Source organism: Canis lupus, chromosome 7, assembly GCF_048164855.1.
Source record: "Canis lupus baileyi chromosome 7, mCanLup2.hap1, whole genome shotgun sequence".
Taxonomy (NCBI): Eukaryota; Metazoa; Chordata; class Mammalia; order Carnivora; family Canidae; genus Canis; species Canis lupus.
In genome coordinates this window covers 75,924,675-76,213,032 of record NC_132844.1, presented here as the reverse complement: position 1 = coordinate 76,213,032, position 288,358 = coordinate 75,924,675, and positions in this window count along the sequence as shown.

Genomic DNA, 288,358 nt, shown 5'->3' with positions numbered 1-288,358 from the left:
GACTGTAGGAGTAGCTGCTAACATCCTAATGTTAGTGGCTGGGAGAGGTTGCGGGAAAAGCATGTGTGAGCACTGGGCCTGAACTCCCGTGTATCTGAGTTGAATACAGCGATTTCCAATGGCCTTCTTCAATCACAGTGTAGCTAGGTTCCAACTCCCATGTCCGAGTGGGTAGCAGACATCTGCCTCCCATGCATACACACTTCTGAGAGTTGAGCTTATGGCCTGTACCTCCACAGCCAGCCTGCTGGTACCCTTGGCTTCTAAAAGGCCTAGGCTCGCTGTTTGACGGAAGTGCTGGGAGAGGTAATTGGAATCACCCGGCACACAAGACTAGTGCCTCCAAGCTCAGTTCAGCGATTTCCTAGTAATTCCTGTGGTAGACTGGTGCTACATACTAAGTTCCATACGTGAGACGGTAGCTGAACGCCTTGTCCAAAACCATCTTACTTCTGAGAGTTGAGCTCAGCCTCAGTCCCTCACAGTTCCACACTGCCTGCAGAGTGAGTTTCGCAGGTCTTCAGCAGAGACGTTTGCCAGAGGCTTCTGAGACGCAGGGTAACAATGCAGACCTGGAGGGTATCCCCAGGTGCAGTCGACTGGTAATCTTGGAACCTCCTGACTCAGAATACTGCTACCTTCTCACTGCCATAGGAATGCAGCTAGTTGACAGCTGGCTTCAAGACATGCTTCCCTGTGAGAGCTGAGGACAGGGCAGAACCCTCCCGCATGCTGCCTGACTGTAGGAGTAGCTGCTAACATCCTTATGTTAGTGGCTGGGAGAGGTTGCGGGAAAAGCATGTGTGAGCACTGGGCCTGAACTCCCGTGTATCTGAGTTGAATACAGCGATTTCCAACGGCTTTCCTCAACCAGAGTGTAGCTAGGTTCCAAATCCCATGTACGAGCGGGTAGCAGACATCTGCCTCCCATGCATACACACTTCTGAGAGTTGAGCTTATGGCCTGTACCTGCACAGCCAGCCTGCTGGTACCCTTGGCTTCTAAAAGGCCTAGGCTCGCTCTTTGACGGATGTGCTGGGAGAGGTAATTGGAATCTCCCGGCACACAAGACGAGTGCCTCCAAGCTCAATTCACGATTTCCCAGTAATTCTTGTGGTAGACAGGTGCTACATACTAAGTTCCATATGTGAGAAGGTAGCTGAACGCCTTGTCCAAAAGCATCTTACTTCTGAGAGTTGAGCACACCCTCAGTCCCTCACACTTCCACACGGCCTGCAGAGTGAGTTTCACACGTCTTCACCGGAGACGATTGCCAGAGGCTTCTGAGTACAAGTTAACAATGCAGACTTGGAGGTATCTCCAGGTGCAGTAGAGTGGTAATCTTGGAACCTCCTGACTCAGAGTACTGCTACCTTCTCACTGCCATAGGAATGCAGCTAGTTGACAGCTGGCTTCAAGACATGCTTCCCTGTGAGAGCTGAGGACAGGGCAGAACCCTCCCGCATCCTGCCTGACTGTAGGAGTAGCTGCTAACATCCTAATGTTAGTGGCTGGGAGAGGTTGCGGGAAAAGCATGTGTGAGCACTGGGCCTGAACTCCCGTGTATCTGAGTTGAATACAGCGATTTCCAATGGCCTTCTTCAATCACAGTGTAGCTAGGTTCCAACTCCCATGTCCGAGTGGGTAGCAGACATCTGCCTCCCATGCATACACACTTCTGAGAGTTGAGCTTATGGCCTGTACCTCCACATCCAGCCAGCTGGTAGCCTTGGCTTCTAAAAGGCCTAGGCTCGCTGTTTGACGGAAGTACTGGGAGAGGTAATTGGAATCACCCGGCACACAAGACTAGTGCCTCCAAGCTCAGTTCAGCGATTTCCTAGTAATTCCTGTGGTAGACTGGTGCTACATACTAAGTTCCATACGTGAGAGGGTAGCTGAACGCCTTGTCCAAAACCATCTTACTTCTGAGAGTTGAGCTCAGCCTCAGTCCCTCACAGTTCCACACGGCCTGCAGAGTGAGTTTCGCAGGTCTTCAGCATAGACGTTTGCCAGAGGCTTCTGAGACGCAGGGTAACAATGCAGACCTGGAGGGTATCCCCAGGTGCAGTCGACTGGTAATCTTGGAACCTCCTGACTCAGAATACTGCTACCTTCTCACTGCCATAGGAATGCAGCTAGTTGACAGCTGGCTTCAAGACATGCTTCCCTGTGAGAGCTGAGGACAGGGCAGAACCCTCCCGCATGCTGCCTGACTGTAGGAGTAGCTGCTAACATCCTTATGTTAGTGGCTAGGAGAGGTTGCGGGAAAAGCATGTGTGAGCACTGGGCCTGAACTCCCGTGTATCTGTGTTGAATACAGCGATTTCCAACGGCTTTCCTCAACCAGAGTGTAGCTAGGTTCCAAATCCCATGTACGAGCGGGTAGCAGACATCTGCCTCCCATGCATACACACTTCTGAGAGTTGAGCTTATGGCCTGTACCTCCACAGCCAGCCTGCTGGTACCCTTGGCTTCTAAAAGGCCTAGGCTCGCTGTTTGACGGAAGTGCTGGGAGAGGTAATTGGAATCACCCGGCACACAAGACGAGTGCCTCCAAGCTCAATTCACGATTTCCCAGTAATTCTTGTGGTAGACAGGTGCTACATACTAAGTTCCATATGTGAGAAGGTAGCTGAACGCCTTGTCCAAAAGCATCTTACTTCTGAGAGTTGAGCACACCCTCAGTCCCTCACACTTCCACACTGCCTGCAGAGTGAGTTTCACACGTCTTCACCAGAGACGATTGCCAGAGGCTTCTGAGTACAAGTTAACAATGCAGACCTGGAGGGTATCTCCAGGGGCAGTAGAGTGGTAATCTTGGAACCTCCTGACTCAGAGTACTGCTACCTTCTCACTGCCATAGGAATGCAGCTAGTTGACAGCTGGCTTCAAGACATGCTTCCCTGTGAGACCTGAGGACACGGCAGAACCCTCCCGCATCCTGCCTGACTGTAGGAGTAGCTGCTAACATCCTTATGTTAGTGGCTGGGAGAGGTTGCAGGAAAAGCATGTGTGAGCACTGGGCCTGAACTCCCGTGTATCTGAGTTGAATACAGCGATTTCCAATGGCCTTCTTCAATCACAGTGTAGCTAGGTTCCAACTCCCATATCCGAGTGGGTAGCTGACATCTGCCTCCCATGCATATACTCTTCTGAGAGTTGAGCTTATGGCCTGTACCTCCACAGCCAGCCTGCTGGTACCCTTGGCTTCTAAAAGGCCTAGGCTCGCTGTTTGACGGAAGTGCTGGGAGAGGTAATTGGAATCACCCGGCACACAAGACTAGTGCCTCCAAGCTCAGTTCAGCGATTTCCTAGTAATTCCTGTGGTAGACTAGTGCTACATACTAAGTTCCATACGTGAGAGGGTAGCTGAACGCCTTGTCCAAAAACATCTTACTTCTGAGAGTTGAGCTCAGCCTCAGTCCCTCACAGTTCCACACTGCCTGCAGAGTGAGTTCGCAGGTCTTCAGCAGAGACGTTTGCCAGAGGCTTCTGAGACGCAGGGTAACAATGCAGACCTGGAGGGTATCCCCAGGTGAAGTCGACTGGTAATCTTGGAACCTCCTGACTCAGAATACTGCTACCTTCTCACTGCCATAGGAATGCAGCTAGTTGACAGCTGGCATCAAGACATGCTTCCCTGTGAGAGCTGAGGACAGGGCAGAACCCTCCCGCATCCTGCCTGACTGTAGGAGTAGCTGCTAACATCCTTATGTTAGTGGCTGGGAGAGGTTGCCGGAAAAGCATGTGTGAGCACTGGGCCTGAACTCCCTTGTATCTGAGTTGAATACAGCGATTTCCAACGGCTTTCCTCAACCAGAGTGTAGCTAGGTTCCAAATCCCATGTCCGAGTGGGTAGCAGACATCTGCCTCCCATGCATACACACTTCTGAGAGTTGAGCTTAAGGCCTGTACCTCCACATCCAGCCTGCTGGTACCCTTGGCTTCTAAAAGGCCTAGGCTCGCTGTTTGACGGAAGTGCTGGGAGAGGTAATTGGAATCTCCCGGCACACAAGACGAGTGCCTCCAAGCTCAATTCACGATTTCCCAGTAATTCTTGTGGTAGACAGGTGCTACATACTAAGTTCCATATGTGAGAAGGTAGCTGAACGCCTTGTCCAAAAGCATCTTACTTCTGAGAGTTGAGCCCACCCTCAGTCCCTCACAGTTCCACACTGCCTGCAGAGTGAGTTTCACACGTCTTCACCAGAGACGATTGCCAGAGGCTTCTGAGTACAAGTTAACAATGCAGACCTGGAGGGTATCTCCAGGGGCAGTAGAGTGGTAATCTTGGAACCTCCTGACTCAGAGTACTGCTACCTTCTCACTGCCATAGGAATGCAGCTAGTTGACAGCTGGCTTCAAGACATGCTTCCCTGTGAGAGCTGAGGACACGGCAGAACCCTCCCGCATCCTGCCTGACTGTAGGAGTAGCTGCTAACATCCTAATGTTAGTGGCTGGGAGAGTTTGCGGGAAAAGCATGTGTGAGCACTGGGCCTGAACTCCCGTGTATCTGAGTTGAATACAGCGATTTCCAATGGCCTTCTTCCATCACAGTGTAGCTAGGTTCCAACTCCCATGTCCGAGTGGGTAGCAGACATCTGCCTCCCATGCATACACACTTCGGAGAGTTGAGCTTATGGCCTGTACCTCCACATCCAGCCTGCTGGTACCCTTGGGTTCTAAAAGGCCTAGGCTCGCTCTTTGACGGAAGTGCTGGGAGAGGTAATTGGAATCACCCGGCACGCAAGACTAGTGCCTCCAAGCTCAGTTCAGCGATTTCCTAGTAATTCCTGTGGTAGAGTGGTGCTACATACTAAGTTCCATACTTGAGAGGGTAGCTGAACGCCTTGTCCAAAACCATCTTACTTCTGAGAGTTGAGCTCACCCTCAGTCCCTCACAGTTCCACACTGCCTGCAGCGTGAGTTTCGCAGGTCTTCAGCAGAGACGTTTTCCAGAGGCTTCTGAGACGCAGGGTAACAATGCAGACGTGAGGGTATCCCCAGGTGCAGTCGACTGGTAATCGTGGAACCTCCTGACTCAGAATACTGCTACCTTCTCACTGCCATAGGAATGCAGCTAGTTGACAGCTGGCTTCAAGACATGCTTCCCTGTGAGAGCTGAGGACAGGGCAGAACCTTCCCCCATGCTGCCTGACTGTAGGAGTAGCTTTTAACATCCTTATGTTGGTGGCTGGGAGAGGTTGCGGGAAAAGCATGTGTGAGCACTGGGCCTGAACTCCCGTGTATCTGAGTTGAATACAGCGATTTCCAACGGCTTTCCTCAACCAGAGTGTAGCTAGGTTCCAAATGCCATGTACGAGCGGGTAGCAGACATCTGCCTCCCATGCATACACACTTCTGAGAGTTGAGCTTATGGCCTGTACCTCCACAGCCAGCCTGCTGGTACCCTTGGCTTCTAAAAGGCCTAGGCTCGCTGTTTGACGGAAGTGCTGGGAGAGGTAATTGGAATCACCCGGCACACAAGACTAGTGCCTCCAAGCTCAGTTCAGCGATTTCCTAGTAATTCCTGTGGTAGACTGATGCTACATACTATGTTCCATACGTGAGAGGGTAGCTGAACGCCTTGTCCAAAACCATCTTACTTCTGAGAGTTGAGCTCAGCCTCAGTCCCTCACAGTTCCACACTGCCTGCAGAGTGAGTTTCGCAGGTCTTCAGCAGAGACGTTTGCCAGAGGCTTCTGAGACGCAGGGTAACAATGCAGACCTGGAGGGTATCCCCAGGTGCAGTCGACTGGTAATCTTGGAACCTCCTGACTCAGAATACTGCTACCTTCTCACTGCCATAGGAATGCAGCTAGTTGACAGCTGGCTTCAAGACATGCTTCCCTGTGAGAGCTGAGGACAGGGCAGAACCCTCCCGCATGCTGCCTGACTTTAGGAGTAGCTGCTAACATCCTTATGTTAGTGGCTGGGAGAGGTTGCGGGAAAAGCATGTGTGAGCACTGGGCCTGAACTTCCGTGTACCTGAGTTGAATACAGCGATTTCCAACGGCTTTCCTCAACCAGAGTGTAGCTAGGTTCCAAATCCCATGTACGAGCGGGTAGCAGACATCTGCCTCCCATGCATACACACTTCTGAGAGTTGAGCTTATGGCCTGTACCTCCACAGCCAGCCTGCTGGGACCCTTGGCTTCTAAAAGGCCGAGGCTCGCTGTTTGACGGAAGTGCTGGGAGAGGTAATTGGAATCTCCCGGCACACAAGACCAGTGCCTCCAAGCTCAATTCACGATTTCCCAGTAATTCTTGTGGTAGACAGGTGCTACATACTAAGTTCCATATGTGAGAAGGTAGCTGAACGCCTTGTCCAAAAGCATCTTACTTCTGAGAGTTGAGCACACCCTCAGTCCCTCACACTTCCACACTGCCTGCAGAGTGAGTTTCACACGTCTTCACCAGAGACGATTGCCAGAGGCTTCAGAGTACAAGTTAACAATGCAGACATGGAGGGTATCTCCAGGTGCAGTAGAGTGGTAATCTTGGAACCTCCTGACTCAGAGTACTGCTACCTTCTCACTGCCATAGGAATGCAGCTAGTTGACAGCTGGCTTCAAGACATGCTTCCCTGTGAGAGCTGAGGACAGGGCAGAACCCTCCCGCATCCTGCCTGACTGTAGGAGTAGCTGCTAACATCCTTATGTTAGTGGCTGGGAGAGGTTGCGGGAAAAGCATGTTTGAGCACTGGGCCTGAACTCCCGTGTATCTGAGTTGAATACAGCGATTTCCAATGGCCTTCTTCAATCACAGTGTAGCTAGGTTCCAACTCCCATGTCCGAGTGGGTAGCAGACATCTGCCTCCCATGCATACACACTTCTGAGAGTTGAGCTTATGGCCTGTACCTCCACATCCAGCCTGCTGGTACCCTTGGCTTCTAAAAGGCCTAGGCTCGCTGTTTGACGGAAGTGCTGGGAGAGGTAATTGGAATCACCCGGCACACAAGACTAGTGCCTCCAAGCTCAGTTCAGCGATTTCCTAGTAATTCCTGTGGTAGACTGGTGCTACATACTAAGTTCCATACGTGAGAGGGTAGCTGAACGCCTTGTCCAAAACCATCTTACTTCTGAGAGTTGAGCTCAGCCTCAGTCCCTCACAGTTCCACACTGCCTGCAGAGTGAGTTTCGCAGGTCTTCAGCAGAGACGTTTGCCAGAGGTTTCTGAGACGCAGGGTAACAATGCAGACCTGGAGGGTATCCCCAGGTGCAGTCAACTGGTAATCTTGGAACCTCCTGACTCAGAATACTGCTACCTTCTCACTGCCATAGGAATGCAGCTAGTTGACAGCTGGCTTCAAGACATGCTTCCCTGTGAGAGCTGAGGACAGGGCAGAACCCTCCCGCATGCTGCCTGACTGTAGGAGTAGCTGCTAACATCCTTATGTTAGTGGCTGGGAGAGGTTGCGGGAAAAGCATGTGTGAGCACTGGGCCTGAACTCCCGTGTATCTGAGTTGAATACAGCGATTTCCAACGGCTTTCCTCAACCAGAGTGTAGCTAGGTTCCAAATCCCATGTACGAGGGGGTAGCAGACATCTGCCTCCCATGCATACACACTTCTGAGAGTTGAGCTTATGGCCTGTACCTCCACAGCCAGCCTGCTGGTACCCTTGGCTTCTAAAAGGCCTAGGCTCAGAAGATATTTGCAAATGACATATCAGATAAAGGGCTAGTTTCCAAGATCTATAAAGAACTTATTAAACTCAACACCAAAGAAACAAACAATCCAATCATGAAATGGGCAAAAGACATGAACAGAAATCTCACAGAGGAAGACATAGACATGGCCAACATGCATGTGAGAAAATGCTCTGCATCACATGCCATCAGGGAAATACAAATCAAAACTACAATGAGATACCACCTCACCCCAGTGAGAATGGGGAAAATTAACAAGGCAGGAAACAACAAATGTTGGAGAGGATGCGGAGAAAAGGGAACCCTCTTACACTGTTGGTGGGAATGTGAACTGGTGCAGCCACTCTGGAAAACTGTGTGGAGGTTCCTCAAAGAGTTAAAAATAGACCTGCCCTACGACCCAGCAATTGCACTGTTGGGGATTTACCCCAAAGATACAAATGCAATGAAACGCCGGGACACCTGCACCCCGATGTTTCTAGCAGCAATGGCCACGATAGCCAAACTGTGGAAGGAGCCTCGGTGTCCAACGAAAGATGAATGGATAAAGAAGATGTGGTTTATGTATACAATGGAATATTACTCAGCTATTAGAAATGACAAATACCCACCATTTGCTTCAACGTGGATGGAACTGGAGGGTATTATGCTGAGTGAAGTAAGTCAGTCGGAGAAGGACAAACATTATATGTTCTCATTCATTTGGGGAATATAAATAATAGTGAAAGGGAAAATAAGGGAAGGGAGAAGAAATGTGTGGGAAATATCAGAAAGGGAGACAGAACGTTAAGACTGCTAACTCTGGGAAACGAACTAGGGGTGGTAGAAGGGGAGGAGGGCGGGGGGTGGGAGTGAATGGGTGACGGGCACTGGGTGTTATTCTGTATGTTAGTAAATTGAACACCAATAAAAAAAATAAATAAATAAAAAATAATAATAAAAAATAAAAGGCCTAGGCTCGCTGTTTGACGGAAGTGCTGGGAGAGGTAATTGGAATCTCCCGGCACACAAGACGAGTGCCTCCAAGCTCAATTCACGATTTCCCAGTAATTCTTGTGGTAGACAGGTGCTACATACTAAGTTCCATATGTGAGAAGGTAGCTGAACGCCTTGTCCAAAAGCATCTTACTTCTGAGAGTTGAGCACACCCTCAGTCCCTCACACTTCCACACTGCCTGCAGAGTGAGTTTCACACGTCTTCACCAGAGACGATTGCCAGAGTCTTCTGAGTACAAGTTAACAAAGCAGACCTGGAGGGTGTCTCCAGGTGCAGTAGAGTGGTAATCTTGGAACCTCCTGACTCAGAGTACTGCTACCTTCTCACTGCCTTAGGAATGCAGCTAGTTGACAGCTGGCTTCAAGACATGCTTCCCTGTGAGAGCTGAGGACAGGGCAGAACCCTCCCGCATCCTGCCTGACTGTAGGAGTAGCTGCTAACATCCTAATGTTAGTGGCTGGGAGAGGTTGCGGGAAAAGCATGTGTGAGCACTGGGCCTGAACTCCCGTGTATCTGAGTTGAATACAGCGATTTCCAATGGCCTTCTTCAATCACAGTGTAGCTAGGTTCCAACTCCCATGTCCGAGTGGGTAGCAGACATCTGCCTCCCATGCATACACACTTCTGAGAGTTGAGCTTATGGCCTGTACCTCCACAGCCAGCCTGCTGGTACCCTTGGCTTCTAAAAGGCCTAGGCTCGCTGTTTGACGGAAGTGCTGGGAGAGGTAATTGGAATCACCCGGCACACAAGACTAGTGCCTCCAAGCTCAGTTCAGCGATTTCCTAGTAATTCCTGTGGTAGACTGGTGCTACATACTAAGTTCCATACGTGAGAGGGTAGCTGAACGCCTTGTCCAAAACCATCTTACTTCTGAGAGTTGAGCTCAGCCTCAGTCCCTCACAGTTCCACACTGCCTGCAGAGTGAGTTTCGCAGGTCTTCAGCAGAGACGTTTGCCAGAGGCTTCTGAGACGCAGGGTAACAATGCAGACCTGGAGGGTATCCCCAGGTGCAGTCGACTGGTAATCTTGGAACCTCCTGACTCAGAATACTGCTACCTTCTCACTGCCATAGGAATGCAGCTAGTTGACAGCTGGCTTCAAGACATGCTTCCCTGTGAGAGCTGAGGACAGGGCAGAACCCTCCCGCATGCTGCCTGACTGTAGGAGTAGGTGCTAACATCCTTATGTTAGTGGCTGGGAGAGGTTGCGGGAAAAGCATGTGTGAGCACTGGGCCTGAACTCCCGTGTATCTGAGTTGAATACAGCGATTTCCAACGGCTTTCCTCAACCAGAGTGTAGCTAGGTTCCAAATCCCATGTACGAGCGGGTAGCAGACATCTGCCTCCCATGCATACACACTTCTGAGAGTTGAGCTTATGGCCTGTACCTCCACAGCCAGCCTGCTGGTACCCTTGGCTTCTAAAAGGCCTAGGCTCGCTCTTTGACGGATGTGCTGGGAGAGGTAATTGGAATCTCCCGGCACACAAGACGAGTGCCTCCAAGCTCAATTCACGATTTCCCAGTAATTCTTGTGGTAGACAGGTGCTACATACTAAGTTCCATATGTGAGAAGGTAGCTGAACGCCTTGTCCAAAAGCATCTTACTTCTGAGAGTTGAGCACACCCTCAGTCCCTCACACTTCCACACGGCCTGCAGAGTGAGTTTCACACGTCTTCACCAGAGACGATTGCCAGAGGCTTCTGAGTACAAGTTAACAATGCAGACTTGGAGGGTATCTCCAGGTGCAGTAGAGTGGTAATCTTGGAACCTCCTGACTCAGAGTACTGCTACCTTCTCACTGCCATAGGAATGCAGCTAGTTGACAGCTGGCTTCAAGACATGCTTCCCTGTGAGAGCTGAGGACAGGGCAGAACCCTCCCGCATCCTGCCTGACTGTAGGAGTAGCTGCTAACATCCTAATGTTAGTGGCTGGGAGAGGTTGCGGGAAAAGCATGTGTGAGCACTGGGCCTGAACTCCCGTGTATCTGAGTTGAATACAGCGATTTCCAATGGCCTTCTTCAATCACAGTGTAGCTAGGTTCCAACTCCCATGTCCGAGTGGGTAGCAGACATCTGCCTCCCATGCATACACACTTCTGAGAGTTGAGCTTATGGCCTGTACCTCCACAGCCAGCCTGCTGGTACCCTTGGCTTCTAAAAGGCCTAGGCTCGCTGTTTGACGGAAGTGCTGGGAGAGGTAATTGGAATCACCCGGGACACAAGACTAGTGCCTCCAAGCTCAGTTCAGCGATTTCCTAGTAATTCCTGTGGTAGACTGGTGCTACATAATAAGTCCCATACGTGAGAGGGTAGCTGAACGCCATGTCCAAAACCATCTTACTTCTGAGAGTTGAGCTCAGCCTCAGTCCCTCACAGTTCCACACTGCTCTAGAGTGAGTTTCGCAGGTCTTCAGCAGAGACGTTTGCCAGAGGCTTCTGAGACGCAGGGTAACAATGCAGACCTGGAAGGTATCCCCAGGTGCAGTTGACTGGTAATCTTGGAACCTCCTGACTCAGAATACAGCTACCTTCTCACTGCCATAGGAATGCAGCTAATTGACAGCTGGCTTCAAGACATGCTTCCCTTTGAGAGCTGAGGACAGGGCAGACCCCTCCCGCATGCTGCCTGAGTGTAGAAGTAGCTGCTAACATCCTAATGTTAGTGGCTGGGAGCGGTTGCGGGAAAAGCATGTGTGAGCACTGGGCCTGAACTCCCGTGTATCTGAGTAGAATACAGCGATTTCCAAAGGCTTTCCTCAACCAGAGTGTAGCTAGGTTCCAAATCCCATGTACGAGCGGGTAGCAGACATCTGCCTCCCATGCATACACACTTCTGAGAGTTGAGCTTATGGCCTGTACCTCCACAGCCAGCCTGCTGGTACCAGTGGCTTCTAAAAGGCCTAGTCTCGCTGTTTGACGGAAGTGCTGGGAGAGGTAATTGGAATCTGCCGGCACAAAAGACGAGTGCCTCCAAGCTCAATTCACGATTTCCCAGTAATTCTTGTGGTAGACAGGTGCTACATACTAAGTTCCATATGTGAGAAGGTAGATGAACGCCTTGTCCAAAAGCATCTTACTTCTGAGAGTTGAGCACACCCTCAGTGCCTCACACTTCCACACTGCCTGCAGAGTGAGTTTCACACGTCTTCACCAGAGACGATTGCCAGAGGCTTCTGAGTACAAGTTAACAATGCAGACCTGGAGGGTATCTCCAGGGGCAGTAGAGTGGTAATCTTGGAACCTCCTGACCTAGAGTACTGCTACCTTCTCACTGCCATAGGAATGCAGCTAGTTGACAGCTGGCTTCAAGACATGCTTCCCTGTGAGAGCTGAGGACAGGGCAGAACCCTCCCGCATCCTGCCTGACTGTAGGAGTAGCTGCTAACATCCTAATGTTAGTGGCTGGGAGAGGTTGCGGGAAAAGCATGTGTGAGCACTGGGCCTGAACTCCCGTGTATCTGAGTTGAATACAGCGATTTCCAATGGCCTTCTTCAATCACAGTGTAGCTAGGTTCCAACTCCCATGTCCGAGTGGGTAGCAGACATCTGCCTCCCATGCATACACACTTCTGAGAGTTGAGCTTATGGCCTGTACCTCCACAGCCAGCCTGCTCGTACCCTTGGCTTCTAAAAGGCCTAGGCTCGCTGTTTGACGGAAGTGCTGGGAGAGGTAATTGGAATCACCCGGCACACAAGACTAGTGCCTCCAAGCTCAGTTCAGCGATTTCCTAGTAATTCCTGTGGTAGACTGGTGCTACATAATAAGTCCCATACGTGAGAGTGTAGCTGAACGCCATGTCCAAAACCATCTTACTTCTGAGAGTTGAGCTCAGCCTCAGTCCCTCACAGTTCCACACTGCCTGCAGAGTGAGTTTCGCAGGTCTTCAGCAGAGACGTTTTCCAGAGGCTTCTGAGACGCAGGGTAACAATGCAGACCTGGAAGGTATCCCCAGGTGCAGTCGACTGGTAATCTTGGAACCTCCTGACTCAGAATACTGCTACCTTCTCACTGCCATAGGAATGCAGCGAATTGACAGCTGGCTTCAAGACATGCTTCCCTGTGAGAGCTGAGGACAGGGCAGACCCCTCCCGCATGCTGCCTGACTGTAGAAGTAGCTGCTAACATCCTAATGTTAGTGGCTGGGAGCGGTTGCGGGAAAAGCATGTGTGAGCACTGGGCCTGAACTCCCGTGTATCTGAGTAGAATACAGCGATTTCCATAGGCTTTCCTCAACCAGAGTGTAGCTAGGTTCCAAATCCCATGTACGAGCGGGTAGCAGACATCTGCCTCCCATGCATACACACTTCTGAGAGTTGAGCTTATGGCCTGTACCTCCACATCCAGCCAGCTGGTAGCCTTGGCTTCTAAAAGGCCTAGGCTCGCTGTTTGACGGAAGTGCTGGGAGAGGTAATTGGAATCACCCGGCACACAAGACTAGTGCCTCCAAGCTCAGTTCAGCGATTTCCTAGTAATTCCTGTGGTAGACTGGTGCTACATACTAAGTTCCATACGTGAGAGGGTAGCTGAACGCCTTGTCCAAAACCATCTTACTTCTGAGAGTTGAGCTCACCCTCAGTCCCTCACAGTTCCACACTGCCTGCAGAGTGAGTTTCGCAGGTCTTCAGCATAGACGTTTGCCAGAGGCTTCTGAGACGCAGGGTAACAATGCAGACCTGGAGGGTATCCCCAGGTGCAGTCGACTGGTAATCTTGGAACCTCCTGACTCAGAATACTGCTACCTTCTCACTGCCATAGGAATGCAGCTAGTTGACAGCTGGCTTCAAGACATGCTTCCCTGTGAGAGCTGAGGACAGGGCAGGACCCTCCCGCATGCTGCCTGACTGTAGGAGTAGCTGCTAACATCCTTATGTTAGTGGCTAGGTGAGGTTGCGGGAAAAGCATGTGTGAGCACTGGGCCTGAACTCCCGTGTATCTGTGTTGAATACAGCGATTTCCAACGGCTTTCCTCAACCAGAGTGTAGCTAGGTTCCAAATCCCATGTACGAGCGGGTAGCAGACATCTGCCTCCCATGCATACACACTTCTGAGAGTTGAGCTTATGGCCTGTACCTCCACAGCCAGCCTGCTGGTACCCTTGGCTTCTAAAAGGCCTAGGCTCGCTGTTTGACGGAAGTGCTGGGAGAGGTAATTGGAATCACCCGGCACACAAGACGAGTGCCTCCAAGCTCAATTCACGATTTCCCAGTAATTCTTGTGGTAGACAGGTGCTACATACTAAGTTCCATATGTGAGAAGGTAGCTGAACGCCTTGTCCAAAAGCATCTTACTTCTGAGAGTTGAGCACACCCTCAGTCCCTCACACTTCCACACTGCCTGCAGAGTGAGTTTCACACGTCTTCACCAGAGACGATTGCCAGAGGCTTCTGAGTACAAGTTAACAATGCAGACCTGGAGGGTATCTCCAGGGGCAGTAGAGTGGTAATCTTGGAACCTCCTGACTCAGAGTACTGCTACCTTCTCACTGCCATAGGAATGCAGCTAGTTGACAGCTGGCTTCAAGACATGCTTCCCTGGGAGAGCTGAGGACACGGCAGAACCCTCCCGCATCCTGCCTGACTGTAGGAGTAGCTGCTGACATCCTTATGTTAGTGGCTGGGAGAGGTTGCGGGAAAAGCATGTGTGAGCACTGGGCCTGAACTCCCGTGTATCTGAGTTGAATACAGCGATTTCCAATGGCCTTCTTCAATCACAGTGTAGCTAGGTTCCAACTCCCATATCCGAGTGGGTAGCAGACATCTGCCTCCCATGCATATACTCTTCTGAGAGTTGAGCTTATGGCCTGTACCTCCACAGCCAGCCTGCTGGTACCCTTGGCTTCTAAAAGGCCTAGGCTCGCTGTTTGACAGAAGTGCTGGGAGAGGTAATTGGAATCACCCGGCACACAAGACTAGTGCCTCCAAGCTCAGTTCAGCGATTTCCTAGTAATTCCTGTGGTAGACTAGTGCTACATACTAAGTTCCATACGTGAGAGGGTAGCTGAACGCCTTGTCCAAAAACATCTTACTTCTGAGAGTTGAGCTCAGCCTCAGTCCCTCACAGTTCCACACTGCCTGCAGAGTGAGTTTCGCAGGTCTTCAGCAGAGACGTTTGCCAGAGGCTTCTGAGACGCAGGGTAACAATGCAGACCTGGAGGGTATCCCCAGGTGAAGTCGACTGGTAATCTTGGAACCTCCTGACTCAGAATACTGCTACCTTCTCACTGCCATAGGAATGCAGCTAGTTGACAGCTGGCATCAAGACATGCTTCCCTGTGAGAGCTGAGGACAGGGCAGAACCCTCCCGCATCCTGCCTGACTGTAGGAGTAGCTGCTAACATCCTTATGTTAGTGGCTGGGAGAGGTTGCCTGAAAAGCATGTGTGAGCACTGGGCCTGAACTCCCTTGTATCTGAGTTGAATACAGCGATTTCCAACGGCTTTCCTCAACCAGAGTGTAGCTAGGTTCCAAATCCCATGTCCGAGTGGGTAGCAGACATCTGCCTCCCATGCATACACACTTCTGAGAGTTGAGCTTAAGGCCTGTACCTCCACATCCAGCCTGCTGGTACCCTTGGCTTCTAAAAGGCCTAGGCTCGCTGTTTGACGGAAGTGCTGGGAGAGGTAATTGGAATCTCCCGGCACACAAGACGAGTGCCTCCAAGCTCAATTAACGATTTCCCAGTAATTCTTGTGGTAGACAGGTGCTACATACTAAGTTCCATATGTGAGAAGGTAGCTGAACGCCTTGTCCAAAAGCATCTTACTTCTGAGACTTGAGCCCACCCTCAGTCCCTCACAGTTCCACACTGCCTGCAGAGTGAGTTTCACACGTCTTCACCAGAGACGATTGCCAGAGGCTTCTGAGTACAAGTTAACAATGCAGACCTGGAGGGTATCTCCAGGGGCAGTAGAGTGGTAATCTTGGAACCTCCTGACTCAGAGTACTGCTACCTTCTCACTGCCATAGGAATGCAGCTAGTTGACAGCTGGCTTCAAGACATGCTTCCCTGTGAGAGCTGAGGACACGGCAGAACCCTCGCGCATCCTGCCTGACTGTAGGAGTAGCTGCTAACATCCTAATGTTAGTGGCTGGGAGAGTTTGCGGGAAAAGCATGTGTGAGCACTGGGCCTGAACTCCCGTGTATCTGAGTTGAATACAGCGATTTCCAATGGCCTTCTTCCATCACAGTGTAGCTAGGTTCCAACTCCCATGTCCGAGTGGGTAGCAGACATCTGCCTCCCATGCATACACACTTCTGAGAGTTGAGCTTATGGCCTGTACCTCCACATCCAGCCTGCTGGTACCCTTGGGTTCTAAAAGGCCTAGGCTCGCTCTTTGACGGAAGTGCTGGGAGAGGTAATTCGAATCACCCGGCACACAAGACTAGTGCCTCCAAGCTCAGTTCAGCGATTTCCTATTAATTCCTGTGGTAGAGTGGTGCTACATACTAAGTTCCATACATGAGAGGGTAGCTGAACGCCTTGTCCAAAACCATCTTACTTCTGAGAGTTGAGCTCACCCTCAGTCCCTCACAGTTCCAAACTGCCTGCAGAGTGAGTTTCGCAGGTCTTCAGCAGAGACGTTTTCCAGAGGCTTCTGAGACGCAGGGTAACAATGCAGTCCTGAGGGTATCCCCAGGTGCAGTCGACTGGTAATCGTGGAACCTCCTGACTCAGAATACTGCTACCTTCTCACTGCCATAGGAATGCAGCTAGTTGACAGCTGGCTTCAAGACATGCTTCCCTGTGAGAGCTGAGGACAGGGCAGAACCTTCCCCCATGCTGCCTGACTGTAGGAGTAGCTTCTAACATCCTTATGTTAGTGGCTGGGAGAGGTTGCGGGAAAAGCATGTGTGAGCACTGGGCCTGAACCCCCGTGTATCTGAGTTGAATACAGCGATTTCCAACGGCTTTCCTCAACCAGAGTGTAGCTAGGTTCCAAATGCCATGTACGAGCGGGTAGCAGACATCTGCCTCCCATGCATACACACTTCTGAGAGTTGAGCTTATGGCCTGTACCTCCACAGCCAGCCTGCTGGTACCCTTGGCTTCTAAAAGGCCTAGGCTCGCTGTTTGACGGAAGTGCTGGGAGAGATAATTGGAATCACCCGGCACACAAGACTAGTGCCTCCAAGCTCAGTTCAGCGATTTCCTAGTAATTCCTGTGGTAGACTGGTGCTACATACTAAGTTCCATACGTGAGAGGGTAGCTGAACGCCTTGTCCAAAAGCATCTTACTTCTGAGAGTTGAGCTCAGCCTCATTCCCTCACAGTTCGACACTGCCTGCAGATTGAGTTTCGCAGGTCTTCAGCAGAGACGTTTGCCAGAGGCTTCTGCGACGCAGGGTACCAATGCTGACCTGGAGGGTATCCCCAGGTGCAGTCGACTGGTAATCTTGGAACCTCCTGACTCAGAATACTGCTACCTTCTCCCTGCCATAGGAATGCAGCTAGTTGACAGCTGGCTTCAAGACATGCTTCCCTGTGAGAGCTGAGGACAGGGCAGAACCCTCCCGCATGCTGCCTGACTGTAGGAGTAGCTGCTCACATCCTAATGTTAGTGGCTGAGAGAGGTTGCGGGAAAAGCATGTGTGAGCACTGGGCCTGAACTCCCGTGTATCTGAGTTGAATACAGCGATTTCCAACGGCTTTCCTCAACCAGAGTGTAGCTAGGTTCCAAATCCCATGTACGAGCGGGTAGCAGACATCTGCCTCCCATGCATACACACTTCTGAGAGTTGAGCTTATGGCCTGTACCTCCACAGCCAGCCTGCTGGTACCCTTGGCTTCTAAAAGGCCTAGGCTCGCTGTTTGACGGAAGTGCTGGGAGAGGTAATTGGAATCTCCCGGCACACAAGACGAGTGCCTCTAAGCTCAATTCACGATTTCCCAGTAATTCTTGTGGTTGACAGGTGCTACATACTAAGTTCCATATGTGAGATGGTAGCTGAACGCCTTGTCCAAAAGCATCTTACTTCTGAGAGTTGAGCCCACCCTCAGTCCCTCACAGTTCCACACTGCCTGCAGAGTGAGTTTCACACGTCTTCACCAGAGACGATTGCCAGAGGCTTCTGAGTACAAGTTAACAATGCAGACCTGGAGGGTATCTCCAGGTGCAGTAGAGTGGTAATATTGGAACCTCCTGACTAAGAGTACTGCTACCTTCTCACTGCCATAGGAATGCAGCTAGTTGACAGCTGGCTTCAAGACATGCTTCCCTGTGAGAGCTGAGGACAGGGCAGAACCCTCCCGTATCCTGCCTGACTGTAGGAGTAGCTGCTACCATCCTTATGTTAGTGGCTGGGAGAGGTTGCGGGAAAAGCATGTGTGAGACTGGGCCTGAACTCCCGTGTATCTGAGTTGAATACAGCGATTTCCAATGGCCTTCTTCAATCACAGTGTAGCTAGGTTCCAACTCCCATGTCCGAGTGGGTAGCAGACATCTGCCTCCCATGCATACACACTTCTGAGAGTTGAGCTTATGGCCTGTACTTCCACAGCCAGCCTGCTGGTACCCTTGGCTTCTAAAAGGCCTAGGCTCGCTGTTTGACGGAAGTGCTGGGAGAGGTAATTGGAATCACCCGGCACACAAGACTAGTGCCTCCAAGCTCAGTTCAGCGATTTCCTAGTAATTCCTGTGGTAGACTGGTGTTACATACTAAGTTCCATACGTGAGAGGGTAGCTGAACGCCTTGTCCAAAACCATCTTACTTCTGAGAGTTGAGCTCAGCCTCAGTCCCTCACAGTTCCACACTGCCTGCAGAGTGAGTTTCGCAGGTCTTCAGCAGAGACGTTTTCCAGAGGCTTCTGAGACGCAGGGTAACAATGCAGACCTGGAAGGTATCCCCTGGTGCAGTCGACTGGTAATCTTGGAACCTCCTGACTCAGAATACTGCTACCTTCTCACTGCCATAGGAATGCAGCTAGTTGACAGCTGGCTTCAAGACATGCTTCCCTGTGAGAGCTCAGGACAGGGCAGAACACTCCCGCATGCTGCCTGACTGTAGGAGTAGCTGCTAACATCCTTATGTTAGTGGCTGGGAGTGGTTGCGGGAAAACATGTGTGAGCACTGGGCCTGAACTCCCGTGTATCTGAGTTGAATACAGCGATTTCCAACGGCTTTCCTCAACCAGAGTGTAGCTAGGTTCGAAATCCCATGTACGAGCGGGTAGCAGACATCTGCCTCCCATGCATACACACTTCTGAGAGTTTTGCTTATGGCCTGTACCTCCACATCCAGCCTGCTGGTACCCTTGGCTTCTAAAAGGCCTAGGCTCCCTGTTTGACGGAAGTGCTGGGAGAGGTAATTGGAATCTCCCGGCACACAAGACGAGTGCCTCCAAGCTCAATTCACGATTTCCCAGTAATTCTTGTGGTAGACAGGTGCCACATACTAAGTTCCATATGTGAAAAGGTAGCTGAACGCCTTGTCCAAAAGCATCTTACTTCTGAGAGTTGAGCCCACCCTCAGTCCCTACACTTCCAATCTGCCTGCAGAGTGAGTTTCACACGTCTTCATCAGAGACGATTTCCAGAGGCTTCTGAGTACAAGTTAACAATGCAGACCTGGAGGGTATCTCCAGGTGCAGTAGAGTGGTAATCTTGGAACCTCCTGACTCAGAGTACTGCTACCTTCTCACTGCCATAGGAATGCAGCTGGTTGACAGCTGGCTTCAAGACATGCTTCCCTGTGAGAGCTGAGGACAGGGCAGAACCCTCCCGCATCCTGCCTGACTGTAGGAGTAGCTGCTAACATCCGAATGTTAGTGGCTGGGAGAGGTTGCGGGAAAAGCATGTGTGAGCACTGGGCCTGAACTCCCGTGTATCTGAGTTGAATACAGCGATTTCCAATGGCCATCTTCAATCACAGTGTAGCTAGGTTCCAACTCCCATGTCCGAGTGGGTAGCAGACATCTGCCTCCCATGCATACACACTTCTGAGAGTTGAGCTTATGGCCTGTACCTCCACATCCAGCCTGCTGGTACCCTTGTCTTCTAAAAGGCCAAGGCTCGCTGTTTGACGGAAGTGCTGTGAGAGGTAATTGGAATCACCCGGCGCACAAGACTAGTGCCTCCAAGCTCAGTTCAGCGATTTCCTAGTAATTCCTGTGGTAGACTGAGGCTACATACTAAGTTCCATACGTGAGAGGGAAGCTGAACGCCTTGTCCAAAACCATCTTACTTCTGAGAGTTGAGCTCAGCCTCAGTCCCGCACAGTTCCACACTGCCTGCAGAGTGAGTTTCGCAGGTCTTCAGCAGAGACGTTTGCCAGAGGCTTCTGAGACGCAGGGTAACAATGCAGACCTGGAGGGTATCCCCAGGTGCAGTCGACTGGTAATCTTGGAACCTCCTGACTCAGAATACTGCTACCTTCTCACTGCCACAGGAATGCAGCTAGTTGACAGCTAGCTGGCTTCAAGACATGCTTCCCTGAGAGAGCTGAGGACAGGGCAGAACCCTCCCGCATTCTGCCGGACTGTAGGAATAGCTGCTAACATCCTAATGTTAGTGGCTGGGAGAGGTTGCGGGAAAAGCATGTGTGAGCACTGGGCCTGAACTCCCGTGTATCTGAGTTGAATACAGCGATTTCCAACGGCTTTCCTCAACCAGAGTGTAGCTAGGTTCCAAATCCCATGTACGAGCGGGTAGCAGACATCTGCCTCCCATGCATACACACTTCTGAGAGTTGAGCTTATGGCCTGTACCTCCACATCCAGCCTGCTGGTACCCTTGGCTTCTAAAAGGCCTAGGCTCGCTGTTTGACGGAAGTGCTGGGAGAGGAAATTGGAATCTGCCGGCACACAAGACGAGTGCCTCCAAGCTCAATCCACGATTTCCCAGTAATTCTTGTGGTAGACAGGTGCTACATACTAAGTTCCATATGTGAGAAGGTAGCTGAACGCCTTGTCCAAAAGCATCTTACTTCTGAGAGTTGAGCCCACCCTCAGTCCCTCACAGTTCCACACTGCCTGCAGAGTGAGTTTCACACGTCTTCACCAGAGACGATTGCCAGAGGCTTCTGAGTACAAGTTAACAATGCAGACCTGGAGGGTATCTCCAGGTGCAGTAGAGTGGTAATCTTGGAACCTCCTGACTCAGAGTACTGCTACCTTCTCACTGCCATAGGAATGCAGCTAGTTGACAGCTGGCTTCAAGACATGCTTCCCTGTGAGAGCTGAGGACAGGGCAGAACCCTCCCGCATCCTGCCTGACTGTAGGAGTAGCTGCTAACATCCTTATGTTAGTGGCTGGGAGAGGTTGCGGGAAAAGCATGTGTGAGCACTGGGCCTGAACTCCCGTGTATCTGAGTTGAATACAGCGATTTCCAATGGCCTTCTTCAATCACAGTGTAGCTAGGTTCCAACTCCCATGTCCGAGTGGGTAGCAGACATCTGCCTCCCATGCATACACACTTCTGAGAGTTGAGCTTATGGCCTGTACCTCCACATCCAGCCTGCTGGTACCCTTGGCTTCTAAAAGGCCTAGGCTCGCTGTTTGACGGAAATGCTGGGAGAGGTAATTGGAATCACCGGGCACACAAGACTAGTGCCTCCAAGCTCAGTTCAGCGATTTCCTAGTAATTCCTGTGGTAGACTGGTGCTACATACTAAGTTCCATACGTGAGAGGGTAGCTGAACGCCTTGTCCAAAACCATCTTACTTCAGAGAGTTGAGCTCAGCCTCAGTCCCTCACAGTTCCACACTGCCTGCAGAGTGAGTTTCGCAGGTCTTCAGCAGAGACGTTTGCCAGAGGCTTCTGAGACGCAGGGTAACAATGCAGACCTGGAGGGTATCCCCAGGTGCAGTAGACTGGTAATCTTGGAACATCCTGATTCAGAATACTGCTACCTTCTCACTGCCATAGGAATGCAGCTAGTTGACAGCTGGCTTCAAGACATGCTTCCCTGTGAGAGCTGAGGACAGGGCAGAACACTCCCGCATGCTGCCTGACTGTAGGAGTAGCTGCTAACATCCTTATGTTAGTGGCTGGGAGAGGTTGCGGGAAAAGCATGTGTGAGCACTGGGCCTGAACTCCCGTGTATCTGAGTTGAATACAGCGATTTCCAACGGCTTTCCTCAACCAGAGTGTAGCTAGGTTCCAAATCCCATGTACGAGCGGGTAGCAGACATCTGCCTCCCATGCATACACACTTCTGAGTGTTGAGCTTATGGCCTGTACCTCCACAGCCAGCCTGCTGGTACCCTTGGCTTCTAAAAGGCCTAGGCTCTCTGTTTGACGGAAGTGCTGGGAGAGGTAATTGGAATCACCCGGCACACAAGACTAGTGCCTCCAAGCTCAGTTCAATGATTTCCTAGTAATTCCTGTGGTAGACTGGTGCTACATACTAAGTTCCATACGTGAGAGGGTAGCTGAACGCCTTGTCCAAAACCATCTTACTTCTGAGAGTTGAGCTCAGCCTCAGACCCTCACAGTTCCACACTGCCTGCAGAGTGAGTTTCGCAGGTCTTCAGCAGAGACGTTTTCCAGAGGCTTCTGAGACGCAGGGTAACAATGCAGACCTGGAAGGTATCCCCTGGTGCAGTCGACTGGTAATCTTGGAACCTCCTGACTCAGAATACTGCTACCTTCTCACTGCCATAGGAATGCAGCTAGTTGACAGCTGGCTTCAAGACATGCTTCCCTGTGAGAGCTGAGGACAGGGCAGAACCCTCCCGCATGCTGCCTGACTGTAGGAGTAGCTGCTAACATCCTTATGTAAGTGGCTGGGAGAGGTTGCGGGAAAAGCATGTTTGAGCACTGGGCCTGAACTCCCGTGTATCTGAGTTGAATACAGCGATTTCCAACGGCTTTCCTCAACCAGAGTGTAGCTAGGTTCCAACTCCCATGTCCGAGTGGGTAGCAGACATCTGCCTCCCATGCATACACACTTCTGAGAGTTGAGCTTATGGCCTGTACCTCCACATCCAGCCTGCTGGTACCCTTGGCTTCTAAAAGGCCTAGGCTCGCTGTTTGACGGAAGTGCTGGGAGAGGTAATTGGAATCACCCGGCACACAAGACTAGTGCCTCCAAGCTCAGTTCAGGGATTTCCTAGTAATTCCTGTGGTAGAGTGGTGCTACATACTAAGTTCCATACGTGAGAGGGTAGCTGAACGCCTTGTCCAAAACCATCTTACTTCTGAGAGTTGAGCTCAGCCTCAGTCCCTCACAGTTCCACACTGCCTGCAGAGTGAGTTTCGCAGGTCTTCAGCAGAGACGTTTGCCAGAGGCTTCTGAGACGCAGGGTAACAATGCAGACCTGGAGGGTATCCCCAGGTGCAGTCGACTGATAATCTTGGAACCTCCTGACTCAGAATACTGCTACCTTCTCACTGCCATAGGAATGCAGCTAGTTGACAGCTGGCTTCAAGACATGATTCCCTGTGAGAGCTGAGGACAGGGCAGAACCCTCCCGCATGCTGCCTGACTGTAGGAGTAGCTGCTAACATCCTTATGTTAGTGGCTGGGAGAGGTTGCGGGAAAAGCATGTGTGAGCACTGGGCCTGAACTCCCGTGTATTTGAGTTGAATACAGCGATTTCCAACGGCTTTCCTCAACCAGAGTGTAGCTAGGTTCCAAATCCCATGTACGAGCGGGTAGCAGACATCTGCCTCCCATGCATACACACTTCTGAGAGTTGAGCTTATGGCCTGTACCTCCACATCCAGCCTGCTGGTACCCTTGGCTTCTAAAAGGCCTAGGCTCGCTGTTTGACGGAAGTGCTGGGAGAGGTAATTGGAATCTCCCGGCACACAAGACGAGTGCCTCCAAGCTCAATTCACGATTTCCCAGTAATTCTTGTGGTAGACAGGTGCTACATACTAAGTTCATTATGTGAGAAGGTAGCTGAACGCCTTGTCCAAAAGCATCTTACTTCTGAGATTTGAGCACACCCTCAGTCCCTCACACTTCCACACTGCCTGCAGAGTGAGTTTCACACGTCTTCACCAGAGACGATTGCCAGAGGCTTCTGAGTACAAGTTAACAATGCAGACCTGGAGGGTATCTCCAGGTGCAGTAGAGTGGTAATCTTGGAACCTCCTGACTCAGAGTACTGCTACATTCTCACTGCCATAGGAATGCAGCTAGTTGACAGCTGGCTTCAAGACATGCTTCCCTGTGAGAGCTGAGGACAGGGCAGAACCCTCCCGCATCCTGCCTGACTGTAGGAGTAGCTGCTAACATCCTTATGTTAGTGGCTGGGAGAGGTTGCGGGAAAAGCATGTGTGAGCACTGGGCCTGAACTCCCGTGTATCTGAGTTGAATACAGCGATTTCCAATGGCCTTCTTCAATCACAGTGTAGCTAGGTTCCAACTCCCATGTCCGAGTGGGTAGCAGACATCTGCCTCCCATGCATACACACTTCTGAGAGTTGAGCTTATGGCCTGTACCTCCACATCCAGCCTGCTCGTACCCTTGGCTTCTAAAAGGCCTAGGCTCGCTGTTTGACGGAAGTGCTGGGAGAGGTAATTGGAATCACCCGTCACACAAGACTAGTGCCTCCAAGCTCAGTTCAGCGATTTCCTAGTAATTCCTGTGGTAGACTGGTGCTACATACTAAGTTCCATACGTGAGAGGGTAGCTGAACGCCTTGTCCAAAACCATCTTACTTCTGAGAGTTGAGCTCAGCCTCAGTCCCTCACAGTTCCACACTGCCTGCAGAGTGAGTTTCGCAGGTCTTCAGCAGAGACGTTTTCCAGAGTCTTCTGAGACGAAGGGTAACAATGCAGACCTGGAGGGTATCGACAGGTGCAGTCGACTGGTAATCTTGGAACCTCCTGACTCAGAATACTGCTACCTTCTCACTGCCATAGGAATGCAGCTAGTTGACAGCTGGCTTCAAGACATGCTTCCCTGTGAGAGCTTAGGACAGGGCAGAACCCTCCCGCATGCTGCCTGACTGTAGGCTAGATGCTAACATCCTAATGTTAGTGGCTGGGAGAGGCTGCGGGAAAAGCATGTGTGAGCACTGGGCCTGAACTCCCGTGTATCTGAGTTGAATACAGCGATTTCCAACGGCTTTCCTCAACCAGAGTGTAGCTAGGTTCCAAATCCCATGTACGAGCGGATAGCAAACATCTGCCTCCCATGCATACACACTTCTGAGAGTTGAGCTTATGGCCTGTACCTCCTCAGCCAGCCTGCTGGTACCCTTGGCTTCTAAAAGGCCTAGGCTCGCTGTTTGACGGAAGTGCTGGGAGAGGTAATTGGAATCACCCGGCACACAAGACTAGTGCCTCCAAGCTCAGTTCAGGGATTTCCTAGTAATTCCTGTGGTAGAGTGGTGCTACATACTAAGTTCCATACGTGAGAGGGTAGCTGAACGCCTTGTCCAAAACCATCTTACTTCTGAGAGTTGAGCTCAGCCTCAGTCCCTCACAGTTCCACACTGCCTGCAGAGTGAGTTTCGCAGGTCTTCAGCAGAGACGTTTGCCAGAGGCTTCTGAGACGCAGGGTAACAATGCAGACCTGGAGGGTATCCCCAGGTGCAGTCGACTGGTAATCTTGGAACCTCCTGACTCAGAATACTGCTACCTTCTCACTGCCATAGGAATGCAGCTAGTTGACAGCTGGCTTCAAGACATGCTTCCCTGTGAGAGCTGAGGACAGGGCAGAACCCTCCCGCATGCTGCCTGACTGTAGGAGTAGCTGCTAACATCCTTATGTTAGTGGCTGGGAGAGGTTGCGGGAAAAGCATGTGTGAGCACTGGGCCTGAACTCCCGTGTATCTGAGTTGAATACAGCGATTTCCAACGGCTTTCCTCAACCAGAGTGTAGCTAGTTTCCAAATCCCATGTACGAGCGGGTAGCAGACATCTGCCTCCCATGCATACACACTTCTGAGAGTTGAGCTTATGGCCTGTACCTCCACAGCCAGCCTGCTGGTACCCTTGGCTTCTAAAAGGCCTAGGCTCGCTGTTTGACGGAAGTGCTGGGAGAGGTAATTGGAATCACCCGGCACACAAGACTAGTGCCTCCAAGCTCAGTTCAGGGATTTCCTAGTAATTCCTGTGGTAGAGTGGTGCTACATACTAAGTTCCATACGTGAGAGGGTAGCTGAACGCCTTGTCCAAAACCATCTTACTTCTGAGAGTTGAGCTCAGCCTCAGTCCCTCACAGTTCCACACTGCCTGCAGAGTGAGTTTCGCAGGTCTTCAGCAGAGACGTTTGCCAGAGGCTTCTGAGACGCAGGGTAACAATGCAGACCTGGAGGGTATCCCCAGGTGCAGTCGACTGGTAATCTTGGAACCTCCTGACTCAGAATACTGCTACCTTCTCACTGCCATAGGAATGCAGCTAGTTGACAGCTGGCTTCAAGACATGCTTCCCTGTGAGAGCTGAGGACAGGGCAGAACCCTCCCGCATGCTGCCTGACTGTAGGAGTAGCTGCTAACATCCTTATGTTAGTGGCTGGGAGAGGTTGCGGGAAAAGCATGTGTGAGCACTGGGCCTGAACTCCCGTGTATCAGAGTTGAATACAGCGATTTCCAACGGCTTTCCTCAACCAGAGTGTAGCTAGGTTCTAAATCCCATGTACGAGCGGGTAGCAGACATCTGCCTCCCATGCATACACACTTCTGAGAGTTGAGCTTATGGCCTGTACCTCCACATCCAGCCTGCTGGTACCCTTGGCTTCTAAAAGGCCTAGGCTCGCTGTTTGACGGAAGTGCTGGGAGAGGTAATTGGAATCTCCCGGCACACAAGACGAGTGCCTCCAAGCTAAATTCACGATTTCCCAGTAAGTCTTGTGGTAGACAGGTGCTGCATACTAAGTTCCATATGTGAGAAGGTAGCTGAACGCCCTGTCCAAAAGAATCTTACTTCTGAGATTTGAGCACACCCTCAGTCCCTCACACTTCCACACTGCCTGCAGAGTGAGTTTCACACGTCTTCACCAGAGACGATTGCCAGAGGCTTCTGAGTACAAGTTAACAATGCAGACCTGGAGGGTATCTCCAGGTGCAGTAGAGTGGTAATCTTGGAACCTCCTGACTCAGAGTACTGCTACCTTCTCACTGCCATAGGAATGCAGCTAGTTGACAGCTGGCTTCAAGACATGCTTCCCTGTGAGAGCTGAGGACAGGGCAGAACCCTCCCTCATGCTGCCTGACTGTAGGAGTAGCTGCTAACATCCTTATGTTAGTGGCTGGGAGAGGTTGCGGGAAAAGCATGTGTGAGCACTGGGCCTCAACTCCCGTGTATCTGAGTTGAATACAGCGATTTCCAATGGCCTTCTTCAATCACAGTGTAGCTAGGTTCCAACTCCCATGTCCGAGTGGGTAGCAGACATCTGCCTCCCATGCATACACACTTCTGAGAGTTGAGCTTATGGCCTGTACCTCCACATCCAGCCTGCTCGTACCCTTGGCTTCTAAAAGGCCTAGGCTCGCTGTTTGACGGAAGTGCTGGGAGAGGTAATTGGAATCACCCGTCACACAAGACTAGTGCCTCCAAGCTCAGTTCAGCGATTTCCTAGTAATTCCTGTGGTAGACTGGTGCTACATACTAAGTTCCATACGTGAGAGGGTAGCTGAACGCCTTGTCCAAAACCATCTTACTTCTGAGAGTTGAGCTCAGCCTCAGTCCCTCACAGTTCCACACTGCCTGCAGAGTGAGTTTCGCAGGTCTTCAGCAGAGACGTTTGCCAGAGGCTTCTGAGACGCAGGGTAACAATGCAGACCTGGAGGGTATCCCCAGGTGCAGTCGACTGATAATGTTGGAACCTCCTGACTCAGAATACTGCTACCTTCTCACTGCCATAGGAATGCAGCTAGTTGACAGCTGGCTTCAAGACATGATTCCCTGTGAGAGCTGAGGACAGGGCAGAACCCTCCCGCATGCTGCCTGACTGTAGGAGTAGCTGTTAACATCCTTATGTTAGTGGCTGGGAGAGGTTGCGGGAAAAGCATGTGTGAGCACTGGGCCTGAACTCCCGTGTATCTGAGTTGAATACAGCGATTTCCAACGGCTTTCCTCAACCAGAGTGTAGCTAGGTTCCAAATCCCATGTACGAGCGGGTAGCAGACATCTGCCTCCCATGCATACACACTTCTGAGAGTTGAGCTTATGGCCTGTACCTCCACATCCAGCCTGCTGGTACCCTTGGCTTCTAAAAGGCCTAGGCTCGCTGTTTGACGGAAGTGCTGGGAGAGGTAATTGGAATCTCCCGGCACACAAGACGAGTGCCTCCAAGCTCAATTCACGATTTCCCAGTAATTCTTGTGGTAGACAGGTGCTACATACTAAGTTCCATATGTGAGAAGGTAGCTGAACGCCTTGTCCAAAAGCATCTTACTTCTGAGATTTGAGCACACCCTCAGTCCCTCACACTTCCACACTGCCTGCAGAGTGAGTTTCACACGTCTTCACCAGAGACGATTGCCAGAGGCTTCTGAGTACAAGTTAACAATGCAGACCTGGAGGGTATCTCCAGGTGCAGTAGAGTGGTAATCTTGGAACCTCCTGACTGAGAGTACTGCTACATTCTCACTGCCATAGGAATGCAGCTAGTTGACAGCTGGCTTCAAGACATGCTTCCCTGTGAGAGCTGAGGACAGGGCAGAACCCTCCCGCATCCTGCCTGACTGTAGGAGTAGCTGCTAACATCCTTATGTTAGTGGCTGGGAGAGGTTGCGGGAAAAGCATGTGTGAGCACTGGGCCTCAACTCCCGTGTATCTGAGTTGAATACAGCGATTTCCAATGGCCTTCTTCAATCACAGTGTAGCTAGGTTCCAACTCCCATGTCCGAGTGGGTAGCAGACATCTGCCTCCCATGCATACACACTTCTGAGAGTTGAGCTTATGGACTGTACCTCCAGATCCAGCCTGCTCGTACCCTTGGCTTCTAAAAGGCCTAGGCTCGCTGTTTGACGGAAGTGCTGGGAGAGGTAATTGGAATCACCGGGCACACAAGACTAGTGCCTCCAAGCTCAGTTCAGCGATTTCCTAGTAATTCCTGTGGTAGACTGGTGCTACATACTAAGTTCCATACGTGAGAGGGTAGCTGAACGCCTTGTCCAAAACCATCTTACTTCTGAGAGTTGAGCTCAGCCTCAGTCCCTCACAGTTCCACACTGCCTGCAGAGTGAGTTTCGCAGGTCTTCAGCAGAGACGTTTGCCAGAGGCTTCTGAGACGCAGGGTAACAATGCAGACCTGGAGGGTATCCCCAGGTGCAGTCGACTGGTAATCTTGGAACGTCCTGACTCAGAATACTGCTACCTTCTCACTGCCATAGGAATGCAGCTAGTTGACAGCTGGCTTCAAGACATGCTTCCCTGTGAGAGCTGAGGACAGGGCAGAACCCTCCCGCATGCTGCCTGACTGTAGGAGTAGCTGCTAACATCCTTATGTTAGTGGCTGGGAGAGGTTGCGGGAAAAGCATGTGTGAGCACTGGGCCTGAACTCCCGTGTATCTGAGTTGAATACAGCGATTTCCAACGGCTTTCCTCAACCAGAGTGTAGCTAGGTTCTAAATCCCATGTACGAGCGGGTAGCAGACATCTGCCTCCCATGCATACACACTTCTGAGAGTTGAGCTTATGGCCTGTACCTCCACATCCAGCCTGCTGGTACCCTTGGCTTCTAAAAGGCCTAGGCTCGCTGTTTGACGGAAGTGCTGGGAGAGGTAATTGGAATCTCCCGGCACACAAGACGAGTGCCTCCAAGCTCAATTCACGATTTCCCAGTAATTCTTGTGGTAGACAGGTGCTACATACAAAGTTCCATATGTGAGAAGGTAGCTGAACGCCCTGTCCAAAAGCATCTTACTTCTGAGATTTGAGCACACCCTCAGTCCCTCACACTTCCACACTGCCTGCAGAGTGAGTTTCACACGTCTTCACCAGAGACGATTGCCAGAGGCTTCTGAGTACAAGTTAACAATGCAGACCTGGAGGGTATCTCCAGGTGCAGTAGAGTGGTAATCTTGGAACCTCCTGACTCAGAGTACTGCTACCTTCTCACTGCCATAGGAATGCAGCTAGTTGACAGCTGGCTTCAAGACATGATTCCCTGTGAGAGCTGAGGACAGGGCAGAACCCTCCCGCATCCTGCCTGACTGTAGGAGTAGCTGCTAACATCCTTATGTTAGTGGCTGGGAGAGGTTGCGGGAAAAGCATGTGTGAGCACTGGGCCTGAACTACCGTGTATCTGAGTTGAATACAGCGATTTCCAATGGCCTTCTTCAATCACAGTGTAGCTAGGTTCCAACTCCCATATCCGGGTGGGTAGCAGACATCTGCCTCCCATGCATACACACTTCTGAGAGTTGAGCTTATGGCCTGTACCTCCACATCCAGCCTGCTCGTACCCTTGGCTTCTAAAAGGCCTAGGCTCGCTGTTTGACGGAAGTGCTGGGAGAGGTAATTGGAATCACCCGTCACACAAGACTAGTGCCTCCAAGCTCAGTTCAGCGATTTCCTAGTAATTCCTGTGGTAGACTGGTGCTACATACTAACTTCCATACGTGAGAGGGTAGCTGAACGCCTTGTCCAAAACCATCTTACTTCTGAGAGTTGAGCTCAGCCTCAGTCCCTCACAGTTCCACACTGCCTGCAGAGTGAGTTTCGCAGGTCTTCAGCAGAGACGTTTGCCAGAGTCTTCTGAGACGAAGGGTAACAATGCAGACCTGGAGGGTATCCCCAGGTGCAGTCGACTGGTAATCTTGGAACCTCCTGACTCAGAATACTGCTACCTTCTCACTGCCATAGGAATGCAGTTAGTTGACAGCTGGCTTCAAGACATGCTTCCCTGTGAGAGCTTAGGACAGGGCAGAACCCTCCCGCATGCTGCCTGACTGTAGGAGTAGCTGCTAACATCCTAATGTTAGTGGCTGGGAGAGGCTGCGGGAAAAGCATGTGTGAGCACTGGGCCTGAACTCCCGTGTATCTGAGTTGAATACAGCGATTTCCAACGGCTTTCCTCAACCAGAGTGTAGCTAGGTTCCAAATCCCATGTACGAGCGGATAGCAAACATCTGCCTCCCATGCATACACACTTCTGAGAGTTGAGCTTATGGCCTGTACCTCCTCAGCCAGCCTGCTGGTACCCTTGGCTTCTAAAAGGCCTAGGCTCGCTGTTTGACGGAAGTGCTGGGAGAGGTAATTGGAATCACCCGGCACACAAGACTAGTGCCTCCAAGCTCAGTTCAGGGATTTCCTAGTAATTCCTGTGGTAGAGTGGTGCTACATACTAAGTTCCATACGTGAGAGGGTAGCTGAACGCCTTGTCCAAAACCATCTTACTTCTGAGAGTTGAGCTCAGCCTCAGTCCCTCACAGTTCCACACTGCCTGCAGAGTGAGTTTCGCAGGTCTTCAGCAGAGACGTTTGCCAGAGGCTTCTGAGACGCAGGGTAACAATGCAGACCTGGAGGGTATCCCCAGGTGCAGTCGACTGATAATGTTGGAACCTCCTGACTCAGAATACTGCTACCTTCTCACTGCCATAGGAATGCAGCTAGTTGACAGCTGGCTTCAAGACATGCTTCCCTGTGAGAGCTGAGGACAGGGCAGAACCCTCCCGCATGCTGCCTGACTGTAGGAGTAGCTGCTAACATCCTTATGTTAGTGGCTGGGAGAGGTTGCGGGAAAAGCATGTGTGAGCACTGGGCCTGAACTCCCGTGTATCTGAGTTGAATACAGCGATTTCCAACGGCTTTCCTCAACCAGAGTGTAGCTAGGTTCCAAATCCCATGTACGAGCGGGTAGCAGACATCTGCCTCCCATGCATACACACTTCTGAGAGTTGAGCTTATGGCCTGTACCTCCACATCCAGCCTGCTGGTACCCTTGGCTTCTAAAAGGCCTAGGCTCGCTGTTTGACGGAAGTGCTGGGAGAGGTAATTGGAATCTCCCGGCACACAAGACGAGTGCCTCCAAGCTAAATTCACGATGTCCCAGTAATTCTTGTGGTAGACAGGTGCTACATACTAATTCCATATGTGAGAAGGTAGCTGAACGCCTTATCCAAAAGCATCTTACTTCTGAGATTTGAGCACACCCTCAGTCCCTCACACTTCCACACTGCCTGCAGAGTGAGTTTCACACGTCTTCACCAGAGACGATTGCCAGAGGCTTCTGAGTACAAGTTAACAATGCAGACCTGGAGGGTATCTCCAGGTGCAGTAGAGTGGTAATCTTGGAACCTCCTGACTCAGAGTACTGCTACCTTCTCACTGCCATAGGAATGCAGCTAGTTGACAGCTGCCTTCAAGACATGCTTCCCTGTGAGAGCTGAGGACAGGGCAGAACCCTCCCGCATCCTGCCTGACTGTAGGAGTAGCTGCTAACATCCTATTGTTAGTGGCTGGGAGAGGTTGCGGGAAAAGCATGTGTGAGCACTGGGCCTGAACTCCCGTGTATCTGAGTTGAATACAGCGATTTCCAATGGCCTTCTTCAATCACAGTGTAGCTAGGTTCCAACTCCCATGTCCGAGTGGGTAGCAGACATCTGCCTCCCATGCATACACACTTCTGAGAGTTGAGCTTATGGCCTGTACCTCCACATCCAGCCTGCTCGTACCCTTGGCTTCTAAAAGGCCTAGGCTCGCTGTTTGACGGAAGTGCTGGGAGAGGTAATTGGAATCACCCGGCACACAAGACTAGTGTCTCCAAGCTAAGTTCAGCGATTTCCTAGTAATTCCTGTGGTAGACTGGTGCTACATACTAAGTTCCATACGTGAGAGGGTAGCTGAACGCCTTGTCCAAAACCATCTTACTTCTGAGAGTTGAGCTCAGCCTCAGTCCCTCACAGTTCCACACTGCCTACAGAGTGAGTTTCGCAGGTCTTCAGCAGAGACGTTTGCCAGAGGCTTCTGAGACGCAGGGTAACAATGCAGACCTGGAGGGTATCCCCAGGTGCAGTCGACTGGTAATCTTGGAACCTCCTGACTCAGAATACTGCTACCTTCTCACTGCCATAGGAATGCAGCTAGTTGACAGCTGGCTTCAAGACATGCTTCCCTGTCAGAGCTGAGGACAGGGCAGAACCATCCCGCATGCTGCCTGACTGTAGGAGTAGCTGCTAACATCCTTATGTTAGTGGCTGGGAGAGGTTGCGGGAAAAGCATGTGTGATCACTGGGCCTGAACTCCCGTGTATCTGAGTTGAATACAGCGATTTCCAATGGCCTTCTTCAATCACAGTGTATCTAGGTTCCAACTCCCATGTCCGAGTGGGTAGCAGACATCTGCCTCCCATGCATACACACTTCTGAGAGTTGAGCTTATGGCCTGTACCTCCACATCCAGCCTGCTGGTACCCTTGGCTTCTAAAAGGCCTAGGCTCGCTGTTTGACGGAAGTGCTGGGAGAGGTAATTGGAATCACCCGGCACACAAGACTAGTGTCTCCAAGCTCAGTTCAGCGATTTCCTAGTAATTCCTGTGGTAGACTGGTGCTACATACTAAGTTCCATACGTGAGAGGGTAGCTGAACGCCTTGTCCAAAACCATCTTACTTCTGAGAGTTGAGCTCAGCCTCAGTCCCTCACAGTTCCACACTGCCTACAGAGTGAGTTTCGCAGGTCTTCAGCAGAGACGTTTGCCAGAGGCTTCTGAGACGCAGGGTAACAATGCAGACCTGGAGGGTATCCCCAGGTGCAGTCGACTGGTAATCTTGGAACCTCCTGACTCAGAATACTGCTACCTTCTCACTGCCATAGGAATGCAGCTAGTTGACAGCTGGCTTCAAGACATGCTTCCCTGTCAGAGCTGAGGACAGGGCAGAACCATCCCGCATGCTGCCTGACTGTAGGAGTAGCTGCTAACATCCTTATATTAGTGGCTGGGAGAGGTTGCGGGAAAAGCATGTGTGAGCACTGGGCCTGAACTCCCGTGTATCTGAGTTGAATACAGCGATTTCCAACGGCTTTACTCAACCAGAGTGTAGCTAGGTTCCAAATCCCATGTACGAGCGGGTAGCAGACATCTGCCTCCCATGCATACACACTTCTGAGAGTTGAGCTTATGGCCTGTACCTCCACATCCAGGCTGCTGGTACCCTTGGCTTCTAAAAGGCCTAGGCTCGCTGTTTGACGGAAGTGCTGGGAGAGGTAATTGGAATCACCCGGCACACAAGACTAGTGCCTCCAAGCTCAGTTCAGCGATTTCCTAGTAATTCCTGTGGAAGACTGGTGCCACATACTAAGTTCCATATGTGAGATGGTAGCTGAACGCCTTGTCCAAAAGCATCTTACTTCTGAGAGTTGAGCACACCCTCAGTCCCTCACACTTCCACACTGCCTGCAGAGTGAGTTTCACACGTCTTCACCAGAGACGATTGCCAGAGGCTTCTGAGTACAAGTTAACAATGCAGACCTGGAGGGTATCTCCAGGTGCAGTAGAGTGGTAATCTTGGAACCTCCTGACTCAGAGTACTGCTACCTTCTCACTGCCATAGGAATGCAGCTAGTTGACAGCTGGCTTCAAGACATGCTTCCCTGTGAGAGCTGAGGACAGGGCAGAACCCTCCCGCATCCTGCCTGACTGTAGGAGTAGCTGCTAACATCCTTATGTTAGTGGCTGGGAGAGGTTGCGGGAAAAGCATGTGTGAGCACTGGGCCTGAACGCCCGTGTATCTGAGTTGAATACAGCGATTTCCAATGGCCTTCTTCAATCACAGTGTAGCTAGGTTCCAACTCCCATGTCCGAGTGGGTAGCAGACATCTGCCTCCCATGCATACACACTTCTGAGAGTTGAGCTTATGGCCTGTACCTCCACATCCAGCCTGCTCGTACCCTTGGCTTCTAAAAGGCCTAGGCTCGCTGTTTGACGGAAGTGATGGGAGAGGTAATTGGAATCACCCGGCACACAAGACTAGTGCCTCCAAGCTCAGTTCAGCGATTTCCTAGTAATTCCTGTGGTAGACTGGTGCTACATACTAAGTTCCATACGTGAGAGGGTAGCTGAACGCCTTGTCCAAAACCATCTTACTTCTGAGAGTTGAGCTCAGCCTCAGTCCCTCACAGTTCCACACTGCCTGCAGAGTGAGTTTCGCAGGTCTTCAGCAGAGACGTTTGCCAGAGGCTTCTGAGACGCAGGGTAACAATGCAGACCTGGAGGGTATCCCCAGGTGCAGTCGACTGGTAATCTTGGAACCTCCTGACTCAGAATACTGCTACCTTCTCACTGCCATAGGAATGCAGCTAGTTGACAGCTGGCTTCAAGACATGCTTCCCTGTGAGTGCTGAGGACAGGGCAGAACCCTCCCGCATGCTGCCTGACTGTAGGAGTAGCTGCTAACATCCTTATGTTAGTGGCTGGGAGAGGTTGCGGGAAAAGCATGTGTGAGCACTGGGCCTGAACTCCCGTGTATCTGAGTTGAATACAGCGATTTCCAACGGCTTTCCTCAACCAGAGTGTAGCTAGTTTCCAAATCCCATGTACGAGCGGGTAGCAGACATCTGCCTCCCATGCATACACACTTCTGAGAGTTGAGCTTATGGCCTGTACCTCCACAGCCAGCCTGCTGGTACCCTTGGCTTCTAAAAGGCCTAGGCTCGCTGTTTGACGGAAGTGCTGGGAGAGGTAATTGGAATCACCCGGCACACAAGACTAGTGCCTCCAAGCTCAGTTCAGGGATTTCCTAGTAATTCCTGTGGTAGAGTGGTGCTACATACTAAGTTCCATACGTGAGAGGGTAGCTGAACGCCTTGTCCAAAACCATCTTACTTCTGAGAGTTGAGCTCAGCCTCAGTCCCTCACAGTTCCACACTGCCTGCAGAGTGAGTTTCGCAGGTCTTCAGCAGAGACGTTTGCCAGAGGCTTCTGAGACGCAGGGTAACAATGCAGACCTGGAGGGTATCCCCAGGTGCAGTCGACTGGTAATCTTGGAACCTCCTGACTCAGAATACTGCTACCTTCTCACTGCCATAGGAATGCAGCTAGTTGACAGCTGGCTTCAAGACATGCTTCCCTGTGAGAGCTGAGGACAGGGCAGAACCCTCCCGCATGCTGCCTGACTGTAGGAGTAGCTGCTAACATCCTTATGTTAGTGGCTGGGAGAGGTTGCGGGAAAAGCATGTGTGAGCACTGGGCCTGAACTCCCGTGTATCTGAGTTGAATACAGCGATTTCCAACGGCTTTCCTCAACCAGAGTGTAGCTAGTTTCCAAATCCCATGTACGAGCGGGTAGCAGACATCTGCCTCCCATGCATACACACTTCTGAGAGTTGAGCTTATGGCCTGTACCTCCACAGCCAGCCTGCTGGTACCCTTGGCTTCTAAAAGGCCTAGGCTCGCTGTTTGACGGAAGTGCTGGGAGAGGTAATTGGAATCACCCGGCACACAAGACTAGTGCCTCCAAGCTCAGTTCAGGGATTTCCTAGTAATTCCTGTGGTAGAGTGGTGCTACATACTAAGTTCCATACGTGAGAGGGTAGCTGAACGCCTTGTCCAAAACCATCTTACTTCGGAGAGTTGAGCTCAGCCTCAGTCCCTCACAGTTCCACACTGCCTGCAGAGTGAGTTTCGCAGGTCTTCAGCAGAGACGTTTGCCAGAGGCTTCTGAGACGCAGGGTAACAATGCAGACCTGGAGGGTATCCCCAGGTGCAGTCGACTGGTAATCTTGGAACCTCCTGACTCAGAATACTGCTACCTTCTCACTGCCATAGGAATGCAGCTAGTTGACAGCTGGCTTCAAGACATGCTTCCCTGTGAGAGCTGAGGACAGGGCAGAACCCTCCCGCATGCTGCCTGACTGTAGGAGTAGCTGCTAACATCCTTATGTTAGTGGCTGGGAGAGGTTGCGGGAAAAGCATGTGTGAGCACTGGGCCTGAACTCCCGTGTATCTGAGTTGAATACAGCGATTTCCAACGGCTTTCCTCAACCAGAGTGTAGCTAGGTTCTAAATCCCATGTACGAGCGGGTAGCAGACATCTGCCTCCCATGCATACACACTTCTGAGAGTTGAGCTTATGGCCTGTACCTCCACATCCAGCCTGCTGGTACCCTTGGCTTCTAAAAGGCCTAGGCTCGCTGTTTGACGGAAGTGCTGGGAGAGGTAATTGGAATCTCCCGGCACACAAGACGAGTGCCTCCAAGCTCAATTCACGATTTCCCAGTAATTCTTGTGGTAGACAGGTGCTACATACAAAGTTCCATATGTGAGAAGGTAGCTGAACGCCCTGTCCAAAAGCATCTTACTTCTGAGATTTGAGCACACCCTCAGTCCCTCACACTTCCACACTGCCTGCAGAGTGAGTTTCACACGTCTTCACCAGAGACGATTGCCAGAGGCTTCTGAGTACAAGTTAACAATGCAGACCTGGAGGGTATCTCCAGGTGCAGTAGAGTGGTAATCTTGGAACCTCCTGACTCAGAGTACTGCTACCTTCTCACTGCCATAGGAATGCAGCTAGTTGACAGCTGGCTTCAAGACATGATTCCCTGTGAGAGCTGAGGACAGGGCAGAACCCTCCCGCATCCTGCCTGACTGTAGGAGTAGCTGCTAACATCCTTATGTTAGTGGCTGGGAGAGGTTGCGGGAAAAGCATGTGTGAGCACTGGGCCTGAACTACCGTGTATCTGAGTTGAATACAGCGATTTCCAATGGCCTTCTTCAATCACAGTGTAGCTAGGTTCCAACTCCCATATCCGAGTGGGTAGCAGACATCTGCCTCCCATGCATACACACTTCTGAGAGTTGAGCTTATGGCCTGTACCTCCACATCCAGCCTGCTCGTACCCTTGGCTTCTAAAAGGCCTAGGCTCGCTGTTTGACGGAAGTGCTGGGAGAGGTAATTGGAATCACCCGTCACACAAGACTAGTGCCTCCAAGCTCAGTTCAGCGATTTCCTAGTAATTCCTGTGGTAGACTGGTGCTACATACTAACTTCCATACGTGAGAGGGTAGCTGAACGCCTTGTCCAAAACCATCTTACTTCTGAGAGTTGAGCTCAGCCTCAGTCCCTCACAGTTCCACACTGCCTGCAGAGTGAGTTTCGCAGGTCTTCAGCAGAGACGTTTGCCAGAGTCTTCTGAGACGAAGGGTAACAATGCAGACCTGGAGGGTATCCCCAGGTGCAGTCGACTGGTAATCTTGGAACCTCCTGACTCAGAATACTGCTACCTTCTCACTGCCATAGGAATGCAGCTAGTTGACAGCTGGCTTCAAGACATGCTTCCCTGTGAGAGCTTAGGACAGGGCAGAACCCTCCCGCATGCTGCCTGACTGTAGGAGTAGCTGCTAACATCCTAATGTTAGTGGCTGGGAGAGGCTGCGGGAAAAGCATGTGTGAGCACTGGGCCTGAACTCCCGTGTATCTGAGTTGAATACAGCGATTTCCAACGGCTTTCCTCAACCAGAGTGTAGCTAGGTTCCAAATCCCATGTACGAGCGGATAGCAAACATCTGCCTCCCATGCATACACACTTCTGAGAGTTGAGCTTATGGCCTGTACCTCCTCAGCCAGCCTGCTGGTACCCTTGGCTTCTAAAAGGCCTAGGCTCGCTGTTTGACGGAAGTGCTGGGAGAGGTAATTGGAATCACCCGGCACACAAGACTAGTGCCTCCAAGCTCAGTTCAGGGATTTCCTAGTAATTCCTGTGGTAGAGTGGTGCTACATACTAAGTTCCATACGTGAGAGGGTAGCTGAACGCCTTGTCCAAAACCATCTTACTTCTGAGAGTTGAGCTCAGCCTCAGTCCCTCACAGTTCCACACTGCCTGCAGAGTGAGTTTCGCAGGTCTTCAGCAGAGACGTTTGCCAGAGGCTTCTGAGACGCAGGGTAACAATGCAGACCTGGAGGGTATCCCCAGGTGCAGTCGACTGATAATGTTGGAACCTCCTGACTCAGAATACTGCTACCTTCTCACTGCCATAGGAATGCAGCTAGTTGACAGCTGGCTTCAAGACATGCTTCCCTGTGAGAGCTGAGGACAGGGCAGTACCCTCCCGCATGCTGCCTGACTGTAGGAGTAGCTGCTAACATCCTTATGTTAGTGGCTGGGAGAGGTTGCGGGAAAAGCATGTGTGAGCACTGGGCCTGAACTCCCGTGTATCTGAGTTGAATACAGCGATTTCCAACGGCTTTCCTCAACCAGAGTGTAGGTAGGTTCCAAATCCCATGTACGAGCGGGTAGCAGACATCTGCCTCCCATGCATACACACTTCTGAGAGTTGAGCTTATGGCCTGTACCTCCACATCCAGCCTGCTGGTACCCTTGGCTTCTAAAAGGCCTAGGCTCGCTGTTTGACGGAAGTGCTGGGAGAGGTAATTGGAATCTCCCGGCACACAAGACGAGTGCCTCCAAGCTAAATTCACGATGTCCCAGTAATTCTTGTGGTAGACAGGTGCTACATACTAAGTTCCATATGTGAGAAGGTAGCTGAACGCCTTATCCAAAAGCATCTTACTTCTGAGATTTGAGCACACCCTCAGTCCCTCACACTTCCACACTGCCTGCAGAGTGAGTTTCACACGTCTTCACCAGAGACGATTGCCAGAGGCTTCTGAGTACAAGTTAACAATGCAGACCTGGAGGGTATCTCCAGGTGCAGTAGAGTGGTAATCTTGGAACCTCCTGACTCAGAGTACTGCTACCTTCTCACTGCCATAGGAATGCAGCTAGTTGACAGCTGGCTTCAAGACATGCTTCCCTGTGAGAGCTGAGGACAGGGCAGAACCCTCCCGCATCCTGCCTGACTGTAGGAGTAGCTGCTAACATCCTAATGTTAGTGGCTGGGAGAGGTTGCGGGAAAAGCATGTGTGAGCACTGGGCCTGAACTCCCGTGTATCTGAGTTGAATACAGCGATTTCCAATGGCCTTCTTCAATCACAGTGTAGCTAGGTTCCAACTCCCATGTCCGAGTGGGTAGCAGACATCTGCCTCCCATGCATACACACTTCTGAGAGTTGAGCTTATGGCCTGTACCTCCACATCCAGCCTGCTCGTACCCTTGGCTTCTAAAAGGCCTAGGCTCGCTGTTTGACGGAAGTGCTGGGAGAGGTAATTGGAATCACCCGGCACACAAGACTAGTGTCTCCAAGCTCAGTTCAGCGATTTCCTAGTAATTCCTGTGGTAGACTGGTGCTACATACTAAGTTCCATACGTGAGAGGGTAGCTGAACGCCTTGTCCAAAACCATCTTACTTCTGAGAGTTGAGCTCAGCCTCAGTCCCTCACAGTTCCACACTGCCTACAGAGTGAGTTTCGCAGGTCTTCAGCAGAGACGTTTGCCAGAGGCTTCTGAGACGCAGGGTAACAATGCAGACCTGGAGGGTATCCCCAGGTGCAGTCGACTGGTAATCTTGGAACCTCCTGACTCAGAATACTGCTACCTTCTCACTGCCATAGGAATGCAGCTAGTTGACAGCTGGCTTCAAGACATGCTTCCCTGTCAGAGCTGAGGACAGGGCAGAACCATCCCGCATGCTGCCTGACTGTAGGAGTAGCTGCTAACATCCTTATGTTAGTGGCTGGGAGAGGTTGCGGGAAAAGCATGTGTGAGCACTGGGCCTGAACTCCCGTGTATCTGAGTTGAATACAGCGATTTCCAACGGCTTTACTCAACCAGAGTGTAGCTAGGTTCCAAATCCCATGTACGAGCGGGTAGCAGACATCTGCCTCCCATGCATACACACTTCTGAGAGTTGAGCTTATGGCCTGTACCTCCACATCCAGGCTGCTGGTACCCTTGGCTTCTAAAAGGCCTAGGCTCGCTGTTTGACGGAAGTGCTGGGAGAGGTAATTGGAATCACCCGGCACACAAGACTAGTGCCTCCAAGCTCAGTTCAGCGATTTCCTAGTAATTCCTGTGGAAGACTGGTGCCACATACTAAGTTCCATATGTGAGATGGTAGCTGAACGCCTTGTCCAAAAGCATCTTACTTCTGAGAGTTGAGCACACCCTCAGTCCCTCACACTTCCACACTGCCTGCAGAGTGAGTTTCACACGTCTTCACCAGAGACGATTGCCAGAGGCTTCTGAGTACAAGTTAACAATGCAGACCTGGAGGGTATCTCCAGGTGCAGTAGAGTGGTAATCTTGGAACCTCCTGACTCAGAGTACTGCTACCTTCTCACTGCCATAGGAATGCAGCTAGTTGACAGCTGGCTTCAAGACATGCTTCCCTGTGAGAGCTGAGGACAGGGCAGAACCCTCCCGCATCCTGCCTGACTGTAGGAGTAGCTGCTAACATCCTTATGTTAGTGGCTGGGAGAGGTTGCGGGAAAAGCATGTGTGAGCACTGGGCCTGAACGCCCGTGTATCTGAGTTGAATACAGCGATTTCCAATGGCCTTCTTCAATCACAGTGTAGCTAGGTTCCAACTCCCATGTCCGAGTGGGTAGCAGACATCTGCCTCCCATGCATACACACTTCTGAGAGTTGAGCTTATGGCCTGTACCTCCACATCCAGCCTGCTCGTACCCTTGGCTTCTAAAAGGCCTAGGCTCGCTGTTTGACGGAAGTGATGGGAGAGGTAATTGGAATCACCCGGCACACAAGACTAGTGCCTCCAAGCTCAGTTCAGCGATTTCCTAGTAATTCCTGTGGTAGACTGGTGCTACATACTAAGTTCCATACGTGAGAGGGTAGCTGAACGCCTTGTCCAAAACCATCTTACTTCTGAGAGTTGAGCTCAGCCTCAGTCCCTCACAGTTCCACACTGCCTGCAGAGTGAGTTTCGCAGGTCTTCAGCAGAGACGTTTGCCAGAGGCTTCTGAGACGCAGGGTAACAATGCAGACCTGGAGGGTATCCCCAGGTGCAGTCGACTGGTAATCTTGGAACCTCCTGACTCAGAATACTGCTACCTTCTCACTGCCATAGGAATGCAGCTAGTTGACAGCTGGCTTCAAGACATGCTTCCCTGTGAGTGCTGAGGACAGGGCAGAACCCTCCCGCATGCTGCCTGACTGTAGGAGTAGCTGCTAACATCCTTATGTTAGTGGCTGGGAGAGGTTGCGGGAAAAGCATGTGTGAGCACTGGGCCTGAACTCCCGTGTATCTGAGTTGAATACAGCGATTTCCAACGGCTTTCCTCAACCAGAGTGTAGCTAGTTTCCAAATCCCATGTACGAGCGGGTAGCAGACATCTGCCTCCCATGCATACACACTTCTGAGAGTTGAGCTTATGGCCTGTACCTCCACAGCCAGCCTGCTGGTACCCTTGGCTTCTAAAAGGCCTAGGCTCGCTGTTTGACGGAAGTGCTGGGAGAGGTAATTGGAATCACCCGGCACACAAGACTAGTGCCTCCAAGCTCAGTTCAGGGATTTCCTAGTAATTCCTGTGGTAGAGTGGTGCTACATACTAAGTTCCATACGTGAGAGGGTAGCTGAACGCCTTGTCCAAAACCATCTTACTTCTGAGAGTTGAGCTCAGCCTCAGTCCCTCACAGTTCCACACTGCCTGCAGAGTGAGTTTCGCAGGTCTTCAGCAGAGACGTTTGCCAGAGGCTTCTGAGACGCAGGGTAACAATGCAGACCTGGAGGGTATCCCCAGGTGCAGTCGACTGGTAATCTTGGAACCTCCTGACTCAGAATACTGCTACCTTCTCACTGCCATAGGAATGCAGCTAGTTGACAGCTGGCTTCAAGACATGCTTCCCTGTGAGAGCTGAGGACAGGGCAGAACCCTCCCGCATGCTGCCTGACTGTAGGAGTAGCTGCTAACATCCTTATGTTAGTGGCTGGGAGAGGTTGCGGGAAAAGCATGTGTGAGCACTGGGCCTGAACTCCCGTGTATCTGAGTTGAATACAGCGATTTCCAACGGCTTTCCTCAACCAGAGTGTAGCTAGTTTCCAAATCCCATGTACGAGCGGGTAGCAGACATCTGCCTCCCATGCATACACACTTCTGAGAGTTGAGCTTATGGCCTGTACCTCCACAGCCAGCCTGCTGGTACCCTTGGCTTCTAAAAGGCCTAGGCTCGCTGTTTGACGGAAGTGCTGGGAGAGGTAATTGGAATCACCCGGCACACAAGACTAGTGCCTCCAAGCTCAGTTCAGGGATTTCCTAGTAATTCCTGTGGTAGAGTGGTGCTACATACTAAGTTCCATACGTGAGAGGGTAGCTGAACGCCTTGTCCAAAACCATCTTACTTCGGAGAGTTGAGCTCAGCCTCAGTCCCTCACAGTTCCACACTGCCTGCAGAGTGAGTTTCGCAGGTCTTCAGCAGAGACGTTTGCCAGAGGCTTCTGAGACGCAGGGTAACAATGCAGACCTGGAGGGTATCCCCAGGTGCAGTCGACTGGTAATCTTGGAACCTCCTGACTCAGAATACTGCTACCTTCTCACTGCCATAGGAATGCAGCTAGTTGACAGCTGGCTTCAAGACATGCTTCCCTGTGAGAGCTGAGGACAGGGCAGAACCCTCCCGCATGCTGCCTGACTGTAGGAGTAGCTGCTAACATCCTTATGTTAGTGGCTGGGAGAGGTTGCGGGAAAAGCATGTGTGAGCACTGGGCCTGAACTCCCGTGTATCTGAGTTGAATACAGCGATTTCCAACGGCTTTCCTCAACCAGAGTGTAGCTAGGTTCCAAATCCCATGTACGAGCGGGTAGCAGACATCTGCCTCCCATGCATACACACTTCTGAGAGTTGAGCTTATGGCCTGTACCTCCACATCCAGCCTGCTGGTACCCTTGGCTTCTAAAAGGCCTAGGCTCGCTGTTTGACGGAAGTGCTGGGGGAGGTAATTGGAATCTCCCGGCACACAAGACGAGTGCCTCCAAGCGCAATTCACGATTTCCCAGTAATTCTTGTGGTAGACAGGTGCTACATACTAAGTTCCATATGTGAGAAGGTAGCTGAACGCCTTGTCCAAAAGCATCTTACTTCTGAGATTTGAGCACACCCTCAGTCCCTCACACTTCCACACTGCCTGCAGAGTGAGTTTCACACGTCTTCACCAGAGACGATTGCCAGAGGCTTCTGAGTACAAGTTAACAATGCAGACATGGAGGGTATCTCCAGGTGCAGTAGAGTGGTAATCTTGGAACCTCCTGACTCAGAGTACTGCTACATTCTCACTGCCATAGGAATGCAGCTAGTTGACAGCTGGCTTCAAGACATGCTTCCCTGTGAGAGCTGAGGACAGGGCAGAACCCTCCCGCATGCTGCCTGACTGTAGGAGTAGCTGCTAACATCCTAATGTTAGTGGCTGGGAGAGGCTGCGGGAAAAGCATGTGTGAGCACTGGGCCTGAACTCCCGTGTATCTGAGTTGAATACAGCGATTTCCAACGGCTTTCCTCAACCAGAGTGTAGCTAGGTTCCAAATCCCATGTCCGAGTGGGTAGCAGACATCTGCCTCCCATGCATACACACTTCTGAGAGTTGAGCTTATGGCCTGTACCTCCTCAGCCAGCCTGCTGGTACCCTTGGCTTCTAAAAGGCCTAGGCTCTCTGTTTGACGGAAGTGCTGGGAGAGGTAATTGGAATCACCCGGCACACAAGACTAGTGCCTCCAAGCTCAGTTCAGGGATTTCCTAGTAATTCCTGTGGTAGAGTGGTGCTACATACTAAGTTCCATACGTGAGAGGGTAGCTGAACGCCTTGTCCAAAACCATCTTACTTCTGAGAGTTGAGCTCAGCCTCAGTCCCTCACAGTTCCACACTGCCTGCAGAGTGAGTTTCGCAGGTCTTCAGCAGAGACGTTTGCCAGAGGCTTCTGAGACGCAGGGTAACAATGCAGACCTGGAGGGTATCCCCAGGTGCAGTCGACTGGTAATCTTGGAACCTCCTGACTCAGAATACTGCTACCTTCTCACTGCCATAGGAATGCAGCTAGTTGACAGCTGGCTTCAAGACATGCTTCCCTGTGAGAGCTGAGGACAGGGCAGAACCCTCCCGCATGCTGCCTGACTGTAGGAGTAGCTGCTAACATCCTTATGTTAGTGGCTGGGAGAGGTTGCGGGAAAAGCATGTGTGAGCACTGGGCCTGAACTCCCGTGTATCTGAGTTGAATACAGCGATTTCCAACGGCTTTCCTCAACCAGAGTGTAGCTAGGTTCCAAATCCCATGTACGAGCGGGTAGCAGACATCTGCCTCCCATGCATACACACTTCTGAGAGTTGAGCTTATGGCCTGTACCTCCACATCCAGCCTGCTGGTACCCTTGGCTTCTAAAAGGCCTAGGCTCGCTGTTTGACGGAAGTGCTGGGAGAGGTAATTGGAATCTCCCGGCACACAAGACGAGTGCCTCCAAGCTAAATTCACGATTTCCCAGTAATTCTTGTGGTAGACAGGTGCTACATACTAAGTTCCATATGTGAGAAGGTAGCTGAACGCCTTATCCAAAAGCATCTTACTTCTGAGATTTGAGCACACCCTCAGTCCCTCACACTTCCACACTGCCTGCAGAGTGAGTTTCACACGTCTTCACCAGAGACGATTGCCAGAGGCTTCTGAGTACAAGTTAACAATGCAGACCTGGAGGGTATCTCCAGGTGCAGTAGAGTGGTAATCTTGGAACCTCCTGACTCAGAATACTGCTACCTTCTCACTGCCATAGGAATGCAGCTAGTTGACAGCTGGCTTCAAGACATGCTTCCCTGTGAGAGCTGAGGACAGGGCATTACCCTCCCGCATCCTGCCTGACTGTAGGAGTAGCTGCTAACATCCTAATGTTAGTGGCTGGGAGAGGCTGCGGGAAAAGCATGTGTGAGCACTGGGCCTGAACTCCCGTGTATCTGAGTTGAATACAGCGATTTCCAACGGCTTTCCTCAACCAGAGTGTAGCTAGGTTCCAAATCCCATGTACGAGCGGGTAGCCGACATCTGCCTCCCATGCATACACACTTCTGAGAGTTGAGCTTATGGCCTGTACCTCCACAGCCAGCCTGCTGGTACCCTTGGCTTCTAAAAGGCCTAGGCTCGCTGTTTGACGGAAGTGCTGGGAGAGGTAATTGGAATCACCCGGCACACAAGACTAGTGCCTCCAAGCTCAGTTCAGGGATTTCCTAGTAATTCCTGTGGTAGAGTGGTGCTACATACTAAGTTCCATACGTGAGAGGGTAGCTGAACGCCTTGTCCAAAACCATCTTACTTCGGAGAGTTGAGCTCAGCCTCAGTCCCTCACAGTTCCACACTGCCTGCAGAGTGAGTTTCGCAGGTCTTCAGCAGAGACGTTTGCCAGAGGCTTCTGAGACGCAGGGTAACAATGCAGACCTGGAGGGTATCCCCAGGTGCAGTCGACTGGTAATCTTGGAACCTCCTGACTCAGAATACTGCTACCTTCTCACTGCCATAGGAATGCAGCTAGTTGACAGCTGGCTTCAAGACATGCTTCCCTGTGAGAGCTGAGGACAGGGCAGAACCCTCCCGCATGCTGCCTGACTGTAGGAGTAGCTGCTAACATCCTTATGTTAGTGGCTGGGAGAGGTTGCGGGAAAAGCATGTGTGAGCACTGGGCCTGAACTCCCGTGTATCTGAGTTGAATACAGCGATTTCCAACGGCTTTCCTCAACCAGAGTGTAGCTAGGTTCCAAATCCCATGTACGAGCGGGTAGCAGACATCTGCCTCCCATGCATACACACTTCTGAGAGTTGAGCTTATGGCCTGTACCTCCACATCCAGCCTGCTGGTACCCTTGGCTTCTAAAAGGCCTAGGCTCGCTGTTTGACGGAAGTGCTGGGGGAGGTAATTGGAATCTCCCGGCACACAAGACGAGTGCCTCCAAGCGCAATTCACGATTTCCCAGTAATTCTTGTGGTAGACAGGTGCTACATACTAAGTTCCATATGTGAGAAGGTAGCTGAACGCCTTGTCCAAAAGCATCTTACTTCTGAGATTTGAGCACACCCTCAGTCCCTCACACTTCCACACTGCCTGCAGAGTGAGTTTCACACGTCTTCACCAGAGACGATTGCCAGAGGCTTCTGAGTACAAGTTAACAATGCAGACATGGAGGGTATCTCCAGGTGCAGTAGAGTGGTAATCTTGGAACCTCCTGACTCAGAGTACTGCTACATTCTCACTGCCATAGGAATGCAGCTAGTTGACAGCTGGCTTCAAGACATGCTTCCCTGTGAGAGCTGAGGACAGGGCAGAACCCTCCCGCATGCTGCCTGACTGTAGGAGTAGCTGCTAACATCCTAATGTTAGTGGCTGGGAGAGGCTGCGGGAAAAGCATGTGTGAGCACTGGGCCTGAACTCCCGTGTATCTGAGTTGAATACAGCGATTTCCAACGGCTTTCCTCAACCAGAGTGTAGCTAGGTTCCAAATCCCATGTCCGAGTGGGTAGCAGACATCTGCCTCCCATGCATACACACTTCTGAGAGTTGAGCTTATGGCCTGTACCTCCTCAGCCAGCCTGCTGGTACCCTTGGCTTCTAAAAGGCCTAGGCTCTCTGTTTGACGGAAGTGCTGGGAGAGGTAATTGGAATCACCCGGCACACAAGACTAGTGCCTCCAAGCTCAGTTCAGGGATTTCCTAGTAATTCCTGTGGTAGAGTGGTGCTACATACTAAGTTCCATACGTGAGAGGGTAGCTGAACGCCTTGTCCAAAACCATCTTACTTCTGAGAGTTGAGCTCAGCCTCAGTCCCTCACAGTTCCACACTGCCTGCAGAGTGAGTTTCGCAGGTCTTCAGCAGAGACGTTTGCCAGAGGCTTCTGAGACGCAGGGTAACAATGCAGACCTGGAGGGTATCCCCAGGTGCAGTCGACTGGTAATCTTGGAACCTCCTGACTCAGAATACTGCTACCTTCTCACTGCCATAGGAATGCAGCTAGTTGACAGCTGGCTTCAAGACATGCTTCCCTGTGAGAGCTGAGGACAGGGCAGAACCCTCCCGCATGCTGCCTGACTGTAGGAGTAGCTGCTAACATCCTTATGTTAGTGGCTGGGAGAGGTTGCGGGAAAAGCATGTGTGAGCACTGGGCCTGAACTCCCGTGTATCTGAGTTGAATACAGCGATTTCCAACGGCTTTCCTCAACCAGAGTGTAGCTAGGTTCCAAATCCCATGTACGAGCGGGTAGCAGACATCTGCCTCCCATGCATACACACTTCTGAGAGTTGAGCTTATGGCCTGTACCTCCACATCCAGCCTGCTGGTACCCTTGGCTTCTAAAAGGCCTAGGCTCGCTGTTTGACGGAAGTGCTGGGAGAGGTAATTGGAATCTCCCGGCACACAAGACGAGTGCCTCCAAGCTAAATTCACGATTTCCCAGTAATTCTTGTGGTAGACAGGTGCTACATACTAAGTTCCATATGTGAGAAGGTAGCTGAACGCCTTATCCAAAAGCATCTTACTTCTGAGATTTGAGCACACCCTCAGTCCCTCACACTTCCACACTGCCTGCAGAGTGAGTTTCACACGTCTTCACCAGAGACGATTGCCAGAGGCTTCTGAGTACAAGTTAACAATGCAGACCTGGAGGGTATCTCCAGGTGCAGTAGAGTGGTAATCTTGGAACCTCCTGACTCAGAATACTGCTACCTTCTCACTGCCATAGGAATGCAGCTAGTTGACAGCTGGCTTCAAGACATGCTTCCCTGTGAGAGCTGAGGACAGGGCATTACCCTCCCGCATCCTGCCTGACTGTAGGAGTAGCTGCTAACATCCTAATGTTAGTGGCTGGGAGAGGCTGCGGGAAAAGCATGTGTGAGCACTGGGCCTGAACTCCCGTGTATCTGAGTTGAATACAGCGATTTCCAACGGCTTTCCTCAACCAGAGTGTAGCTAGGTTCCAAATCCCATGTACGAGCGGGTAGCCGACATCTGCCTCCCATGCATACACACTTCTGAGAGTTGAGCTTATGGCCTGTACCTCCACAGCCAGCCTGCTGGTACCCTTGGCTTCTAAAAGGCCTAGGCTCGCTGTTTGACGGAAGTGCTGGGAGAGGTAATTGGAATCACCCGGCACACAAGACTAGTGCCTCCAAGCTCAGTTCAGGGATTTCCTAGTAATTCCTGTGGTAGAGTGGTGCTACATACTAAGTTCCATACGTGAGAGGGTAGCTGAACGCCTTGTCCAAAACCATCTTACTTCTGAGAGTTGAGCTCAGCCTCAGTCCCTCACAGTTCCACACTGCCTGCAGAGTGAGTTTCGCAGGTCTTCAGCAGAAACGTTTGCCAGAGGCTTCTGAGACGCAGGGTAACAATGCAGACCTGGAGGGTATCCCCAGGTGCAGTCGACTGGTAATCTTGGAACCTCTTGACTCAGAATACTGCTACCTTCTCACTGCCATAGGAATGCAGCTAGTTGACAGCTGGCTTCAAGACATGCTTCCCTGTGAGAGCTGAGGACAGGGCAGAACCCTCCCGCATGCTGCCTGACTGTAGGAGTAGCTGCTAAAATCCTTATGTTAGTGGCTGGGAGAGGTTGCGGGAAAAGCATGTGTGAGCACTGGGCCTGAACTCCCGTGTATCTGAGTTGAATACAGCGATTTCCAACGGCTTTCCTCAACCAGAGTGTAGCTAGGTTCCAAATCCCATGTACGAGCGGGTAGCAGACATCTGCCTCCCATGCATACACACTTCTGAGAGTTGAGCTTATGGCCTGTACCTCCACATCCAGCCTGCTGGTACCCTTGGCTTCTAAAAGGCCTAGGCTCGCTGTTTGACGGAAGTGCTGGGAGAGGTAATTGGAATCTCCCGGCACACAAGACGAGTGCCTCCAAGCTCAATTCACGATTTCCCAGTAATTCTTGTGGTAGACAGGTGCTACATACTAAGTTCCATATGTGAGAAGGTAGCTGAACGCCTTGTCCAAAAGCATCTTACTTCTGAGAGTTGAGCTCAGCCTCAGTCCCTCACTGTTCCACACTGCCTGCAGAGTGAGTTTCGCAGGTCTTCAGCAGAGACGTTTGCCAGAGGCTTCTGAGACGCAGGGTAACAATGCAGACCTGGAGGGTATCCCCAGGTGCAGTCGACTGGTAATCTTGGAACCTCCTGACTCAGAATACTGCTACCTTCTCACTGCCATAGGAATGCAGCTAGTTGACAGCTGGCTTCAAGACATGCTTCCCTGTGAGAGCTGAGGACAGGGCAGAACCCTCCCGCATGCTGCCTGACTGTAGGAGTAGCTGCTAACATCCTTATGTTAGTGGCTGGGAGAGGTTGCGGGAGAAGCATGTGTGAGCACTGGGCCTGAACTCCCGTGTATCTGAGTTGAATACAGCGATTTCCAACGGCTTTCCTCAACCAGAGTGTAGCTAGGTTCCAAATCCCATGTACGAGCGGGTAGCAGACATCTGCCTCCCATGCATACACACTTCTGAGAGTTGAGCTTATGGCCTGTACCTCCACATCCAGCCTGCTGGTACCCTTGGCTTCTAAAAGGCCTAGGTTCGCTGTTTGACGGAAGTGCTGGGAGAGGTAATTGGAATCTCCCGGCACACAAGACGAGTCCCTCCAAGCTCAATTCACGATTTCCCAGTAATTCTTGTGGTAGACAGGTGCTACATACTAAGTTCCATATGTGAGAAGGTAGCTGAACGCCCTGTCCAAAAGCATCTTACTTCTGAGATTTGAGCACACCCTCAGTCCCTCACACTTCCACACTGCCTGCAGAGTGAGTTTCACACGTCTTCACCAGAGACGATTGCCAGAGGCTTCTGAGTACAAGTTAACAATGCAGACCTGGAGGGTATCTCCAGGTGCAGTAGAGTGGTAATCTTGGAACCTCCTGACTCAGAGTACTGCTACCTTCTCACTGCCATAGGAATGCAGCTAGTTGACAGGTGGCTTCAAGACATGCTTCCCTGTGAGAGCTGAGGACAGGGCAGAACCCTCCCGCATCCTGCCTGACTGTAGGAGTAGCTGCTAACATCCTAATGTTAGTGGCTGGGAGAGGTTGCGGGAAAAGCATGTGTGAGCACTGGGCCTGAACTCCCGTGTATCTGAGTTGAATACAGCGATTTCCAATGGCCTTCTTCAATCACAGTGTAGCTAGGTTCCAACTCCCATGTCCGAGTGGGTAGCAGACATCTGCCTCCCATGCATACACACTTCTGAGAGTTGAGCTTATGGCCTGTACCTCCACATCCAGCCTGCTCGTACCCTTGGCTTCTAAAAGGCCTAGGCTCGCTGTTTGACGGAAGTGCTGGGAGAGGTAATTGGAATCACCCGGCACACAAGTCTAGTGCCTCCAAGCTCAGTTCAGCGATTTCCTAGTAATTCCTGTGGTAGACTGGTGCTACATACTAAGTTCCATACGTGAGAGGGTAGCTGAACGCCTTGTCCAAAACCATCTTACTTCTGAGAGTTGAGCTCAGCCTCAGTCCCTCACAGTTCCACACTGCCTGCAGAGTGAGTTTCGCAGGTCTTCAGCAGAGACGTTTGCCATCGGCTTCTGAGACGCAGGGTAACAATGCAGACCTGGAGGGTATCCCCAGGTGCAGTCGACTGGTAATCTTGGAACCTCCTGACTCAGAATACTGCTACCTTCTCACTGCCATAGTAATGCAGCTAGTTGACAGCTGGCTTCAAGACATGATTCCCTGTGAGAGCTGAGGACAGGGCAGATCCCTCCCGCATGCTGCCTGAGTGTAGGAGTAACTGCTAACATCCTTATGTTAGTGGCTGGGAGAGGTTGCGTGAAAAGCATGTGTGAGCACTGGGCCTGAACTCCCGTGTATCTGAGTTGAATACAGCGATTTCCAACGGCTTTCCTCAACCAGAGTGTAGCTACGTTCCAAATCCCATGTACGAGCGGGTAGCAGACATCTGCCTCCCATGCATACACACTTCTGAGAGTTGAGCTTATGGCCTGTACCTCCACATCCAGCCTGCTGGTACCGTTGGCTTCTAAAAGGCCTAGGCTCGCTGTTTGACGGAAGTGCTGGGAGAGGTAATTGGAATCTCTCGGCACACAAGACGAGTGCCTCCAAGCTCAATTCAGGATTTCCCAGTAATTCTTGTGGTAGAGAGGTGCCACATACAAAGTTCCATATGTGAGATGGTAGCTGAACGCCTTGTCCAAAAGCATCTTACTTCTGAGAGTTGAGCCCACCCTCAGTCCCTCACAGTTCCACACTGCCTGCAGAGTGAGTTTCACACGTCTTCACCAGAGACGATTGCCAGAGGCTTCTGAGTACAAGTTAACAATGCAGACCTCGAGGGTATCTCCAGGTGCAGTAGAGTGGTAATCTTGGAACCTCCTGACTCAGAGTACTGCTACCTTCTCACTGCCATAGGAATGCAGCTAGTTGACAGCTGGCTTCAAGACATGCTTCCCTGTGAGAGCTGAGGACAGGGCAGAACCCTCCCGCATCCTGCCTGACTGTAGGAGTAGCTGCTAACATCCTATTGTTAGTGGCTGGGAGAGGTTGCGGGAAAAGCATGTGTGAGCACTGGGCCTGAACTCCCGTGTATCTGAGTTGAATACAGCGATTTCCAATGGCCTTCTTCAATCACAGTGTAGCTAGGTTCCAACTCCCATGTCCGAGTGGGTAGCAGACATCTGCCTCCCATGCATACACACTTCTGAGAGTTGAGCTTATGGCCTGTACCTCCACAGCCAGCCTGCTGGTACCCTTGGCTTCTAAAAGGCCTAGGCTCGCTGTTTGACGGAAGTGCTGGGAGAGGTAATTGGAATCACCCGGGACACAAGACTAGTGCCTCCAAGCTCAGTTCAGCGATTTCCTAGTAATTCCTGTGGTAGACTGGTGCTACATACTAAGTTCCATACGTGAGAGGGTAGCTGAACGCCTTGTCCAAAACCATCTTACTTCTGAGATTTGAGCTCAGCCTCAGTCCCTCACAGTTCCACACTGCCTGCAGAGTGAGTTTCGCAGGTCTTCAGCAGAGACGTTTGCCAGAGGCTTCTGAGACGCAGGGTAACAATGCAGACCTGGAGGGTATCCCCAGGTGCAGTCGACTGGTAATCTTGGAACCTCCTGACTCAGAATACTGCTACCTTCTCACTGCCATAGGAATGCAGCTAGTTGACAGCTGGCTTCAAGACATGCTTCCCTGTGAGAGCTGAGGACAGGGCAGAACCATTCCGCATGCTGCCTGACTGTAGGAGTAGCTGCTAACATCCTTATGTTAGTGGCTGGGAGAGGTTGCGGGAAAAGCATGTGTGAGCACTGGGCCTGAACTCCCGTGTATCTGAGTTGAATACAGCGATTTCCAACGGCTTTACTCAACCAGAGTGTAGCTAGGTTCCAAATCCCATGTACGAGCGGGTAGCAGACATCTGCCTCCCATGCATACACACTTCTGAGAGTTGAGCTTATGGCCTGTACCTCCACATCCAGCCTGCTCGTACCCTTGGCTTCTAAAAGGCCTAGGCTCGCTGTTTGACGGAAGTGCTGGGAGAGGTAATTGGAATCACCCGGCACATAAGACTAGTGCCTCCAAGCTCAGTTCAGCGATTTCCTAGTAATTCCTGTGGAAGACTGGTGCCACATACTAAGTTCCATAAGTGAGATGGTAGCTGAACGCCTTGTCCAAAAGCATCTTACTTCTGAGAGTTGAGCCCACCCTCAGTCCCTCACAGTTCCACACTGCCTGCAGAGTGAGTTTCGCAGGTCTTCAGCAGAGACGTTTGCCAGAGGCTTCTGAGACGCAGGGTAACAATGCAGACCTGGAGGGTATCCCCAGGTGCAGTCGACTGGTAATCTTGGAACCTCCTGACTCAGAATACTGCTACCTTCTCACTGCCATAGGAATGCAGCTAGTTGACAGCTGGCTTCAAGACATGCTTCCCTGTGAGAGCTGAGGACAGGGCAGAACCCTCCCGCATGCTGCCTGACTGTAGGAGTAGCTGCTAACATCCTTATGTTAGTGGCTGGGAGAGGTTGCGGGAAAAGCATGTGTGAGCACTGGGCCTGAACTCCCGTGTATCTTAGTTGAATACAGCGATTTCCAACGGCTTTCCTCAACCAGAGTGTAGCTAGGTTCCAAATCCCATGTACGAGCGGGTAGCAGACATCTGCCTCCCATGCATACACACTTCTGAGAGTTGAGCTTATGGCCTGTACCTCCACAGCCAGCCTGCTGGTACCCTTGGCTTCTAAAAGGCTTAGGCTTGCTGTTTGACGGAAGTGCTGGGAGAGGTAATTGGAATCTCCCGGCACACAAGACGAGTGCCTCCAAGCTCAATTCACGATTTCCCAGTAATTCTTGTGGTAGACAGGTGCTACATACTAAGTTCCATATGTGAGAAGGTAGCAGAACGCCTTGTCCAAAAGCATCTTACTTCTGAGAGTTGAGCACACCCTCAGTCCCTCACACTTCCACACTGCCTGCAGAGTGATTTTCACACGTCTTCACCAGAGACGATTGCCAGAGGCTTCTGAGTACAAGTTAACAATGCAGACCTGGAGGGTATCTCCAGGTGCAGTAGAGTGGTAATCTTGGAACCTCCTGACTCAGAGTACTGCTACCTTCTCACTGCCATAGGAATGCAGCTAGTTGACAGCTGGCTTCAAGACATGCTTCCCTGTGAGAGCTGAGGACAGGGCAGAACCCTCCCGCATGCTGCCTGACTGTAGGAGTAGCTGCTAAAATCCTTATGTTAGTGGCTGGGAGAGGTTGCGGGAAAAGCATGTGTGAGCACTGGGCCTGAACTCCCGTGTATCTGAGTTGAATACAGCGATTTCTATGGCCTTCTTCAATCACAGTGTAGCTAGGTTCCAACTCCCATGTCCGAGTGGGTAGCAGACATCTGCCTCCCATGCATACACACTTCTGAGAGTTGAGCTTATGGCCTGTACCTCCACATCCAGCCTGCTCGTACCCTTGGCTTCTAAAAGGCCTAGGCTCGCTGTTTGACGGAAGTGCTGGGAGAGGTAATTGGAATCACCCGGCACACAAGACTAGTGCCTCCAAGCTCAGTTCAGCGATTTCCTAGTAATTCCTGTGGTAGACTGGTGCTACATACTAAGTTCCATACGTGAGAGGGTAGCTGAACGCCTTGTCCAAAACCATCTTACTTCTGAGAGTTGAGCTCAGCCTCAGTCCCTCACAGTTCCACACTGCCTGCAGAGTGTGTTTCGCAGGTCTTCAGCAGAGACGTTTGCCAGAGGCTTCTGAGAGGCAGGGTAACAATGCAGACCTGGAGGGTATCCCCAGGTGCAGTCGACTGGTAATCTTGGAACCTCCTGACTCAGAATACTGCTACCTTCTCACTGCCATAGGAATGCAGCTAGTTGACAGCTGGCTTCAAGACATGCTTCCCTGTGAGAGCTGAGGACAGGGCAGAACCCTCCCGCATGCTGCCTGACTGTAGGAGTAGCTGCTAAAATCCTTATGTTAGTGGCTGGGAGAGGTTGCGGGAAAAGCATGTGTGAGCACTGGGCCTGAACTCCCGTGTATCTGAGTTGAATACAGCGATTTCCAACGGCTTTCCTCAACGAGAGTGTAGCTAGGTTCCAAATCCCATGTACGAGCGGGTAGCAGACATCTGCCTCCCATGCATACACACTTCTGAGATTTGAGCTTATGGCCTGTACCTGCACATCCAGCCTGCTGGTACCCCTGGCTTCTAAAAGGTCTAGGCTCGCTGTTTGACGGAAGTGCTGGGAGAGGTAATTGGAATCTCCCGGCACACAAGACGAGTGCCTCCAAGCTCAATTCACGATTTCCTTGTAATTCTTGTGGTAGACAGGTGCTACATACTAAGTTCCATATGTGAGAAGGTAGCTGAACGCCTTGTCCAAAAGCATCTTACTTCTGAGAGTTGAGCACACCCTCAGTCCCTCACACTTCCACACTGCCTGCAGAGTGAGTTTCACACGTCTTCACCAGAGACGATTGCCAGAGGCTTCTGAGTACAAGTTAACAATGCAGACCTGGAGGGTATCTCCAGGTGCAGTAGAGTGGTAATCTTGGAACCTCCTGACTCAGAGTACTGCTACCTTCTCACTGCCATAGGAATGCAGCTAGTTGACAGCTGGCTTCAAGACATGCTTCCCTGTGAGAGCTGAGGACAGGGCAGAACCCTCCCGCATCCTGCCTGACTGTAGGAGTAGCTGCTAACATCCTAATGTTAGTGGCTGGGAGAGGTTGCGGGAAAAGCATGTGTGAGCACTGGGCCTGAACTCCCGTGTATCTGAGTTGAATACAGCGATTTCCAATAGTCTTCTTCAATCACAGTGTAGCTAGGTTCCAACTCCCATGTCCGAGTGGGTAGCAGACATCTGCCTCCCATGCATACACACTTCTGAGAGTTGAGCTTATGGCCTGTACCTCCACATCCAGCCTGCTGGTACCCTTGGCTTCTAAAAGGCCTAGGCTCGCTGTTTTGACGGAAGTGCTGGGAGAGGTAATTGGAATCACCCGGCACACAAGACTAGTGCCTCCAAGCTCAGTTCAGCGATTTCCTAGTAATTCCTGTGGTAGACTGGTGCTACATACTAAGTTCCATATGTGAGAGGGTAGCTGAACGCCTTGTCCAAAACCATCTTACTTCTGAGAGTTGAGCTCAGCCTCAGTCCCTCACAGTTCCACACTGCCTGCAGAGTGAGTTTCGCAGGTCTTCAGCAGAGACGTTTGCTAGAGGGTTCTGAGACTCAGGGTAACAATGCAGACCTGGAGGGTATCCCCAGGTGCAGTCGACTGGTAATCTTGGAACCTCCTGACTCAGAATACTGCTACCTTCTCACTGCCATAGGAATGCAGCTAGTTGACAGCTAGCTGGCTTCAAGACATGCTTCCCTGAGAGAGCTGAGGACAGGGCAGAACCCTCCCGCATGCTGCCTGACTGTAGGAGTAGCTGCTAACATCCTAATGTTAGTGGCTGGGAGAGGTTGCGGGAAAAGCATGTGTGAGCACTGGGCCTGAACTCCCGTGTATCTGAGTTGAATACAGCGATTTCCAACGGCTTTCCTCAACCAGAGTGTAGCTAGGTTCCAAATCCCATGTACGAGCGGGTAGCAGACATCTGCCTCCCATGCATACACACTTCTGAGAGTTGAGCTTATGGCCTGTACCTCCACATCCAGCCTGCTGGTACCCTTGGCTTCTAAAAGGCCTAGGCTCGCTGTTTGACGGAAGTGCTGGGAGAGGTAATTGGAATCTCCCGGCACACAAGACGAGTGCCTCCAAGCTCAATTCACGATTTCCCAGTAATTCTTGTGGTAGACAGGTGCTACATACTAAGTTCCATATGTGAGAAGGTAGCTGAACGCCCTGTCCAAAAGCATCTTACTTCTGAGATTTGAGCACACCCTCAGTCCCTCACACTTCCACACTGCCTGCAGATTGAGTTTCACACGTCTTCACCAGAGACGATTGCCAGAGGCTTCTGAGTACAAGTTAACAATGCAGACCTGGAGGGTATCTCCAGGTGCAGTAGAGTGTTAATCTTAGAACCTCCTGACTCAGAGTACTGCTACCTTCTCACTGCCATAGGAATGCAGCTAGTTGACAGCTGGCTTCAAGACATGCTTCCCTGTGAGAGCTGAGGACAGGGCAGAACCCTCCCGCATCCTGCCTGACTGTAGGAGTAGCTGCTAACATCCTTATGTTAGTGGCTGGGAGAGGTTGCGGGAAAAGCATGTGTGAGCACTGGGCCTGAACTCCCGTGTATCTGAGTTGAATACAGCGATTTCCAATGGCCTTCTTCAATCACAGTGTAGCTAGGTTCCAACTCCCATGTCCGAGTGGGTAGCAGACATCTGCCTCCCATGCATACACACTTCTGAGAGTTGAGCTTATGGCCTGTACCTCCACATCCAGCCTGCTCGTACCCTTGGCTTCTAAAAGGCCTAGGCTCGCTGTTTGACGGAAGTGCTGGGAGAGGTAATTGGAATCACCCGGCACACAAGACTAGTGCCTCCAAGCTCAGTTCAGCGATTTCCTAGTAATTCCTGTGGTAGACTGGTGCTACATACTAAGTTCCATACGTGAGAGGGTAGCTGAACGCCTTGTCCAAAACCATCTTACTTCTGAGAGTTGAGCTCAGCCTCAGTCCCTCACAGTTCCACACTGCCTGCAGAGTGAGTTTCACAGGTCTTCAGCAGAGACTTTTGCCACAGGCTTCTGAGACGCAGGGTAACAATGCAGACCTGGAGGGTATCCCCAGGTGCAGTCGACTGGTAATCTTGGAACCTCCTGACTCAGAATACTGCTACCTTCTCACTGCCATAGGAATGCAGCTAGTTGACAGCTGGCTTCAAGACATGCTTCCCTGTGAGAGCTGAGGACAGGGCAGAACCCTCCCGCATGCTGCCTGACTGTAGGAGTCGCTGCTAACATCCTAATGTTAGTGGCTGGGAGAGGTTGCAGGAAAAGCATGTGTGAGCACTGGGCCTGAACTCCCGTGTATCTGAGTTGAATACAGCGATTTCCAGTGGCCTTCTTCAATCACAGTGTAGCTAGGTACCAACTCCCATGTCCGAGTGGGTAGCAGACATGTGCATCCCATGCATACACACTTCTGAGAGTTGAGCTTATGGCCTGTACCTCCACATCCAGCCTGCTGGTACCCTTGGCTTCTAAAAGGCCTAGGCTCGCTGTTTGACGGAAGTGCTGGGAGAGGTAATTGGAATCACCAGGCACACAAGACTAGTGCCTCCAAGCTCAGTTCAGCGATTTCCTAGTAATTCCTGTGGTAGACTGGTGGTACATACTAAGTTCCATACGTGAGAGGGTAGCTGAACGCCTTGTCCAAAACCATCTTACTTCTGAGAGTTGAGCTCAGCCTCAGTCCCTCACAGTTCCACACTGCCTGCAGAGTGAGTTTCGAAGGTCTTCAGCAGAGACGTTTGCCAGAGGCTTCTGAGACGCAGGGTAACAATGCAGACTTGGAGGGTATCCCCAGGTGCAGTCGACTGGTAATCTTGGAACCTCCTGACTCAGAATACTGCTACCTTCTCACTGCCATAGGAATGCAGCTAGTTGCCAGCTAGCTGGCTTCAAGACTTGCTTCCCTGAGAGAGCTGAGGACAGGGCAGAACCCTCCCGCATGCTGCCTGACTGTAGGAGTAGCTGCTAACATCCTAATGTTAGTGGCTGGGAGAGGTTGCGGGAAAAGCATGTGTGAGCACTGGGCCTGAACTCCCGTGTATCTGAGTTGAATACAGCGATTTCCAACGGCTTCCCTCAACCAGAGTGTAGCTAGGTTCCAAATCCCATGTACGAGCGGGTAGCAGACATCTGCCTCCCATGCATACACACTTCTGAGAGTTGAGCTTATGGCCTGTACCTCCACATCCAGCCTGCTGGTACCCTTGGCTTCTAAAAGGCCTAGGCTCGCTGTTTGACGGAAGTGCTGGGAGAGGTAATTGGAATCTCCCGGCACACAAGACGAGTGCCTCCAAGCTCAATTCACGATTTCCCAGTAATTCTTGTGGTAGACAGGTGCTACATACTAAGTTCCATATGTGAGATGGTAGCTGAACGCCTTGTCCAAAAGCATCTTACTTCTGAGAATTGAGCACACCCTCAGTCCCTCACACTTCCACACTGCCTGCAGAGTGAGTTTCACACGTCTTCACCAGAGACGATTGCCAGAGGCTTCTGAGTACAAGTTAACAATGCAGACCTGGAGGGTATCTCCAGGTGCAGTAGAGTGGTAATCTTGGAACCTCCTGACTCAGAGTACTGCTACCTTCTCCTGCCATAGGAATGCAGCTAGTTGACAGCTGGCTTCAAGACATGCTTCCCTGTGAGAGCTGAGGACAGGGCAGAACCCTCCCGCATCCTGCCTGACTGTAGGAGTAGCTGCTAACATCCTTATGTTAGTGGCTGGGAGAGGTTGCGGGAAAAGCATGTGTGAGCACTGGGCCTGAACTCCCGTGTATCTGAGTTGAATACAGCGATTTCCAATGGCCTTCTTCAATCACAGTGTAGCTAGGTTCCAACTCCCATGTCCGAGTGGGTAGCAGACATCTGCCTCCCATGCATACACACTTCTGAGAGTTGAGCTTATGGCCTGTACCTCCACATCCAGCCTGCTGGTACCCTTGGCTTCTAAAAGGCCTAGGCTCACTGTTTGACGGAAGTGCTGGCAGAGGTAATTGGAATCACCCCGCACACAAGACTAGTGCCTCCAAGCTCAGTTCAGCGATTTCCTAGTAATTCCTGTGGTAGACTGGTGCTACATACTAAGTTCCATACGTGAGAGGGTAGCTGAACGCCTTGTCCAAAACCATCTTACTTCGGAGAGTTGAGCTCAGCCTCAGTCCCTCACAGTTCCACCCTGCCTGCAGAGTGAGTTTCGCAGGTCTTCAGCAGAGACGTTTGCCAGATGTTTCTGAGACGCAGGGTAACAATGCAGACCTGGAGGGTATCCCCAGGTGCAGTAGACTGGTAATCTTGGAACCTCCTGACTCAGAATACTGCTACCTTCTCACTGCCATAGGAATGCAGCTAGTTGACAGCTGGCTTCAAGACATGCTTCCCTGTGAGAGCTGAGGACAGGGCAGAACCCTCCCGCATCCTGCCTGACTGTAGGAGTAGCTGCTAACATCCTTATGTTAGTGGCTGGGAGAGGTTGCGGGAAAAGCATGTGTGAGCACTGGGCCTGAACTCCCGTGTATCTGAGTTGAATACAGCGATTTCCAATGGCCTTCTTCAATCACAGTGTAGCTAGGTTCCAACTCCCATGTCCGAGTGGGTAGCAGACATCTGCCTCCCGTGCATATACACTTCTGAGAGTTGAGCTTATGGCCTGTACCTCCACAGCCAGCCTGCTGGTACCCTTGGCTTCTAAAAGGCCTAGGCTCGCTGTTTGACGGAAGTGCTGGGAGAGGTAATTGGAATCACCCGGCACACAAGACTAGTGCCTCCAAGCTCCGTTCAGCGATTTCCTAGTAATTCCTGTGGTAGACTGGTGCTACATACTAAGTTCCAAACGTGAGAGGGTAGCTGAACGCCTTGTCCAAAACCATCTTACTTCGGAGAGTTGAGCTCAGCCTCAGTCCCTCAGAGTTCCACACTGCCTGCAGAGTGAGTTTCGCAGGTCTTCAGCAGAGACGTTTGCCAGAGGCTTCTGATACGCAGGGTAACAATGCAGACCTGGAGGGTATCCCCAGGTGCAGTCGACTGGTAATCTTGGAACCTCCTGACTCAGAATACTGCTACCTTCTCACTGCCATAGGAATGCAGCTAGTTGAGAGCTGGCTTCAAGACATGCTTCCCTGTGAGAGCTGAGGACAGGGCAGATCCCTCCCGCATGCTGCCTGACTGTAGGAGTAGCTGCTAACATCCTTATGTTAGTGGCTAGGAGAGGTTGCGGGAAAAGCATGTGTGAGCACTGGGCCTGAACTCCCGTGTATCTCAGTTGAATACAGCGATTTCCAACGGCTTTCCTCAACCAGAGTGTAGCTAGGTTCCAAATCCCAAGTACGAGCGGGTAGCAGACATCTGCCTCCCATGCATACACACTTCTGAGAGTTGAGCTTATGGCCTGTACCTCCACAGCCAGCCTGCTGGTACCCTTGGCTTCTAAAAGGCCTAGGCTCGCTGTTTGACGGAAGTGCTGGGAGAGGTAATTGGAATCTCCCGGCACACAAGACGAGTGCCTCCAAGCTCAATTCACGATTTCCCAGTAATTCTTGTGGTAGACAGGTGCTACATACTAAGTTCCATATGTGAGAAGGTAGCTGAACGCCTTGTCCAAAAGCATCTTTCTTCTGAGAGTTGAGCACACCCTCAGTCCCTCACACTTCCACAGTGCCTGCAGAGTGAGTTTCACACGTCTTCACCAGAGACGATTGCCAGAGGCTTCTGAGTACAAGTTAACAATGCAGACCTGGAGGGTATATCCAGGTGCAGTAGAGTGGTAATCTTGGAACCTCCTGACTCAGAGTACTGCTACCTTCTCACTGCCATAGGAATGCAGCTAGTTGACAGCTGGCTTCAAGACATGCTTCCCTGTGAGAGCTGAGGACAGGGCAGAACCCTCCCGCATCCTGCCTGACTGTAGGAGTAGCTGCTAACATCCTAATGTTAGTGGCTGGGAGAGGTAACGGGAAAAGCATGTGTGAGCACTGGGCCTGAACTCCCGTGTATCTGAGTTGAATACAGCGATTTCCAATGCCTTCTTCAATCACAGTGTAGCTAGGTTCCAACTCCCATGTCCGAGTGGGTAGCAGACATCTGCCTCCCATGCATACACACTTCTGAGAGTTGAGCTTATGGCCTGTACCTCCACATCCAGCCTGCTGGTACCCTTGGCTTCTAAAAGGCCTAGGCTCGCTGTTTGACGGAAGTGCTGGGAGAGGTAATTGGAATCACCCGGCACACAAGACTAGTGCCTCCAAGCTCAGTTCAGCGATTTCCTAGTAATTCCTGTGGTAGACTGGTGCTACATACTAAGTTCCATACGTGAGAGGGTAGCTGAACGCCTTGTCCAAAACCATCTTACTTCTGAGAGTTGAGCTCAGACTCAGTCCCTCACAGTTCCACACTGCCTGCAGAGTGAGTTTCGCAGGTCTTCAGCAGAGACGTTTGCCAGAGGCTTCTGAGACGCAGGGTAACAATGCAGACCTGGAGGGTATCCCCAGGTGCAGTCGACTGGTAATCTTGGAACCTCCTGACTCAGAATACTGCTACCTTCTCACTGCCATAGGAAGGCAGCTAGTTGATAGCTGGCTTCAAGACATGCTTCCTTGTGAGAGCTGAGGACAGGGCGGAACCCTCCCGCATGCTGCCTGACTGTAGGAGTAGCTGCTAACATCCTTATGTTAGTGGCTGGGAGAGGTTGCGGGAAAAGCATGTGTGAGCACTGGGCCTGAACTCCCGTGTATCTGACTTGAATACAGCGATTTCCAACGGCTTTCCTCAACCAGAGTGTAGCTAGGTTCCAAATCCCATGTATGAGCGGGTAGAAGACATCTCCCTCCCATGCATACACACTTCTGAGAGTTGAGCTTATGGCCTGTACCTCCACATCCAGCCTGCTGGTACCCTTGGTTTCTAAAAGGCTTAGGCTCGCTATTTGACGGAAGTGCTGAGAGAGGTAATTGGAATCTCCCGGCACAAAAGACGAGTGCCTCCAAGCTCAATTCACGATTTCCCAGTAATTCTTGTGGTAGACAGGTGCTACATACTAAGTTCCATATGGGAGAAGGTAGATGAACGCCTTGTCCAAAAGCATCTTACTTCTGAGAGTTGAGCACACCCTCAGTCCCTCACACTTCCACACTGCCTGCAGAGTGAGTTTCACACGTCTTCACCAGAGACGATTGCCAGAGGCTTCTGAGTACAAGTTAACAATGCAGACCTGGAAGGTAACTCCAGGTGCAGTAGAGTGGTAATCTTGGAACCTCCTGACTCAGAGTACTGCTACCCTCTCACTGCCATAGGAATGCAGCTAGTTGACAGCTGGCTTCAAGACATGCTTCCCTGTGAGAGCTGAGGACAGGGCAGAACCCTCCCGCATCCTGCCTGACTGTAGGAGTAGATGCTAACATCCTTATGTTAGTGGCTTGGAAAGGTTGCGGAAAAGCATGTGTGAGCACTGGGCCTGAACTCCCGTGTATCTGAGTTGAATACAGCGATTTCCAATGGCCTTCTTCAATCACAGTGTAGCTAGGTTCCAACTCACATGTCCGAGTGGGTAGCAGACATCTGCCTCCCATGCATACACACTTCTGAGAGTTGAGCTTATGGCCTGTACCTCCACATCCAGCCTGCTGGTACCCTTGGCTTCTAAAAGGCCTAGGCTCGCTGTTTGACGGAAGTGCTGGGAGAGGTAATTGGAATCACCCGGCACACAAGACTAGTGCCTCCAAGCTCAGTTCAGCGATTTCCTAGTAATTCCTGTGGTAGACTGGTGCTACATACTAAGTTCCATACGTGAGAGGGTAGCTGAACGCCTTGTCCAAAACCATCTTACTTCTGAGAGTTGAGCTCAGCCTCAGTCCCTCACATTTCCACACTGCCTGCAGAGTGAGTTTCGCAGGTCTTCAGCAGAGACGTTTGCCAGAGGCTTCTGAGACGCAGGGTAACAATGCAGACCTGGAGGGTATCCCCAGGTGCAGTCGACTGGTAATCTTGGAACCTCCTGACTCAGAATACTGCTACCTTCTCACTGCCATAGGAATGCAGCTAGTTGACAGCTGGCTTCAAGACATGCTTCCCTGTGAGAGCTGAGGACAGGGCAGAACCCTCCCGCATGCTGCCTGACTGTAGCAGTAGCTGCTAACATCCTTATGTTAGTGGCTGGGAGAGGTTGCGGGAAAAGCATGTGTGAGCACTGGGCCTGAACTCCCGCGTATCTGAGTTGCATACAGCGATTTCCAACGGCTTTCCTCAACCAGAGTGTAGCTAGGTTCCAAATCCCATGTACGAGCGGGTAGCAGACATCTGCCTCCCATGCATACACACTTCTGAGAGTTGAGCTTATGGCCTGTACCTCCACAGCCAGCCTGCTGGTACCCTTGGCTTCTAAAAGGCCTAGGCTCGCTGTTTGACGGAAGTGCTGGGAGAGGTAATTGGAATCTCCCGGCACACAAGACGAGTGCCTCCAAGCTCAATTCACGATTTCCCAGTAATTCTTGTGGTAGACAGGTGCTACATACTAAGTTCCATATGTGAGAAGGTAGCTGAACGCCTTGTCCAAAAGCATCTTACTTCTGAGAGTTGAGCCCACCCTCAGTCCCTACACTTCCACACTGCCTGCAGAGTGAGTTTCACACGTCTTCATCAGAGACGATTTCCAGAGGCTTCTGAGTACAAGTTAACAATGCAGACCTGGAGGGTATCTCCAGGTGCAGTAGAGTGGTAATCTTGGAACCTCCTGACTCAGAGTACTGCTACCTTCTCACTGCCATAGGAATGCAGCTAGTTGACAGCTGGCTTCAAGACATGCTTCCCTGTGAGAGCTGAGGACAGGGCAGAACCCTCCCGCATCCTGCCTGACTGTAGGAGTAGCTGCTAACATCCTAATGTTAGTGGCTGGGAGAGGTTGCGGGAAAAGCATGTGTGAGCACTGGGCCTGAACTCCCGTGTATCTGAGTTGAATACAGCGATTTCCAATGGCCTTCTTCAATCACAGTGTAGCTAGGTTCCAACTCCCATGTCCGAGTGGGTAGCAGACATCTGCCTCCCATGCATACACACTTCTGAGAGTTGAGCTTATGGCCTGTACCTCCACATCCAGCCTGCTGGTACCCTTGTCTTCTAAAAGGCCAAGGCTCGCTGTTTGACGGAAGTGCTGTGAGAGGTAATTGGAATCACCCGGCACACAAGACTAGTGCCTCCAAGCTCAGTTCAGCGATTTCCTAGTAATTCCTGTGGTAGACTGGTGCTACATACTAAGTTCCATACGTGAGAGGGTAGCTGAACGCCTTGTCCAAAACCATCTTACTTCTGAGAGTTGAGCTCAGCCTCAGTCCCTCACAGTTCCACACTGCCTGCAGAGTGAGTTTCGCCGGTCTTCAGCAGAGACGTTTGCCAGAGGCTTCTGAGACGCAGGGTAACAATGCAGACCTGGAGGGTATCCCCAGGTGCAGTCGACTGGTAATCTTGGAACCTCCTGACTCAGAATACTGCTACCTTCTCACTGCCACAGGAATGCAGCTAGTTGACAGCTAGCTGGCTTCAAGACATGCTTCCCTGAGAGAGCTGAGTACAGGGCAGAACCCTCCCGCATTCTGCCGGACTGTAGGAATAGCTGCTAACATCCTAATGTTAGTGGCTGGGAGAGGTTGCGGGAAAAGCATGTGTGAGCACTGGGCCTGAACTCCCGTGTATCTGAGTTGAATACAGCGATTTCCAACGGCTTTCCTCAACCAGAGTGTAGCTAGGTTCCAAATCCCATGTACGAGCGGGTAGCAGACATCTGCCTCCCATGCATACACACTTCTGAGAGTTGAGCTTATGGCCTGTACCTCCACAGCCAGCCTGCTGGTACCCTTGGCTTCTAAAAGGCCTAGGCTCGCTGTTTGACGGAAGTGCTGGGAGAGGTAATTGGAATCTCCCGGCACACAAGACGAGTGCCTCCAAGCTCAATTCACGATTTCCCAGTAATTCTTGTGGTAGACAACTGCTACATACTAAGTTCCATATGTGAGATGGTAGCTGAACGCCTTGTCCAAAAGCATCTTACTTCTGAGAGTTGAGCCCACCCTCAGTCCCTCACAGTACCACACTTCCTGCAGAGTGAGTTTCACACGTCTTCACCAGAGACGATTGCCAGAGGCTTCTGAGTACAAGTTAACAATGCAGACCTGGAGGGTATCTCCAGGTGCAGTAGAGTGGTAATCTTGGAACCTCCTGACTCAGAGTACTGCTACCTTCTCCTGCCATAGGAATGCAGCTAGTTGACAGCTAGCTTCAAGACATGCTTCCCTGTGAGAGCTGAGGACAGGGCAGAACCCTCCCGCATCCTGCCTGACTGTAGGAGTAGCTGCTAACATCCTTATGTTAGTGGCTGGGAGAGGTTGCGGGAAAAGCATGTGTGAGCACTGGGCCTGAACTCCCGTGTATCTGAGTTGAATACAGCGATTTCCAATGGCCTTCTTCAATCACAGTGTAGCTAGGTTCCAAATCCCATGTCCGAGTGGGTAGCAGACATCTGCCTCCCATGCATACACACTTCTGAGAGTTGAGCTTATGGCCTGTACCTCCACATCCAGCCTGCTGGTACCCTTGGCTTCTAAAAGGGTAGGCTCGCTGTTTGACGGAAGTGCTGGGAGAGGTAATTGGAATCACCCGGCACACAAGACTAGTGCCTCCAAGCTCAGTTCAGCGATTTCCTAGTAATTCCTGTGGTAGACTGGTGCTACATACTAAGTTCCATACGTGAGAGGGTAGCTGAACGCCTTGTCCAAAACCATCTTACTTCTGAGAGTTGAGCTCACCCTCAGTCCCTCACATTTCCACACTGCCTGCAGAGTGAGTTTCGCAGGTCTTCAGCAGAGACGTTTGCCAGAGGCTTCTGAGACGCAGGGTAACAATGCAGACCTGCAGGGTATCCCCAGGTGCAGTCGACTGGTAATCTTGGAACCTCCTGACTCAGAATACTGCTACCTTCTCACTGCCATAGGAATGCAGCTAGTTGACAGCTAGCTGGCTTCAAGACTTGCTTCCCTGAGAGAGCTGAGGACAGGGCAGAACCCTCCCGCATGCTGTCTGACTGTAGGAGTAGCTGCTAACATCCTAATGTTAGTGGCTGGGAGATGTTGCGGGAAAAGCATGTGTGAGCACTGGGCCTGAACTCCCGTGTATCTGAGTTGAATACAGCGATTTCCAACGGCATCCCTCAACCAGAGTGTAGCTAGGTTCCAAATCCCATGTACGAGCAGGTAGCAGACATCTGCCTCCCATGCATACACACTTCTGAGAGTTGAGCTTATGGCCTGTACCTCCACAGCCAGCCTGCTGGTACCCTTGGCTTGTAAAAGGCCTAGGCTCGCTGTTTGACGGAAGTGCTGGGAGAGGTAATTGGAATCTCCCGGCACACAAGACGAGTGCCTCCAAGCTCAATTCACGATTTCCCAGTAATTCTTGTGGTAGACAGGTGCTACATACTAAGTTCCATATGTGAGATGGTAGCTGAACGCCTTGTCCAAAAGCATCTTACTTCTGAGAGTTGAGCCCACCCTCAGTCCCTCACAGTTCCACACTGCCTGCAGAGTGAGTTTCACACGTCTTCACCAGAGACGATTGCCAGAGGCTTCTGAGTACAAGTTAACAATGCAGACCTGGAGGGTATCTCCAGGTGCAGTAGAATGGTAATCTTGGAACCTCCTGACTCAGAGTACTGCTACCTTCTCCTGCCATAGGAATGCAGCTAGTTGACAGCTAGCTTCAAGACATGCTTCCCTGTGAGAGCTGAGGACAGGGCAGAACCCTCCCGCATCCTGCCTGACTGTAGGAGTAGCTGCTAACATCCTTATGTTAGTGGCTGGGAGAGGTTGCGGGAAAAGCATGTGTGAGCACTGGGCCTGAACTCCCGTGTATCTGAGTTGAATACAGCGATTTCCAATGGCCTTCTTCAATCACAGTGTAGCTAGGTTCCAACTCCCATGTCCGAGTGGGTAGCAGACATCTGCCTCCCATGCATACACACTTCTGAGAGTTGAGCTTATGGCCTGTACCTCCACATCCAGCCTGCTGGTACCCTTGGCTTCTAAAAGGCCTAGGCTCGCTGTTTGACGGAAGTGCTGCGAGAGGTAATTGGAATCACCCGGCACACAAGACTAGTGCCTCCAAGCTCAGTTCAGCGATTTCCTAGTAATTCCTGTGGTAGACTGGTGCTACATACTAAGTTCCATACGTGAGAGGGTAGCTGAACGCCTTGTCCAAAACCATCTTACTTCTGAGAGTTGAGCTCACCCTCAGTCCCTCACAGTTCCACATGCCTGCAGAGTGAGTTTCGCAGGTCTTCAGCAGAGACGTTTGCCAGAGGCTTCTGAGACGCAGGGTAACAATGCAGACCTGGAGGGTATCCCCAGGTGCAGTCGACTGGTAATCTTGGAACCTCCTGACTCAGAATACTGCTACTTTCTCACTGCCATAGGAATGCAGCTAGTTGACAGCTGGCTTCAAGACATGCTTCCCTGTGAGAGCTGAGGACAGGGCAGAACCCTCCCGCATGCTGCCTGACTGTAGGAGTAGCTGCTAACATCCTTATGTTAGTGGCTGGGAGAGGTTGCGGGAAAAGCATGTGTGAGCACTGGGCCTGAACTCCCGTGTATCTGAGTTGAATAAAGCGATTTTCAACGGCTTTCCTCAACCAGAGTGTAGCTAGGTTCCAAATCCCATGTACGAGCGGGTAACAAACATCTGCCTCCCATGCATACACACTTCTGAGAGTTGAGCTTATGGCCTGTACCTCCACAGCCAGCCTGCTGGTACCCTTGGCTTCTAAAAGGCCTAGGCTCGCTGTTTGACGGAAGTGCTGGGAGAGGTAATTGGAATCACCCGGCACACAAGACTAGTGCCTCCAAGTTCAGTTCAGCGATTTCCTAGTAATTCCTGTGGTAGACTGGTGCTACATACTAAGTTCCATACGTGAGAGGGTAGCTGAACGCCTTGTCCAAAACCATCTTACTTCTGAGAGTTGAGCTCAGCCTCAGTCCCTCACAGTTTCACACTTCCTGCAGAGTGAGTTTCGCAGGTCTTCAGCAGAGACGTTTGCCAGAGGCTTCTGAGACGCAGGGTAACAATGCAGACCTGGAGGGTATCCCCAGGTGCAGTCGACTGGTAATCTTGGAACCTCCTGACTCAGAATACTGCTACCTTCTCACTGCCATAGGAATGCAGCTAGTTGACAGCTGGCTTCAAGACATGCTTTCCTGTGAGAGCTGAGGACAGGGCAGAACCCTCCCGCATGCTGCCTGACTGTAGGAGTAGCTGCTAACATCCTTATGTTAGTGGCTGGGAGAGGTTGCGGGAAAAGCATGTGTGAGCACTGGGCCTGAACTCCCGTGTATCTGAGTTGAATGCAGCGATTTCCAACGGCTTTCCTCAATCAGAGTGTAGCTAGGTTCCAAATCCCATGTACGAGCGGGTAGCAGACATCTGCCTCCCATGCATACACACTTCTGAGAGTTTTGCTTATGGCCTGTACCTCCACATCCAGCCTGCTGGTACCCTTGGCTTCTAAAAGGCCTAGGCTCCCTGTTTGACGGAAGTGCTGGGAGAGGTAATTGGAATCTCCCGGCACACAAGACGAGTGCCTCCAAGCTCAATTCACGATTTCCCAGTAATTCTTGTGGTAGACAGGTGCTACATACTAAGTTCCATATGTGAGAAGGTAGCTGAACGCCTTGTCCAAAAGCATCTTACTTCTGAGAGTTGAGCCCACCCTCAGTCCCTCACAGTTCCACACTGCCTGCAGAGTGAGTTTCACGCGTCTTCACCAGAGACGATTGCCAGAGTCTTCTGAGTACAAGTTAACAATGCAGACCTGGAGGGTATCTCCAGGTACAGTAGAGTGGTAATCTTGGAACCTCCTTACTCAGAGTACTGCTACCTTCTCACTGCCATAGGAATGCAGCTAGTTGACAGCTGGCTTCAAGACATGCTTCCCTGTGAGAGCTGAGGACAGGGCAGAACCCTCCCGCATCCTGCCTGACTGTAGTAGTAGCTGCTAACATCCTTATGTTAGTGGCTGGGAGAAGTTGCGGGAAAAGCATGTGTGAGCACTGGGCCTGTACTCCCGTGTATCTGAGTTGAATACAGCGATTTCCAATGGTCTTCTTCAATCACAGTGTAGCTAGGTTCCATCTCCCATGTCCGAGTGGGTAGCAGACATCTGCCTCCCATGCATACACACTTCTGAGAGTTGAGCTTATGGCCTGTACCTCCACATCCAGCCTGCTGGTACCCTTGGCTTCTAAAAGGCCAAGGCTCGCTGTTTGACAGAAGTGCTGGGAGAGGTAATTGGAATCACCCGGCACACAAGACTAGTGCCTCCAAGCTCAGTTCAGCGATTTCCTAGTAATTCCTGTGGTAGACTGGTGCTACATACTAAGTTCCATACGTGAGAGGGTAGCTGAACGCCTTGTCCAAAACCATCTTACTTCTGAGAGTTGAGCTCAGCCTCAGTCCCTCACAGTTCCACACTGCCTGCAGAGTGAGTTTCGCAGGTCTTCAGCAGAGACGTTTGCCAGAGGCTTCTGAGACGCAGGGTAACAATGCAGACTTGGAGGGTATCCCCAGGTGCAGTCGACTGGTAATCTTGGAACCTCCTGACTCAGAATACTGCTACCTTCTCACTGCCATAGGAATGCAGCTAGTTGCCAGCTAGCTGGCTTCAAGACTTGCTTCCCTGAGAGAGCTGAGGACAGGGCAGAACCCTCCCGCATGCTGCCTGACTGTAGGAGTAGCTGCTAACATCCTAATGTTAGTGGCTGGGAGAGGTTGCGGGAAAAGCATGTGTGAGCACTGGGCCTGAACTCCCGTGTATCTGAGTTGAATACAGCGATTTCCAACGGCTTCCCTCAACCAGAGTGTAGCTAGGTTCCAAATCCCATGTACGAGCGGGTAGCAGACATCTGCCTCCCATGCATACACACTTCTGAGAGTTGAGCTTATGGCCTGTACCTCCACATCCAGCCTGCTGGTACCCTTGGCTTCTAAAAGGCCTAGGCTCGCTGTTTGACGGAAGTGCTGGGAGAGGTAATTGGAATCTCCCGGCACACAAGACGAGTGCCTCCAAGCTCAATTCACGATTTCCCAGTAATTCTTGTGGTAGACAGGTGCTACATACTAAGTTCCATATGTGAGATGGTAGCTGAACGCCTTGTCCAAAAGCATCTTACTTCTGAGAGTTGAGCACACCCTCAGTCCCTCACACTTCCACACTGCCTGCAGAGTGAGTTTCACACGTCTTCACCAGAGACGATTGCCAGAGGCTTCTGAGTACAAGTTAACAATGCAGACCTGGAGGGTATCTCCAGGTGCAGTAGAGTGGTAATCTTGGAACCTCCTGACTCAGAGTACTGCTACCTTCTCCTTCCATAGGAATGCAGCTAGTTGACAGCTGGCTTCAAGACATGCTTCCCTGTGAGAGCTGAGGACAGGGCAGAACCCTCCCGCATCCTGCCTGACTGTAGGAGTAGCTGCTAAAATCCTTATGTTAGTGGCTGGGAGAGGTTGCGGGAAAAGCATGTGTGAGCACTGGGCCTGAACTCCCATGTATCTGAGTTGAATACAGCGATTTCCAATGGCCTTCTTCAATCACAGTGTAGCTAGGTTCCAACTATCATGTCCGAGTGGGTAGCAGACATCTGCCTCCCATGCATACACACTTCTGAGAGTTGAGCTTATGGCCTGTACCTCCACATCCAGCCTGCTGGTACCCTTGGCTTCTAAAAGGCCTAGGCTCACTGTTTGACGGAAGTGCTGGCAGAGGTAATTGGAATCACCCCGCACATAAGACTAGTGCCTCCAAGCTCAGTTCAGCGATTTCCTAGTAATTCCTGTGGTAGACTGGTTCTACATACTAAGTTCCATACGTGAGAGGGTAGCTGAACGCCTTGTCCAAAACCATCTTACTTCGGAGAGTTGAGCTCAGCCTCAGTCCCTCACAGTTCCACACTGCCTGCAGAGTGAGTTTCGCAGGTCTTCAGCAGAGACGTTTGCCAGAGGTTTCTGAGACGCAGGGTAACAATGCAGACCTGGAGGGTATCCCCAGGTGCAGTAGACTGGTAATCTTGGAACCTCCTGACTCAGAATACTGCTACCTTCTCACTGCCATAGGAATGCAGCTAGTTGACAGCTGGCTTCAAGGCATGCTTCCCTGTGAGAGCTGAGGACAGGGCAGAACCCTCCGGCATGCTGCCTGACTGTAGGAGTAGCTGCTAACATCCTAATATTAGTGGCTGGGAGAGGTTGAGGGAAAAGCATGTGTGAGCACTGCGCCTGAACTCCCGTGTATCTGAGTTGTATACAGCGATTTCCAACGAATTTCCTCAACCAGAGTGTAGCTAGGTTCCAAATCCCATGTACGAGCGGGTAGCAGACATCTGCCTCCCATGCATACACACTTCTGAGAGTTGAGCTTATGGCCTGTACCTCCACATCCAGCCTGCTGGTACCCTTGGCTTCTATAAGGCCTAGGCTCGCTGTTTGACGGAAGTGCTGGGAGAGGTAATTGGAATCTCCCGGCACACAAGACGAGTGCCTCCAAGCTCAATTCACGATTTCCCAGTAATTCTTGTGGTAGACAGGTGCTACATACTAAGTTCCATATGTGAGAAGGTAGCTGAACGCCTTGTCCAAAAGCATCTTACTTCTGAGAGTTGAGCCCACCCTCAGTCCCTCACAGTTCCACACTGCCTGCAGAGTGAGTTTCACACGTCTTCACCAGAGACCATTGCCAGAGGCTTCTGAGTACAAGTTAACAATGCAGACCTGGAGGGTATCTCCAGGTGCAGTAGAGTGGTAATCTTGGAACCTCCTGACTCAGAGTACTGCTACCTTCTCAGTGCCATAGGAATGCAGCTAGTTGACAGCTGGCTTCAAGACATGCTTCCCTGTGAGAGCTGAGGACAGGGCAGAACCCTCCCGCATCCTGCCTGACTGTAGGAGTAGCTGCTAACATCCTTATGTTAGTGGCTGGGAGAGGTTGCGGGAAAAGCATGTGTGAGCACTGGGCCTGAACTCCCGTGTATCTGAGTTGAATACAGCGATTTCCAATGGCCTTCTTCAATCACAGTGTAGCTAGGTTCCAACTCCCATGTCCGAGTGGGTAGCAGACATCTGCCTCCCATGCATACACACTTCTGAGAGTTGAGCTTATGGCCTGTACCTCCACATCCAGCCTGCTGGTACCCTTGGCTTCTAAAAGGCCTAGGCTCGCTGTTTGACGGAAGTGCTGCGAGAGGTAATTGGAATCACCCGGCACACAAGACTAGTGCCTCCAAGCTCAGTTCAGCGATTTCCTAGTAATTCCTGTGGTAGACTGGTGCTACATACTAAGTTCCATACGTGAGAGGGTAGCTGAACGCCTTGTCCAAAACCATCTTACTTCTGAGAGTTGAGCTCACCCTCAGTCCCTCACAGTTCCACATGCCTGCAGAGTGAGTTTCGCAGGTCTTCAGCAGAGACGTTTGCCAGAGGCTTCTGAGACGCAGGGTAACAATGCAGACCTGGAGGGTATCCCCAGGTGCAGTCGACTGGTAATCTTGGAACCTCCTGACTCAGAATACTGCTACTTTCTCACTGCCATAGGAATGCAGCTAGTTGACAGCTGGCTTCAAGACATGCTTCCCTGTGAGAGCTGAGGACAGGGCAGAACCCTCCCGCATGCTGCCTGACTGTAGGAGTAGCTGCTAACATCCTTATGTTAGTGGCTGGGAGAGGTTGCGGGAAAAGCATGTGTGAGCACTGGGCCTGAACTCCCGTGTATCTGAGTTGAATAAAGCGATTTCCAACGGCTTTCCTCAACTAGAGTGTAGCTAGGTTCCAAATCCCATGTACGAGCGGGTAACAAACATCTGCCTCCCATGCATACACACTTCTGAGAGTTGAGCTTATGGCCTGTACCTCCACAGCCAGCCTGCTGGTACCCTTGGCTTCTAAAAGGCCTAGGCTCGCTGTTTGACGGAAGTGCTGGGAGAGGTAATTGGAATCACCCGGCACACAAGACTAGTGCCTCCAAGTTCAGTTCAGCGATTTCCTAGTAATTCCTGTGGTAGACTGGTGCTACATACTAAGTTCCATACGTGAGAGGGTAGCTGAACGCCTTGTCCAAAACCATCTTACTTCTGAGAGTTGAGCTCAGCCTCAGTCCCTCACAGTTTCACACTTCCTGCAGAGTGAGTTTCGCAGGTCTTCAGCAGAGACGTTTGCCAGAGGCTTCTGAGACGCAGGGTAACAATGCAGACCTGGAGGGTATCCCCAGGTGCAGTCGACTGGTAATCTTGGAACCTCCTGACTCAGAATACTGCTACCTTCTCACTGCCATAGGAATGCAGCTAGTTGACAGCTGGCTTCAAGACATGCTTTCCTGTGAGAGCTGAGGACAGGGCAGAACCCTCCCGCATGCTGCCTGACTGTAGGAGTAGCTGCTAACATCCTTATGTTAGTGGCTGGGAGAGGTTGCGGGAAAAGCATGTGTGAGCACTGGGCCTGAACTCCCGTGTATCTGAGTTGAATACAGCGATTTCCAACGGCTTTCCTCAACCAGAGTGTAGCTAGGTTCCAAATCCCATGTACGAGCGGGTAGCAGACATCTGCCTCCCATGCATACACACTTCTGAGAGTTTTGCTTATGGCCTGTACCTCCACATCCAGCCTGCTGGTACCCTTGGCTTCTAAAAGGCCTAGGCTCCCTGTTTGACGGAAGTGCTGGGAGAGGTAATTGGAATCTCCCGGCACAAAAGACGAGTGCCTCCAAGCTCAATTCACGATTTCCCAGTAATTCTTGTGGTAGACAGGTGCTACATACTAAGTTCCATATGTGAGAAGGTAGCTGAACGCCTTGTCCAAAAGCATCTTACTTCTGAGAGTTGAGCCCACCCTCAGTCCCTCACAGTTCCACACTGCCTGCAGAGTGAGTTTCACGCGTCTTCACCAGAGACGATTGCCAGAGTCTTCTGAGTACAAGTTAACAATGCAGACCTGGAGGGTATCTCCAGGTACAGTAGAGTGGTAATCTTGGAACCTCCTTACTCAGAGTACTGCTACCTTCTCACTGCCATAGGAATGCAGCTAGTTGACAGCTGGCTTCAAGACATGCTTCCCTGTGAGAGCTGAGGACAGGGCAGAACCCTCCCGCATCCTGCCTGACTGTAGTAGTAGCTGCTAACATCCTTATGTTAGTGGCTGGGAGAAGTTGCGGGAAAAGCATGTGTGAGCACTGGGCCTGTACTCCCGTGTATCTGAGTTGAATACAGCGATTTCCAATGGTCTTCTTCAATCACAGTGTAGCTAGGTTCCAACTCCCATGTCCGAGAGGGTAGCAGACATCTGCCTCCCATGCATACACACTTCTGAGAGTTGAGCTTATGGCCTGTACCTCCACATCCAGCCTGCTGGTACCCTTGGCTTCTAAAAGGCCAAGGCTCGCTGTTTGACAGAAGTGCTGGGAGAGGTAATTGGAATCACCCGGCACACAAGACTAGTGCCTCCAAGCTCAGTTCAGCGATTTCCTAGTAATTCCTGTGGTAGACTGGTGCTACATACTAAGTTCCATACGTGAGAGGGTAGCTGAACGCCTTGTCCAAAACCATCTTACTTCTGAGAGTTGAGCTCAGCCTCAGTCCCTCACAGTTCCACACTGCCTGCAGAGTGAGTTTCACAGGTCTTCAGCAGAGACGTTTGCCAGAGGCTTCTGAGACGCAGGGTAACAATGCAGACCTGGAGGGTATCCCCAGGTGCAGTCGACTGGTAATCTTGGAACCTCCTGACTCAGAATACTGCTACCTTCTCACTGCCATAGGAATGCAGCTAGTTGACAGCTGGCTTCAAGACATGCTTCCCTGTGAGAGCTGAGGACAGGGCAGAACCCTCCCGCATGCTGCCTGACTGTAGGAGTAGCTGCTAACATCCTAATGTTAGTGGCTGGGAGAGGTTGCGGGAAAAGCATGTGTGAGCACTGGGCCTGAACTCCCGTGTATCTGAGTTGAATACAGCGATTTCCAGTGGCCTTCTTCAATCACAGTGTAGCTAGGTTCCAACTCCCATGTCCGAGTGGGTAGCAGACATCTGCCTCCCATGCATACACACTTCTGAGAGTTGAGCTTATGGCCTGTACCTCCACATCCAGCCTGCTGGTACCCTTGGCTTCTAAAAGGCCTAGGCTCGCTGTTTGACGGAAGTGCTGGGAGAGGTAATTGGAATCACCCGGCACACAAGACTAGTGCCTCCAAGCTCAGTTCAGCGATTTCCTAGTAATTCCTGTGGTAGACTGGTGCTACATACTAAGTTCCATACGTGAGAGGGTAGCTGAACGCCTTGTCCAAAACCATCTTACTTCTGAGAGTTGAGCTCAGACTCAGTCCCTCACAGTTCCACACTGCCTGCAGAGTGAGTTTCGCAGGTCTTCAGCAGAGACGTTTGCCAGAGGCTTCTGAGACGCAGGGTAACAATGCAGACCTGGAGGGTATCCCCAGGTGCAGTCGACTGGTAATCTTGGAACCTCCTGACTCAGAATACTGCTACCTTCTCACTGCCATAGGAAGGCAGCTAGTTGATAGCTGGCTTCAAGACATGCTTCCTTGTGAGAGCTGAGGACAGGGCAGAACCCTCCCGCATGCTGCCTGACTGTAGGAGTAGCTGCTAACATCCTTATGTTAGTGGCTGGGAGAGGTTGCGGGAAAAGCATGTGTGAGCACTGGGCCTGAACTCCCGTGTATCTGACTTGAATACAGCGATTTCCAACGGCTTTCCTCAACCAGAGTGTAGCTAGGTTCCAAATCCCATGTATGAGCGGGTAGAAGACATCTCCCTCCCATGCATACACACTTCTGAGAGTTGAGCTTATGGCCTGTACCTCCACATCCAGCCTGCTGGTACCCTTGGTTTCTAAAAGGCTTAGGCTCGCTATTTGACGGAAGTGCTGAGAGAGGTAATTGGAATCTCCCGGCACAAAAGACGAGTGCCTCCAAGCTCAATTCACGATTTCCCAGTAATTCTTGTGGTAGACAGGTGCTACATACTAAGTTCCATATGTGAGAAGGTAGATGAACGCCTTGTCCAAAAGCATCTTACTTCTGAGAGTTGAGCACACCCTCAGTCCCTCACACTTCCACACTGCCTGCAGAGTGAGTTTCACACGTCTTCACCAGAGACGATTGCCAGAGGCTTCTGAGTACAAGTTAACAATGCAGACCTGGAAGGTAACTCCAGGTGCAGTAGAGTGGTAATCTTGGAACCTCCTGACTCAGAGTACTGCTACCCTCTCACTGCCATAGGAATGCAGCTAGTTGACAGCTGGCTTCAAGACATGCTTCCCTGTGAGAGCTGAGGACAGGGCAGAACCCTCCCGCATCCTGCCTGACTGTAGGAGTAGATGCTAACATCCTTATGTTAGTGGCTTGGAAAGGTTGCGGAAAAGCATGTGTGAGCACTGGGCCTGAACTCCCGTGTATCTGAGTTGAATACAGCGATTTCCAATGGCCTTCTTCAATCACAGTGTAGCTAGGTTCCAACTCACATGTCCGAGTGGGTAGCAGACATCTGCCTCCCATGCATACACACTTCTGAGAGTTGAGCTTATGGCCTGTACCTCCACATCCAGCCTGCTGGTACCCTTGGCTTCTAAAAGGCCTAGGCTCGCTGTTTGACGGAAGTGCTGGGAGAGGTAATTGGAATCACCCGGCACACAAGACTAGTGCCTCCAAGCTCAGTTCAGCGATTTCCTAGTAATTCCTGTGGTAGACTGGTGCTACATACTAAGTTCCATACGTGAGAGGGTAGCTGAACGCCTTGTCCAAAACCATCTTACTTCTGAGAGTTGAGCTCAGCCTCAGTCCCTCACATTTCCACACTGCCTGCAGAGTGAGTTTCGCAGGTCTTCAGCAGAGACGTTTGCCAGAGGCTTCTGAGACGCAGGGTAACAATGCAGACCTGGAGGGTATCCCCAGGTGCAGTCGACTGGTAATCTTGGAACCTCCTGACTCAGAATACTGCTACCTTCTCACTGCCATAGGAATGCAGCTAGTTGACAGCTGGCTTCAAGACATGCTTCCCTGTGAGAGCTGAGGACAGGGCAGAACCCTCCCGCATGCTGCCTGACTGTAGCAGTAGCTGCTAACATCCTTATGTTAGTGGCTGGGAGAGGTTGCGGGAAAAGCATGTGTGAGCACTGGGCCTGAACTCCCGTGTATCTGAGTTGCATACAGCGATTTCCAACGGCTTTCCTCAACCAGAGTGTAGCTAGGTTCCAAATCCCATGTACGAGCGGGTAGCAGACATCTGCCTCCCATGCATACACACTTCTGAGAGTTGAGCTTATGGCCTGTACCTCCACAGCCAGCCTGCTGGTACCCTTGGCTTCTAAAAGGCCTAGGCTCGCTGTTTGACGGAAGTGCTGGGAGAGGTAATTGGAATCTCCCGGCACACAAGACGAGTGCCTCCAAGCTCAATTCACGATTTCCCAGTAATTCTTGTGGTAGACAGGTGCTACATACTAAGTTCCATATGTGAGAAGGTAGCTGAACGCCTTGTCCAAAAGCATCTTACTTCTGAGAGTTGAGCCCACCCTCAGTCCCTACACTTCCACACTGCCTGCAGAGTGAGTTTCACACGTCTTCATCAGAGACGATTTCCAGAGGCTTCTGAGTACAAGTTAACAATGCAGACCTGGAGGGTATCTCCAGGTGCAGTAGAGTGGTAATCTTGGAACCTCCTGACTCAGAGTACTGCTACCTTCTCACTGCCATAGGAATGCAGCTAGTTGACAGCTGGCTTCAAGACATGCTTCCCTGTGAGAGCTGAGGACAAGGCAGAACCCTCCCGCATCCTGCCTGACTGTAGGAGTAGCTGCTAACATCCTAATGTTAGTGGCTGGGAGAGGTTGCGGGAAAAGCATGTGTGAGCACTGGGCCTGAACTCCCGTGTATCTGAGTTGAATACAGCGATTTCCAATGGCCTTCTTCAATCACAGTGTAGCTAGGTTCCAACTCCCATGTCCGAGTGGGTAGCAGACATCTGCCTCCCATGCATACACACTTCTGAGAGTTGAGCTTATGGCCTGTACCTCCACATCCAGCCTGCTGGTACCCTTGTCTTCTAAAAGGCCAAGGCTCGCAGTTTGACGGAAGTGCTGTGAGAGGTAATTGGAATCACCCGGCACACAAGACTAGTGCCTCCAAGCTCAGTTCAGCGATTTCCTAGTAATTCCTGTGGTAGACTGGTGCTACATACTAAGTTCCATACGTCAGAGGGTAGCTGAACGCCTTGTCCAAAACCATCTTACTTCTGAGAGTTGAGCTCAGCCTCAGTCCCTCACAGTTCCACACTGCCTGCAGAGTGAGTTTCGCCGGTCTTCAGCAGAGACGTTTGCCAGAGGCTTCTGAGACGCAGGGTAACAATGCAGACCTGGAGGGTATCCCCAGGTGCAGTCGACTGGTAATCTTGGAACCTCCTGACTCAGAATACTGCTACCTTCTCACTGCCACAGGAATGCAGCTAGTTGACAGCTAGCTGGCTTCAAGACATGCTTCCCTGAGAGAGCTGAGTACAGGGCAGAACCCTCCCGCATTCTGCCGGACTGTAGGAATAGCTGCTAACATCCTAATGTTAGTGGCTGGGAGAGGTTGCGGGAAAAGCATGTGTGAGCACTGGGCCTGAACTCCCGTGTATCTGAGTTGAATACAGCGATTTCCAACGGCTTTCCTCAACCAGAGTGTAGCTAGGTTCCAAATCCCATGTACGAGCGGGTAGCAGACATCTGCCTCCCATGCATACACACTTCTGAGAGTTTTGCTTATGGCCTGTACCTCCACATCCAGCCTGCTGGTACCCTTGGCTTCTAAAAGGCCTAGGCTCCCTGTTTGACGGAAGTGCTGGGAGAGGTAATTGGAATCTCCCGGCACACAAGACGAGTGCCTCCAAGCTCAATTCACGATTTCCCAGTAATTCTTGTGGTAGACAGGTGCTACATACTAAGTTCCATATGTGAGAAGGTAGCTGAACGCCTTGTCCAAAAACATCTTACTTCTGAGAGTTGAGCCCACCCTCAGTCCCTCACAGTTCCACACTGCCTGCAGAGTGAGTTTCACGCGTCTTCACCAGAGACGATTGCCAGAGTCTTCTGAGTACAAGTTAACAATGCAGACCTGGAGGGTATCTCCAGGTACAGTAGAGTGGTAATCTTGGAACCTCCTTACTCAGAGTACTGCTACCTTCTCACTGCCATAGGAATGCAGCTAGTTGACAGCTGGCTTCAAGACATGCTTCCCTGTGAGAGCTGAGGACAGGGCAGAACCCTCCCGCATCCTGCCTGACTGTAGTAGTAGCTGCTAACATCCTTATGTTAGTGGCTGGGAGAAGTTGCGGGAAAAGCATGTGTGAGCACTGGGCCTGTACTCCCGTGTATCTGAGTTGAATACAGCGATTTCCAATGGTCTTCTTCAATCACAGTGTAGCTAGGTTCCAACTCCCATGTCCGAGAGGGTAGCAGACATCTGCCTCCCATGCATACACACTTCTGAGAGTTGAGCTTATGGCCTGTACCTCCACATCCAGCCTGCTGGTACCCTTGGCTTCTAAAAGGCCAAGGCTCGCTGTTTGACAGAAGTGCTGGGAGAGGTAATTGGAATCACCCGGCACACAAGACTAGTGCCTCCAAGCTCAGTTCAGCGATTTCCTAGTAATTCCTGTGGTAGACTGGTGCTACATACTAAGTTCCATACGTGAGAGGGTAGCTGAACGCCTTGTCCAAAACCATCTTACTTCTGAGAATTGAGCTCAGCCTCAGTCCCTCACAGTTCCACACTGCCTGCAGAGTGAGTTTCACAGGTCTTCAGGAGAGACGTTTGCCAGAGGCTTCTGAGACGCAGGGTAACAATGCAGACCTGGAGGGTATCCCCAGGTGCAGTCGACTGGTAATCTTGGAACCTCCTGACTCAGAATACTGCTACCTTCTCACTGCCATAGGAATGCAGCTAGTTGACAGCTGGCTTCAAGACATGCTTCCCTGTGAGAGCTGAGGACAGGGCAGAACCCTCCCGCATGCTGCCTGACTGTAGGAGTAGCCGCTAACATCCTAATGTTAGTGGCTGGGAGAGGTTGCGGGAAAAGCATGTGTGAGCACTGGGCCTGAACTCCCGTGTATCTGAGTTGAATACAGCGATTTCCAGTGGCCTTCTTCAATCACAGTGTAGCTAGGTTCCAACTCCCATGTCCGAGTGGGTAGCAGACATCTGCATCCCATGCATACACACTTCTGAGAGTTGAGCTTATGGCCTGTACCTCCACATCCAGCCTGCTGGTACCCTTGGCTTCTAAAAGGCCTAGGCTCGCTGTTTGACGGAAGTGCTGGGAGAGGTAATTGGAATCACCCGGCACACAAGACTAGTGCCTCCAAGCTCAGTTCAGCGATTTCCTAGTAATTCCTGTGGTAGACTGGTGCTACATACTAAGTTCCATACGTGAGAGGGTAGCTGAACGCCTTGTCCAAAACCATCTTACTTCTGAGAGTTGAGCTCAGCCTCAGTCCCTCACAGTTCCACACTGCCTGCAGAGTGAGTTTCGCAGGTCTTCAGCAGAGACGTTTGCCAGAGGCTTCTGAGACGCAGGGTAACAATGCAGACTTGGAGGGTATCCCCAGGTGCAGTCGACTGGTAATCTTGGAACCTCCTGACTCAGAATACTGCTACCTTCTCACTGCCATAGGAATGCAGCTAGTTGCCAGCTAGCTGGCTTCAAGACTTGCTTCCCTGAGAGAGCTGAGGACAGGGCAGAACCCTCCCGCATGCTGCCTGACTGTAGGAGTAGCTGCTAAAATCCTAATGTTAGTGGCTGGGAGAGGTTGCGGGAAAAGCATGTGTGAGCACTGGGCCTGAACTCCCGTGTATCTGAGTTGAATACAGCGATTTCCAACGGCTTCCCTCAACCAGAGTGTAGCTAGGTTCCAAATCCCATGGACGAGCGGGTAGCAGACATCTGCCTCCCATGCATACACACTTCTGAGAGTTGAGATTATGGCCTGTACCTCCACATCCAGCCTGCTGGTACCCTTGGCTTCTAAAAGGCCTAGGCTCGCTGTTTGACGGAAGTGCTGGGAGAGGTAATTGGAATCTCCCGGCACACAAGACGAGTGCCTCCAAGCTCAATTCACGATTTCCCAGTAATTCTTGTGGTAGACAGGTGCTACATACTAAGTTCCATATGTGAGATGGTAGCTGAACGCCTTGTCCAAAAGCATCTTACTTCTGAGAGTTGAGCACACCCTCAGTCCCTCACACTTCCACACTGCCTCCAGAGTGAGTTTCACACGTCTTCACCAGAGACGATTGCCAGAGGCTTCTGAGTACAAGTTAACAATGCAGACCTGGAGGGTATCTCCAGGTGCAGTAGAGTGGTAATCTTGGAACCTCCTGACTCAGAGTACTGCTACCTTCTCCTGCCATAGGAATGCAGCTAGTTGACAGCTGGCTTCAAGACATGCTTCCCTGTGAGAGCTGAGGACAGGGCAGAACCCTCCCGCATCCTGCCTGACTGTAGGAGTAGCTGCTAACATCCTTATGTTAGGGGCTGGGAGAGGTTGCGGGAAAAGCATGTGTGAGCACTGGGCCTGAACTCCCGTGTATCTGAGTTGAATACAGCGATTTCCAATGGCCTTCTTCAATCACAGTGTAGCTAGGTTCCAACTCCCATGTCCGAGTGGGTAGCAGACATCTGCCTCCCATGCATACACACTTCTGAGAGTTGAGCTTATGGCCTGTACCTCCACATCCAGCCTGCTGGTACCCTTGGCTTCTAAAAGGCCTAGGCTGACTGTTTGACGGAAGTGCTGGCAGAGGTAATTGGAATCACCCCGCACACAAGACTAGTGCCTCCAAGCTCAGTTCAGCGATTTCCTAGTAATTCCTGTGGTAGACTGGTGCTACATACTAAGTTCCATACGTGAGAGGGTAGCTGAACGCCTTGTCCAAAACCATCTTACTTCGGAGAGTTGAGCTCAGCCTCAGTCCCTCACAGTTCCACACTGCCTGCAGAGTGAGTTTCGCAGGTCTTCAGCAGAGACGTTTGCCAGAGGTTTCTGAGACGCAGGGTAACAATGCAGACCTGGAGGGTATCCCCAGGTGCAGTAGACTGGTAATCTTGGAACCTCCTGACTCAGAATACTGCTACCTTCTCACTGCCATAGGAATGCAGCTAGTTGACAGCTGGCTTCAAGGCATGCTTCCCTGTGAGAGCTGAGGACAGGGCAGAACCCTCCCGCATGCTGCCTGACTGTAGGAGTAGCTGCTAACATCCTAATATTAGTGGCTTGGAGAGGTTGAGGGAAAAGCATGTGTGAGCACTGGGCCTGAACTCCCGTGTATCTGAGTTGTATACAGCGATTTCCAACGAATTTCCTCAACCAGAGTGTAGCTAGGTTCCAAATCCCATGTACGAGCGGGTAGCAGACATCTGCCTCCCATGCATACACACTTCTGAGAGTTGAGCTTATGGCCTGTACCTCCACATCCAGCCTGCTGGTACCCTTGGCTTCTAAAAGGCCTAGGCTCGCTGTTTGACGGAAGTGCTGGGAGAGGTAATTGGAATCTCCCGGCACACAAGACGAGTGCCTCCAAGCTCAATTCACGAATTCCCAGTAATTCTTGTGGTAGACAGGTGCTACATACTAAGTTCCATATGTGAGAAGGTAGCTGAACGCCTTGTCCAAAAGCATCTTACTTCTGAGAGTTGAGCCCACCCTCAGTCCCTCACAGTTCCACACTGCCTGCAGAGTGAGTTTCACACGTCTTCACCAGAGACCATTGCCAGAGGCTTCTGAGTACAAGTTAACAATGCAGACCTGGAGGGTATCTCCAGGTGCAGTAGAGTGGTAATCTTGGAACCTCCTGACTCAGAGTACTGCTACCTTCTCAGTGCCATAGGAATGCAGCTAGTTGACAGCTGGCTTCAAGACATGCTTCCCTGTGAGAGCTGAGGACAGGGCAGAACCCTCCCGCATCCTGCCTGACTGTAGGAGTAGCTGCTAACATCCTTATGTTAGTGGCTGGGAGAGGTTGCGGGAAAAGCATGTGTGAGCACTGGGCCTGAACTCCCGTGTATCTGAGTTGAATACAGCGATTGCCAATGGCCTTCTTCAATCACAGTGTAGCTAGGTTCCAACTCCCATGTCCGAGTGGGTAGCAGACATCTGCCTCCCATGCATACACACTTCTGAGAGTTGAGCTTATGGCCTGTACCTCCACATCCAGCCTGCTGGTACCCTTGGCTTCTAAAAGGCCTAGGCTCGCTGTTTGACGGAAGTGCTGGGAGAGGTAATTGGAATCACCCGGCACACAAGACTAGTGCCTCCAAGCTGAGTTTAGCGATTTCCTAGTAATTCCTGTGGTACACTGGTGCTACATACTAAGTTCCATACGTGAGAGGGTAGCTGAACGCCTTGTCCAAAACCATCTTACTTCTGAGAGTTGAGCTCAGCCTCAGTCCCTCACAGTTCCACACTGCCTGCAGAGTGAGTTTCGCAGGTCTTCAGCAGAGACGTTTGCCAGAGGCTTCTGAGAGGCAGGGTAACAATGCAGACCTGGAGGGTATCCCCAGGTGCAGTCGACTGGTAATCTTGGAACCTCCTGACTCAGAATACTGCTACCTTCTCACTGCCATAGGAATGCAGCTAGTTGACAGCTGGCTTCAAGACATGCTTCCCTGTGAGAGCTGAGGACAGGGCAGAACCCTCCCGCATGCTGCCTGACTGTAGGAGTAGCTGCTAACATCCTTATGTTAGTGGCTGGGAGAGGTTGCGGGAAAAGCATGTGTGAGCACTGGGCCTGAACTCCCGTGTATCTGAGTTGAATACAGCGATTTCCAACGGCTTTCCTCAACCAGAGTGTAGCTAGGTTCCAACTCCCATGTCCGAGTGGGTAGCAGACATCTGCCTCCCATGCATACACACTTCTGAGAGTTGACCTTATGGCCTGTACCTCCACATCCAGCCTGCTGGTACCCTTGGCTTCTAAAAGGCCTAGGCTCGCTGTTTGACGGAAGTGCTGGGAGAGGTAATTGGAATCACCCGGCACACAAGACTAGTGCCTCCAAGCTGAGTTCAGCGATTTCCTAGTAATTCCTGTGGTAGACTGGTGCTACATACTAAGATCCATACGTGAGAGGGTAGCTGAACGCCTTGTCCAAAACCATCTTACTTCTGAGAGTTGAGCTCAGCCTCAGTCCCTCACAGTTCCACACTGCCTGCAGAGTGAGTTTCGCAGGTCTTCAGCAGAGACGTTTGCCAGAGGCTTCTGAGACGCAGGGTAACAATGCAGACCTGGAGGGTATCCCCAGGTGCAGTCGACTGGTAATCTTGGAACCTCCTGACTCAGAATACTGCTACCTTCTCACTGCCATAGGAATGCAGCTAGTTGACAGCTGGCTTCAAGACATGCTTCCCTGTGAGAGCTGAGGACAGGGCAGAACCTTCCCGCATGCTGCCTGACTGTAGGAGTAGCTGCTAACATCCTTATGTTAGTGGCTGGGAGAGGTTGCGGGAAAAGCATGTGTGATCACTGGGCCTGAACTCCCGTGTATCTGAGTTGAATACAGCGATTTCCAGTGGCCTTCTTCAATCACAGTGTAGCTAGGTTCCAACTCCCATGTCCGAGTGGGTAGCAGACATCTGCATCCCATGCATACACACTTCTGAGAGTTGAGCTTATGGCCTGTACCTCCACATCCAGCCTGCTGGTACCCTTGGCTTCTAAAAGGCCTAGGCTCGCTGTTTGACGGAAGTGCTGGGAGAGGTAATTGGAATCACCCGGCACACAAGACTAGTGCCTCCAAGCTGAGTTCAGCGATTTCCTAGTAATTCCTGTGGTAGACTGGTGCTACATACTAAGTTCCATACGTGAGAGGGTAGCTGAACGCCTTGTCCAAACCATCTTACTTCTGAGAGTTGAGCTCAGCCTCAGTCCCTCACAGTTCCACACTGCCTGCAGAGTGAGTTTCGCAGGTCTTCAGCAGAGACGTTTGCCAGAGGCTTCTGAGACGCAGGGTAACAATGCAGACTTGGAGGGTATCCCCAGGTGCAGTCGACTGGTAATCTTGGAACCTCCTGACTCAGAATACTGCTACCTTCTCACTGCCATAGGAATGCAGCTAGTTGCCAGGAGCTGGCTTCAAGACTTGCTTCCCTTAGAGAGCTGAGGACAGGGCAGAACCCTCCCGCATGCTGCCTGACTGTAGGAGTAGCTGCTAACATCCTAATGTTAGTGGCTGGGAGAGGTTGCGGGAAAAGCATGTGTGAGCACTGGGCCTGAACTCCCGTGTATCTGAGTTGAATACAGCGATTTCCAACGGCTTCCCTCAACCAGAGTGTAGCTAGGTTCCAAATCCCATGTACGAGCGGGTAGCAGACATCTGCCTCCCATGCATACACACTTCTGAGAGTTGAGCTTATGGCCTGTACCTCCACATCCAGCCTGCTGGTACCCTTGGCTTCTAAAAGGCCTAGGCTCGCTGTTTGACGGAAGTGCTGGGAGAGGTAATTGGAATCTCCCGGCACACAAGACGAGTGCCTCCAAGCTCAATTCACGATTTCCCAGTAATTCTTGTGGTAGACAGGTGCTACATACTAAGTTCCATATGTGAGATGGTAGTTGAACGCCTTGTCCAAAAGCATCTTACTTCTGAGAGTTGAGCACACCCTCAGTCCCTCACACTTCCACACTGCCTGCAGAGTGAGTTTCACACGTCTTCACCAGAGAAGATTGCCAGAGGCTTCTGAGTACAAGTTAACAATGCAGACCTGGAGGGCATCTCCAGGTGCAGTAGAGTGGTAATCTTGGAACCTCCTGACTCAGAGTACTGCTACCTTCTCCTGCCATAGGAATGCAGCTAGTTGACAGCTGGCTTCAAGACATGCTTCCCTGTGAGAGCTGAGGACAGGGCAGAACCCTCCCGCATCCTGCCTGACTGTAGGAGTAGCTGCTAACATCCTTATGTTAGTGGCTGGGAGAGGTTGCGGGAAAAGCATGTGTGAGCACTGGGCCTGAACTCCCGTGTATCTGAGTTGAATACAGCGATTTCCAATGGCCTTCTTCAATCACAGTGTAGCTAGGTTCCAACTCCAATGTCCGAGTGGGTAGCAGACATCTGCCTCCCATGCATACACACTTTTGAGAGTTGAGCTTATGGCCTGTACCTCCACACCCAGGCTGCTGGTACACTTGGCTTCTAAAAGGCCTAGGCTCGCTGTTTGACGGAAGTGCTGGGAGAGGTAATTGGAATCACCCGGCACACAAGACTAGTGCCTCCAAGCTCAGTTCAGCGATTTCCTAGTAATTCCTGTGGTAGACTGGTGCTACATACTAAGTTCCATACGTGAGAGGGTAGCTGAACGCCTTGTCCAAAACCATCTTACTTCTGAGAGTTGAGCTCAGCCTCAGTCCCTCACAGTTCCACACTGCCTGCAGAGTGAGTTTCGCAGGTCTTCAGCAGAGACGTTTGCCAGAGGCTTCTGAGACGCAGGGTAACAATGCAGACCTGGAGGGTATCCCCAGGTGCGGTCGACTGGTAATCTTGGAACCTCCTGATTCAGAATACTGCTACCTTCTCACTGCCATAGGAATGCAGCTAGTTGACAGCTGGCTTCAAGACATGCTTCCCTGTGAGAGCTGAGGACAGGGCAGAACCCTCCCGCATGCTGCCTGACTGTAGGAGTAGCTGCTAAAATCCTTATGTTAGTGGCTGGTAGAGGTTGCGGGAAAAGCATGTGTGAGCACTGGGCCTGAACTCCCGTGTACCTGAGTTGAATACAGCGATTTCCAACGGCTTTCCTCAACCAGAGTGTAGCTAGGTTCCAAATCCCATGTACGAGCGGGTAGCAGACATCTGCCTCCCATGTATATACACTTCTGAGAGTTGAGCTTATGGCCTGTACCTCCACAGCCAGCCTGCTGGTACCCTTGGCTTCTAAAAGTCCTAGGCTCGCTGTTTGACGGAAGTGCTGGGAGAGGTAATTGGAATCACCCGGCACACAAGACTAGTGCCTCCAAGCTCAGTTCAGCGATTTCCTAGTAATTCCTGTGGAAGACTGGTGCTACATACTAAGTTCCATACGTGAGAGGGTAGCTGAACGCCTTGTCCAAAACCATCTTACTTCGGAGAGTTGAGGTCAGCCTCAGTCCCTCACAGTTCCACACTGCCTGCAGAGTGAGTTTCGCAGGTCTTCAGCAGAGACGTTTGCAAGAGGCTTCTGAGACGCAGGGTAACAATGCAGACCTGGAGGGTATCCCCAGGTGCAGTCGACTGGTAATCTTGGAACCTCCTGACTCAGAATACTGCTACCTTCTCACTGCCATAGGAATGCAGCTAGTTGACAGCTGGCTTCAAGACATGCTTCCCTGTGAGAGCTGAGGACAGGGCAGAACCCTCCCTCATGCTGCCTGACTGTAGGAGTAGCTGCTAACATCCTTATGTTAGTGGCTAGGAGAGGTTGCGGGAAAAGCATGTGTGAGCACTGGGCCTGAACTCCCGTGTATCTGAGTTGAATACAGCGATTTCCAACGGCTTTCCTCAACCAGAGTGTAGCTAGGTTCCAAATCCCATGTACGAGCGTGTAGCAGTCATCTGCCTCCCATGCATACACACTTCTGAGAGTTGAGCTTATGGCCTGTACCTCCACAGCCAGCCTGCTGGTACCCTTGGCTTCTAAAAGGCCTAGGCTCGCTGTTTGACGGAAGTGCTGGGAGAGGTAATTGGAATCTCCCGGCACACAATTCGAGTGCCTCCAAGCTCAATTCACGATTTCCCAGTAATTCTTGTGGTAGACAGGTGCTACATACTAAGTTCCATATGTGAGAAGGTAGCTGAACGCCTTGTCCAAAAGCATCTTTCTTCTGAGAGTTGAGCACACCCTCAGTCCCTCACAGTTCCACACTGCCTGCAGAGTGAGTTTCACACGTCTTCACCAGAGACGATTGCCAGAGGCTTCTGAGTACAAGTTAACAATGCAGACCTGGAGGGTATCTTCAGGTGCAGTAGAGTGGTAATCTTGGAACCTCCTGACTCAGAGTACTGCTACTTTCTCACTGCCATAGGAATGCAGCTAGTTGACAGCTGGCTTCAAGACATGCTTCCCTGTGAGAGCTGAGGACAGGGCAGAACCCTCCCGCATGCTGCCTGACTGTAGGAGTAGCTGCTAACATCCCTATGTTAGTGGCTGGGAGAGGTTGCGGGAAAAGCATGTGTGAGCACTGGGCCTGAACTCCCGTGTATCTGAGTTGAATACAGCGATTTCCAACGGCTTTCCTCAACCAGAGTGTAGCTAGGTTCCAAATCCCATGTACGAGCGGGTAGCAGACATCTGCCTCCCATGCATACACACTTCTGAGAGTTGAGCTTATGGCCTGTACCTCCACAGCCAGCCTGCTGGTACCCTTGGCTTCTAAAAGGCCTAGGCTCAGAAGATATTTGCAAATGACATATCAGATAAAGGGCTAGTTTCCAAGATCTATAAAGAACTTATTAAACTCAACACCAAAGAAACAAACAATCCAATCATGAAATGGGCAAAAGACATGAACAGAAATCTCACAGAGGAAGACATAGACATGGCCAACATGCATGTGAGAAAATGCTCTGCATCACTTGCCATCAGGGAAATACAAATCAAAACTACAATGAGATACCACCTCACCCCAGTGAGAATGGGGAAAATTAACAAGGCAGGAAACAACAAATGTTGGAGAGGATGCGGAGAAAAGGGAACCCTCTTACACTGTTGGTGGGAATGTGAACTGGTGCAGCCACTCTGGAAAACTGTGTGGAGGTTCCTCAAAGAGTTAAAAATAGACCTGCCCTACGACCCAGCAATTGCACTGTTGGGGATTTACCCCAAAGATACAAATGCAATGAAACGCCGGGACACCTGCACCCCGATGTTTCTAGCAGCAATGGCCACGATAGCCAAACTGTGGAAGGAGCCTCGGTGTCCAACGAAAGATGAATGGATAAAGAAGATGTGGTTTATGTATACAATGGAATATTACTCAGCTATTAGAAATGACAAATACCCACCATTTGCTTCAACGTGGATGGAACTGGAGGGTATTATGCTGAGTGAAGTAAGTCAGTCGGAGAAGGACAAACATTATATGTTCTCATTCATTTGGGGAATATAAATAATAGTGAAAGGGAAAATAAGGGAAGGGAGAAGAAATGTGTGGGAAATATCAGAAAGGGAGACAGAACGTTAAGACTGCTAACTCTGGGAAACGAACTAGGGGTGGTAGAAGGGGAGGAGGGCGGGGGGTGGGAGTGAATGGGTGACGGGCACTGGGTGTTATTCTGTATGTTAGTAAATTGAACACCAATAAAAAAAATAAATAAATAAAAAAAAATAATAAAAAATAAAAGGCCTAGGCTCGCTGTTTGACGGAAGTGCTGGGAGAGGTAATTGGAATCTCCCGGCACACAAGACGAGTGCCTCCAAGCTCAATTCACGATTTCCCAGTAATTCTTGTGGTAGACAGGTGCTACATACTAAGTTCCATATGTGAGAAGGTAGCTGAACGCCTTGTCCAAAAGCATCTTACTTCTGAGAGTTGAGCACACCCTCAGTCCCTCACACTTCCACACTGCCTGCAGAGTGAGTTTCACACGTCTTCACCAGAGACGATTGCCAGAGGCTTCTGAGTACAAGTTAACAATGCAGACCTGGAGGGTATCTCCAGGTGCAGTAGAGTGGTAATCTTGGAACCTCCTGACTCAGAGTACTGCTACCTTCTCACTGCCATAGGAATGCAGCTAGTTGACAGCTGGCTTCAAGACATGCTTCCCTGTGAGAGCTGAGGACAGGGCAGAACCCTCCCGCATCCTGCCTGACTGTAGGAGTAGCTGCTAACATCCTAATGTTAGTGGCTGGGAGAGGTTGCGGGAAAAGCATGTGTGAGCACTGGGCCTGAACTCCCGTGTATCTGAGTTGAATACAGCGATTTCCAATGGCCTTCTTCAATCACAGTGTAGCTAGGTTCCAACTCCCATGTCCGAGTGGGTAGCAGACATCTGCCTCCCATGCATACACACTTCTGAGAGTTGAGCTTATGGCCTGTACCTCCACAGCCAGCCTGCTGGTACCCTTGGCTTCTAAAAGGCCTAGGCTCGCTGTTTGACGGAAGTGCTGGGAGAGGTAATTGGAATCTCCCGGCACACAAGACGAGTGCCTCCAAGCTCAATTCACGATTTCCCAGTAATTCTTGTGGTAGACAGGTGCTACATACTAAGTTCCATATGTGAGAAGGTAGCTGAACGCCTTGTCCAAAAGCATCTTACTTCTGAGTGTTGAGCACACCCTCAGTCCCTCACACTTCCACACTGCCTGCAGAGTGAGTTTCACACGTCTTCACCAGAGACGATTGCCAGAGGCTTCTGAGTACAAGTTAACAATGCAGACCTGGAGGGTATCTCCAGGTGCAGTAGAGTGGTAATCTTGGAACCTCCTGACTCAGAGTACTGCTACCTTCTCACTGCCATAGGAATGCAGCTAGTTGACAGCTGGCTTCAAGACATGCTTCCCTGTGAGAGCTGAGGACAGGGCAGAACCCTCCCGCATCCTGCCTGACTGTAGGAGTAGCTGCTAACATCCTAATGTTAGTGGCTGGGAGAGGTTGCGGGAAAAGCATGGGTGAGCACTGGGCCTGAACTCCCGTGTATCTGAGTTGAATACAGCGATTTCCAATGGCCTTCTTCAATCACAGTGTAGCTAGGTTCCAACTCCCATGTCCGAGGGGGTAGCAGACATCTGCCTCCCATGCATACACACTTCTGAGAGTTGAGCTTATGGCCTGTACCTCCACATCCAGCCTGCTGGTACCCTTGGCTTCTAAAAGGCCTAGGCTCGCTGTTTGACGGAAGTGCTGGGAGAGGTAATTGGAATCACCCGGCACACAAGACTAGTGCCTCCAAGCTCAGTTCAGGGATTTCCTAGTAATTCCTGTGGTAGAGTGGTGCTACATACTAAGTTCAATACGTGAGAGGGTAGCTGAACACCTTGTCCAAAACCATCTTACTTCTGAGAGTTGAGCTCAGCCTCAGTCCCTCACAGTTCCACACTGCCTGCAGAGTGAGTTTCGCAGGTCTTCAGCAGAGACGTTTGCCGAAGGCTTCTGAGACGCAGGGTAACAATGCAGACCTGGAGGGTATCCCCAGGTGCAGTCGACTGGTAATCTTGGAACCTCCTGACTCAGAATACTGCTACTTTCTCACTGCCATAGGAATGCAGCTAGTTGACAGCTGGCTTCAAGACATGCTTCCCTGTGAGAGCTGAGGACAGGGCAGAACCCTCCCGCATGCTGCCTGACTGTAGGAGTAGCTGCTAACATCCTTATGTTAGTGGCTGGGAGAGGTTGCGGGAAAAGCATGTGTGAGCACTGGGCCTGAACTTCCGTGTACCTGAGTTGAATACAGCGATTTCCAACGGCTTTCCTCAACCAGAGTGTAGCTAGGTTCCAAATCCCATGTACGAGCGGGTAGCAGACATCTGCCTCCCATGCATACACACTTCTGAGAGTTGAGCTTATGGCCTGTACCTCCACAGCCAGCCTGCTGGGACCCTTGGCTTCTAAAAGGCCGAGGCTCGCTGTTTGACGGAAGTGCTGGGAGAGGTAATTGGAATCTCCCGGCACACAAGACCAGTGCCTCCAAGCTCAATTCACGATTTCCCAGTAATTCTTGTGGTAGACAGGTGCTACATACTAAGTTCCATATGTGAGAAGGTAGCTGAACGCCTTGTCCAAAAGCATCTTACTTCTGAGAGTTGAGCACACCCTCAGTCCCTCACACTTCCACACTGCCTGCAGAGTGAGTTTCACACGTCTTCACCAGAGACGATTGCCAGAGGCTTCTGAGTACAAGTTAACAATGCAGACATGGAGGGTATCTCCAGGTGCAGTAGAGTGGTAATCTTGGAACCTCCTGACTCAGAGTACTGCTACATTCTCACTGCCATAGGAATGCAGCTAGTTGACAGCTGGCTTCAAGACATGCTTCCCTGTGAGAGCTGAGGACAGGGCAGAACCCTCCCGCATCCTGCCTGACTGTAGGAGTAGCTGCTAACATCCTTATGTTAGTGGCTGGGAGAGGTTGCGGGAAAAGCATGTTTGAGCACTGGGCCTGAACTCCCGTGTATCTGAGTTGAATACAGCGATTTCCAATGGCCTTCTTCAATCACAGTGTAGCTAGGTTCCAACTCCCATGTCCGAGTGGGTAGCAGACATCTGCCTCCCATGCATACACACTTCTGAGAGTTGAGCTTATGGCCTGTACCTCCACATCCAGCCTGCTGGTACCCTTGGCTTCTAAAAGGCCTAGGCTCGCTGTTTGACGGAAGTGCTGGGAGAGGTAATTGGAATCACCCGGCACACAAGACTAGTGCCTCCAAGCTCAGTTCAGCGATTTCCTAGTAATTCCTGTGGTAGACTGGTGCTACATACTAAGTTCCATACGTGAGAGGGTAGCTGAACGCCTTGTCCAAAACCATCTTACTTCTGAGAGTTGAGCTCAGCCTCAGTCCCTCACAGTTCCACACTGCCTGCAGAGTGAGTTTCGCAGGTCTTCAGCAGAGACGTTTGCCAGAGGTTTCTGAGACGCAGGGTAACAATGCAGACCTGGAGGGTATCCCCAGGTGCAGTCAACTGGTAATCTTGGAACCTCCTGACTCAGAATACTGCTACCTTCTCACTGCCATAGGAATGCAGCTAGTTGACAGCTGGCTTCAAGACATGCTTCCCTGTGAGAGCTGAGGACAGGGCAGAACCCTCCCGCATGCTGCCTGACTGTAGGAGTAGCTGCTAACATCCTTATGTTTGTGGCTGGGAGAGGTTGCGGGAAAAGCATGTGTGAGCACTGGGCCTGAACTCCCGTGTATCTGAGTTGAATACAGCGATTTCCAACGGCTTTCCTCAACCAGAGTGTAGCTAGGTTCCAAATCCCATGTACGAGCGGGTAGCAGACATCTGCCTCCCATGCATACACACTTCTGAGAGTTGAGCTTATGGCCTGTACCTCCACAGCCAGCCTGCTGGTACCCTTGGCTTCTAAAAGGCCTAGGCTCAGAAAATATTTGCAAATGACATATCAGATAAAGGGCTAGTTTCCAAGATCTATAAAGAACTTATTAAACTCAACACCAAAGAAACAAACAATCCAATCATGAAATGGGCAAAAGACATGAACAGAAATCTCACAGAGGAAGACATAGACATGGCCAACATGCATGTGAGAAAATGCTCTGCATCACTTGCCATCAGGGAAATACAAATCAAAACTACAATGAGATACCACCTCACCCCAGTGAGAATGGGGAAAATTAACAAGGCAGGAAACAACAAATGTTGGAGAGGATGCGGAGAAAAGGGAACCCTCTTACACTGTTGGTGGGAATGTGAACTGGTGCAGCCACTCTGGAAAACTGTGTGGAGGTTCCTCAAAGAGTTAAAAATAGACCTGCCCTACGACCCAGCAATTGCACTGTTGGGGATTTACCCCAAAGATACAAATGCAATGAAACGCCGGGACACCTGCACCCCGATGTTTCTAGCAGCAATGGCCACGATAGCCAAACTGTGGAAGGAGCCTCGGTGTCCAACGAAAGATGAATGGATAAAGAAGATGTGGTTTATGTATACAATGGAATATTACTCAGCTATTAGAAATGACAAATACCCACCATTTGCTTCAACGTGGATGGAACTGGAGGGTATTATGCTGAGTGAAGTAAGTCAGTCGGAGAAGGACAAACATTATATGTTCTCATTCATTTGGGGAATATAAATAATAGTGAAAGGGAAAATAAGGGAAGGGAGAAGAAATGTGTGGGAAATATCAGAAAGGGAGACAGAACGTTAAGACTGCTAACTCTGGGAAACGAACTAGGGGTGGTAGAAGGGGAGGAGGGCGGGGGGTGGGAGTGAATGGGTGACGGGCACTGGGTGTTATTCTGTATGTTAGTAAATTGAACACCAATAAAAAAATAAATAAATAAAAAAATAATAATAAAAAATAAAAGGCCTAGGCTCGCTGTTTGACGGAAGTGCTGGGAGAGGTAATTGGAATCTCCCGGCACACAAGACGAGTGCCTCCAAGCTCAATTCACGATTTCCCAGTAATTCTTGTGGTAGACAGGTGCTACATACTAAGTTCCATATGTGAGAAGGTAGCTGAACGCCTTGTCCAAAAGCATCTTACTTCTGAGAGTTGAGCACACCCTCAGTCCCTCACACTTCCACACTGCCTGCAGAGTGAGTTTCACACGTCTTCACCAGAGACGATTGCCAGAGTCTTCTGAGTACAAGTTAACAATGCAAACCTGGAGGGTGTCTCCAGGTGCAGTAGAGTGGTAATCTTGGAACCTCCTGACTCAGAGTACTGCTACCTTCTCACTGCCTTAGGAATGCAGCTAGTTGACAGCTGGCTTCAAGACATGCTTCCCTGTGAGAGCTGAGGACAGGGCAGAACCCTCCCGCATCCTGCCTGACAGTAGGAGTAGCTGCTAACATCCTAATGTTAGTGGCTGGGAGAGGTTGCGGGAAAAGCATGTGTGAGCACTGGGCCTGAACTCCCGTGTATCTGAGTTGAATACAGCGATTTCCAATGGACTTCTTCAATCACAGTGTAGCTAGGTTCCAACTCCCATGTCCGAGTGGGTAGCAGACATCTGCCTCCCATGCATACACACTTCTGAGAGTTGAGCTTATGGCCTGTACCTCCACAGCCAGCCTGCTGGTACCCTTGGCTTCTAAAAGGCCTAGGCTCGCTGTTTGACGGAAGTGCTGGGAGAGGTAATTGGAATCACCCGGCACACAAGACTAGTGCCTCCAAGCTCAGTTCAGCGATTTCCTAGTAATTCCTGTGGTAGACTGGTGCTACATACTAAGTTCCATACGTGAGAGGGTAGCTGAACGCCTTGTCCAAAACCATCTTACTTCTGAGAGTTGAGCTCAGCCTCAGTCCCTCACAGTTCCACACTGCCTGCAGAGTGAGTTTCGCAGGTCTTCAGCAGAGACGTTTGCCAGAGGCTTCTGAGACGCAGGGTAACAATGCAGACCTGGAGGGTATCCCCAGGTGCAGTCGACTGGTAATCTTGGAACCTCCTGACTCAGAATACTGCTACCTTCTCACTGCCATAGGAATGCAGCTAGTTGACAGCTGGCTTCAAGACATGCTTCCCTGTGAGAGCTGAGGACAGGGCAGAACCCTCCCGCATGCTGCCTGACTGTAGGAGTAGGTGCTAACATCCTTATGTTAGTGGCTGGGAGAGGTTGCGGGAAAAGCATGTGTGAGCACTGGGCCTGAACTCCCGTCTATCTGAGTTGAATACAGCGATTTCCAACGGCTTTCCTCAACCAGAGTGTAGCTAGGTTCCAAATCCCATGTACGAGCGGGTAGCAGACATCTGCCTCCCATGCATACACACTTCTGAGAGTTGAGCTTATGGCCTGTACCTCCACAGCCAGCCTGCTGGTACCCTTGGCTTCTAAAAGGCCTAGGCTCGCTGTTTGACGGATGTGCTGGGAGAGGTAATTGGAATCTCCCGGCACACAAGACGAGTGCCTCCAAGCTCAATTCACGATTTCCCAGTAATTCTTGTGGTAGACAGGTGCTACATACTAAGTTCCATATGTGAGAAGGTAGCTGAACGCCTTGTCCAAAAGCATCTTACTTCTGAGAGTTGAGCACACCCTCAGTCCCTCACACTTCCACACTGCCTGCAAAGTGAGTTTCACACGTCTTCACCAGAGACGATTGCCAGAGGCTTCTGAGTACAAGTTAACAATGCAGACTTGGAGGGTATCTCCAGGTGCAGTAGAGTGGTAATCTTGGAACCTCCTGACTCAGAGTACTGCTACCTTCTCACTGCCATAGGAATGCAGCTAGTTGACAGCTGGCTTCAAGACATGCTTCCCTGTGAGAGCTGAGGACAGGGCAGAACCCTCCCGCATCCTGCCTGACTGTAGGAGTAGCTGCTAACATCCTAATGTTAGTGGCTGGGAGAGGTTGCGGGAAAAGCATGTGTGAGCACTGGGCCTGAACTCCCGTGTATCTGAGTTGAATACAGCGATTTCCAATGGCCTTCTTCAATCACAGTGTAGCTAGGTTCCAACTCCCATGTCCGAGTGGGTAGCAGACATCTGCCTCCCATGCATACACACTTCTGAGAGTTGAGCTTATGGCCTGTACCTCCACAGCCAGCCTGCTGGTACCAGTGGCTTCTAAAAGGCCTAGTCTCGCTGTTTGACGGAAGTGCTGGGAGAGGTAATTGGAATCTGCCGGCACACAAGACGAGTGCCTCCAAGCTCAATTCACGATTTCCCAGTAATTCTTGTGGTAGACAGGTGCTACATACTAAGTTCCATATGTGAGAAGGTAGATGAACGCCTTGTCCAAAAGCATCTTACTTCTGAGAGTTGAGCACACCCTCAGTCCCTCACACTTCCACACTGCCTGCAGAGTGAGTTTCACACGTCTTCACCAGAGACGATTGCCAGAGGCTTCTGAGTACTAGTTAACAATGCAGACCTGGAGGGTATCTCCAGGGGCAGTAGAGTGGTAATCTTGGAACCTCCTGACTCAGAGTACTGCTACCTTCTCACTGCCATAGGAATGCAGCTAGTTGACAGCTGGCTTCAAGACATGCTTCCCTGTGAGAGCTGAGGACAGGGCAGAACCCTCCCGCATCCTGCCTGACTGTAGGATTAGCTGCTAACATCCTAATGTTAGTGGCTGGGAGAGGTTGCGGGAAAAGCATGTGTAAGCACTGGGCCTGAACTCCCGTGTATCTGAGTTGAATACAGCGGTTTCCAATGGCCTTCTTCAATCACAGTGTAGCTAGGTTCCAACTCCCATGTCCGAGTGGGTAGCAGACATCTGCCTCCCATGCATACACACTTCTGAGAGTTGAGCTTATGGCCTGTACCTCCACATCCAGCCTGCTGGTACCCTTGGCTTCTAAAAGGCCTAGGCTCGCTGTTTGACGGAAGTGCTGGGAGAGGTAATTGGAATCACCCGGCACACAAGACGAGTGCCTCCAAGCTCAGTTCAGCGATTTCCTAATAATTCCTGTGGTAGACTGGTGCTACATACTAAGTTCCATACGTGAGAGGGTAGCTGAACGCCTTGTCCAAAACCATCTTACTTCTGAGAGTTGAGCTCAGCCTCAGTCCCTCACAGTTCCACACTGCCTGCAGAGTGAGTTTCGCAGGTCTTCAGCAGAGACGTTTGCCAGAGGCTTCTGAGACGCAGGGTAACAATGCAGACCTGGAGGGTATCCCCAGGTGCAGTCGACTGGTAATCTTGGAACATCCTGATTCAGAATACTGCTACCTTCTCACTGCCATAGGAATGCAGCTAGTTGACAGCTGGCTTCAAGACATGCTTCCCTGTGAGAGCTGAGGACAGGGCAGAACCCTCCCGCATGCTGCCTGACTGTAGGAGTAGCTGCTAACATCCTTATGTTAGTGGCTGGGAGAGGTTGCGGGAAAAGCATGTGTGAGCACTGGCCCTGAACTCCCGTGTATCTGAGTTGAATACAGCGATTTCCATGGCTTTCCTCAACCAGAGTGTAGCTAGGTTCCAAATCCCATGTACGAGCGGGTAGCAGACATCTGCCTTCCATGCATACACACTTCTGAGAGTTGAGCTTATGGCCTGTACCTCCACAGCCAGCCTGCTGGTACCCTTGGCTTCTAAAAGGCCTAGGATCTCTGTTTGACGGAAGTGCTGGGAGAGGTAATTGGAATCACCCGGCACACAAGACTAGTGCCTCCAAGCTCAGTTCAACGATTTCCTAGTAATTCCTGTGGTAGACTGGTGCTACATACTAAGTTCCATACGTGAGAGGGTAGCTGAACGCCTTGTCCAAAACCATCTTACTTCTGAGAGTTGAGCTCAGCCTCAGACCCTCACAGTTCCACACTGCCTGCAGAGTGAGTTTCGCAGGTCTTCAGCAGAGACGTTTGCCAGAGGCTTCTGAGACGCAGGGTAACAATGCAGACCTGGAGGTTATCCCCAGGTGCAGTCGACTGGTAATCTTGGAACCTCCTGACTCAGAATACTGCTACCTTCTCACTGCCATAGGAATGCAGCTAGTTGACAGCTGGCTTCAAGACATGCTTCCCTGTGAGAGCTCAGGACAGGGCAGAACCCTCCCGCATGCTGCCTGACTGTAGGAGTAGCTGCTAACATCCTTATGTAAGTGGCTGGGAGAGGTTGCGGGAAAAGCATGTTTGAGCACTGGGCCTGAACTCCCGTGTATCTGAGTTGAATACAGCGATTTCCAACGGCTTTCCTCAACCAGAGTGTAGCTAGGTTCCAACTCCCATGTCCGAGTGGGTAGCAGACATCTGCCTCCCATGCATACACACTTCTGAGAGTTGAGCGTATGGCCTGTACCTCCACATCCAGCCTGCTGGTACCCTTGGCTTCTAAAAGGCCTAGGCTCGCTGTTTGACGGAAGTGCTGGGAGAGGTAATTGGAATCACCCGGCACACAAGACTAGTGCCTCCAAGCTCAGTTCAGCGATTTCCTAGTAATTCCTGTGGTAGACTGGTGCTACATACTAAGTTCCATACGTGAGAGGGTAGCTGAACGCCTTGTCCAAAACCATCTTACTTCTGAGAGTTGAGCTCAGCCTCAGTCCCTCACAGTTCCACACTGCCTGCAGAGTGAGTTTCGCAGGTCTTCAGCAGAGACGTTTGCCAGAGGCTTCTGAGACGCAGGGTAACAATGCAGACCTGGAGGGTATCCCCAGGTGCAGTCGACTGGTAATCTTGGAACCTCCTGACTCAGAGTACTGCTACTTTCTCACTGCCATAGGAATGCAGCTAGTTGACAGCTGGCTTCAAGACATGCTTCCCTGTGAGAGCTGAGGACAGGGCAGAACCTACCCGCATGCTGCCTGACTGTAGGAGGAGCTGCTAACATCCTTATGTTAGTGGCTGGGAGAGGTTGCGGGAAAAGCATGTGTGAGCACTGGGCCTGAACTCCCGTGTATCTGAGTTGAATACAGCGATTTCCAACGGCTTTCCTCAACCAGAGTGTAGCTAGGTTCCAAATCCCATGTACGAGCGGGTAGGAGACATCTGCCTCCCATGCATACACACTTCTGAGAGTTGAGCTTATGGCCTGTACCTCCACATCCAGCCTGCTGGTACCGTTGGCTTCTAAAAGGCCTAGGCTCGCTGTTTGACGGATGTGCTGGGAGAGGTAATTGGAATCTCCCGGCACACAAGACGAGTGCCTCCAAGCTCAATTCACGATTTCCCAGTAATTCTTGTGGTAGACAGGTGCTACATACTAAGTTCCATATGTGAGAAGGTAGATGAACGCCTTGTCCAAAAGCATCTTACTTCTGAGAGTTGAGCACACCCTCAGTCCCTCACACTTCCACACTGCCTGCAGAGTGAGTTTCACACGTCTTCACCAGAGACGATTGCCAGAGGCTTCTGAGTACAAGTTAACAATGCAGACCTGGAAGGTAACTCCAGGTGCAGTAGAGTGGTAATCTTGGAACCTCCTGACTCAGAGTACTGCTACCCTCTCACTGCCATAGGAATGCAGCTAGTTGACAGCTGGCTTCAAGACATGCTTCCCTGTGAGAGCTGAGGACAGGGCAGAACCCTCCCGCATCCTGCCTGACTGTAGGAGTAGCTGCTAACATCCTTATGTTAGTGGCTGGGAGAGGTTGCGGGAAAAGCATGTGTGAGCACTGGGCCTGAACTCCCGTGTATCTGAGTTGAATACAGCGATTTCCAACGGCTTTCCTCAACCAGAGTGTAGCTAGGTTCCAACTCCCATGTCCGAGTGGGTAGCAGACATCTGCCTCCCATGCATACACACTTCTGAGAGTTGAGCTTATGGCCTGTACCTCCACATCCAGCCTGCTGGTACCCTTGGCTTCTAAAAGGCCTAGGCTCGCTGTTTGACGGAAGTGCTGGGAGAGGTAATTGGAATCACCCGGCACACAAGACTAGTGCCTCCAAGCTCAGTTCAGCGATTTCCTAGTAATTCCTGTGGTAGACTGGTGCTACATACTAAGTTCCATACGTGAGAGGGTAGGTGAACGCCTTGTCCAAAACCATCTTACTTCTGAGAGTTGAGCTCAGCCTCAGTCCTTCACAGTTCCACACTGCCTGCAGAGTGAGTTTCGCAGGTCTTCAGCAGAGACGTTTGCCAGAGGCTTCTGAGATGCAGGGTAACAATGCAGACCTGGAGGGTATCCCCAGGTGCAGTCGACTGGTAATCTTGGAACCTCCTGACTCAGAATACTGCTACCTTCTCACTGCCATAGGAATGCAGCTAGTTGACAGCTGGCTTCAAGACATGCTTCCCTGTGAGAGCTGAGGACAGGGCAGAACCTACCCGCATGCTGCCTGACTGTAGGAGTAGCTGCTAACATCCTTATGTTAGTGGCTGGGAGAGGTTGCGGGAAAAGCATGTGTGAGCACTGGGCCTGAACTCCCGTGTATCTGAGTTGAATACAGCGATTTCAAACGGCTTTCCTCAACCAGAGTGTAGCTAGGTTCCAAATCCCATGTACGAGCGGGTAGGAGACATCTGCCTCCCATGCATACACACTTCTGAGAGTTGAGCTTATGGCCTGTACCTCCACATCCAGCCTGCTGGTACCCTTGGCTTCTAAAAGGCCTAGGCTCGCTGTTTGACGGAAGTGCTGGGAGAGGTAATTGGAATCTCCCCGCACACAAGACGAGTGCCTCCAAGCTCAATTCACGATTTCCCAGTAATTCTTGTGGTAGACAGGTGCTACATACTAAGTTCCATATGTGAGAAGGTAGCTGAACGCCTTTTCCAAAAGCATCTTACTTCTGAGAGTTGAGCCCACCCTCAGTCCCTACACTTCCACACTGCCTGCAGAGTGAGTTTCACACGTCTTCATCAGAGACGATTTCCAGAGGCTTCTGAGTACAAGTTAACAATGCAGACCTGGAGGGTATCTCCAGGTGCAGTAGAGTGGTAATCTTGGAACCTCCTGACTCAGAATACTGCTACCTTCTCACTGCCATAGGAATGCAGCTGGTTGACAGCTGGCTTCAAGACATGCTTCCCTGTGAGAGCTGAGGACAGGGCAGAACCCTCCCGCATCCTGCCTGACTGTAGGAGTAGCTGCTAACATCCTAATGTTAGTGGCTGGGAGAGGTTGCGGGAAAAGCATGTGTGAGCACTGGGCCTGAACTCCCGTGTATCTGAGTTGAATACAGCGATTGCCAATGGCCTTCTTCAATCACAGTGTAGCTAGGTTCCAACTCCCATGTCCGAGTGGGTAGCAGACATCTGCCTCCCATGCATACACACTTCTGAGAGTTGAGCTTATGGCCTGTACCTCCACATCCAGCCTGCTGGTACCCTTGTCTTCTAAAAGGCCAAGGCTCGCTGTTTGACAGAAGTGCTGTGAGAGGTAATTGGAATCACCCGGCACACAAGACTAGTGCCTCCAAGCTCAGTTCAGCGATTTCCTAGTAATTCCTGTGGTAGACTGGTGCTACATACTAAGTTCCATACGTGAGAGGGTAGCTGAACGCCTTGTCCAAAACCATCTTACTTCTGAGAGTTGAGCTCAGCCTCAGTCCCGCACAGTTCCACACTGCCTGCAGAGTGAGTTTCGCAGGTCTTCAGCAGAGACGTTTGCCAGAGGCTTCTGAGACGCAGGGTAACAATGCAGACCTGGAGGGTATCCCCAGGTGCAGTCGACTGGTAATCTTGGAACCTCCTGACTCAGAATACTGCTACCTTCTCACTGCCACAGGAATGCAGCTAGTTGACAGCTAGCTGGCTTCAAGACATGCTTCCCTGAGAGAGCTGAGGACAGGGCAGAACCCTCCCGCATTCTGCCGGACTGTAGGAATAGCTGCTAACATCCTAATGTTAGTGGCTGGGAGAGGTTGCGGGAAAAGCATGTGTGAGCACTGGGCCTGAACTCCCGTGTATCTGAGTTGAATACAGCGATTTCCAACGGCTTTCCTCAACCAGAGTGTAGCTAGGTTCCAAATCCCATGTACGAGTTGGTAGCAGACATCTGCCTCCCATGCATACACACTTCTGAGAGTTGAGCTTATGGCCTGTACCTCCACATCCAGCCTGCTGGTACCCTTGGCTTCTAAAAGGCCTAGGCTCGCTGTTTGACGGAAGTGCTGGGAGTGGAAATTGGAATCTCCCGGCACACAAGACGAGTGCCTCCAAGCTCAATCCACGATTTCCCAGTAATTCTTGTGGTAGACAGGTGCTACATACTAAGTTCCATATGTGAGAAGGTAGCTGAACGCCTTGTCCAAAAGCATCTTACTTCTGAGAGTTGAGCCCACCCTCAGTCCCTCACAGTTCCACACTGCCTGCAGAGTGAGTTTCACACGTCTTCACCGGAGACGATTGCCAGAGGCTTCTGAGTACAAGTTAACAATGCAGACCTGGAGGGTATCTCCAGGTGCAGTAGAGTGGTAATCTTGGAACCTCCTGACTCAGAGAACTGCTACCTTCTCACTGCCATAGGAATGCAGCTAGTTGACAGCTGGCTTCAAGACATGCTTCCCTGTGAGAGCTGAGGACAGGGCAGAACCCTCCCGCATCGTGCCTGACTGTAGGAGTAGCTGCTAACATCCTTATGTTAGTGGCTGGGAGAGGTTGCGGGAAAAGCATGTGTGAGCACTGGGCCTGAACTCCCGAGTATCTGAGTTGAATACAGCGATTTCCAATGGCCTTCTTCAATCACAGTGTAGCTAGGTTCCAACTCCCATGTCCGAGTGGGTAGCAGACATCTGCCTCCCATGCATACACACTTCTGAGAGTTGAGCTTATGTCCTGTACCTCCACATCCAGCCTGCTGGTACCCTTGGCTTCTAAAAGGCCTAGGCTCGCTGTTTGACGGAAGTGCTGGGAGAGGTAATTGGAATCACCCGGCACACAAGACTAGTGCCTCCAAGCTCAGTTCAGCGATTTCCTAGTAATTCCTGTGGTAGACTGGTGCTACATACTAAGTTCCATACGTGAGAGGGTAGCTGAACGCCTTGTCCAAAACCATCTTACTTCTGAGAGTTGAGCTCACCCTCAGTCCCTCACATTTCCACACTGCCTGCAGAGTGAGTTTCGCAGGTCTTCAGCAGAGACGTTTGCCAGAGGCTTCTGAGACGCAGGGTAACAATGCAGACCTGGAGGGTATCCCCAGGTGCAGTCGACTGGTAATCTTGGAACCTCCTGACTCAGAATACTGCTAACTTCTCACTGCCATAGGAATGCAGCAAGTTGACAGCTAGCTGGCTTCAAGACTTGCTTCCCTGAGAGAGCTGAGGACAGGGCAGAACCCTCCCGCATGCTGCCTGACTGTAGGAGTAGCTGCTAACATCCTAATGTTAGTGGCTGGGAGAGGTTGCGGGAAAAGCATGTGTGAGCACTGGGCCTGAACTCCCGTGTATCTGAGTTGAATACAGCGATTTCCAACGGCATCCCTCAACCAGAGTGTAGCTAGGTTCCAAATCCCATGTACGAGCTGGTAGCAGACATCTGCCTCCCATGCATACACACTTCTGAGAGTTGAGCTTATGGCCTGTACCTCCACAGCCAGCCTGCTGGTACCCTTGGCTTCTAAAAGGCCTAGGCTCGCTGTTTGACGGAAGTGCTGGGAGAGGTAATTGGAATCTCCCGGCACACAAGACGAGTGCCTCCAAGCTCACTTCACGATTTCCCAGTAATTCTTGTGGTAGACAGCTGCTACATACTAAGTTCCATATGTGAGATGGTAGCTGAACGCCTTGTCCAAAAGCATCTTACTTCTGAGAGTTGAGCCCACCCTCAGTCCCTCACAGTTCCACACTGCCTGCAGAGTGAGTTTCACACGTCTTCACCAGAGACGATTGCCAGAGGCTTCTGAGTACAAGTTAACAATGCAGACCTGGAGGGTATCTCCAGGTGCAGTAGAGTGGTAATCTTGGAACCTCCTGACTCAGGGTACTGCTACCTTCTCCTGCCATAGGAATGCAGCTAGTTGACAGCTAGCTTCAAGACATGCTTCCCTGTGAGAGCTGAGGACAGGGCAGAGCCCTCCCGCATCCTGCCTGACTGTAGGAGTAGCTGCTAACATCCTTATGTTAGTGGCTGGGAGAGGTTGCGGGAAAAGCATGTGTGAGCACTGGGCCTGAACTCCCGTGTATCTGAGTTGAATACAGCGATTTCCAATGGCCTTCTTCAATCACAGTGTAGCTAGGTTCCAACTCCAATGTCCGAGTGGGTAGCAGACATCTGCCTCCCATGCATACACACTTCTGAGAGTTGAGCTTATGGCCTGTACCTCCACATCCAGCCTGCTGGTACCCTTGGCTTCTAAAAGGCCTAGGCTCGCTGTTTGACGGAAGTGCTGGGAGAGGTAATTGGAATCACCCGGCACACAAGACTAGTGCCTCCAATCTCAGTTCAGCGATTTCCTAGTAATTCCTGTGGTAGACTGGTGCTACATACTAAGTTCAATACGTGAGAGGGTAGCTGAACGCCTTGTCCAAAACCATCTTACTTCTGAGAGTTGAGCTCACCCTCAGTCCCTCACAGTTCCACATGCCTGCAGAGTGAGTTTCGCAGGTCTTCAGCAGAGACGTTTGCCAGAGGCTTCTGAGACCCAGGGTAACAATGCAGACCTGGAGGGTATCCCCAGGTGCAGTCGACTGGTAATCTTGGAACCTCCTGACTCAGAATACTGCTACTTTCTCACTGCCATAGGAATGCAGCTAGTTGACAGCTGGCTTCAAGACATGCTTCCCTGTGAGAGCTGAGGACAGGGCAGAACCCTCCCGCATGCTGCCTGACTGTAGGAGTAGCTGCTAACATCCTTATGTTAGTGGCTGGGAGAGGTTGCGGGAAAAGCATGTGTGAGCACTGGGCCTGAACTCCCGTGTATCTGAGTTGAATACAGCGATTTCCAACGGCTTTCCTCAACCAGAGTGTAGCTAGGTTCCAAATCCATGTACGAGCGGGTAACAAACATCTGCCTCCCATGCATACACACTTCTGAGAGTTGAGCTTATGGCCTGTACCTCCACAGCCAGCCTGCTGGTACCCTTGGCTTCTAAAAGGCCTAGGCTCGCTGTTTGACGGAAGTGCTGGGAGAGGTAATTGGAATCACCCGGCACACAAGACTAGTGCCTCCAAGTTCAGTTCACCGATTTCCTAGTAATTCCTGTGATAGACTGGTGCTACATACTAAGTTCCATACGTGAGAGGGTAGCTGAACGCCTTGTCCAAAACCATCTTACTTCTGAGAGTTGAGCTCAGCCTCTGTCCATCACAGTTTCACACTTCCTGCAGAGTGAGTTTCGCAGGTCTTCAGCAGAGACGTTTGCCAGAGGCTTCTGAGACGCAGGGTAACAATGCAGACCTGGAGGGTATCCCCAGGTGCAGTCGACTGGTAATCTTGGAACCTCCTGACTCAGAATACTGCTACCTTCTCACTGCCATAGGAATGCAGCTAGTTGACAGCTGGCTTCAAGACATGCTTTCCTGTGAGAGCTGAGGACAGGGCAGAACCCTCCCGCATGCTGCCTGACTGTAGGAGTAGCTGCTAACATCCTTATGTTAGTGGCTGGGAGAGGTTGCGGGAAAAGCATGTGTGAGCACTGGGCCTGAACTCCCGTGTATCTGAGTTGAATACAGCGATTTCCAACGGCTTTCCTCAACCAGAGTGTAGCTAGGTTCCAAATCCCATGTACGAGCGGGTAGCAGACATCTGCCTCCCATGCATACACACTTCTGAGAGTTTTGCTTATGGCCTGTACCTCCACATCCAGCCTGCTGGTACCCTTGGCTTCTAAAAGGCCTAGGCTCGCTGTTTGACGGAAGTGCTGGGAGAGGTAATTGGAATCTCCCGGCACACAAGACGAGTGCCTCCAAGCTCAATTCACGATTTCCCAGTAATTCTTGTGGTAGACAGGTGCTACATACTAAGTTCCATATGTGAGAAGGTAGCTGAACGCCTTGTCCAAAAGCATCTTACTTCTGAGAGTTGAGCCCACCCTCAGTCCCTCACAGTTCCACACTGCCTGCAGAGTGAGTTTCATGCGTCTTCACCAGAGACGATTGCCAGAGTCTTCTGAGTACAAGTTAACAATGCAGACCTGGAGGGTATCTCCAGGTACAGTAGAGTGGTAATCTTGCAACCTCCTGACTCAGAGTACTGCTACCTTCTCACTGCCATAGGAATGCAGCTAGTTGACAGCTGGCTTCAAGACATGCTTCCCTGTGAGAGCTGAGGACAGGGCAGAACCCTCCCGCATCCTGCCTGACTGTAGTAGTAGCTGCTAACATCCTTATGTTAGTGGCTGGGAGAGGTTGCGGGAAAAGCATGTGTGAGCACTGGGCCTGTACTCCCGTGTATCTGAGTTGAATACAGCGATTTCCAATGGCCTTCTTCAATCACAGTGTAGCTAGGTTCCAACTCCCATGTCCGAGTGGGTAGCAGACATCTGCCTCCCATGCATACACACTTCTGAGAGTTGAGCTTATGGCCTGTACCTCCACATCCAGCCTGCTGGTACCCTTGGCTTCTAAAAGGCCAAGGCTCGCTGTTTGACAGAAGTGCTGGGAGAGGTAATTGGAATCACCCGGCACACAAGACTAGTGCCTCCAAGCTCAGTTCAGCGATTTCCTAGTAATTCCTGTGGTAGACTGGTGCTACATACTAAGTTCCATACGTGAGAGGGTAGCTGAACAACTTGTCCAAAACCATCTTACTTCTGAGAGTGGAGCTCAGCCTCAGTCCCTCACAGTTCCACACTGCCTGCAGAGTGAGTTTCACAGGTCTTCAGCAGAGACGTTTGCCAGAGGCTTCTGAGACGCAGGGTAACAATGCAGACCTGGAGGGTATCCCCAGGTGCAGTCGACTGGTAATCTTGGAACCTCCTGACTCAGAATACTGCTACCTTCTCACTGCCATAGGAATGCAGCTAGTTGACAGCTGGCTTCAAGACATGCTTCCCTGTGAGAGCTGAGGACAGGGCAGAACCCTCCCGCATGCTGCCTGAGTGTAGGAGTAGCTGCTAACATCCTAATGTTAGTGGCTGGGAGAGGTTGCGGGAAAAGCATGTGTGAGCACTGGGCCTGAACTCCCGTGTATCTGAGTTGAATACAGCGATTTCCAGTGGCCTTCTTCAATCACAGTGTAGCTAGGTTCCAACTCCCATGTTTGAGTGGGTAGCAGACATCTGCCTCCCATGCATACACACTTCTGAGAGTTGAGCTTATGGCCTGTACCTCCACATCCAGCCTGCTGGTACCCTTGGCTTCTAAAAGGCCTAGGCTCGCTGTTTGACGGAAGTGCTGGGAGAGGTAATTGGAATCACCCGGCACACAAGACTAGTGCCTCCAAGCTCAGTTCAGCGATTTCCTAGTAATTCCTGTGGTAGACTGGTGCTACATACTAAGTTCCATACGTGAGAGGGTAGCTGAACGCCTTGTCCAAAACCATCTTACTTCTGAGAGTTGAGCTCAGCCTCAGTCCCTCACAGTTCCACACTGCCTGCAGAGTGAGTTTCGCAGGTCTTCAGCAGAGACGTTTGCCAGAGGCTTCTGAGACGCAGGGTAACAATGCAGACCTGGAGGGTATCCCCAGGTGCAGTCGACTGGTAATCTTGGAACCTCCTGACTCAGAATACTGCTACCTTCTCACTGCCATAGGAATGCAGCTAGTTGACAGCTAGCTGGCTTCAAGACTTGCTTCCCTGAGAGAGCTGAGGACAGGGCAGAACCCTCCCGCATGCTGCCTGACTGTAGGAGTAGCTGCTAACATCCTAATGTTAGTGGCTGGGAGAGGTTGCGGGAAAAGCATGTGTGAGCACTGGGCCTGAACTCCCGTGTATCTGAGTTGAATACAGCGATTTCCAACGGCTTCCCTCAACCAGAGTGTAGCTAGGTTCCAAATCCCATGTACGAGCGGGTAGCAGACATCTGCCTCCCATGCATACACACTTCTGAGAGTTGAGCTTATGGCCTGTACCTCCACATCCAGCCTGCTGGTACCCTTGGCTTCTAAAAGGCCTAGGCTCGCTGTTTGACGGAAGTGCTGGGAGAGGTAATTGGAATCTCCCGGCACACAAGACGAGTGCCTCCAAGCTCAATTCACGATTTCCCAGTAATTCTTGTGGTAGACAGGTGCTACATACTAAGTTCCATATGTGAGATGGTAGCTGAACTCCTTGTCCAAAAGCATCTTACTTCTGAGAGTTGAGCCCACCCTCAGTCCCTCACACTTCCACACTGCCTGCAGAGTGAGTTTCACACGTCTTCACCAGAGACGATTGCCAGAGGCTTCTGAGTACAAGTTAACAATGCAGACCTGGAGGGTATCTCCAGGTGCAGTAGAGTGGTAATCTTGGAACCTCCTGACTCAGAGTACTGCTACCTTCTCCTGCCATAGGAATGCAGCTAGTTGACAGCTGGCTTCAAGACATGCTTCCCTGTGAGAGCTGAGGACAGGGCAGAACCCTCCCGCATCCTGCCTGACTGTAGGAGTAGCTGCTAACATCCTTATGTTAGTGGCTGGGAGAGGTTGCGGGAAAAGCATGTGTGAGCACTGGGCCTGAACTCCCGTGTATCTGAGTTGAATACAGCGATTTCCAATGGCCTTCTTCAATCACAGTGTAGCTAGGTTCCAACTCCCATGTCCGAGTGGGTAGCAGACATCTGCCTCCCATGCATACACACTTCTGAGAGTTGAGCTTATGGCCTGTACCTCCACATCCAGCCTGCTGGTACCCTTGGCTTCTAAAAGGCCTAGGCTCGCTGTTTGACGGAAGTGCTGGGAGAGGTAATTGGAATCACCCCGCACGCAAGACTAGTGCCTCCAAGCTCAGTTCAGCGATTTCCTAGTAATTCCTGTGGTAGACTGGTGCTACATACTAAGTTCCATACGTGAGAGGGTAGCTGAACGCCTTGTCCAAAACCATCTTACTTCTGAGAGTTGAGCTCAGCCTCAGTCCCTCACAGTTCCACACTGCCTGCAGAGTGAGTTTCGCAGGTCTTCAGCAGAGACGTTTGCCAGAGGCTTCTGAGACGCAGGGTAACAATGCAGACCTGGAGGGTATCCCCAGGTGCAGTCCACTGGTAATCTTGGAACCTCCTGACTCAGAATACTGCTACCTTCTCACTGCCATAGGAATGCAGCTAGTTGACAGCTGGCTTCAAGACATGCTTCCCTGTGAGAGCTGAGGACAGGGCAGAACCTTCCCGCATGCTGCCTGACTGTAGGAGTAGCTGCTAACATCCTTATGTTAGTGGCTGGGAGAGGTTGCGGGAAAAGCATGTGTGAGCACTGGGCCTGAACTCCCGTGTATCTGAGTTGAATACAGCGATTTCCAACGGCTTTCCTCAACCAGAGTGTAGCTAGGTTCCAAATCCCATGTCCGAGTGGGTAGCAGACATCTGCCTCCCATTCATACACACTTCTGAGAGTTGAGCTTATGGCCTGTACCTCCACATCCAGCCTGCTGGTACCGTTGGCTTCTAAAAGGCCTAGGCTCGCAGTTTGACGGAAGTGCTGGGAGAGGTAATTGGAATCTCCCGGCACACAATACGAGTGCCTCCAAGCTCAATTCACGATTTCCCAGTAATTCTTGTGGTAGACAGGTGCCACATACTAAGTTCCATATGTGAGATTGTAGCTGAACGCCTTGTCCAAAAGCATCTTACTTCTGATAGTTGAGCCCACCCTCAGTCCCTCACAGTTCCACACTGCCTGCAGAGTGAGTTTCACACGTCTTCACCAGAGACGATTGCCAGAGGCTTCTGAGTACAAGTTAACAATGCAGACCTCGAGGGTATCTCCAGGTGCAGTAGAGTGGTAATCTTGGAACCTCCTGACTCAGAATACTGCTACCTTCTCACTGCCATAGGAATGCAGCTAGTTGACAGCTGGCTTCAAGACATGCTTCCCTGTGAGAGCTGAGGACAGGGCAGAACCCTCCAGCATCCTGCCTGACTGTAGGAGTAGCTGCTAACATCCTTATGTTAGTGGCTGGGAGAGGTTGCGGGAAAAGCATGTGTGAGCACTGGGCCTGAACTCCCGTGTATCTGAGTTGAATACAGCGATTTCCAATGGCCTTCTTCAATCACAGTGTAGCTAGGTTCCAACTCCCATGTCCGAGTGGGTAGCAGACATCTGCCTCCCATGCATACACACTTCTGAGAGTTGAGCTTATGGCCTGTACCTCCACATCCAGCCTGCTCGTACCCTTGGCTTCTAAAAGGCCTAGGCTCGCTGTTTGACGGAAGTGATGGGAGAGGTAATTGGAATCACCCGACACACAAGACTAGTGCCTCCAAGCTCAGTTCAGCGATTTCCTAGTAATTCCTGTGGTAGAGTGGTGCTACATACTAAGTTCCATACGTGAGAGGGTAGCTGAACGCCTTGTCCAAAACCATCTTACTTCTGAGAGTTGAGCTCTGCCTCAGTCCCTCACAGTTCCACACTGCCTGCAGAGTGAGTTTCGCAGGTCTTCAGCAGAGACGTTTGCCAGAGGCTTCTGAGACGCAGGGTAACAATGCAGACCTGGAGGGTATCCCCAGGTGCAGTCGACTGGTAATCTTGGAACCTCCTGACTCAGAATACTGCTACCTTCTCACTGCCATAGGAATGCAGCTAGTTGACAGCTGGCTTCAAGACATGCTTCCCTGTGAGAGCTGAGGACAGGGCAGAACCCTCCCGCATGCTGCCTGACTGTAGGAGTAGCTGCTAACATCCTTATGTTAGTGGCTGGGAGAGGTTGCGGGAAAAGCATGTGTGAGCACTGGGCCTGAACTCCCGTGTATCTGAGTTGAATACAGCGATTTCCAACGGCTTTCCTCAACCAGAGTGTAGCTAGTTTCCAAATCCCATGTACGAGCGGGTAGCAGACATCTGCCTCCCATGCATACACACTTCTGAGAGTTGAGCTTATGGCCTGTACCTCCACAGCCAGCCTGCTGGTACCCTTGGCTTCTAAAAGGCCTAGGCTCGCTGTTTGACGGAAGTGCTGGGAGAGGTAATTGGAATCACCCGACACACAAGACTAGTGCCTCCAAGCTCAGTTCAGGGATTTCCTAGTAATTCCTGTGGTAGAGTGGTGCTACATACTAAGTTCCATACGTGAGAGGGTAGCTGAACGCCTTGTCCAAAACCATCTTACTTCTGAGAGTTGAGCTCAGCCTCAGTCCCTCACAGTTCCACACTGCCTGCAGAGTGAGTTTCGCAGGTCTTCAGCAGAGACGTTTGCCAGAGGCTTCTGAGACGCAGGGTAACAATGCAGACCTGGAGGGTATCCCCAGGTGCAGTCGACTGGTAATCTTGGAACCTCCTGACTCAGAATACTGCTACCTTCTCACTGCCATAGGAATGCAGCTAGTTGACAGCTGGCTTCAAGACATGATTCCCTGTGAGAGCTGAGGACAGGGCAGAACCCTCCCGCATGCTGCCTGACTGTAGGAGTAGCTGCTAACATCCTTATGTTAGTGGCTGGGAGAGGTTGCGGGAAAAGCATGTGTGAGCACTGGGCCTGAACTCCCGTGTATCTGAGTTGAATACAGCGATTTCCAACGGCTTTCCTCAACCAGAGTGTAGCTAGGTACCAAATCCCATGTACGAGCGGGTAGCAGACATCTGCCTCCCATGCATACACACTTCTGAGAGTTGAGCTTATGGCCTGTACCTCCACATCCAGCCTGCTGGTACCCTTGGCTTCTAAAAGGCCTAGGCTCGCTGTTTGACGGAAGTGCTGGGAGAGGTAATTGGAATCTCCCGGCACACAAGACGAGTGCCTCCAAGCTCAATTCACGATTTCCCAGTAATTCTTGGGGTAGACAGGTGCTACATACTAAGTTCCATATGTGAGAAGGTAGCTGAACGCCTTGTCCAAAAGCATCTTACTTCTGAGATTTGAGCACACCCTCAGTCCCTCACACTTCCACACTGCCTGCAGAGTGAGTTTCACACGTCTTCACCAGAGACGATTGCCAGAGGCTTCTGAGTACAAGTTAACAATGCAGACCTGGAGGGTATCTCCAGGTGCAGTACAGTGGTAATCTTGGAACCTCCTGACTCAGAGTACTGCTACATTCTCACTGCCATAGGAATGCAGCTAGTTGACAGCTGGCTTCAAGACATGCTTCCCTGTGAGAGCTGAGGACAGGGCAGAACCCTCCCGCATCCTGCCTGACTGTAGGAGTAGCTGCTAACATCCTTATGTTAGTGGCTGGGAGAGGTTGCGGGAAAAGCATGTGTGAGCACTGGGCCTGAACTCCCGTGTATCTGAGTTGAATACAGCGATTTCCAATGGCCTTCTTCAATCACAGTGTAGCTAGGTTCCAACTCCCATGTCCGAGTGGGTAGCAGACATCTGCCTCCCATGCATACACACTTCTGAGAGTTGAGCTTATGGCCTGTACCTCCAGATCCAGCCTGCTGGTACCCTTGGCTTCTAAAAGGCCTAGGCTCGCTTTTTGACGGAAGTGCTGGGAGAGGTAATTGGAATCACCGGGCACACAAGACTAGTGCCTCCAAGCTCAGTTCAGCGATTTCCTAGTAATTCCTGTGGTAGACTGGTGCTACATACTAAGTTCCATACGTGAGAGGGTAGCTGAACGCCTTGTCCAAAACCATCTTACTTCTGAGAGTTGAGCTCAGCCTCAGTCCCTCACAGTTCCACACTGCCTGCAGAGTGAGTTTCGCAGGTCTTCAGCAGAGACGTTTGCCAGAGGCTTCTGAGACGCAGGGTAACAATGCAGACCTGGAGGGTATCCCCAGGTGCAGTCGACTGGTAATCTTGGAACCTCCTGACTCAGAATACTGCTACCTTCTCACTGCCATAGGAATGCAGCTAGTTGACAGCTGGCTTCAAGACATGCTTCCCTGTGAGAGCTGAGGACAGGGCAGAACCCTCCCGCATGCTGCCTGACTGTAGGAGTAGCTGCTAACATCCTTATGTTAGTGGCTGGGAGAGGTTGCGGGAAAAGCATGTGTGAGCACTGGGCCTGAACTCCCGTGTATCTGAGTTGAATACAGCGATTTCCAACGGCTTTCCTCAACCAGAGTGTAGCTAGGTTCTACATCCCATGTAAGAGCGGGTAGCAGACATCTGCCTCCCATGCATACACACTTCTGAGAGTTGAGCTTATGGCCTGTACCTCCACATCCAGCCTGCTGGTACCCTTGGCTTCTAAAAGGCCTAGGCTCGCTGTTTGACGGAAGTGCTGGGAGAGGTAATTGGAATCTCCCGGCACACAAGACGAGTGCCTCCAAGCTCAATTCACGATTTCCCAGTAATTCTTGTGGTAGACAGGTGCTACATACTAAGTTCCATATGTGAGAAGGTAGCTGAACGCCTTATCCAAAAGCATCTTACTTCTGAGATTTGAGGACACCCTCAGTCCCTCACACTTCCACACTGCCTGCAGAGTGAGTTTCACACGTCTTCACCAGAGACGATTGCCAGAGGCTTCTGAGTACAAGTTAACAATGCAGACTTGGAGGGTATCTCCAGGTGCAGTAGAGTGGTAATCTTGGAACCTCCTGACTCAGAATACTGCTACCTTCTCACTGCCATAGGAATGCAGCTAGTTGACAGCTGGCTTCAAGACATGCTTCCCTGTGAGAGCTTAGGACAGGGCAGAACCCTCCCGCATGCTGCCTGACTGTAGGAGTAGCTGCTAACATCCTAATGTTAGTGGCTGGGAGAGGCTGCGGGAAAAGCATGTGTGAGCACTGGGCCTGAACTCCCGTGTATCTGAGTTGAATACAGCGATTTTCAACGGCTTTCCTCAACCAGAGTGTAGCTAGGTTCCAAATCCCATGTACGAGCGGGTAGCAGACATCTGCCTCCCATGCATACACACTTCTGAGAGTTGAGCTTATGGCCTGTACCTCCACAGCCAGCCTGCTGGTACCCTTGGCTTCTAAAAGGCCTAGGCTCGCTGTTTGACGGAAGTGCTGGGAGAGGCAATTGGAATCACCCGGCACACAAGACTAGTGCCTCCAAGCTCAGTTCAGCGATTTCCTAGTAATTCCTGTGGTAGACTGGTGCTACATACTAAGTTCCATACGTGAGAGGGTAGCTGAACGCCTTGTCCAAAACCATCTTACTTCTGAGAGTTGAGCTCAGCCTCAGTCCCTCACAGTTCCACACTGCCTGCAGAGTGAGTTTCGCAGGTCTTCAGCAAAGACGTTTGCCAGAGGCTTCTGAGACGCAGGGTAACAATGCAGACCTGGAGGGTATCCCCAGGTGCAGTCGACTGGTAATCTTGGAACCTCCTGACTCAGAATACTGCTACCTTCTCACTGCCATAGGAATGCAGCTAGTTGACAGCTGGCTTCAAGACATGCTTCCCTGTGAGAGCTGAGGACAGGGCAGAACCCTCCCGCATGCTGCCTGACTGTAAGAGTAGCTGCTAACATCCTTATGTTAGTGGCTGGGAGAGGTTGCGGGAAAAGCATGTGTGAGCACTGGGCCTGAACTCCCGTGTATCTGAGTTGAATACAGCGATTTCCAACGGCTTTCCTCAACCAGAGTGTAGCTAGGTTCCAAATCCCATGTACGAGCGGGTAGCAGACATCTGCCTCCCATGCATACACACTTCTGAGAGTTGAGCTTATGGCCTGTACCTCCACAGCCAGCCTGCTGGTACCCTTGGCTTCTAAAAGGCCTAGGTTCGCTGTTTGACGGAAGTGCTGGGAGAGGTAATTGGAATCTCCCGGCACACAAGACGAGTGCCTCCAAGCTCAATTCACGATTTCCCAGTAATTCTTGTGGTAGACAGGTGCTACATACTAAGTTCCATATGTGAGAAGGTAGCTGAACGCCCTGTCCAAAAGCATCTTACTTCTGAGATTTGAGCACACACTCAGTCCCTCACACTTCCACACTGCCTGCAGAGTGAGTTTCACACGTCTTCACCAGAGACGATTGCCAGAGGCTTCTGAGTACAAGTTAACAATGCAGACCTGGAGGGTATCTCCAGGTGCAGTAGAGTGGTAATCTTGGAACCTCCTGACTCAGAGTACTGCTACCTTCTCACTGCCATAGGAATGCAGCTAGTTGACAGCTGGCTTCAAGACATGCTTCCCTGTGAGAGCTGAGGACAGGGCAGAACCCTCCCGCATCCTGCCTGACTGTAGGAGTAGCTGCTAACCTCCAAATGTTAGTGGCTGGGAGAGGTTGCGGGAAAAGCATGTGTGAGCACTGGGCCTGAACTCCCGTGTATCTGAGTTGAATACAGCGATTTCCAATGGCCTTCTTCAATCACAGTGTAGCTAGGTTCCAACTCCCATGTCCGAGTGGGTAGCAGACATCTGCCTCCCATGCATACACACTTCTGAGAGTTGAGCTTATGGCCTGTACCTCCACATCCAGCCTGCTCGTACCCTTGGCTTCTAAAAGGCCTAGGCTCGCTGTTTTACGGAAGTGCTGGGAGAGGTAATTGGAATCACCCGGCACACAAGACTAGTGCCTCCAAGCTCAGTTCAGCGATTTCCTAGTAATTCCTGTGGTAGACTGGTGCTACATACTAAGTTCCATACGTGAGAGGGTAGCTGAACGCCTTGTCCAAAACCATCTTACTTCTGAGAGTTGAGCTCAGCCTCAGTCCCTCACAGTTCCACACTGCCTGCAGAGTGAGTTTCGCAGGTCTTCAGCAGAGACGTTTGCCAGAGTCTTCTGAGACGAAGGGTAACAATGCAGACCTGGAGGGTATCCCCAGGTGCAGTCGACTGGTAATCTTGGAACCTCCTGACTCAGAATACTGCTACCTTCTCACTGCCATAGGAATGCAGCTAGTTGACAGCTGGCTTCAAGACATGCTTCCCTGTGAGAGCTTAGGACAGGGCAGAACCCTCCCGCATGCTGCCTGACTGTAGGAGTAGCTGCTAACATCCTAATGTTAGTGGCTGGGAGAGGCTGCGGGAAAAGCATGTGTGAGCACTGGGCCTGAACTCCCGTGTATCTGAGTTGAATACAGCGATTTCCAACGGCTTTCCTCAACCAGAGTGTAGCTAGGTTCCAAACCCCATGTACGAGCGGGTAGCAGACATCTGCCTCCCATGCATACACACTTCTGAAGTTGAGCTTATGGCCTGTACCTTCACAGCCAGCCTGCTGGTACCCTTGGCTTCTAAAAGGCCTAGGCTCGCTGTTTGACGGAAGTGCTGGGAGAGGTAATTGGAATCACCCGGCACACAAGACGAGTGCCTCCAAGCTCAGTTCAGCGATTTCCTAGTAATTCCTTTGGTAGACTGGTGCTACATACTAAGTTCCATACGTGAGAGGGTAGCTGAACGCCTTGTCCAAAACCATCTTACTTCTGAGAGTTGAGGTCAGCCTCAGTCCCTCACAGTTCCACACTGCCTGCAGAGTGAGTTTCGCAGGTCTTCAGCAGAGACGTTTGCCAGAGGCTTCTGAGACGCAGGGTAACAATGCAGACCTGGAGGGTATCCCCAGGTGCAGTCGACTGGTAATCTTGGAACCTCCTGACTCAGAATACTGCTACCTTCTCACTGCCATAGTAATGCAGCTAGTTGACAGCTGGCTTCAAGACATGATTCCCTGTGAGAGCTGAGGACAGGGCAGATCCCTCCCGCATGCTGCCTGACTGTAGGAGTAACTGCTAACATCCTTATGTTAGTGGCTGGGAGAGGTTGCGGGAAAAGCATGTGTGAGCACTGGGCCTGAACTCCCGTGTATCTGAGTTGAATACAGCGATTTCCAACGGCTTTCCTCAACCAGAGTGTAGCTACGTTCCAAATCCCATGTACGAGCGGGTAGCAGACATCTGCCTCCCATGCATACACACTTCTGAGAGTTGAGCTTATGGCCTGTACCTCCACATCCAGCCTGCTGGTACCCTTGGCTTCTAAAAGGCCTAGGCTCGCTGTTTGACGGAAGTGCTGGGAGAGGTAATTGGAATCTCTCGGCACACAAGACGAGTGCCTCCAAGCTCAATTCACGATTTCCCAGTAATTCTTGTGGTAGACAGGTGCCACATACTAAGTTCCATATGTGAGATGGTAGCTGAACGCCTTGTCCAAAAGCATCTTACTTCTGAGAGTTGAGCCCACCCTCAGTCCCTCACAGTTCCACACTGCCTGCAGAGTGAGTTTCACACGTCTTCACCAGAGACGATTGCCAGAGGCTTCTGAGTACAAGTTAACAATGCAGACCTCGAGGGTATCTCCAGGTGCAGTAGAGTGGTAATCTTGGAACCTCCTGACTCAGAGTACTGCTACCTTCTCACTGCCATAGGAATGCAGCTAGTTGACAGCTGGCTTCAAGACATGCTTCCCTGTGAGAGCTGAGGACAGGGCAGAACCCTCCCGCATCCTGCCTGACTGTAGGAGTAGCTGCTAACATCCTTATGTTAGTGGCTGGGAGAGGTTGCGGGAAAAGCATGTGTGAGCACTGGGCCTGAACTCCAGTGTATCTGAGTTGAATACAGCGATTTCCAATCGCCTTCTTCAATCACAGTGTATCTAGGTTCCAACTCCCATGTCCGAGTGGGTAGCTGACATCTGCCTCCCATGCATACACACTTCTGAGAGTTGAGCTTATGGCCTGTACCTCCACATCCTGCCTGCTGGTACCCTTGGCTTCTAAAAGGCCTAGGCTCGCTGTTTGACGGAAGTGCTGGGAGAGGTAATTGGAATCACCGGGCACACAAGACTAGTGCCTCCAAGCTCAGTTCAGCGATTTCCTAGAAATTCCTGTGGTAGACTGGTGCTACATACTAAGTTCCATACGTGAGAGGGTAGCTGAACCCCTTGTCCAAAACCATCTTACTTCTGAGAGTTGAGCTCACCCACAGTCCCTCACAGTTCCACACTGCCTGCAGAGTGAGTTTCGCAGGTCTTCAGCAGAGACGTTTGCCAGAGGCTTCTGAGACGCAGGGTAACAATGCAGACCTGGAGGGTATCCCCAGGTGCAGTCGACTGGTAATCTTGGAACCTCCTGACTCAGAATACTGCTACCTTCTCACTGCGATAGGAATGCAGCTAGTTGACAGCGGGCTTCAAGACATGCTTCCCTGTGAGAGCTGAGGACAGGGCAGAACCCTCCCGCATGCTGCCTGACTGTAGGAGTAGCTGCTAACATCCTTATGTTAGTGGCTGGGAGAGGTTGCGGGAAAAGCATGTGTGAGCACTGGGCCTGAACTCCCGTGTATCTTAGTTGAATACAGCGATTTCCAACGGCTTTCCTCAACCAGAGTGTAGCTAGGTTCCAAATCCCATGTACGAGCGGGTAGCAGACATCTGCCTCCCATGCATACACACTTCTGAGAGTTGAGCTTATGGCCTGTACCTCCACAGCCAGCCTGCTGGTACCCTTGGCTTCTAAAAGGCCTAGGCTCGCTGTTTGACGGAAGTGCTGGGAGAGGTAATTGGAATCTCCCGGCACACAAGACGAGTGCCTCCAAGCTCAATTCACGATTTCCCAGTAATTCTTGTGGTAGACAGGTGCTACATACTAAGTTCCATATGTGAGAAGGTAGCAGAACGCCTTGTCCAAAAGCATCTTACTTCTGAGAGTTGAGCACACCCTCAGTCCCTCACACTTCCACACTGCCTGCAGAGTGAGTTTCACACGTCTTCACCAGAGACGATTGCCAGAGGCTTCTGAGTACAAGTTAACAATGCAGAACTGGAGGGTATCTCCAGGTGCAGTAGAGTGGTAATCTTGGAACCTCCTGACTCAGAGTACTGCTACCTTCTCACTGCCATAGGAATGCAGCTAGTTGACAGCTGGCTTCAAGACATGCTTCCCTCTGAGAGCTGAGGACAGGGCAGAACCCTCCCGCATCCTGCCTGACTGTAGGAGTAGCTGCTAACATCCTTATGTTAGTGGCTGGGAGAGGTTGCGGGAAAAGCATGTGTGAGCACTGGGCCTGAACTCCCGTGTATCTGAGTTGAATACAGCGATTTCCAATGGCCTTCTTCAATCACAGTGTAGCTAGGTTCCAACTCCCATGTCCGAGTGGGTAGCAGACATCTGCCTCCCATGCATACACACTTCTGAGAGTTGAGCTTATGGCCTGTACCTCCACATCCAGCCTGCTCGTACCCTTGGCTTCTAAAAGGCCTAGGCTCGCTGTTTGACGGAAGTGCTGGGAGAGGTAATTGGAATCACCCGGCACACAAGACTAGTGCCTCCAAGCTCAGTTCAGGGATTTCCTAGTAATTCCTGTGGTAGAGTGGTGCTACATACTAGGTTCCATACGTGAGAGGGTAGCTGAACGCCTTGTCCAAAACCATCTTACTTCTGAGAGTTGAGCTCAGCCTCAGTCCCTCACAGTTCCACACTGCCTGCAGAGTGAGTTTCGCAGGTCTTCAGCAGAGACGTTTGCCAGAGGCTTCTGAGACGCAGGGTAACAATGCAGACCTGGAGGGTATCCCCAGGTGCAGTCGACTGGTAATCTTGGAACCTCCTGACTCAGAATACTGCTACCTTCTCACTGCCATAGGAATGCAGCTAGTTGACAGCTGGCTTCAAGACATGCTTCCCTGTGAGAGCTGAGGACAGGGCAGAACCCTCCCGCATGCTGCCTGACTGTAGGAGTAGCTGCTAACATCCTTATGTTAGTGGCTGGGAGAGGTTGCGGGAAAAGCATGTGTGAGCACTGGGCCTGAACTCCCGTGTATCTGAGTTGAATACAGCGATTTCCAACGGCTTTCCTCAACCAGAGTGTAGCTAGGTTCCAAATCCCATGTACGAGCGGGTAGCAGACATCTGCCTCCCATGCATACACACTTCTGAGAGTTGAGCTTATGGCCTGTACCTCCACATCCAGCCTGCTGGTACCCTTGGCTTCTAAAAGGCCTAGGCTCGCTGTTTGACGGAAGTGCTGGGAGAGGTAATTGGAATCTCCCGGCACACAAGACGAGTGCCTCCAAGCTCAATTCACGATTTCCCAGTAATTCTTGTGGTAGACAGGTGCTACATACTAAGTTCCATATGTGAGAAGGTAGCTGAACGCCTTGTCCAAAAGCATCTTACTTCTGAGATTTGAGCACACCCTCAGTCCCTCACACTTCCACACTGCCTGCAGAGTGAGTTTCACACGTCTTCACCAGAGACGATTGCCAGAGGCTTCTGAGTACAAGTTAACAATGCAGACCTGGAGGGTATCTCCAGGTGCAGTAGAGTGGTAATCTTGGAACCTCCTGACTCAGAGTACTGCTACATTCTCACTGCCATAGGAATGCAGCTAGTTGACAGCTGGCTTCAAGACATGCTTCCCTGTGAGAGCTGAGGACAGGGCACAACCCTCCCGCATGCTGCCTGACTGTAGGAGTAGCTGCTAACATCCTAATGTTAGTGGCTGGGAGAGGCTACGGGAAAAGCATGTGTGAGCACTGGGCCTGAACTCCCGTGTATCTGAGTTGAATACAGCGATTTCCAACGGCTTTCCTCAACCAGAGTGTAGCTAGGTTCCAAATCCCATGTCCGAGTGGGTAGCAGACATCTGCCTCCCATGCATACACACTTCTGAGAGTTGAGCTTATGGCCTGTACCTCCTCAGCCAGCCTGCTGGTACCCTTGGCTTCTAAAAGGCCTAGGCTCGCTGTTTGACGGAAGTGCTGGGAGAGGTAATTGGAATCACCCGGCACACAAGACTAGTGCCTCCAAGCTCAGTTCAGGGATTTCCTAGTAATTCCTGTGGTAGAGTGGTGCTACATACTAAGTTCCATACGTGAGAGGGTAGCTGAACGCCTTGTCCAAAACCATCTTACTTCTGAGAGTTGAGCTCAGCCTCAGTCCCTCACAGTTCCACACTGCCTGCAGAGTGAGTTTCGCAGGTCTTCAGCAGAGACGTTTGCCAGAGGCTTCTGAGACGCAGGGTAACAATGCAGACCTGGAGGGTATCCCCAGGTGCAGTCGACTGGTAATCTTGGAACCTCCTGACTCAGAATACTGCTACCTTCTCACTGCCATAGGTATGCAGCTAGTTGACAGCTGGCTTCAAGACATGCTTCCCTGTGAGAGCTGAGGACAGGGCAGAACCCTCCCGCATGCTGCCTGACTGTAGGAGTAGCTGCTAACATCCTTATGTTAGTGGCTGGGAGAGATTGCGGGAAAAGCATGTGTGAGCACTGGGCCTGAACTCCCGTGTATCTGAGTTGAATACAGCGATTTCCAACGGCTTTCCTCAACCAGAGTGTAGCTAGGTTCCAAATCCCATGTACGAGCGGGTAGCAGACATCTGCCTCCCATGCATACACACTTCTGAGAGTTGAGCTTATGGCCTGTACCTCCACATCCAGCCTGCTGGTACCCTTGGCTTCTAAAAGGCCTAGGCTCGCTGTTTGACGGAAGTGCTGGGAGAGGTAATTGGAATCTCCCGGCACACAAGACGAGTGCCTCCAAGCTCAATTCACGATTTCCCAGTAATTCTTGTGGTAGACAGGTGCTACATACTAAGTTCCATATGTGAGAAGGTAGCTGAACGCCTTGTCCAAAAGCATCTTACTTCTGAGATTTGAGCACACCCTCAGTCCCTCACACTTCCACACTGCCTGCAGAGTGAGTTTCACACGTCTTCACCAGAGACGATTGCCAGAGGCTTCTGAGTACAAGTTAACAATGCAGACCTGGAGGGTATCTCCAGGTGCAGTAGAGTGGTAATCTTGGAACCTCCTGACTCAGAGTACTGCTACATTCTCACTGCCATAGGAATGCAGCTAGTTGACAGCTGGCTTCAAGACATGCTTCCCTGTGAGAGCTGAGGACAGGGCAGAACCCTCCCGCATGCTGCCTGACTGTAGCAGTAGCTGCTAACATCCTAATGTTAGTGGCTGGGAGAGGCTGCGGGAAAAGCATGTGTGAGCACTGGGCCTGAACTCCCGTGTATCTGAGTTGAATACAGCGATTTCCAACGGCTTTCCTCAACCAGAGTGTAGCTAGGTTCCAAATCCCATGTACGAGCGGGTAGCAGACATCTGCCTCCCATGCATACACACTTCTGAAGTTGAGCTTATGGCCTGTACCTTCACAGCCAGCCTGCTGGTACCCTTGGCTTCTAAAAGGCCTAGGCTCGCTGTTTGACGGAAGTGCTGGGAGAGGTAATTGGAATCACCCGGCACACAAGACGAGTGCCCTCAAGCTCAGTTCAGCGATTTCCTAGTAATTCCTTTGGTAGACTGGTGCTACATACTAAGTTCCATACGTGAAAGGGTAGCTGAACGCCTTGTCCAAAACCATCTTACTTCTGAGAGTTGAGGTCAGCCTCAGTCCCTCACAGTTCCACACTGCCTGCAGAGTGAGTTTCGCAGGTCTTCAGCAGAGACGTTTGCCAGAGGCTTCTGAGACGCAGGGTAACAATGCAGACCTGGAGGGTATCCCCAGGTGCAGTCGACTGGTAATCTTGGAACCTCCTGACTCAGAATACTGCTACCTTCTCACTGCCATAGTAATGCAGATAGTTGACAGCTGGCTTCAAGACATGATTCCCTGTGAGAGCTGAGGACAGGGCAGATCCCTCCCGCATGCTGCCTGACTGTAGGAGTAACTGCTAACATCCTTATGTTAGTGGCTGGGAGAGGTTGCGGGAAAAGCATGTGTGAGCACTGGGCCTGAACTCCCGTGTATCTGAGTTGAATACAGCGATTTCCAACGGCTTTCCTCAACCAGAGTGTAGCTACGTTCCAAATCCCATGTACGAGCGGGTAGCAGACATCTGCCTCCCATGCATACACACTTCTGAGAGTTGAGCTTATGGCCTGTACCTCCACATCCAGCCTGCTGGTACCGTTGGCTTCTAAAAGGCCTAGGCTCGCTGTTTGACGGAAGTGCTGGGAGAGGTAATTGGAATCTCTCGGCACACAAGACGAGTGCCTCCAAGCTCAATTCACGATTTCCCAGTAATTCTTGTGGTAGACAGGTGCCACATACTAAGTTCCATATGTGAGATGGTAGCTGAACGCCTTGTCCAAAAGCATCTTACTTCTGAGAGTTGAGCCCACCCTCAGTCCCTCACAGTTCCACACTGCCTGCAGAGTGAGTTTCACACGTCTTCTCCAGAGACGATTGCCAGAGGCTTCTGAGTACAAGTTAACAATGCAGACCTCGAGGGTATCTCCAGGTGCAGTAGAGTGGTAATCTTGGAACCTCCTGACTCAGAGTACTGCTACCTTCTCACTGCCATAGGAATGCAGCTAGTTGACAGCTGGCTTCAAGACAGGCTTCCCTGTGAGAGCTGAGGACAGGGCAGAACCCTCCCGCATGCTGCCTGACTGTAGGAGTAGCTGCTAACATCCTATTGTTAGTGGCTGGGAGAGGTTGCGGGAAAAGCATGTGTGAGCACTGGGCCTGAACTCCCGTGTATCTGAGTTGAATACAGCGATTTCCAATGGCCTTCTTCAATCACAGTGTAGCTAGGTTCCAACTCCCATGTCCGAGTGGGTAGCAGACATCTGCCTCCCATGCATACACACTTCTGAGAGTTGAGCTTATGGCCTGTACCTCCACATCCAGCCTGCTGGTAACCTTGGCTTCTAAAAGGCCTAGGCTCGCTGTTTGACGGAAGTGCTGGGAGAGGTAATTGGAATCACCCGGCACACAAGACTAGTGCCTCCAAGCTCAGTTCAGCGATTTCCTAGTAATTCCTGTGGTAGACTGGTGCTACATACTAAGTTCCATACGTGAGAGGGTAGCTGAACGCCTTGTCCAAAACCATCTTACTTCTGAGAGTTGAGCTCAGCCTCAGTCCCTCACAGTTCCACACTGCCTGCAGAGTGAGTTTCGCAGGTCTTCAGCAGAGACGTTTGCCGGAGGCTTCTGCGACGCAGGGTAACAATGCAGACCTGGAGGGTATCCCCAGGTGCAGTCGACTGGTAATCTTGAAACCTCCTGACTCAGATACTGCTACCTTCTCACTGCCATAGGAATGCAGCTAGTTGACAGCTGGCTTCAAGACATGCTTCCCTGTGAGAGCTGAGGACAGGGCAGAACCTTCCCGCATGCTGCCTGACTGTAGGAGTAGCTGCTAACATCCTTATGTTAGTGGCTGGGAGAGGTTGCGGGAAAAGCATGTGTGAGCACTGGGCCTGAACTCCCGTGTATCTGAGTTTAATACAGCGATTTCCAACGGCTTTCCTCAACCAGAGTGTAGCTAGGTTCCAAATCCCATGTACGAGCGGGTAGCAAACATCTGCCTCCCATGCATACACACTTCTGAGAGTTGAGCTTATGGCCTGTACCTCCACAGCCAGCCTGCTGGTACCCTTGGCTTCTAAAAGGCCTAGGCTCGCTGTTTGACGGAAGTGCTCGGAGAGATAATTGGAATCACCTGGCACACAAGACTAGTGCCTCCAAGCTCAGTTCAGCGATTTCCTAGTAATTCCTGTGGTAGACTGGTGCTACATACTAAGTTCCATACGTGAGAGGGTAGCTGAACGCCTTGTCCAAAACCATCTTACTTCTGAGAGTTGAGCTCAGCCTCAGTCCCTCACAGTTCGACACTGCCTGCAGATTGAGTTTCGCAGGTCTTCAGCAGAGACGTTTGCCAGAGGCTTCTGCGACGCAGGGTACCAATGCAGACCTGGAGGGTATCCCCAGGTGCAGTCGACTGGTAATCTTGGAACCTCCTGACTCAGAATACTGCTACCTTCTCACTGCCATAGGAATGCAGCTAGTTGACAGCTGGCTTCAAGACATGCTTCCCTGTGAGAGCTGAGGACAGGGCAGAACCCTCCCGCATGCTGCCTGACTGTAGGAGTAGCTGCTAACATCCTTATGTTAGTGGCTGGGAGAGGTTGCGGGAAAAGCATGTGTGAGCACTGGGCCTGAACTCCCGTGTATCTGAGTTGAATACAGCGATTTCCAACGGCTTTCCTCAACCAGAGTGTAGCTAGGTTCCAAATCCCATGTACGAGCGGGTAGCAGACATCTGCCTCCCATGCATACACACTTCTGAGAGTTGAGCTTATGGCCTGTACCTCCACAGCCAGCCTGCTGGTACCCTTGGCTTCTAAAAGGCCTAGGTTCGCTGTTTGACGGAAGTGCTGGGAGAGGTAATTGGAATCTCCCGGCACACAAGACGAGTGCCCTCAAGCTCAATTCACGATTTCCCAGTAATTCTTGTGGTAGACAGGTGCTACATACTAAGTTCCATATGTGAGAAGGTAGCTGAACGCCCTGTCCAAAAGCATCTTACTTCTGAGATTTGAGCACACCCTCAGTCCCTCACAATTCCACACTGCCTGCAGAGTGAGTTTCACACGTCTTCACCAGAGACGATTGCCAGAGGCTTCTGAGTACAAGTTAACAATGCAGACCTGGAGGGTATCTCCAGGTGCAGTAGAGTGGTAATCTTGGAACCTCCTGACTCAGAGTACTGCTACCTTCTCACTGCCATAGGAATGCAGCTAGTTGACAGCTGGCTTCAAGACATGCTTCCCTGTGAGAGCTGAGGACAGGGCAGAACCCTCCCGCATCCTGCCTGACTGTAGGAGTAGCTGCTAACATCCTATTGTTAGTGGCTGGGAGAGGTTGCGGGAAAAGCATGTGTGAGCACTGGGCCTGAACTCCCGTGTATCTGAGTTGAATACAGCGATTTCCAATGGCCTTCTTCAATCACAGTGTAGCTAGGTTCCAACTCCCATGTCCGAGTGGGTAGCAGACATCTGCCTCCCATGCATACACACTTCTGAGAGTTGAGCTTATGGCCTGTACCTCCACATCCAGCCTGCTCGTACCCTTGGCTTCTAAAAGGCCTAGGCTCGCTGTTTGACGGAAGTGCTGGGAGAGGTAATTGGAATCACCCGGCACACAAGACTAGTGCCTCCAAGCTCAGTTCAGCGATTTCCTAGTAATTCCTGTGGTAGACTGGTGCTACATACTAAGTTCCATACGTGAGAGGGTAGCTGAACGCCTTGTCCAAAACCATCTTACTTCTGAGAGTTGAGCTCAGCCTCAGTCCCTCACAGTTCCACACTGCCTGCAGAGTGAGTTTCGCAGGTCTTCAGCAGAGACGTTTGCCAGAGTCTTCTGAGACGAAGGGTAACAATGCAGACCTGGAGGGTATCCCCAGGTGCAGTCGACTGGTAATCTTGGAACCTCCTGACTCAGAATACTGCTACCTTCTCACTGCCATAGGAATGCAGCTAGTTGACAGCTGGCTTCAAGACATGCTTCCCTGTGAGAGCTTGGGACAGGGCAGAACCCTCCCGCATGCTGCCTGACTGTAGGAGTAGCTGCTAACATCCTAATGTTAGTGGCTGGGAGAGGCTGCGGGAAAAGCATGTGTGAGCACTGGGCCTGAACTCCCGTGTATCTGAGTTGAATACAGCGATTTCCAACGGCTTTCCTCAACCAGAGTGTAGCTAGGTTCCAAATCCCATGTACGAGCGGGTAGCAGACATCTGCCTCCCATGCATACACACTTCTGAAGTTGAGCTTATGGCCTGTACCTTCACAGCCAGCCTGCTGGTAACCTTGGCTTCTAAAAGGCCTAGGCTCGCTGTTTGACGGAAGTGCTGGGAGAGGTAATTGGAATCACCCGGCACACAAGACGAGTGCCCTCAAGCTCAGTTCAGCGATTTCCTAGTAATTCCTTTGGTAGACTGGTGCTACATACTAAGTTCCATACGTGAAAGGGTAGCTGAACCCCTTGTCCAAAACCATCTTACTTCTGAGAGTTGAGGTCAGCCTCAGTCCCTCACAGTTCCACACTGCCTGCAGAGTGAGTTTCGCAGGTCTTCAGCAGAGACGTTTGCCAGAGGCTTCTGAGACGCAGGGTAACAATGCAGACCTGGAGGGTATCCCCAGGTGCAGTCGACTGGTAATCTTGGAACCTCCTGACTCAGAATACTGCTACCTTCTCACTGCCATAGTAATGCAGCTAGTTGACAGCTGGCTTCAAGACATGATTCCCTGTGAGAGCTGAGGACAGGGCAGATCCCTCCCGCATGCTGCCTGACTGTAGGAGTAACTGCTAACATCCTTATGTTAGTGGCTGGGAGAGGTTGCGGGAAAAGCATGTGTGAGCACTGGGCCTGAACTCCCGTGTATCTGAGTTGAATACAGCGATTTCCAACGGCTTTCCTCAACCAGAGTGTAGCTACGTTCCAAATCCCATGTACGAGCGGGTAGCAGACATCTGCCTCCCATGCATACACACTTCTGAGAGTTGAGCTTATGGCCTGTACCTCCACATCCAGCCTGCTGGTACCGTTGGCTTCTAAAAGGCCTAGGCTCGCTGTTTGACGGAAGTGCTGGGAGAGGTAATTGGAATCTCTCGGCACACAAGACGAGTGCCTCCAAGCTCAATTCACGATTTCCCAGTAATTCTTGTGGTAGACAGGTGCCACATACTAAGTTCCATATGTGAGATGGTAGCTGAACGCCTTGTCCAAAAGCATCTTACTTCTGAGAGTTGAGCCCACCCTCAGTCCCTCACAGTTCCACACTGCCTGCAGAGTGAGTTTCACACGTCTTCACCAGAGACGATTGCCAGAGGCTTCTGAGTACAAGTTAACAATGCAGACCTCGAGGGTATCTCCAGGTGCAGTAGAGTGGTAATCTTGGAACCTCCTGACTCAGAGTACTGCTACCTTCTCACTGCCATAGGAATGCAGCTAGTTGACAGCTGGCTTCAAGACAGGCTTCCCTGTGAGAGCTGAGGACAGGGCAGAACCCTCCCGCATCCTGCCTGACTGTAGGAGTAGCTGCTAACATCCTATTGTTAGTGGCTGGGAGAGGTTGCGGGAAAAGCATGTGTGAGCACTGGGCCTGAACTCCCGTGTATCTGAGTTGAATACAGCGATTTCCAATGGCCTTCTTCAATCACAGTGTAGCTAGGTTCCAACTCCCATGTCCGAGTGGGTAGCAGACATCTGCCTCCCATGCATACACACTTCTGAGAGTTGAGCTTATGGCCTGTACCTCCACATCCAGCCTGCTGGTAACCTTGGCTTCTAAAAGGCCTAGGCTCGCTGTTTGACGGAAGTGCTGGGAGAGGTAATTGGAATCACCCGGCACACAAGACTAGTGCCTCCAAGCTCAGTTCAGCGATTTCCTAGTAATTCCTGTGGTAGACTGGTGCTACATACTAAGTTCCATACGTGAGAGGGTAGCTGAACGCCTTGTCCAAAACCATCTTACTTCTGAGAGTTGAGCTCAGCCTCAGTCCCTCACAGTTCCACACTGCCTGCAGAGTGAGTTTCGCAGGTCTTCAGCAGAGACGTTTGCCAGAGGCTTCTGAGACGCAGGGTAACAATGCAGACCTGGAGGGTATCCCCAGGTGCAGTCGACTGGTAATCTTGGAACCTCCTGACTCAGAATACTGCTACCTTCTCACTGCCATAGGAATGCAGCTAGTTGACAGCTGGCTTCAAGACATGCTTCCCTGTGAGAGCTGAGGACAGGGCAGAACCATCCCGCATGCTGCCTGACTGTAGGAGTAGCTGCTAACATCCTTATGTTAGTGGCTGGGAGAGGTTGCGGGAAAAGCATGTGTGAGCACTGGGCCTGAACTCCCGTGTATCTGAGTTGAATACAGCGATTTCCAACGGCTTTCCTCAACCAGAGTGTAGCTAGGTTCCAAATCCCATGTACGAGCGGGTAGCAGACATCTGCCTCCCATGCATACACACTTCTGAGAGTTGAGCTTATGGCCTGTACCTCCACATCCAGCCTGCTCATACCCTTGGCTTCTAAAAGGCCTAGGCTCGCTGTTTGACGGAAGTGCTGGGAGAGGTAATTGGAATCACCCGGCACACAAGACTAGTGCCTCCAAGCTCAGTTCAGCGATTTCCTAGTAATTCCTGTGGAAGACTGGTGCCACATACTAAGTTCCATATGTGAGATGGTAGCTGAACGCCTTGTCCAAAAGCATCTTACTTCTGAGAGTTGAGCCCACCCTCAGTCCCTCACAGTTCCACACTGCCTGCAGAGTGAGTTTCACACGTCTTCACCAGAGACGATTGCCAGAGGCTTCTGAGTACAAGTTAAAAATGCAGACCTGGAGGGTATCTCCAGGTGCAGTAGAGTGGTAATCTTGGAACCTCCTGACTCAGAGTACTGCTACCTTCTCACTGCCATAGGAATGCAGCTAGTTGACAGCTGGCTTCAAGACATGCTTCCCTGTGAGAGCTGAGGACAGGGCAGAACCCTCCCGCATCCTGCCTGACTGTAGGAGTAGCTGCTAACATCCTTATGTTAGTGGCTGGGAGAGGTTGCGGGAAAAGCATGTGTGAGCACTGGGCCTGAACTCCCGTGTATCTGAGTTGAATACAGCGATTTCCAATGGCCTTCTTCAATCACAGTGTAGCTAGGTTCCAACTCCCATGTCCGAGTGGGTAGCTGACATCTGCCTCCCATGCATACACACTTCTGAGAGTTGAGCTTATGGCCTGTACCTCCACATCCTGCCTGCTGGTACCCTTGGCTTCTAAAAGGCCTAGGCTCGCTGTTTGACGGAAGTGCTGGGAGAGGTAATTGGAATCACCGGGCACACAAGACTATTGCCTCCAAGCTCAGTTCAGCGATTTCCTAGAAATTCCTGTGGTAGACTGGTGCTACATACTAAGTTCCATACGTGAGAGGGTAGCTGAACCCCTTGTCCAAAACCATCTTACTTCTGAGAGTTGAGCTCACCCACAGTCCCTCACAGTTCCACACTGCCTGCAGAGTGAGTTTCGCAGGTCTTCAGCAGAGACGTTTGCCAGAGGCTTCTGAGACGCAGGGTAACAATGCAGACCTGGAGGGTATCCCCAGGTGCAGTCGACTGGTAATCTTGGAACCTCCTGACTCAGAATACTGCTACCTTCTCACTGCCATAGGAATGCAGCTAGTTGACAGCTGGCTTCAAGACATGCTTCCCTGTGAGAGCTGAGGACAGGGCAGAACCCTCCCGCATGCTGCCTGACTGTAGGAGTAGCTGCTAACATCCTTATGTTAGTGGCTGGGAGAGGTTGCGGGAAAAGCATGTGTGAGCACTGGGCCTGAACTCCCGTGTATCTTAGTTGAATACAGCGATTTCCAACGGCTTTCCTCAACCAGAGTGTAGCTAGGTTCCAAATCCCATGTACGAGCGGGTAGCAGACATCTGCCTCCCATGCATACACACTTCTGAGAGTTGAGCTTATGGCCTGTACCTCCACAGCCAGCCTGCTGGTACCCTTGGCTTCTAAAAGGCTTAGGCTCGCTGTTTGACGGAAGTGCTGGGAGAGGTAATTGGAATCTCCCGGCACACAAGACGAGTGCCTCCAAGCTCAATTCACGATTTCCCAGTAATTCTTGTGGTAGACAGGTGCTACATACTAAGTTCCATATGTGAGAAGGTAGCAGAACGCCTTGTCCAAAAGCATCTTACTTCTGAGAGTTGAGCACACCCTCAGTCCCTCACACTTCCACACTGCCTGCAGAGTGATTTTCACACGTCTTCACCAGAGACGATTGCCAGAGGCTTCTGAGTACAAGTTAACAATGCAGAACTGGAGGGTATCTCCAGGTGCAGTAGAGTGGTAATCTTGGAACCTCCTGACTCAGAGTACTGCTACCTTCTCACTGCCATAGGAATGCAGCTAGTTGACAGCTGGCTTCAAGACATGCTTCCCTGTGAGAGCTGAGGACAGGGCAGAACCCTCCCGCATCCTGCCTGACTGTAGGAGTAGCTGCTAACATCCTTATGTTAGTGGCTGGGAGAGGTTGCGGGAAAAGCATGTGTGAGCACTGGGCCTGAACTCCCGTGTATCTGAGTTGAATACAGCGATTTCCAATGGCCTTCTTCAATCACAGTGTAGCTAGGTTCCAACTCCCATGTCCGAGTGGGTAGCAGACATCTGCCTCCCATGCATACACACTTCTGAGAGTTGAGCTTATGGCCTGTACCTCCACAGCCAGACTGCTGGTACCCTTGGCTTCTAAAAGGCCTAGGCTCGCTGTTTGACGGAAGTGATGGGAGAGGTAATTGGAATCACCCGGCACACAAGACTAGTGCCTCCAAGCTCAGTTCAGCGATTTCCTAGTAATTCCTGTGGTAGACTGGTGCTACATACTAAGTTCCATACGTGAGAGGGTAGCTGAACGCCTTGTCCAAAACCATCTTACTTCTGAGAGTTGAGCTCAGCCTCAGTCCCTCACAGTTCCACACTGCCTGCAGAGTGAGTTTCGCAGGTCTTCAGCAGAGACGTTTGCCAGAGGCTTCTGAGACGCAGGGTAACAATGCAGACCTGGAGGGTATCCCCAGGTGCAGTCGACTGGTAATCTTGGAACCTCCTGACTCAGAATACTGCTACCTTCTCACTTCCATAGGAATGCAGCTAGTTGACAGCTGGCTTCAAGACATGCTTCCCTGTGAGAGCTTAGGACAGGCCGGACCCTCCCGCATGCTGCCTGACTGTAGGAGTAGCTGCTAACATCCTAATGTTAGTTGCTGGGAGAGGCTGCGGGAAAAGCATGTGTGAGCACTGGGCCTGAACTCCCGTGTATCTGAGTTGAATACAGCGATTTCCAACGACTTTCCTCAACCCGAGTTTAGCTAGGTTCCAAATCCCATGTACGAGCAGGTAGCAGACATCTGCCTCCCATGCATACACACTTCTGAGAGTTGAGCTTATGGCCTGTACCTCCACATCCAGCCTGCTGGTACCCTTGGCTTCTAAAAGGCCTAGGCTCGCTGTTTGACGGAAGTGCTGGGAGAGGTAATTGGAATCACCCGGCACACAAGACTAGTGCCTCCAAGCTCAGTTCAGCGATTTCCTAGTAATTCCTGTGGTAGACTGGTGCTACATACTAAGTTCCATACGTGAGAGGGTAGCTGAACGCCTTGTCCAAAACCATCTTACTTCTGAGAGTTGAGCTCAGCCTCAGTCCCTCACAGTTCCACACTGCCTGCAGAGTGAGTTTCGCAGGTCTTCAGCAGAGACGTTTGCCAGAGGCTTCTGAGACGCAGGGTAACAATGCAGACCTGGAGGGTATCCCCAGGTGCAGTCGACTGGTAATCTTGGAACCTCCTGACTCAGAATACTGCTACCTTCTCACTGCCATAGGAATGCAGCTAGTTGACAGCTGGCTTCAAGACATGCTTCCCTGTGAGAGCTGAGGACAGGGCAGAACCCTCCCGCATGCTGCCTGACTGTAGGAGTAGCTGCTAAAATCCTTATGTTAGTGGCTGGGAGAGGTTGCGGGAAAAGCATGTGTAAGCATTGGGCCTGAACTCCCGTGTATCTGAGTTGAATACAGCGATTTCCAACGGCTTTCCTCAACCAGAGTGTAGCTAGGTTCCAAATCCCATGTACGAGCGGGTAGCAGACATCTGCCTCCCATGCATACACACTTCTGAGAGTTGAGCTTATGGCCTGTACCTCCACATCCAGCCTGCTGTTACCCTTGGCTTCTAAAAGGCCTAGGCTCGCTGTTTGACGGAAGTGCTGGGAGAGGTAATTGGAATCTCCCGGCACACAAGACGAGTGCCTCCAAGCTCAATTCACGATTTCCCAGTAATTCTTGTGGTAGACAGGTGCTACATACTAAGTTCCATATGTGAGAAGGTAGCTGAACGCCTTGTCCAAAAGCATCTTACTTCTGAGAGTTGAGCACACCCTCAGTCCCTCACACTTCCACACTGCCTGCAGAGTGAGTTTCACACGTCTTCACCAGAGACGATTGCCAGAGGCTTCTGAGTACAAGTTAACAATGCAGACCTCGAGGGTATCTCCAGGTGCAGTAGAGTGGTAATCTTGGAACCTCCTGACTCAGAGTACTGCTACCTTCTCACTGCCATAGGAATGCAGCTAGTTGACAGCTGGCTTCAAGACAGGCTTCCCTGTGAGAGCTGAGGACAGGGCAGAACCCTCCCGCATCCTGCCTGACTGTAGGAGTAGCTGCTAACATCCTATTGTTAGTGGCTGGGAGAGGTTGCGGGAAAAGCATGTGTGAGCACTGGGCCTGAACTCCCGTGTATCTGAGTTGAATACAGCGATTTCCAATGGCCTTCTTCAATCACAGTGTAGCTAGGTTCCAACTCCCATGTCCGAGTGGGTAGCAGACATCTGCCTCCCATGCATACACACTTCTGAGAGTTGAGCTTATGGCCTGTACCTCCACATCCAGCCTGCTGGTAACCTTGGCTTCTAAAAGGCCTAGGCTCGCTGTTTGACGGAAGTGCTGGGAGAGGTAATTGGAATCACCCGGCACACAAGACTAGTGCCTCCAAGCTCAGTTCAGCGATTTCCTAGTAATTCCTGTGGTAGACTGGTGCTACATACTAAGTTCCATACGTGAGAGGGTAGCTGAACGCCTTGTCCAAAACCATCTTACTTCTGAGAGTTGAGCTCAGCCTCAGTCCCTCACAGTTCCACACTGCCTGCAGAGTGAGTTTCGCAGGTCTTCAGCAGAGACGTTTGCCGGAGGCTTCTGAGACGCAGGGTAACAATGCAGACCTGGAGGGTATCCCCAGGTGCAGTCGACTGGTAATCTTGAAACCTCCTGACTCAGATACTGCTACCTTCTCACTGCCATAGGAATGCAGCTAGTTGACAGCTGGCTTCAAGACATGCTTCCCTGTGAGAGCTGAGGACAGGGCAGAACCTTCCCGCACGCTGCCTGACTGTAGGAGTAGCTGCTAACATCCTTATGTTAGTGGCTGGGAGAGGTTGCGGGAAAAGCATGTGTGAGCACTGGGCCTGAACTCCCGTGTATCTGAGTTTAATACAGCGATTTCCAACGGCTTTCCTCAACCAGAGTGTAGCTAGGTTCCAAATCCCATGTACGAGCGGGTAGCAGACATCTGCCTCCCATGCATACACACTTCTGAGAGTTGAGCTTATGGCCTGTACCTCCACAGCCAGCCTGCTGGTACCCTTGGCTTCTAAAAGGCCTAGGCTCGCTGTTTGACGGAAGTGCTCGGAGAGATAATTGGAATCACCTGGCACACAAGACTAGTGCCTCCAAGCTCAGTTCAGCGATTTCCTAGTAATTCCTGTGGTAGACTGGTGCTACATACTAAGTTCCATACGTGAGAGGGTAGCTGAACGCCTTGTCCAAAACCATCTTACTTCTGAGAGTTGAGCTCAGCCTCAGTCCCTCACAGTTCGACACTGCCTGCAGATTGAGTTTCGCAGGTCTTCAGCAGAGACGTTTGCCAGAGGCTTCTGCGACGCAGGGTACCAATGCAGACCTGGAGGGTATCCCCAGGTGCAGTCGACTGGTAATCTTGGAACCTCCTGACTCAGAATACTGCTACCTTCTCACTGCCATAGGAATGCAGCTAGTTGACAGCTGGCTTCAAGACATGCTTCCCTGTGAGAGCTGAGGACAGGGCAGAACCCTCCCGCATGCTGCCTGACTGTAGGAGTAGCTGCTAACATCCTTATGTTAGTGGCTGGGAGAGGTTGCGGGAAAAGCATGTGTGAGCACTGGGCCTGAACTCCCGTGTATCTGAGTTGAATACAGCGATTTCCAACGGCTTTCCTCAACCAGAGTGTAGCTAGGTTCCAAATCCCATGTACGAGCGGGTAGCAGACATCTGCCTCCCATGCATACACACTTCTGAGAGTTGAGCTTATGGCCTGTACCTCCACAGCCAGCCTGCTGGTACCCTTGGCTTCTAAAAGGCCTAGGTTCGCTGTTTGACGGAAGTGCTGGGAGAGGTAATTGGAATCTCCCGGCACACAAGACGAGTGCCCTCAAGCTCAATTCACGATTTCCCAGTAATTCTTGTGGTAGACAGGTGCTACATACTAAGTTCCATATGTGAGAAGGTAGCTGAACGCCTTGTCCAAAAGCATCTTACTTCTGAGATTTGAGCACACCCTCAGTCCCTCACACTTCCACACTGCCTGCAGAGTGAGTTTCACACGTCTTCACCAGAGACGATTGCCAGAGGCTTCTGAGTACAAGTTAACAATGCAGACCTGGAGGGTATCTCCAGGTGCAGTAGAGTGGTAATCTTGGAACCTCCTGACTCAGAGTACTGCTACCTTCTCACTGCCATAGGAATGCAGCTAGTTGACAGCTGGCTTCAAGACATGCTTCCCTGTGAGAGCTGAGGACAGGGCAGAACCCTCCCGCATCCTGCCTGACTGTAGGAGTAGCTGCTAACATCCTATTGTTAGTGGCTGGGAGAGGTTGCGGGAAAAGCATGTGTGAGCACTGGGCCTGAACTCCCGTGTATCTGAGTTGAATACAGCGATTTCCAATGGCCTTCTTCAATCACAGTGTAGCTAGGTTCCAACTCCCATGTCCGAGTGGGTAGCAGACATCTGCCTCCCATGCATACACACTTCTGAGAGTTGAGCTTATGGCCTGTACCTCCACATCCAGCCTGCTCGTACCCTTGGCTTCTAAAAGGCCTAGGCTCGCTCTTTGACGGAAGTGCTGGGAGAGGTAATTGGAATCACCCGGCACACAAGACTAGTGCCTCCAAGCTCAGTTCAGCGATTTCCTAGTAATTCCTGTGGTAGACTGGTGCTACATACTAAGTTCCATACGTGAGAGGGTAGCTGAACGCCTTGTCCAAAACCATCTTACTTCTGAGAGTTGAGCTCAGCCTCAGTCCCTCACAGTTCCACACTGCCTGCAGAGTGAGTTTCGCAGGTCTTCAGCAGAGACGTTTGCCAGAGTCTTCTGAGACGAAGGGTAACAATGCAGACCTGGAGGGTATCCCCAGGTGCAGTCGACTGGTAATCTTGGAACCTCCTGACTCAGAATACTGCTACCTTCTCACTGCCATAGGAATGCAGCTAGTTGACAGCTGGCTTCAAGACATGCTTCCCTGTGAGAGCTTGGGACAGGGCAGAACCCTCCCGCATGCTGCCTGACTGTAGGAGTAGCTGCTAACATCCTAATGTTAGTGGCTGGGAGAGGCTGCGGGAAAAGCATGTGTGAGCACTGGGCCTGAACTCCCGTGTATCTGAGTTGAATACAGCGATTTCCAACGGCTTTCCTCAACCAGAGTGTAGCTAGGTTCCAAATCCCATGTACGAGCGGGTAGCAGACATCTGCCTCCCATGCATACACACTTCTGAAGTTGAGCTTATGGCCTCTACCTTCACAGCCAGCCTGCTGGTAACCTTGGCTTCTAAAAGGCCTAGGCTCGCTGTTTGACGGAAGTGCTGGGAGAGGTAATTGGAATCACCCGGCACACAAGACGAGTGCCCTCAAGCTCAGTTCAGCGATTTCCTAGTAATTCCTTTGGTAGACTGGTGCTACATACTAAGTTCCATACGTGAAAGGGTAGCTGAACGCCTTGTCCAAAACCATCTTACTTCTGAGAGTTGAGGTCAGCCTCAGTCCCTCACAGTTCCACACTGCCTGCAGAGTGAGTTTCGCAGGTCTTCAGCAGAGACGTTTGCCAGAGGCTTCTGAGACGCAGGGTAACAATGCAGACCTGGAGGGTATCCCCAGGTGCAGTCGACTGGTAATCTTGGAACCTCCTGACTCAGAATACTGCTACCTTCTCACTGCCATAGTAATGCAGCTAGTTGACAGCTGGCTTCAAGACATGATTCCCTGTGAGAGCTGAGGACAGGGCAGATCCCTCCCGCATGCTGCCTGACTGTAGGAGTAACTGCTAACATCCTTATGTTAGTGGCTGGGAGAGGTTGCGGGAAAAGCATGTGTGAGCACTGGGCCTGAACTCCCGTGTATCTGAGTTGAATACAGCGATTTCCAACGGCTTTCCTCAACCAGAGTGTAGCTACGTTCCAAATCCCATGTACGAGCGGGTAGCAGACATCTGCCTCCCATGCATACACACTTCTGAGAGTTGAGCTTATGGCCTGTACCTCCACATCCAGCCTGCTGGTACCGTTGGCTTCTAAAAGGCCTAGGCTCGCTGTTTGACGGAAGTGCTGGGAGAGGTAATTGGAATCTCTCGGCACACAAGACGAGTGCCTCCAAGCTCAATTCACGATTTCCCATTAATTCTTGTGGTAGACAGGTGCCACATACTAAGTTCCATATGTGAGATGGTAGCTGAACGCCTTGTCCAAAAGCATCTTACTTCTGAGAGTTGAGCCCACCCTCAGTCCCTCACAGTTCCACACTGCCTGCAGAGTGAGTTTCACACGTCTTCACCAGAGACGATTGCCAGAGGCTTCTGAGTACAAGTTAACAATGCAGACCTCGAGGGTATCTCCAGGTGCAGTAGAGTGGTAATCTTGGAACCTCCTGACTCAGAGTACTGCTACCTTCTCACTGCCATAGGAATGCAGCTAGTTGACAGCTGGCTTCAAGACAGGCTTCCCTGTGAGAGCTGAGGACAGGGCAGAACCCTGCCGCATCCTGCCTGACTGTAGGAGTAGCTGCTAACATCCTATTGTTAGTGGCTGGGAGAGGTTGCGGGAAAAGCATGTGTGAGCACTGGGCCTGAACTCCCGTGTATCTGAGTTGAATACAGCGATTTCCAATGGCCTTCTTCAATCACAGTGTAGCTAGGTTCCAACTCCCATGTCCGAGTGGGTAGCAGACATCTGCCTCCCATGCATACACACTTCTGAGAGTTGAGCTTATGGCCTGTACCTCCACATCCAGCCTGCTGGTAACCTTGGCTTCTAAAAGGCCTAGGCTCGCTGTTTGACGGAAGTGCTGGGAGAGGTAATTGGAATCACCCGGCACACAAGACTAGTGCCTCCAAGCTCAGTTCAGCGATTTCCTAGTAATTCCTGTGGTAGACTGGTGCTACATACTAAGTTCCATACGTGAGAGGGTAGCTGAACGCCTTGTCCAAAACCATCTTACTTCTGAGAGTTGAGCTCAGCCTCAGTCCCTCACAGTTCCACACTGCCTGCAGAGTGAGTTTCGCAGGTCTTCAGCAGAGACGTTTGCCAGAGGCTTCTGAGACGCAGGGTAACAATGCAGACCTGGAGGGTATCCCCAGGTGCAGTCGACTGGTAATCTTGGAACCTCCTGACTCAGAATACTGCTACCTTCTCACTGCCATAGGAATGCAGCTAGTTGACAGCTGGCTTCAAGACATGCTTCCCTGTGAGAGCTGAGGACAGGGCAGAACCATCCCGCATGCTGCCTGACTGTAGGAGTAGCTGCTAACATCCTTATGTTAGTGGCTGGGAGAGGTTGCGGGAAAAGCATGTGTGAGCACTGGGCCTGAACTCCCGTGTATCTGAGTTGAATACAGCGATTTCCAACGGCTTTCCTCAACCAGAGTGTAGCTAGGTTCCAAATCCCATGTACGAGCGGGTAGCAGACATCTGCCTCCCATGCATACACACTTCTGAGAGTTGAGCTTATGGCCTGTACCTCCACATCCAGCCTGCTCGTACCCTTGGCTTCTAAAAGGCCTAGGCTCGCTGTTTGACGGAAGTGCTGGGAGAGGTAATTGGAATCACCCGGCACACAAGACTAGTGCCTCCAAGCTCAGTTCAGCGATTTCCTAGTAATTCCTGTGGAAGACTGGTGCCACATACTAAGTTCCATATGTGAGATGGTAGCTGAACGCCTTGTCCAAAAGCATCTTACTTCTGAGAGTTGAGCCCACCCTCAGTCCCTCACAGTTCCACACTGCCTGCAGAGTGAGTTTCACACGTCTTCACCAGAGACGATTGCCAGAGGCTTCTGAGTACAAGTTAAAAATGCAGACCTGGAGGGTATCTCCAGGTGCAGTAGAGTGGTAATCTTGGAACCTCCTGACTCAGAGTACTGCTACCTTCTCACTGCCATAGGAATGCAGCTAGTTGACAGCTGGCTTCAAGACATGCTTCCCTGTGAGAGCTGAGGACAGGGCAGAACCCTCCCGCATCCTGCCTGACTGTAGGAGTAGCTGCTAACATCCTTATGTTAGTGGCTGGGAGAGGTTGCGGGAAAAGCATGTGTGAGCACTGGGCCTGAACTCCCGTGTATCTGAGTTGAATACAGCGATTTCCAATGGCCTTCTTCAATCACAGTGTAGCTAGGTTCCAACTCCCATGTCCGAGTGGGTAGCTGACATCTGCCTCCCATGCATACACACTTCTGAGAGTTGAGCTTATGGCCTGTACCTCCACATCCTGCCTGCTGGTACCCTTGGCTTCTAAAAGGCCTAGGCTCGCTGTTTGACGGAAGTGCTGGGAGAGGTAATTGGAATCACCGGGCACACAAGACTAGTGCCTCCAAGCTCAGTTCAGCGATTTCCTAGAAATTCCTGTGGTAGACTGGTGCTACATACTAAGTTCCATACGTGAGAGGGTAGCTGAACCCCTTGTCCAAAACCATCTTACTTCTGAGAGTTGAGCTCACCCACAGTCCCTCACAGTTCCACACTGCCTGCAGAGTGAGTTTCGCAGGTCTTCAGCAGAGACGTTTGCCAGAGGCTTCTGAGACGCAGGGTAACAATGCAGACCTGGAGGGTATCCCCAGGTGCAGTCGACTGGTAATCTTGGAACCTCCTGACTCAGAATACTGCTACCTTCTCACTGCCATAGGAATGCAGCTAGTTGACAGCTGGCTTCAAGACATGCTTCCCTGTGAGAGCTGAGGACAGGGCAGAACCCTCCCGCATGCTGCCTGACTGTAGGAGTAGCTGCTAACATCCTTATGTTAGTGGCTGGGAGAGGTTGCGGGAAAAGCATGTGTGAGCACTGGGCCTGAACTCCCGTGTATCTGAGTTGAATACAGCGATTTCCAACGGCTTTCCTCAACCAGAGTGTAGCTAGGTTCCAAATCCCATGTACGAGCGGGTAGCAGACATCTGCCTCCCATGCATACACACTTCTGAGAGTTGAGCTTATGGCCTGTACCTCCACAGCCAGCCTGCTGGTACCCTTGGCTTCTAAAAGGCTTAGGCTCGCTGTTTGACGGAAGTGCTGGGAGAGGTAATTGGAATCTCCCGGCACACAAGACGAGTGCCTCCAAGCTCAATTCACGATTTCCCAGTAATTCTTGTGGTAGACAGGTGCTACATACTAAGTTCCATATGTGAGAAGGTAGCAGAACGCCTTGTCCAAAAGCATCTTACTTCTGAGAGTTGAGCACACCCTCAGTCCCTCACACTTCCACACTGCCTGCAGAGTGATTTTCACACGTCTTCACCAGAGACGATTGCCAGAGGCTTCTGAGTACAAGTTAACAATGCAGAACTGGAGGGTATCTCCAGGTGCAGTAGAGTGGTAATCTTGGAACCTCCTGACTCAGAGTACTGCTACCTTCTCACTGCCATAGGAATGCAGCTAGTTGACAGCTGGCTTCAAGACATGCTTCCCTCTGAGAGCTGAGGACAGGGCAGAACCCTCCCGCATCCTGCCTGACTGTAGGAGTAGCTGCTAACATCCTTATGTTAGTGGCTGGGAGAGGTTGCGGGAAAAGCATGTGTGAGCACTGGGCCTGAACTCCCGTGTATCTGAGTTGAATACAGCGATTTCCAATGGCCTTCTTCAATCACAGTGTAGCTAGGTTCCAACTCCCATGTCCGAGTGGGTAGCAGACATCTGCCTCCCATGCATACACACTTCTGAGAGTTGAGCTTATGGCCTGTACCTCCACAGCCAGCCTGCTGGTACCCTTGGCTTCTAAAAGGCCTAGGCTCGCTGTTTGACGGAAGTGATGGGAGAGGTAATTGGAATCACCCGGCACACAAGACTAGTGCCTCCAAGCTCAGTTCAGCGATTTCCTAGTAATTCCTGTGGTAGACTGGTGCTACATACTAAGTTCCATACGTGAGAGGGTAGCTGAACGCCTTGTCCAAAACCATCTTACTTCTGAGAGTTGAGCTCAGCCTCAGTCCCTCACAGTTCCACACTGCCTGCAGAGTGAGTTTCGCAGGTCTTCAGCAGAGACGTTTGCCAGAGGCTTCTGAGACGCAGGGTAACAATGCAGATCTGGAGGGTATCCCCAGGTGCAGTCGACTGGTAATCTTGGAACCTCCTGACTCAGAATACTGCTACCTTCTCACTTCCATAGGAATGCAGCTAGTTGACAGCTGGCTTCAAGACATGCTTCCCTGTGAGAGCTTAGGACAGGGCAGAACCCTCCCGCATGCTGCCTGACTGTAGGAGTAGCTGCTAACATCCTAATGTTAGTTGCTGGGAGAGGCTGCGGGAAAAGCATGTGTGAGCACTGGGCCTGAACTCCCGTGTATCTGAGTTGAATACAGCGATTTCCAACGACTTTCCTCAACCCGAGTTTAGCTAGGTTCCAAATCCCATGTACGAGCGGGTAGCAGACATCTGCCTCCCATGCATACACACTTCTGAGAGTTGAGCTTATGGCCTGTACCTCCACATCCAGCCTGCTGGTACCCTTGGCTTCTAAAAGGCCTAGGATCGCTGTTTGACGGAAGTGCTGGGAGAGGTAATTGGAATCACCCGGCACACAAGACTAGTGCCTCCAAGCTCAGTTCAGCGATTTCCTAGTAATTCCTGTGGTAGACTGGTGCTACATACTAAGTTCCATACGTGAGAGGGTAGCTGAACGCCTTGTCCAAAACCATCTTACTTCTGAGAGTTGAGCTCAGCCTCAGTCCCTCACAGTTCCACACTGCCTGCAGAGTGAGTTTCGCAGGTCTTCAGCAGAGACGTTTGCCAGAGGCTTCTGAGACGCAGGGTAACAATGCAGACCTGGAGGGTATCCCCAGGTGCAGTCGACTGGTAATCTTGGAACGTCCTGACTCAGAATACTGCTACCTTCTCACTGCCATAGGAATGCAGCTAGTTGACAGCTGGCTTCAAGACATGCTTCCCTGTGAGAGCTGAGGACAGGGCAGAACCCTCCCGCATGCTGCCTGACTGTAGGAGTAGCTGCTAAAATCCTTATGTTAGTGGCTGGGAGAGGTTGCGGGAAAAGCATGTGTAAGCATTGGTCCTGAACTCCCGTGTATCTGAGTTGAATACAGCGATTTCCAACGGCTTTCCTCAACCAGAGTGTAGCTAGGTTCCAAATCCCATGTACGAGCGGGTAGCAGACATCTGCCTCCCATGCATACACACTTCTGAGAGTTGAGCTTATGGCCTGTACCTCCATATCCAGCCTGCTGTTACCCTTGGTTCTAAAAGGCCTAGGCTCGCTGTTTGACGGAAGTGCTGGGAGAGGTAATTGGAATCTCCCGGCACACAAGACGAGTGCCTCCAAGCTCAATTCACGATTTCCCAGTAATTCTTGTGGTAGACAGGTGCTACATACTAAGTTCCATATGTGAGAAGGTAGCTGAACGCCTTGTCCAAAAGCATCTTACTTCTGAGAGTTGAGCACACCCTCAGTCCCTCACACTTCCACACTGCCTGCAGAGTGAGTTTCACACGTCTTCACCAGAGACGATTGCCAGAGGCTTCTGAGTACAAGTTAACAATGCAGACCTGGAGGGTATCTCCAGGTGCAGTAGAGTGGTAATATTGGAACCTCCTGACTCAGAGTACTGCTACCTTCTCACTGCCATAGGAATGCAGCTAGTTCACAGCTGGCTTCAAGACATGCTTCCCTGTGAGAGCTGAGGACAGGGCAGAACCCTCCCGCATCCTGCCTGACTGTAGGAGTAGCTGCTAACATCCTAATGTTAGTGGCTGGGAGAGGTTGCGGGAAAAGCATGTGTGAGCACTGGGCCTGAACTCCCGTGTATCTGAGTTGAATACAGCGATTTCCAATGGTCTTCTTCAATCACAGTGTAGCTAGGTTCCAACTCCCATGTCCGAGTGGGTAGCAGACATCTGCCTCCCATGCATACACACTTCTGAGAGTTGAGCTTATGGCCTGTACCTCCACAGCCAGCCTGCTGGTACCCTTGGCTTCTAAAAGGCCTAGGCTCGCTGTTTTGACGGAAGTGCTGGGAGAGGTAATTGGAATCACCCGGCACACAAGACTAGTGCCTCCAAGCTCAGTTCAGCGATTTCCTAGTAATTCCTGTGGTAGACTGGTGCTACATACTAAGTTCCATACGTGAGAGGGTAGCTGAACGCCTTGTCCAAAACCATCTTACTTCTGAGAGTTGAGCTCAGCCTCAGTCCCTCACAGTTCCACACTGCCTGCAGAGTGAGTTTCGCAGGTCTTCAGCAGAGACGTTTGCCAGAGGTTTCTGAGACGCAGGGTAACAATGCAGACCTGGAGGGTATCCCCAGGTGCAGTCGACTGGTAATCTTGGAACCTCCTGACTCAGAATACTGCTACCTTCTCACTGCCATAGGAATGCAGCTAGTTGACAGCTGGCTTCAAGACATGCTTCCCTGTGAGAGCTGAGGACAGGGCAGAACCCTCCCGCATGCTGCCTGACTGTAGGAGTAGCTGCTAACATCCTAAATATAGTGGCTGGGAGAGGTTGCGGGAAAAGCATGTGTGAGCACTGGGCCTGAACTCCCGTGTATCTGAGTTGAATACAGCGATTTCCAACGGCTTTCCTCAACCAGAGTGTAGCTAGGTTCCAAATCCCATGTACGAGCGGGTAGCAGACATCTGCCTCCCATTCATACACACTTCTGAGAGTTGAGCTTATGGCCTGTACCTCCACATCCAGCCTGCTGGTACCCTTGGCTTCTAAAAGGCCTAGGCTCGCTGTTTGACGGAAGTGCTGGGAGAGGTAATTGGAATCTGCCGGCACACAAGACGAGTGCCTCCAAGCTCAATTCACGATTTCCCAGTAATTCTTGTGGTAGACAGGTGCTACATACTAAGTTGCATATGTGAGAAGGTAGCTGAACGCCTTGTCCAAAAGCATCTTACTTCTGAGAGTTGAGCACACCCTCAGTCCCTCACACTTCCACACTGCCTGCAGAGTGATTTTCACACGTCTTCACCAGAGACGATTGCCAGAGGCTTCTGAGTACAAGTTAACAATGCAGAACTGGAGGGTATCTCCAGGTGCAGTAGAGTGGTAATCTTGGAACCTCCTGACTCAGAGTACTGCTACCTTCTCACTGCCATAGGAATGCAGCTAGTTGACAGCTGGCTTCAAGACATGCTTCCCTGTGAGAGCTGAGGACAGGGCAGAACCCTCCCGCATCCTGCCTGACTGTAGGAGTAGCTGCTAACATCCTTATGTTAGTGGCTGGGAGAGGTTGCGGGAAAAGCATGTGTGAGCACTGGGCCTGAACTCCCGTGTATCTGAGTTGAATACAGCGATTTCCAATGGCCTTCTTCAATCACAGTGTAGCTAGGTTCCAACTCCCATGTCCGAGTGGGTAGCAGACATCTGCCTCCCATGCATACACACTTCTGAGAGTTGAGCTTATGGCCTGTACTTCCACAGCCAGCCTGCTGGTACCCTTGGCTTCTAAAAGGCCTAGGCTCGCTGTTTGACGGAAGTGAAGGGAGAGGTAATTGGAATCACCCGGCACACAAGACTAGTGCCTCCAAGCTCAGTTCAGCGATTTCCTAGTAATTCCTGTGGTAGACTGGTGCTACATACTAAGTTCCATACGTGAGAGGGTAGCTGAACGCCTTGTCCAAAACCATCTTACTTCTGAGAGTTGAGCTCAGCCTCAGTCCCTCACAGTTCCACACTGCCTGCAGAGTGAGTTTCGCAGGTCTTCAGCAGAGACGTTTGCCAGAGGCTTCTGAGACGCAGGGTAACAATGCAGACCTGGAGGGTATCCCCAGGTGCAGTCGACTGGTAATCTTGGAACCTCCTGACTCAGAATACTGCTACCTTCTCACTGCCATAGGAATGCAGCTAGTTGACAGCTGGCTTCAAGACATGCTTCCCTGTGAGAGCTTAGGACAGGGCAGAACCCTCCCGCATGCTGCCTGACTGTAGGAGTAGCTGCTAACATCCTAATGTTAGTTGCTGGGAGAGGCTGCGGGAAAAGCATGTGTGAGCACTGGGCCTGAACTCCCGTGTATCTGAGTTGAATACAGCGATTTCCAACGGCTTTCCTCAACCCGAGTTTAGCTAGGTTCCAAATCCCATGTACGAGCGGGTAGCAGACATCTGCCTCCCATGCATACACACTTCTGAGAGTTGAGCTTATGGCCTGTACCTCCACATCCAGCCTGCTGGTACCCTTGTCTTCTAAAAGGCCTAGGCTCGCTGTTTGACGGAAGTGCTGGGAGAGGTAATTGGAATCACCCGGCACACAAGACTAGTGCCTCCAAGCTCAGTTCAGCGATTTCCTAGTAATTCCTGTGGTAGACTGGTGCTACATACTAAGTTCCATACGTGAGAGGGTAGCTGAACGCCTTGTCCAAAACCATCTTACTTCTGAGAGTTGAGCTCAGCCTCAGTCCCTCACAGTTCCACACTGCCTGCAGAGTGAGTTTCGCAGGTCTTCAGCAGAGACGTTTGCCAGAGGCTTCTGAGAGGCAGGGTAACAATGCAGACCTGGAGGGTATCCCCAGGTGCAGTCGACTGGTAATCTTGGAACGTCCTGACTCAGAATACTGCTACCTTCTCACTGCCATAGGAATGCAGCTAGTTGACAGCTGGCTTCAAGACATGCTTCCCTGTGAGAGCTGAGGACAGGGCAGAACCCTCCCGCATGCTGCCTGACTGTAGGAGTAGCTGCTAAAATCCTTATGTTAGTGGCTGGGAGAGGTTGCGGGAAAAGCATGTGTAAGCATTGGGCCTGAACTCCCGTGTATCTGAGTTGAATACAGCGATTTCCAACGGCTTTCCTCAACCAGAGTGTAGCTAGGTTCCAAATCCCATGTACGAGCGGGTAGCAGACATCTGCCTCCCATGCATACACACTTCTGAGAGTTGAGCTTATGGCCTGTACCTCCATATCCAGCCTGCTGGTACCCTTGGCTTCTAAAAGGCCTAGGCTCGCTGTTTGACGGAAGTGCTGGGAGAGGTAATTGGAATCTCCCGGCACACAAGACGAGTGCCTCCAAGCTCAATTCACGATTTCCCAGTAATTCTTGTGGTAGACAGGTGCTACATACTAAGTTCCATATGTGAGAAGGTAGCTGAACGCCTTGTCCAAAAGCATCTTACTTCTGAGAGTTGAGCACACCCTCAGTCCCTCACACTTCCACACTGCCTGCAGAGTGAGTTTCACACGTCTTCACCAGAGACGATTGCCAGAGGCTTCTGAGTACAAGTTAACAATGCAGACCTGGAGGGTATCTCCAGGTGCAGTAGAGTGGTAATATTGGAACCTCCTGACTCAGAGTACTGCTACCTTCTCACTGCCATAGGAATGCAGCTAGTTGACAGCTGGCTTCAAGACATGCTTCCCTGTGAGAGCTGAGGACAGGGCAGAACCCTCCCGCATCCTGCCTGACTGTAGGAGTAGCTGCAAACATCCTAATGTTAGTGGCTGGGAGAGGTTGCGGGAAAAGTATGTGTGAACACTGGGCCTGAACTCCCGTGTATCTGAGTTGAATACAGCGATTTCCAATGGTCTTCTTCAATCACAGTGTAGCTAGGTTCCAACTCCCATGTCCGAGTGGGTAGCAGACATCTGCCTCCCATGCATACACACTTCTGAGAGTTGAGCTTATGGCCTGTACCTCCACAGCCAGCCTGCTGGTACCCTTGGCTTCTAAAAGGCCTAGGCTCGCTGTTTTGACGGAAGTGCTGGGAGAGGTAATTGGAATCACCCAGCACACAAGACTAGTGCCTCCAAGCTCAGTTCAGCGATTTCCTAGTAATTCCTGTGGTAGACTGGTGCTACATACTAAGTTCCATACGTGAGAGGGTAGCTGAACGCCTTGTCCAAAACCATCTTACTTCTGAGAGTTGAGCTCGGCCTCAGTCCCTCACAGTTCCACACTGCCTGCAGAGTGAGTTTCGCAGGTCTTCAGCAGAGACGTTTGCCAGAGGTTTCTGAGACGCAGGGTAACAATGCAGACCTGGAGGGTATCCCCAGGTGCAGTCGACTGGTAATCTTGGAACCTCCTGACTCAGAATACTGCTACCTTCTCACTGCCATAGGAATGCAGCTAGTTGACAGCTGGCTTCAAGACATGCTTCCCTGTGAGAGCTGAGGACAGGGCAGAACCCTCCCGCATGCTGCCTGACTGTAGGAGTAGCTGCTAACATCCTTATGTTAGTGGCTGGGAGAGGTTGCGGGAAAAGCATGTGTGAGCACTGGGCCTGAACTCCCGTGTATCTGAGTTGAATACAGCGATTTCCAACGGCTTTCCTCAACCAGAGTGTAGCTAGGTTCCAAATCCCATGTACGAGCGGGTAGCAGACATCTGCCTCCCATTCATACACACTTCTGAGAGTTGAGCTTATGGCCTGTACCTCCACATCCAGCCTGCTGGTACCCTTGGCTTCTAAAAGGCCTAGGCTCGCTGTTTGACGGAAGTGCTGGGAGAGGTAATTGGAATCTGCCGGCACACAAGACGAGTGCCTCCAAGCTCAATTCACGATTTCCCAGTAATTCTTGTGGTAGACAGGTGCTACATACTAAGTTCCATATGTGAGAAGGTAGCTGAACGCCTTGTCCAACAGCATCTTACTTCTGAGAGTTGAGCACACCCTCAGTCCCTCACACTTCCACACTGCCTGCAGAGTGATTTTCACACGTCTTCACCAGAGACGATTGCCAGAGGCTTCTGAGTACAAGTTAACAATGCAGAACTGGAGGGTATCTCCAGGTGCAGTAGAGTGGTAATCTTGGAACCTCCTGACTCAGAGTACTGCTACCTTCTCACTGCCATAGGAATGCAGCTAGTTGACAGCTGGCTTCAAGACATGCTTCCCTGTGAGAGCTGAGGACAGGGCAGAACCCTCCCGCATCCTGCCTGAGTGTAGGAGTAGCTGCTAACATCCTAATGTTAGTGGCTGGGAGAGGTTGCGGGAAAAGCATGTGTGAGCACTGGGCCTGAACTCCCGTGTATCTGAGTTGAATACAGCGATTTCCAATGGTCTTCTTCAATCACAGTGTAGCTAGGTTCCAACTCCCATGTCCGAGTGGGTAGCAGACATCTGCCTCCCATGCATACACACTTCTGAGAGTTGAGCTTATGGCCTGTACCTCCACATCCAGCCTGCTCGTACCCTTGGCTTCTAAAAGGCCTAGGCTCGCTGTTTTGACGGAAGTGCTGGGAGAGGTAATTGGAATCACCCGGCACACAAGACTAGTGCCTCCAAGCTCAGTTCAGCGATTTCCTAGTAATTCCTGTGGTAGACTGGTGCTACATACTAAGTTCCATACGTGAGAGGGTAGCTGAACGCCTTGTCCAAAACCATCTTACTTCTGAGAGTTGAGCTCACCCTCAGTCCCTCACAGTTCGACACTGCCTGCAGAGTGAGTTTCGCAGGTCTTCAGCAGAGACGTTTGCCAGAGGCTTCTGCGACGCAGGGTACCAATGCAGACCTGGAGGGTATCCCCAGGTGCAGTAGAGTGGTAATATTGGAACCTCCTGACTCAGAGTACTGCTACCTTCTCACTGCCATAGGAATGCAGCTAGTTGACAGCTGGCTTCAAGACATGCTTCCCTGTGAGAGCTGAGGACAGGGCAGAACCCTCCCGCATCCTGCCTGACTGTAGGAGTAGCTGCTAACATCCTTATGTTAGTGGCTGGGAGAGGTTGCCGGAAAAGCATGTGTGAGCACTGGGCCTGAACTCCCTTGTATCTGAGTTGAATACAGCGATTTCCAACGGCTTTCCTCAACCAGAGTGTAGCTAGGTTCCAAATCCCATGTCCGAGTAGGTAGCAGACATCTGCCTCCCATGCATACACACTTCTGAGAGTTGAGCTTAAGGCCTGTACCTCCACATCCAGCCTACTGGTACCCTTGGCTTCTAAAAGGCCTAGGCTCGCTGTTTGACGGAAGTGCTGGGAGAGGTAATTGGAATCTCCCGGCACACAAGACGAGTGCCTCCAAGCTCAATTCACGATTTCCCAGTAATTCTTGTGGTAGACAGGTGCTACATACTAAGTTCCATATGTGAGAAGGTAGCTGAACGCCTTGTCCAAAAGCATCTTACTTCTGAGAGTTGAGTCCACCCTCAGTCCCTCACACTTCCACACTGCCTGCAGAGTGAGTTTCACACGTCTTCACCAGAGACGATTGCCAGAGGCTTCTGAGTACAAGTTAACAATGCAGACCTGGAGGGTATCTCCAGGTGCAGTAGAGTGGTAATCTTGGAACTTCCTGACTCAGAGTGCTGCTACCTTCTCACTGCCATAGGAATCCAGCTAGTTGACAGCTGGCTTCAAGACATGCTTCCCTGTGAGAGCTGATGACAGGGCAGAACCCTCCCGCATCCTGCCTGACTGTAGGAGTAGCTGCTAACATCCTAATGTTAGTGGCTGGGAGAGGTTGCGGGAAAAGCATGTGTGAGCACTGGGCCTGAACTCCCGTGTATCTGAGTTGAATACAGCGATTTCCAACGGCTTTCCTCAACCAGAGTGTAGCTAGGTTCCAAATCCCATGTACGAGCGGGTAGCAGACATCTGCCTCCCATGCATACACACTTCTGAGAGTTGAGCTTATGGCCTGTACCTCCACAGCCAGCCTGCTGGTACCCTTGGCTTCTAAAAGGCCTAGGCTCGCTGTTTGACGGAAGTGCTGGGAGAGGTAATTGGAATCTCCCGGCACACAAGACGAGTGCCTCTAAGCTCAATTCACGATTTCCCAGTAATTCTTGTGGTTGACAGGTGCTACATACTAAGTTCCATATGTGAGATGGTAGCTGAACGCCTTGTCCAAAAGCATCTTCCTACTGAGAGTTGAGCCCACCCTCAGTCCCTCACAGTTCCACACTGCCTGCAGAGTGAGTTTCACACGTCTTCACCAGAGACGATTGCCAGAGGCTTCTGAGTACAAGTTAACAATGCAGACCTGGAGGGTATCTCCAGGTGCAGTAGAGTGTTAATCTTGGAACTTCCTGACTCAGAGTGCTGCTACCTTCTCACTGCCATAGGAATGCAGCTAGTTGACAGCTGGCTTCAAGACATGCTTCCCTGTGAGAGCTGAGGACAGGGCAGAACCCTCCCGCATCCTGCCTGACTGTAGGAGTAGCTGCTAACATCCTAATGTTAGTGGCTGGTAGAGGTTGCCGGAAAAGCATGTGTGAGCACTGGGCCTGAACTCCCGTGTATCTGAGTTGAATACAGCGATTTCCAATGGCCTTCTTCAATCACAGTGTAGCTAGGTTCCAACTCCCATGTCCGAGTGGGTAGCAGACATCTGCCTCCCATGCATACACACTTCTGAGAGTTGAGCTTATGGCCTGTACCTCCACATCCAGCCTGCTGGTACCCTTGGGTTCTAAAAGGCCTAGGCTCGCTGTTTGACGGAAGTGCTGGGAGAGGTAATTGGAATCACCCGGCCCACAAGACTAGTGCCCCAAGCTCAGTTCAGCGATTTCCTAGTAATTCCTGTGGTAGAGTGGTGCTACATACTAAGTTCCATACTTGAGACGGTAGCTGAACGCCTTTTCCAAAACCATCTTACTTCTGAGAGTTGAGCTCACCCTCAGTCCCTCACAGTTCCACACTGCCTGCAGAGTGAGTTTCGCAGGTCTTCAGCAGAGACGTTTGCCAGAGGCTTCTGAGACGCAGGGTAACAATGCAGACCTGGAGGGTATCCCCAGGTGCAGTCGACTGGTAAATTGGAACCTCCTGACTCAGAATACTGCTACCTTCTCACTGCCATAGGAATGCAGCTAGTTGACAGCTGGCTTCAAGACATGCTTCCCTGTGAGAGCTGAGGACAGGGCAGAACCTTCCCGCATGCTGCCTGACTGTAGGACTAGCTTCTAACATCCTTATGTTAGTGGCTGGGAGAGGTTGCGGGAAAAGCATGTGTGAGCACTGGGCCTGAACTCCCGTGTATCTGAGTTGAATACAGCGATTTCCAACGGCTTTCCTCAACCAGAGTGTAGCTAGGTTCCAAATCCCATGTACGAGCGGGTAGCAGACATCTGCCTCCCATGCATACACACTTCTGAGAGTTGAGCTTATGGCCTGTACCTCCACAGCCAGCCTGCTGGTACCCTTGGCTTCTAAAAGGCCTAGGCTCGCTGTTTGACGGAAGTGCTGGGAGAGATAATTGGAATCACCCGGCACACAAGACTAGTGCCTCCAAGCTCAGTTCAGCGATTTCCTAGTAATTCCTGTGGTAGACTGGTGCTACATACTAAGTTCCATACGTGAGAGGGTAGCTGAACGCCTTGTCCAAAACCATCTTACTTCTGAGAGTTGAGCTCAGCCTCAGTCCCTCACAGTTCGACACTGCCTGCAGATTGAGTTTCGCAGGTCTTCAGCAGAGACGTTTGCCAGAGGCTTCTGCGACGCAGGGTACCAATGCAGACCTGGAGGGTATCCCCAGGTGCAGTCGACTGGTAATCTTGGAACCTCCTGACTCAGAATACTGCTACCTTCTCACTGCCATAGGAATGCAGCTAGTTGACAGCTGGCTTCAAGACATGCTTCCCTGTGAGAGCTGAGGACAGGGCAGAACCCACCCGCATGCTGCCTGACTGTAGGAGTAGCTGCTAACATCCTTATGTTAGTGGCTGGGAGAGGTTGCGGGAAAAGCATGTGTGAGCACTGGGCCTGAACTCCCGTGTATCTGAGTTGAATACAGCGATTTCCAACGGCTTTCCTCAACCAGAGTGTAGCTAGGTTCCAAATCCCATGTACGAGCGGGTAGCAGACATCTGCCTCCCATGCATACACACTTCTGAGAGTTGAGCTTATGGCCTGTACCTCCACACCCAGCCTGCTGGTACCCTTGGCTTCTAAAAGACCTAGGCTCGCTGTTTGACGGAAGTGCTGGGAGTGGTAATTGGAATCTCCCGGCACACAAGACGAGTGCCTCTAAGCTCAATTCACGATTTCCCAGTAATTCTTGTGGTTGACAGGTGCTACATACTAAGTTCCATATGTGAGATGGTAGCTGAACGCCTTGTCCAAAAGCACCTTACTTCTGAGAGTTGAGCACACCCTCAGTCCCTCACACTTCCACACTGCCTGCAGAGGGAGTTTCACACGTCTTCACCAGAGACGATTGCCAGAGGCTTCTGAGTACAAGTTAACAATGCAGACCTGGAGGGTATCTCCAGGGGCAGTAGAGTGGTAATCTTGGAACCTCCTGACTCAGAGTACTGCTACCTTCTCACTGCCATAGGAATGCAGCTAGTTGACAGCTGGCTTCAAGACATGCTTCCCTGTGAGAGCTGATGACAGGGCAGAACCCTCCCGTATCCTGCCTGACTGTAGGAGTAGCTGCTACCATCCTTATGTTAGTGGCTGGGAGAGGTTGGGGGAAAAGCATGTGTGAGCACTGGGCCTGAACTCCCGTGTATCTGAGTTGAATACAGCGATTTCCAACGGCTTTCCTCAACCAGAGTGTAGCTAGGTTCCAAATCCCATGTACGAGCGGGTAGCAGACATCTGCCTCCCATGCATACACACTTCTGAGAGTTGAGCTTATGGCCTGTACCTCCACAGCCAGCCTGCTGGTACCCTTGGCTTCTAAAAGGCCTAGGCTCGCTGTTTGACGGAAGTGCTGGGAGAGATAATTGGAATCACCCGGCACACAAGACTAGTGCCACCAAGCTCAGTTCAGCGATTTCCTAATAATTCCTGTGGTAGACTGGTGCTACAGACTAAGTTCCATACGTGAGAGGGTAGCTGAACGCCTTGTCCAAAACCATCTTACTTCTGAGAGTTGAGCTCACCCTCAGTCCCTCACAGTTCGACACTGCCTTCAGAGTGAGTTTCGCAGGTCTTCAGCAGAGACGTTTGCCAGAGGCTTCTGAGACGCAGGGTAACAATGCAGACCTGGAGGGTATCCCCAGGTGCAGTCGACTGGTAATCTTGGACCCTCTTGACTCAGAATACTGCTACCTTCTCACTGCCATAGGAATGCAGCTAGTTGACAGCTGGCTTCAAGACATGCTTCCCTGTGAGAGCTGAGGACAGGGCAGAACCCTCCCGCATGCTGCCTGACTGTAGGAGTAGCTGCTAACATCCTAATGTTAGTGGCTGGGAGAGGTTGCGGGAAAAGCATGTGTGAGCACTGGGCCTGAACTCCCGTGTATCTGAGTTGAATACAGCGATTTCCAACGGCTTTCCTCAACCAGAGTGTAGCTAGGTTCCAAATCCCATGTACGAGCGGGTAGCAGACATCTGCCTCCCATGCATACACACTTCTGAGAGTTGAGCTTATGGCCTGTACCTCCACAGCCAGCCTGCTGGTACCCTTGGCTTCTAAAAGGCCTAGGCTCGCTGTTTGACGGAAGTGCTGGGAGTGGTAATTGGAATCTCCTGGCACACAAGACGAGTGCCTCTAAGCTCAATTCACGATTTCCCAGTAATTCTTGTGGTTGACAGGTGCTACATACTAAGTTCCATATGTGAGATGGTAGCTGAACGCCTTGTCCAAAAGCACCTTACTTCTGAGAGTTGAGCCCACCCTCAGTCCCTCACAGTTCCACACTGCCTGCAGAGTGAGTTTCACACGTCTTCACCAGAGACGATTGCCAGAGGCTTCTGAGTACAACTTAACAATGCAGACCTGGAGGGTATCTCCAGGTGCAGTAGAGTGGTAATATTGGAACCTCCTGACTCAGAGTACTGCTACCTTCTCACTGCCATAGGAATGCAGCTAGTTGACAGCTGGCTTCAAGACATGCTTCCCTGTGAGAGCTGATGACAGGGCAGAACCCTCCCGTATCCTGCCTGACTGTAGGAGTAGCTACTACCATCCTTATGTTAGTGGCTGGGAGAGGTTGGGGGAAAAGCATGTGTGAGCACTGGGCCTGAACTCCCGTGTATCTGAGTTGAATACAGCGATTTCCAATGGGCTTCTTCAATCACAGTGTAGCTAGGTTCCAACTCCCATGTCCGAGTGGGTAGCAGACATCTGCCTCCCATGCATACACACTTCTGAGAGTTGAGCTTATGGCCTGTACCTCCACAGCCAGCCTGCTGGTACCCTTGGCTTCTAAAAGGCCTAGGCTCGCTGTTTGACGGAAGTGCTGGGAGTGGTAATTGGAATCACCCGGCACACAAGACTAGTGCTTCCAAGCTCAGTTCAGCGATTTCCTAGTAATTCCTGTGGTAGACTGGTGTTACATACTAAGTTCCATACGTGAGAGGGTAGCTGAACGCCTTGTCCAAAACCATCTTACTTCTGAGAGTTGAGCTCAGCCTCAGTCCCTCACATTTCCACACTGCCTGCAGAGTGAGTTTCGCAGGTCTTCAGCAGAGACGTTTGCCAGAGGCTTCTGAGACGCAGGGTAACAATGCAGACCTGGAGGGTATCCCCAGGTGCAGTCGACTGGTAATCTTGGACCCTCCTGACTCAGAATACTGCTACCTTCTCACTGCCATAGGAATGCAGCTAGTTGAGAGCTGGCTTCAAGACATGCTTCCCTGTGAGAGCTGAGGACAGGGCAGAACCCTCCCGCATGCTGCCTGACTGTAGGAGTCGCTGCTAACATCCTTATGTTGTGGCTGGGAGAGGTTGCGGGAAAAGCATGTGTGAGCACTGGGCCTGAACTCCCGTGTATCTGAGTTGAATACAGCGATTTCCAACGGCTTTCCTCAACCAGAGTGTAGCTAGGTTCCAAATCCCATGTACGAGCGGGTAGCAGACATCTGCCTCCCATGCATACACACTTCTGAGAGTTGAGCTTATGGCCTGTACCTCCACAGCCAGCCTGCTGGTACCCTTGGCTTCTAAAAGGCCTAGGCTCGCTGTTTGACGGAAGTGCTGGGAGAGGTAATTGGAATCTCCCGGCACACAAGACGAGTGCCTCTAAGCTCAATTCACGATTTCCCAGTAATTCTTGTGGTTGACAGGTGCTACATACTAAGTTCCATATGTGAGATGGTAGCTGAACGCCTTGTCCAAAAGCATCTTACTTCTGAGAGTTGAGCCCACCCTCAGTCCCTCACAGTTCCACACTGCCTGCAGAGTGAGTTTCACACGTCTTCACCAGAGACGATTGCCAGAGGCTTCTGAGTACAAGTTAACAATGCAGACCTGGAGGGTATCTCCAGGTGCAGTAGAGTGGTAATTTTGGAACCTCCTGACTCAGAGTACTGCTACCTTCTCACTGCCATAGGAATGCAGCTAGTTGACAGCTGGCTTCAAGACATGCTTCCCTGTGAGAGCGGAGGACAGGGCAGAACCCTCCCGTATCCTGCCTGACTGTAGGAGTAGCTGCTAACATCCTTATGTTAGTGGCTGGGAGAGGTTGCGGGAAAAGCATGTGTGAGCACTGGGCCTGAACTCCCGTGTATCTGAGTTGAATACAGCGATTTCCAATGGCCTTCTTCAATCACAGTGTAGCTAGGTTCCAACTCCCATGTCCGAGTGGGTAGCAGACATCTGCCTCCCATGCATACACACTTCTGAGAGTTGAGCTTATGGCCTGTACCTCCACATCCAGCCTGCTGGTACCCTTGGCTTCTAAAAGGCCTAGGCTCGCTGTTTGACGGAAGTGCTGGGAGAGGTAATTGGAATCACCCGGCACACAAGACTAGTGCCTCCAAGCTCAGTTCAGCGATTTCCTAGTAATTCCTGTGGTAGAGTGGTGCTACATACTAAGTTCCATACTTGAGAGGGTAGCTGAACGCCTTGTCCAAAACCATCTTACTTCTGAGAGTTGAGCTCACCCTCAGTCCCTCACAGTTCCACACTGCCTGCAGAGTGAGTTTCGCAGGTCTTCAGCAGAGACGTTTGCCAGAGGCTTCTGAGACGCAGGGTAACAATGCAGACCTGGAGGGTATCCCCAGGTGCAGTCGACTGGTAATCGTGGAACCTCCTGACTCAGAATACTGCTACATTCTCACTGCCATAGGAATGCAGCTAGTTGACAGCTGGCTTCAAGACATGCTTCCCTGTGAGAGCTGAGGACAGGGCAGAACCTTCCCGCATGCTGCCTGACTGTAGGAGTAGCTTCTAACATCCTTATATTAGTGGCTGGGAGAGGTTGCGGGAAAAGCATGTGTGAGCACTGGGCCTGAACTCCCGTGTATCTGAGTTGAATACAGCGATTTCCAACGGCTTTCCTCAACCAGAGTGTACCTAGGTTCCAAATCCCATGTACGAGCGGGTAGCAGACATCTGCCTCCCATGCATACACACTTCTGAGAGTTGAGCTTATGGCCTGTACCTCCACAACCAGCCTGCTGGTACCCTTGGCTTCTAAAAGGCCTAGGCTCGCTGTTTGACGGAAGTGCTCGGAGAGATAATTGGAATCACCCGGCACACAAGACTAGTGCCTCCAAGCTCAGTTCAGCATTTTCCTAGTAATTCCTGTGGTAGACTGGTGCTACATACTAAGTTCCATACGTGAGAGGGTAGCTGAACGCCTTGTCCAAATCCATCTTACTTCTGAGAGTTGAGCTCAGCCTCAGTCCCTCACAGTTCGACACTGCCTGCAGATTGAGTTTCGCAGGTATTCAGCAGAGACGTTTGCCAGAGGCTTCTGCGACGCAGGGTACCAATGCAGACCTGGAGGGTATCCCCAGGAGCAGTCGACTGGTAATCTTGGAACCTCCTGACTCAGAATACTGCTACCTTCTCACTGCCATAGGAATGCAGCTAGTTGACAGCTGGCTTCAAGACATGCTTCCCTGCGAGAGCTGAGGACAGGGCATAACCCTCCCGCATGCTGCCTGACTGTAGGAGTAGCTGCTACCATCCTTATGTTAGTGGCTGGGAGAGGTTGCGGGAAAAGCATGTGTGAGCACTGGGCCTGAACTCCCGTGTATCTGAGTTGAATACAGCGATTTCCAACGGCTTTCCTCAACCAGAGTGTAGCTAGGTTCCAAATCCCATGTACGAGCGGGTAGCAGACATCTGCCTCCCATGCATACACACTTCTGAGAGTTGAGCTTATGGCCTGTACCTCCACAGCCAGCCTGCTGGTACCCTTGGCTTCTAAAAGGCCTAGGCTCGCTGTTTGACGGAAGTGCTGGGAGAGGTAATTGGAATCTCCCGGCACACAAGACGAGTGCCTCTAAGCTCAATTCACGATTTCCAAGTAATTCTTGTGGTTGACAGGTGCTACATACTAAGTTCCATATGTGAGATGGTAGCTGAACGCCTTGTCCAAAAGCATCTTACTTCTGAGAGTTGAGCCCACCCTCAGTCCCTCACAGTTCCACACTGCCTGCAGAGTGAGTTTCACACGTGTTCCCCAGAGACGATTGCCAGAGGCTGCTGAGTACAAGTTAACAATGCAGACCTGGAGGGTATCTCCAGGTGCAGTAGAGTGGTAATCTTGGAACCTCCTGACTGAGAGTACTGCTACCTTCTCACTGCCATAGGAATGCAGCTAGTTGACTGCTGGCTACAAGACATGCTTCCCTGTGAGAGCTGATGACAGGGCAGAACCCTCCCGTATCCTGCCTGACTGTAGGAGTAGCTGCTACCATCCTTATGTTAGTGGCTGGGAGAGGTTGGGGGAAAAGCATGTGTGAGCACTGGGCCTGAACTCCCGTGTATCTGAGTTGAATACAGCGATTTCCAACGGCTTTCCTCAACCAGAGTGTAGCTAGGTTCCAAATCCCATGTATGAGGGGGTAGAAGACATCTCCCTCCCATGCATACACACTTCTGAGAGTTGAGCTTATGGCCTGTACTTCCACATCCAGCCTGCTGGTACCCTTGGTTTCTAAAAGGCCTAGGCTCGCTGTTTGACGGAAGTGCTGGGAGAGGTAATTGGAATCTCCCGGCACACAAGACGAGTGCCTCCAAGCTCAATTCACGATTTCCCAGTAATTCTTGTGGTAGACAGGTGCTACATACTAAGTTCCATATGTGAGAAGGTAGATGAACGCCTTGTCCAAAAGCATCTTACTTCTGAGAGTTGAGAACACCCTCAGTCCCTCACACTTCCACACTGCCTGCAGAGTGAGTTTCACACGTCTTCACCAGAGACGATTGCCAGAGGCTTCTGAGTACAAGTTAACAATGCAGACCTGGAAGGTAACTCCAGGTGCAGTAGAGTGGTAATCTTGGAACCTCCTGACTCAGAGTACTGCTACCCTCTCACTGCCATAGGAATGCAGCTAGTTGACAGCTGGCTTCAAGACATGCTTCCCTGTGAGAGCTGAGGACAGGGCAGAACCCTCCCGCATCCTGCCTGACTGTAGGAGTAGCTGCTAACATCCTTATGTTAGTGGCTGGGAAAGGTTGCGGGAAAAGCATGTGTGAGCACTGGGCCTGAACTCCCGTGTATCTGAGTTGAATACAGCGATTTCCAATGGCCTTCTTCAATCACAGTGTAGCTAGGTTCCAACTCCCATGTCCGAGTGGGTAGCAGATATCTGCCTCCCATGCATACACACTTCTGAGAGTTGAGCTTATGGCCTGTACCTCCACATCCAGCCTGCTGGTACCCTTGGCTTCTAAAAGGCCTAGGCTCGCTGTTTGACGGAAGTGCTGGGAGAGGTAATTGGAATCACCCGGCACACAAGACTAGTGCCTCCAAGCTCAGTTCAGCGATTTCCTAATAATTCCTGTGGTACACTGGTGCTACATACTAAGTTCCATACGTGAGAGGGTAGCTGAACGCCTTGTCCAAAACCATCTTACTTCTGAGAGTTGAGATCAGCCTCAGTCCCTCACAGTTCCACATTGCCTGCAGAGTGAGTTTCGCAGGTCTTCAGCAGAGACGTTTGCCAGAGGCTTCTGAGACGCAGGGTAACAATGCAGACCTGGAGGGTATCCCCAGGTGCAGTCGACTGGTAATCTTGGAACCTCCTGACTCAGAATACTGCTACCTTCTCACTGCCATAGGAATGCAGCTAGTTGACAGCTGGCTTCAAGACATGCTTCCCTGTGAGAGCTGAGGACAGGGCAGAACCCTCCCGCATGCTGCCTGACTGTAGGAGTAGCTGCTAACATCCTTATGTTAGTGGCTGGGAGAGGTTGCGGGAAAAGCATGTGTGAGCACTGGGCCTGAACTCCCGTGTATCTGAGTTGCATACAGCGATTTCCAACGGCTTTCCTCAACCAGAGTGTAGCTAGGTTCCAAATCCCATGTACGAGCGGGTAGCAGACATCTGCCTCCCATGCATACACACTTCTGAGAGTTGAGCTTATGGCCTGTACCTCCACAGCCAGCCTGCTGGTACCCTTGGCTTCTAAAAGGCCTAGGCTCGCTGTTTGACGGAAGTGCTGGGAGAGGTAATTGGAATCACCCGGCAAAGAAGACTAGTGCCTCCAAGTTCAGTTCAGCGATTTCCTAGTAATTCCTGTGGTAGACTGGTGCTACATACTAAGTTCCATACGTGAGAGGGTAGCTGAACGCCTTGTCCAAAACCATCTTACTTCTGAGAGTTGAGCTCAGCCTCAGTCCCTCACAGTTTCACACTTCCTGCAGAGTGAGTTTCGCAGGTCTTCAGCAGAGACGTTTGCCAGAGGCTTCTGAGACGCAGGGTAACAATGCAGACCTGGAGGGTATCCCCAGGTGCAGTCGACTGGTAATCTTGGAACCTCCTGACTCAGAATACTGCTACCTTCTCACTGCCATAGGAATGCAGCTAGTTGACAGCTGGCTTCAAGACATGCTTTCCTGTGAGAGCTGAGGACAGGGCAGAACCCTCCCGCATGCTGCCTGACTGTAGGAGTAGCTGCTAACATCCTTATGTTAGTGGCTGGGAGAGGTAGCGGGAAAAGCATGTGTGAGCACTGGGCCTGAACTCCCGTGTATCTGAGTTGAATACAGCGATTTCCAACGGCTTTCCTCAACCAGAGTGTAGCTAGGTTCCAAATCCCATGTACGAGCGGGTAGCAGACATCTGCCTCCCATGCATACACACTTCTGAGAGTTCAGCTTATGGCCTGTACCTCCACATCCAGCCTGCTGGTACACTTGGCTTCTAAAAGGCCTAGGCTCGCTGTTTGACGGAAGTGCTGGGAGAGGTAATTGGAATCTCCCGGCACACAAGACGAGTGCCTCCAAGCTCAATTCACGATTTCCCAGTAATTCTTGTGGTAGATAGGTGCTACATACTAAGTTCCATATGTGAGAAGGTAGCTGAACGCCTTGTCCAAAAGCATCTTACTTCTGAGAGTTGAGCCCACCCTCAGTCCCTCACAGTTCCACACTGCCTGCAGAGTGAGTTTCACGCGTCTTCACCAGAGACGATTGCCAGAGTCTTCTGAGTACAAGTTAACAATGCAGACCTGGAGGGTATCTCCAGGTACAGTAGAGTGGTAATCTTGGAACCTCCTTACTCAGAGTACTGCTACCTTCTCACTGCCATAGGAATGCAGCTAGTTGACAGCTGGCTTCAAGACATGCTTCCCTGTGAGAGCTGAGGACAGGGCAGAACCCTCCCGCATCCTGCCTGACTGTAGTAGTAGCTGCTAACATCCTTATGTTAGTGGCTGGGAGAGGTTGCGGGAAAAGCATGTGTGAGCACTGGGCCTGTACTCCCGTGTATCTGAGTTGAATACAGCGATTTCCAATGGCCTTCTTCAATCACAGTGTAGCTAGGTTCCAACTCCCATGTCCGAGTGGGTAGCAGACATCTGCCTCCCATGCATACACACTTCTGAGAGTTGAGCTTATGGCCTGTACCTCCACATCCAGCCTGCTGGTACCCTTGGCTTCTAAAAGGCCAAGGCTCGCTGTTTGACAGAAGTGCTGGGAAAGGTAATTGGAATCACCCGGCACACAAGACTAGTGCCTCCAAGATCAGTTCAGCGATTTCCTAGTAATTCCTGTGGTAGACTGGTGCTACATACTAAGTTCCATACGTGAGAGGGTAGCTGAACGCCTTGTCCAAAACCATCTTACTTCGGAGAGTTGAGCTCAGCCTCAGTCCCTCACAGTTCCACACTGCCTGCAGAGTGAGTTTCGCAGGTCTTCAGCAGAGACGTTTGCCAGAGGTTTCTGAGACGCAGGGTAACAATGCAGACCTGGAGGGTATCCCCAGGTGCAGTAGACTGGTAATCTTGGAACCTCCTGACTCAGAATACTGCTACCTTCTCACTGCCATAGGAATGCAGCTAGTTGACAGCTGGCTTCAAGACATGCTTCCCTGTGAGAGCTGAGGACAGGGCAGAACCCTCGCGCATGCTGCCTGACTGTAGGAGTAGCTGCTAACATCCTAATGTTAGTGGCTGGGAGAGGTTGCGGGAAAAGCATGGGTGAGCACTGGGCATGAACTCCCGTGTATCTGAGTTGAATACAGCGATTTCCAATGGCCTTCTTCAATCACAGTGTAGCTAGGTTCCAACTCCCATGTCCGAGTGGGTAGCAGACATCTGCCTCCCATGCATACACACTTCTGAGAGTTGAGCTTATGGCCTGTACCTCCACATCCAGCCTGCTGGTACCCTTGGCTTCTAAAAGGCCTAGGCTCGCTGTTTGACGGAAGTGCTGGGAGAGGTAATTAGAATCACCCGGCACACAAGACTAGTGCCTCCAAGCTCAGTTCAGCGATTTCCTAGTAATTCCTGTGGTAGACTGGTGCTACATACTAAGTTCCATACGTGAGAGGGTAGCTGAACGCCTTGTCCAAAATCATCTTACTTCTGAGAGTTGAGCTCAGCCTCAGTCCCTCACAGTTCCACACTGCCTACAGAGTGAGTTTCGCAGGTCTTCAGCAGAGACGTTTGCCAGAGGCTTCTGAGACGCAGGGTAACAATGCAGACCTGGAGGGTATCCCCAGGTGCAGTCGACTGGTAATCTTGGAACCTCCTGACTCAGAATACTGCTACCTTCTCACTGCCATAGGAATGCAGCTAGTTGACAGCTGGCTTCAAGACATGCTTCCCTGTGAGAGCTGAGGACAGGGCAGAACCCTCCCGCATGCTGCCTGACTGTAGGAGTAGCTGCTAACATCCTTATGTTAGTGGCTGGGAGAGGTTGCGGGAAAAGCATGTGTGAGCACTGGGCCTGAACTCCCGTGTACCTGAGTTGAATACAGCGATTTCCAACGGCTTTCCTCAACCAGAGTGTAGCTAGGTTCCAAATCCCATGTACGAGCGGGTAGCAGACATCTGCCTCCCATGCATACACACTTCTGAGAGTTGAGCTTATGGCCTGTACCTCCACATCCAGCCTGCTGGTACCCTTGGCTTCTAAAAGGCCTAGGCTCGCTGTTTGACGGAAGTGCTGGGAGAGGTAATTGGAATCACCCGGCACACAAGACTAGTGCCTCCAAGCTCAGTTCAGCGATTTCCTAGTAATTCCTGTGGTAGACTGGTGCTACATACTAAGTTCCATACGTGAGAGGGTAGCTGAACGCCTTGTGCAAAACCATCTTACTTCTGAGAGTTGAGCTCAGCCTCAGTCCCTCACAGTTCCACACTGCCTGCAGAGTGAGTTTCGCAGGTCTTCAGCAGAGACGTTTGCCAGAGGCTTCTGAGACGCAGGGTAACAATGCAGACCTGGAAGGTATCCCCAGGTGCAGTCGACTGGTAATCTTGGAACCTCCTGACTCAGAATACTGCTACCTTCTCACTGCCATAGGAATGCAGCTAGTCGACAGCTAGCTGGCTTCAAGACTTGCTTCCCTGAGAGAGCTGAGGACAGGGCGGAACCCTCCCGCATGCTGCCTGACTGTAGGAGTAGCTGCTAACATCCTAGTGTTAGTGGCTGGGAGAGGTTGCGGGAAAAGCATGTGTGAGCACTGGGCCTGAACTCCCGTGTATCTGAGTTGAATACAGCGATTTCCAACGGCTTCCCTCAACCAGAGTGTAGCTAGGTTCCAAATCCCATGTACGAGCGGGTAGCAGACATCTGCCTCCCATGCATACACACTTCTGAGAGTTGAGCTTATGGCCTGTACCTCCACATCCAGCCTGCTGGTACCCTTGGCTTCTAAAAGGCCTAGGCTCGCTGTTTGACGGAAGTGCTGGGATAGGTAATTGGAATCTCCCGGCACACAAGACGAGTGCCTCCAAGCTCAATTCACGATTTCCCAGTAATTCTTGTGGTAGACAGGTGCTACATACTAAGTTCCATATGTGAGAAGGTAGCTGAACGCCTTGTCCAAAAGCATCTTACTTCTGAGAGTTGAGCTCACCCTCAGTCCCTCACAGTTCCACACTGCCTGCAGAGTGAGTTTCACACGTCTTCACCAGAGACCATTGCCAGAGGCTTCTGAGTACAAGTTAACAATGCAGACCTGGAGGGTATCTCCAGGTGCAGTAGAGTGGTAATCTTGGAACCTCCTGACTCAGAGTACTGCTACCTTCTCAGTGCCATAGGAATGCAGCTAGTTGACAGCTGGCTTCAAGACATGCCTCCCTGTGAGAGCTGAGGACAGGGCATAACCCTCCCGCATCCTGCCTGACTGTAGGAGTAGCTGCTAACATCCTTATGTTAGTGGCTGGGAGAGGTTGCGGGAAAAGCATGTGTGAGCACTGGGCCTGAACTCCCGTGTATCTGAGTTGAATACAGCGATTTCCAGTGGCCTTCTTCAATCACAGTGTAGCTAGGTTCCAACTCCCATGTCCGAGTGGGTAGCAGACATCTGCCTCCCATGCATACACACTTCTGAGAGTTGAGCTTATGGCCTGTACCTCCACATCCAGCCTGCTGGTACCCTTGGCTTCTAAAAGGCTTAGGCTCGCTGTTTGACGGAAGTGCTGGGAGAGGTAATTGGAATCACCCGGCACACAAGACTAGTGCCTCCAAGATGAGTTCAGCGATTTCCTAGTAATTCCTGTGGTAGACTGGTGCTACATACTAAGTTCCATACGTGAGAGGGTAGCTGAACGCCTTGTCCAAAACCATCTTAGTTCTGAGAGTTGAGCTCAGCCTCAGTCCCTCACAGTTCCACACTGCCTGCAGAGTGAGTTTCACACGTCTTCACCAGAGACGATTGCCAGAGTCTTCTGAGTACAAGTTAACAATGCAGACCTGCAGAGTATCTCCAGGTGCAGTAGAGTGGTAATCTTGGAACCTCCTGACTCAGAGTACTGCTACCTTCTCACTGCCATAGGAAAGCAGCTAGTTGACAGTTGGCTTCAAGACATGCTTCCCTGTGAGAGCTGAGGACAGGGCAGAACCCTCCCGCATCCTGCCTGACTGTAGGAGTAGCTGCTAACATCCTTATGTTAGTGGCTGGGAGAGGTTCCGCAAAAGCATGTGTGAGCACTGGGCCTGAACTCCCGTGTATCTGAGTTGAATACAGCGATTTCCAATGGCCTTCTTCAATCACAGTGTAGCTAGGTTCCAACTCCCATGTCCGAGTGGGTAGCAGACATCTGCCTCCCATGCATACACACTTCTGAGAGTTGAGCTTATGGCCTGTACCTCCACATCCAGCCTGCTGGTACCCTTGGCTTCTAAAAGGCCTAGGCTCGCTGTTTGACGGAAGTGCTGGGAGAGGTAATTGGAATCACCCGGCACACAAGACTAGTGCCTCCAAGCTCAGTTCAGCGATTTCCTAGTAATTCCTGTGGTAGACTGGTGCTACATACTAAGTTCCATACGTGAGAGGGTAGCTGAACGCCTTGTCCAAAACCATCTTACTTCTGAGAGTTGAGCTCACCCTCAGTCCCTCACAGTTCCACACTGCCTGCAGAGTGAGTTTCGCAGGTCTTCAGCAGAGACGTTTGCCAGAGGCTTCTGAGACACAGGGTAACAATGCAGACCTGGAGGGTATCCCCAGGTGCAGTCGACTGGTAATCTTGGAACCTCCTGACTCAGAATACTGCTACCTTCTCACTGCCATAGGAATGCAGCTAGTTGACAGCTGGCTTCAAGACATGCTTCCCTGTGAGAGCTGAGGACAGGGCAGAACCTTCACGCATGCTGCCTGACTGTAGGACTAGCTGCTAACATCCTTATGTTAGTGGCTGGGAGAGGTTGCGGGAAAAGCATGTGTGAGCACTGGGCCTGAACTCCCGTGTATCTGAGTTGAATACAGCGATTTCCAACGGCTTTCCTCAACCAGAGAGTAGCTACGTTCCAAATCCCATGTCCTAGTGGGTAGCAGACATCTGCCTCCCATGCATACACACTTCTGAGAGTTGAGCTTATGGCCTGTACCTCCACATCCAGCCTGCTGGTACCGTTGGCTTCTAAAAGGCCTAGGCTCGCAGTTTGACGGAAGTGCTGGGAGAGGTAATTGGAATCTCCCGGCACACAAGACGAGTGCCTCCAAGCTCAATTCACGATTTCCCAGTAATTCTTGTGGTAGACAGGTGCCACATACTAAGTTCCATATGTGAGATGGTAGCTGAACGCCTTGTCCAAAAGCATCTTACTTCTGAGAGTTGAGCCCACCCTCAGTCCCTCACAGTTCCACACTGCCTGCAGAGTGAGTTTCACACGTCTTCACCAGAGACTATTGCCAGAGGCTTCTGAGTACAAGTTAACAATGCAGACCTGGAGGGTATCTCCAGGTGCAGTAGAGTGGTAATCTTGGAACCTCCTGACTCAGAATACTGCTACCTTCTCACTGCCATAGGAATGCAGCTAGTTGACAGCTGGCTTCAAGACATGCTTCCCTGTGAGAGCTGAGGACAGGGCAGAACCCTCCCGCATGCTGCCTGACTGTAGGAGTAGCTGCTAACATCCTTATGTTAGTGGCTGGGAGAGGTTGCAGGAAAAGCATGTGTGAGCACTGGGCCTGAACTCCCGTGTATCTGAGTTGAATACAGCGATTTCCAATGGCCTTCTTCAATCACAGTGTAGCTAGGTTCCAACTCCCATGTCCGAGTGGGTAGCAGACATCTGCCTCCCATGCATACACACTTCTGAGAGTTGAGCTTATGGCCTGTACCTCCACATCCAGCCTGCTGGTACCCTTGGCTTCTAAAAGGCCTAGGCTCGCTGTTTGACGGAAGTGCTGAGAGAGGTAATTGGAATCACCCGGCACACAACACGAGTGCCTCCAAGCTCAGTTCAGCGATTTCCTAGTAATTCCTGTGGTAGACTGGTGCTACATACTAAGTTCCATACGTGAGAGGGTAGCTGAACGCCTTGTCCAAAACCATCTTACTTCTGAGAGTTGAGGTCAGCCTCAGTCCCTCACAGTTCCACACTGCCTGCAGAGTGAGTTTCGCAGGTCTTCAGCAGAGACGTTTGCCAGAGGCTTCTGAGACGCAGGGTAACAATGCAGACCTGGAGGGTATCCCCAGGTGCAGTCGACTGGTAATCTTGGAACCTCCTGACTCAGAATACTGCTACCTTCTCACAGCCATAGGAATGCAGCTAGTTGACAGCTAGCTGGCTTCAAGACATGCTTCCCTGAGAGAGCTTAGGACAGGGCAGAACCCTCCCGCATGCTGCCTGACTGTAGGAGTAGCTGCTAACATCCTAATGTTAGTGGCTGGGAGAGGTTGCAGGAAAAGCATGTGTGAGCACTGGGCCTGAACTCCCGTGTATCTGAGTTGCATACAGCGATTTCCAACGGCTTTCCTCAACCAGAGTGTAGCTAGGTTCCAAATCCCATGTACGAGCGTGTAGCAGACATCTGCCTCCCATGCATACACACTTCTGAGAGTTGAGCTTATGGCCTGTACCTCCACATCCAGCCTGCTGGTACCCTTGGCTTCTAAAAGGCCTAGGCTCGCTGTTTGACGGAAGTGCTGGGAGAGGTAATTGTAATCTCCCGGCACACAAGCGAGTGCCTCCAAGCTCAGTTCAGCGATTTCCTAGTAATTCCTGTGGTAGACTGGTGCTACATACTAAGTTCCATACGTGAGAGGGTAGCTGAACGCCTTGTCCAAAACCATCTTACTTCTGAGAGTTGAGCTCACCCTCAGTCCCTCACAGTTCCACACTGCCTGCAGAGTGAGTTTCGCAGGTCTTCAGCAGAGACGTTTGCCAGAGGCTTCTGAGACGCAGGGTAACAATGCAGACCTGGAGGGTATCCCCAGGTGCAGTCGACTGGTAATCTTGGAACCTCCTGACTCAGAATACTGCTACCTTCTCACTGACATAGGAATGCAGCTAGTTGACAGCTGGCTTCAAGACATGCTTCCCTGTGAGAGCTGAGGACAGGGCAGAACCCTCGCGCATGCTGCCTGACTGTAGGAGTAGCTGCTAACATCCTAATGTTAGTGGCTGGAAGAGGTTGCGGGAAAAGCATGGGTGAGCACTGGGCATGAACTCCCGTGTATCTGAGTTGAATACAGCGATTTCCAATGGCCTTCTTCAATCACAGTGTAGCTAGGTTCCAACTCCCATGTCCGAGTGGGTAGCAGACATCTGCCTCCCATGCATACACACTTCTGAGAGTTGAGCTTATGGCCTGTACCTCCACATCCAGCCTGCTGGTACCCTTGGCTTCTAAAAGGCCTAGGCTCGCTGTTTGACGGAAGTGCTGGGAGAGGTAATTGGAATCACCCGGCAAAGAAGACTAGTGCCTCCAAGTTCAGTTCAGCGATTTCCTAGTAATTCCTGTGGTAGACTGGTGCTACATACTAAGTTCCATACGTGAGAGGGTAGCTGAACGCCTTGTCCAAAACCATCTTACTTCTGAGAGTTGAGCTCAGCCTCAGTCCCTCACAGTTTCACACTTCCTGCAGAGTGAGTTTCGCAGGTCTTCAGCAGAGACGTTTGCCAGAGGCTTCTGAGACGCAGGGTAACAATTCAGACCTGGAGGGTATCCCCAGGTGCAGTCGACTGGTAATCTTGGAACCTCCTGACTCAGAATACTGCTACCTTCTCACTGCCATAGGAATGCAGCTAGTTGACAGCTGGCTTCAAGACATGCTTTCCTGTGAGAGCTGAGGACAGGGCAGAACCCTCCCGCATGCTGCCTGACTGTAGGAGTAGCTGCTAACATCCTTATGTTAGTGGCTGGGAGAGGTAGCGGGAAAAGCATGTGTGAGCACTGGGCCTGAACTCCCGTGTATCTGAGTTGAATACAGCGATTTCCTACGGCTTTCCTCAACCAGAGTGTAGCTAGGTTCCAAATCCCATGTACGAGCGGGTAGCAGACATCTGCCACCCATGCATACACACTTCTGAGAGTTCAGCTTATGGCCTGTACCTCCACATCCAGCCTGCTGGTACACTTGGCTTCTAAAAGGCCTAGGCTCGCTGTTTGACGGAAGTGCTGGGAGAGGTAATTGGAATCTCCCGGCACACAAGACGAGTGCCTCCAAGCTCAATTCACGATTTCCCAGTAATTCTTGTGGTAGACAGGTGCTACATACTAAGTTCCATATGTGAGAAGGTAGCTGAACGCCTTGTCCAAAAGCATCTTACTTCTGAGAGTTGAGCCCACCCTCAGTCCCTCACAGTTCCACACTGCCTGCAGAGTGAGTTTCACGCGTCTTCACCAAAGACCATTGCCAGAGGCTTCTGAGTACAAGTTAACAATGCAGACCTGGAGGGTATCTCCAGGTGCAGTAGAGTGGTAATCTTGGAACCTCCTGACTCAGAGTACTGCTACCTTCTCACTGCCATAAGAATGCAGCTAGTTGACAGCTGGCTTCAAGACATGCTTCCCTGTGAGAGCTGAGGACAGGGCAGAACCCTCCCGCATCCTGCCTGACTGTAGGAGTAGCTGCTAACATCCTAATGTTAGTGGCTGGGAGAGGTTGCGGGAAAAGCATGTGTGAGCACTGGGCCTGAACTCCCGTGTATCTGAGTTGAATACAGCGATTTCCAATGGCCTTCTTCAATCACAGTGTAGCTAGGTTCCAACTCCCATGTCCGAGTGGGTAGCAGACATCTGCCTCCCATGCATACACACTTCTGAGAGTTGAGCTTATGGCCTGTACCTCCACATCCAGCCTGCTGGTACCCTTGGCTTCTAAAAGGCCTAGGCTCGCTGTTTGACGGAAGTGCTGGGAGAGGTATTTGGAATCACCCGGCACACAAGACTAGTGCCTCCAAGCTCAGTTCAGCGATTTCCTAGTAATTCCTGTGGTAGACTGGTGCTACATACTAAGTTCCATACGTGAGAGGGTAGCTGAACGCCTTGTCCAAAACCATCTTACTTCTGAGAGTTGAGCTCAGCCTCAGTCCCTCACAGTTCCACACTGTCTGCAGAGTGAGTTTCGCAGGTCTTCAGCAGAGACGTTTGCCAGAGGCTTCTGAGACGCAGGGTAACAATGCAGACCTGGAGGGTATCCCCAGGTGCAGTCGACTGGTAATCTTGGAACCTCCTGACTCAGAGTACTGCTACCTTCTCACTGCCATAGGAATGCAGCTAGTTGACAGCTGGCTTCAAGACATGCTTCCCTGTGAGAGCTGAGGACAGGGCAGAACCCTCCCGCATGCTGCCTGACTGTAGGAGTATCTGCTAACATCTTTATGTTAGTGTCTAGGAGAGGTTGCGGGAAAAGCATGTGTGAGCACTGGGCCTGAACTCCCGTGTATCTGAGTTGAATACAGCGATTTCCAACGGCTTTCCTCAACCAGAGTGTAGCTAGGTTCCAAATCCCATGTACGAGCGGGTAGCAGACATCTGCCTCCCATGCATACACACTTCTGAGAGTTGAGCTTATGGCCTGTACCTCCACAGCCAGCCTGCTGGTACCCTTGGCTTCTAAAAGGCCTAGGCTCGCTGTTTGACGGAAGTGCTGGGAGAGGTAATTGGAATCTCCCGGCACACAATTCGAGTGCCTCCAAGCTCAATTCACGATTTCCCAGTAATTCTTGTGGTAGACAGGTGCTACATACTAAGTTCCATATGTGAGAAGGTAGCTGAACGCCTTGTCCAAAAGCATCTTTCTTCTGAGAGTTGAGCCCACCCTCAGTCCCTCACACTTCCACACTGCCTGCAGAGTGAGTTTCACACGTCTTCACCAGAGACGATTGCCAGAGGCTTCTGAGTACAAGTTAACAATGCAGACCTGGAGGGTATCTCCAGGTGCAGTAGAGTGGTAATCTTGGAACCTCCTGACTCAGAGTACTGCTACCTTCTCACTGCCATAGGAATGCAGCTAGTTGACAGCTGGCTTCAAGACATGCTTCCCTGTGAGAGCTGAGGACAGGGCAGAACCCTCCCGCATCCTGCCTGACTGTAGGAGTAGCTGCTAACATCCTAATGTTAGTGGCTGGGAGAGGTTACGGGAAAAGCATGTGTGAGCACTGGGCCTGAACTCCCGTGTATCTGAGTTGAATACAGCGATTTCCAATGCCTTCTTCAATCACAGTGTAGCTAGGTTCCAACTCCCATGTCCGAGTGGGTAGCAGACATCTGCCTCCCATGCATACACACTTCTGAGAGTTGAGCTTATGGCCTGTACCTCCACATCCAGCCTGCTGGTACCCTTGGCTTCTAAAAGGCCTAGGCTCGCTGTTTGACGGAAGTGCTGGGAGAGGTAATTGGAAACACCCGGCCCACAAGACTAGTGCCTCCAAGCTCAGTTCAGCGATTTCCTAGTAATTCCTGTGGTAGACTGGTGCTACATACTAAGTTCCATACGTGAGAGGGTAGCTGAACGCCTTGTCCAAAACCATCTTACTTCTGAGAGTTGAGCTCAGCCTCAGTCCCTCACAGTTCCACACTGCCTGCAGAGTGAGTTTCGCAGGTCTTCAGCAGAGACGTTGGCCAGAGGCTTCTGAGACGCAGGGTAACAATGCAGACCTGGAGGGTATCCCCAGGTGCAGTCGACTGGTAATCTTGGAACCTCCTGACTCAGAATACTGCTACCTTCTCACTGCCATAGGAATGCAGCTATTTGACAGCTGGCTTCAAGACATGCTTCCCTGTGAGAGCTGAGGACAGGGCAGAACCCTCCCGCATGCTGCCTGACTGTAGGAGTAGCTGCTAACATCCTTATGTTAGTGGCTGGGGAGGTTGCAGGAAAAGCATGTGTGAGCACTGGGCCTGAACTCCCGTGTATCTGAGTTGAATACAGGGATTTCCAACGGCTTTCCTCAACCAGAGTGTAGCTAGGTTCCAAATCCCATGTACGAGCGGTAGCAGACATCTGCCTCCCATGCATACACACTTCTGAGAGTTGAGCTTATGGCCTGTACCTCCACATCCAGCCTGCTGGGACCCTTGGCTTCTAAAAGGCCTAGGCTCGCTGTTTGACGGAAGTGCTGGGAGAGGTAATTGGAATCTCCCGGCACACAAGTCGAGTGCCTCCAAGCTCAATTCACGATTTCCCAGTAATTCTTGTGGTAGAGAGGTGCTACATACTAAGTTCCCTATGTCAGATGGTAGCTGAACGCCTTGTACAAAAGCATCTTACTTCTGAGAGTTGAGCCCACCCTCAGTCCCTCACAGTTCCACACTGCCTGCAGAGTGTGTTTCACACGTCTTCACCAGAGACGATTGCCAGAGGCTTCTGAGTACAAGTTAACAATGCAGACCTGGAGGGTATCTTCAGGTGCAGTAGAGTGGTAATCTTGGAACCTCCTGACTCAGAGTACTGCTACATTCTCACTGCCATAGGAATGCAGCTAGTTGACAGCTAGCTGGCTTCAAGACATGCTTTCCTGAGAGAGCTGAGGACAGGGCAGAGACCACACGCATGCTGCCGGATTGTAGGAGTAGTTGCTAACATCCTAATGTTAGTGGCTGGGAGAGGTTGCGGGAAAAGCATGTGTGAGCACTGGGCCTGAACTCCCGTGTATCTGAGTTGAATACAGCGATTTCCAACGGCTTTCCTCAACCAGAGTGTAGCTAGGTTCCAAATCCCATGTACGAGCGGGTAGCAGACATCTGCCTCCCATACATATACACTTCTGAGAGTTGAGCTTATGGCCTGTACCTCCACAGCCAGCCTGCTGGTACCCTTGGCTTCTAAAAGGCCTAGGCTCGCTGTTTGACGGATGTGCTGGGAGAGGTAATTGGAATCACCCGGCACACAAGACTAGTGCCTCCAAGCTCAGTTCAGCGATTTCCTAGTAATTCCTGTGGTAGACTGGTGCTACATACTAAGTTCCATACGTGAGAGTGTAGCTGAACGCCTTGTCCAAAACCATCTTACTTCTGAGAGTTGAGCTCACCCTCAGTCCCTCACAGTTCCACACTGCCTGCAGAGTGAGTTTCGCAGGTCTTTAGCAGAGACGTTTGCCAGAGGCTTCTGAGACGCAGGGTAACAATGCAGACCTGGAGGTTATCCCCAGGTTCAGTCGACTGGTAATCTTGGAACCTCCTGACTCAGAATACTGCTACCTTCTCACTGCCATAGGAATGCAGCTAGTTGACAGCTAGCTGGCTTCAAGACATGCTTCCCTGAGAGAGCTGAGGACAGGGCAGAACCCTCCCGCATGCTGCCTGACTGTAGGAGTAGGTGCTAACATCCTAATGTTAGTGGCTGGGAGAGGTTGCGGGAAAAGCATGTGTGAGCACTGGGCCTGAACTCCCGTGTATCTGAGTTGAATACAGTGATTTCCAACGGCTTTCCTCAACAAGAATGTAGCTAAGTTCCAAATCCCATGTACGAGCGTGTAGCAGACATCTGCCTCCCATGCATACACACTTCTGAGAGTTGAGCTTTTGGCCTGTACCTCCACATCCAGCCTGCTGGTACCCTTGGCTTCTAAAAGGCCTAGGCTCGCTGTTTGACGGAAGTGGTGGGAGAGGTAATTGGAATCACCCGGCACACAAGACTAGTGCCTCCAAGCTCAGTTCAGCGATTTCCTAGTAATTCCTGTGGTAGACTGGTGCTACATACTAAGTTCCATACGTGAGAGGGTAGCTGAACGCCTTGTCCAAAACCATCTTACTTCTGAGAGTTGAGCTCAGCCTCAGTCCCTCACAGTTCCACACTGCCTGCAGAGTGAGTTTGGCAGGTCTTCAGCAGAGACGTTTGCCAGAGGCTTCTGAGACGCAGGGTAACAATGCAGACCTGGAGGGTATCCCCAGGTGCAGTCGACTGGTAATCTTGGAACCTCCTGACTCAGAATACTGCTACCTTCTCACTGCCATAGGAATGCAGCTAGTTGACAGCTGGCTTCAAGACATGCTTCCCTGTGAGAGCTGAGGACAGGGCAGAACCCTCCCGCATGCTGCCTGACTGTAGGAGTAGCTGCTAACATCCTTATGTTAGTGGCTGGGAGAGGTTGCGGGAAAAGCATGTGTGAGAACTGGGCCTGAACTCCCGTGTATCTGAGTTGAATACAGCGATTTCCAACGGCTTTCCTCAACCAGAGTGTAGCTAGGTTCCAAATCCCATGTACGAGCGGGTAGCAGACATCTGCCTCCCATGCATACACACTTCTGAGAGTTGAGCTTATGGCCTGTACCTCCACAGCCAGCCTGCTGGTACCCTTGGCTTCTAAAAGGCCTAGGCTCAGAAGATATTTGCAAATGACATATCAGATAAAGGGCTAGTTTCCAAGATCTATAAAGAACTTATTAAACTCAACACCAAAGAAACAAACAATCCAATCATGAAATGGGCAAAAGACATGAACAGAAATCTCACAGAGGAAGACATAGACATGGCCAACATGCATGTGAGAAAATGCTCTGCATCACTTGCCATCAGGGAAATACAAATCAAAACTACAATGAGATACCACCTCACACCAGTGAGAATGGGGAAAATTAACAAGGCAGGAAACAACAAATGTTGGAGAGGATGCGGAGAAAAGGGAACCCTCTTACACTGTTGGTGGGAATGTGAACTGGTGCAGCCACTCTGGAAAACTGTGTGGAGGTTCCTCAAAGAGTTAAAAATAGACCTGCCCTACGACCCAGCAATTGCACTGTTGGGGATTTACCCCAAAGATACAAATGCAATGAAACGCCGGGACACCTGCACCCCGATGTTTCTAGCAGCAATGGCCACGATAGCCAAACTGTGGAAGGAGCCTCGGTGTCCAACGAAAGATGAATGGATAAAGAAGATGTGGTTTATGTATACAATGGAATATTACTCAGCTATTAGAAATGACAAATACCCACCATTTGCTTCAACGTGGATGGAACTGGAGGGTATTATGCTGAGTGAAGTAAGTCAGTCGGAGAAGGACAAACATTATATGTTCTCATTCATTTGGGGAATATAAATAATAGTGAAAGGGAAAATAAGGGAAGGGAGAAGAAATGTGTGGGAAATATCAGAAAGGGAGACAGAACGTTAAGACTGCTAACTCTGGGAAACGAACTAGGGGTGGTAGAAGGGGAGGAGGGCGGGGGGTGGGAGTGAATGGGTGACGGGCACTGGGTGTTATTCTGTATGTTAGTAAATTGAACACCAATAAAAAAATAAATAAATAAAAAAATAATAATAAAAAATAAAAGGCCTAGGCTCGCTGTTTGACGGAAGTGCTGGGAGAGGTAATTGGAATCACCCGGCACACAAGACTAGTGCCTCCAAGCTCAGTTCAGCGATTTCCTAGTAATTCCTGTGGTAGACTGGTGCTACATACTAAGTTCCATACGTGAGAGGGTAGCTGAACGCCTTGTCCAAAACCATCTTACTTCTGAGAGTTGAGCTCAGCCTCAGTCCCTCACAGTTCCACACTGCCTGCAGAGTGAGTTTCGCAGGTCTTCAGCAGAGACGTTTGCCAGAGGCTTCTGAGACGCAGGGTAACAATGCAGACCTGGAGGGTATCCCCAGGTGCAGTCGACTGGTAATCTTGGAACCTCCTGACTCAATACTGCTACCTTCTCACTGCCATAGGAATGCAGCTAGTTGACAGCTGGCTTCAAGACATGCTTCCCTGTGAGAGCTGAGGACACGGCAGAACCCTCCCGCATCCTGCCTGACTGTAGGAGTAGCTGCTAACATCCTTATGTTAGTGGCTGGGAGAGGTTGCGGGAAAAGCATGTGTGAGCACTGGGCCTGAACTCCCGTGTATCTGAGTTGAATACAGCGATTTCCAATGGCCTTCTTCAATCACAGTGTAGCTAGGATCCAAATCCCATGTACGAGCGGGTAGCAGACATCTGCCTCCCATGCATACACACTTCTGAGAGTTGAGCTTATGGCCTGTACCTCCACAGCCAGCCTGCTGGTACCCTTGGCTTCTAAAAGGCCTAGGCTCGCTGTTTGACGGAAGTGCTGGGAGAGGTAATTGGAATCTCCCGGCACACAAGACGAGTGCCTCCAAGCTCAATTCACGATTTCCCAGTAATTCTTGTGGTAGACAGGTGCTACATACTAAGTTCCATATGTGAGAAGGTAGCTGAACGCCTTGTCCAAAAGCATCTTACTTCTGAGAGTTGAGCCCACCCTCAGTCCCTCACACTTCCACACTGCCTGCAGAGTGAGTTTCACACGTCTTCACCAGAGACGATTGCCAGAGGCTTCTGAGTACAAGTTAACAATGCCGACCTGGAGGGTATCTCCAGGTGCAGTAGAGTGGTAATCTTGGAACCTCCTGACTCAGAGTACTGCTACCTTCTCACTGCCATAGGAATGCAGCTAGTTGACAGCTGGCTTCAAGACATGCTTCCCTGTGAGAGCTGAGGACAGGGCAGAACCCTCCCGCATGCTGCCTGACTGTAGGAGTAGCTGCTAACATCCTTATGTTAGTGGCTGGGAGAGGTTGCGGGAAAAGCATGTGTGAGCACTGGGCCTGAACTCCCGTGTATCTGAGTTGAATACAGCGATTTCCAATGGCCTTCTTCAATCACAGTGTAGCTAGGTTCCAACTCCCATGTCCGAGTGGGTAGCAGACATCTGCCTCCCATGCATACACACTTCTGAGAGTTGAGCTTATGGCCTGTACCTCCACATCCAGCCTGCTGGTACCCTTGGCTTCTAAAAGGCCTAGGCTCGCTGTTTGACGGAAGTGCTGGGAGAGGTAATTGGAATCACCCGGCACAAAAGACTAGTGCCTCCAAGCTCAGTTCAGCGATTTCCTAGTAATTCCTGTGGTAGACTGGTGCTACATACTAAGTTCCATACGTGAGAGGGTAGCTGAACGCCTTGTCCAAAACCATCTTACTTCTGAGAGTTGAGCTCAGCCTCAGTCCCTCACAGTTCCACACTGCCTGCACAGTGAGTTTCGCAGGTCTTCAGCAGAGACGTTTGCCAGAGGCTTCTGAGAAGCAGGGTAACAATGCAGACCTGGAGGGTATCCCCAGGTGCAGTCGACTGGTAATCTTGGAACCTCCTGACTCAGAGTACTGCTACCTTCTCACTGCCATAGGAATGCAGCTAGTTGACAGCTGGCTTCAAGACATGCTTCCCTGTGAGAGCTGAGGACAGGGCAGAACCCTCCCGCATGCTGCCTGACTGTAGGAGTAGGTGCTAACATCCTTATGTTAGTGGCTGGGAGAGGTTGCGGGAAAAGCATGTGTGAGCACTGGGCCTGAACTTCCGTGTATCTGCGTTGAATACAGCGATTTCCAACGGCTTTCCTCAACCAAGTGTAGCTAGGATCCAAATCCCATGTACGAGCGGGTAGCAGACATCTGCCTCCCATGCATACACACTTCTGAGAGTTGAGCTTATGGCCTGTACCTCCACAGCCAGCCTGCTGGTACCCTTGGCTTCTAAAAGGCCTAGGCTCGCTGTTTGACGGAAGTGCTGGGAGAGGTAATTGGAATCTCCCGGCACACAAGACGAGTGCCTCCAAGCTCAATTCACGATTTCCCAGTAATTCTTGTGGTAGACAGGTGCTACATACTAAGTTCCATATGTGAGAAGGTAGCTGAACGCCTTGTCCAAAAGCATCTTACTTCTGAGAGTTGAGCCCACCCTCAGTCCCTCACACTTCCACACTGCCTGCAGAGTGAGTTTCACACGTCTTCACCAGAGACGATTGCCAGAGGCTTCTGAGTACAAGTTAACAATGCCGACCTGGAGGGTATCTCCAGGTGCAGTAGAGTGGTAATCTTGGAACCTCCTGACTCAGAGTACTGCTACCTTCTCACTGCCATAGGAATGCAGCTAGTTGACAGCTGGCTTCAAGACATGCTTCCCTGTGAGAGCTGAGGACAGGGCAGAACCCTCCCGCATCCTGCCTGACTGTAGGAGTAGCTGCTAACATCCTAATGTTAGTGGCTGGGAGAGGTTGCGGGAAAAGCATGTGTGAGCACTGGGCCTGAACTCCCGTGTATCTGAGTTGAATACAGCGATTTCCAATGGCCTTCTTCAATCACAGTGTAGCTAGGTTCCAACTCCCATGTCCGAGTGGGTAGCAGACATCTGCCTCCCATGCATACACACTTCTGAGAGTTGAGCTTATGGCCTGTACCTCCACATCCAGCCTGCTGGTACCCTTGGCTTCTAAAAGGCCTAGTCTCGCTGTTTGACGGAAGTCCTGGGAGAGGTAATTGGAATCACCCGGCACACAAGACTAGTGCCTCCAAGCTCAGTTCAGCGATTTCCTAGTAATTCCTGTGGTAGACTGGTGCTACATACTAAGTTCCATACGTGAGAGGGTAGCTGAACGCCTTGTCCAAAACCATCTTACTTCTGAGAGTTGAGCTCAGCCTCAGTCCATCACAGTTCCACACTGCATGCAGAGTGAGTTTCGCAGTTCTTCAGCAGAGACGTTTGCCAGAGGCTTCTGAGACGCAGGGTAACAATGCAGACCTGGAGGGTATCCCCAGGTGCAGTCGACTGGTAATCTTGGAACCTCCTGACTCAGAATACTGCTACCTTCTCACTGCCATAGGAATGCAGCTAGTTGACAGCTGGCTTCAAGACATGCTTCCCTGTGAGAGCTGAGGACAGGGCAGAACCCTCCCGCATGCTGCCTGACTGTAGGAGTAGCTGCTAACATCCTTATGTTAGTGGCTGGGAGAGGTTGCGGGAAAATCATGTGTGAGCACTGGGCCTGAACTCCCGTGTATCTGAGTTGAATACAGCGATTTCCAACGGCTTTCCTCAACCAGAGTGTAGCTAGGTTCCAAATCCCATGTACGAGCGTGTAGCAGACATCTGGCTCCCATGCATACACACTTCTGAGAGTTGAGCTTATGGCCTGTACCTCCACAGCCAGCCTGCTGGTACCCTTGGCTTCTAAAAGGCCTAGGCTCGCTGTTTGACGGAAGTGCTGGGAGAGGTAATTGGAATCTCCCGGCACACAAGACGAGTGCCTCCAAGCTCAATTCACGATTTCCCAGTAATTCTTCTGGTAGACAGGTGCTACATACTAAGTTCCATATGTGAGAAGGTAGCTGAACGCCTTGTCCAAAAGCATCTTACTTCTGAGAGTTGAGCACACCCTCAGTCCCTCACACTTCCACACTGCCTGCAGAGTGAGTTTCACACGTCTTCACCAGAGATGATTGCCAGAGGCTTCTGAGTACAAGTTAACAATGCAGACCTGGAGGGTATCTCCAGGTGCAGTAGAGTGGTAATCTTGGAACCTCCTGACTCAGAGTACTGCTACCTTCTCACTGCCATATGAATGCAGCTAGTTGACAGCTGGCTTCAAGACATGCTTCCCTGTGAGAGCTGAGGACAGGGCAGAACACTCCCGCATCCTGCCTGACTGTAGGAGTAGCTGCTAACATCCTAATGTTAGTGGCTGGGAGAGGTTGCGGGAAAAGCATGTGTGAGCACTGGGCCTGAACTCCCGTGTATCTGAGTTGAATACAGCGATTTCCAATGGCCTTCTTCAATCACAGTGTAGCTAGGTTCCAACTCCCATGTCCGAGTGGGTAGCAGACATCTGCCTCCCATGCATACACACTTCTGAGAGTTGAGCTTATGGCCTGTACCTCCACAGCCAGCCTGCTGGTACCCTTGGCTTCTAAAAGGCCTAGGCTCGCTGTTTGACGGAAGTGCTGGGAGAGGTAATTGGAATCACCCGGCACACAAGACTAGTGCCTCCAAGCTCAGTTCAGCGATTTCCTAGTAATTCCTGTGGTAGAATGATGCTACATACTATGTTCCATACGTGCTAGGGTAGCTGAACGCCTTGTCCAAAACCATCTTACTTCTGAGAGTTGAGCTCAGCCTCAGTCCCTCACAGTTCCACACTGCCTGCAGAGTGAGTTTCGCAGGTCTTCAGCAGAGACGTTTGCTAGAGGCTTCTGAGACGCAGGGTAACAAGGCAGACCTGGAGGGCATCCCCAGGTGCAGTCGACTGGTAATCTTGGAACCTCCTGACTCAGAATACTGCTACCTTCTCACTGCCATAGGAATGCAGCTAGTTGACAGCTGGCTTCAAGACATGCTTCCCTGTGAGAGCTGAGGACAGGGCAGAACCCTCCCGCATGCTGCCTGACTGTAGGAGTAGCTGCTAACATCCTTATGTTAGTGGCTGGGAGAGGTTGCGGGAAAAGCATGTGTGAGCACTGGGCCTGAACTCCCGTGTATCTGAGTTGAATACAGCGATTTCCAACGGCTTTCCTCAACCAGAGTGTAGCTAGGTTCCAAATCCCATGTACGAGCGGGTAGCAGACATCTGCCTCCCATGCATACACACTTCTGAGAGTTGAGCTTATGGCCTGTACCTCCACAGCCAGCCTGCTGGACCCTTGGCTTCTAAAAGGCCGAGGCTCGCTGTTTGACGGAAGTGCTGGGAGAGGTAATTGGAATCTCCCGGCACACAAGACGAGTGCCTCCAAGCTCAATTCACGATTTCCCAGTAATTCTTGTGGTAGACAGGTGCAACATACTAAGTTCCATATGTGAGAAGGTAGCTGAACGCCTTGTCCAAAAGCATCTTACTTCTGAGAGTTGAGCACACCCTCAGTCCCTCACACTTCCACACTGCCTGCAGAGTGAGTTTCACACGTCTTCACCAGAGACGATTGCCAGAGGCTTCTGAGACGCAGGGTAACAATGCAGACCTGGAGGGTATCTCCAGGTGCAGTAGAGTGGTAATCTTGGAACCTCCTGACTCAGAGTACTGCTACCTTCTCACTGCCATAGGAATGCAGCTAGTTGACAGCTGGCTTCAAGACATGCTTCCCTGTGAGAGCTGAGGACAGGGCAGAACCCTCCCGCATCCTGCCTGACTGTAGGAGTAGCTGCTAACATCCTTATGTTAGTGGCTGGGAGAGGTTGCGGGAAAAGCATGTGTGAGCACTGGGCCTGAACTCCCGTGTATCTGAGTTGAATACAGCGATTTCCAATGGCCTTCTTCAATCACAGTGTAGCTAGGTTCCAACTCCCATGTCCGAGTGGGTAGCAGACATCTGCCTCCCATGCATACACACTTCTGAGAGTTGAGCTTATGGCCTGTACCTCCACATCCAGCCTGCTGGTACCCTTGGCTTCTAAAAGGCCTAGGCTCGCTGTTTGACGGAAGTGCTGGGGGAGGTAATTGGAATCACCTGGCACACAAGACTAGTGCCTCCAAGCTCAGTTCAGCGATTTCCTAGTAATTCCTGTGGTAGACTGGTGCTACATACTAAGTTCCATACGTGAGAGGGTAGCTGAACGCCTTGTCCAAAACCATCTTACTTCTGAGAGTTGAGCTCAGCCTCAGTCCCTCACAGTTCCACACTGCCTGCAGAGTGAGTTTCGCAGGTCTTCAGCAGAGACGTTTGCCAGAGGTTTCTGAGACGCAGGGTAACAATGCAGACCTGGAGGGTATCCCCAGGTGCAGTCAACTGGTAATCTTGGAACCTCCTGACTCAGAATACTGCTACCTTCTCACTGCCATAGGAATGCAGCTAGTTGACAGCTGGCTTCAAGACATGCTTCCCTGTGAGAGCTGAGGACAGGGCAGAACCCTCCCGCATGCTCCCTGACTGTAGGAGTAGCTGCTAACATCCTTATGTTAGTGGCTGGGAGAGGTTGCGGGAAAAGCATGTGTGAGAACTGGGCCTGAACTCCCGTGTATCTGAGTTGAATACAGCGATTTCCAACGGCTTTCCTCAACCAGAGTGTAGCTAGGTTCCAAATCCCATGTACGAGCGGGTAGCAGACATCTGCCTCCCATGCATACACACTTCTGAGAGTTGAGCTTATGGCCTGTACCTCCACAGCCAGCCTGCTGGTACCCTTGGCTTCTAAAAGGCCTAGGCTCAGAAGATATTTGCAAATGACATATCAGATAAAGGGCTAGTTTCCAAGATCTATAAAGAACTTATTAAACTCAACACCAAAGAAACAAACAATCCAATCATGAAATGGGCAAAAGACATGAACAGAAATCTCACAGAGGAAGACATAGACATGGCCAACATGCATGTGAGAAAATGCTCTGCATCACTTGCCATCAGGGAAATACAAATCAAAACTACAATGAGATACCACCTCACCCCAGTGAGAATGGGGAAAATTAACAAGGCAGGAAACAACAAATGTTGGAGAGGATGCGGAGAAAAGGGAACCCTCTTACACTGTTGGTGGGAATGTGAACTGGTGCAGCCACTCTGGAAAACTGTGTGGAGGTTCCTCAAAGAGTTAAAAATAGACCTGCCCTACGACCCAGCAATTGCACTGTTGGGGATTTACCCCAAAGATACAAATGCAATGAAACGCCGGGACACCTGCACCCCGATGTTTCTAGCAGCAATGGCCACGATAGCCAAACTGTGGAAGGAGCCTCGGTGTCCAACGAAAGATGAATGGATAAAGAAGATGTGGTTTATGTATACAATGGAATATTACTCAGCTATTAGAAATGACAAATACCCACCATTTGCTTCAACGTGGATGGAACTGGAGGGTATTATGCTGAGTGAAGTAAGTCAGTCGGAGAAGGACAAACATTATATGTTCTCATTCATTTGGGGAATATAAATAATAGTGAAAGGGAAAATAAGGGAAGGGAGAAGAAATGTGTGGGAAATATCAGAAAGGGAGACAGAACGTTAAGACTGCTAACTCTGGGAAACGAACTAGGGGTGGTAGAAGGGGAGGAGGGCGGGGGGTGGGAGTGAATGGGTGACGGGCACTGGGTGTTATTCTGTATGTTAGTAAATTGAACACCAATAAAAAAAATAAATAAATAAAAAAAAATAATAAAAAATAAAAGGCCTAGGCTCGCTGTTTGACGGAAGTGCTGGGAGAGGTAATTGGAATCTCCCGGCACACAAGACGAGTGCCTCCAAGCTCAATTCACGATTTCCCAGTAATTCTTGTGGTAGACAGGTGCTACATACTAAGTTCCATATGTGAGATTGTAGCTGAACGCCTTGTCCAAAAGCATCTTACTTCTGAGAGTTGAGCCCACCCTCAGTCCCTCACAGTTCCACACTGCCTGCAGAGTGAGTTTCACACGTCTTCACCAGAGACGATTGCCAGAGGCTTCTGAGTACAAGTTAACAATGCAGACCTGGAGGGTATCTCCAGGTGCAGTAGAGTGGTAATCATGGAACCTCCTGACTCAGAGTACTGCTACCTTCTCACTGCCATAGGAATGCAGCTAGTTGACAGCTGGCTTCAAGACATGCTTCCCTGTGAGAGCTGAGGACAGGGCAGAACCCTCCCGCATGCTGCCTGACTGTAGGAGTAGCTGCTAACATCCTTATGTTAGTGGCTGGGAGAGGTTGCGGGAAAAGCATGTGTGAGCACTGGGCCTGAACTCCCGTGTATCTGAGTTGAATACAGCGATTTCCAACGGCTTTCCTCAACCAGAGTGTAGCTAGGTTCCTACTCCCATGTCCGAGTGGGTAGCAGACATCTGCCTCCCATGCATACACACTTCTGAGAGTTGAGCTTATGGCCTGTACCTCCACATCCAGCCTGCTGGTACCCTTGGCTTCTAAAAGGCCTAGGCTCGCTGTTTGACGGAAGTGCTGGGAGAGGTAATTGGAATCACCCGGCACACAAGACTAGTGCCTCCAAGCTCAGTTCAGCGATTTCCTAGTAATTCCTGTGGTAGACTGGTGCTACATACTAAGTTCCATACGTGAGAGGGTAGCTGAACGTCTTGTACAAAACCATCTTACTTCTGAGAGTTGAGCTCAGCCTCAGTCCCTCACAGTTCCACACTGCCTGCAGAGTGAGTTTCGCAGATCTTCAGCAGAGACGTTTGCCAGAGGCTTCTGAGACGCAGGGTAACAATGCAGACCTGGAGGGTATCCCCAGGTGCAGTCGACTGGTAATCTTGGAACCTCCTGACTCAGAATACTGCTACCTTCTCACTGCCATAGGAATGCAGCTAGTTGACAGCTGGCTTCAAGACATGCTTCCCTGTGAGAGCTGAGGACAGGGCAGAACCCTCCCGCATGCTGCCTGACTGTAGGAGTAGCTGCTAACATCCTTATGTTAGTGGCTGGGAGAGGTTGCGGGAAAAGCATGTGTGAGCACTGGGCCTGAACTCCCGTGTATCTGAGTTGAATACAGCGATTTCCAACGGCTTTCCTCAACCAGAGTGTAGCTAGGTTCCAAATCCCATGTACGAGCGGGTAGCAGACATCTGCCTCCCATGCATACACACTTCTGAGAGTTGAGCTTATGGCCTGTACCTCCACATCCAGCCTGCTGGTACCGTTGGCTTCTAAAAGGCCTAGGCTCGCTGTTTGACGGAAGTGCTGGGAGAGGTAATTGGAATCTCCCGGCACACAAGACGAGTGCCTCCAAGCTCAATTCACGATTTCCCAGTAATTCTTGTGGTAGACAGGTGCCACATAATAAGTTCCATATGTGAGATGGTAGCTGAACGCCTTGTCCAAAAGCATCTTACTTCTGAGAGTTGAGCCCACCCTCAGTCCCTCACAGTTCCACACTGCCTGCAGAGTGAGTTTCACACGTATTCACCAGAGACTATTGCCAGAGGCTTCTGAGTACAAGTTAACAATGCAGACCTGGAGGGTATCTCCAGGTGCAGTAGAGTGGTAATCTTGGAACCTCCTGACTCAGAGTACTGCTACCTTCTCACTGCCATAGGAATGCAGCTAGTTGACAGCTGGCTTCAAGACATGCTTCCCTGTGAGAGCTGAGGACAGGGCAGAACCCTCCCGCATCCTGCCTGACTGTAGGAGTAGCTGCTAACATCCTTATGTTAGTGGCTGGGAGAGGTTGCGGGAAAAGCATGTGTGAGCACTGGGCCTGAACTCCCGTGTATCTGAGTTGAATACAGCGATTTCCAATGGCCTTCTTCAATCACAGTGTAGCTAGTTTCCAACTCCCATGTCCTAGGGGGTAGCAGACATCTGCCTCCCATGCATACACACTTCTGAGAGTTGAGCTTATGGCCTGTACCTCCACATCCAGCCTGCTGGTACCCTTGGCTTCTAAAAGGCCTAGGCTCGCTGTTTGACGGAAGTGCTGGGAGAGGTAATTGGAATCACCCGGCACACAAGACTAGTGCCTCCAAGCTCAGTTCAGCGATTTCCTAGTAATTCCTGTGGTAGACTGGTGCTACATACTAAGTTCCATACGTGAGAGGGTAGCTGAACGCCTTGTCCAAAACCATCTTACTTCTGAGAGTTGAGCTCAGCCTCAGTCCCTCACAGTTCCACACTGCCTGCAGAGTGAGTTTCGCAGGTCTTCAGCAGAGACGTTTGCCAGAGGCTTCTGAGACGCAGGGTAACAATGCAGACCTGGAGGGTATCCCCAGGTGCAGTCGACTGGTAATCTTGGAACCTCCTGACTCAGAATACTGCTACCTTCTCACTGCCATAGGAATGCAGCTAGTTGACAGCTGGCTTCAAGACATGCTTCCCTGTTAGAGCTGAGGACAGGGCAGATCCCTCCCGCATGCTGCCTGACAGTAGGAGTAACTGCTAACATCCTTATGTTAGTGGCTGGGAGAGGTTGCGGGAAAAGCATGTGTGAGCACTGGGCCTGAACTCCCATGTATCTGACTTGAATACAGCGATTTCCAACGGCTTTCCTCAACCAGAGTGTAGCTAGGTTCCAAATCCCATGTACGAGCGGGTAGCAGACATCTGCCTCCCATGCATACACACTTCTGAGAGTTGAGCTTATGGCCTGTACCTCCACATCCAGCCTGCTGGTACCCTTGGCTTTTAAAGGCCTAGGCTCGCTGTTTGACGGAAGTGCTGGGAGAGGTAATTGGAATCACCCGGCACAAAAGACTAGTGCCTCCAAGCTCAGTTCAGCGATTTCCTAGTAATTCCTGTGGTAGACTGGTGCTACATACTAAGTTCCATACGTGAGAGGGTAGCTGAACGCCTTGTCCAAAACCATCTTACTTCTGAGAGTTGAGCTCACCCTCAGTCCCTCACAGTTCCACACTGCCTGCAGAGTGAGTTTCGCAGGTCTTCAGCAGAGACGTTTTCCAGAGGCTTCTGAGACGCAGGGTAACAATGCAGACCTGGAGGGTATCCCCAGGTGCAGTCGACTGGTAATCTTGGAACCTCCTGACTCAGAATACTGCTACCTTCTCACTGCCATAGGAAGGCAGCTAGTTGATAGCTGGCTTCAAGACATGCTTCCTTGTGAGAGCTGAGGACAGGGCAGAACCCTCACGCATGCTGCCTGACTGTAGGAGTAGCTGCTAACATCCTTATGTTAGTGGCTGGGAGAGGTTGCGGGAAAAGCATGTGTGAGCACTGGGCCTGAACTCCCGTGTATCTGAGTTGAATACAGCGATTTCCAACGGCTTTCCTCAACCAGAGTGTAGCTAGGTTCCAAATCCCATGTACGAGCGGGTAGCAGACATCTGCCTCCCATGCATACACACTTCTGAGAGTTGAGCTTATGGCCTGTACCTCCACATCCAGCCTGCTGGTACCCTTGGCTTCTAAAAGGCCTAGGCTCGCTGTTTGATGGAAGTGCTGGGAGAGGTAATTGGAATCACCAGGCACACAAGACTAGTGCCTCCAAGCTCAGTTCAGCGATTTCCTAGAAATTCCTGTGGTAGACTGGTGCTACATACTAAGTTCCATACGTGAGAGGGTAGCTGAACGCCTTGTCCAAAACCATCTTACTTCTGAGAGTTGAGCTCAGCCACAGTCCCTCACAGTTCGACATTGCCTGCAGAGTGAATTTCGCAGGTCTTCAGCAGAGACGTTTGCCCGAGGCTTCTGAGACGCAGGGTAACAATGCAGACCTGGAGGGTATCCCCAGGTGCAGTCGACTGGTAATCTTGGAACCTCCTGACTCAGAATACTGCTACCTTCTCACTGCCATAGGAATGCAGCTAGTTGACAGCTGGCTTCAAGACATGCTTCCCTGTGAGAGCTGAGGACAGGGCAGAACCCTCCCGCATGCTGCCTGACTGTAGGAGTAGCTGCTAACATCCTTATGTTAGTGGCTGGGAGAGGTTGCGGGAAAAGCATGTGTGAGCACTGGGCCTGAACTCCCGTGTATCTGAGTTGAATACAGCGATTTCCAACGGCTTTCCTCAACAGAGTGTAGCTAGGTTCCAAATCCCATATACTAGCGGGTAGCAGACATCTGCCTCCCATGCATACACACTTCTGAGAGTTGAGCTTATGGCCTGTACCTCCATATCCAGCCTGCTGGTACCCTTGGCTTCTAAAAGGCCTAGGCTCGCTGTTTGACGGAAGTGCTGGGAGAGGTAATTGGAATCTCCTGGCACACAAGACGAGTGACTCCAAGCTCAATTCATGATTTCCCATTAATTCTTGTGGTAGACAGGTGCTACATACTAAGTTCCATATGTGAGAAGGTAGCTGAACGCCTTGTCCAAAAGCATCTTACTTCTGAGAGTTGAGCCCACCCTCAGTCCCTCACACTTCCACACTGCCTGCAGAGTGAGTTTCACACGTCTTCACCAGAGACGATTGCCAGAGGCTTCTGAGACGCAGGGTAACAATGCAGACCTGGAGGGTATCCCCAGGTGCAGTCGACTGGTAATCTTGGAACCTCCTGACTCAGAATACTGCTACCTTCTCACTGCCATAGGAATGCAGCTAGTTGACAGCTGGCTTCAAGACATGCTTCCCTGTGAGAGCTGAGGACAGGGCAGAACCCTCCCGCATGCTGCCTGACTGTAGGAGCAGCTGCTAACATCCTTATGTTAGTGGCTGGGAGAGGTTGCTGGAAAAGCATGTGTGAGCACTGGGCCTGAACTCCCGTGTATCTGAGTTGAATACAGCGATTTCCAACGGCTTTCCTCAACAGAGTGTAGCTAGGTTCCAAATCCCATGTACTAGCGGGTAGCAGACATCTGCCTCCCATGCATACACACTTCTGAGAGTTGAGCTTATGGCCTGTACCTCCACATCCAGCCTGCTGGTACCCTTGGCTTCTAAAAGGCCTAGGCTCGCTGTTTGACGGAAGTGCTGGGAGAGGTAATTGGAATCTCCTGGCACACAAGACGAGTGACTCCAAGCTCAATTCATGATTTCCCATTAATTCTTGTGGTAGACAGGTGCTACATACTAAGTTCCATATGTGAGAAGGTAGCTGAACGCCTTGTCCAAAAGCATCTTACTTCTGAGAGTTGAGCCCACCCTCAGTCCCTCACACTTCCACACTGCCTGCAGAGTGAGTTTCACACGTCTTCACCAGAGACGATTGCCAGAGGCTTCTGAGACGCAGGGTAACAATGCAGACCTGGAGGGTATCCCCAGGTGCGGTCGACTGGTAATCTTGGAACCTCCTGATTCAGAATACTGCTACTTTCTCACTGCCATAGGAATGCAGCTAGTTGACAGCTGGCTTCAAGACATGCTTCCCTGTGAGAGCTGAGGACAGGGCAGAACCCTCCCGCATGCTGCCTGACTGTAGGAGTAGCTGCTAAAATCCTTATGTTAGTGGCTGGTAGAGGTTGCGGGAAAAGCATGTGTGAGCACTGGGCCTGAACTCCCGTGTACCTGAGTTGAATACAGCGATTTCCAACGGCTTTCCTCAACCAGAGTGTAGCTAGTTTCCAAATCCCATGTACGAGCGGGTAGCAGACATCTCCCTCCCATGTATATACACTTCTGAGAGTTGAGCTTATGGCCTGTACCTCCACAGCCAGCCTGCTGGTACCCTTGGCTTCTAAAAGTCCTAGGCTCGCTGTTTGACGGAAGTGCTGGGAGAGGTAATTGGAATCACCCGGCACACAAGACTAGTGCCTCCAAGCTCAGTTCAGCGATTTCCTAGTAATTCCTGTGGTAGACTGGTGCTGCATACTAAGTTCCATACGTGAGAGGGTAGCTGAACGCCTTGTCCAAAACCATCTAACTTCGGAGAGTTGAGCTCAGCCTCAGTCCCTCAGAGTTCCACACTGCCTGCAGAGTGAGTTTCGCAGGTCTTCAGCAGAGACGTTTGCCAGAGGCTTCTGAGACGCAGGGTAACAATGCAGACCTGGAGGGTATCCCCAGGTGCAGTCGACTGGTAATCTTGGAACCTCCTGACTCAGAATACTGCTACCTTCTCACTGCCATAGGAATGCAGCTAGTTGACAGCTGGCTTCAAGACATGCTTCCCTGTGAGAGCTGAGGACAGGGCAGATCCCTCCCGCATGCTGCCTGACTGTAGGAGTAGCTGCTAACATCCTTATGTTAGTGGCTAGGAGAGGTTGCGGGAAAAGCATGTGTGAGCACTGGGCCTGAACTCCCGTGTATCTGAGTTGAATACAGCGATTTCCAACGGCTTTCCTCAACCAGAGTGTAGCTAGGTTCCAAATCCCAAGTACGAGCGGGTAGCAGACATCTGCCTCCCATGCATACACACTTCTGAGAGTTGAGCTTATGGCCTGTACCTCCACAGCCAGCCTGCTGGTACCCTTGGCTTCTAAAAGGCCTAGGCTCGCTGTTTGACGGAAGTGCTGGGAGAGGTAATTGGAATCTCACGGCACAAAGACGAGTGCCTCCAAGCTCAATTCACGATTTCCCAGTAATTCTTGTGGTAGACAGGTGCTACATACTAAGTTCCATATGTGAGAAGGTAGCTGAACGCCTTGTCCAAAAGCATCTTTCTTCTGAGATTTGAGCACACCCTCAGTCCCTCACACTTCCACACTGCCTGCAGAGTGAGTTTCACACGTCTTCACCAGAGACGATTGCCAGAAGCTTCTGAGTACAAGTTAACAATGCAGACCTGGAGGGTATCTCCAGGTGCAGTAGAGTCGTAATCTTGGAACCTCCTGACTCAGAGTACTGCTACCTTCTCACTGCCATAGGAATGCAGCTAGTTGACAGCTGGCTTGAAGACATGCTTCCCTGTGAGAGCTGAGGACAGGGCAGAACCCTCCCGCATCCTGCCTGACTGTAGGAGTAGCTGCTAACATCCTTATGTTAGTGGCTGGGAGAGGTTGCGGGAAAAGCATGTGTGAGCACTGGGCCTGAACTCCCGTGTATCTGAGTTGAATACAGCGATTTCCAATGGCCTTCTTCAATCACAGTGTAGCTAAGTTCCAACTCCCATGTCCGAGTTGGTAGCAGACATCTGCCTCCCATGCATACACACTTCTGAGAGTTGAGCTTATGGCCTGTACCTCCACATCCAGCCTGCTGGTACCCTTGGCTTCTAAAAGGGCTAGGCTCGCTGTTTGACGGAAGTGCTGGGAGAGGTAATTGGAATCACCCGGCACACAAGACTAGTGCCTCCAAGCTCAGTTCAGCGATTTCCTAGTAATTCCTGTGGTAGACTGGTGCTACATACTAAGTTCCATACGTGAGAGGGTAGCTGAACGCCTTGTCCAAAACCATCTTACTTCGGAGACTTGAGCTCAGCCTCAGTCCCTCACAGTTCCACACTGCCTGCAGAGTGAGTTTCGCAGGTCTTCAGCAGAGACGTTTGCCAGAGGCTTCTGAGACGCAGGGTAACAATGCAGACCTGGAGGGTATCCCCAGGTGCAGTCGACTGGTAATCTTGGAACCTCCTGACTCAGAATACTGCTACCTTCTCACTGCCATAGGAATGCAGCTATTTGACAGCTGGCTTCAAGACATGCTTCCCTGTGAGAGCTGAGGACAGGACAGAACCCTCCCGCATGCTGCCTGACTGTAGGAGTAGCTGCTAACATCCTTATGTTAGTGGCTGGGAGAGGTTGCGGGAAAAGCATGTGTGAGCACTGGGCCTGAACTCCCGTGTATCTGAGTTGAATACAGCGATTTCCAACGGCTTTCCTCAACCAGAGTGTAGCTAGGTTCCAAATCCCATGTACGAGCGGGTAGCAGACATCTGAGTCCCATGCATACACACTTCTGAGAGTTGAGCTTATGGCCTGTACCTCCACAGCCAGCCTGCTGGTACCCTTGGCTTCTAAAAGGCCTAGGCTCGCTGTTTGACGGAAGTGCTGGGAGAGGTAATTGGAATCACCCGGCACACAAGACGAGTGCCTCCAAGCTCAATTCACGATTTCCCAGTAATTCTTGTGGTAGACAGGTGCTACATACTAAGTTCCATATGTGAGAAGGTAGCTGAACGCCTTGTCCAAAAGCATCTTACTTCTGAGAGTTGAGCACACCCTCAGTCCCTCACACTTCCACACTGCCTGCAGAGTGAGTTTCACACGTCTTCACCAGAGACGATTGCCAGAGGCTTCTGAGTACAAGTTACAATGCAGACCTGGAGGGTATCTCCAGGGGCAGTAGAGTGGTAATCTTGGAACCTCCTGACTCAGAGTACTGCTACCTTCTCACTGCCATAGGAATGCAGCTAGTTGACAGCTGGCTTCAAGACATGCTTCCCTGTGAGAGCTGAGGACAGGGCAGAACCCTCCCGCATCCTGCCTGACTGTAGGAGTAGCTGCTAACATCCTTATGTTAGTGGCTGGGAGAGGTTGCGGGAAAAGCATGTGTGAGCACTGGGCCTGAACTCCCGTGTATCTGAGTTGAATACAGCGATTTCCAATGGCCTTCTTCAATCACAGTGTAGCTAGGTTCCAACTCCCATGTCCGAGTGGGTAGCAGACATCTGCCTCCCATGCATACACACTTCTGAGAGTTGAGCTTATGGCCTGTACCTCCACATCCAGCCTGCTGGTACCCTTGTCTTCTAAAAGGCCAAGGCTCGCTGTTTGACGGAAGTGCTGTGAGAGGTAATTGGAATCACCCGGCACACAAGACTAGTGCCTCCAAGCTCAGTTCAGCGATTTCCTAGTAATTCCTGTGGTAGACTGGTGCTACATACTAAGTTCCATACGTGAGAGGGTAGCTGAACGCCTTGTCCAAAACCATCTTACTTCTGAGAGTTGAGCTCAGCCTCAGTCCCTCACAGTTCCACACTGCCTGCAGAGTGAGTTTCGCCGGTCTTCAGCAGAGACGTTTGCCAGAGGCTTCTGAGACGCAGGGTAACAATGCAGACCTGGAGGGTATCCCCAGGTGCAGTCGACTGGTAATCTTGAACCTCCTGACTCAGAATACTGCTACCTTCTCACTGCCACAGGAATGCAGCTAGTTGACAGCTAGCTGGCTTCAAGACATGCTTCCCTGAGAGAGCTGAGGACAGGGCAGAACCCTCCCGCATTCTGCCGGACTGTAGGAATAGCTGCTAACATCCTAATGTTAGTGGCTGGGAGAGGTTGCGGGAAAAGCATGTGTGAGCACTGGGCCTGAACTCCCGTGTATCTGAGTTGAATACAGCGATTTCCAACGGCTTTCCTCAACCAGAGTGTAGCTAGGTTCCAAATCCCATGTACGAGCGGGTAGCAGACATCTGCCTCCCATGCATACACACTTCTGAGAGTTGAGCTTATGGCCTGTACCTCCACAGCCAGCCTGGTGGTACACTTGGCTTCTAAAAGGCCTAGGCTCGCTGTTTGACGGAAGTGCTGGGAGAGGTAATTGGAATCTCCCGGCACACAAGACGAGTGCCTCCAAGCTCAATTCACGATTTCCCAGTAATTCTTGTGGTAGACAACTGCTACATACTAAGTTCCATATGTGAGATGGTAGCTGAACGCCTTGTCCAAAAGCATCTTACTTCTGAGAGTTGAGCCCACCCTCAGTCCCTCACAGTTCCACACTGCCTGCAGAGTGAGTTTCACACGTCTTCACCAGAGACGATTGCCAGAGGCTTCTGAGAACAAGTTAACAATGCAGACCTGGAGGGTATCTCCAGGTGCAGTAGAGTGGTAATCTTGGAACCTCCTGACTCAGAGTACTGCTACCTTCTCCTGCCATAGGAATGCAGCTAGTTGACAGCTAGCTTCAAGACATGCTTCCCTGTGAGAGCTGAGGACAGGGCAGAACCCTCCCGCATCCTGCCTGAATGTAGGAGTAGCTGCTAACATCCTTATGTTAGTGGCTGGGAGAGGTTGCGGGAAATGCATGTTTGAGCACTGGGCCTGAACTCCCGTGTATCTGAGTTGAATACAGCGATTTCCAATGGCCTTCTTCAATCACAGTGTAGCTAGGTTCCAACTCCCATGTCCGAGTGGGTAGCAGACATCTGCCTCCCATGCATACACACTTCTGAGAGTTGAGCTTATGGCCTGTACCTCCACATCCAGCCTGCTGGTACCCTTGGCTTCTAAAAGGGCTAGGCTCGCTGTTTGACGGAAGTGCTGGGAGAGGTAATTGGAATCACCCGGCACACAAGACTAGTGCCTCCAAGCTCAGTTCAGCGATTTCCTAGTAATTCCTGTGGTAGACTTGTGCTACATACTAAGTTCCATACGTGAGAGGGTAGCTGAACGCCTTGTCCAAAACCATCTTACTTCTGAGAGTTGAGCTCACCCTCAGTCCCTCACATTTCCACACTGCCTGCAGAGTGAGTTTCGCAGGTCTTCAGCAGAGACGTTTGCCAGAGGCTTCTGAGACGCAGGTTAACAATGCAGACCTGGAGGGTATCCCCAGGTGCAGTCGACTGGTAATCTTGGAACCTCCTGACTCAGAATACTGCTACCTTCTCACTGCCATAGGAATGCAGCTAGTTGACAGCTAGCTGGATTCAAGACTTGCTTCCCTGAGAGAGCTGAGGACAGGGCAGAACCCTCCCGCATGCTGCCTGACTGTAGGAGTAGCTGCTAACATCCTAATGTTAGTGGCTGGGAGAGGTTGCGGGAAAAGCATGTGTGAGCACTGGGCCTGAACTCCCGTGTATCTGAGTTGAATACAGCGATTTCCAACGGCTTCCCTCAACCAGAGTGTAGCTAGGTTCCAAATCCCATGTACGAGCGGGTAGCAGACATCTGCCTCCCATGCATACACACTTCTGAGAGTTGAGCTTATGGCCTGTACCTCCACAGCCAGCCTGCTGGTACCCTTGGCTTCTAAAAAGCCTAGGCTCGCTGTTTGACGGAAGTGCTGGGAGAGGTAATTGGAATCTCCCGGGACACAAGACGAGTGCCTCCAAGCTCAATTCACGATTTCCCAGTAATTCTTGTGGTAGACAGCTGCTACATACTAAGTTCCATATGTGAGATGGTAGCTGAACGCCTTGTCCAAAAGCATCTTACTTCTGAGAGTTGAGCCCACCCTCAGTCCCTCACAGTTCCACACTGCCTGCAGAGTGAGTTTCACACGTCTTCACCAGAGACGATTGCCAGAGGCTTCTGAGTACAAGTTAACAATGCAGACCTGGAGGGTATCTCCAGGTGCAGTAGAGTGGTAATCTTGGAACCTCCTGACTCAGAGTACTGCTACCTTCTCCTGCCATAGGAATGCAGCTAGTTGACAGCTAGCTTCAAGACATGCTTCCCTGTGAGAGCTGAGGACAGGGCAGAACCCTCCCGCATCCTGCCTGACTGTAGGAGTAGCTGCTAACATCCTTATGTTAGTGGCTGGGAGAGGTTGGGGGAAAAGCATGTGTGAGCACTGGGCCTGAACTCCCGTGTATCTGAGTTGAATACAGCGATTTCCAATGGGCTTCTTCAATCACAGTGTAGCTAGGTTCCAACTCCCATGTCCGAGTGGGTAGCAGACATCTGCCTCCCATGCATACACACTTCTGAGAGTTGAGCTTATGGCCTGTACCTCCACAGCCAGCCTGCTGGTACCCTTGGCTTCTAAAAGGCCTAGGCTCGCTGTTTGACGGAAGTGCTGGGAGAGGTAATTGGAATCTCACGGCACAAAGACGAGTGCCTCCAAGCTCAATTCACGATTTCCCAGTAATTCTTGTGGTAGACAGGTGCTACATACTAAGTTCCATATGTGAGAAGGTAGCTGAACGCCTTGTCCAAAAGCATCTTTCTTCTGAGATTTGAGCACACCCTCAGTCCCTCACACTTCCACACTGCCTGCAGAGTGAGTTTCACACGTCTTCACCAGAGACGATTGCCAGAGGCTTCTGAGTACAAGTTACAATGCAGACCTGGAGGGTATCTCCAGGGGCAGTAGAGTGGTAATCTTGGAACCTCCTGACTCAGAGTACTGCTACCTTCTCACTGCCATAGGAATGCAGCTAGTTGACAGCTGGCTTCAAGACATGCTTCCCTGTGAGAGCTGAGGACAGGGCAGAACCCTCCCGCATCCTGCCTGACTGTAGGAGTAGCTGCTAACATCCTTATGTTAGTGGCTGGGAGAGGTTGCGGGAAAAGCATGTGTGAGCACTGGGCCTGAACTCCCGTGTATCTGAGTTGAATACAGCGATTTCCAATGGCCTTCTTCAATCACAGTGTAGCTAGGTTCCAACTCCCATGTCCGAGTGGGTAGCAGACATCTGCCTCCCATGCATACACACTTCTGAGAGTTGAGCTTATGGCCTGTACCTCCACATCCAGCCTGCTGGTACCCTTGTCTTCTAAAAGGCCAAGGCTCGCTGTTTGACGGAAGTGCTGTGAGAGGTAATTGGAATCACCCGGCACACAAGACTAGTGCCTCCAAGCTCAGTTCAGCGATTTCCTAGTAATTCCTGTGGTAGACTGGTGCTACATACTAAGTTCCATACGTGAGAGGGTAGCTGAACGCCTTGTCCAAAACCATCTTACTTCTGAGAGTTGAGCTCAGCCTCAGTCCCTCACAGTTCCACACTGCCTGCAGAGTGAGTTTCGCCGGTCTTCAGCAGAGACGTTTGCCAGAGGCTTCTGAGACGCAGGGTAACAATGCAGACCTGGAGGGTATCCCCAGGTGCAGTCGACTGGTAATCTTGGAACCTCCTGACTCAGAATACTGCTACCTTCTCACTGCCACAGGAATGCAGCTAGTTGACAGCTAGCTGGCTTCAAGACATGCTTCCCTGAGAGAGCTGAGGACAGGGCAGAACCCTCCCGCATTCTGCCGGACTGTAGGAATAGCTGCTAACATCCTAATGTTAGTGGCTGGGAGAGGTTGCGGGAAAAGCATGTGTGAGCACTGGGCCTGAACTCCCGTGTATCTGAGTTGAATACAGCGATTTCCAACGGCTTTCCTCAACCAGAGTGTAGCTAGGTTCCAAATCCCATGTACGAGCGTGTAGCAGACATCTGCCTCCCATGCATACACACTTCTGAGAGTTGAGCTTATGGCCTGTACCTCCACAGCCAGCCTGCTGGTACCCTTGGCTTCTAAAAGGCCTAGGCTCGCTGTTTGACGGAAGTGCTGGGAGAGGTAATTGGAATCTCCCGGCACACAAGACGAGTGCCTCCAAGCTCAATTCACGATTTCCCAGTAATTCTTGTGGTAGACAACTGCTACATACTAAGTTCCATATGTGAGATGGTAGCTGAACGCCTTGTCCAAAAGCATCTTACTTCTGAGAGTTGAGCCCACCCTCAGTCCCTCACAGTTCCACACTTCCTGCAGAGTGAGTTTCACACGTCTTCACCAGAGATGATTGCCAGAGGCTTCTGAGTACAAGTTAACAATGCAGACCTGGAGGGTATCTCCAGGTGCAGTAGAGTGGTAATCTTGGAACCTCCTGACTCAGAGTACTGCTACCTTCTCCTGCCATAGGAATGCAGCTAGTTGACAGCTAGCTTCAAGACATGCTTCCCTGTGAGAGCTGAGGACAGGGCAGAACCCTCCCGCATCCTGCCTGACTGTAGGAGTAGCTGCTAACATCCTTATGTTAGTGGCTGGGAGAGGTTGCGGGAAATGCATGTTTGAGCACTGGGCCTGAACTCCCGTGTATCTGAGTTGAATACAGCGATTTCCAATGGCCTTCTTCAATCACAGTGTAGCTAGGTTCCAACTCCCATGTCCGAGTGGGTAGCAGACATCTGCCTCCCATGCATACACACTTCTGAGAGTTGAGCTTATGGCCTGTACCTCCACATCCAGCCTGCTGGTACCCTTGGCTTCTAAAAGGGCTAGGCTCGCTGTTTGACGGAAGTGCTGTGAGAGGTAATTGGAATCACCCGGCACACAAGACTAGTGCCTCCAAGCTCAGTTCAGCGATTTCCTAGTAATTCCTGTGGTAGACTGGTGCTACATACTAAGTTCCATACGTGAGAGGGTAGCTGAACGCCTTGTCCAAAACCATCTTACTTCTGAGAGTTGAGCTCACCCTCAGTCCCTCACATTTCCACACTGCCTGCAGAGTGAGTTTCGCAGGTCTTCAGCAGAGACGTTTGCCAGAGGCTTCTGAGACGCAGTGTAACAATGCAGACCTGGAGGGTATCCCCAGGTGCAGTCGACTGGTAATCTTGGAACCTCCTGACTCAGAATACTGCTACCTTCTCACTGCCATAGGAATGCAGCTAGTTGACAGCTAGCTGGCTTCAAGACTTGCTTCCCTGAGAGAGCTGAGGACAGGGCAGAACCCTCCCGCATGCTGCCTGACTGTAGGAGTAGCTGCTAACATCCTAATGTTAGTGGCTGGGAGAGGTTGCGGGAAAAGCATGTGTGAGCACTGGGCCTGAACTCCCGTGTATCTGAGTTGAATACAGCGATTTCCAACGGCTTCCCTCAACCAGAGTGTAGCTAGGTTCCAAATCCCATGTACGAGCGGGTAGCAGACATCTGCCTCCCATGCATACACACTTCTGAGAGTTGAGCTTATGGCCTGTACCTCCACAGCCAGCCTGCTGGTACCCTTGGCTTCTAAAAAGCCTAGGCTCGCTGTTTGACGGAAGTGCTGGGAGAGGTAATTGGAATCTCCCGGCACACAAGACGAGTGCCTCCAAGCTCAATTCACGATTTCCCAGTAATTCTTGTGGTAGACAGCTGCTACATACTAAGTTCCATATGTGAGATGGTAGCTGAACGCCTTGTCCAAAAGCATCTTACTTCTGAGAGTTGAGCCCACCCTCAGTCCCTCACAGTTCCACACTGCCTGCAGAGTGAGTTTCACACGTCTTCACCAGAGACGATTGCCAGAGGCTTCTGAGTACAAGTTAACAATGCAGACCTCGAGGGTATCTCCAGGTGCAGTAGAGTGGTAATCTTGGAACCTCCTGACTCAGAGTACTGCTACCTTCTCCTGCCATAGGAATGCAGCTAGTTGACAGCTAGCTTCAAGACAGGCTTCCCTGTGAGAGCTGAGGACAGGGCAGAACCCTCCCGCATCCTGCCTGACTGTAGGAGTAGCTGCTAACATCCTTATGTTAGTGGCTGGGAGAGGTTGCGGGAAAAGCATGTGTGAGCACTGGGCCTGAACTCCCGTGTATCTGAGTTGAATACAGCGATTTCCAATGGCCTTCTTCAATCACAGTGTAGCTAGGTTCCAACTCCCATGTCCGAGTGGGTAGCAGACATCTGCCTCCCATGCATACACACTTCTGAGAGTTGAGCTTATGGCCTGTACCTCCACATCCAGCCTGCTGGTACCCTTGGCTTCTAAAAGGCCTAGGCTCGCTGTTTGACGGAAGTGCTGGGAGAGGTAATTGGAATCACCCGGCACACAAGACTAGTGCCTCCAAGCTCAGTTCAGCGATTTCCTAGTAATTCCTGTGGTAGACTGGTGCTACATACTAAGTTCCATACGTGAGAGGGTAGCTGAACGCCTTGTCCAAAAGCATCTTACTTCTGAGAGTTGAGCTCACCCTCAGTCCCTCACAGTTCCACATGCCTGCAGAGTGAGTTTCGCAGGTCTTCAGCAGAGACGTTTGCCAGAGGCTTCTGAGACGCAGGGTAACAATGCAGACCTGCAGGGTATCCCCAGGTGCAGTCGACTGGTAATCTTGGAACCTCCTGACTCAGAATACTGCTACCTTCTCACTGCCATAGGAATGCAGCTAGTTGACAGCTAGCTGGCTTCAAGACTTGCTTCCCTGAGAGAGCTGAGGACAGGGCAGAACCCTCCCGCATGCTGCCTGACTGTAGGAGTAGCTGCTAACATCCTAATGTTAGTGGCTGGGAGAGGTTGCGGGAAAAGCATGTGTGAGCACTGGGCCTGAACTCCCGTGTATCTGAGTTGAATACAGCGATTTCCAACGGCATCCCTCAACCAGAGTGTAGCTAGGTTCCAAATCCCATGTACGAGCAGGTAGCAGACATCTGCCTCCCATGCATACACACTTCTGAGAGTTGAGCTTATGGCCTGTACCTCCACAGCCAGCCTGCTGGTACCCTTGGCTTCTAAAAGGCCTAGGCTCGCTGTTTGACGGAAGTGCTGGGAGAGGTAATTGGAATCTCCCGGCACACAAGACGAGTGCCTCCAAGCTCAATTCACGATTTCCCAGTAATTCTTGTGGTAGACAGGTGCTACATACTAAGTTCCATATGTGAGATGGTAGCTGAACGCCTTGTCCAAAAGCATCTTACTTCTGAGAGTTGAGCCCACCCTCAGTCCCTCACAGTTCCACACTGCCTGCAGAGTGAGTTTCACACGTCTTCACCAGAGACGATTGCCAGAGGCTTCTGAGTACAAGTTAACAATGCAGACCTGGAGGGTATATCCAGGTGCAGTAGAGTGGTAATCTTGGAACCTCCTGACTCAGAGTACTGCTACCTTCTCACTGCCTTAGGAATGCAGCTAGTTGACAGCTGGCTTCAAGACATGCTTCCCTGTGAGAGCTGAGGACAGGGCAGAACCCTCCCGCATCCTGCCTGAGTGTAGGAGTAGCTGCTAACATCCTAATGTTAGTGGCTGGGAGAGGTTACGGGAAAAGCATGTGTGAGCACTGGGCCTGAACTCCCGTGTATCTGAGTTGAATACAGCGATTTCCAATGCCTTCTTCAATCACAGTGTAGCTAGGTTCCAACTCCCATGTCCGAGTGGGTAGCAGACATCTGCCTCCCATGCATACACACTTCTAAGAGTTGAGCTTATGGCCTGTACCTCCACATCCAGCCTGCTGGTACCCTTGGCTTCTAAAAGGCCTAGGCTCGCTGTTTGACGGAAGTGCTGGGAGAGGTAATTGGAATCACCCGGCACACAAGACTAGTGCCTCCAAGCTCAGTTCAGCGATTTCCTAGTAATTCCTGTGGTAGACTGGTGCTACATACTAAGTTCCATACGTGAGAGGGTAGCTGAACGCCTTGTCCAAAACCATCTTACTTCTGAGAGTTGAGCTCAGACTCAGTCCCTCACAGTTCCACACTGCCTGCAGAGTGAGTTTCGCAGGTCTTCAGCAGAGACGTTGGCCAGAGGCTTCTGAGACGCAGGGTAACAATGCAGACCTGGAGGGTATCCACAGGTGCAGTCGACTGGTAATCTTGGAACCTCCTGACTCAGAATACTGCTACCTTCTCACTGCCATAGGAATGCAGCTATTTGACAGCTGGCTTCAAGACATGCTTCCCTGTGAGAGCTGAGGACAGGGCAGAACCCTCCCGCATGCTGCCTGACTGTAGGAGTAGCTGCTAACATCCTTATGTTAGTGGCTGGGAGAGGTTGCGGGAAAAGCATGTGTGAGCACTGGGCCTGAACTCCCGTGTATCTGAGTTGAATACAGCGATTTCCAACGGCTTTCCTCAACCAGAGTGTAGTTAGGTTCCAAATCCCATGTACGAGCGGGTAGCAGACATCTGAGTCCCATGCATACACACTTCTGAGAGTTGAGCTTATGGCCTGTACCTCCACATCCAGCCTGCTGGTACCCTTGGCTTCTAAAAGGCCTAGGCTCGCTGTTTGACGGAAGTGCTGGGAGAGGTAATTGGAATCACCCGGCACACAAGACGAGTGCCTCCAAGCTCAATTCACGATTTCCCAGTAATTCTTGTGGTACACAGGTGCTACATACTAAGTTCCATATGTGAGAAGGTAGCTGAACGCCTTGTACAAAAGCATCTTACTTCTGAGAGTTGAGCACACCCTCAGTCCCTCACACTTCCACACTGCCTGCAGAGGGAGTTTCACACGTCTTCACCAGAGACGATTGCCAGAGGCTTCTGAGTACAAGTTAACAATGCAGACCTGGAGGGTATCTCCAGGGGCAGTAGAGTGGTAATCTTGGAACCTCCTGACTCAGAGTACTGCTACCTTCTCACTGCCATAGGAATGCAGCTAGTTGACAGCTGGCTTCAAGACATGCTTCCCTGTGAGAGCTGAGGACAAGGCAGAACCCTCCCGCATCCTGCCTGACTGTAGGAGTAGCTGCTAACATCCTTATGTTAGTGGCTGGGAGAGGTTGCGGGAAAAGCATGTGTGAGCACTGGGCCTGAACTCCCGTGTATCTGAGTTGAATACAGCGATTTCCAATGGCCTTCTTCAATCACAGTGTAGCTAGGTTCCAACTCCCATGTCCGAGTGAGTAGCAGACATCTGCCTCCCATGCATATACACTTCTGAGATTTGAGCTTATGGCCTGTACCTCCACAGCCAGCCTGCTGGTACCGTTGGCTTCTAAAAGGCCTAGGCTCGCTGTTTGACGGAAGTGCTGGGAGAGGTAATTGGAATCTCCCGGCACACAAGACTAGTGCCTCCAAGCTCAGTTCAGCGATTTCCTAGTAATTCCTGTGGTAGACTGGTGCTACATACTAATTTCCATACGTGAGAGGGTAGCTGAACGCCTTGTCCAAAACCATCTTACTTCTGAGAGTTGAGCTCAGCCTCAGTCCCTCACAGTTCCACACTGCCTGCAGAGTGAGTTTCACAGGTCTTCAGCAGAGACGTTTGCCAGAGGCTTCTGAGACACAGGGTAACAATGCAGACCTGGAGGGTATCCCCAGGTGCAGTCGACTGGTAATCTTGGAACCTCCTGACTCAGAATACTGCTACCTTCTCACTGCCATAGGAATGCAGCTAGTTGACAGCTGGCTTCAAGACATGCTTCCCTGTGAGAGCTGAGGACAGGGCAGAACCTACCCGCATGCTGCCTGACTGTAGGAGTAGCTGCTAACATCCTTATGTTAGTGGCTGGGAGAGGTTGCGGGAAAAGCATGTGTGAGCACTGGGCCTGAACTCCCGTGTATCTGAGTTGAATACAGCGATTTCCAACGGCTTTCCTCAACCAGAGTGTAGCTAGGTTCCAAATCCCATGTACGAGCGGGTAGGAGACATCTGCCTCCCATGCATACACACTTCTGAGAGTTGAGCTTATGGCCTGTACCTCCACATCCAGCCTGCTGGTACCCTTGGCTTCTAAAAGGCCTAGGCTCGCTGTTTGACGGAAGTGGTGGGAGAGGTAATTGGAATCTCCCGGCACACAAGACGAGTGCCTCCAAGCTCAATTCACGATTTCCCAGTAATTCTTGTGGTACACAGGTGCTACATACTAAGTTCCATATGTGAGAAGGTAGCTGAACGCCTTGTACAAAAGCATCTTACTTCTGAGAGTTGAGCACACCCTCAGTCCCTCACACTTCCACACTGCCTGCAGAGTGAGTTTCACACGTCTTCACCAGAGACGATTGCCAGAGGCTTCTGAGTACAAGTTAACAATGCAGACCTGGAGGGTATCTCCAGGGGCAGTAGAGTGGTAATCTTGGAACCTCCTGACTCAGAGTACTGCTACCTTCTCACTGCCATAGGAATGCAGCTAGTTGACAGCTGGCTTCAAGACATGCTTCCCTGTGAGAGCTGAGGACAGGGCAGAACCCTCCCGCATCCTGCCTGAGTGTAGGAGTAGCTGCTAACATCCTAATGTTAGTGGCTGGGAGAGGTTACGGGAAAAGCATGTGTGAGCACTGGGCCTGAACTCCCGTGTATCTGAGTTGAATACAGCGATTTCCAATGCCTTCTTCAATCACAGTGTAGCTAGGTTCCAACTCCCATGTCCGAGTGGGTAGCAGACATCTGCCTCCCATGCATACACACTTCTAAGAGTTGAGCTTATGGCCTGTACCTCCACATCCAGCCTGCTGGTACCCTTGGCTTCTAAAAGGCCTAGGCTCGCTGTTTGACGGAAGTGCTGGGAGAGGTAATTGGAATCACCCGGCACACAAGACTAGTGCCTCCAAGCTCAGTTCAGCGATTTCCTAGTAATTCCTGTGGTAGACTGGTGCTACATACTAAGTTCCATACGTGAGAGGGTAGCTGAACGCCTTGTCCAAAACCATCTTACTTCTGAGAGTTGAGCTCAGACTCAGTCCCTCACAGTTCCACACTGCCTGCAGAGTGAGTTTCGCAGGTCTTCAGCAGAGACGTTGGCCAGAGGCTTCTGAGACGCAGGGTAACAATGCAGACCTGGAGGGTATCCACAGGTGCAGTCGACTGGTAATCTTGGAACCTCCTGACTCAGAATACTGCTACCTTCTCACTGCCATAGGAATGCAGCTATTTGACAGCTGGCTTCAAGACATGCTTCCCTGTGAGAGCTGAGGACAGGGCAGAACCCTCCCGCATGCTGCCTGACTGTAGGAGTAGCTGCTAACATCCTTATGTTAGTGGCTGGGAGAGGTTGCGGGAAAAGCATGTGTGAGCACTGGGCCTGAACTCCCGTGTATCTGAGTTGAATACAGCGATTTCCAACGGCTTTCCTCAACCAGAGTGTAGTTAGGTTCCAAATCCCATGTACGAGCGGGTAGCAGACATCTGAGTCCCATGCATACACACTTCTGAGAGTTGAGCTTATGGCCTGTACCTCCACATCCAGCCTGCTGGTACCCTTGGCTTCTAAAAGGCCTAGGCTCGCTGTTTGACGGAAGTGCTGGGAGAGGTAATTGGAATCACCCGGCACACAAGACGAGTGCCTCCAAGCTCAATTCACGATTTCCCAGTAATTCTTGTGGTACACAGGTGCTACATACTAAGTTCCATATGTGAGAAGGTAGCTGAACGCCTTGTACAAAAGCATCTTACTTCTGAGAGTTGAGCACACCCTCAGTCCCTCACACTTCCACACTGCCTGCAGAGGGAGTTTCACACGTCTTCACCAGAGACGATTGCCAGAGGCTTCTGAGTACAAGTTAACAATGCAGACCTGGAGGGTATCTCCAGGGGCAGTAGAGTGGTAATCTTGGAACCTCCTGACTCAGAGTACTGCTACCTTCTCACTGCCATAGGAATGCAGCTAGTTGACAGCTGGCTTCAAGACATGCTTCCCTGTGAGAGCTGAGGACAAGGCAGAACCCTCCCGCATCCTGCCTGACTGTAGGAGTAGCTGCTAACATCCTTATGTTAGTGGCTGGGAGAGGTTGCGGGAAAAGCATGTGTGAGCACTGGGCCTGAACTCCCGTGTATCTGAGTTGAATACAGCGATTTCCAATGGCCTTCTTCAATCACAGTGTAGCTAGGTTCCAACTCCCATGTCCGAGTGAGTAGCAGACATCTGCCTCCCATGCATATACACTTCTGAGATTTGAGCTTATGGCCTGTACCTCCACAGCCAGCCTGCTGGTACCGTTGGCTTCTAAAAGGCCTAGGCTCGCTGTTTGACGGAAGTGCTGGGAGAGGTAATTGGAATCTCCCGGCACACAAGACTAGTGCCTCCAAGCTCAGTTCAGCGATTTCCTAGTAATTCCTGTGGTAGACTGGTGCTACATACTAATTTCCATACGTGAGAGGGTAGCTGAACGCCTTGTCCAAAACCATCTTACTTCTGAGAGTTGAGCTCAGCCTCAGTCCCTCACAGTTCCACACTGCCTGCAGAGTGAGTTTCACAGGTCTTCAGCAGAGACGTTTGCCAGAGGCTTCTGAGACACAGGGTAACAATGCAGACCTGGAGGGTATCCCCAGGTGCAGTCGACTGGTAATCTTGGAACCTCCTGACTCAGAATACTGCTACCTTCTCACTGCCATAGGAATGCAGCTAGTTGACAGCTGGCTTCAAGACATGCTTCCCTGTGAGAGCTGAGGACAGGGCAGAACCTACCCGCATGCTGCCTGACTGTAGGAGTAGCTGCTAACATCCTTATGTTAGTGGCTGGGAGAGGTTGCGGGAAAAGCATGTGTGAGCACTGGGCCTGAACTCCCGTGTATCTGAGTTGAATACAGCGATTTCCAACGGCTTTCCTCAACCAGAGTGTAGCTAGGTTCCAAATCCCATGTACGAGCGGGTAGGAGACATCTGCCTCCCATGCATACACACTTCTGAGAGTTGAGCTTATGGCCTGTACCTCCACATCCAGCCTGCTGGTACCCTTGGCTTCTAAAAGGCCTAGGCTCGCTGTTTGACGGAAGTGGTGGGAGAGGTAATTGGAATCTCCCGGCACACAAGACGAGTGCCTCCAAGCTCAATTCACGATTTCCCAGTAATTCTTGTGGTACACAGGTGCTACATACTAAGTTCCATATGTGAGAAGGTAGCTGAACGCCTTGTACAAAAGCATCTTACTTCTGAGAGTTGAGCACACCCTCAGTCCCTCACACTTCCACACTGCCTGCAGAGTGAGTTTCACACGTCTTCACCAGAGACGATTGCCAGAGGCTTCTGAGTACAAGTTAACAATGCAGACCTGGAGGGTATCTCCAGGGGCAGTAGAGTGGTAATCTTGGAACCTCCTGACTCAGAGTACTGCTACCTTCTCACTGCCATAGGAATGCAGCTAGTTGACAGCTGGCTTCAAGACATGCTTCCCTGTGAGAGCTGAGGACAAGGCAGAACCCTCCCGCATCCTGCCTGACTGTAGGAGTAGCTGCTAACATCCTTATGTTAGTGGCTGGGAGAGGTTGCGGGAAAAGCATGTGTGAGCACTGGGCCTGAACTCCCGTGTATCTGAGTTGAATACAGCGATTTCCAATGGCCTTCTTCAATCACAGTGTAGCTAGGTTCCAACTCCCATGTCCGAGTGAGTAGCAGACATCTGCCTCCCATGCATATACACTTCTGAGATTTGAGCTTATGGCCTGTACCTCCACAGCCAGCCTGCTGGTACCGTTGGCTTCTAAAAGGCCTAGGCTCGCTGTTTGACGGAAGTGCTGGGAGAGGTAATTGGAATCTCCCGGCACACAAGACTAGTGCCTCCAAGCTCAGTTCAGCGATTTCCTAGTAATTCCTGTGGTAGACTGGTGCTACATACTAATTTCCATACGTGAGAGGGTAGCTGAACGCCTTGTCCAAAACCATCTTACTTCTGAGAGTTGAGCTCAGCCTCAGTCCCTCACAGTTCCACACTGCCTGCAGAGTGAGTTTCACAGGTCTTCAGCAGAGACGTTTGCCAGAGGCTTCTGAGACACAGGGTAACAATGCAGACCTGGAGGGTATCCCCAGGTGCAGTCGACTGGTAATCTTGGAACCTCCTGACTCAGAATACTGCTACCTTCTCACTGCCATAGGAATGCAGCTAGTTGACAGCTGGCTTCAAGACATGCTTCCCTGTGAGAGCTGAGGACAGGGCAGAACCTACCCGCATGCTGCCTGACTGTAGGAGTAGCTGCTAACATCCTTATGTTAGTGGCTGGGAGAGGTTGCGGGAAAAGCATGTGTGAGCACTGGGCCTGAACTCCCGTGTATCTGAGTTGAATACAGCGATTTCCAACGGCTTTCCTCAACCAGAGTGTAGCTAGGTTCCAAATCCCATGTACGAGCGGGTAGCAGACATCTGCCTCCCATGCATACACACTTCTGAGAGTTGAGCTTATGGCCTGTACCTCCACATCCAGCCTGCTGGTACCCTTGGCTTCTAAAAGGCCTAGGCTCGCTGTTTGACGGAAGTGGTGGGAGAGGTAATTGGAATCTCCCGGCACACAAGACGAGTGCCTCCAAGCTCAATTCACGATTTCCCAGTAATTCTTGTGGTAGACAGGTGCTACATACTAAGTTCCATATGTGAGATGGTAGCTGAACGCCTTGTCCAAAAGCATCTTACTTCTGAGAGTTGAGCCCACCCTCAGTCCCTCACAGTTCCACACTGCCTGCAGAGTGAGTTTCACACGTCTTCACCAGAGACGATTGCCAGAGGCTTCTGAGTACAAGTTAACAATGCAGACCTGGAGGGTATCTCCAGGTGCAGTAGAGTGGTAATCTTGGAACCTCCTGACTCAGAGTACTGCTACCTTCTCCTGCCATAGGAATGCAGCTAGTTGACAGCTAGCTTCAAGACATGCTTCCCTGTGAGAGCTGAGGACAGGGCAGAACCCTCCCGCATCCTGCCTGACTGTAGGAGTAGCTGCTAACATCCTTATGTTAGTGGCTGGGAGAGGTTGCGGGAAAAGCATGTGTGAGCACTGGGCCTGAACTCCCGTGTATCTGAGTTGAATACAGCGATTTCCAATGGCCTTCTTCAATCACAGTGTAGCTAGGTTCCAACTCCCATGTCCGAGTGGGTAGCAGACATCTGCCTCCCATGCATACACACTTCTGAGAGTTGAGCTTATGGCCTGTACCTCCACATCCAGCCTGCTGGTACCCTTGGCTTCTAAAAGGCCTAGGCTCGCTGTTTGACGGAAGTGGTGGGAGAGGTAATTGGAATCTCCCGGCACACAAGACGAGTGCCTCCAAGCTCAATTCACGATTTCCCAGTAATTCTTGTGGTAGACAGGTGCTACATACTAAGTTCCATATGTGAGAAGGTAGCTGAACGCCTTGTCCAAAGGCATCTTACTTCTGAGAGTTGAGGACACCGTCAGTCCCTCACACTTCCACACTGCCTGCAGAGTGAGTTTCACACATCTTCACCAGAGACGATTGCCAGAGGCTTCTGAGTACAAGTTAACAATGCAGACCTGGAGGGTATCTCCAGGTGCAGTAGAGTGGTAATCTTGGAACCTCCTGACTCAGAGTACTGCTACCTTCTCACTGCCATAGGAATGCAGCTAGTTGACAGCTGGCTTCAAGACATGCTTCCCTGTGAGAGCTGAGGACAGGGCAGAACCCTCCCGCATCCTGCCTGACTGTAGGAGTAGCTGCTAACATCCTAATGTTAGTGGCTGGGAGAGGTTGCGGGAAAAGCATGTGTGAGCACTGGGCCTGAACTCCCGTGTATCTGAGTTGAATACAGCGATTTCCAATGGCCTTCTTCAATCACAGTGTAGCTAGGTTCCAACTCCCATGTCCGAGTGGGTAGCAGACATCTGCCTCCCATGCATACACACTTCTGAGAGTTGAGCTTATGGCCTGTACCTCCACATCCAGCCTGCTTGTACCCTTGGCTTCTAAAAGGCCTAGGCTCGCTGTTTGACGGAAGTGCTGGGAGAGGTAATTGGAATCACCCGGCACACAAGACTAGTGCCTCCAAGCTCAGTTCAGCGATTTCCTAGTAATTCCTGTGGTAGACTGGTGCTACATACTAAGTTCCATACGTGAGAGGGTAGCTGAACGCCTTGTCCAAAACCATCTTACTTCTGAGAGTTGAGCTCAGCCTCAGTCCCTCACATTTCCACACTGCCTGCAGAGTGAGTTTCGCCGGTCTTCAGCAGAGACGTTTGCCAGAGGCTTCTGAGACGCAGGGTAACAATGCAGACCTGGAGGGTATCCCCAGGTGCAGTCGACTGGTAATCTTGGAACCTCCTGACTCAGAATACTGCTACCTTCTCACTGCCACAGGAATGCAGCTAGTTGACAGCTAGCTGGCTTCAAGACATGCTTCCCTGAGAGAGCTGAGGACAGGGCAGAACCCTCCCGCATTCTGCGGACTGTAGGAATAGCTGCTAACATCCTAATGTTAGTGGCTGGGAGAGGTTGCGGGAAAAGCATGTGTGAGCACTGGGCCTGAACTCCCGTGTATCTGAGTTGAATACAGCGATTTCCAACGGCTTTCCTCAACCAGAGTGTAGCTAGGTTCCAAATCCCATGTACGAGCGGGTAGCAGACATCTGCCTCCCATGCATACACACTTCTGAGAGTTGAGCTTATGGCCTGTACCTCCACAGCCAGCCTGCTGGTACCCTTGGCTTCTAAAAGGCCTAGGCTCGCTGTTTGACGGAAGTGGTGGGAGAGGTAATTGGAATCTCCCGGCACACAAGACGAGTGCCTCCAAGCTCAATTCACGATTTCCCAGTAATTCTTGTGGTAGACAACTGCTACATACTAAGTTCCATATGTGAGATGGTAGCTGAACGCCTTGTCCAAAAGCATCTTACTTCTGAGAGTTGAGCCCACCCTCAGTCCCTCACAATTCCACACTGCCTGCAGAGTGAGTTTCACACGTCTTCACCAGAGACGATTGCCAGAGGCTTCTGAGTACAAGTTAACAATGCAGACCTGGAGGGTATCTCCAGGTGCAGTAGAGTGGTAATCTTGGAACCTCCTGACTCAGAGTACTGCTACCTTCTCCTGCCATAGGAATGCAGCTAGTTGACAGCTAGCTTCAAGACATGCTTCCCTGTGAGAGCTGAGGACAGGGCAGAACCCTCCCGCATCCTGCCTGACTGTAGGAGTAGCTGCTAACATCCTTATGTTAGTGGCTGGGAGAGGTTGCGGGAAAAGCATGTTTGAGCACTGGGCCTGAACTCCCGTGTATCTGAGTTGAATACAGCGATTTCCAATGGCCTTCTTCAATCACAGTGTAGCTAGGTTCCAACTCCCATGTCCGAGTGGGTAGCAGACATCTGCCTCCCATGCATACACACTTCTGAGAGTTGAGCTTATGGCCTGTACCTTCACATCCAGCCTGCTGGTACCCTTGGCTTCTAAAAGGGCTAGGCTCGCTGTTTGACGGAAGTGCTGGGAGAGGTAATTGGAATCACCCGGCACACAAGACTAGTGCCTCCAAGCTCAGTTCAGCGATTTCCTAGTAATTCCTGTGGTAGACTGGTGCTACATACTAAGTTCCATACGTGAGAGGGTAGCTGAACGCCTTGTCCAAAACCATCTTACTTCTGAGAGTTGAGCTCACCCTCAGTCCCTCACATTTCCACACTGCCTGCAGAGTGAGTTTCGCAGGTCTTCAGCAGAGACGTTTGCCAGAGGCTTCTGAGACGCAGGGTAACAATGCAGACCTGGAGGGTATCCCCAGGTGCAGTCGACTGGTAATCTTGGAACCTCCTGACTCAGAATACTGCTACCTTCTCACTGCCATAGGAATGCAGCTAGTTGACAGCTAGCTGGCTTCAAGACTTGCTTCCCTGAGAGAGCTGAGGACAGGGCAGAACCCTCCCGCATGCTGCCTGACTGTAGGAGTAGCTGCTAACATCCTAATGTTAGTGGCTGGTAGAGGTTGCGGGAAAAGCATGTGTGAGCACTGGGCCTGAACTCCCGTGTATCTGAGTTGAATACAGCGATTTCCAACGGCTTCCCTCAACCAGAGTGTAGCTAGGTTCCAAATCCCATGTACGAGCGGGTAGCAGACATCTGCCTCCCATGCATACACACTTCTGAGAGTTGAGCTTATGGCCTGTACCTCCACAGCCAGCCTGCTGGTACCCTTGGCTTCTAAAAAGCCTAGGCTCGCTGTTTGACGGAAGTGCTGGGAGAGGTAATTGGAATCTCCCGGCACACAAGACGAGTGCCTCCAAGCTCAATTCACGATTTCCCAGTAATTCTTGTGGTAGACAGCTGCTACATACTAAGTTCCATATGTGAGATGGTAGCTGAACGCCTTGTCCAAAAGCATCTTACTTCTGAGAGTTGAGCCCACCCTCAGTCCCTCACAGTTCCACACTGCCTGCAGAGTGAGTTTCACACGTCTTCACCAGAGACGATTGCCAGAGGCTTCTGAGTACAAGTTAACAATGCAGACCTGGAGGGTATCTCCAGGTGCAGTAGAGTGGTAATCTTGGAACCTCCTGACTCAGAGTACTGCTACCTTCTCCTGCCATAGGAATGCAGCTAGTTGACAGCTAGCTTCAAGACATGCTTCCCTGTGAGAGCTGAGGACAGGGCAGAACCCTCCCGCATCCTGCCTGACTGTAGGAGTAGCTGCTAACATCCTTATGTTAGTGGCTGGGAGAGGTTGCGGGAAAAGCATGTGTGAGCACTGGGCCTGAACTCCCGTGTATCTGAGTTGAATACAGCGATTTCCAATGGCCTTCTTCAATCACAGTGTAGCTATGTTCCAACTCCCATGTCCGAGTGGGTAGCAGACATCTGCCTCCCATGCATACACACTTCTGAGAGTTGAGCTTATGGCCTGTACCTCCACATCCAGCCTGCTGGTACCCTTGGCTTCTAAAAGGCCTAGGCTCGCTGTTTGACGGAAGTGCTGGGAGAGGTAATTGGAATCACCCGGCACACAAGACTAGTGCCTCCAAGCTCAGTTCAGCGATTTCCTAGTAATTCCTGTGGTAGACTGGTGCTACATACTAAGTTCCATACGTGAGAGGGTAGCTGAACGCCTTGTCCAAAAGCATCTTACTTCTGAGAGTTGAGCTCACCCTCAGTCCCTCACAGTTCCACATGCCTGCAGAGTGAGTTTCGCAGGTCTTCAGCAGAGACGTTTGCCAGAGGCTTCTGAGACGCAGGGTAACAATGCAGACCTGCAGGGTATCCCCAGGTGCAGTCGACTGGTAATCTTGGAACCTCCTGACTCAGAATACTGCTACCTTCTCACTGCCATAGGAATGCAGCTAGTTGACAGCTAGCTGGCTTCAAGACTTGCTTCCCTGAGAGAGCTGAGGACAGGGCAGAACCCTCCCGCATGCTGCCTGACTGTAGGAGTAGCTGCTAACATCCTAATGTTAGTGGCTGGGAGAGGGTGCGGGAAAAGCATGTGTGAGCACTGGGCCTGAACTCCCGTGTATCTGAGTTGAATACAGCGATTTCCAACGGCATCCCTCAACCAGAGTGTAGCTAGGTTCCAAATCCCATGTACGAGCAGGTAGCAGACATCTGCCTCCCATGCATACACACTTCTGAGAGTTGAGCTTATGGCCTGTACCTCCACAGCCAGCCTGCTGGTACCCTTGGCTTCTAAAAGGCCTAGGCTCGCTGTTTGACGGAAGTGCTGGGAGAGGTAATTGGAATCTCCCGGCACACAAGACGAGTGCCTCCAAGCTCAATTCACGATTTCCCAGTAATTCTTGTTGTAGACAGGTACTACATACTAAGTTCCATACGTGAGAGGGTAGCTGAACGCCTTGTCCAAAACCATCTTACTTCTGAGAGTTGAGCTCAGCCTCAGTCCCTCACAGTTTCACACTTCCTGCAGAGTGAGTTTCGCAGGTCTTCAGCAGAGACGTTTGCCAGAGGCTTCTGAGAGGCAGGGTAACAATGCAGACCTGGAGGGTATCCCCAGGTGCAGTCGACTGGTAATCTTGGAACCTCCTGACTCAGAATACTGCTACCTTCTCACTGCCATAGGAATGCAGCTAGTTGACAGCTGGCTTCAAGACATGCTTTCCTGTGAGAGCTGAGGACAGGGCAGAACCCTCCCGCATGCTGCCTGACTGTAGGAGTAGCTGCTAACATCCTTATGTTAGTGGCTGGGAGAGGTTGCGGGAAAAGCATGTGTGAGCACTGGGCCTGAACTCCCGTGTATCTGAGTTGAATACAGCGATTTCCAACGGCTTTCCTCAACCAGAGTGTAGCTAGGTTCCAAATCCCATGTACGAGCGGGTAGCAGACATCTGCCTCCCATGCATACACACTTCTGAGAGTTTTGCTTATGGCCTGTACCTCCACATCCAGCCTGCTGGTACCCTTGGCTTCTAAAAGGCCTAGGCTCCCTGTTTGACGGAAGTGCTGGGAGAGGTAATTGGAATCTCCCGGCACACAAGACGAGTGCCTCCAAGCTCAATTCACGATTTCCCAGTAATTCTTGTGGTAGACAGGTGCTACATACTAAGTTCCATATGTGAGAAGGTAGCTGAACGCCTTGTCCAAAAGCATCTTACTTCTGAGAGTTGAGCCCACCCTCAGTCCCTCACAGTTCCACACTGCCTGCAGAGTGAGTTTCACGCGTCTTCACCAGAGACGATTGCCAGAGTCTTCTGAGTACAAGTTAACAATGCAGACCTGGAGGGTATCTCCAGGTACAGTAGAGTGGTAATCTTGGAACCTCCTTACTCAGAGTACTGCTACCTTCTCACTGCCATAGGAATGCAGCTAGTTGACAGCTGGCTTCAAGACATGCTTCCCTGTGAGAGCTGAGGACAGGGCAGAACCCTCCCGCATCCTGCCTGACTGTAGTAGTAGCTGCTAACATCCTTATGTTAGTGGCTGGGAGAAGTTGCGGGAAAAGCATGTGTGAGCACTGGGCCTGTACTCCCGTGTATCTGAGTTGAATACAGCGATTTCCAATGGTCTTCTTCAATCACAGTGTAGCTAGGTTCCAACTCCCATGTCCGAGTGGGTAGCAGACATCTGCCTCCCATGCATACACACTTCTGAGAGTTGAGCTTATGGCCTGTACCTCCACATCCAGCCTGCTGGTACCCTTGGCTTCTAAAAGGCCAAGGCTCGCTGTTTGACAGAAGTCCTGGGAGAGTTAATTGGAATCACCCGGCACACAAGACTAGTGCCTCCAAGCTCAGTTCAGCGATTTCCTAGTAATTCCTGTGGTAGACTGGTGCTACATACTAAGTTCCATACGTGAGAGGGTAGCTGAACGCCTTGTCCAAAACCATCTTACTTCTGAGAGTTGAGCTCAGCCTCAGTCCCTCACAGTTCCACACTGCCTGCAGAGTGAGTTTCACAGGTCTTCAGCAGAGACGTTTGCCAGAGGCTTCTGAGACGCAGGGTAACAATGCAGACCTGGAGGGTATCCCCAGGTGCAGTCGACTGGTAATCTTGGAACCTCCTGACTCAGAATACTGCTACCTTCTCACTGCCATAGGAATGCAGCTAGTTGACAGCTGGCTTCAAGACATGCTTCCCTGTGAGAGCTGAGGACAGGGCAGAACCCTCCCGCATGCTGCCTGACTGTAGGAGTAGCTGCTAACATCCTAATGTTAGTGGCTGGGAGAGGTTGCGGGAAAAGCATGTGTGAGCACTGGGCCTGAACTCCCGTGTATCTGAGTTGAATACAGCGATTTCCAGTGGCCTTCTTCAATCACAGTGTAGCTAGGTTCCAACTCCCATGTCCGAGTGGGTAGCAGACATCTGCATCCCATGCATACACACTTCTGAGAGTTGAGCTTATGGCCTGTACCTCCACATCCAGCCTGCTGGTACCCTTGGCTTCTAAAAGGCCTAGGCTCGCTGTTTGATGGAAGTGCTGGGAGAGGTAATTGGAATCACCCGGCACACAAGACTAGTGCCTCCAAGCTCAGTTCAGCGATTTCCTAGTAATTCCTGTGGTAGACTGGTGCTACATACTAAGTTCCATACGTGAGAGGGTAGCTGAACGCCTTGTCCAAAACCATCTTACTTCTGAGAGTTGAGCTCAGCCTCAGTCCCTCACAGTTCCACACTGCCTGCAGAGTGAGTTTCGCAGGTCTTCAGCAGAGACGTTTGCCAGAGGCTTCTGAGACGCACGTTAACAATGCAGACCTGGAGGGTATCCCCAGGTTAAGTCGACTGGTAATCTTGGAACCTCCTGACTCAGAATACTGCTACCTTCTCACTTCCATAGGAATGCAGCTAGTTGACAGCTTGCTGGCTTCAAGACATGCTTCCCTGTGAGAGCTGAGGACAGGGCAGAACCCTCCCGCATGCTGCCTGACTGTAGGTGTAGCTGCTAACATCCTAATGTTAGTGGCTGGGAGAGGTTGCGGGAAAAGCATGTGTGAGCACTGGGCCTGAACTCCCGTGTATCTGAGTTGAATACAGCGATTTCCAACGGCTTTCCTTAACCAGAGTGTAGCTAGGTCCCTAATCCCATGTACGAGCGGGTTGCAGACATCTGCCTCCCATGCATACACACTTCTGAGAGTTGAGCTTATGGCCTATACCTCCACATCCAGCCTGCTGGTATCCTTGGCTTCTAAAAGGCCTAGGCTCGCTGTTTGACGAAAGTGCTGGGAGAGGTAATTGGAATCTCCCGGTACACAAGACGAGTGCCTCCAAGCTCAATTCACGATTTCCCAGTAATTCTTGTGGTAGACAGGTGCTACATACTAAGTTCCATATGTGAGAAGGTAGCTGAACGCCTTGTCCAAAAGCATCTTTCTTCTGAGAGTTGAGCCCACCCTCAGTCCCTCACACTTCCACACTGCCTGCAGAGTGAGTTTCACACGTATTCACCAGAGACGATTGCCAGAGGCTTCTGAGTACAAGTTAACAATGCAGACCTGGAGGGTATCTCCAGGTGCAGTAGAGTGGTAATCTTGGAACCTCCTGACTCAGAGTACTGCTACCTTCTCACTGCCATAGGAATGCAGCTAGTTGACAGCTGGCTTCAAGACATGCTTCCCTGTGAGAGCTGAGGACAGGGCAGAACCCTCCCGCATCCTGCCTGACTGTAGGAGTAGCTGCTAACATCCTAATGTTAGTGGCTGGGAGAGGTTGCCGAAAAGCATGTGTGAGCACTGGGCCTGAACTCCCGTGTATCTGAGTTGAATACAGCGATTTCCAATGGTCTTCTTCAATCACAGTGTAGCTAGGTTCCAACTCCCAGGTCCGAGTGGGTAGCAGACATCTGCCTCCCATGCATACACACTTCTGAGAGTTGAGCTTATGGCCTGTACCTCCACATCCAGCCTGCTGGGACCCTTGGCTTCTAAAAGGCCTAGGCTCGCTGTTTGACGGAAGTGCTGGGAGAGGTAATTGGAATCTCCCGACACACAAGACGAGTGCCTCCAAGCTCAATTCACGATTTCCCAGTAATTCTTGTGGTAGAGAGGTGCTACATACTAAGTTCCCTATGTGAGATGGTAGCTGAACGCCTTGTACAAAAGCATCTTACTTCTGAGAGTTGAGCACACCCTCAGTCCCTCACAGTTCCACACTGCCTGCAGAGTGAGTTTCACACGTCTTCACCAGAGACGATTGCCAGAGGCTTCTGAGTACAAGTTAACAATGCAGACCTGGAGGGTATCTTCAGGTGCAGTAGAGTGGTAATCTTGGAACCTCCTGACTCAGAGTACTGCTACCTTCTCACTGCCCTAGGAATGCAGCTAGTTGACAGCTAGCTGGCTTCAAGACATGCTTTCCTGAGAGAGCTGAGGACACGGCAGAACCCTCCCGCATGCTGCCGTATGTAGGAGTAGCTAATAACATCCTAATGTTAGTGGCTGGGAGAGGTTGCGGGAAAAGCATGTGTGAGCACTGGGCCTGAACTCCCGTGTACCTGAGTTGAATACAGCGATTTCCAACGGCTTTCCTCAAGCAGAGTGTAGCTAGGTTCCAAATCCCATGTACGAGCGTGTAGCAGACATCTGCCTCCCATGCATACACACTTCTGAGAGTTGAGCTTATGGCCTGTACCTCCACAGCCAGCCTGCTGGTACCCTTGGCTTCTAAAAGGCCTAGGCTCGCTCTTTGACGGAAGTGCTGGGAGAGGTAATTGGAATCACCTGGCACACAAGACTAGTGCCTCCAAGCTCAGTTCAGCGATTTCCTAGTAATTCCTGTGGTAGACTGGTGCTACATACTAAGTTCCATACGTGAGAGGGTAGCTGAACGCCTTGTCCAAAACCATCTTACTTCTGAGAGTTGAGCTCAGCCTCAGTCCCTCACAGTTCCACACTGCCTGCAGAGTGAGTTTCGCAGGTCTTCAGCAGAGACGTTTGCCAGAGGCTTCTGAGACTCAGGGTAACAATGCAGACCTGGAGGGTATCCCCAGGTGCAGTCGACTGGTAATCTTGGAACCTCCTGACTCAGAATACTGCTACCTTCTCACTGACATAGGAATGCAGCTAGTTGACAGCTGGCTTCAAGACATGCTTCCCTGTGAGAGCTGAGGACAGGGCAGAACCCTCCCGCATGCTACCTGACTGTAGGAGTAGGTGCTAACATCCTTATGTTAGTGACTGGGAGAGGTTGCGGGAAAAGCATGTGTGAGCACTGGGCCTGAACTCCCGTGTATCTGAGTTGAATACAGCGATTTCCAATGGCCTTCTTCAATCACAGTGTAGCTAGGTTCCAACTCCCATGTCCGAGTGGGTAGCAGACATCTGCCTCCCGTGCATATACACTTCTGAGAGTTGAGCTTATGGCCTGTACCTCCACAGCCAGCCTGCTGGTACCCTTGGCTTCTAAAAGGCCTAGGCTCGCTGTTTGACGGAAGTGCTGGGAGAGGTAATTGGAATCACCCGGCACACAAGACTAGTGCCTCCAAGCTCAGTTCAGCGATTTCCTAGTAATTCCTGTGGTAGACTGGTGCTACATACTAAGTTCCATACGTGAGAGGGTAGCTGAACGCCTTGTCCAAAACCATCTTACTTCTGAGAGTTGAGCTCAGCCTCAGTCCCTCACAGTTCCACACTGCCTGCAGAGTGAGTTTCGCAGGTCTTCAGCAGAGACGTTTGCCAGAGGCTTCTGAGACGCAGGGTAACAATGCAGACCTGGAGGGTATCCCCAGGTGCGGTCGACTGGTAATCTTGGAACCTCCTGATTCAGAATACTGCTACTTTCTCACTGCCAGAGGAATGCAGCTAGTTGACAGCTGGCTTCAAGACATGCTTCCCTGTGAGAGCTGAGGACAGGGCAGATCCCTCCCGCATGCTGCCTGACTGTAGGAGTAGCTGCTAAAATAATTATGTTAGTGGCTGGTAGAGGTTGCGGGAAAAGCATGTGTGAGCACTGGGCCTGAACTCCCGTGTACCTGAGTTGAATACAGCGATTTCCAACGGCTTTCCTCAACCAGAGTGTAGCTAGGTTCCAAATCCCATGTACGAGCGGGTAGCAGACATCTGCCTCCCATGTATATACACTTCTGAGAGTTGAGCTTATGGCCTGTACCTCCACAGCCAGCCTGCTGGTACCCTTGGCTTCTAAAAGTCCTAGGCTCGCTGTTGGACGGAAGTGCTGGGAGAGGTAATTGGAATCACCCGGCACACAAGACTAGTGCCTCCAAGCTCAGTTCAGCGATTTCCTAGTAATTCCTGTGGTAGACTGGTGCTGCATACTAAGTTCCATACGTGAGAGGGTAGCTGAACGCCTTGTCCAAAACCATCTTACTTCGGAGAGTTGAGCTCAGCCTCAGTCCCTCAGAGTTCCACACTGCCTGCAGAGTGAGTTTCGCAGGTCTTCAGCAGAGACGTTTGCCAGAGGCTTCTGATACGCAGGGTAACAATGCAGACCTGGAGGGTATCCCCAGGTGCAGTCGACTGGTAATCTTGGAACCTCCTGACTCAGAATACTGCTACCTTCTCACTGCCATAGGAATGCAGCTAGTTGACAGCTGGCTTCAAGACATGCTTCCCTGTGAGAGCTGAGGACAGGGCAGATCCCTCCCGCATGCTGCCTGACTGTAGGAGTAGCTGCTAACATCCTTATGTTAGTGGCTAGGAGAGGTTGCGGGAAAAGCATGTGTGAGCACTGGGCCTGAACTCCCGTGTATCTGAGTTGAATACAGCGATTTCCAACGGCTTTCCTAAACCAGAGTGTAGCTAGGTTCCAAATCCCAAGTACGAGCGGGTAGCAGACATCTGCCTCCCATGCATACACACTTCTGAGAGTTGAGCTTATGGCCTGTACCTCCACAGCCAGCCTGCTGGTACCCTTGGCTTCTAAAAGGCCTAGGCTCGCTGTTTGACGGAAGTGCTGGGAGAGGTAATTGGAATCTCCCGGCACACAAGACGAGTGCCTCCAAGCTCAATTCACGATTTCCCAGTAATTCTTGTGGTAGACAGGTGCTACATACTAAGTTCCATATGTGAGAAGGTAGCTGAACGCCTTGTCCAAAAGCATCTTTCTTCTGAGAGTTGAGCACACCCTCAGTCCCTCACACTTCCACAGTGCCTGCAGAGTGAGTTTCACACGTCTTCACCAGAGACGATTTCCAGAGGCTTCTGAGTACAAGTTAACAATGCAGACCTGGAGGGTATCTCCAGGTGCAGTAGAGTGGTAATCTTGGAACCTCCTGACTCAGAGTACTGCTACCTTCTCACTGCCATAGGAATGCAGCTAGTTGACAGCTGGCTTCAAGACATGCTTCCCTGTGAGAGCTGAGGACAGGGCAGAACCCTCCCGCATCCTGCCTGACTGTAGTAGTAGCTGCTAACATCCTAATGTTAGTGGCTGGGAGAGGTTGCGGGAAAAGCATGTGTGAGCACTGGGCCTGAACTCCCGTGTATCTGAGTTGAATACAGCGATTTCCAATGGCCTTCTTCAATCACAGTGTAGCTAGGTTCCAACTCCCATGTCCGAGTGGGTAGCAGACATCTGCCTCCCATGCATACACACTTCTGAGAGTTGAGCTTATGGTCTGTACCTCCACATCCAGCCTGCTGGTACCCTTGTCTTCTAAAAGGCCAAGGCTCGCTGTTTGACGGAAGTGCTGTGAGAGGTAATTGGAATCACCCGGCACACAAGACTAGTGCCTCCAAGCTCAGTTCAGCGATTTCCTAGTAATTCCTGTGGTAGACTGGTGCTACATACTAAGTTCCATACGTGAGAGGGTAGCTGAACGCGTGGTCCAAAACCATCTTACTTCTGAGAGGTGAGCTCAGCCTCAGTCCCTCACAGTTCCACACTGCCTGCAGAGTGAGTTTCGCCGGTCTTCAGCAGAGACGTTTGCCAGAGGCTTCTGAGACGCAGGGTAACAATGCAGACCTGGAGGGTATCCCCAGGTGCAGTCGACTGGTAATCTTGGAACCTCCTGACTCAGAATACTGCTACCTTCTCACTGCCACAGGAATGCAGCTAGTTGACAGCTAGCTGGCTTCAAGACATGCTTCCCTGAGAGAGCTGAGGACAGGGGAGAACCCTCCCCCATTCTGCCGGACTGTAGGAATAGCTGCTAACATCCTAATGTTAGTGGCTGGGAGAGGTTGCGGGAAAAGCATGTGTGAGCACTGGGCCTGAACTCCCGTGTATCTGAGTTGAATACAGCGATTTCCAACGGCTTTCCTCAACCAGAGTGTAGCTAGGTTCCAAATCCCATGTACGAGCGGGTAGCAGACATCTGCCTCCCATGCATACACACTTCTGAGAGTTGAGCTTATGGCCTGTACCTCCACAGCCAGCCTGCTGATACCCTTGGCTTCTAAAAGGCCTAGGCTCGCTGTTTGACGGAAGTGCTGGGAGAGGTAATTGGAATCTCCCGGCACACAAGACGAGTGCCTCCAAGCTCAATTCACGATTTCCCAGTAATTCTTGTGGTAGACAACTGCTACATACTAAGTTCCATATGTGAGATGGTAGCTGAACGCCTTGTCCAAAAGCATCTTACTTCTGAGAGTTGAGCCCACCCTCAGTCCCTCACAGTTCCACACTGCCTGCAGAGTGAGTTTCACACGTCTTCACCAGAGACCATTGCCAGAGGCTTCTGAGTACAAGTTAACAATGCAGACCTGGAGGGTATCTCCAGGTGCAGTCGACTGGTAATCTTGGAACCTCCTGACTCAGAATACTGCTACCTTCTCACTGCCATAGGAATGCAGCTAGTTGACAGCTAGCTGGCTTCAAGACTTGCTTCCCTGAGAGAGCTGAGGACAGGGCAGAACCCTCCCGCATGCTGCCTGACTGTAGGAGTAGCTGCTAACATCCTAATGTTAGTGGCTGGGAGAGGTTGCGGGAAAAGCATGTGTGAGCACTGGGCCTGAACTCCCGTGTATCTGAGTTGAATACAGCGATTTCCAACGGCTTCCCTCAACCAGAGTGTAGATAGGTTCCAAATCCCATGTACGAGCGGGTAGCAGACATCTGCCTCCCAAGCATACACACTTCTGAGAGTTGAGCTTATGGCCTGTACCTCCACAGCCAGCCTGCTGGTACCCTTGGCTTCTAAAAAGCCTAGGCCCGCTGTTTGACGGAAGTGCTGGGAGAGGTAATTGGAATCTCCCGGCACACAAGACGAGTGCCTCCAAGCTCAATTCACGATTTTCCAGTAATTCTTGTGGTAGACAGCTGCTACATACTAAGTTCCATATGTGAGATGGTAGCTGAACGCCTTGTCCAAAAGCATCTTACTTCTGAGAGTTGAGCCCACCCTCAGTCCCTCACAGTTCCACACTGCCTGCAGAGTGAGTTTCACACGTCTTCACCAGAGACGATTGCCAGAGGCTTCTGAGTACAAGTTAACAATGCAGACCTGGAGGGTATCTCCAGGTGCAGTAGAATGGTAATCTTGGAACCTCCTGACTCAGAGTACTGCTACCTTCTCCTGCCATAGGAATGCAGCTAGTTGACAGCTAGCTTCAAGACATGCTTCCCTGTGAGAGCTGAGGACAGGGCAGAACCCTCCCGCATCCTGCCTGACTGTAGGAGTAGCTGCTAACATCCTTATGTTAGTGGCTGGGAGAGGTTGCGGGAAAAGCATGTGTGAGCACTGGGCCTGAACTCCCGTGTATCTGAGTTGAATACAGCGATTTCCAATGGCCTTCTTCAATCACAGTGTAGCTAGGTTCCAACTCCCATGTCCGAGTGGGTAGCAGACATCTGCCTCCCATGCATACACACTTCTGAGAGTTGAGCTTATGGCCTGTACCTCCACATCCAGCCTGCTGGTACCCTTGGCTTCTAAAAGGCCTAGGCTCGCTGTTTGACGGAAGTGCTGGGAGAGGTAATTGGAATCACCCGGCACACAAGACTAGTGCCTCCAAGCTCAGTTCAGCGATTTCCTAGTAATTCCTGTGGTAGACTGGTGCTACATACTAAGTTCCATACGTGAGAGGGTAGCTGAACGCCTTGTCCAAAACCATCTTACTTCTGAGAGTTGAGCTCACCCTCAGTCCCTCACAGTTCCACATGCCTGCAGAGTGAGTTTCGCAGGTCTTCAGCAGAGACGTTTGCCAGAGGCTTCTGAGACGCAGGGTAACAATGCAGACCTGGAGGGTATCCCCAGGTGCAGTCGACTGGTAATCTTGGAACCTCCTGACTCAGAATACTGCTACCTTCTCACTGCCATAGGAATGCAGCTAGTTGACAGCTGGCTTCAAGACATGCTTTCCTGTGAGAGCTGAGGACAGGGCAGAACCCTCCCGCATGCTGCCTGACTGTAGGAGTAGCTGCTAACATCCTTATGTTAGTGGCTGGGAGAGGTTGCGGGAAAAGCATGTGTGAGCACTGGGCCTGAACTCCCGTGTATCTGAGTTGAATACAGCGATTTCCAACGGCTTTCCTCAACCAGAGTGTAGCTAGGTTCCAAATCCCATGTACGAGCGGGTAGCAGACATCTGCCTCCCATGCATACACACTTCTGAGAGTTTTGCTTATGGCCTGTACCTCCACATCCAGCCTGCTGGTACCCTTGGCTTCTAAAAGGCCTAGGCTCGCTGTTTGACGGAAGTGCTGGGAGAGGTAATTGGAATCTCCCGGCACACAAGACGAGTGCCTCCAAGCTCAATTCACGATTTCCCAGTAATTCTTGTGGTAGACAGGTGCTACATACTAAGTTCCATATGTGAGAAGGTAGCTGAACGCCTTGTCCAAAAGCATCTTTCTTCTGAGAGTTGAGCCCACCCTCAGTCCCTCACAGTTCCACACTCCTGCAGAGTGAGTTTCACACGTCTTCACCAGAGACGATTGCCAGAGGCTTCTGAGTACAAGTTAACAATGCAGACCTGGAGGGTATCTCCAGGTACAGTAGAGTGGTAATCTTGGAACCTCCTTACTCAGAGTACTGCTACCTTCTCACTGCCATAGGAATGCAGCTAGTTGACAGCTGGCTTCAAGACATGCTTCCCTGTGAGAGCTGAGGACAGGGCAGAACCCTCCCGCATCCTGCCTGACTGTAGTAGTAGCTGCTAACATCCTTATGTTAGTGGCTGGGAGAAGTTGCGGGAAAAGCATGTGTGAGCACTGGGCCTGTACTACCGTGTATCTGAGTTGAATAGAGCGATTTCCAATGGTCTTCTTCAATCACAGTGTAGCTAGGTTCCAACTCCCATGTCCGAGTGGGTAGCAGACATCTGCCTCCCATGCATACACACTTCTGAGAGTTGAGCTTATGGCCTGTACCTCCACATCCAGCCTGCTGGTACCCTTGGCTTCTAAAAGGCCAAGGCTCGCTGTTTGACAGAAGTCCTGGGAGAGTTAATTGGAATCACCCGGCACACAAGACTAGTGCCTCCAAGCTCAGTTCAGCGATTTCCTAGTAATTCCTGTGGTAGACTGGTGCTACATACTAAGTTCCATACGTGAGAGGGTAGCTGAACGCCTTGTCCAAAACCATCTTACTTCTGAGAGTTGAGCTCAGCCTCAGTCCCTCACAGTTCCACACTGCCTGCAGAGTGAGTTTCACAGGTCTTCAGCAGAGACGTTTGCCAGAGGCTTCTGAGACGCAGGGTAACAATGCAGACCTGGAGGGTATCCCCAGGTGCAGTCGACTGGTAATCTTGGAACCTCCTGACTCAGAATACTGCTACCTTCTCACTGCCATAGGAATGCAGCTAGTTGACAGCTGGCTTCAAGACATGCTTTCCTGTGAGAGCTGAGGACAGGGCAGAACCCTCCCACATGCTGCCTGACTGTAGGAGTAGCTGCTAACATCCTTATGTTAGTGGCTGGGAGAGGTTGCGGGAAAAGCATGTGTGAGCACTGGGCCTGAACTCCCGTGTATCTGAGTTGAATACAGCGATTTCCAACGGCTTTCCTCAACCAGAGTGTAGCTAGGTTCCAAATCCCATGTACGAGCGGGTAGCAGACATCTGCCTCCCATGCATACACACTTCTGAGAGTTTTGCTTATGGCCTGTACCTCCACATCCAGCCTGCTGGTACCCTTGGCTTCTAAATGGCCTAGGCTCCCTGTTTGACGGAAGTGCTGGGAGAGGTAATTGGAATCTCCCGGCACACAAGACGAGTGCCTCCAAGCTCAATTCACGATTTCCCAGTAATTCTTGTGGTAGACAGGTGCTACATACTAAGTTCCATATGTGAGAAGGTAGCTGAACGCCTTGTCCAAAAGCATCTTACTTCTGAGAGTTGAGCCCACCCTCAGTCCCTCACAGTTCCACACTGCCTGCCGAGTGAGTTTCACGCGTCTTCACCAGAGACGATTGCCAGAGTCTTCTGAGTACAAGTTAACAATGCAGACCTGGAGGGTATCTCCAGGTACAGTAGAGTGGTATTCTTGGAACCTCCTTACTCAGAGTACTGCTACCTTCTCACTGCCATAGGAATGCAGCTAGTTGACAGCTGGCTTCAAGACATGCTTCCCTGTGAGAGCTGAGGACAGGGCAGAACCCTCCCGCATCCTGCCTGACTGTAGTAGTAGCTGCTAACATCCTTATGTTAGTGGCTGGGAGAAGTTGCGGGAAAAGCATGTGTGAGCACTGGGCCTGTACTCCCGTGTATCTGAGTTGAATACAGCGATTTCCAATGGTCTTCTTCAATCACAGTGTAGCTAGGTTCCAACTCCCATGTCCGAGTGGGTAGCAGACATCTGCCTCCCATGCATACACACTTCTGAGAGTTGAGCTTATGGCCTGTACCTCCACATCCAGCCTGCTGGTACCCTTGGCTTCTAAAAGGCCAAGGCTCGCTGTTTGACAGAAGTGCTGGGAGAGGTAATTGGAATCACCCGGCACACAAGACTAGTGCCTCCAAGCTCAGTTCAGCGATTTCCTAGTAATTCCTGTGGTAGACTGGTGCTACATACTAAGTTCCATACGTGAGAGGGTAGCTGAACGCCTTGTCCAAAACCATCTTACTTCTGAGAGTTGAGCTCAGCCTCAGTCCCTCACAGTTCCACACTGCCTGCAGAGTGAGTTTCACAGGTCTTCAGCAGAGACGTTTGCCAGAGGCTTCTGAGACGCAGGGTAACAATGCAGACCTGGAGGGTATCCCCAGGTGCAGTCGACTGGTAATCTTGGAACCTCCTGACTCAGAATACTGCTACCTTCTCACTGCCATAGGAATGCAGCTAGTTGACAGCTGGCTTCAAGACATGCTTCCCTGTGAGAGCTGAGGACAGGGCAGAACCCTCCCGCATCCTGCCTGACTGTAGGAGTAGCTGCTACCATCCTTATGTTAGTGGCTGGGAGAGGTTGCGGGAAAAGCATGTGTGAGCACTGGGCCTGAACTCCCGTGTATCTGAGTTGAATACAGCGATTTCCAATGGCCTTCTTCAATCACAGTGTAGCTAGGTTCCAACTCCCATGTCCGAGTGGGTAGCAGACATCTGCCTCCCATGCATACACACTTCTGAGAGTTGAGCTTGTGCCCTGTACTTCCACATCCAGCCTGCTGGTACCCTTGGCTTCTAAAAGGCCTAGGATCGCTGTTTGACGGAAGTGCTGGGAGAGGTAATTGGAATCACCCGGCACACAAGACTAGTGCCTCCAAGCTCAGTTCAGCGATTTCCTAGTAATTCCTGTGGTAGACTGGTGTTACATACTAAGTTCCATACGTGAGAGGGTAGCTGAACGCCTTGTCCAAAACCATCTTACTTCTGAGAGTTGAGCTCAGCCTCAGTCCCTCACAGTTCCACACTGCCTGCAGAGTGAGTTTCGCAGGTCTTCAGCAGAGACGTTTTCCAGAGGCTTCTGAGACGCAGGGTAACAATGCAGACCTGGAAGGTATCCCCAGGTGCAGTCGACTGGTAATCTTGGAACCTCCTGACTCAGAATACTGCTACCTTCTCACTGCCATAGGAATGCAGCTAGTTGACAGCTGGCTTCAAGACATGCTTCCCTGTGAGAGCTCAGGACAGGGCAGAACACTCCCGCATGCTGCCTGACTGTAGGAGTAGCTGCTAACATCCTTATGTTAGTGGCTGGGAGAGGTTGCGGGAAAAGCATGTGTGAGCACTGGGCCTGAACTCCCGTGTATCTGAGTTGAATACAGCGATTTCCAACGGCTTTCCTCAACCAGAGTGTAGCTAGGTTCCAAATCCCATGTACGAGCGGGTAGCAGACATCTGCCTCCCATGCATACACACTTCTGAGAGTTGAGCTTATGACCTGTACCTCCACAGCCAGCCTGCTGGTACCCTTGGCTTCTAAAAGGCCTAGGCTCGCTGTTTGACGGAAGTGCTGGGAGAGATAATTGGAATCACCCGGCACACAAGACTAGTGCCTCCAAGCTCAGTTCAGCGATTTCCTAGTAATTCCTGTGGTAGACTGGTGCTACATACTAAGTTCCATACGTGAGAGGTTAGCTGAACGCCTTGTCCAAAACCATCTTACTTCTGAGAGTTCAGCTCAGCCTCAGTCCCTCACAGTTCGACACTGCCTGCAGAGTGAGTTTCGCAGGTCTTCAGCACAGACGTTTGCCAGAGGCTTCTGCGACGCAGGGTACCAATGCAGACCTGGAGGGTATCCCCAGGTGCAGTCGACTGGTAATCTTGGAACCTCCTGACTCAGAATACTGCTACCTTCTCACTGCCATAGGAATGCAGCTAGTTGACAGCTGGCTTCAAGACATGCTTCCCTGTGAGAGCTGAGGACAGGGCAGAACCCTCCCGCATGCTGCCTGACTGTAGGAGTAGCTGCTAACATCCTTATGTTAGTGGCTGGGAGAGGTTGCGGGAAAAGCATGTGTGAGCACTGGGCCTGAACTCCCGTGTATCTGAGTTGAATACAGCGATTTCCAACGGCTTTCCTCAACCAGAGTGTAGCTAGGTTCCAACTCCCATGTCCGAGTGGGTAGCAGACATCTGCCTCCCATGCATACACACTTCTGAGAGTTGAGCTTATGGCCTGTACCTCCACATCCAGCCTGCTGGTACCCTTGGCTTCTAAAAGGCCTAGGCTCGCTGTTTGACGGAAGTGCTGGGAGAGGTAATTGGAATCACCCGGCACACAAGACTAGTGCCTCCAAGCTCAGTTCAGCGATTTCCTAGTAATTCCTGTGGTAGACTGGTGCTACATACTAAGTTCCATACGTGAGATGGTAGCTGAACGCCTTGACCAAAACCATCTTACTTCTGAGAGTTGAGCTCAGTCTCAGTCCCTCACATTTCCACACTGCCTGCAGAGTGAGTTTCGCAGGTCTTCAGCAGAGACGTTTGCCAGAGGCTTCTGAGACGCAAGGTAATAATGCAGACCTGGAGGGTATCCCCAGGTGCAGTCGACTGGTAATCTTGGAACCTCCTGACTCAGAATACTGCTACCTTCTCACTGCCATAGGAATGCAGCTAGTTGACAGCTGGCTTCAAGACATGCTTCCCTGTGAGAGCTGAGGACAGGACAGAACCCTCCCGCATGCTGCCTGACTGTAGCAGTAGCTGCTAACATCCTTATGTTAGTGGCTGGGAGAGGTTGCGGGAAAAGCATGTGTGAGCACTGGGCCTGAACTCCCGTGTATCTGAGTTGCATACAGCGATTTCCAACTGCTTTCCTCAACCAGAGTGTAGCTAGGTTCCAAATCCCATGTACGAGCGGGTAGCAGACATCTGCCTCCCATGCATACACACTTCTGAGAGTTGAGCTTATGGCCTGTACCTCCACAGCCAGCCTGCTGGTACCCTTGGCTTCTAAAAAGCCTAGGCTCAGAAGATATTTGCAAATGACATATCAGATAAAGGGCTAGTTTCCAAGATCTATAAAGAACTTATTAAACTCAACACCAAAGAAACAAACAATCCAATCATGAAATGGGCAAAAGACATGAACAGAAATCTCACAGAGGAAGACATAGACATGGCCAACATGCATGTGAGAAAATGCTCTGCATCACTTGCCATCAGGGAAATACAAATCAAAACTACAATGAGATACCACCTCACCCCAGTGAGAATGGGGAAAATTAACAAGGCAGGAAACAACAAATGTTGGAGAGGATGCGGAGAAAAGGGAACCCTCTTACACTGTTGGTGGGAATGTGAACTGGTGCAGCCACTCTGGAAAACTGTGTGGAGGTTCCTCAAAGAGTTAAAAATAGACCTGCCCTACGACCCAGCAATTGCACTGTTGGGGATTTACCCCAAAGATACAAATGCAATGAAACGCCGGGACACCTGCACCCCGATGTTTCTAGCAGCAATGGCCACGATAGCCAAACTGTGGAAGGAGCCTCGGTGTCCAACGAAAGATGAATGGATAAAGAAGATGTGGTTTATGTATACAATGGAATATTACTCAGCTATTAGAAATGACAAATACCCACCATTTGCTTCAACGTGGATGGAACTGGAGGGTATTATGCTGAGTGAAGTAAGTCAGTCGGAGAAGGACAAACATTATATGTTCTCATTCATTTGGGGAATATAAATAATAGTGAAAGGGAAAATAAGGGAAGGGAGAAGAAATGTGTGGGAAATATCAGAAAGGGAGACAGAACGTTAAGACTGCTAACTCTGGGAAACGAACTAGGGGTGGTAGAAGGGGAGGAGGGCGGGGGGTGGGAGTGAATGGGTGACGGGCACTGGGTGTTATTCTGTATGTTAGTAAATTGAACACCAATAAAAAAATAAATAAATAAAAAAATAATAATAAAAAATAAAAGGCCTAGGCTCGCTGTTTGACGGAAGTGCTGGGAGAGGTAATTGGAATCTCCCGGCACACAAGACGAGTGCCTCCAAGCTCAATTCACGATTTCCCAGTAATTCTTGTGGTAGACAGGTGCTACATACTAAGTTCCATATGTGAGAAGGTAGCTGAACGCCTTGTCCAAAAGCATCTTACTTCTGAGAGTTGAGCACACCCTCAGTCCCTCACACTTCCACACTGCCTGCAGAGTGAGTTTCACACGTCTTCACCAGAGACGATTGCCAGAGTCTTCTGAGTACAAGTTAACAATGCAGACCTGGAGGGTGTCTCCAGGTGCAGTAGAGTGGTAATCTTGGAACCTCCTGACTCAGAGTACTGCTACATTCTCACTGCCTTAGGAATGCAGCTAGTTGACAGCTGGCTTCAAGACATGCTTCCCTGTGAGAGCTGAGGACAGGGCAGAACCCTCCCGCATCCTGCCTGACTGTAGGAGTAGCTGCTAACATCCTAATGTTAGTGGCTGGGAGAGGTTGCGGGAAAAGCATGGGTGAGCACTGGGCCTGAACTCCCGTGTATCTGAGTTGAATACAGCGATTTCCAATGGCCTTCTTCAATCACAGTGTAGCTAGGTTCCAACTCCCATGTCCGAGGGGGTAGCAGACATCTGCCTCCCATGCATACACACTTCTGAGAGTTGAGCTTATGGCCTGTACCTCCACATCCAGCCTGCTGGTACCCTTGGCTTCTAAAAGGCCTAGGCTCGCTGTTTGACGGAAGTGCTGGGAGAGGTAATTGGAATCACCCGGCACACAAGACTAGTGCCTCCAAGCTCAGTTCAGCGATTTCCTAGTAATTCCTGTGGTAGACTGGTGCTACATACTAAGTTCCATACGTGAGAGGGTAGCTGAACGCCTTGTCCAAAACCATCTTACTTCTGAGAGTTGAGCTCAGCCTCAGTCCCTCACAGTTCCACACTGCCTGCAGAGTGAGTTTCGCAGGTCTTAAGCAGAGACGTTTGCCAGAGGCTTCTGAGACGCAGGGTAACAATGCAGACCTGGAGGGTATCCCCAGGTGCAGTCGACTGGTAATCTTGGAACCTCCTGACTCAGAATACTGCTACCTTCTCACTGCCATAGGAATGCAGCTAGTTGACAGCTGGCTTCAAGACATGCTTCCCTGTGAGAGCTGAGGACAGGGCAGAACCCTCCCGCATGCTGCCTGACTGTAGGAGTAGCTGCTAACATCCTTATGTTAGTGGCTGGGAGAGGTTGCGGGAAAAGCATGTGTGAGCACTGGGCCTGAACTTCCGTGTATCTGAGTTGAATACAGCGATTTCCAACGGCTTTCCTCAACCAGAGTGTAGCTAGGTTCCAAATCCCATGTACGAGCGGGTAGCAGACTTCTGCCTCCCATGCATACACACTTCTGAGAGTTGAGCTTATGGCCTGTACCTCCACAGCCAGCCTGCTGGTACCCTTGGCTTCTAAAAGGCCTAGGCTCGCTGTTTGACGGAAGTGCTGGGAGAGGTAATTGGAATCACCCGGCACACAAGACTAGTGCCTCCAAGCTCAGTTCAGCGATTTCCTAGTAATTCCTGTGGTAGACTGATGCTACATACTATGTTCCATACTTGAGAGGGTAGCTGAACGCCTTGTCCAAAACCATCTTACTTCTGAGAGTTGAGCTCAGCCTCAGTCCCTCACAGTTCCACACTGCCTGCAGAGTGAGTTTCGCAGGTCTTCAGCAGAGACGTTTGCCAGAGGCTTCTGAGACGCAGGGTAACAATGCAGACCTGGAGGGTATCCCCAGGTGCAGTCGACTGGTAATCTTGGAACCTCCTGACTCAGAATACTGCTACCTTCTCACTGCCATAGGAATGCAGCTAGTTGACAGCTGGCTTCAAGACATGCTTCCCTGTGAGAGCTGAGGACAGGGCAGAACCCTCCCGCATGCTGCCTGACTGTAGGAGTAGCTGCTAACATCCTTATGTTAGTGGCTGGGAGAGGTTGCGGGAAAAGCATGTGTGAGCACTGGGCCTGAACTTCCGTGTACCTGAGTTGAATACAGCGATTTCCAACGGCTTTCCTCAACCAGAGTGTAGCTAGGTTCCAAATCCCATGTACGAGCGGGTAGCAGACATCTGCCTCCCATGCATACACACTTCTGAGAGTTGAGCTTATGGCCTGTACCTCCACAGCCAGCCTGCTGGGACCCTTGGCTTCTAAAAGCCCGAGGCTCGCTGTTTGACGGAAGTGCTGGGAGAGGTAATTGGAATCTCCCGGCACACAAGACCAGTGCCTCCAAGCTCAATTCACGATTTCCCAGTAATTCTTGTGGTAGACAGGTGCTACATACTAAGTTCCATATGTGAGAAGGTAGCTGAACGCCTTGTCCAAAAGCATCTTACTTCTGAGAGTTGAGCACACCCTCAGTCCCTCACACTTCCACACTGCCTGCAGAGTGAGTTTCACACGTCTTCACCAGAGACGATTGCCAGAGGCTTCAGAGTACAAGTTAACAATGCAGACATGGAGGGTATCTCCAGGTGCAGTAGAGTGGTAATCTTGGAACCTCCTGACTCAGAGTACTGCTACCTTCTCACTGCCATAGGAATGCAGCTAGTTGACAGCTGGCTTCAAGACATGCTTCCCTGTGAGAGCTGAGGACAGGGCAGAACCCTCCCGCATCCTGCCTGACTGTAGGAGTAGCTGCTAACATCCTTATGTTAGTGGCTGGGAGAGGTTGCGGGAAAAGCATGTTTGAGCACTGGGCCTGAACTCCCGTGTATCTGAGTTGAATACAGCGATTTCCAATGGCCTTCTTCAATCACAGTGTAGCTAGGTTCCAACTCCCATGTCCGAGTGGGTAGCAGACATCTGCCTCCCATGCATACACACTTCTGAGAGTTGAGCTTATGGCCTGTACCTCCACATCCAGCCTGCTGGTACCCTTGGCTTCTAAAAGGCCTAGGCTCGCTGTTTGACGGAAGTGCTGGGAGAGGTAATTGGAATCACCCGGCACACAAGACTAGTGCCTCCAAGCTCAGTTCAGCGATTTCCTAGTAATTCCTGTGGTAGACTGGTGCTACATACTAAGTTCCATACGTGAGAGGGTAGCTGAACGCCTTGTCCAAAACCATCTTACTTCTGAGAGTTGAGCTCAGCCTCAGTCCCTCACAGTTCCACACTGCCTGCAGAGTGAGTTTCGCAGGTCTTCAGCAGAGACGTTTGCCAGAGGTTTCTGAGACGCAGGGTAACAATGCAGACCTGGAGGGTATCCCCAGGTGCAGTCAACTGGTAATCTTGGAACCTCCTGACTCAGAATACTGCTACCTTCTCACTGCCATAGGAATGCAGCTAGTTGACAGCTGGCTTCAAGACATGCTTCCCTGTGAGAGCTGAGGACAGGGCAGAACCCTCCCGCATGCTGCCTGACTGTAGGAGTAGCTGCTAACATCCTTATGTTAGTGGCTGGGAGAGGTTGCGGGAAAAGCATGTGTGAGCACTGGGCCTGAACTCCCGTGTATCTGAGTTGAATACAGCGATTTCCAACGGCTTTCCTCAACCAGAGTGTAGCTAGGTTCCAAATCCCATGTACGAGGGGGTAGCAGACATCTGCCTCCCATGCATACACACTTCTGAGAGTTGAGCTTATGGCCTGTACCTCCACAGCCAGCCTGCTGGTACCCTTGGCTTCTAAAAGGCCTAGGCTCAGAAGATATTTGCAAATGACATATCAGATAAAGGGCTAGTTTCCAAGATCTATAAAGAACTTATTAAACTCAACACCAAAGAAACAAACAATCCAATCATGAAATGGGCAAAAGACATGAACAGATATCTCACAGAGGAAGACATAGACATGGCCAACATGCATGTGAGAAAATGCTCTGCATCACTTGCCATCAGGGAAATACAAATCAAAACTACAATGAGATACCACCTCACCCCAGTGAGAATGGGGAAAATTAACAAGGCAGGAAACAACAAATGTTGGAGAGGATGCGGAGAAAAGGGAACCCTCTTACACTGTTGGTGGGAATGTGAACTGGTGCAGCCACTCTGGAAAACTGTGTGGAGGTTCCTCAAAGAGTTAAAAATAGACCTGCCCTACGACCCAGCAATTGCACTGTTGGGGATTTACCCCAAAGATACAAATGCAATGAAACGCCGGGACACCTGCACCCCGATGTTTCTAGCAGCAATGGCCACGATAGCCAAACTGTGGAAGGAGCCTCGGTGTCCAACGAAAGATGAATGGATAAAGAAGATGTGGTTTATGTATACAATGGAATATTACTCAGCTATTAGAAATGACAAATACCCACCATTTGCTTCAACGTGGATGGAACTGGAGGGTATTATGCTGAGTGAAGTAAGTCAGTCGGAGAAGGACAAACATTATATGTTCTCATTCATTTGAAGAATATAAATAATAGTGAAAGGGAAAATAAGGGAAGGGAGAAGAAATGTGTGGGAAATATCAGAAAGGGAGACAGAACGTTAAGACTGCTAACTCTGGGAAACGAACTAGGGGTGGTAGAAGGGGAGGAGGGCGGGGGGTGGGAGTGAATGGGTGACGGGCACTGGGTGTTATTCTGTATGTTAGTAAATTGAACACCAATAAAAAAAATAAATAAATAAAAAAATAATAATAAAAAATAAAAGGCCTAGGCTCGCTGTTTGACGGAAGTGCTGGGAGAGGTAATTGGAATCTCCCGGCACACAAGACGAGTGCCTCCAAGCTCAATTCACGATTTCCCAGTAATTCTTGTGGTAGACAGGTGCTACATACTAAGTTCCATATGTGAGAAGGTAGCTGAACGCCTTGTCCAAAAGCATCTTACTTCTGAGAGTTGAGCACACCCTCAGTCCCTCACACTTCCACACTGCCTGCAGAGTGAGATTCACACGTCTTCACCAGAGACGATTGCCAGAGTCTTCTGAGTACAAGTTAACAAAGCAGACCTGGAGGGTGTCTCCAGGTGCAGTAGAGTGGTAATCTTGGAACCTCCTGACTCAGAGTACTGCTACCTTCTCACTGCCTTAGGAATGCAGCTAGTTGACAGCTGGCTTCAAGACATGCTTCCCTGTGAGAGCTGAGGACAGGGCAGAACCCTCCCGCATCCTGCCTGACTGTAGGAGTAGCTGCTAACATCCTAATGTTAGTGGCTGGGAGAGGTTGCGGGAAAAGCATGTGTGAGCACTGGGCCTGAACTCCCGTGTATCTGATTTGAATACAGCGATTTCCAATGGCCTTCTTCAATCACAGTGTAGCTAGGTTCCAACTCCCATGTCCGAGTGGGTAGCAGACATCTGCCTCCCATGCATACACACTTCTGAGAGTTGAGCTTATGGCCTGTACCTCCACAGCCAGCCTGCTGGTACCCTTGGCTTCTAAAAGGCCTAGGCTCGCTGTTTGACGGAAGTGCTGGGAGAGGTAATTGGAATCACCCGGCACACAAGACTAGTGCCTCCAAGCTCAGTTCAGCGATTTCCTAGTAATTCCTGTGGTAGACTGGTGCTACATACTAAGTTCCATACGTGAGAGGGTAGCTGAACGCCTTGTCCAAAACCATCTTACTTCTGAGAGTTGAGCTCAGCCTCAGTCCCTCACAGTTCCACACTGCCTGCAGAGTGAGTTTCGCAGGTCTTCAGCAGAGACGTTTGCCAGAGGCTTCTGAGACGCAGGGTAACAATGCAGACCTGGAGGGTATCCCCAGGTGCAGTCGACTGGTAATCTTGGAACCTCCTGACTCAGAATACTGCTACCTTCTCACTGCCATAGGAATGCAGCTAGTTGACAGCTGGCTTCAAGACATGCTTCCCTGTGAGAGCTGAGGACAGGGCAGAACCTACCCGCATGCTGCCTGACTGTAGGAGTAGCTGCTAACATCCTTATGTTAGTGGCTGGGAGAGGTTGCGGGAAAAGCATGTGTGAGCACTGGGCCTGAACTCCCGTGTATCTGAGTTGAATACAGCGATTTCCAACGGCTTTCCTCAACCAGAGTGTAGCTAGGTTCCAAATCCCATGTACGAGCGGGTAGGAGACATCTGCCTCCCATGCATACACACTTCTGAGAGTTGAGCTTATGGCCTGTACCTCCACATCCAGCCTGCTGGTACCGTTGGCTTCTAAAAGGCCTAGGCTCGCTGTTTGACGGAAGTGCTGGGAGAGGTAATTGGAATCTCCCGGCACACAAGACGAGTGCCTCCAAGCTCAATTCACGATTTCCCAGTAATTCTTGTGGTAGACAGGTGCTACATACTAAGTTCCATATGTGAGAAGGTAGCTGAACGCCTTGTCCAAAAGCATCTTACTTCTGAGAGTTGAGCCCACCCTCAGTCCCTACACTTCCACACTGCCTGCAGAGTGAGTTTCACACGTCTTCATCAGTGACGATTTCCAGAGGCTTCTGAGTACAAGTTAACAATGCAGACCTGGAGGGTATCTCCAGGTGCAGTAGAGTGGTAATCTTGGAACCTCCTGACTCAGAATACTGCTACCTTCTCACTGCCATAGGAATGCAGCTGGTTGACAGCTGGCTTCAAGACATGCTTCCCTGTGAGAGCTGAGGACAGGGCAGAACCCTCCCGCATCCTGCCTGACTGTAGGAGTAGCTGCTAACATCCTAATGTTAGTGGCTGGGAGAGGTTGCGGGAACAGCATGTGTGAGCACTGGGCCTGAACTCCCGTGTATCTGAGTTGAATACAGCGATTTCCAATGGCCTTCTTCAATCACAGTGTAGCTAGGTTCCAACTCACATGTCCGAGTGTGTAGCAGACATCTCCCTCCCATGCATACACACTTCTGAGAGTTGAGCTTATGGCCTGTACCTCCACATCCAGCCTGCTGGTACCCTTGTCTTCTAAAAGGCCAAGGCTCGCTGTTTGACGGAAGTGCTGTGAGAGGTAATTGGAATCACCCGGCACACAAGACTAGTGCCTCCAAGCTCAGTTCAGCGATTTCCTAGTAATTCCTGTGGTAGACTGGTGCTACATACTAAGTTCCATACGTGAGAGGGTAGCTGAACACCTTGTCCAAAACCATCTTACTTCTGAGAGTTGAGCTCAGCCTCAGTCCCGCACAGTTCCACACTGCCTGCAGAGTGAGTTTCGCAGGTCTTCAGCAGAGACGTTTGCCAGAGGCTTCTGAGACGCAGGGTAACAATGCAGACCTGGAGGGTATCCCCAGGTGCAGTCGACTGGTAATCTTGGAACCTCCTGACTCAGAATACTGCTACCTTCTCACTGCCACAGGAATGCAGCTAGTTGACAGCTAGCTGGCTTCAAGACATGCTTCCCTGAGAGAGCTGAGGACAGGGCAGAACCCTCCCGCATTCTGCCGGACTGTAGGAATAGCTGCTAACATCCTAATGTTAGTGGCTGGGAGAGGTTGCGGGAAAAGCATGTGTGAGCACTGGGCCTGAACTCCCGTGTATCTGAGTTGAATACAGCGATTTCCAACGGCTTTCCTCAACCAGAGTGTAGCTACGTTCCAAATCCCATGTACGAGCGGGTAGCAGACATCTGCCTCCCATGCATACACACTTCTGAGAGTTGAGCTTATGGCCTGTACCTCCACATCCAGCCTGCTGGTACCGTTGGCTTCTAAAAGGCCTAGGCTCGCTGTTTGACGGAAGGGCTGGGAGAGGTAATTGTAATCTCTCGGCACACAAGACGAGTGCCTCCAAGCTCAATTCACGATTTCCCAGTAATTCTTGTGGTAGACAGGTGCCACATACTAAGTTCCATATGTGAGATGGTAGCTGAACGCCTTGTCCAAAAGCATCTTACTTCTGAGAGTTGAGCCCACCCTCAGTCCCTCACAGTTCCACACTGCCTGCAGAGTGAGTTTCACACGTCTTCACCAGAGACGATTGCCAGAGGCTTCTGAGTACAAGTTAACAATGCAGACCTCGAGGGTATCTCCAGGTGCAGTAGAGTGGTAATCTTGGAACCTCCTGACTCAGAGTACTGCTACCTTCTCACTGCCATAGGAATGCAGCTAGTTGACAGCTGGCTTCAAGACATGCTTCCCTGTGAGAGCTGAGGACAGGGCAGAACCCTCCCGCATCCTGCCTGACTGTAGGAGTAGCTGCTAACATCCTTATGTTAGTGGCTGGGAGAGGTTGAGGGAAAAGCATGTGTGAGCACTGGGCCTGAACTCCCGTGTATCTGAGTTGAATACAGCGATTTCCAATGGCCTTCTTCAATCACAGTGTAGCTAGGTTCCAACTCCCATGTCCGAGTGGGTAGCAGACATCTGCCTCCCATGCATACACACTTCTGAGAGTTGAGCTTATGGCCTGTACCTCCACATCCAGCCTGCTCGTACCCTTGGCTTCTAAAAGGCCTAGGCTCGCTGTTTGACGGAAGTGATGGGAGAGGTAATTGGAATCACCCGACACACAAGACTAGTGCCTCCAAGCTCAGTTCAGCGATTTCCTAGTAATTCCTGTGGTAGACTGGTGCTACATACTAAGTTCCATACGTGAGAGGGTAGCTGAACGCCTTGTCCAAAACCATCTTACTTCTGAGAGTTGAGCTCAGCCTCAGTCCCTCACAGTTCCACACTGCCTGCAGAGTGAGTTTCGCAGGTCTTCAGCAGAGACGTTTGCCAGAGGCTTCTGAGACGCAGGGTAACAATGCAGACCTGGAGGGTATCCCCAGGTGCAGTCGACTGGTAATCTTGGAACCTCCTGACTCAGAATACTGCTACCTTCTCACTGCCATAGGAATGCAGCTAGTTGACAGCTGGCTTCAAGACATGCTTCCCTGTGAGAGCTTAGGACAGGGCAGAACCCTCCCGCATGCTGCCTGACTGTAGGAGTAGATGCTAACATCCTAATGTTAGTTGTTGGGAGAGGCTGCGGGAAAAGCATGTGTGAGCACTGGGCCTGAACTCCCGTGTATCTGAGTTGAATACAGCGATTTCCAACGGCTTTCCTCAACCAGAGTGTAGCTAGGTTCTAAATCCCATGTACGAGCGGGTAGCAGACATCTGCCTCCCATGCATACACACTTCTGAGAGTTGAGCTTATGGCCTGTACCTCCACATCCAGCCTGCTGGTACCCTTGGCTTCTAAAAGGCCTAGGCTCGCTGTTTGACGGAAGTGCTGGGAGAGGTAATTGGAATCTCCCGGCACACAAGACGAGTGCCTCCAAGCTCAATTCACGATTTCCCAGTAATTCTTGTGGTAGACAGGTGCTACATACTAAGTTCCATATGTGAGAAGGTAGCTGAACGCCTTGTCCAAAAGCATCTTACTTCTGAGAGTTGAGCACACCCTCAGTCCCTCACACTTCCACACTGCCTGCAGAGTGAGTTTCACACGTCTTCACCAGAGACGATTGCCAGAGGCTTCTGAGTACAAGTTAACAATGCAGACCTGGAGGGTATCTCCAGGTGCAGTAGAGTGGTAATCTTGGAACCTCCTGACTCAGAGTACTACTACCTTCTCACTGCCATAGGAATGCAGCTAGTTGACAGCTGGCTTCAAGACATGCTTCCCTGTGAGAGCTGAGGACAGGGCAGAACCCTCCCGCATCCTGCCTGACTGTAGGAGTAGCTGCTAACATCCTAATGTTAGTGGCTGGGAGAGGTTGCGGGAAAAGCATGTGTGAGCACTGGGCCTGAACTCCCGTGTATCTGAGTTGAATACTGCGATTTCCAATGGCCTTCTTCAATCACAGTGTAGCTAGGTTCCAACTCCAATGTCCGAGTGGGTAGCAGACATATGCCTCCCATGCATATACACTTCTGAGAGTTGAGCTTATGGCCTGTACCTCCACATCCAGCCTGCTGGTACCCTTGGCTTCTAAAAGGCCTAGGCTCGCTGTTTGACGGAAGTGCTGGGAGAGTTAATTGGAATCACCCGGCACACAAGACTAGTGCCTCCAAGCTCAGTTCAGCGATTTCCTAGTAATTCCTGTGGTAGACTGGTGCTACATACTAAGTTCCATACGTGAGAGGGTAGCTGAACGCCTTGTCCAAAACCATCTTACTTCTGAGAGTTGAGCTCAGCCTCAGTCCCTCACAGTTCCACACTCCCTGCAGAGTGAGATTCGCAGGTCTTCAGCAGAGACGTTTGCCAGAGGCTTCTGAGACGCAGGGTAACAATGCAGACCTGGAGGGTATCCCCAGGTGCAGTCGACTGGTAATCTTGGAACCTCCTGACTCAGAATACTGCTACCTTCTCACTGCCATAGGAATGCAGCAAGTTGACAGCTAGCTGGCTTCAAGACATGCTTCCCTGTGAGAGCTGAGGACAGGGCAGAACCCTCCCGCATGCTGCCTGACTGTAGGAGTAGCTGCTAACATCCTAAATATAGTGGCTGGGAGAGGTTGCGGGAAAAGCATGTGTGAGCACTGGGCCTGAACTCCCGTGTATCTGAGTTGAATACAGCGATGTCCAACGGCTTTCCTCAACCAGAGTGTAGCTAGGTTCCAAATCCCATGTACGAGCGGGTAGCAGACATCTGCCTCCCATTCATACACACTTCTGAGAGTTGAGCTTATGGCCTGTACCTCCACATCCAGCCTGCTGGTACCCTTGGCTTCTAAAAGGCCTAGGCTCGCTGTTTGGCGGAAGTGCTGGGAGAGGTAATTGGAATCTGCCGGTACACAAGACGAGTGCCTCCAAGCTCAATTCACGATTTCCCAATAATTCTTGTGGTAGACAGGTGCTACATACTAAGTTCCATATGTGAGATGGTAGCTGAACGCCTTGTCCAAAAGCATCTTACTTCTGAGAGTTGAGCACACCCTCAGTCCCTCACACTTCCACACTGCCTGCAGAGTTAGTTTCACACGTCTTCACCAGAGACGATTGCCAGAGGCTTCTGAGTACAAGTTAACAATGCAGACCTGGAGGGTATCTCCAGGTGCAGTAGAGTGGTAATCTTGGAACCTCCTGACTCAGAGTACTGCTACCTTCTCACTGCCATAGGAATGCAGCTAGTTGACAGCTGGCTTCAAGACATGCTTCCCTGTGAGAGCTGAGGACAGGGCAGAACCCTCCCGCATCCTGCCTGACTGTAGGAGTAGCTGCTAACATCCTTATGTTAGTGGCTGGGAGAGGTTGCGGGAAAAGCATGTGTGAGCACTGGGCCTGAACTCCCGTGTATCTGAGTTGAATACAGCGATTTCCAATGGCCTTCTTCAATCACAGTGTAGCTAGGTTCCAACTCCCATGTCCGAGTGGGTAGCTGACATCTGCCTCCCATGCATACACACTTCTGAGAGTTGAGCTTATGGCCTGTACCTCCACCTCCTGCCTGCTGGTACCCTTGGCTTCTAAAAGGCCTAGGCTCGCTGTTTGACGGAAGTGCTGGGAGAGGTAATTGGAATCACCCGGCACACAAGACTAGTGCCTCCAAGCTCAGTTCAGCGATTTCCTAGTAATTCCTGTGGTAGACTGGTGCTACATACTAAGTTCCATACGTGAGAGGGTAGCTGAACGCCTTGTAGAAAACCATCTTACTTCTGAGAGTTGAGCTCAGCCTCAGTCCCTCACAGTTCCACACTGCCTGCAGAGTGAGTTTCGCAGGTCTTCAGCAGAGACGTTTGCCAGAGGCTTCTGAGACGCAGGGTAACAATGCAGACCTGGAGGGTATCCCCAGGTGCAGTCGACTGGTAATCTTGGAACCTCCTGACTCAGAATACTGCTACCTTCTCACTGCCATAGGAATGCAGCTAGTTGACAGCTGGCTTCAAGACATGCTTCCCTGTGAGAGCTGAGGACAGGGCAGAACCCTCCAGCATGCTGCCTGACTGTAGGAGTAGCTGCTAACATCCTTATGTTAGTGGCTGGGAGAGGTTGAGGGAAAAGCATGTGTGAGCACTGGGCCTGAACTCCCGTGTATCTGAGTTGAATACAGCGATTTCCAACGGCTTTCCTCAACCAGAGTGTAGCTAGATTCCAAATCCCATGTACGAGCGGGTAGCAGACATCTGCCTCCCATGCATACACACTTCTGAGAGTTGAGCTTATGGCCTGTACCTCCACAGCCAGCCTGCTGGTACCCTTGGTTTCTAAAAGGCCTAGGCTCGCTGTTTGACGGAAGTGCTGGGAGAGGTAATTGGAATCTCCCGGCACACAAGACGAGTGCCTCCAAGCTCAATTCACGATTTCCCAGTAATTCTTGTGGTAGACAGGTGCTACATACTAAGTTCCATATGTGAGAAGGTAGCTGAACGCCTTGTCCAAAAGCATCTTACTTCTGAGAGTTGACACACCCTCAGTCCCTCACACTTCCACACTGCCTGCAGAGTGATTTTCACACGTCTTCACCAGAGACGATTGCCAGAGGGTTCTGAGTACAAGTTAACAATGCAGAACTGGAGGGTATCTCCAGGTGCAGTAGAGTGGTAATCTTGGAACCTCCTGACTCAGAGTTCTGCTACCTTCTCACTGCCATAGGAATGCAGCTAGTTGACAGCTGGCTTCAAGACATGCTTCCCTGTGAGAGCTGAGGACAGGGCAGAACCCTCCCGCATCCTGCCTGACTGTAGGAGTAGCTGCTAACATCCTTATGTTAGTGGCTGGGAGAGGCTGCGGGAAAAGCATGTGTGAGCACTGGGCCTGAACTCCCGTGTATCTGAGTTGAATACTGCGATTTCCAATGGCCTTCTTCAATCACAGTGTAGCTAGGTTCCAACTCCAATGTCCGAGTGGGTAGCAGACATATGCCTCCCATGCATATACACTTCTGAGAGTTGAGCTTATGGCCTGTACCTCCACATCCAGCCTGCTGGTACCCTTGGCTTCTAAAAGGCCTAGGCTCGCTGTTTGACGGAAGTGCTGGGAGAGTTAATTGGAATCACCCGGCACACAAGACTAGTGCCTCCAAGCTCAGTTCAGCGATTTCCTAGTAATTCCTGTGGTAGCCTGGTGCTACATACTAAGTTCCATACGTGAGAGGGTAGCTGAACGCCTTGTCCAAAACCATCTTACTTCTGAGAGTTGAGCTCAGCCTCAGTCCCTCACAGTTCCACACTCCCTGCAGAGTGAGATTCGCAGGTCTTCAGCAGAGACGTTTGCCAGAGGCTTCTGAGACGCAGGGTAACAATGCAGACCTGGAGGGTATCCCCAGGTGCAGTCGACTGGTAATCTTGGAACCTCCTGACTCAGAATACTGCTACCTTCTCTGCCATAGGAATGCAGCAAGTTGACAGCTAACTGGCTTCAAGACATGCTTCCCTGTGAGAGCTGAGGACAGGGCAGAACCCTCCCGCATGCTGCCTGACTGTAGGAGTAGCTGCTAACATCCTAAATATAGTGGCTGGGAGAGGTTGCGGGAAAAGCATGTGTGAGCACTGGGCCTGAACTCCCGTGTATCTGAGTTGAATACAGCGATGTCCAACGGCTTTCCTCAACCAGAGTGTAGCTAGGTTCCAAATCCCATGTACGAGCGGGTAGCAGACATCTGCCTCCCATTCATACACACTTCTGAGAGTTGAGCTTATGGCCTGTACCTCCACATCCTGCCTGCTGGTACCCTTGGCTTCTAAAAGGCCTAGGCTCGCTGTTTGACGGAAGTGCTGGGAGAGGTAATTGGAATCTGCCGGTACACAAGACGAGTGCCTCCAAGCTCAATTCACGATTTCCCAGTAATTCTTGTGGTAGACAGGTGCTACATACTAAGTTCCATATGTGAGATGGTAGCTGAACGCCTTGTCCAAAAGCATCTTACTTCTGAGAGTTGAGCACACCCTCAGTCCCTCACACTTCCACACTGCCTGCAGAGTTAGTTTCACACGTCTTCACCAGAGACGATTGCCAGAGGCTTCTGAGTACAAGTTAACAATGCAGACCTGGAGGGTATCTCCAGGTGCAGTAGAGTGGTAATCTTGGAACCTCCTGACTCAGAGTACTGCTACCTTCTCACTGCCATAGGAATGCAGCTAGTTGACAGCTGGCTTCAAGACATGCTTCCCTGTGAGAGCTGAGGACAGGGCAGAACCCTCCCGCATCCTGCCTGACTGTAGGAGTAGCTGCTAACATCCTTATGTTAGTGGCTGGGAGAGGTTGCGGGAAAAGCATGTGTGAGCACTGGGCCTGAACTCCCGTGTATCTGAGTTGAATACAGCGATTTCCAATGGCCTTCTTCAATCACAGTGTAGCTAGGTTCCAACTCCCATGTCCGAGTGGGTAGCTGACATCTGCCTCCCATGCATACACACTTCTGAGAGTTGAGCTTATGGCCTGTACCTCCACCTCCTGCCTGCTGGTACCCTTGGCTTCTAAAAGGCCTAGGCTCGCTGTTTGACGGAAGTGCTGGGAGAGGTAATTGGAATCACCGGGCACACAAGACTAGTGCCTCCAAGCTCAGTTCAGCGATTTCCTAGTAATTCCTGTGGTAGACTGGTGCTACATACTAAGTTCCATACGTGAGAGGGTAGCTGAACGCCTTGTAGAAAACCATCTTACTTCTGAGAGTTGAGCTCAGCCTCAGTCCCTCACAGTTCCACACTGCCTGCAGAGTGAGTTTCGCAGGTCTTCAGCAGAGACGTTTGCCAGAGGCTTCTGAGACGCAGGGTAACAATGCAGACCTGCAGGGTATCCCCAGGTGCAGTCGACTGGTAATCTTGGAACCTCCTGACTCAGAATACTGCTACCTTCTCACTGCCATAGGAATGCAGCTAGTTGACAGCTGGCTTCAAGACATGCTTCCCTGTGAGAGCTGAGGACAGGGCAGAACCCTCCAGCATGCTGCCTGACTGTAGGAGTAGCTGCTAACATCCTTATGTTAGTGGCTGGGAGAGGTTGCGGGAAAAGCATGGGTGAGCACTGGGCCTGAACTCCCGTGTATCTGAGTTGAATACAGCGATTTCCAACGGCTTTCCTCAACCAGAGTGTAGCTAGGTTCCAAATCCCATGTACGAGCGGGTAGCAGACATCTGCCTCCCATGCATACACACTTCTGAGAGTTGAGCTTATGGCCTGTACCTCCACAGCCAGCCTGCTGGTACCCTTGGTTTCTAAAAGGCCTAGGCTCGCTGTTTGACGGAAGTGCTGGGAGAGGTAATTGGAATCTCCCGGCACACAAGACGAGTGCCTCCAAGCTCAATTCACGATTTCCCAGTAATTCTTGTGGTAGACAGGTGCTACATACTAAGTTCCATATGTGAGAAGGTAGCTGAACGCCTTGTTCAAAAGCATCTTACTTCTGAGAGTTGAGCACACCCTCAGTCCCTCACACTTCCACACTGCCTGCAGAGTGATTTTCACACGTCTTCACCAGAGACGATTGCCAGAGGCTTCTGAGTACAAGTTAACAATGCAGAACTGGAGGGTATCTCCAGGTGCAGTAGAGTGGTAATCTTGGAACCTCCTGACTCAGAGTACTGCTACCTTCTCACTGCCATAGGAATGCAGCTAGTTGACAGCTGGCTTCAAGACATGCTTCCCTGTGAGAGCTGAGGACAGGGCAGAACCCTCCCGCATCCTGCCTGACTGTAGGAGTAGCTGCTAACATCCTTATGTTAGTGGCTGGGAGAGGTTGCGGGAAAAGCATGTGTGAGCACTGGGCCTGAACTCCCGTGTATCTGAGTTGAATACAGCGATTTCCAATGGCCTTGTTCAATCACAGTGTAGCTAGGTTCCAACTCCCATGTCCGAGTGGGTAGCAGACATCTGCCTCCCATGCATACACACTTCTAGAGTTGAGCTTATGGCCTGTACCTCCACATCCAGCCTGCTCGTACCCTTGGCTTCTAAAAGGCCTAGGCTCGCTGTTTGACGGAAGTGCTGCGAGAGGTAATTGGAATCACCCGGCACACAAGACTAGTGCCTCCAAGCTCAGTTCAGCGATTTCCTAGTAATTCCTGTGGTAGACTGGTGCTACATACTAAGTTCCATACGTGAGAGGGTAGCTGAACGCCTTGTCCAAAACCATCTTACTTCTGAGAGTTGAGCTCAGCCTCAGTCCCTCACAGTTCCCCACTGCCTGCAGAGTGAGTTTCGCAGGTCTTCAGCAGAGACGTTTGCCAGAGGCTTCTAGGACGCAGGGTAACAATGCAGACCTGGAGGGTATCCCCAGGTGCAGTCGACTGGTAATCTTGGAACCTCCTGACTCAGAATACTGATACCTTCTCACTGCCATAGGAATGCAGCTAGTTGACAGCTGGCTTCAAGACATGCTTCCCTGTGAGAGCTGAGGACAGGGCAGAACCCTCCCGCATGCTGCCTGACTGTAGGAGTAGCTGCTAACATCCTTATGTTAGTGGCTGGGAGAGGTTGCGGGAAAAGCATGTGTGAGCACTGGGCCTGAACTCCCGTGTATCTGAGTTGAATACAGCGATTTCCAACGGCTTTCCTCAACCAGAGTGTAGCTAGTTTCTAAATCCCATGTACGAGCGGGTAGCAGACATCTGCCTCCCATGCATACACACTTCTGAGAGTTGAGTTTATGGCCTGTACCTCCACATCCAGCCTGCTGGTACCCTTGGCTTCTAAAAGGCCTAGGCTCGCTGTTTGACGGAAGTGCTGGGAGAGGTAATTGGAATCTCCCGGCACACAAGACGAGTGCCTCCAAGCTCAATTCACGATTTCCCAGTAATTCTTGTGTTAGACAGGTGCTACATACTAAGTTCCATATGTGAGAAGGTAGCTGAACGCCCTGTCCAAAAGCATCTTACTTCTGAGATTTGAGCACACCCTCAGTCCCTCACACTTCCACACTGCCTGCAGATTGAGTTTCACACGTCTTCACCAGAGACGATTGCCAGAGGCTTCTGAGTACAAGTTAACAATGCAGACCTGGAGGGTATCTCCAGGTGCAGTAGAGTGGTAATCTTGGAACCTCCTGACTCAGAGTACTGCTACCTTCTCACTGCCATAGGAATGCAGCTAGTTGACAGCTGGCTTCAAGACATGCTTCCCTGTGAGAGCTGAGGACAGGGCAGAACCCTCCCGCATCCTGCCTGACTGTAGGAGTAGCTGCTAACATCCTTATGTTAGTGGCTGGGAGAGGTTGCGGGAAAAGCATGTGTGAGCACTGGGCCTGAACTCCCGTGTATCTGAGTTGAATACAGCGATTTCCAATGGCCTTGTTCAATCACAGTGTAGCTAGGTTCCAACTCCCATGTCCGAGTGGGTAGCAGACATCTGCCTCCCATGCATACACACTTCTAGAGTTGAGCTTATGGCCTGTACCTCCACATCCAGCCTGCTCGTACCCTTGGCTTCTAAAAGTCCTAGGCTCGCTGTTTGACGGAAGTGCTGCGAGAGGTAATTGGAATCACCCGGCACACAAGACTAGTGCCTCCAAGCTCAGTTCAGCGATTTCCTAGTAATTCCTGTGGTAGACTGGTGCTACATACTAAGTTCCATACGTGAGAGGGTAGCTGAACGCCTTGTCCAAAACCATCTTACTTCTGAGAGTTGAGCTCAGCCTCAGTCCCTCACAGTTCCACACTGCCTGCAGAGTGAGTTTCGCAGGTCTTCAGCAGAGACGTTTGCCAGAGGCTTCTGAGACGCAGGGTAACAATGCAGACCTGGAGGGTATCCCCAGGTGCAGTCGACTGGTAATCTTGGAACCTCCTGACTCAGAATACTGCTACCTTCTCACTGCCATAGGAATGCAGCTAGTTGAGAGCTAGCTGGCTTCAAGACATGCTTCCCTGTGAGAGCTGAGGACAGGGCAGAACCCTCCCGCATGCTGCCTGACTGTAGGAGTAGCTGCTAACATCCTAATGTTAGTGGCTGGGAGAGGTTGCGGGAAAAGCATGTGTGAGCACTGGGCCTGAACTCCCGTGTATCTGAGTTGAATACAGCGATTTCCAACGGCTTTCCTCAACCAGAGTGTAGCTAGGTTCCAAATCCCATGTACGAGCGGGTAGCAGACATCTGCCTCCCATGCATACACACTTCTGAGAGTTGAGCTTATGGCCTGTACCTCCACAGCCAGCCTGCTGGTACCCTTGGCTTCTAAAAGGCCTAGGCTCGCTCTTTCACGGAAGTGCTGGGAGAGGTAATTGGAATCTCCCGGCACACAAGACGAGTGCCTCCAAGCTCAATTCACGATTTCCCAGTAATTCTTGTGGTAGACAGGTGCTACATAGTAAGTTCCATATGTGAGAAGGTAGCTGAACGCCTTGTCCAAAAGCATCTTACTTCTGAGAGTTGAGCCCACCCTCAGTCCCTCACACTTCCACAGTGCCTGCAGAGTGAGTTTCACACGTCTTCACCAGAGACGATTGCCAGAGGCTTCTGAGTACAAGTTAACAATGCAGACCTGGAGGGTATCTCCAGGTGCTGTAGAGTGGTAATCTTGGAACCTCCTGACTCAGAGTACTGCTACCTTCTCACTGCCATAGGAATGCAGCTAGTTGACAGCTGGCTTCAAGACATGCTTCCCTGTGAGAGCTGAGGACAGGGCAGAACCCTCCCGCATCCTGCCTGACTGTAGGAGTAGCTGCTAACATCCTTATGTTAGTGGCTGGGAGAGGTTGCGGGAAAAGCATGTGTGAGCACTGGGCCTGAACTCCCGTGTATCTGAGTTGAATACAGCGATTTCCAATGGCCTTCTTCAATCACAGTGTAGCTAGGTTCCAACTCCCATGTCCGAGTGGGTAGCAGACATCTGCCTCCCATGCATACACACTTCTGAGAGTTGAGCTTATGGCCTGTACCTCCACATCCAGCCTGCTGGTACCCTTGGCTTCTAAAAGGCCTAGGCTCGCTTTTTGACAGAAGTGCTGGGAGAGGTAATTGGAATCACCCGGCACACAAGACTAGTGCCTCCAAGCTCAGTTCAGCGATTTCCTAGTAATTCCTCTGGTAGACTGGTGCTACATACTAAGTTCCATACGTGAGAGGGTAGCTGAACGCCTTGTCCAAAACCATCTTACTTCTGAGAGTTGAGCTCAGCCTCAGTCCCTCACAGTTCCACACTGCCTGCAGAGTGAGTTTCGCAGGTCTTCAGCAGAGACGTTTGCCAGAGGCTTCTGAGACGCAGGGTAACAATGCAGACCTGGAGGGTATCCCCAGGTGCAGTCGACTGGTAATCTTGGAACCTCCTGACTCAGAATACTGATACCTTCTCACTGCCATAGGAATGCAGCTAGTTGACAGCTGGCTTCAAGACATGCTTCCCTGTGAGAGCTGAGGACAGGGCAGAACCCTCCCGCATGCTGCCTGACTGTAGGAGTAGCTGCTAACATCCTTATGTTAGTGGCTGGGAGAGGTTGCGGGAAAAGCATGTGTGAGCACTGGGCCTGAACTCCCGTGTATCTGAGTTGAATACAGCGATTTCCAACGGCTTTCCTCAACCAGAGTGTAGCTAGTTTCTAAATCCCATGTACGAGCGGGTAGCAGACATCTGCCTCCCATGCATACACACTTCTGAGAGTTGAGTTTATGGCCTGTACCTCCACATCCAGCCTGCTGGTACCCTTGGCTTCTAAAAGGCCTAGGCTCGCTGTTTGACGGAAGTGCTGGGAGAGGTAATTGGAATCTCCCGGCACACAAGACGAGTGCCTCCAAGCTCAATTCACGATTTCCCAGTAATTCTTGTGTTAGACAGGTGCTACATACTAAGTTCCATATGTGAGAAGGTAGCTGAACGCCCTGTCCAAAAGCATCTTACTTCTGAGATTTGAGCACACCCTCAGTCCCTCACACTTCCACACTGCCTGCAGATTGAGTTTCACACGTCTTCACCAGAGACGATTGCCAGAGGCTTCTGAGTACAAGTTAACAATGCAGACCTGGAGGGTATCTCCAGGTGCAGTAGAGTGGTAATCTTGGAACCTCCTGACTCAGAGTACTGCTACCTTCTCACTGCCATAGGAATGCAGCTAGTTGACAGCTGGCTTCAAGACATGCTTCCCTGTGAGAGCTGAGGACAGGGCAGAACCCTCCCGCATCCTGCCTGACTGTAGGAGTAGCTGCTAACATCCTTATGTTAGTGGCTGGGAGAGGTTGCGGGAAAAGCATGTGTGAGCACTGGGCTTGAACTCCCGTGTATCTGAGTTGAATACAGCGATTTCCAATGGCCTTCTTCAAACACAGTGTAGCTAGGTTCCAACTCCCATGTCCGAGTGGGTAGCAGACATCTGCCTCCCATGCATACACACTTCTGAGAGTTGAGCTTATGGCCTGTACCTCCACATCCAGCCTGCTCGTACCCTTGGCTTCTAAAAGGCCTAGGCTCGCTGTTTGACGGAAGTGCTGGGAGAGGTAATTGGAATCACCTGGCACACAAGACTAGTGCCTCCAAGCTCAGTTCAGCGATTTCCTAGTAATTCCTGTGGTAGACTGGTGCTACATACTAAGTTCCATACGTGAGAGGGTAGCTGAACGCCTTGTCCAAAACCATCTTACTTCTGAGAGTTGAGCTCAGCCTCAGTCCCTCACAGTTCCACACTGCCTGCAGAGTGAGTTTCGCAGGTCTTCAGCAGAGACGTTTGCCAGAGGCTTCTGAGACGAAGGGTAACAATGCAGACCTGGAGGGTATCCCCAGGTGCAGTCGACTGGTAATCTTGGAACCTCCTGACTCAGAATACTGCTACCTTCTCACTGCCATAGGAATGCAGCTAGTTGACAGCTGGCTTCAAGACATGCTTCCCTGTGAGAGCTGAGGATAGGGCAGAACCCTCCCGCATGCTGCCTGACTGTAGGAGTAGCTGCTAACATCCTAATGTTAGTGGCTGGGAGAGGCTGGGGGAAAAGCATGTGTGAGCACTGGGCCTGAACTCCCGTGTATCTGAGTTGAATACAGCGATTTCCAACGGCTTTCCTCAACCAGAGTGTAGCTAGGTTCCAAATCCCATGTACGAGCGGGTAGCAGACATCTGCCTCCCATGCATACACACTTCTGAGAGTTGAGCTTATGGCCTGTACCTCCACAGCCAGCCTGCTGGTACCCTTGGCTTCTAAAAGGCCTAGGCTCGCTCTTTGACGGAAGTGCTGGGAGAGGTAATTGGAATCACCCGGCACACAAGACTAGTGCCTCCAAGCTCAGTTCAGGGATTTCCTAGTAATTCCTGTGGTAGAGTGGTGCTACATACTAAGTTCCATACGTGAGAGGGTAGCTGAACGCCTTGTCCAAAACCATCTTACTTCTGAGAGTTGAGCTCAGCCTCAGTCCCTCACAGTTCCACACTGCCTGCAGAGTGAGTTTCGCAGGTCTTCAGCAGAGACGTTTGCCAGAGGCTTCTGAGACGCAGGGTAACAATGCAGACCTGGAGGGTATCCCCAGGTGCAGTCGACTGGTAATCTTGGACCCTCCTGACTCAGAATACTGCTACCTTCTCACTGCCATAGGAATGCAGCTAGTTGACAGCTGGCTTCAAGACATGCTTCCCTGTGAGAGCTGAGGACAGGGCAGAACCCTCCCGCATGCTGCCTGACTGTAGGAGTAGCTGCTAACATCCTTATGTTAGTGGCTGGGAGAGGTTGCGGGAAAAGCATGTGTGAGCACTGGGCCTGAACTCCCGTGTATCTGAGTTGAATACAGCGATTTCCAACGGCTTTCCTCAACCAGAGTGTAGCTAGGTTCCAAATCCCATGTACGAGCGGGTAGCAGACATCTGCCTCCCATGCATACACACTTCTGAGAGTTGAGCTTATGGCCTGTACCTCCACATCCAGCCTGCTGGTACCCTTGGCTTCTAAAAGGCCTAGGCTCGCTGTTTGACGGAAGTGCTGGGAGAGGTAATTGGAATCTCCCGGCACACAAGACGAGTGCCTCCAAGCTCAATTCACGATTTCCCAGTAATTCTTGTGGTAGACAGGTGCTACATACTAAGTTCCATATGTGAGATGGTAGCTGAACGCCTTGTCCAAAAGCATCTTACTTCTGAGATTTGAGCACACCCTCAGTACCTCACACTTCCACACTGCCTGCAGAGTGAGTTTCACACGTCTTCACCAGAGACGATTGCCAGAGGCTTCTGAGTACAAGTTAACAATGCAGACCTGGAGGGTATCTCCAGGTGCAGTAGAGTGGTAATCTTGGAACCTCCTGACTCAGAGTACTGCTACATTCTCACTGCCATAGGAATGCAGCTAGTTGACAGCTGGCTTCAAGACATGCTTCCCTGTGTGAGCTGAGGACAGAGCAGAACCCTCCCGCATCCTGCCTGACTGTAGGAGTAGCTGCTAACATCCTTATATTAGTGGCTGGGAGAGGTTGCGGGAAAAGCATGTGTGAGCACTGGGCCTGAACTCCCGTGTATCTGAGTTGAATACAGCGATTTCCAATGGCCTTCTTCAATCACAGTGTAGCTAGGTTCCAACTCCCATGTCCGAGTGGGTAGCAGACATCTGCCTCCCATGCATACACACTTCTGAGAGTTGAGCTTATGGCCTGTACCTCCAGATCCAGCCTGCTGGTACCCTTGGCTTCTAAAAGGCCTAGGCTCGCTTTTTGACGGAAGTGCTGGGAGAGGTAATTGGAATCACCCCGCACACAAGACTAGTGCCTCCAAGCTCAGTTCAGCGATTTCCTAGTAATTCCTGTGGTAGACTGGTGCTACATACTAAGTTCCATACGTGAGAGGGTAGCTGAACGCCTTGTCCAAAACCATCTTACTTCTGAGAGTTGAGCTCAGCCTCAGTCCCTCACAGTTCCACACTGCCTGCAGAGTGAGTTTCGCAGGTCTTCAGCAGAGACGTTTGCCAGAGGCTTCTGAGACGCAGGGTAACAATGCAGACCTGGAGGGTATCCCCAGGTGCAGTCGACTGGTAATCTTGGAACCTCCTGACTCAGAATACTGCTACCTTCTCACTGCCATAGGAATGCAGCTAGTTGACAGCTGGCTTCAAGACATGCTTCCCTGTGAGAGCTGAGGACAGGGCAGAACCCTCCCGCATGCTGCCTGACTGTAGGAGTAGCTGCTAACATCCTTATGTTAGTGGCTGGGAGAGGTTGCGGGAAAAGCATGTGTGAGCACTGGGCCTGAACTCCCGTGTATCTGAGTTGAATACAGCGATTTCCAACGGCTTTCCTCAACCAGAGTGTAGCTAGTTTCCCAATCCCATGTACGAGCGGGTAGCAGACATCTGCCTCCCATGCATACACACTTCTGAGAGTTGAGCTTATGGCCTGTACCTCCACAGCCAGCCTGCTGGTACCCTTGGCTTCTAAAAGGCCTAGGCTCGCTGTTTGACGGAAGTGCTGGGAGAGGTAATTGGAATCACCCGGCACACAAGACTAGTGCCTCCAAGCTCAGTTCAGGGATTTCCTAGTAATTCCTGTGGTAGAGTGGTGCTACATACTAAGTTCCATACGTGAGAGGGTAGCTGAACGCCTTGTCCAAAACCATCTTACTTCTGAGAGTTGAGCTCAGCCTCAGTCCCTCACAGTTCCACACTGCCTGCAGAGTGAGTTTCGCAGGTCTTCAGCAGAGACGTTTGCCAGAGGCTTCTGAGACGCAGGGTAACAATGCAGACCTGGAGGGTATCCCCAGGTGCAGTCGACTGGTAATCTTGGAACCTCCTGACTCAGAATACTGCTACCTTCTCACTGCCATAGGAATGCAGCTAGTTGACAGCTGGCTTCAAGACATGCTTCCCTGTGAGAGCTGAGGACAGGGCAGAACCCTCCCGCATGCTGCCTGACTGTAGGAGTAGCTGCTAACATCCTTATGTTAGTGGCTGGGAGAGGTTGCGGGAAAAGCATGTGTGAGCACTGGGCCTGAACTCCCGTGTATCTGAGTTGAATACAGCGATTTCCAACGGCTTTCCTCAACCAGAGTGTAGCTAGTTTCCAAATCCCATGTACGAGCGGGTAGCAGACATCTGCCTCCCATGCATACACACTTCTGAGAGTTGAGCTTATGGCCTGTACCTCCACAGCCAGCCTGCTGGTACCCTTGGCTTCTAAAAGGCCTAGGCTCGCTGTTTGACGGAAGTGCTGGGAGAGGTAATTGGAATCACCCGGCACACAAGACTAGTGCCTCCAAGCTCAGTTCAGGGATTTCCTAGTAATTCCTGTGGTAGAGTGGTGCTACATACTAAGTTCCATACGTGAGAGGGTAGCTGAACGCCTTGTCCAAAACCATCTTACTTCTGAGAGTTGAGCTCAGCCTCAGTCCCTCACAGTTCCACACTGCCTGCAGAGTGAGTTTCGCAGGTCTTCAGCAGAGACGTTTGCCAGAGGCTTCTGAGACGCAGGGTAACAATGCAGACCTGGAGGGTATCCCCAGGTGCAGTCGACTGGTAATCTTGGAACCTCCAGACTCAGAATACTGCTACCTTCTCACTGCCATAGGAATGCAGCTAGTTGACAGCTGGCTTCAAGACATGCTTCCCTGTGAGAGCTGAGGACAGGGCAGAACCCTCCCGCATGCTGCCTGACTGTAGGAGTAGCTGCTAACATCCTTATGTTAGTGGCTGGGAGAGGTTGCGGGAAAAGCATGTGTGAGCACTGGGCCTGAACTCCCGTGTATCTGAGTTGAATACAGCGATTTCCAACGGCTTTCCTCAACCAGAGTGTAGCTAGTTTCCAAATCCCATGTACGAGCGGGTAGCAGACATCTGCCTCCCATGCATACACACTTCTGAGAGTTGAGCTTATGGCCTGTACCTCCACAGCCAGCCTGCTGGTACCCTTGGCTTCTAAAAGGCCTAGGCTCGCTGTTTGACGGAAGTGCTGGGAGAGGTAATTGGAATCACCCGGCACACAAGACTAGTGCCTCCAAGCTCAGTTCAGGGATTTCCTAGTAATTCCTGTGGTAGAGTGGTGCTACATACTAAGTTCCATACGTGAGAGGGTAGCTGAACGCCTTGTCCAAAACCATCTTACTTCTGAGAGTTGAGCTCAGCCTCAGTCCCTCACAGTTCCACACTGCCTGCAGAGTGAGTTTCGCAGGTCTTCAGCAGAGACGTTTGCCAGAGGCTTCTGAGACGCAGGGTAACAATGCAGACCTGGAGGGTATCCCCAGGTGCAGTCGACTGGTAATCTTGGAACCTCCTGACTCAGAATACTGCTACCTTCTCACTGCCATAGGAATGCAGCTAGTTGACAGCTGGCTTCAAGACATGCTTCCCTGTGAGAGCTGAGGACAGGGCAGAACCCTCCAGCATGCTGCCTGACTGTAGGAGTAGCTGCTAACATCCTTATGTTAGTGGCTGGGAGAGGTTGCGGGAAAAGCATGTGTGAGCACTGGGCCTGAACTCCCGTGTATCTGAGTTGAATACAGCGATTTCCAATGGCCTTCTTCAATCACAGTGTAGCTAGGTTCCAACTCCCATGTCCGAGTGGGTAGCAGACATCTGCCTCCCATGCATACACACTTCTGAGAGTTGAGCTTATGGCCTGTACCTCCAGATCCAGCCTGCTGGTACCCTTGGCTTCTAAAAGGCCTAGGCTCGCTTTTTGACGGAAGTGCTGGGAGAGGTAATTGGAATCACCCCGCACACAAGACTAGTGCCTCCAAGCTCAGTTCAGCGATTTCCTAGTAATTCCTGTGGTAGACTGGTGCTACATACTAAGTTCCATACGTGAGAGGGTAGCTGAACGCCTTGTCCAAAACCATCTTACTTCTGAGAGTTGAGCTCAGCCTCAGTCCCTCACAGTTCCACACTGCCTGCAGAGTGAGTTTCGCAGGTCTTCAGCAGAGACGTTTGCCAGAGGCTTCTGAGACGCAGGGTAACAATGCAGACCTGGAGGGTATCCCCAGGTGCAGTCGACTGGTAATCTTGGAACCTCCTGACTCAGAATACTGCTACCTTCTCACTGCCATAGGAATGCAGCTAGTTGACAGCTGGCTTCAAGACATGCTTCCCTGTGAGAGCTGAGGACAGGGCAGAACCCTCCCGCATGCTGCCTGACTGTAGGAGTAGCTGCTAACATCCTTATGTTAGTGGCTGGGAGAGGTTGCGGGAAAAGCATGTGTGAGCACTGGGCCTGAACTCCCGTGTATCTGAGTTGAATACAGCGATTTCCAACGGCTTTCCTCAACCAGAGTGTAGCTAGGTTCCAAATCCCATGTACGAGCGGGTAGCAGACATCTGCCTCCCATGCATACACACTTCTGAGAGTTGAGCTTATGGCCTGTACCTCCACATCCAGCCTGCTGGTACCCTTGGCTTCTAAAAGGCCTAGGCTCGCTGTTTGACGGAAGTGCTGGGAGAGGTAATTGGAATCTCCCGGCACACAAGACGAGTGCCTCCAAGCTCAATTCACGATTTCCCAGTAATTCTTGTGGTAGACAGGTGCTACATACTAAGTTCCATATGTGAGAAGGTAGCTGAACGCCTTGTCCAAAAGCATCTTACTTCTGAGATTTGAGCACACCCTCAGTCCCTCACACTTCCACACTGCCTGCAGAGTGAGTTTCACACGTCTTCACCAGAGACGATTGCCAGAGGCTTCTGAGTACAAGTTAACAATGCAGACCTGGAGGGTATCTCCAGGTGCAGTAGAGTGGTAATCTTGGAACCTCCTGACTCAGAGTACTGCTACATTCTCACTGCCATAGGAATGCAGCTAGTTGACAGCTGGCTTCAAGACATGCTTCCCTGTGAGAGCTGAGGACAGGGCAGAACCCTCCCGCATGCTGCCTGACTGTAGGAGTAGCTGCTAACATCCTTATGTTAGTGGCTGGGAGAGGTTGCGGGAAAAGCATGTGTGAGCACTGGGCCTGAACTCCCGTGTATCTGAGTTGAATACAGCGATTTCCAACGGCTTTCCTCAACCAGAGTGTAGCTAGTTTCCCAATCCCATGTACGAGCGGGTAGCAGACATCTGCCTCCCATGCATACACACTTCTGAGAGTTGAGCTTATGGCCTGTACCTCCACAGCCAGCCTGCTGGTACCCTTGGCTTCTAAAAGGCCTAGGCTCGCTGTTTGACGGAAGTGCTGGGAGAGGTAATTGGAATCACCCGGCACACAAGACTAGTGCCTCCAAGCTCAGTTCAGGGATTTCCTAGTAATTCCTGTGGTAGAGTGGTGCTACATACTAAGTTCCATACGTGAGAGGGTAGCTGAACGCCTTGTCCAAAACCATCTTACTTCTGAGAGTTGAGCTCAGCCTCAGTCCCTCACAGTTCCACACTGCCTGCAGAGTGAGTTTCGCAGGTCTTCAGCAGAGACGTTTGCCAGAGGCTTCTGAGACGCAGGGTAACAATGCAGACCTGGAGGGTATCCCCAGGTGCAGTCGACTGGTAATCTTGGAACCTCCTGACTCAGAATACTGCTACCTTCTCACTGCCATAGGAATGCAGCTAGTTGACAGCTGGCTTCAAGACATGCTTCCCTGTGAGAGCTGAGGACAGGGCAGAACCCTCCCGCATGCTGCCTGACTGTAGGAGTAGCTGCTAACATCCTTATGTTAGTGGCTGGGAGAGGTTGCGGGAAAAGCATGTGTGAGCACTGGGCCTGAACTCCCGTGTATCTGAGTTGAATACAGCGATTTCCAACGGCTTTCCTCAACCAGAGTGTAGCTAGTTTCCAAATCCCATGTACGAGCGGGTAGCAGACATCTGCCTCCCATGCATACACACTTCTGAGAGTTGAGCTTATGGCCTGTACCTCCACAGCCAGCCTGCTGGTACCCTTGGCTTCTAAAAGGCCTAGGCTCGCTGTTTGACGGAAGTGCTGGGAGAGGTAATTGGAATCACCCGGCACACAAGACTAGTGCCTCCAAGCTCAGTTCAGGGATTTCCTAGTAATTCCTGTGGTAGAGTGGTGCTACATACTAAGTTCCATACGTGAGAGGGTAGCTGAACGCCTTGTCCAAAACCATCTTACTTCTGAGAGTTGAGCTCAGCCTCAGTCCCTCACAGTTCCACACTGCCTGCAGAGTGAGTTTCGCAGGTCTTCAGCAGAGACGTTTGCCAGAGGCTTCTGAGACGCAGGGTAACAATGCAGACCTGGAGGGTATCCCCAGGTGCAGTCGACTGGTAATCTTGGAACCTCCAGACTCAGAATACTGCTACCTTCTCACTGCCATAGGAATGCAGCTAGTTGACAGCTGGCTTCAAGACATGCTTCCCTGTGAGAGCTGAGGACAGGGCAGAACCCTCCCGCATGCTGCCTGACTGTAGGAGTAGCTGCTAACATCCTTATGTTAGTGGCTGGGAGAGGTTGCGGGAAAAGCATGTGTGAGCACTGGGCCTGAACTCCCGTGTATCTGAGTTGAATACAGCGATTTCCAACGGCTTTCCTCAACCAGAGTGTAGCTAGTTTCCAAATCCCATGTACGAGCGGGTAGCAGACATCTGCCTCCCATGCATACACACTTCTGAGAGTTGAGCTTATGGCCTGTACCTCCACAGCCAGCCTGCTGGTACCCTTGGCTTCTAAAAGGCCTAGGCTCGCTGTTTGACGGAAGTGCTGGGAGAGGTAATTGGAATCACCCGGCACACAAGACTAGTGCCTCCAAGCTCAGTTCAGGGATTTCCTAGTAATTCCTGTGGTAGAGTGGTGCTACATACTAAGTTCCATACGTGAGAGGGTAGCTGAACGCCTTGTCCAAAACCATCTTACTTCTGAGAGTTGAGCTCAGCCTCAGTCCCTCACAGTTCCACACTGCCTGCAGAGTGAGTTTCGCAGGTCTTCAGCAGAGACGTTTGCCAGAGGCTTCTGAGACGCAGGGTAACAATGCAGACCTGGAGGGTATCCCCAGGTGCAGTCGACTGGTAATCTTGGAACCTCCTGACTCAGAATACTGCTACCTTCTCACTGCCATAGGAATGCAGCTAGTTGACAGCTGGCTTCAAGACATGCTTCCCTGTGAGAGCTGAGGACAGGGCAGAACCCTCCCGCATGCTGCCTGACTGTAGGAGTAGCTGCTAACATCCTTATGTTAGTGGCTGGGAGAGGTTGCGGGAAAAGCATGTGTGAGCACTGGGCCTGAACTCCCGTGTATCTGAGTTGAATACAGCGATTTCCAACGGCTTTCCTCAACCAGAGTGTAGCTAGGTTCCAAATCCCATGTACGAGCGGGTAGCAGACATCTGCCTCCCATGCATACACACTTCTGAGAGTTGAGCTTCTGGCCTGTACCTCCACATCCAGCCTGCTGGTACCCTTGGCTTCTAAAAGGCCTAGGCTCGCTGTTTGACGGAAGTGCTGGGAGAGGTAATTGGAATCTCCCGGCACACAAGACGAGTGCCTCCAAGCTCAATTCACGATTTCCCAGTAATTCTTGTGGTAGACAGGTGCTACATACTAAGTTCCATATGTGAGAAGGTAGCTGAACGCCTTGTCCAAAAGCATCTTACTTCTGAGATTTGAGCACACCCTCAGTCCCTCACACTTCCACACTGCCTGCAGAGTGAGTTTCACACGTCTTCACCAGAGACGATTGCCAGAGGCTTCTGAGTACAAGTTAACAATGCAGACCTGGAGGGTATCTCCAGGTGCAGTAGAGTGGTAATCTTGGAACCTCCTGACTCAGAGTACTGCTACATTCTCACTGCCATAGGAATGCAGCTAGTTGACAGCTGGCTTCAAGACATGCTTCCCTGTGAGAGCTGAGGACAGGGCAGAACCCTCCCGCATCCTGCCTGACTGTAGGAGTAGCTGCTAACATCCTTATGTTAGTGGCTGGGAGAGGTTGCGGGAAAAGCATGTGTGAGCACTGGGCCTGAACTCCCGTGTATCTGAGTTGAATACAGCGATTTCCAATGGCCTTCTTCAATCACAGTGTAGCTAGGTTCCAACTCCCATGTCCGAGTGGGTAGCAGACATCTGCCTCCCATGCATACACACTTCTGAGAGTTGAGCTTATGGCCTGTACCTCCAGATCCAGCCTGCTGGTACCCTTGGCTTCTAAAAGGCCTAGGCTCGCTTTTTGACGGAAGTGCTGGGAGAGGTAATTGGAATCACCGGGCACACAAGACTAGTGCCTCCAAGCTCAGTTCAGCGATTTCCTAGTAATTCCTGTGGTAGACTGGTGCTACATACTAAGTTCCATACGTGAGAGGGTAGCTGAACGCCTTGTCCAAAACCATCTTACTTCTGAGAGTTGAGCTCAGCCTCAGTCCCTCACAGTTCCACACTGCCTGCAGAGTGAGTTTCGCAGGTCTTCAGCAGAGACGTTTGCCAGAGGCTTCTGAGACGCAGGGTAACAATGCAGACCTGGAGGGTATCCCCAGGTGCAGTCGACTGGTAATCTTGGAACCTCCTGACTCAGAATACTGCTACCTTCTCACTGCCATAGGAATGCAGCTAGTTGACAGCTGGCTTCAAGACATGCTTCCCTGTGAGAACTGAGGACAGGGCAGAACCCTCCCGCATGCTGCCTGACTGTAGGAGTAGCTGCTAACATCCTTATGTTAGTGGCTGGGAGAGGTTGCGGGAAAAGCATGTGTGAGCACTGGGCCTGAACTCCCGTGTATCTGAGTTGAATACAGCGATTTCCAACGGCTTTCCTCAACCAGAGTGTAGCTAGGTTCTAAATCCCATGTACGAGCGGGTAGCAGACATCTGCCTCCCATGCATACACACTTCTGAGAGTTGAGCTTATGGCCTGTACCTCCACATCCAGCCTGCTGGTACCCTTGGCTTCTAAAAGGCCTAGGCTCGCTGTTTGACGGAAGTGCTGGGAGAGGTAATTGGAATCTCCCGGCACACAAGACGAGTGCCTCCAAGCTCAATTCACGATTTCCCAGTAATTCTTGTGGTAGACAGGTGCTGCATACTAAGTTCCATATGTGAGAAGGTAGCTGAACGCCCTGTCCAAAAGCATCTTACTTCTGAGATTTGAGCACACCCTCAGTCCCTCACACTTCCACACTGCCTGCAGAGTGAGTTTCACACGTCTTCACCAGAGACGATTGCCAGAGGCTTCTGAGTACAAGTTAACAATGCAGACCTGGAGGGTATCTCCAGGTGCAGTAGAGTGGTAATCTTGGAACCTCCTGACTCAGAGTACTGCTACCTTCTCACTGCCATAGGAATGCAGCTAGTTGACAGCTGGCTTCAAGACATGCTTCCCTGTGAGAGCTGAGGACAGGGCAGAACCCTCCCGCATCCTGCCTGACTGTAGGAGTAGCTGCTAACATCCTTATGTTAGTGGCTGGGAGAGGTTGCGGGAAAAGCATGTGTGAGCACTGGGCCTGAACTCCCGTGTATCTGAGTTGAATACAGCGATTTCCAATGGCCTTCTTCAATCACAGTGTAGCTAGGTTCCAACTCCCATGTCCGAGTGGGTAGCAGACATCTGCCTCCCATGCATACACACTTCTGAGAGTTGAGCTTATGGCCTGTACCTCCACATCCAGCCTGCTCGTACCCTTGGCTTCTAAAAGGCCTAGGCTCGCTGTTTGACGGAAGTGCTGGGAGAGGTAATTGGAATCACCCGTCACACAAGACTAGTGCCTCCAAGCTCAGTTCAGCGATTTCCTAGTAATTCCTGTGGTAGACTGGTGCTACAAACTAAGTTCCATACGTGAGAGGGTAGCTGAACGCCTTGTCCAAAACCATCTTACTTCTGAGAGTTGAGCTCAGCCTCAGTCCCTCACAGTTCCACACTGCCTGCAGAGTGAGTTTCGCAGGTCTTCAGCAGAGACGTTTGCCAGAGGCTTCTGAGACGCAGGGTAACAATGCAGACCTGGAGGGTATCCCCAGGTGCAGTCGACTGGTAATCTTGGAACCTCCTGACTCAGAATACTGCTACCTTCTCACTGCCATAGTAATGCAGCTAGTTGACAGCTGGCTTCAAGACATGCTTCCCTGTGAGAGCTGAGGACAGGGCAGAACCCTCCCGCATGCTGCCTGACTGTAGGAGTAGCTGCTAACATCCTTATGTTAGTGGCTGGGAGAGGTTGCGGGAAAAGCATGTGTGAGCACTGGGCCTGAACTCCCGTGTATCTGAGTTGAATACAGCGATTTCCAACGGCTTTCCTCAACCAGAGTGTAGCTAGTTTCCAAATCCCATGTACGAGCGGGTAGCAGACATCTGCCTCCCATGCATACACACTTCTGAGAGTTGAGCTTATGGCCTGTACCTCCACAGCCAGCCTGCTGGTACCCTTGGCTTCTAAAAGGCCTAGGCTCGCTGTTTGACGGAAGTGCTGGGAGAGGTAATTGGAATCACCCGGCACACAAGACTAGTGCCTCCAAGCTCAGTTCAGGGATTTCCTAGTAATTCCTGTGGTAGAGTGGTGCTACATACTAAGTTCCATACGTGAGAGGGTAGCTGAACGCCTTGTCCAAAACCATCTTACTTCTGAGAGTTGAGCTCAGCCTCAGTCCCTCACAGTTCCACACTGCCTGCAGAGTGAGTTTCGTAGGTCTTCATCAGAGACGTTTGCCAGAGGCTTCTGAGACGAAGGGTAACAATGCAGACCTGGAGGGTATCCCCAGGTGCAGTCGACTGATAATCTTGGAACCTCCTGACTCAGAATACTGCTACCTTCTCACTGCCATAGGAATGCAGCTAGTTGACAGCTGGCTTCAAGACATGCTTCCCTGTGAGAGCTGAGGACAGGGCAGAACCCTCCCGCATGCTGCCTGACTGTAGGAGTAGCTGCTAACATCCTTATGTTAGTGGCTGGGAGAGGTTGCGGGAAAAGCATGTGTGAGCACTGGGCCTGAACTCCCGTGTATCTGAGTTGAATACAGCGATTTCCAACGGCTTTCCTCAACCAGAGTGTAGCTAGGTTCCAAATCCCATGTACGAGCGGGTAGCAGACATCTGCCTCCCATGCATACACACTTCTGAGAGTTGAGCTTATGGCCTGTACCTCCACATCCAGCCTGCTGGTACCCTTGGCTTCTAAAAGGCCTAGGCTCGCTGTTTGACGGAAGTGCTGGGAGAGGTAATTGGAATCTCCCGGCACACAAGACGAGTGCCTCCAAGCTCAATTCACGATTTCCCAGTAATTCTTGTGGTAGACAGGTGCTACATACTAAGTTCCATATGTGAGAAGGTAGCTGAACGCCTTGTCCAAAAGCATCTTACTTCTGAGATTTGAGCACACCCTCAGTCCCTCACACTTCCACACTGCCTGCAGAGTGAGTTTCACACGTCTTCACCAGAGACGATTGCCAGAGGCTTCTGAGTACAAGTTAACAATGCAGACCTGGAGGGTATCTCCAGGTGCAGTAGAGTGGTAATCTTGGAACCTCCTGACTCAGAGTACTGCTACATTCTCACTGCCATAGGAATGCAGCTAGTTGACAGCTGGCTTCAAGACATGCTTCCCTGTGAGAGCTGAGGACAGGGCAGAACCCTCCCGCATCCTGCCTGACTGTAGGAGTAGCTGCTAACATCCTTATGTTAGTGGCTGGGAGAGGTTGCGGTAAAAGCATGTGTGAGCACTGGGCCTGAACTCCCGTGTATCTGAGTTGAATACAGCGATTTCCAATGGCCTTCTTCAATCACAGTGTAGCTAGGTTCCAACTCCCATGTCCGAGTGGGTAGCAGACATCTGCCTCCCATGCATACACACTTCTGAGAGTTGAGCTTATGGCCTGTACCTCCAGATCCAGCCTGCTGGTACCCTTGGCTTCTAAAAGGCCTAGGCTCGCTGTTTGACGGAAGTGCTGGGAGAGGTAATTGGAATCACCGGGCACACAAGACTAGTGCCTCCAAGCTCAGTTCAGCGATTTCCTAGTAATTCCTGTGGTAGACTGGTGCTACATACTAAGTTCCATACGTGAGAGGGTAGCTGAACGCCTTGTCCAAAACCATCTTACTTCTGAGAGTTGAGCTCAGCCTCAGTCCCTCACAGTTCCACACTGCCTGCAGAGTGAATTTCGCAGGTCTTCAGCAGAGACGTTTGCCAGAGGCTTCTGAGACGCAGGGTAACAATGCAGACCTGGAGGGTATCCCCAGGTGCAGTCGACTGGTAATCTTGGAACCTCCTGACTCAGAATACTGCTACCTTCTCACTGCCATAGGAATGCAGCTAGTTGACAGCTGGCTTCAAGACATGCTTCCCTGTGAGAGCTGAGGACAGGGCAGATCCCTCCCGCATGCTGCCTGACTGTAGGAGTAGCTGCTAACATCCTTATGTTAGTGGCTGGGAGAGGTTGCGGGAAAAGCATGTGTGAGCACTGGGCCTGAACTCCCGTGTATCTGAGTTGAATACAGCGATTTCCAACGGCTTTTCTCAACCAGAGTGTAGCTAGGTTCTAAATCCCATGTACGAGCGGGTAGCAGACATCTGCCTCCCATGCATACACACTTCTGAGAGTTGAGCTTATGGCCTGTACCTCCACATCCAGCCTGCTGGTACCCTTGGCTTCTAAAAGGCCTAGGCTCGCTGTTTGACGGAAGTGCTGGGAGAGGTAATTGGAATCTCCCGGCACACAAGACGAGTGCCTCCAAGCTCAATTCACGATTTCCCAGTAATTCTTGTGGTAGACAGGTGCTACATACAAAGTTCCATATGTGAGAAGGTAGCTGAACGCCCTGTCCAAAAGCATCTTACTTCTGAGATTTGAGCACACCCTCAGTCCCTCACACTTCCACACTGCCTGCAGAGTGAGTTTCACACGTCTTCACCAGAGACGATTGCCAGAGGCTTCTGAGTACAAGTTAACAATGCAGACCTGGAGGGTATCTCCAGGTGCAGTAGAGTGGTAATCTTGGAACCTCCTGACTCAGAGTACTGCTACCTTCTCACTGCCATAGGAATGCAGCTAGTTGACAGCTGGCTTCAAAACATGCTTCCCTGTGAGAGCTGAGGACAGGGCAGAACCCTCCCGCATCCTGCCTGACTGTAGGAGTAGCTGCTAACATCCTTATGTTAGTGGCTGGGAGAGGTTGCGGGAAAAGCATGTGTGAGCACTGGGCCTGAACTCCCGTGTATCTGAGTTGAATACAGCGATTTCCAATGGCCTTGTTCAATCACAGTGTAGCTAGGTTCCAACTCCCATGTCCGAGTGGGTAGCAGACATCTGCCTCCCATGCATACACACTTCTAGAGTTGAGCTTATGGCCTGTACCTCCACATCCAGCCTGCTCGTACCCTTGGCTTCTAAAAGGCCTAGGCTCGCTGTTTGACGGAAGTGCTGCGAGAGGTAATTGGAATCACCCGGCACACAAGACTAGTGCCTCCAAGCTCAGTTCAGCGATTTCCTAGTAATTCCTGTGGTAGACTGGTGCTACATACTAAGTTCCATACGTGAGAGGGTAGCTGAACGCCTTGTCCAAAACCATCTTACTTCTGAGAGTTGAGCTCAGCCTCAGTCCCTCACAGTTCCCCACTGCCTGCAGAGTGAGTTTCGCAGGTCTTCAGCAGAGACGTTTGCCAGAGGCTTCTAGGACGCAGGGTAACAATGCAGACCTGGAGGGTATCCCCAGGTGCAGTCGACTGGTAATCTTGGAACCTCCTGACTCAGAATACTGATACCTTCTCACTGCCATAGGAATGCAGCTAGTTGAGAGCTAGCTGGCTTCAAGACATGCTTCCCTGTGAGAGCTGAGGACAGGGCAGAACCCTCCCGCATGCTGCCTGACTGTAGGAGTAGCTGCTAACATCCTAATGTTAGTGGCTGGGAGAGGTTGCGGGAAAAGCATGTGTGAGCACTGGGCCTGAACTCCCGTGTATCTGAGTTGAATACAGCGATTTCCAACGGCTTTCCTCAACCAGAGTGTAGCTAGGTTCCAAATCCCATGTACGAGCGGGTAGCAGACATCTGCCTCCCATGCATACACACTTCTGAGAGTTGAGCTTATGGCCTGTACCTCCACAGCCAGCCTGCTGGTACCCTTGGCTTCTAAAAGGCCTAGGCTCGCTGTTTCACGGAAGTGCTGGGAGAGGTAATTGGAATCTCCCGGCACACAAGACGAGTGCCTCCAAGCTCAATGCACGATTTCCCAGTAATTCTTGTGGTAGACAGGTGCTACATACTAAGTTCCATATGTGAGAAGGTAGCTGAACGCCTTGTCCAAAAGCATCTTACTTCTGAGAGTTGAGCCCACCCTCAGTCCCTCACACTTCCACAGTGCCTGCAGAGTGAGTTTCACACGTCTTCACCAGAGACGATTGCCAGAGGCTTCTGAGTACAAGTTAACAATGCAGACCTGGAGGGTATCTCCAGGTGCAGTAGAGTGGTAATCTTGGAACCTCCTGACTCAGAGTACTGCTACCTTCTCACTGCCATAGGAATGCAGCTAGTTGACAGCTGGCTTCAAGACATGCTTCCCTGTGAGAGCTGAGGACAGGGCAGAACCCTCCCGCATCCTGCCTGACTGTAGGAGTAGCTGCTAACATCCTTATGTTAGTGGCTGGGAGAGGTTGCGGGAAAAGCATGTGTGAGCACTGGGCCTGAACTCCCGTGTATCTGAGTTGAATACAGCGATTTCCAATGGCCTTCTTCAAACACAGTGTAGCTAGGTTCCAACTCCCATGTCCGAGTGGGTAGCAGACATCTGCCTCCCATGCATACACACTTCTGAGAGTTGAGCTTATGGCCTGTACCTCCACATCCAGCCTGCTCGTACCCTTGGCTTCTAAAAGGCCTAGGCTCGCTGTTTGACGGAAGTGCTGGGAGAGGTAATTGGAATCACCTGGCACACAAGACTAGTGCCTCCAAGCTCAGTTCAGCGATTTCCTAGTAATTCCTGTGGTAGACTGGTGCTACATACTAAGTTCCATACGTGAGAGGGTAGCTGAACGCCTTGTCCAAAACCATCTTACTTCTGAGAGTTGAGCTCAGCCTCAGTCCCTCACAGTTCCACACTGCCTGCAGAGTGAGTTTCGCAGGTCTTCAGCAGAGACGTTTGCCAGAGGCTTCTGAGACGAAGGGTAACAATGCAGACCTGGAGGGTATCCCCAGGTGCAGTCGACTGGTAATCTTGGAACCTCCTGACTCAGAATACTGCTACCTTCTCACTGCCATAGGAATGCAGCTAGTTGACAGCTGGCTTCAAGACATGCTTCCCTGTGAGAGCTGAGGATAGGGCAGAACCCTCCCGCATGCTGCCTGACTGTAGGAGTAGCTGCTAACATCCTAATGTTAGTGGCTGGGAGAGGCTGGGGGAAAAGCATGTGTGAGCACTGGGCCTGAACTCCCGTGTATCTGAGTTGAATACAGCGATTTCCAACGGCTTTCCTCAACCAGAGTGTAGCTAGGTTCCAAATCCCATGTACGAGCGGGTAGCAGACATCTGCCTCCCATGCATACACACTTCTGAGAGTTGAGCTTATGGCCTGTACCTCCACAGCCAGCCTGCTGGTACCCTTGGCTTCTAAAAGGCCTAGGCTCGCTGTTTGACGGAAGTGCTGGGAGAGGTAATTGGAATCACCCGGCACAAAAGACTAGTGCCTCCAAGCTCAGTTCAGCGATTTCCTAGTAATTCCTGTGGTAGAGTGGTGCTACATACTAAGTTCCATACGTGAGAGGGTAGCTGAACGCCTTGTCCAAAACCATCTTACTTCTGAGAGTTGAGCTCAGCCTCAGTCCCTCACAGTTCCACACTGCCTGCAGAGTGAGTTTCGCAGATCTTCAGCAGAGACGTTTGCCAGAGGCTTCTGAGACGCAGGGTAACAATGCAGACCTGGAGGGTATCCCCAGGTGCAGTCGACTGGTAATCTTGGACCCTCCTGACTCAGAATACTGCTACCTTCTCACTGCCATAGGAATGCAGCTAGTTGACAGCTGGCTTCAAGACATGCTTCCCTGTGAGAGCTGAGGACAGGGCAGAACCCTCCCGCATCCTGCCTGACTGTAGGAGTAGCTGCTAACATCCTTATGTTAGTGGCTGGGAGAGGTTGCGGGAAAAGCATGTGTGAGCACTGGGCCTGATCTCCCGTGTATCTGAGTTGAATACAGCGATTTCCAATGGCCTTCTTCAAACACAGTGTAGCTAGGTTCCAACTCCCATGTCCGAGTGGGTAGCAGACATCTGCCTCCCATGCATACACACTTCTGAGAGTTGAGCTTATGGCCTGTACCTCCACATCCAGCCTGCTCGTACCCTTGGCTTCTAAAAGGCCTAGGCTCGCTGTTTGACGGAAGTGCTGGGAGAGGTAATTGGAATCACCTGGCACACAAGACTAGTGCCTCCAAGCTCAGTTCAGCGATTTCCTAGTAATTCCTGTGGTAGACTGGTGCTACATACTAAGTTCCATACGTGAGAGGGTAGCTGAACGCCTTGTCCAAAACCATCTTACTTCTGAGAGTTGAGCTCAGCCTCAGTCCCTCACAGTTCCACACTGCCTGCAGAGTGAGTTTCGCAGGTCTTCAGCAGAGACGTTTGCCAGAGGCTTCTGAGACGAAGGGTAACAATGCAGACCTGGAGGGTATCCCCAGGTGCAGTCGACTGGTAATCTTGGAACCTCCTGACTCAGAATACTGCTACCTTCTCACTGCCATAGGAATGCAGCTAGTTGACAGCTGGCTTCAAGACATGCTTCCCTGTGAGAGCTGAGGATAGGGCAGAACCCTCCCGCATGCTGCCTGACTGTAGGAGTAGCTGCTAACATCCTAATGTTAGTGGCTGGGAGAGGCTGGGGGAAAAGCATGTGTGAGCACTGGGCCTGAACTCCCGTGTATCTGAGTTGAATACAGCGATTTCCAACGGCTTTCCTCAACCAGAGTGTAGCTAGGTTCCAAATCCCATGTACGAGCGGGTAGCAGACATCTGCCTCCCATGCATACACACTTCTGAGAGTTGAGCTTATGGCCTGTACCTCCACAGCCAGCCTGCTGGTACCCTTGGCTTCTAAAAGGCCTAGGCTCGCTGTTTGACGGAAGTGCTGGGAGAGGTAATTGGAATCACCCGGCACACAAGACTAGTGCCTCCAAGCTCAGTTCAGGGATTTCCTAGTAATTCCTGTGGTAGAGTGGTGCTACATACTAAGTTCCATACGTGAGAGGGTAGCTGAACGCCTTGTCCAAAACCATCTTACTTCTGAGAGTTGAGCTCAGCCTCAGTCCCTCACAGTTCCACACTGCCTGCAGAGTGAGTTTCGCAGGTCTTCAGCAGAGACGTTTGCCAGAGGCTTCTGAGACGCAGGGTAACAATGCAGACCTGGAGGGTATCCCCAGGTGCAGTCGACTGGTAATCTTGGACCCTCCTGACTCAGAATACTGCTACCTTCTCACTGCCATAGGAATGCAGCTAGTTGACAGCTGGCTTCAAGACATGCTTCCCTGTGAGAGCTGAGGACAGGGCAGAACCCTCCCGCATGCTGCCTGACTGTAGGAGTAGCTGCTAACATCCTTATGTTAGTGGCTGGGAGAGGTTGCGGGAAAAGCATGTGTGAGCACTGGGCCTGAACTCCCGTGTATCTGAGTTGAATACAGCGATTTCCAACGGCTTTCTTCAACCAGAGTGTAGCTAGTTTCCAAATCCCATGTACGAGCGGGTAGCAGACATCTGCCTCCCATGCATACACACTTCTGAGAGTTGAGCTTATGGCCTGTACCTCCACAGCCAGCCTGCTGGTATCCTTGGCTTCTAAAAGGCCTAGGCTCGCTGTTTGACGGAAGTGCTGGGAGAGGTAATTGGAATCACCCGGCACACAAGACTAGTGCCTCCAAGCTCAGTTCAGGGATTTCCTAGTAATTCCTGTGGTAGAGTGGTGCTACATACTAAGTTCCATACGTGAGAGGGTAGCTGAACGCCTTGTCCAAAACCATCTTACTTCTGAGAGTTGAGCTCAGCCTCAGTCCCTCACAGTTCCACACTGCCTGCAGAGTGAGTTTCGCAGGTCTTCAGCAGAGACGTTTGCCAGAGGCTTCTGAGACGCAGGGTAACAATGCAGACCTGGAGGGTATCCCCAGGTGCAGTCGACTGGTAATCTTGGAACCTCCTGACTCAGAATACTGCTACCTTCTCACTGCCATAGGAATGCAGCTAGTTGACAGCTGGCTTCAAGACATGATTCCCTGTGAGAGCTGAGGACAGGGCAGAACCCTCCCGCATGCTGCCTGACTGTAGGAGTAGCTGCTAACATCCTTATGTTAGTGGCTGGGAGAGGTTGCGGGAAAAGCATGTGTGAGCACTGGGCCTGAACTCCCGTGTATCTGAGTTGAATACAGCGATTTCCAACGGCTTTCCTCAACCAGAGTGTAGCTAGGATCCAAATCCCATGTACGAGCGGGTAGGAGACATCTGCCTCCCATGCATACACACTTCTGAGAGTTGAGCTTATGGCCTGTACCTCCACATCCAGCCTACTGGTACCCTTGGCTTCTAAAAGGCCTAGGCTCGCTGTTTGACGGAAGTGGTGGGAGAGGTAATTGGAATCTCCCGGCACACAAGACGAGTGCCTCCAAGCTCAATTCACGATTTCCCAGTAATTCTTGTGGTAGACAGGTGCTACATACTAAGTTCCTTATGTGAGATGGTAGCTGAACGCCTTGTCCAAAAGCATCTTACTTCTGAGATTTGAGCACACCCTCAGTACCTCACACTTCCACACTGCCTGCAGAGTGAGTTTCACACGTCTTCACCAGAGACGATTGCCAGAGGCTTCTGAGTACAAGTTAACAATGCAGACCTGGAGGGTATCTCCAGGTGCAGTAGAGTGGTAATCTTGGAACCTCCTGACTCAGAGTACTGCTACATTCTCACTGCCATAGGAATGCAGCTAGTTGACAGCTGGCTTCAAGACATGCTTCCCTGTGTGAGCTGAGGACAGAGCAGAACCCTCCCGCATCCTGCCTGACTGTAGGAGTAGCTGCTAACATCCTTATATTAGTGGCTGGGAGAGGTTGCGGGAAAAGCATGTGTGAGCACTGGGCCTGAACTCCCGTGTATCTGAGTTGAATACAGCGATTTCCAATGGCCTTCTTCAATCACAGTGTAGCTAGGTTCCAACTCCCATGTCCGAGTGGGTAGCAGACATCTGCCTCCCATGCATACACACTTCTGAGAGTTGAGCTTATGGCCTGTACCTCCAGATCCAGCCTGCTGGTACCCTTGGCTTCTAAAAGGCCTAGGCTCGCTTTTTGACGGAAGTGCTGGGAGAGGTAATTGGAATCACCCCGCACACAAGACTAGTGCCTCCAAGCTCAGTTCCTCGATTTCCTAGTAATTCCTGTGGTAGACTGGTGCTACATACTAAGTTCCATACGTGAGAGGGTAGCTGAACGCCTTGTCCAAAACCATCTTACTTCTGAGAGTTGAGCTCAGCCTCAGTCCCTCACAGTTCCACACTGCCTGCAGAGTGAGTTTCGCAGGTCTTCAGCAGAGACGTTTGCCAGAGGCTTCTGAGACGCAGGGTAACAATGCAGACCTGGAGGGTATCCCCAGGTGCAGTCGACTGGTAATCTTGGAACCTCCTGACTCAGAATACTGCTACCTTCTCACTGCCATAGGAATGCAGCTAGTTGACAGCTGGCTTCAAGACATGCTTCCCTGTGAGAGCTGAGGATAGGGCAGAACCCTCCCGCATGCTGCCTGACTGTAGGAGTAGCTGCTAACATCCTAATGTTAGTGGCTGGGAGAGGCTGGGGGAAAAGCATGTGTGAGCACTGGGCCTGAACTCCCGTGTATCTGAGTTGAATACAGCGATTTCCAACGGCTTTCCTCAACCAGAGTGTAGCTAGGTTCCAAATCCCATGTACGAGCGGGTAGCAGACATCTGCCTCCCATGCATACACACTTCTGAGAGTTGAGCTTATGGCCTGTACCTCCACAGCCAGCCTGCTGGTACCCTTGGCTTCTAAAAGGCCTAGGCTCGCTGTTTGACGGAAGTGCTGGGAGAGGTAATTGGAATCACCCGGCACACAAGACTAGTGCCTCCAAGCTCAGTTCAGGGATTTCCTAGTAATTCCTGTGGTAGAGTGGTGCTACATACTAAGTTCCATACGTGAGAGGGTAGCTGAACGCCTTGTCCAAAACCATCTTACTTCTGAGAGTTGAGCTCAGCCTCAGTCCCTCACAGTTCCACACTGCCTGCAGAGTGAGTTTCGCAGGTCTTCAGCAGAGACGTTTGCCAGAGGCTTCTGAGACGCAGGGTAACAATGCAGACCTGGAGGGTATCCCCAGGTGCAGTCGACTGGTAATCTTGGACCCTCCTGACTCAGAATACTGCTACCTTCTCACTGCCATAGGAATGCAGCTAGTTGACAGCTGGCTTCAAGACATGCTTCCCTGTGAGAGCTGAGGACAGGGCAGAACCCTCCCGCATGCTGCCTGACTGTAGGAGTAGCTGCTAACATCCTTATGTTAGTGGCTGGGAGAGGTTGCGGGAAAAGCATGTGTGAGCACTGGGCCTGAACTCCCGTGTATCTGAGTTGAATACAGCGATTTCCAACGGCTTTCTTCAACCAGAGTGTAGCTAGTTTCCAAATCCCATGTACGAGCGGGTAGCAGACATCTGCCTCCCATGCATACACACTTCTGAGAGTTGAGCTTATGGCCTGTACCTCCACAGCCAGCCTGCTGGTATCCTTGGCTTCTAAAAGGCCTAGGCTCGCTGTTTGACGGAAGTGCTGGGAGAGGTAATTGGAATCACCCGGCACACAAGACTAGTGCCTCCAAGCTCAGTTCAGGGATTTCCTAGTAATTCCTGTGGTAGAGTGGTGCTACATACTAAGTTCCATACGTGAGAGGGTAGCTGAACGCCTTGTCCAAAACCATCTTACTTCTGAGAGTTGAGCTCAGCCTCAGTCCCTCACAGTTCCACACTGCCTGCAGAGTGAGTTTCGCAGGTCTTCAGCAGAGACGTTTGCCAGAGGCTTCTGAGACGCAGGGTAACAATGCAGACCTGGAGGGTATCCCCAGGTGCAGTCGACTGGTAATCTTGGAACCTCCTGACTCAGAATACTGCTACCTTCTCACTGCCATAGGAATGCAGCTAGTTGACAGCTGGCTTCAAGACATGATTCCCTGTGAGAGCTGAGGACAGGGCAGAACCCTCCCGCATGCTGCCTGACTGTAGGAGTAGCTGCTAACATCCTTATGTTAGTGGCTGGGAGAGGTTGCGGGAAAAGCATGTGTGAGCACTGGGCCTGAACTCCCGTGTATCTGAGTTGAATACAGCGATTTCCAACGGCTTTCTTCAACCAGAGTGTAGCTAGGTTCCAAATCCCATGTACGAGCGGGTAGGAGACATCTGCCTCCCATGCATACACACTTCTGAGAGTTGAGCTTATGGCCTGTACCTCCACATCCAGCCTACTGGTACCCTTGGCTTCTAAAAGGCCTAGGCTCGCTGTTTGACGGAAGTGGTGGGAGAGGTAATTGGAATCTCCCGGCACACAAGACGAGTGCCTCCAAGCTCAATTCACGATTTCCCAGTAATTCTTGTGGTAGACAGGTGCTACATACTAAGTTCCATATGTGAGATGGTAGCTGAACGCCTTGTCCAAAAGCATCTTACTTCTGAGATTTGAGCACACCCTCAGTACCTCACACTTCCACACTGCCTGCAGAGTGAGTTTCACACGTCTTCACCAGAGACGATTGCCAGAGGCTTCTGAGTACAAGTTAACAATGCAGACCTGGAGGGTATCTCCAGGTGCAGTAGAGTGGTAATCTTGGAACCTCCTGACTCAGAGTACTGCTACATTCTCACTGCCATAGGAATGCAGCTAGTTGACAGCTGGCTTCAAGACATGCTTCCCTGTGAGAGCTGAGGACAGGGCAGAACCCTCCCGCATCCTGCCTGACTGTAGGAGTAGCTGCTAACATCCTTATGTTAGTGGCTGGGAGAGGTTGCGGGAAAAGCATGTGTGAGCACTGGGCCTGAACTCCCGTGTATCTGAGTTGAATACAGCGATTTCCAATGGCCTTCTTCAATCACAGTGTAGCTAGGTTCCAACTCCCATGTCCGAGTGGGTAGCAGACATCTGCCTCCCATGCATACACACTTCTGAGAGTTGAGCTTATGGCCTGTACCTCCAGATCCAGCCTGCTGGTACCCTTGGCTTCTAAAAGGCCTAGGCTCGCTTTTTGACGGAAGTGCTGGGAGAGGTAATTGGAATCACCGGGCACACAAGACTAGTGCCTCCAAGCTCAGTTCAGCGATTTCCTAGTAATTCCTGTGGTAGACTGGTGCTACATACTAAGTTCCATACGTGAGAGGGTAGCTGAACGCCTTGTCCAAAACCATCTTACTTCTGAGAGTTGAGCTCAGCCTCAGTCCCTCACAGTTCCACACTGCCTGCAGAGTGAGTTTCGCAGGTCTTCAGCAGAGACGTTTGCCAGAGGCTTCTGAGACGCAGGGTAACAATGCAGACCTGGAGGGTATCCCCAGGTGCAGTCGACTGGTAATCTTGGAACCTCCTGACTCAGAATACTGCTACCTTCTCACTGCCATAGGAATGCAGCTAGTTGACAGCTGGCTTCAAGACATGCTTCCCTGTGAGAACTGAGGACAGGGCAGAACCCTCCCGCATGCTGCCTGACTGTAGGAGTAGCTGCTAACATCCTTATGTTAGTGGCTGGGAGAGGTTGCGGGAAAAGCATGTGTGAGCACTGGGCCTGAACTCCCGTGTATCTGAGTTGAATACAGCGATTTCCAACGGCTTTCCTCAACCAGAGTGTAGCTAGGTTCTAAATCCCATGTACGAGCGGGTAGCAGACATCTGCCTCCCATGCATACACACTTCTGAGAGTTGAGCTTATGGCCTGTACCTCCACATCCAGCCTGCTGGTACCCTTGGCTTCTAAAAGGCCTAGGCTCGCTGTTTGACGGAAGTGCTGGGAGAGGTAATTGGAATCTCCCGGCACACAAGACGAGTGCCTCCAAGCTCAATTCACGATTTCCCAGTAATTCTTGTGGTAGACAGGTGCTGCATACTAAGTTCCATATGTGAGAAGGTAGCTGAACGCCCTGTCCAAAAGCATCTTACTTCTGAGATTTGAGCACACCCTCAGTCCCTCACACTTCCACACTGCCTGCAGAGTGAGTTTCACACGTCTTCACCAGAGACGATTGCCAGAGGCTTCTGAGTACAAGTTAACAATGCAGACCTGGAGGGTATCTCCAGGTGCAGTAGAGTGGTAATCTTGGAACCTCCTGACTCAGAGTACTGCTACCTTCTCACTGCCATAGGAATGCAGCTAGTTGACAGCTGGCTTCAAGACATGCTTCCCTGTGAGAGCTGAGGACAGGGCAGAACCCTCCCGCATCCTGCCTGACTGTAGGAGTAGCTGCTAACATCCTTATGTTAGTGGCTGGGAGAGGTTGCGGGAAAAGCATGTGTGAGCACTGGGCCTGAACTCCCGTGTATCTGAGTTGAATACAGCGATTTCCAATGGCCTTCTTCAATCACAGTGTAGCTAGGTTCCAACTCCCATGTCCGAGTGGGTAGCAGACATCTGCCTCCCATGCATACACACTTCTGAGAGTTGAGCTTATGGCCTGTACCTCCACATCCAGCCTGCTCGTACCCTTGGCTTCTAAAAGGCCTAGGCTCGCTGTTTGACGGAAGTGCTGGGAGAGGTAATTGGAATCACCCGTCACACAAGACTAGTGCCTCCAAGCTCAGTTCAGCGATTTCCTAGTAATTCCTGTGGTAGACTGGTGCTACATACTAAGTTCCATACGTGAGAGGGTAGCTGAACGCCTTGTCCAAAACCATCTTACTTCTGAGAGTTGAGCTCAGCCTCAGTCCCTCACAGTTCCACACTGCCTGCAGAGTGAGTTTCGCAGGTCTTCAGCAGAGACGTTTGCCAGAGGCTTCTGAGACGCAGGGTAACAATGCAGACCTGGAGGGTATCCCCAGGTGCAGTCGACTGGTAATCTTGGAACCTCCTGACTCAGAATACTGCTACCTTCTCACTGCCATAGTAATGCAGCTAGTTGACAGCTGGCTTCAAGACATGCTTCCCTGTGAGAGCTGAGGACAGGGCAGAACCCTCCCGCATGCTGCCTGACTGTAGGAGTAGCTGCTAACATCCTTATGTTAGTGACTGGGAGAGGTTGCGGGAAAAGCATGTGTGAGCACTGGGCCTGAACTCCCGTGTATCTGAGTTGAATACAGCGATTTCCAACGGCTTTCCTCAACCAGAGTGTAGCTAGTTTCCAAATCCCATGTACGAGCGGGTAGCAGACATCTGCCTCCCATGCATACACACTTCTGAGAGTTGAGCTTATGGCCTGTACCTCCACAGCCAGCCTGCTGGTACCCTTGGCTTCTAAAAGGCCTAGGCTCGCTGTTTGACGGAAGTGCTGGGAGAGGTAATTGGAATCACCCGGCACACAAGACTAGTGCCTCCAAGCTCAGTTCAGGGATTTCCTAGTAATTCCTGTGGTAGAGTGGTGCTACATACTAAGTTCCATACGTGAGAGGGTAGCTGAACGCCTTGTCCAAAACCATCTTACTTCTGAGAGTTGAGCTCAGCCTCAGTCCCTCACAGTTCCACACTGCCTGCAGAGTGAGTTTCGCAGGTCTTCATCAGAGACGTTTGCCAGAGGCTTCTGAGACGCAGGGTAACAATGCAGACCTGGAGGGTATCCCCAGGTGCAGTCGACTGGTAATCTTGGAACCTCCTTACTCAGAATACTGCTACCTTCTCACTGCCATAGGAATGCAGCTAGTTGACAGCTGGCTTCAAGACATGCTTCCCTGTGAGAACTGAGGACAGGGCAGAACCCTCCCGCATGCTGCCTGACTGTAGGAGTAGCTGCTAACATCCTTATGTTAGTGGCTGGGAGAGGTTGCGGGAAAAGCATGTGTGAGCACTGGGCCTGAACTCCCGTGTATCTGAGTTGAATACAGCGATTTCCAACGGCTTTCCTCAACCAGAGTGTAGCTAGGTTCTAAATCCCATGTACGAGCGGGTAGCAGACATCTGCCTCCCATGCATACACACTTCTGAGAGTTGAGCTTATGGCCTGTACCTCCACATCCAGCCTGCTGGTACCCTTGGCTTCTAAAAGGCCTAGGCTCGCTGTTTGACGGAAGTGCTGGGAGAGGTAATTGGAATCTCCCGGCACACAAGACGAGTGCCTCCAAGCTCAATTCACGATTTCCCAGTAATTCTTGTGGTAGACAGGTGCTGCATACTAAGTTCCATATGTGAGAAGGTAGCTGAACGCCCTGTCCAAAAGCATCTTACTTCTGAGATTTGAGCACACCCTCAGTCCCTCACACTTCCACACTGCCTGCAGAGTGAGTTTCACACGTCTTCACCAGAGACGATTGCCAGAGGCTTCTGAGTACAAGTTAACAATGCAGACCTGGAGGGTATCTCCAGGTGCAGTAGAGTGGTAATCTTGGAACCTCCTGACTCAGAGTACTGCTACCTTCTCACTGCCATAGGAATGCAGCTAGTTGACAGCTGGCTTCAAGACATGCTTCCCTGTGAGAGCTGAGGACAGGGCAGAACCCTCCCGCATCCTGCCTGACTGTAGGAGTAGCTGCTAACATCCTTATGTTAGTGGCTGGGAGAGGTTGCGGGAAAAGCATGTGTGAGCACTGGGCCTGAACTCCCGTGTATCTGAGTTGAATACAGCGATTTCCAATGGCCTTCTTCAATCACAGTGTAGCTAGGTTCCAACTCCCATGTCCGAGTGGGTAGCAGACATCTGCCTCCCATGCATACACACTTCTGAGAGTTGAGCTTATGGCCTGTACCTCCAGATCCAGCCTGCTGGTACCCTTGGCTTCTAAAAGGCCTAGGCTCGCTGTTTGACGGAAGTGCTGGGAGAGGTAATTGGAATCACCGGGCACACAAGACTAGTGCCTCCAAGCTCAGTTCAGCGATTTCCTAGTAATTCCTGTGGTAGACTGGTGCTACATACTAAGTTCCATACGTGAGAGGGTAGCTGAACGCCTTGTCCAAAACCATCTTACTTCTGAGAGTTGAGCTCAGCCTCAGTCCCTCACAGTTCCACACTGCCTGCAGAGTGAATTTCGCAGGTCTTCAGCAGAGACGTTTGCCAGAGGCTTCTGAGACGCAGGGTAACAATGCAGACCTGGAGGGTATCCCCAGGTGCAGTCGACTGGTAATCTTGGAACCTCCTGACTCAGAATACTGCTACCTTCTCACTGCCATAGGAATGCAGCTAGTTGACAGCTGGCTTCAAGACATGCTTCCCTGTGAGAGCTGAGGACAGGGCAGATCCCTCCCGCATGCTGCCTGACTGTAGGAGTAGCTGCTAACATCCTTATGTTAGTGGCTGGGAGAGGTTGCGGGAAAAGCATGTGTGAGCACTGGGCCTGAACTCCCGTGTATCTGAGTTGAATACAGCGATTTCCAACGGCTTTTCTCAACCAGAGTGTAGCTAGGTTCTAAATCCCATATACGAGCGGGTAGCAGACATCTGCCTCCCATGCATACACACTTCTGAGAGTTGAGCTTATGGCCTGTACCTCCACATCCAGCCTGCTGGTACCCTTGGCTTCTAAAAGGCCTAGGCTCGCTGTTTGACGGAAGTGCTGGGAGAGGTAATTGGAATCTCCCGGCACACAAGACGAGTGCCTCCAAGCTCAATTCACGATTTCCCAGTAATTCTTGTGGTAGACAGGTGCTACATACAAAGTTCCATATGTGAGAAGGTAGCTGAACGCCCTGTCCAAAAGCATCTTACTTCTGAGATTTGAGCACACCCTCAGTCCCTCACACTTCCACACTGCCTGCAGAGTGAGTTTCACACGTCTTCACCAGAGACGATTGCCAGAGGCTTCTGAGTACAAGTTAACAATGCAGACCTGGAGGGTATCTCCAGGTGCAGTAGAGTGGTAATCTTGGAACCTCCTGACTCAGAGTACTGCTACATTCTCACTGCCATAGGAATGCAGCTAGTTGACAGCTGGCTTCAAGACATGCTTCCCTGTGAGAGCTGAGGACAGGGCAGAACCCTCCCGCATCCTGCCTGACTGTAGGAGTAGCTGCTAACATCCTTATGTTAGTAGCTGGGAGAGGTTGCGGGAAAAGCATGTGTGAGCACTGGGCCTGAACTCCCGTGTATCTGAGTTGAATACAGCGATTTCCAATGGCCTTCTTCAATCACAGTGTAGCTAGGTTCCAACTCCCATGTCCGAGTGGGTAGCAGACATCTGCCTCCCATGCATACACACTTCTGAGAGTTGAGCTTATGGCCTGTACCTCCACATCCAGCCTGCTCGTACCCTTGGCTTCTAAAAGGCCTAGGCTCGCTGTTTGACCGAAGTGCTGGGAGAGGTAATTGGAATCACCCGTCACACAAGACTAGTGCCTCCAAGCTCAGTTCAGCGATTTCCTAGTAATTCCTGTGGTAGACTGGTGCTACATACTAAGTTCCATACGTGAGAGGGTAGCTGAACGCCTTGTCCAAAACCATCTTACTTCTGAGAGTTGAGCTCAGCCTCAGTCCCTCACAGTTCCACACTGCCTGCAGAGTGAGTTTCGCAGGTCTTCAGCAGAGACGTTTGCCAGAGGCTTCTGAGACGCAGGGTAACAATGCAGACCTGGAGGGTATCCCCAGGTGCAGTCGACTGGTAATCTTGGAACCTCCTGACTCAGAATACTGCTACCTTCTCACTGCCATAGGAATGCAGCTAGTTGACAGCTGGCTTCAAGACATGCTTCCCTGTGAGAGCTGAGGACAGGGCAGAACCCTCCCGCATGCTGCCTGACTGTAGGAGTAGCTGCTAACATCCTTATGTTAGTGGCTGGGAGAGGTTGCGGGAAAAGCATGTGTGAGCACTGGGCCTGAACTCCCGTGTATCTGAGTTGAATACAGCGATTTCCAACGGCTTTCCTCAACCAGAGTGTAGCTAGTTTCCAAATCCCATGTACGAGCGGGTAGCAGACATCTGCCTCCCATGCATACACACTTCTGAGAGTTGAGCTTATGGCCTGTACCTCCACAGCCAGCCTGCTGGTACCCTTGGCTTCTAAAAGGCCTAGGCTCGCTGTTTGACGGAAGTGCTGGGAGAGGTAATTGGAATCACCCGGCACACAAGACTAGTGCCTCCAAGCTCAGTTCAGGGATTTCCTAGTAATTCCTGTGGTAGAGTGGTGCTACATACTAAGTTCCATACGTGAGAGGGTAGCTGAACGCCTTGTCCAAAACCATCTTACTTCTGAGAGTTGAGCTCAGCCTCAGTCCCTCACAGTTCCACACTGCCTGCAGAGTGAGTTTCGCAGGTCTTCAGCAGAGACGTTTGCCAGAGGCTTCTGAGACGCAGGGTAACAATGCAGACCTGGAGGGTATCCCCAGGTGCAGTCGACTGGTAATCTTGGAACCTCCTGACTCAGAATACTGCTACCTTCTCACTGCCATAGGAATGCAGCTAGTTGACAGCTGGCTTCAAGACATGCTTCCTTGTGAGAGCTGAGGACAGGGCAGAACCCTCCCGCATGCTGCCTGACTGTAGGAGTAGCTGCTAACATCCTTATGTTAGTGGCTGGGAGAGGTTGCGGGAAAAGCATGTGTGAGCACTGGGCCTGAACTCCCGTGTATCTGAGTTGAATACAGCGATTTCAAACGGCTTTCCTCAACCAGAGTGTAGCTAGTTTCCAAATCCCATGTACGAGCGGGTAGCAGACATCTGCCTCCCATGCATACACACTTCTGAGAGTTGAGCTTATGGCCTGTACCTCCACAGCCAGCCTGCTGGTACCCTTGGCTTCTAAAAGGCCTAGGCTCGCTGTTTGACGGAAGTGCTGGGAGAGGTAATTGGAATCACCTGGCACACAAGACTAGTGCCTCCAAGCTCAGTTCAGCGATTTCCTAGTAATTCCTGTGGTAGACTGGTGCTACATACTAAGTTCCATACGTGAGAGGGTAGCTGAACGCCTTGTCCAAAACCATCTTACTTCTGAGAGTTGAGCTCAGCCTCAGTCCCTCACAGTTCCACACTGCCTGCAGAGTGAGTTTCGCAGGTCTTCAGCAGAGACGTTTGCCAGAGGCTTCTGAGACGCAGGGTAACAATGCAGACCTGGAGGGTATCCCCAGGTGCAGTCGACTGATAATGTTGGAACCTCCTGACTCAGAATACTGCTACCTTCTCACTGCCATAGGAATGCAGCTAGTTGACAGCTGGCTTCAAGACATGCTTCCCTGTGAGAGCTGAGGACAGGGCAGAACCCTCCCGCATGCTGCCTGACTGTAGGAGTAGCTGCTAACATCCTTATGTTAGTGGCTGGGAGAGGTTGCGGGAAAAGCATGTGTGAGCACTGGGCCTGAACTCCCGTGTATCTGAGTTGAATACAGCGATTTCCAACGGCTTTCCTCAACCAGAGTGTAGCTAGGTTCCAAATCCCATGTACGAGCGGGTAGCAGACATCTGCCTCCCATGCATACACACTTCTGAGAGTTGAGCTTATGGCCTGTACCTCCACATCCAGCCTGCTGGTACCCTTGGCTTCTAAAAGGCCTAGGCTCGCTGTTTGACGGAAGTGCTGGGAGAGGTAATTGGAATCTCTCGGCACACAAGACGAGTGCCTCCAAGCTAAATTCACGATTTCCCAGTAATTCTTGTGGTAGACAGGTGCTACATACTAAGTTCCATATGTGAGAAGGTAGCTGAACGCCTTATCCAAAAGCATCTTACTTCTGAGATTTGAGCACACCCTCAGTCCCTCACACTTCCACACTGCCTGCAGAGTGAGTTTCACACGTCTTCACCAGAGACGATTGCCAGAGGCTTCTGAGTACAAGTTAACAATGCAGACCTGGAGGGTATCTCCAGGTGCAGTAGAGTGGTAATCTTGGAACCTCCTGACTCAGAATACTGCTACCTTCTCACTGCCATAGGAATGCAGCTAGTTGACAGCTGGCTTCAAGACATGCTTCCCTGTGAGAGCTTAGGACAGGGCAGAACCCTCCCGCATGCTGCCTGACTGTAGGAGTAGCTGCTAACATCCTAATGTTAGTGGCTGGGAGAGGCTGCGGGAAAAGCATGTGTGAGCACTGGGCCTGAACTCCCGTGTATCTGAGTTGAATACAGCGATTTTCAACGGCTTTCCTCAACCAGAGTGTAGCTAGGTTCCAAATCCCATGTACGAGCGGGTAGCAGACATCTGCCTCCCATGCATACACACTTCTGAGAGTTGAGCTTATGGCCTGTACCTCCACAGCCAGCCTGCTGGTACCCTTGGCTTCTAAAAGGCCTAGGCTCGCTGTTTGACGGAAGTGCTGGGAGAGGTAATTGGAATCACCCGGCACACAAGACTAGTGCCTCCAAGCTCAGTTCAGCGATTTCCTAGTAATTCCTGTGGTAGAGTGGTGCTACATACTAAGTTCCATACGTGAGAGGGTAGCTGAACGCCTTGTCCAAAACCATCTTACTTCTGAGAGTTGAGCTCAGCCTCAGTCCCTCACAGTTCCACACTGCCTGCAGAGTGAGTTTCGCAGGTCTTCAGCAGAGACGTTTGCCAGAGGCTTCTGAGACGCAGGGTAACAATGCAGACCTGGAGGGTATCCCCAGGTGCAGTCGACTGGTAATCTTGGAACCTCCTGACTCAGAATACTGCTACCTTCTCACTGCCATAGGAATGCAGCTAGTTGACAGCTGGCTTCAAGACATGCTTCCCTGTGAGAGCTGAGGACAGGGCAGAACCCTCCCGCATGCTGCCTGACTGTAGGAGTAGCTGCTAACATCCTTATGTTAGTGGCTGGGAGAGGTTGCGGGAAAAGCATGTGTGAGCACTGGGCCTGAACTCCCGTGTATCTGAGTTGAATACAGCGATTTCCAACGGCTTTCCTCAACCAGAGTGTAGCTAGGTTCCAAATCCCATGTACGAGCGGGTAGCAGACATCTGCCTCCCATGCATACACACTTCTGAGAGTTGAGCTTATGGCCTGTACCTCCACAGCCAGCCTGCTGGTACCCTTGGCTTCTAAAAGGCCTAGGTTCGCTGTTTGACGGAAGTGCTGGGAGAGGTAATTGGAATCTCCCGGCACACAAGACGAGTGCCTCCAAGCTCAATTCACGATTTCCCAGTAATTCTTGTGGTAGACAGGTGCTACATACTAAGTTCCATATGTGAGAAGGTAGCTGAACGCCCTGTCCAAAAGCATCTTACTTCTGAGATTTGAGCACACACTCAGTCCCTCACACTTCCACACTGCCTGCAGAGTGAGTTTCACACGTCTTCACCAGAGACGATTGCCAGAGGCTTCTGAGTACAAGTTAACAATGCAGACCTGGAGGGTATCTCCAGGTGCAGTAGAGTGGTAATCTTGGAACCTCCTGACTCAGAGTACTGCTACCTTCTCACTGCCATAGGAATGCAGCTAGTTGACAGCTGGCTTCAAGACATGCTTCCCTGTGAGAGCTTAGGACAGGGCAGAACCCTCTCGCATGCTGCCTGACTGTAGGAGTAGCTGCTAACATCCTAATGTTAGTGGCTGGGAGAGGCTGCGGGAAAAACATGTGTGAGCACTGGGCCTGAACTCCCGTGTATCTGAGTTGAATACAGCGATTTCCAACGGCTTTCCTCAACCAGAGTGTAGCTAGGTTCCAAATCCCATGTACGAGCGGGTAGCAGACATCTGCCTCCCATGCATACACACTTCTGAGAGTTGAGCTTATGGCCTGTACCTCCACAGCCAGCCTGCTGGTACCCTTGGCTTCTAAAAGGCCTAGGCTCGCTGTTTGACGGAAGTGCTGGGAGAGGTAATTGGAATCACCCGGCACACAAGACTAGTGCCTCCTATCTCAGTTCAGGGATTTCCTAGTAATTCCTGTGGTAGAGTGGTGCTACATACTAAGTTCCATACGTGAGAGGGTAGCTGAACGCCTTGTCCAAAACCATCTTACTTCTGAGAGTTGAGCTCAGCCTCAGTCCCTCACAGTTCCACACTGCCTGCAGAGTGAGTTTCGCAGGTCTTCAGCAGAGACGTTTGCCAGAGGCTTCTGAGACGCAGGGTAACAATGCAGACCTGGAGGGTATCCCCAGGTGCAGTCGACTGGTAATCTTGGAACCTCCTGACTCAGAATACTGCTACCTTCTCACTGCCATAGGAATGCAGCTAGTTGACAGCTGGCTTCAAGACATGCTTCCCTGTGAGAGCTGAGGACAGGGCAGAACCCTCCCGCATGCTGCCTGACTGTAGGAGTAGCTGCTAACATCCTTATGTTAGTGGCTGGGAGAGGTTGCGGGAAAAGCATGTGTGAGCACTGGGCCTGAACTCCCGTGTATCTGAGTTGAATACAGCGATTTCCAACGGCTTTCCTCAACCAGAGTGTAGCTAGTTTCCAAATCCCATGTACGAGCGGGTAGCAGACATCTGCCTCCCATGCATACACACTTCTGAGAGTTGAGCTTATGGCCTGTACCTCCACAGCCAGCCTGCTGGTACCCTTGGCTTCTAAAAGGCCTAGGCTCGCTGTTTGACGGAAGTGCTGGGAGAGGTAATTGGAATCACCCGGCACACAAGACTAGTGCCTCCAAGCTCAGTTCAGGGATTTCCTAGTAATTCCTGTGGTAGAGTGGTGCTACATACTAAGTTCCATACGTGAGAGGGTAGCTGAACGCCTTGTCCAAAACCATCTTACTTCTGAGAGTTGAGCTCAGCCTCAGTCCCTCACAGTTCCACACTGCCTGCAGAGTGAGTTTCGCAGGTCTTCATCAGAGACGTTTGCCAGAGGCTTCTGAGACGCAGGGTAACAATGCAGACCTGGAGGGTATCCCCAGGTGCAGTCGACTGGTAATCTTGGAACCTCCTGACTCAGAATACTGCTACCTTCTCACTGCCATAGGAATGCAGCTAGTTGACAGCTGGCTTCAAGACATGCTTCCCTGTGAGAGCTGAGGACAGGGCAGAACCCTCCCGCATGCTGCCTGACTGTAGGAGTAGCTGCTAACATCCTTATGTTAGTGGCTGGGAGAGGTTGCGGGAAAAGCATGTGTGAGCACTGGGCCTGAACTCCCGTGTATCTGAGTTGAATACAGCGATTTCCAACGGCTTTCCTCAACCAGAGTGTAGCTAGTTTCCAAATCCCATGTACGAGCGGGTAGCAGACATCTGCCTCCCATGCATACACACTTCTGAGAGTTGAGCTTATGGCCTGTACCTCCACAGCCAGCCTGCTGGTACCCTTGGCTTCTAAAAGGCCTAGGCTCGCTGTTTGACGGAAGTGCTGGGAGAGGTAATTGGAATCACCCGGCACACAAGACTAGTGCCTCCAAGCTCAGTTCAGGGATTTCCTAGTAATTCCTGTGGTAGAGTGGTGCTACATACTAAGTTCCATACGTGAGAGGGTAGCTGAACGCCTTGTCCAAAACCATCTTACTTCTGAGAGTTGAGCTCAGCCTCAGTCCCTCACAGTTCCACACTGCCTGCAGAGTGAGTTTCGCAGGTCTTCATCAGAGACGTTTGCCAGAGGCTTCTGAGACGCAGGGTAACAATGCAGACCTGGAGGGTATCCCCAGGTGCAGTCGACTGGTAATCTTGGAACCTCCTGACTCAGAATACTGCTACCTTCTCACTGCCATAGGAATGCAGCTAGTTGACAGCTGGCTTCAAGACATGCTTCCCTGTGAGAACTGAGGACAGGGCAGAACCCTCCCGCATGCTGCCTGACTGTAGGAGTAGCTGCTAACATCCTTATGTTAGTGGCTGGGAGAGGTTGCGGGAAAAGCATGTGTGAGCACTGGGCCTGAACTCCCGTGTATCTGAGTTGAATACAGCGATTTCCAACGGCTTTCCTCAACCAGAGTGTAGCTAGGTTCTAAATCCCATGTACGAGCGGGTAGCAGACATCTGCCTCCCATGCATACACACTTCTGAGAGTTGAGCTTATGGCCTGTACCTCCACATCCAGCCTGCTGGTACCCTTGGCTTCTAAAAGGCCTAGGCTCGCTGTTTGACGGAAGTGCTGGGAGAGGTAATTGGAATCTCCCGGCACACAAGACGAGTGCCTCCAAGCTCAATTCACGATTTCCCAGTAATTCTTGTGGTAGACAGGTGCTGCATACTAAGTTCCATATGTGAGAAGGTAGCTGAACGCCCTGTCCAAAAGCATCTTACTTCTGAGATTTGAGCACACCCTCAGTCCCTCACACTTCCACACTGCCTGCAGAGTGAGTTTCACACGTCTTCACCAGAGACGATTGCCAGAGGCTTCTGAGTACAAGTTAACAATGCAGACCTGGAGGGTATCTCCAGGTGCAGTAGAGTGGTAATCTTGGAACCTCCTGACTCAGAGTACTGCTACCTTCTCACTGCCATAGGAATGCAGCTAGTTGACAGCTGGCTTCAAGACATGCTTCCCTGTGAGAGCTGAGGACAGGGCAGAACCCTCCCGCATCCTGCCTGACTGTAGGAGTAGCTGCTAACATCCTTATGTTAGTGGCTGGGAGAGGTTGCGGGAAAAGCATGTGTGAGCACTGGGCCTGAACTCCCGTGTATCTGAGTTGAATACAGCGATTTCCAATGGCCTTCTTCAATCACAGTGTAGCTAGGTTCCAACTCCCATGTCCGAGTGGGTAGCAGACATCTGCCTCCCATGCATACACACTTCTGAGAGTTGAGCTTATGGCCTGTACCTCCAGATCCAGCCTGCTGGTACCCTTGGCTTCTAAAAGGCCTAGGCTCGCTGTTTGACGGAAGTGCTGGGAGAGGTAATTGGAATCACCGGGCACACAAGACTAGTGCCTCCAAGCTCAGTTCAGCGATTTCCTAGTAATTCCTGTGGTAGACTGGTGCTACATACTAAGTTCCATACGTGAGAGGGTAGCTGAACGCCTTGTCCAAAACCATCTTACTTCTGAGAGTTGAGCTCAGCCTCAGTCCCTCACAGTTCCACACTGCCTGCAGAGTGAATTTCGCAGGTCTTCAGCAGAGACGTTTGCCAGAGGCTTCTGAGACGCAGGGTAACAATGCAGACCTGGAGGGTATCCCCAGGTGCAGTCGACTGGTAATCTTGGAACCTCCTGACTCAGAATACTGCTACCTTCTCACTGCCATAGGAATGCAGCTAGTTGACAGCTGGCTTCAAGACATGCTTCCCTGTGAGAGCTGAGGACAGGGCAGATCCCTCCCGCATGCTGCCTGACTGTAGGAGTAGCTGCTAACATCCTTATGTTAGTGGCTGGGAGAGGTTGCGGGAAAAGCATGTGTGAGCACTGGGCCTGAACTCCCGTGTATCTGAGTTGAATACAGCGATTTCCAACGGCTTTTCTCAACCAGAGTGTAGCTAGGTTCTAAATCCCATATACGAGCGGGTAGCAGACATCTGCCTCCCATGCATACACACTTCTGAGAGTTGAGCTTATGGCCTGTACCTCCACATCCAGCCTGCTGGTACCCTTGGCTTCTAAAAGGCCTAGGCTCGCTGTTTGACGGAAGTGCTGGGAGAGGTAATTGGAATCTCCCGGCACACAAGACGAGTGCCTCCAAGCTCAATTCACGATTTCCCAGTAATTCTTGTGGTAGACAGGTGCTACATACAAAGTTCCATATGTGAGAAGGTAGCTGAACGCCCTGTCCAAAAGCATCTTACTTCTGAGATTTGAGCACACCCTCAGTCCCTCACACTTCCACACTGCCTGCAGAGTGAGTTTCACACGTCTTCACCAGAGACGATTGCCAGAGGCTTCTGAGTACAAGTTAACAATGCAGACCTGGAGGGTATCTCCAGGTGCAGTAGAGTGGTAATCTTGGAACCTCCTGACTCAGAGTACTGCTACATTCTCACTGCCATAGGAATGCAGCTAGTTGACAGCTGGCTTCAAGACATGCTTCCCTGTGAGAGCTGAGGACAGGGCAGAACCCTCCCGCATCCTGCCTGACTGTAGGAGTAGCTGCTAACATCCTTATGTTAGTAGCTGGGAGAGGTTGCGGGAAAAGCATGTGTGAGCACTGGGCCTGAACTCCCGTGTATCTGAGTTGAATACAGCGATTTCCAATGGCCTTCTTCAATCACAGTGTAGCTAGGTTCCAACTCCCATGTCCGAGTGGGTAGCAGACATCTGCCTCCCATGCATACACACTTCTGAGAGTTGAGCTTATGGCCTGTACCTCCACATCCAGCCTGCTCGTACCCTTGGCTTCTAAAAGGCCTAGGCTCGCTGTTTGACCGAAGTGCTGGGAGAGGTAATTGGAATCACCCGTCACACAAGACTAGTGCCTCCAAGCTCAGTTCAGCGATTTCCTAGTAATTCCTGTGGTAGACTGGTGCTACATACTAAGTTCCATACGTGAGAGGGTAGCTGAACGCCTTGTCCAAAACCATCTTACTTCTGAGAGTTGAGCTCAGCCTCAGTCCCTCACAGTTCCACACTGCCTGCAGAGTGAGTTTCGCAGGTCTTCAGCAGAGACGTTTGCCAGAGGCTTCTGAGACGCAGGGTAACAATGCAGACCTGGAGGGTATCCCCAGGTGCAGTCGACTGGTAATCTTGGAACCTCCTGACTCAGAATACTGCTACCTTCTCACTGCCATAGGAATGCAGCTAGTTGACAGCTGGCTTCAAGACATGCTTCCCTGTGAGAGCTGAGGACAGGGCAGAACCCTCCCGCATGCTGCCTGACTGTAGGAGTAGCTGCTAACATCCTTATGTTAGTGGCTGGGAGAGGTTGCGGGAAAAGCATGTGTGAGCACTGGGCCTGAACTCCCGTGTATCTGAGTTGAATACAGCGATTTCCAACGGCTTTCCTCAACCAGAGTGTAGCTAGTTTCCAAATCCCATGTACGAGCGGGTAGCAGACATCTGCCTCCCATGCATACACACTTCTGAGAGTTGAGCTTATGGCCTGTACCTCCACAGCCAGCCTGCTGGTACCCTTGGCTTCTAAAAGGCCTAGGCTCGCTGTTTGACGGAAGTGCTGGGAGAGGTAATTGGAATCACCCGGCACACAAGACTAGTGCCTCCAAGCTCAGTTCAGGGATTTCCTAGTAATTCCTGTGGTAGAGTGGTGCTACATACTAAGTTCCATACGTGAGAGGGTAGCTGAACGCCTTGTCCAAAACCATCTTACTTCTGAGAGTTGAGCTCAGCCTCAGTCCCTCACAGTTCCACACTGCCTGCAGAGTGAGTTTCGCAGGTCTTCAGCAGAGACGTTTGCCAGAGGCTTCTGAGACGCAGGGTAACAATGCAGACCTGGAGGGTATCCCCAGGTGCAGTCGACTGGTAATCTTGGAACCTCCTGACTCAGAATACTGCTACCTTCTCACTGCCATAGGAATGCAGCTAGTTGACAGCTGGCTTCAAGACATGCTTCCTTGTGAGAGCTGAGGACAGGGCAGAACCCTCCCGCATGCTGCCTGACTGTAGGAGTAGCTGCTAACATCCTTATGTTAGTGGCTGGGAGAGGTTGCGGGAAAAGCATGTGTGAGCACTGGGCCTGAACTCCCGTGTATCTGAGTTGAATACAGCGATTTCAAACGGCTTTCCTCAACCAGAGTGTAGCTAGTTTCCAAATCCCATGTACGAGCGGGTAGCAGACATCTGCCTCCCATGCATACACACTTCTGAGAGTTGAGCTTATGGCCTGTACCTCCACAGCCAGCCTGCTGGTACCCTTGGCTTCTAAAAGGCCTAGGCTCGCTGTTTGACGGAAGTGCTGGGAGAGGTAATTGGAATCACCTGGCACACAAGACTAGTGCCTCCAAGCTCAGTTCAGCGATTTCCTAGTAATTCCTGTGGTAGACTGGTGCTACATACTAAGTTCCATACGTGAGAGGGTAGCTGAACGCCTTGTCCAAAACCATCTTACTTCTGAGAGTTGAGCTCAGCCTCAGTCCCTCACAGTTCCACACTGCCTGCAGAGTGAGTTTCGCAGGTCTTCAGCAGAGACGTTTGCCAGAGGCTTCTGAGACGCAGGGTAACAATGCAGACCTGGAGGGTATCCCCAGGTGCAGTCGACTGATAATGTTGGAACCTCCTGACTCAGAATACTGCTACCTTCTCACTGCCATAGGAATGCAGCTAGTTGACAGCTGGCTTCAAGACATGCTTCCCTGTGAGAGCTGAGGACAGGGCAGAACCCTCCCGCATGCTGCCTGACTGTAGGAGTAGCTGCTAACATCCTTATGTTAGTGGCTGGGAGAGGTTGCGGGAAAAGCATGTGTGAGCACTGGGCCTGAACTCCCGTGTATCTGAGTTGAATACAGCGATTTCCAACGGCTTTCCTCAACCAGAGTGTAGCTAGGTTCCAAATCCCATGTACGAGCGGGTAGCAGACATCTGCCTCCCATGCATACACACTTCTGAGAGTTGAGCTTATGGCCTGTACCTCCACATCCAGCCTGCTGGTACCCTTGGCTTCTAAAAGGCCTAGGCTCGCTGTTTGACGGAAGTGCTGGGAGAGGTAATTGGAATCTCTCGGCACACAAGACGAGTGCCTCCAAGCTAAATTCACGATTTCCCAGTAATTCTTGTGGTAGACAGGTGCTACATACTAAGTTCCATATGTGAGAAGGTAGCTGAACGCCTTATCCAAAAGCATCTTACTTCTGAGATTTGAGCACACCCTCAGTCCCTCACACTTCCACACTGCCTGCAGAGTGAGTTTCACACGTCTTCACCAGAGACGATTGCCAGAGGCTTCTGAGTACAAGTTAACAATGCAGACCTGGAGGGTATCTCCAGGTGCAGTAGAGTGGTAATCTTGGAACCTCCTGACTCAGAATACTGCTACCTTCTCACTGCCATAGGAATGCAGCTAGTTGACAGCTGGCTTCAAGACATGCTTCCCTGTGAGAGCTTAGGACAGGGCAGAACCCTCCCGCATGCTGCCTGACTGTAGGAGTAGCTGCTAACATCCTAATGTTAGTGGCTGGGAGAGGCTGCGGGAAAAGCATGTGTGAGCACTGGGCCTGAACTCCCGTGTATCTGAGTTGAATACAGCGATTTTCAACGGCTTTCCTCAACCAGAGTGTAGCTAGGTTCCAAATCCCATGTACGAGCGGGTAGCAGACATCTGCCTCCCATGCATACACACTTCTGAGAGTTGAGCTTATGGCCTGTACCTCCACAGCCAGCCTGCTGGTACCCTTGGCTTCTAAAAGGCCTAGGCTCGCTGTTTGACGGAAGTGCTGGGAGAGGTAATTGGAATCACCCGGCACACAAGACTAGTGCCTCCAAGCTCAGTTCAGCGATTTCCTAGTAATTCCTGTGGTAGAGTGGTGCTACATACTAAGTTCCATACGTGAGAGGGTAGCTGAACGCCTTGTCCAAAACCATCTTACTTCTGAGAGTTGAGCTCAGCCTCAGTCCCTCACAGTTCCACACTGCCTGCAGAGTGAGTTTCGCAGGTCTTCAGCAGAGACGTTTGCCAGAGGCTTCTGAGACGCAGGGTAACAATGCAGACCTGGAGGGTATCCCCAGGTGCAGTCGACTGGTAATCTTGGAACCTCCTGACTCAGAATACTGCTACCTTCTCACTGCCATAGGAATGCAGCTAGTTGACAGCTGGCTTCAAGACAT